This window comes from Halichoeres trimaculatus, unplaced genomic scaffold (assembly GCF_033239565.1).
Source record: "Halichoeres trimaculatus isolate MK-OKI-2021-1 unplaced genomic scaffold, fHalTri1.1 fHalTri1_scaffold_8, whole genome shotgun sequence".
Classification (NCBI taxonomy): Eukaryota; Metazoa; Chordata; class Actinopteri; order Labriformes; family Labridae; genus Halichoeres; species Halichoeres trimaculatus.
The window spans coordinates 4,872,397-5,158,520 of record NW_027437186.1 but is presented as its reverse complement, the minus strand read 5'-3'; the positions used below and the strand labels follow the sequence as shown (position 1 = coordinate 5,158,520).

At 40.9% G+C, this 286,124-nt stretch overlaps 5 protein-coding genes across 5 annotated transcripts in view; 1 reads left to right on the top strand and 4 right to left on the bottom strand.

Moving 5' to 3' along the window:
* Nucleotides 1–65,040: 65,040 nt before the first annotated feature.
* On the bottom strand, nucleotides 65,041–115,808 carry shtn1 (shootin 1). Its single transcript, XM_074676136.1, has 16 exons — nucleotides 115,731–115,808; nucleotides 112,739–112,791; nucleotides 109,611–109,671; nucleotides 95,632–95,726; nucleotides 86,768–86,933; nucleotides 82,861–82,958; nucleotides 79,195–79,276; nucleotides 79,008–79,102; nucleotides 78,749–78,895; nucleotides 75,563–75,716; nucleotides 75,188–75,311; nucleotides 74,970–75,052; nucleotides 70,931–71,034; nucleotides 68,111–68,161; nucleotides 66,313–66,439; nucleotides 65,041–65,935 (listed from the first exon to the last, which is right to left on the bottom strand). Exons 1-16 carry the CDS (start codon nucleotides 115,783–115,785, stop codon nucleotides 65,904–65,906), a joined length of 1,527 nt encoding a protein of 508 aa, XP_074532237.1. The 5' UTR covers nucleotides 115,786–115,808; the 3' UTR covers nucleotides 65,041–65,903.
* Nucleotides 115,809–118,432: 2,624 nt separating this feature from the next.
* atp6v1ba (ATPase, H+ transporting, lysosomal, V1 subunit B, member a) lies at nucleotides 118,433–176,198 on the bottom strand. Its single transcript, XM_074676586.1, has 14 exons — nucleotides 175,983–176,198; nucleotides 156,571–156,626; nucleotides 155,989–156,087; nucleotides 154,000–154,093; nucleotides 151,602–151,679; nucleotides 151,087–151,226; nucleotides 144,613–144,714; nucleotides 140,270–140,367; nucleotides 139,974–140,097; nucleotides 133,197–133,347; nucleotides 132,575–132,657; nucleotides 130,215–130,319; nucleotides 129,961–130,090; nucleotides 118,433–119,499 (listed from the first exon to the last, which is right to left on the bottom strand). The coding sequence occupies exons 1-14, from the start codon at nucleotides 176,089–176,091 to the stop codon at nucleotides 119,357–119,359; spliced, it is 1,512 nt and encodes a 503-aa protein (XP_074532687.1). The 5' UTR covers nucleotides 176,092–176,198; the 3' UTR covers nucleotides 118,433–119,356.
* A 17,129-nt stretch (nucleotides 176,199–193,327) lies between these two features.
* vax1 (ventral anterior homeobox 1) lies at nucleotides 193,328–202,018 on the bottom strand. Its single transcript, XM_074676589.1, has 3 exons — nucleotides 200,736–202,018; nucleotides 198,970–199,157; nucleotides 193,328–195,426 (listed from the first exon to the last, which is right to left on the bottom strand). Exons 1-3 carry the CDS (start codon nucleotides 200,947–200,949, stop codon nucleotides 194,884–194,886), a joined length of 945 nt encoding a protein of 314 aa, XP_074532690.1. The 5' UTR covers nucleotides 200,950–202,018; the 3' UTR covers nucleotides 193,328–194,883.
* Nucleotides 202,019–253,036: 51,018 nt separating this feature from the next.
* Nucleotides 253,037–261,223, top strand: kcnk18 (potassium channel, subfamily K, member 18). Its single transcript, XM_074676588.1, has 3 exons — nucleotides 253,037–253,337; nucleotides 253,503–253,646; nucleotides 260,049–261,223. The coding sequence occupies exons 1-3, from the start codon at nucleotides 253,109–253,111 to the stop codon at nucleotides 260,882–260,884; spliced, it is 1,209 nt and encodes a 402-aa protein (XP_074532689.1). The 5' UTR covers nucleotides 253,037–253,108; the 3' UTR covers nucleotides 260,885–261,223.
* Nucleotides 261,224–285,282: 24,059 nt separating this feature from the next.
* Nucleotides 285,283–286,124, bottom strand: part of LOC141795209 (uncharacterized) — a 71,249-nt gene continuing 70,407 nt past the window's right edge. Inside the window, exon 5 of the mRNA XM_074676017.1 lies at nucleotides 285,283–285,423. Within this exon, the coding sequence (XP_074532118.1) occupies nucleotides 285,283–285,423 (141 nt within the window). The remainder of the gene's footprint in view (nucleotides 285,424–286,124) is intronic.

Below are 286,124 nucleotides of genomic sequence, written 5' to 3'. Positions count from 1 at the left end.
GCAATGGGCGGTGTGGACCTGCTTGATCAACTTGTCAGTCTGTACCGTAGCCAAATCCGATTAAAAAGTGGACCCTGAGAATCATCACACGTGCTTTTGACCTGGCTGTGGTCAACAGTTTGTTGGAGTATAGGCTAGATGCCAAGAGGGCCAATATCCAAACAAAAGACATCCTGGATCTCCTCCATTTCAAGATGATGTGGCCCATTGTCTGGTGAGAGTCCACAAAACAGTGGCAGCAAAACGTGGAAGACCTAGTATGTCTCCAGAGCCGCAGCATGTCCACAGCCTACCTCAACAACAGGTTTAGGATTTAAGGCCTCAACTTGAAGTGCAATACGACATGGTTGACCACATGCCAAATCATGATGAAAAGAAAGAGGCCACCAGATGCTAGATTCCAGACTGCACAGGAAAAACGCACGTCTTTTGTGACAAGTGCAACATCCTCCTGTGCTTTGTGCCACACCGAAACCGCTTCAAGGCTGCTCATCGAAAACGAGAATAAATGAAAACACCCACAAGCTAGATGTCTTCTCCAGGGCATGTTCCAGTTCCATTTGAAGTAAGTTCATATAACCAACAAAAAATATGGTAATGTATCGGAAGTGATAGTTTACTGAAGGCAGAACTGATTTCTTAGATTATCTTATCTACAATCATACATCATCAAGTTCATGTTTTGATCGGGTCATGGCATCTACCTCTCTTCCCGCAGGTTCCTGGTTTTCCTGGTAGTTAGCTCACTGATGTTCCCTACCAATGCTGGAATACATCTCCCAAGATCATTTGCATGTTCAGATATGCAGACAGTCCCCAAAACAAAAAAAAACAATCAATCTTTTGTTATCATTTTCATAAGTATGAAAATGAAATTTTGTTCAGAGCTTTCATACACTGCATTGCAGGACATATAATAAAGTGCAAAAATGTTGCAAGACTCTTTTTTTTTTTTTTTTTTTTTTTTTCCGTTGCTAGGCGCTACCCAAGTAGCTGCCTGTTGCAGCAGCTCTCTCATCTTTGTCTGTTTCTTGTAATTTTTTTCGTCTCTTTTTCGTAATCTTTGTATTTGGAGTGGATCATCACTTTGTATGGTTCATTGTCGGTCACGGACACCAAAATTTTTGTGGCTTCGGCGATATTTTTGACTACTTTTCTCCTGTGTTTGTCTGAAGATCCTACATGTAACCATGGCTGCATTGTTTACATGCGAACTCAGCTGTTAGCAGCCTGTAGCATGCCAATGCTAACTAGTGTAGGGCTTGATGATTTCCCTCGAGCTGAGGAGGAGGAGGTGAGGACGACGTGCTGGTTCTCGGATGTGAGCTGGGAGATGACAACGTGGACCTGTCCTTCCATCCATCGTTGTTGGGAACGTGGGATCTAGCGCCAGGGGATGGACGAGCTAGCCGTGCTAACCCAGCGGCATCGTGTTGTTCATGGACGTGGCTGACGGAGCTGACATCGGACGCCTGCGACACATTGGAGGAGCTTCGCCTGCTGTGAGCAGACAGGATCCGGGAGACAGAGACTGAACAGACTGCTGGGGAGGCTCAGTCCTGGACCCTGTGGAGGTGGAGACTGGCTGGGCTGGAGAGTGGTGGACAGTGGTGGACGGGAAGTCGTCATCTAATTTCTTATGGACCTTTTTGCACTTTCTATACTCTTTCTTACTTTTTTTTTTCTTGAATGCTGCGGTGACTCCTGAATTTCCCCTCGGGGATAAATAAAGTATTTTCTATTCTATTCTATTCTATTCTATTCTCTAAAATCCTTCAGTAGTAGTATATAGGCAGTCGTCCAGTTTTTCTAGGTCATACCTGATTAGTTTTATGAAATTTTGCGCTCATTTAGTCGTGGCGCCCATTGTAAGAGACATAAAAAAAAAAAAAAAACCACTAAAAACACGAGTTGTCAAAAAAGAAAGAAAATCACATTGTTTCATGTTAGAGAGGACTTAAAATCGGTTGGACAATTTTTTTTTGCCCAGCAGAAAAAATGTGGGTCTGAAGGGGTTAATGCTGTAAAACTCTGTTTTTATGGCTGGGTGTGTACGTGACTTCTGATCTTTATGCAGCCAGCCTCAACAGGGTTCTTGATGAACAGCAACTTTTAGCACTTCTGCATAGGCTTCATTTTTACTGACGGGATGTTGCCCCTTGGGTGAAACGCAAAAGTATTGTTGCGTTTCAGCCTTGTGTTTACACATAAACAGCGTATCAACTGACCTAAAACGCCAACTTTTGAAAGAAGCCTCCAGAGTGGATTTTTTTCCAAAACCCTGCAGCCACTGTTGTCATGTTAACAGTAAAACGTTGTTTTCAGGGGAAAGGGTGACGTCATGCTTCCCTTTGCTCAAGCCCATACAACTATAAAACAGTACAACAGAACAACAGTACCATTGTTACGATTACCATGAAATTGTAGCAGGCCCCGTAAAAGTGGTCTCAAGATCAAGACTGGTCTTGGAAGTTGCAAGTCCAGACTTCTTTCTTCTTCTTGTATAGTTAATGTTGGTTGGCAGACCAGCTCATTTGTGCGTTAACACCAACAACTTGGCTAAAGTGTGGAGCATTAGTTTGTCAGTAACAAAGAATATTTAATAATAGTGAAAAAAATAAATGGAAAATTTACTTGTTGCCCATGCGGATATATTTGGAAATTTAAGTACATTTTCAACTATTTAAATAAGATATTTAGGTAAACTGCTGCTGTAGAATGACATCAAAGTTGCATTAAATGCAACCTGGCTGTTCAGACTGCGGTCGCATTCAAGAAAATCGGATATGTATCTGATTTAGTACCACATTTGAAAGTGGCCTGAATCTGGTTTGAAAAGGTCAGATTCAATGAGACTTGTGCTGTTCACACTGTCAGAAACAAATCAAATACAGGTCACATTTGAGCCAAAAAATCTGATTCAGGTCACTTTTGACTGCAATGTGAACGTAGCTATAGACACTAAATACTATTAGAATATATAGCCTATGTATGCATGTTTTTCTAACTATTACCTGCACCTATAGTCGTTGTAGCATTAAAAAAACAGTGGAAGGGAAGTTGGAAATAAGAAGTGATTACGGTCTTGAGTAATTATTAACAAAAGTTACCAGTGTAGCCCCAAGAACAAAGGAATAGTTACTTTTTAGAGTCTGGGTGAAGGAGGTAAATGGTCAGAGGAGGGAGAGAGAAGTGTGTCCCCTAACAGTTCCTCCTACAGATAAGCCATCTTGCTGAGAAATGGGGCTCTCAGATTGCAGAGGACCAAGGACGGCTGGCAGCCAATGAGAGGAGAGGCAACACCCGAAGATGACTCAACCTACATTTCCTTAGACTGTTTGTTAGGTATATAAGGGTTCAAGGGACAGGAGAGGGGGTTCAGATTTTGGAACTGATCCCCGCTCTACTTTGTAGTAGTGAGGGCTGTGTAAATCTGAACCCAGAGATCTCTGTGAATCTATATTTTTGACCTATTGTTAATAAATTTGTGTTCAACTGAGAACCGAGACGCCTCCTGATCCTTCCCCATCAACGAACTACGTGGAAAGAGGTGAGATGAGATTGGAGTCAGATTAACAATTTTAGTGTATTTTGGTCAGATTGATAGCGTCACATTTCCAGCAAAAAGTAGTTTAAGTATTTGTGGAATTTAGAACAAAGACATCATTTGAGAGTGACAAACTATCTGTGAGGTACCCTGTCAGGATCGCAGTATGGGAAACTAACCGAGGTGAACAGTAAAAAGTACCCTGTAAGGCAGTGTGAAAATGTACCCTGTCAGGATAACAGTGTGGGAACATGACTTAGTGCACGGTTAAAGGTACCCTGTAAGGCAGCGTGGACAAAGTAGCTCTGTCAGGATAACAGCGTGGGAAGATACTGAGCACCCAGTTAGAGGTACCCTGCAAGGCAGTTTGGGAAAGCAGGGTAGGAGTGACACTTAGATGTATGTCATACAACTCACCTCTTTTCCAACAATACACTAAAGGAAAAAGGAACAGGTGGAAACAATCAGGGCAATCAACAAAACCGGAAGTAAAGCTGAAAGCAAACTGAAAGGTGGGCTACAAAATAAAAGCTGACAAACACACACACACACAAATGAGGAGACTTGAACATAAAATCAGGCTTGACATGACAGTACTGACAAGGCTCAGACAAAGGATCCCAACGCAGGACTCAAAGAAGTTTTTCCAAAAATGTATTCTTAACAAAAAATAAGGCAGAGTAACAAAACTAAGAAAAACTCCAGAGAAAAAAACGCTCAGCAAACGGCTGGAAATCTGAATTACTAAGTACAAAACAAAAACACAGCAAACAGCTGGAAAATTGATCTACAATGTACAAATCAAAATCAGATCAAATGGCTGGAAATCTGTTTTACAAAGTACAAAACAAAAACACAGCAAATGGCTGGAAATCTGATCTGCAAAGTACAAAACAAAATCACGGCAAACAGCTGGAAAATTGATCTACAAGGTACAAAACAAAATCACAGCAAACAGCTGGAAATTTGATCTGCAAAGTACAAATCAAAATCACAGCAAACGGCTTGAAAGCTATAACACAAGGAAAGACTCACGAGAGAAAACTAAATACTCTGACGAGACAAGGGTTTCTAGGGCTCAGGAGCGAGATGACAAACAAGACGAACTGGCACAGGACAAGGGACGACATAGACACTAGGGCCTGAACCACACGTATATGGATATACACGCATTCTTCTGTCCGATTGGGCCTCTCAACTACACGAACACGGCGATTTCACCCACATAAATGGAGATTTTTAAAAATGGATAAAAAAGTGAAGACATAAAAAAATATCCGGTTGAGTGGATCCGTGTAGCAGCGTAAACGGAGCTGGTGTTGACGCAATGACGTCAAGCGCCAAGCAACAAGTCACTGTAGCAACGGTTAATATCCTGTGTTTGACTGCGCATGCTCATGACCTTCTTCTATGGTTTACACATTTTGCTAACCTGCCATTTATCGGCCAGGCCTGGCATTGCAGGCTTCAGAGGCAAACGTTTTCAGTTTGGCCTCTTCGTATGGACAGAGATATTTCTGTGGTGTGGACGGAGATTTTTTTTTAAATGAGGACAAAGATATCCGATCAAAAAAATATCCATATACGTGTGGTTCAGGTCTAAATACACAAAAGGAAAGAGGAACAGGTGGAAACAATCAGGGCAATCAACAAAACTGGAAGTAAAGCTGAAAGCAAACTGAAAGGTGGGCTACAAAATAAAGGCTGACGCACACACACACACACACACACACACACACACACACACACACACACACACACACAGAAGACGAGGCATGAACATGAAATCAGGCTTGACATGACACTGATTTCCCTATCGGCAAACACTGTAAGGTTTGTGAATTATTTTTCTATCTCGGCGGTTTAGAAGTTATTAGGATTGTTTGAGTTTCCAATCGGAGGCACTGCTCATGTCACGTGACCGCCAGGCGCCCTATAGCTGCTCAAAGAAACTCACAGAAACGCCAGCTTCGTAGCAGATGTGGCTGCGTCCACGGATTGGCTTCATTTCACAGTTTCAGGAACAGACAGGTGACGTCACGAATGCTTCGTTCATGTTTTATACAGTCTATGGTTAGACCCCGAGGGAATCCGACGCAGTGGACAAGGAAAAGTTAAGTTCGGGGGTAAAAAAAATACTTACTCATATATGACACAACACATCCTTTCAATAAGGACACCAACAGAAAGGAGACGGGGTGAGACATGCCAAAAGGTGCCGAGAGATGAGAGGAGTTGCCGATAGGGCAACAGAACTTAGATCCACGACCACAGCACTCTCTATGCAGTCAGCATGTCTCCTGCAGACAGTTCACACAATACGGTAACAGTTTTTCTCTCTGTGGTGCTACAACAGCATACGGGGAAGTACATTTAGGGAATTAGCTCGAGGAATATGGGTTAAAGCACAGCTGGCTCTACTGAAAAAAAGAACTTGTAATGGAAAAATGGACGTGAAATAATTCATTTTAATTGGTGTGAACTGAACTTTGAGCTCGCTCACTTTTTGTGCGAGTTGGCACAGCACTGGAAACAAGCTTATCGCAACGTTCACGTGTGATTTGTGAAACGTGCATACCAGGGCCAATCACGGCACACAGCTGATAAGGTGTTAATAAATGTGGTGGTGTTTCAGATGTGCATTTATCTTCGTATGAGAATTTGTTGCTACATTATTTCTGGGTGCCTTGTTTAATGTTACTTGGCAAAACAAGCTCTGTGTGAGGTGATGTTCATGATTTGCATTTGTATGACTTTTTCTAATTTTAATGTTATAAGAATTATGTTTAACTTTATGTTGAAATTAGTTAAAAATGCAAAGACATGACAGTTAAAGGGGAAAACATGATTGATCAGAGACAAGAGATTTGTGTAACACAATTTATTAATGCTGTACAAAAATACATGATGTCTGAGGTTTTAGGATTCAAGGATTTCATGTTTTTATTTGCCATGTGTACATGGACTGATAGTCAACAGACAGAAAATCTTGTGCAAGACTCTCAGGGTCAACATATATAAAACATTTAAATACAGAAAATAAACTGTTTATAAATAGAGAATCTAGAAAATTTCAATAAAGAATATAAAACACTTTAAATAAAAGATAAAGAAAAACACTACAGCACTAAAAAAACACTTTACAGGGTGATGTGCGTACAAGAAGTAGAAGTACACAGAGGAGAAAGAGGGTTATAGAGAATGTTGCACGTATGAGAGGGATATGTACTCCTCAGTCAGACTATTGCACACATAAAGAGTTAATGTTTTAAAGTAGAGTTCATTATTACTTTTGACAGCAGTATAGGAAGTTACACCTGACTTAAAAAGAACAACAGGTATATGACACTGTACAGTGATTAATGATTGTTAATTAATTCCATTTTCTGCAGTAGCAGATCGATTTTTTTGTTTGTTTGTTCTTTTGGATTTGCTGATTCTTCATTCTGGAGACAGCGTTGATTCCGTCCAGAGTCTCCGTCTGTTGTGAGGCAAGGCTAGAGAGGACTTTAGTGAAGTTGAAGAAGCTAAAGATGGAGGGAATAACACCATCTCTGAGACAGAAGACCTGTCCTATCTAACTCACCCAGCTTAAAATGCACACTGCAAATCACAGATGACTAGCTTGCAGTGAATCCTTCCCTCCTCAAAGCCACTTCCCATTTTTCCTCAAATCTGTGTCATTGGCAAACCCTTAAAATGGAGATTTGACAATAAAAATATAAGTAAATATATAATTTATAATGATGAGATTTATTAAGTCTCAGTTGGCCTAATAGCTGAGTGAACACTGGCTGTTAATATAGCCTGGCTAACGTTTGCAAGGTACAATTTCACTAATCAACCAATCATAATTTTCAGTCTTACCCGTTGGAAGTAATCCCTGCAGCCCTGATTGATATTGTCCGCTGATTTTTGCAGGAATACGTTGTACAGTGTTCTGACATCTTTGACTCTCAATGCTTCAGTTTGTGTTGACAGAGTCCTGCACTGGGTCGGGAACCCACGGGTACCCACAAAAACAGCTGAATTGCATGTGGTTTTTAAAAACTTTTTTTTCCCGGGTTCGGATCTGGGTGGAAAAAAATAACATGTGGGTCGAGTCGTGGGTTTTAGTTTGGCACATCAAAATTAATATAAAATAATAAATACAATAAAATAAAAACGTAAGTTGTAAGCTGGTTGTAAGGCTGTGACCACATAGACTGTAGAAAAACATTGACCTCGTGGCTGGGCTCAACAAAGCTGCGCTATGCTTCAGACAGCACTGTTGAGTGTGTGCTCCTCAGTTACACACACACACACACACACACACAGCAGCAGCAGCATGAGCACACAGCAGCACAGGAGGAGAAAAACTAACGCATACCCAATGAATGCACTTTTTGGACTGTAATTTAAAAGTCTATGACGAAAAAGAAAAATCTCCCGGTTCTCCCAATGTACAGTCCGGGCCTTACACCATTGGACGATGTGCAGCGTTGCGTTCAAAAGCAACTCCAAAATGGAGGACAAGTAAGCGGAGGCTTGAGGTAGCACCGGACGCCGGACAATTAAGACACCTCGTAGAAATATTTCTCCTATCCGTATGCTGTGGTGACATTAAAGTATTATTGGGTTGCGTGTTTTCCAAGTCCTCTTTTTTCTGAAAAGTTTTTTTTTTTATTCGTTATTAGAGTTCAAAGATGACAGCGGTTTACGGCAGCTTCACAATGATTGTGTATGGCGTATGCTGCAGGGTGTTGCGACCGTTTACGACAGCTGCGTCCGGATTATGGCCCAGATATACTGTTCAGTTTTCAGACAATATGACCCCAAATGATTACTTTAAATAAGGTTAAGGGTCGGGCTGCGGGTCGTGTTTCAACGGGTTGGATCAGGTTGCGTTACTAACGGGGCTGAGGCGCAGGTTTGCGGTTCGGGTGCAGGTTTGTACGTCACCGGGTCAGGGCGGGGCGGATCTTGAAAACTGGACCAGTGCAGGACTCTGGTTGACAGCTAGGTTGACCAGACCAAGGTGGATGCCGTATTTCTTGCGCTCAAGCAGCCAATGCAGCGTCTACTCTTTATGCCTATGGGCTTGACAGTGTCAGTGAAACGAATTCAAAGGACATGGCAAAATCTGTCACTGAGCACTTTATGTGGTACATGGTGGCTTGACGGGTGTGCGACATGCTGATGAAAAGCAACATTACCACAACGTCAGAACAAAAAAATACCAAATGGCAGTCTCACTGTTCTCCATACCTACGGATACAGTAATCTTATTCAATAAAAATATTTTTACAGAGATTGATACCTTTTATGTGATGAATATGACAAGTTATACATTCACTTTGTGTTTGTTTCTACTTTCTGTTGAATGGATATCTTAAATATCTTGATGTCATGGATAAATAACGATTAACTCTATTAGGTTTTCACTAACCCTTTGTAAAGTATGAAGAAAGACTTCATTACCACATTATAGAGGGTCATATTAATCAGTAATAAAACATTTATAACTGTGTTTGTACATAATATAAAAATGAGTATTAATGTATGTACAATGCTTTACCTATGAAAACAAAACAGAGGCAGGGATGTTTTACAAAGTATTTTATTTATATTAGAGCCATTTGATTTGTTTATTTAAATAGTGTTATTATTCAGGATACCTAATTAGACTTTAAGGTTAAATAATGAATTTAAGTTAAGGAATGAAATTAATATTGTTTTATGGAAAGCCCGCCTCCCAGGAAGTGATATGGGGGACCGGTGCGGGGAGTTGGTTAATTAGACAGGGGAGAGCCTCACTGTTTTCAGACTGCTCTCGCTCTTGCTCTCGTTTGCTTTTAAGTTGCTAAATGTCATAATAAAGACGCTATACAATGGCGAGAAGTTTTTCCTTTGTTTAATGAAGCGCATCAAGAACACAGGTCTCCCCTGCAGCTGAACAGCGGCTATGCCGCTACAATTTAACCGTAAATAATATGAAATACAACATTAGAGGGATCCGTATTGTGCTCTCCCGTCCTCCCAAGTCCGGGCTTTGGAAGTTCTGAGGTCTCCATCTTGCGTACTTGGTTTTGAGAAAGGCCTTTATCTGAGCAGAGCTGGCAAGATTTAATTTGAGAGCATTTTTCAAGTTAAACCTTAACAACCACAACAAACAATGAGCAGCAACAGAAAGTTAGAAAACATGAACCAGAGCTTCCCCCTGGTCACTAAAGAAGATTTTCTCTCAACTGTCCGCATGTTTTTGGACCAGCTGAGAGGAACAACATGGAATAATCCAGACCCAGAAAAAGAAGCCTTAGTAATGGAAATGTGTTCAGAGCTCGCAGATATTATCATCAAAGCTCTGTATAAGATTTTTAAACACAGACAAACAGAAAAGGGAGAAACATCATCTCTACCATCCTCTTCTGGATCTGCAGGAACACAGAAAAGCCCCTCTGTGTCTGAGAAGGAGGTGTCTGAGTGTCTGGGAAATGTGGGGGAAATTATTTCACAGACTATAGCTGAGGTGGAGGGTGTGGATGATCTCTGTTACCAGGGCTCAAATCATATGACAGAGCTCATCGTCAGAGTGGTCACAGACCCATTAAACTCAAAACTCTCTACAAGCAGCAATGCAGAGACAACTGAGGAAACAAAACCTTCCCCTGGTCTGATGAAAAAACTGTTCAAAAATTTCATAAAAATCTTCAAGAGATGTGTTTTATTAAAACCAAAGAGGTCCACTGATGAGGACACCAAGTTAATGTCTGCCGTAAAAGCAGCAAAGGATATCTTAGAGGAACACGGGAGCCAGATAGCTGTTTCTGACCTTCCTAATTATATTTCAGAGGAAGAAATAGCTTTCATTGCTTCCAGCTCCTCCCAGGAGTCTGAGGAGTTAGCGTTTAAGATTGTTGAGTTCATTTCAAATGAAATTCAACAGGACCTGGATGCCACAGAGAGCCAGTCAGAGAGCAAACAAACAATAAGATAAGACAATATAATGATAATGTTTTCCTTTATCCGTAAATTTGCCCAAGGGTCGATCCTGAGCAGAATGAACAGATTAAGAAGCAGACTGAACAAACGTGGATCACACACAGAAGACACCTCCAAAATGCTATTTGAAAGAATTGAAGAACATATGAGAGGGTTTATATCAGAGGCAGAAAAAGAAACAGAAACTGGCTCAAAAGACCTGTTTGTAAAAATTTCAAGCAACATTTCAAGCAGGAAACACGAAAGCTTGGTCGAGGAGCTAAGTGACACACTTTACTGTGACCTGACACCCGAGGATGACCGAAGAACACTTTCTAAAGTTGAGATTCAACGTGAAGTGGACAGCTGTATGAAGCGCATGTGGATCTGGCTAACACAGCAGGTACAGCAGCGCAAGAAGAAGGAGGACAAGGTAAACATGGCTCTGAATCAGATCGAGAAGGTTGTGGTCTCTGAGCTTAAAGATGCTAGTTCTCTTGGAACATGTGACTTAACTGGTCCTGAAGCAGCTCCACACATCACACCTGAGCCTGAAGAAGTCCAGGAGAAGGATGTTCTTACCTTTGGAGTGATCCTGACAGCAGCCTTAAAAGAAACACTCCAGTCTTACTCCATGGAGGAGGTCACAGATATCTCTCAGACCTCCTCAGGTCCTCTGCAAATAGAGGTAGCAGGATCTGTTGAGTCTCATGATAGCTTATGGATGTCTATGGTCATGGCAGCCTTTGATTTATTAGAGGAACAGGGGAGCCAAATAGCTGTTTCTGACCTTTCAAAGCATATATCAGAGGAAGAACTAGCTCTAATTGCTTCCAACTCCTCCCAGGAGTCTGAGGAGTCAGCATTTGAGATAGTTGAGGTAATGCCAAATGAAATTCAACAGGACCTGGATGCTACAGAGAGAGCCTACAAACTAAAAAGTAAAAAAAATAATTTCAGCAGAATTAAGACCGCCTTTGTTCGTAAATTTGCCCAAGGGTCGAACCTGGGCAGGATGAACCAACTAAAGCCTGGCTCACATTCTGGGATTTTAAAAATCTTAAAAGAATTTGAAATCTGGTTGTTTCACACACATAATGAGAATTTTGATCTCTGCAAATCTGAAGCACGCACTAACTAAAAGATTTGCTAATAATGACCAGCACATACTAGTGGATTTTATCAAGATTACTGGACCAGACAGCAACACACTACGTGATCTACTACATCCTCTCACCCTGAAGCGAATTCAAACCCCAAAATGGAGACGGTGCTGCTGGCTATAACCATTGTTTGCAGTGAGCGAAAGTAAGAGAAGACAAGATGCCCCTGGATGAAGGTGTGGTTAGGGAGATGTGGAGAACATGGGTTGTCCATTATTATTTCCTCAAAATATAATTATATAATATAATTTTGAGGCTTTACGCCCACCCCTAAATGGCACAATCATCCTGATAAATATCAAACATGTTTAAAATGATCGGGGTGGCTCCAACAGGTCTGCAACAATCGTAGAGTTTAGGATCGATTCGTCAACCACTCACACTAGAAGACAATCTGGACTGAACTTTGGGCCAGACTTTGGTTCTGGATCAGATTTCCCCGACAATTGTCGTGGGACTGAATCAAGGTTAAATCGTCCTGAATCCTGTCGTGAACGCCAGGCTTAAGAGGCAGGCTGACCAGATGTGGGCTACAGACTATTTATTGATAGTATCAATTATCTTTTGAGACAGTTGATCTCACAGGAAAAAAAAAAGAGAGGAAACAGGAAGTGGCTCAAAAGACCTGTTTGAAGAAATTGCAAGCAACATTTCAAGCAGGAAACACGGGAGTTCTATTGAGAAGCTAAGTAGTATGCTTTTCCATCACCTGACACCTGAAGACAACCATAAAATACTTTCTTAAGCGCCCTTCACAGCCCCGCGTGGTAACCGCCCCGAAAACTGCTTCTCTGCCGGCGGAGGCCCCTGAAATGCAGTGTTTTTCAAAGTGGCTCCTGCCACCGCGGCATGAGCATGGGGTAACAGGCGGCAGTGGCGTAGGGGTGATTCGGTGAATGTCACAGCAGAGCCCGCCCAAAAGTCCTTCACAGCACTCCCTCCCCAAAACACGTACCCCTGAGTAGTACCTTATAGTTTCTGTTTACTGTATACCGTGCATAAAGACTGTGAAAGACACGATTCTGTCATGAGCTGTGTCTGAGCTCTGGATATTCAGATACCAGCAGTATTAGCTCCTCCATTGCTCGATTTGCCCCACGAAGCCTATTTCCAGGTTTTCTTCTTCCTTTGATGTGATTGGCTGTTCCCAGGCGGCTGCCGCCAGAAAGTTCAACACGCTGGACTCCAGGCAGCAGGGAAAAAACTGCGCGTTCACGAGGGCGGCAACCGCTTCTGGGTCCTGCCGCCGCGGCCAAAACTGCTTGCCGTCTGCCGCCCATCCCTCATTAAAATGACTGGAGGCGGCGTGTTGCTGTGCAGCGGTGTGAAGAACCCTTAAGAGTGAGATTCAACATGAAGTGGACAGCTGTATGAAGCGCATGCGGATCTGGCTAACACAGCAGGTACAGCCGTGCAAGAAGAAGGAGGACAAGGTAAACATGGCTCTGAATCAGATCGAGAAGGTTGTGGTCTCTGAGCTTAAAGATGCTAGTTCCAAAGAAAAAGAGACCAAGACTTCAACTTGCCCTTTAACTGATCCTGAAGCAGCTCCACACATCACACCTGAGCCTGAAGCAGCTCCACACATCACACCTGAGCCTGAAGCAGCTCCACACATCACACCTGAGCCTGAAGCAGTCCAGGAGAAGGATGTTCTTACCTTGGGAGTGATTCTTACCACACTGTTACGACAAACACCCCAACATGTCCCCATGGAGGAGGTCACAGAAATCTCTTAGACCTTTTCGAATCCTCTGCAAACAAAGAAAGCAGGATCTGTTGAGTCTGAGGACATCACATTTAAGTCTCTGGTCAAAGCAACAAAGAATATCTGCAGGCTTAATTATACTTCCTTTTATGTACAAAAATGTATACGTCCCTGCCAAACCAAATTACTGTCACTGCTTACAAACTTCTGCGCATCCTGGGTTGGTATTGCTTTTAACCAATATTTACTTCCACCAGGAGGGGGGCCGCCAGAGTCAAAAGTTAATGACAGAAAACTCCAAAACAAACATGGCGACTGTGGAGGAGGTATTGCTAATGAACAGCTAGCATAAAAGACAAAAACGGAGGCAGTGTTTTAGAAGGCTGTGGTTGTTGGGGCTAAAATTACATCATTAAAAGTTCTGCCATCGCTATTTCCTTATCTCAGTCACTAAAGCTATGTACCAGGTAGTAACAAGAACACTGCCCCTGAGGTTTCTGGTGGTAGTCCTGCGTTTGGCCATATCTTTAAGTTTTATGGAGAAATACGGATGAAATGAATGCAAAGCACAGATAGGAGGCTTTGTTCGTATCAACATCTGTACGTAACGTCGACCAGAAATGGGCCTTTGGAAGAACACTGGAGCCAAATAGCAGGCTACTGTTGTACGGAACAGGCGGTCCAATTAAAACAGATAGTCCTCATAGCATCTCATAGCAAGGTAGTTTATAAGTCATATCAAGCTCAAAGTCTTTAATAACGGTGGCGTATTGCATTCCCCCGAGAAAAAAAAAAAAAACTCCTGTTTATACAAGATACCCACTCAAGATGCCCACTCAGATCCACTCGAGATTTTGGTTTCTCTCCAGGATCAGCTGGACCAATAGGCAGGCTGCATGGATATAATGGTACAGCCACACCGAACGCTAATTTGCGTTGAGATTACATACACAGTCAATGCAAAGGCGCGTTTGGATGCAGATTCGCCCCAGACAGCCCATCAGGCGCGTTTGGCGCGGCACGTATGGGGCGTCAAATGCCAAGTCGTTGGAAAAGTATTGGTTCTCACACGGGCCTAGTTGTAACTTTTGTCAACTAGCCCAGGAGTACATGAGAAATGCATTCATTTTTTTATGATGTTTATGTCAAATTTTGGGCTTTTCCTCTCCATTTCCTTGTGTTTCTATTGTTTCCTTCCCTACTGCCGTCTCTTCTTATCTACTGCAGCTGATTCTCCTCACCTGCACCAGATGTCCTTATCAAGCCCTGCAGTGTATATCCCTGGCTCAGACACCCAGACTGCCGGGTCATTTAGGCCTTGTCCACACAAAGCCAGGTGTTTTAAGGGGACATATCATACTGATCCCTGATTTAATACTTACATATAATGTAATAAATTTGAAAACAAGACCTTACACCCCCTGAATTTTCAAAAAATGAGATATTGTATTTTTTCTGGTATCCTAGAAGGAGATTTGATGCCTCTAAAAATAGGTCATTGCCAGATGGCTGCGAGATTTCAACCGTTGTGACGACACGAGGATCCTGTCTTTTTATTGGAGTAATCTGATAAAGCAGCTCCTCCTCTGTGATGTCAGTCACACAACCGCCACCGAGGGATACACCCACCAAGAGCCGACTGACTGAGTGCTGGATGCAGGGACTCTGCTCTGCTGAACAGCTCGGCTTTACATGGTGAATTAGCAGTTAAAACACTGTAGTTTTAGCAGACGTCGTAATACTTGTGAGACTGTGATATTTGCATGCTTGTTCTGACATGCACTGTGAACCTGGACCACAATAATGCTGCGGTAATAACATAGTGATGAACTGACGGTCGAGGCGATCTTTAGACTACACTTTCAGCATGATGGATAAAACAGACAGAGAAAAGTGAAGGAGCAGGGTGGAGCTCTGTTATAGAAATAGTTTATTGGTGAAGTCTGCCTATATTTCCACGTATAAACTATACATGTTACAGTACAGGTTTGACTCACCACACTGAAGTGTCCTGAGATGATCTGTGTCCAGGTGGATTTTCTTCCTCCTGAGCTGCAGAACTGTCCGGGTCTGACTCGGGGTCCAATACAAAAGGACGTATCCTACACTCTGCCATTTTATTAGTGCTATCAATGCCTTACAGTGAAGTTTTGGCAAACAGCAAACTCGCTCGGTCTGCCCCATCCAATATGGCGATTTTGTAAATACTGCCATGCAGCAAAAACCGCCCCCCTGGCTCTACCCCCTCCGCCCCTCTGATAGAACTGACCAATCAGAGCACAAAGGGCTGTGACGTTGCCAGGTTACTGGAGGTCATTCTGGAAACGGAGCGTTTCAACAAGATCTTCAGAATGGCCTAAAATGAGGATATTGAGAACGCTGTTGTGGGGAAATAAAGGAACTAAATGACTTGTACTGAGGGCAGAAATGCTTTACAGGCATCCTAGTCTGGCATAGTGAAAAGGAGAAACAAGCATGATATGTCCCCTTTAAAAAACAAATCCCCCCGTCACTCAGCTGTGATGCTTGAGAATAGAAAACTCCCTTTGCCAGCATCCACACAAAACCATGAAACCTGAATTTTCTGAAATGTTCACTTTTACCAGAGTTTTCAGAAAAAAGGCAAGAAAGTATGGAGTAAGAGAGGAAAGGAAAGAGATGGGAGAAGGAGGAAGAGCTGTGACAGAACTGAACAGTGTGATAGCTACCCAAACAAAAGTAGTGTTTACTTCAATATTAAAACAAATGATGCACATCAAACATCAAATACAGCACATAAATCCTGAACATTTTTGTACCAAAAAAAGGTGATTGGAAAACCAAATCCTGCACCACCCTACAGGATTTGGTCTTTCAAACACATGGCTAAGTTATTTAATAATATGTCATTCCCCAAAGGGGTGAAATGAACTCCATCCTTCAAAAAAAGTTCAGGGTTTCTGTGCTTTATCTGAGGATGATGCACAATGCTTCCACCTACAGATAAAAGAAAGGTAGCCATCACACTGTTCACATAGCGGCAAGCTTTGTCCATTTTTTGGGGTGGACAGATCTCCACCAGCTTCTCTGGGTGATGGCAGAGAAAATGATCTTCATCCTGGGGAACTGCCGATGGAGATCTTGAAGGACCTGCTTCATCGCTGCAACGAGCTTGATTGTTTTGTTGATCCCCAGGTCATTCCCGCCAGCAGGACGTCTGGCACTGAAAAAAGAAAGGTTCAAAGTTCCTCCACACCATGCCACCCCAGCCAAACCACAGGACATGGGCATCCAGACCAAGGTTGGTCCCAGTGGTCTCCCTTGCTCTCCTTTCCCCACGGCAAATGTAGCTGTGGCCCATAATGAAGATGCGTGGTTCTGTTGAATGTACAATTAAAACAAATAAATAACATTAGGCTACATGTAAACTTTTTTGTTTTTGTCAGCTTAATCTTACAGTGTTAATTTTCATGGCTCAATTGTTTATATTACATGTATTTAAACTATAAAATCAGTAAAATTAAATTTGTACAAAAATCCCAATTTGCATTAAATTAATGTCAGCTAGAACGATTTCATACTTACTTTTGACCTCTGTGGCTGTGGCTGGCTCCATGTCTTCTTTATCTTGTCTTTTCTTTCTAAAATAGGAATAATAATTTTCTTTTTATTTATGATTTAATTTTAAGTTAAAAGATAACAGTACGTGTCTGTTGCATTGCTAACTACTAGTTATAGCATAAATAAGACAATTTTTTTGGACCTGTACATAAAGACCTGTCACAGTCTTTAGCGCTAGCCTAGCTTAGATAACAACAGTTTTTACCAAAGATATATGATCTACCAGCTCATCAGTTTACAGATTATTTATTTGATAACAGTTATTACCGAGACATCGTAATCTTTATACATTTCTAAATTCACTTTCTTCAGATACTGTCCTTTGATAAGAAAATAAATTGCACTTACCCTTTGCTTTGAACAAATGTAAACTGAGCGGGACCATCTATGAGTGGGACCATCTATAGCGGGACCATGAGCGGGACGAAATGTGCGTAGCTGTGGCGTAGGCTCCTGGGCGATACACTAAATGGGCAGAGCTTTGTTACAGAGGCAACCGCTGGCTCCACCTAGATTCTCTACGGCGGTATTTTGGCTTCAAAACAATACAATGGGAAATGGCAGAGCCATACTGTCCACTCTATATACAGTCCATGCCACCACCACCACCACCCTGTTCACCCGCAGGGGAGTATGGCCACTACTCCATTATGAACCAGACTTTAGCAGGTATCACACACACACGGCCCGCCTACGTCAGCGTGAAGCGTCTGTTTACATGAAGCGTGATCTCATCAGGGTCAGCACAATGAGACACAGAGAGCACTGCTACAACTTTAGAGACTTTTTAGACTGATGTTAAGTTGTTTCAGTCCCACACAGCCCTCTGTCAAGAGGAGTGGTCGAGGTGATCATATGATCATGGATCGCGTACTTGTGCTGAAGCGCACCTCTCTGAAGTGTGCCAAAGTAGAGAAGTGAATCGTTCTTATGTACTGTACACTTGTGGTCACACTGGCCAAAGTATCTGGACTTAAGGTTGATGCGTGCTTAAAAGGGACATATCATATATGCTATATATACATGCTACATATATGCTTGTTTCTCCTTTTCACTATGCCAGACTAGGATGCCTGTAAAGCATTTCTGCCCTCAGTACAAGTCATTTAGTTCCTTCATTTCCCCACAACAGCGTTCTCAATATCCTCAGTTTAGGCCATTCTGAAGATCTCGTTGAAACGCTCTGTTTGGAGAATGACCTCCAGTAACCTTGCAACGTCACAGCCCTTTGTGCTCTGATTGGTCAGTTCTATCAGAGGGGCCGAAGGGGTAGAGCCAGGGGGCGGTTTTTGCAGCATGGCAGTATTTACAAAATTGTCATATTGGATGGGGTAGACCAAGCGAGTTTGCTGTTTGCCAAAACTTCACCGTAAGGCATTGATAGCACTAAAAAAATGGCAGAGTGTAGGATACGTCCTTTTGTATTGGACCCCGAGTCAGACCCGGACGGTTCTGCAACTCAGGAGGGAGAAAATCCACCTGGCCACTGTACTGTAACATGTATAGTTTATACGTTTATACTGGGCTCTTGGTGGGTGTATCCCTCGGTGGCGGTTGTGTGACTGACATCACAGAGGAGGAGCTGCTTTATCAGATTACTCCAATAAAAAGAAAGGATCCTCGTGTCGTCACGACGGTCGAAATCTCGCGGCCAACTGGCAATGACCTATTTTCAGAGGCATCAAATCTCGTTCTAGGATATCAGAAAAAATATAATATCTCATTTTTGAAAATTCAGGGGGTTTAAGGTCTTGTTTTCAAATTTACCATATTATATGTAAGTATTAAATCAGGGATCAGTATGATATGTCCCCTTTACGCACGGTATGGTTTGTCAGTGTGGTCACATCCTTAGATCTGCCAGTTTAGTCCCTAGAAATGAGCCCTGTTAGAGCCCGAAATATAACAACGAACCAAAATTTTATTCAAACAAATTGTTACATTTTGGGCAAAAAGTTGTTGTGTTTTGGGCTCAGCATTGTTACACAGAATTGAATAGAATTGAATAGAATTGAAAATCTGCTCCTGTCTGCTCACAGCAGGTGAAGCTCTTCCAATGTGGCGTTGGTGTCGGGTGTTAGCTCTGTTAGCCATGTCTGTGAATAGCATGATGCTACTCTGCCCTATGGTATTCCCTCTGTCGCTGGGTTAGCACAGCTAGCTTGTCCATCTTCTTGGAGATAGATCTTACGTTCCCAATAACGATGGATGGAAGGACAGGTCCATGTCATCACTCCTTAGCTCACACCTGAGAACCAGCACGTCGTCCTCACCTCCTTATCCTCACCTTGTGAGAAGACATCAGGCCTTTACACCAGTTAGCATTGACATGCTGCTAACACCTGAGTTCACATGTAAACAATGCACCCATGGTTACATGAAGGATCTCCAGACAAACACAGGCGAAAAAGTAGTAAAAATATCACTGAAGACACAAAAAGTTTGGTGTCCATGACCAACAAATGAACCGAACAAAGTAATACAAATATCCAAAAACAAAGATGATGAAAAAGAGATGAAAAAAATGAAAAGAAACGCACATGGAAGAGAGAGCTGCTGGAACAGGCAGCTACTTGGGCGGAGCCTTGCAACAATTACATGTTTACTAGGGGTGTAATGATCCATCAATTTACATCGATACATCGATTGGTTAAGCAATGGTCCAATCACATCAATGGAAAGTCTAAACATCGATCAACACCGTGATCTTTAATGTACGCCTTTATTTTGAAATCCCAACCGGACATGCATGTCCATTTCCGGCCAACCGCAAGTCGTTCTGAAGTTTCCTCTCAAGCCTCACACACTCAGTTTATGAGACACACATTTGAACCTTTTCACTCTCTGACACGCCACGCCTGATATTTCTCCTGCTGTAAAATGTACCGTTTAGCGCCCACCGAGTCACACCGCTGTAGGCGAACGTGTAGCAAGACGCTGTTAGCATCACAGAGCTAAAAGGGAGCCAGACATATCAGCCAATCATAAAATAGCTCTCCTGTATCCGGGTAAGATACGGTCAACCTGACTGCAGAGGATGCATGCTGCACTCACGACAGGAGTGCATCATCACACGACTGCAGTGAGTTATCTCATAATTTGGTTTTGTAGCGCACTGATTCATGAAATTTCATAAAGTTAAAAAGTAAAACGGTGAGAGCTTAGTTTCATTCCTCCTCCACATCAACTATTACACAGTGAAACAAAGTCTGATCACACTGACATACAAACTGTGGTTATCAGGCATCACAGTAAAGAAAACTATCAATGTTAAGTTAGTTAAGTTGATAGTTCTAATTTTGAACAATAGAAATGTTTGGGTTTAATTAAAATCAAAGCTTCACATTTTTGGTTTGATAGAAAATGGTCAAATATTGGAGGTCAATAATAAACTTTATGTAATCAGTTATTTTTAATTATAGTGTTGCATCATTACTTGATATAATAATCAAACATTACAGTATAACATTAAGAACCATGAGGTAATTGTGGAGGCAAAAAATACCTTACCTGAATTCAACCAGTTTTAATTTTAAAACATCATTAGATCATACAGATGGCTATAATCCTCTACAAACTATCATACCCAAAGGTCAGCACATCGTTCAACATTTCAGTAATAAAACTATCAAAATTGTTTAGTATTTCTTTCTTGCCTCAGGTGAAATGTTGCTGATGGTGTTCAGTGAGGACATAATATCGTCTTAAATCGATCGAAGGCCCCTGAATCGTATCGTATCGTATCGTATCGTATCGTATCGTATCGTGACAGACTTTGTGATATCGGTAAATATCATATCGTTGTCCAAAGAATCAATATCGTATCGTCATGAAACTGGTGATTTACACCTCTAATGTTTACTAATTTTGACATCACATTTTAGGTTAGCTGTTACATTTTGGATTTTGTTACTCAATTATTTATCTACATTTATGTGCATTTACCGTTTATTTATACCCATTTGTTCCTTTTTTATAATTCATTTTGGGTTGTTTTCACATTTTGGGCTCTCAAAATCTCCACAAAAAACTTGTGGTGGATCTTCTAAAGGTCTGTTTCAAAGCATAAACCAAAGAATTTAGAAGAATTGAAGCAGTAATTGTAGTGTAGTCTAGTGTAAAACTAGTGAGGTACATGCCAGCCAGGAGTAGAGCTCTACAGCATGCTAATGGCAGGATTAGTAAATAATAATCTGATGATGTGATGGGTTATTTATTTATTTAAAATTTTCAATACATTTTTTGTTATTTGTTGACTTTTATGCTAACAGTTTTAAGAACTGACTAAAACTGTCAAGAATTTAGTTTTGTCATTTTGTTCTCACAAAAAATAGAGAAAAAAAAATTGTATTTCTTTGTGTCTATATAATGCAGTCACACCACAAACATATCTTGATAATATTTGAAGTTTTGTTAAGTTTTAACTGTAAGTATGATATAAATATGAAGGCATACTCCAAAGGAACGCAAACAAAATGATTCACACTAAGTTTATTATAGTCTGACTCTTCTGGTCCTGGGAAGTAGCCTGGGCCCTCAAAGGAGAAAATAAGGCTGTTGATGTCACAGAGATGATCCTGAGATATGAAATGTGCTTCTTGAATTACATTTTTTAATCAACAATGCAAGAAAATACTGTTTGTACTGCAGTGTTTTCCAGCTGGAGTGCACAATATTCTAATGGGGTTGGTTAAAAGGAGAGTAGTACTCAGAAAGTGTCACTAGAGGGCAGCACAAGTGTAGAAATAGAGGCTGACTCTGACTGCAGGTTTCATAATGGAATAATTGGTTTATGGTTTGGACAAAGAGAGCCTGTCAGGCTGAATTAGCTTCCTCATGGACTTTTTAAGTCCTTCATCAAAGAAAAATGTCACAACCAGCCGAATCCTTGGCACTGTATCAAAATTTGCATCGCTGATTTCCTGTTGGCTCTCTGCAAGAATGACCCCTCTGCAAAAGCACATCTTACATGTTATAATTATGGAGTCGACACGAGGATGATGGGTGTTTAAAGTGAACAGAGGTGTTTATGATCATCAAATAATCCAGGGTTTTTGGAGAGATGTGTATTTTTTGAGAAATCAGTCAGTGAAAAGTGATGTTTATTCTTTACATGAAAATAAGAAAAAAAAAGACTAAAAACATACATGTGTGTGTCATATTTGTAGAAGCTTTATTTTCCTGACAATCTGATCAGAGAATAAGGTCATGTAGTGTTTTATCCTGCACATATAGAGAGGTCAAAGTCTGCTCAGGAGCTCAAACACGCCGCTGTATGCTGAAACAAGATTACAGCTGCTCAGAATTACCCAGCATGCTCATGTCAGACGTGTTGTTTTGTAAACCACACTCGTGAGACTTAACAAGTTCGATCCCCCTAAGCATGCTGGGAGAGGGTTCACCAGCGGGTCGGCCACTTCTCAGGCTTAAACAAAAGAGCCGTGCATGACTCAAAACAGCGCGGAGGCTACCTGAAGAGCCCGGTTCCTCCTGAAGCTCCAGAGACCAGCAGAGACCAGCAGAGACCTGACATTCCTACAGTCAGACGTCTCAGTGAGCGTGAACCTGCCAGCTTTCATTTCAGGGTCAACGTGGATTTAATGTTACAGCAGAAGTGTCCAAATATGACATTTAACACACGTTGTCCTGTGTCTGAGGGGACGTGACGTTTAAAACAGAGGAAAGCTGATGTTAATGGGTGAATATTTCTGTTATTACAGAGAAATAAATTTATACTTGTGTTTTTTATGGCTGTGGCTAACAGGCCACCTGAGGATTCCTCATTTTATTATTTTCCTATGATCCTTTGGCTGATCAGCTCATCTGTAGAGTCTGATCAATTCAGGCATAAATCCACCAGAGAAGACAAAAATATGAGATGTTAGTTTACAGAATTAAAGTGATGAACAAACACAGCTCTTGTGTGTTTTTCTGCTTTCTTTAAATTTTTTTCAATATTTAAATTTTCTTTACAACCAAAGTGATATTCTTTTAAATCTTTTTTTAAATCATTTTGTGATTTATTTTTTATTTTTTAAACGAATAAAAGACAGCTTTGTAGTTATTTAATCTCCTGAAACCCATGTGTATTTTTTTAATTCTCCTTGCTGTTTGGGATAAGTGCAATAACTAAACTTGGACTTTGAACAAGAAGTTTGATATTTGTGTTACGAGTTTGCTAGTTATTAGTTATCTATTATTAGTGTTATTGTGCTCAAATGTGCTTTTTTTCCCACAGAAATGGGTGAAATGTTAAGATAAAAAAAAAGCTGACATGAGAAGTGTCCTTTAAATGAAGCCAGTAGATCAAAGTTTTAAGAAATGAAGTATCATGGGTCTCACAGGCAGAAATGTAAAGTCCACATATGTGGAGGATAAAGTAGTTTCAGATTGTAAGACTTTATATCACTGCAGTAAAGTCACATGAGTTACAAACTTTATTATTGGAATAAAAAGACAAAGCAGCCCTGAAAAGTGACGCGATAACACGCAACACACTCTCTAAACAGATCTTTGCATTTCCATCTTTAAAATGATTTAACATTTCATAATCCAGTGGATTATCTGATGAATGCACGGTCACAAAGTGACTGCAGAGATTCTGCAAGGACAAAAATTCAAGTGCTCACACACGAGTGAGTAAAGCCCGGTGTGGTTTAAAGAGGGAAATGTTTGTGGACTGATGGAAATAAAGGCAGCAAATCTACAGCTTCAGTTTCTTTTTTTGTCATTCTGTTTCTGTAAACACACACACACACACACACACACACACACACACACACACACACACACACGCACACACACTATCCATCAGTAAGACTCTGGAGCTTCTTGCAGCACCTCAGCTCCTTGTATCACCCCCGGGAGTGATTCTCCTCCAGACTTCCAGCAGACGTTTGAGACCAACCATCGCTCCCATTCAGGCCACACCTGGTCAAGTTTGAAAACATGACTAGGGGATTTTAATTAGACGCAATTAGAGATGGCAACCATGCAGAGAGCTGGATGAGCCCCCTGCTTTTAACACCGAAGAAAAAAGATGCTCTAATTAGGCCGGAGGCTACTTTTATTCATGTGACCTGTGGAGACCCTGCACAAGCTGTTTAACGCCACCGCTCCGACAATTAAAAGTGGAATTCATTTGAATGAGCCGTGCATGTTGACATAAACAGACACCATTGCATTCAGGGCAGTGGGATGGGCTGTCTGTGAGCTGTGAATGGTTTGAATGGACACAGCAACAGGTGACCAGCAGAGGAGGAGGTGTTTCAAGCTCTATTTGCAGCCATGCTTCCTTTAAATGTGTGAAAGGTTCTCATATGATGAGCCAGAATATGACCATTCTGGATATTTCAGATCCATTCTGTTCATATTGATTCATAAAACACTGAATCTGATCCTAGTTTTAAGCTAACACTTTCACTTCCTGATTTGATTCGTAGAAACACTGAACTCAAATGCAGCATGTCATATTTAGCCAAGGTGACCTGTGAAAGTCTCCAGCCTCCCTCCAGGACTCCTGGTGGACCCCTGCATTGCACACCAGTTTTTTTTTTTTTTTAAGAGACATTCAGATTTCTTCTTCCTGGGACAAATGAGCGATAAACACTTTTCATACAGTCCAATTTCATATGCCATTTGTGTCACTTAGACCAAACTGGCCATCAAACATGAATCATTTTCTTGGCAGCTGCCCCCGTGCTTTTTTGAAAGCCTGTAGGCACCCTGCTGTTGCAGCCGACCATCCTTTAGAGCAGAAAAAAAAAATAAAAGAAAGGAATGATGGCCCTATTATAGCCTCCTCAGCTGTAAGAGGAGAGTGTCCTGGAGGAGGCTGTGGCTCGTCTTCATTGGCTGGAAGCAGCTCCTTTTTTAGGATTTAGCATTTTAAAATGAGTCCCTTTCTGACGGGCCTGAATGGCTTCTACTTTCTTTTAAAATGTTGTTTAAGGCTGCAGCTCAAACTGCTGCTCCAGGCCTCCTGGTTCTGGTTCTGGACTGTCTGTAAAGGCCTGCACACTGGAATAACATTATTATCATTATTATTATTATTATTATTATTATTATTGTTATTATTATTACTGCCATGTTTGTGTGTGTTAGTGTGTGTATAGTCTCTGAAGGTGCTCTGGATTCAGCAGCAGTCAGGAAAACAAAGGCACCGTTCTTCTCCTCGTCATCCAGGTGGTGGCGGCACTAACTTTCAGATTGTGACCTGACCTGATCTACAGAAGGTGATGTGCATGGAAACACAAGATGTCACTTCTGTGTTTGTGTGTGAGCCTGGAGTCTTAAAGGACACGGGGATATTGAAAAATAATATAATGATGCCAACTGAAAAAAACACCTTTTTTTTAACACATCATTTTATGTATTAATTCATTTATCTTTTAATTTAGCATAGTATGACTGTGTTTTTGCTTAAATATTAATTTGAATATATTTAATAGATTTTAAAAATTACAACAGATATTTGAAACAAGAATATCTATAATTATTTTATTTTTTAACATCGTAAATAATTGACTCCTGAAGTATGACTCCAATATTTTAAAAGTTCGCTGGATGAGCCTTGTTCACGTCTTTTAAAAATGTTTTCAGAACGATTTCCTCCCCACCAAGGTGATAAAACCCGGACACGGTGCCAGCGCCGTGAGGGCTAAAAAAAAAAAAAAAAAGTCCACTCTGTTGATGTGTGTCTTTAAGAAAAGAAGACTTCTGCGAAGTAGAAACCACGCTATCCCGGAGCAACCGTGACCCCGGGGTGACCCCCAGAGCCGCTGGAGGAGCCTCGTGACTCATCTGGGACCTCAAGTCAGGCTGTGTCCAAATACGCACAGAGGAGAGACGAGCAATTATTCTTATGAAATTAATATTGACATTTAAAAGGCCTTTAAAAAAACAAAAAAGAATTTAAACTTTATCATATTCACGCTACGACAGGCTGGTCCTATTTCTGTTTTTATTTATTTAACAAAATAATTAGAGGGTGGCTGATACAAACGGAAAAAAACAGTTATTATTATTATTATTATTATTATTATTATTATTATTATTATCGTTAATAATAATAATAATAATAATAATAATAATAATAATAATAATAATTTATTTTTTTGTTGTTGCGTTTTGTTGTGGAGCACAGGGAGATCCTAATACCTAAACTGTTTATTTTCTGAGTCCTTTATAATCTCGACCCGTGAAGTGACGCTTTACGCCGAAACCACTTTTTAATACTTTCTCAATTTTTCTCAATACTTCCGTGTTTTCATTTTTACAAACACGTGAGCAATGTTCAACAGTGCTCATTTAAAAAAAAATAGTTTTGTAATTTAATTCAATTTAATTTAATTTAATTTTTGACATTTGAATAAAGAAAAAGTAGGGCAGCTGCACATGCGCAAAAATTAAAAAGACGGTCGCGTGTATTTTCCTGGTGATTGCCTCAGGTTATTTTAAATATTCTTAAAATTAATAAATTGAAATAAGAAAATTAACTGAGGGAGTATTTTTGCTTTGCTTCTCACGGGCCCGTGGTGTGTAATTTTCTCCAGTGGATAAATGATCCGTGGACACGCAGATAGCGTCAGAGTGTCTGCTGCAGAAAAGGCAAACTGTGGAGGATTAAATGAGATTTTTGGAGTCAGACACGCACGCAGTAGCTGGATAGTTTTGGTGTGCACAGGAGGCGGAGACTGCGGTGTTTTTCTGTTGACAACCTGCAGAGTTCAACCAGCCTTAAACCTTATTTTGTGTTCATGAAGGAGCTCTTGACTCGCTGATCTTTCGTTATTTATGTGAAGCTGCTCTGCGTTCATCGAGCTGTAAATCTCACCTCTGCCCGTTTCCTGCCTCACAAACCTGAAGAGCTGCGCAGACACACACACTCAGACAGCTGTCCACACATCAGGTCTGTATCAGAGGGCCGGAATAACATCACAGCTCTCCATAAATTAATTCAGAGATGAAAAAAGAAACATGATGAGATTTAAAGCTGGTGCGCGTCTATTAAAATATTCTTTAAGACATGAAAGCATTTTCCTGCGTAAAGGGATTGTGAACCAGGAAGAAGAGAGAAACTCCATGCAGGGTTTTCTCCTCAGTGAGCATGCAGGCCTGCGGGCGCCGCGCCGGACCCGGCCTGGCGCAGTCGGAGCCCGGTGCATGATCCACCCCAGCCCCGCTGGTGTGTGGGACCGAACACGCGTTAGTGTGTGGGAGAGAATCGTCCATTATCTCTGCGACAGGATTTGAAAGTCATAAGAGTTCATTGTGGGTGTGTAACGGTCTCCCCCGGGTGATTGAGGTCACAAACCGTCCAAGGGTTCAGGTCGTGGATTTTTTCACGTGTCAGGAAATAATGCAGAAAGGAAAAAGGCGGAGGACTGGACTGGAGACAAGTCTGGACGAATCCTCCCGGAATTATAAGAAATTTGAATGATTTGTTCCAAATTTGAAAGGGAGATGATTTGTTTTATTTTCATGGTTTTTATTATTGTACTGCCCTCGGCTCCCCCACGCAGAGGTGAGATTTCCTCACCTCTAGTCCTCGCGTCCTTGCGTCGTTCTTCGATTTGATTTTGTGCATCTTTGTTGACATTTATTTCTTAAGTTAGTCGCTCCTATATGTCCTTGAGTGTTTCTGAGCTGAGGCTGAATGCACGGGAGTCCGGGAATAACTTGACACCCCGCGTAAAGAAAAACGCGCGCGGGGTTAAGGCCTTCAAAATAATGTGCGCTCTCAGGCAAGGAGAGGGTACGCTGAGTGGGTTTGTCCGTGGACAATCAGTGGGTTCGAGTGCCAATACCGTATTTTACTATTATTGAAGTTGCGTACAGCAGATGGCCGATGTGCTCACTTTTATCATTTCCATCACAGAGCGGGAAGAAGGCTGACAGAAAAGATGTGCAGTGAAGTGAAGGATTCAAGTTTGATAATAGAGGAAGGAGTGCGACAGTGGACTCTTTCAGCTCATAATCATTTAAATAGAGGACATCTTTCTTTCACATCTCCTACTGCTAGATCTGTTTAAGCACATATTCATAAATATATCTTAGTATCATGGAAGACAGCGTCCAGTTTGGTTGGCCTCATTTTACACCACAAATCCTACTCACTATAATTTATTTCCTAATGAAAAATATTTTATTTCTATGCAAAACAGCACAAAGAAGAGGGCGCATTTACTTTCAGAAAATCAGACAGAGGAGACCTCTCCCTCTGTCACCTGCTCTCATGGTGTTGTTGAACCTCTTCAGAAGCTTCCTCTATCAGCTCCTTTTTCAAGGCTGCATTTTTGCAGGTGTAAGGATATATAGACATGGAACAACAAAATCACATCACACTTCCTCACAGGCCTCTGCACCCTATGGCAGGTTATGACTCAAAGTTGTTGCAGAAAATGTATCAAACTGTCTGATCTCATGTGCAAATAGTCAGTTCATGGAATCAGGAGCTGAAGGGTAGGAAGAGATGTGCTCTGGATGATCTTATAAAAGCTTTTGGAAACTGAGTGCATGATGATGAGGGAAATCAAAACCGTAAAAATAATCTTAATGTCCATCTCCATGTGTATGAATCACTAACGTGCTCTGACAGAGGCTCGCTGATGAACATCTGCCTGTCACAGCTTTGTTTAGGATCCCAGGCCGTGGGTCACACACATTCCTCAGCATCACACCAGACACATACACACACACACACACACACACACAGACATGTACGGCTCAGAGGAGGCACGAGATGGCAAAACACACACACACACACACACACACACACACACACACACACACACACACACACACACACACACACACACACACAGGATGGCACTGAAAGAAGGGAACAGAGCACAACGTCACTCTGATTTCCCGAGCTCCCGCTGACACTTGAACGGGTTGTTTCCATAGTAACAGACAACACAAAGACTTGAGGGAGAGAGTGATGACACCTGGAAAATGTCTCACCAAAGGTTCAATAGCTGCCTTTTTGAGGGGTGGAAGGAGTCCTGTGGAAGAAAATAAAGCTGCAGAAGAGTTTTAAAGGGTTAACAGAGTCCAAAGTCCAGAGACAGAGACAGAGGGAGAGCTGGAGGAGATACGAGTTCAGCTTCAGTCAATCTTTATTCATAAAGCGCTAAATAACAACAAATGTCATCTCAAGACAGTTTACAAAAACATTAACAGATCTGTACCTGCATCAAGACCACATTAGGAGTCTGATCTTATCTTAACCCACCACGTGTAGAGACCTTTGGAGCTGATAGTGAGTTGTTGTGGTAAGAACAAACATTTAACAGACAGAAACCTGGACCGGAACCAGACTCATGTTGGAGAGACATCTGCTGGGACTGTGTTGGGCTTACAGAGACTGATGCAGAAGGAGAGCTGTACAGAGGTCCAAATTAAAATTGGTGTTTTAGCAGTGATGATGATAACGGTGAGACTGCTAACCTCTTAAATCTGAAGGTCCCCCAGCTGGAAGACTTTAACCCTATAATGCCAAACATATCATATTTGATACATGACTTTTTCAGCCCTCCACATAAGCAGTGTGGTATTTTTATCCTGAAAAACCTGATGTGTACAATCAGATACATGCAGTGCACAGATAAACCAACACTGGGTAGTAAGTCACTCATTATCTACCCTTCCAGTGACACTCTACGGCCCCGTTTACACGACGCCGAAAACGGTCGATTCCGCAAACATTTCGTTGCGTTTTGGCCTTCCGTTTAGACGAGACCACGTTGCGTTTTCAGTGAAAACACAAACTTTTGAAAACCCTCCCCAGAGTGGAAAGATCTGAATCCGCTCCTCCATCCAGCTTCGTGTAAACACAGAGCGGAGCGTCTCAGGGTGAAATGCTGACGTCACCGCATGCGCACTCACAGTTTCAGGTAAAGGCTCCGCGCTCAGCCACATTTCTAGTTGAACCAGTAGGTGGCGGTAATGCGCGTTATGGTTGGATTGCCGACCGTCTCACACAACAAAACGGCAGAAAAAGAAAGAACAGAAGAGGAGACTTCTCCTCCTGGAGTCGTATGAACGCGGATCGTTTTCACGCCGTCCTCATGTAAACGCGGGTGGCTTTTGAAAACGCAAAGGAAGAATCGTTGCGGGAGTGTAAACGGGGCCTAAGACGGCCATGACTCAGGAATTGGACACAGGTGGTTTTTCAAGAAGAACTTTGCCAAGTTTAAAAAGGTTAAGGTAAGAAAAACATTACAATATTTACTGGCACATCAATAGGAACAGTTACTGGGTTCATGCAAAGTAAAATGAAAAATTCACAATAAGCGTTTGAGTAAACCGTGTTGAAGATGGCGTATCAAATTTGATACAGTGGGTATAAAAGGTCATGTAACTCTAAAACAGTCAATCGCCATTTACTTGTATTTCATGCATTATATCTAAAATCAAGCAACATACAGTCTTTTTATTTTTAAATTACATAATTTGGTACATTTAGAGTTAAAAACTAGGTATGAAACTTGCTTTACTGCTGTATGAAAGGATGGCCTGGATCGTTTCCCAACATGGGAAACCCGACAGAGATGCAAGCAGTGCACAGGCCACTTTGCCCATGTGTACTGTCAGAAATGCAGAGAGCATCTTTGCTCAAACAAGGAGAGAAACTGTTTTCAGGCCTTCCACCATGCAAAATAAAAGGTTGTGAACCGCAAAATGAGTAAAATACTAAAATGTTATTTTTTTTCCAGCCTTCCACCCAGCCAGTTCCATTGGTGGCTTTCTCACTACTGCATGATGGTAGCACTGTTTATGTTTGGAAGTACAAATTAGTTAGATTTGTTTGTGATTTATTATGTTTTTGTTTGTTCAGGAAAAAACAATCGTTGAGCATTGTGACCTGATGTATCAAATATGATACAAATTGAAACTTAAATATGGAAAGTGATATTTGAACATTTTTGGGAGGGTTGTTCAGAGGGACCAATCAAGACTCCAAGAACTGAAATTTTCTGTCAATTATTTAATGGTTTGGGATTTACAGGGTTAATTTCGCTTTGCAGCAAAAGGCATAAACAGTTATAATGTAAAGGTACAGTCATATTTCACATTAGATTGAGAAACTTAGGAGAAAATCTCTACAAACATCGTCAAGTTCTACTTCAACCAAACCGTCTGTCTGTTTGAGTAATACTTCAGTTATTACTCTGAGCCAGTGATATAAACACCAACACTGACACCTCTCAACAAAGTTTACAAGGGTTCCCTTTATCATGACACCAGAATGATTCGAAGAGACCTGTTACATGCAGAGATAAACTCTTTTCAATTTGGTTATGTCATTTTTCTAGCAGAGACTTTAACCCCCCTAAAAAGAGGCCTAAACGGAGGGCTTAAACAGTTAATAGTTGTCAGGTCCACAGCAGCAGGCCGCCCACAGCAACAATCCAGAGGAACCTACAAGACAAAAGAGCACAGAGACTCCCAGAAAGTCCAAGACAGTCTAAACCTATAGCAATGTAACGAAGAGCTGGTTCAGACTTGATCCAGGTCATATCTGTAAGCTTCATCAGACAGGAAAGTTCGAAGCTTACTCTACATGCTACAATAAGACCAAAAGTACTTTTTTTTCTTCTCTTTTCATGTCTTTTTGTATTTGGGACCTGTCATTACACTTTATGTCTCATTGGTTGGCCACAGGCACCAAAACTGGTTACTGCAGTTGTGTTTTTACTATGTTTGTTCCTGTGTTAGTCCAGGGATCTGAGGGAGAACCATGGTCATATTGTGTACCCATAAGATCAGCTTTTAGCAGCCCATAGCATGTTGATGCTAATCAGTGCTAGGCCTGATGTTGCCCATGAGCTGAGGAGAAGGAGGCGAGGACTAAGTGCAGAAGTGAAGAGCAAAAATGAACAGACTGGTGAAGAGGACCAGTCTTAGGCTGCTCTCTGGACCCTGTGAACCTTCTGGACCCTCTAGACCCTTGGTCTAGAGGGTCTAGAGCCACCTGGGGCTCAAGAGCCTCATGTGGCTCTTTGGTTCTTTTGCAGTGGCTCCTTGTATCTTTAAAAACATGTTGTTGAAATAAAGAATTTTTATTTTTCTTACAGAGGGTATTGATGATTAGAATAGAATAGAACTTTATTTGTCATTGCAACAAGTGCAACAAAATTGCAAAAGACATTCAAGACATTGATACTAAATAAAATGATGCATTAACATTTTGTTGAACTGAATCTTCATCACATCTGTCAATAAAGCCTGCCACCGCTCTACTTCACTTCCTACAACATCAACAGCTCACCAACTTTCCATGCACCTGTGGCTAATTTTAAGTTTTACATCCCTGGTAAGAAAACTAAATCTACAAAAAGACACATCTGGGGGAAAAAATACAGATTAATAAAAAAGGGAAAAAAGAAAAGGGAGTTCAGCAATATAATTAAAATATGTTATCAAATTCAGGAATTATTTAAAAACTCAAAAACAGAAAAAAAAATGATTTCAGTATTTTAAATTGTGCAATTTTTTACATTAAAAAATTGTTCAATATTTTTGTGTAATTTCTACAGTTCAATTTGTATTGCATTCTTAGATTTACATTTTTGTCATTTTTTTAACATACGCAATAATAATTTCATATTTATTAAATATTTTGAAAATTTATGGAATTACAAATTTTCAAAACTTTTTTAACCATTAGCAAATTTATGGAAAATTAAAATTAAAGACATTTGTTTTTCTTAAAACACATAAAACTTCTTGTTTATATAATTGTTCACTAGATTTTAACTATGAAAAGAATTTTCTACACTTTGTGAAGATAATGTAGATTATGTGGCTCCTGAATGACTTTATTCCAGATGGACTGATGTAAAATGGCTCTCATGAAAGTAAAGCTTGCAGACCCCTGCTCTAGACCCTGTGTAGGCTGATGAAAAAGTTCTTTTAAGCCAGAAGTGACCCATTGTTTGTCTGCGTTTCCACCAAGGCCTGAGGTCCTGTGATGATTGTTATATCATCATTTGCATACATATCAAGAGAAAAAGTAATTGCATTACATTTCCAGGTCAGTAGGGGGCAGTACAACAATGCCAAAGGCTATTTAACAAAGATGACACCAACCAGGAAGAGACAGACTTACTGTGAGCCCACATTTAGCCTGTGAGCACCAAGGATATTCATCCTGTGATGGTTTTTATTGTGCTTCATAGATACGGTTAATTAATCAATTAAGAGATATATCCTTTCCACGTGGTTTTAGATTATCAATAAATAATTATAGATTATCAACAAATTATTATTGGATACTTGAGGTATGTCAAAAAACTAAACTCGGATGAATTCCTGAGGACCTCTTCTGTGTTTAAACAGCCGTTGTAAGCTGGACATCTACTGACATGTTCAGCTAAAGGTCTCCAGTTTACAGGGTCACTCTTTAAACTGGAACACACATTCAGTGTGTGGCCCTGTCCACCACCATTTTCAGGGGTGGAAATAAATTCAGACAGAGATCCTGCAGTTAATAGCAGACAGTTCTTCAAAATGTCTCATCTTGATGGTTTCTATTGTTGCATAACTACACAAAGTAAAATGAAGCCATGGTTTGAAAAGTCTTTAAAGGTCCCATATTATGGAAAAATCACTTATTAAGTCTTTTATTTAAATTTTTGGGTCTTTGGCTTTCCTCCCAGCCCACAAAATGTGATATTTAATGACAAAACCTGTATTTAGTAGTGCTTGTGAATGTAAAATCCTGACCTAAAACGAGCTGTTTGGAATTTTCGGGGTTTGCCGACGTCAGCGATTCCCTTTTTTGACCAATCAGGAGCAAGTCCGACCTGATTGGTCCACTGGAGCAAATACCCCAGAACCCCCTCCTCTCCCCAGATCTGGGGAGAAATCTCTCTAGCAGCGAGTGTGGCTGTTTTTGGCTGTATACAGCCACATAGTTCCATGCACAAGCTTCCCATCTTGGAAGAAGACAAGACTAAATGGCTAGAGTTCATTTAATGAGGGAAATGTTCCAGCTACACTCAGTAAAACTGTGCATGTGTGTGCTAGTCACTTCACGGCCGACTGCTTTTCCAACTTTGGACAGTACAACAGAGGGCTAGCGAATAGACTGGTCCTGAATCCAGGCGCATTACCAACCATCCTCCAACAAACCTGGGACCCTGGAAATGTGAGTATATTAAATGCTGTGTGCTGTGGAGCAGATGTAAGAGCTTTTCCTCAGTGTCCCCCCTGTCTCTGTGTTAGCTTCAGGATGCTAACTTTAGCTGCAGTTAGCCTAATGTTTTAGCCTGTAATGTTACGGTAAACGAGCTTCGCTGTTTTCTAAACATTGTGGATTCAGAGCTTGTGGCGCTGCTCTCAGTGACGCTGAAGAGCGGGGCGGTATCAGTGGTGGCTCATTTACATATAAAGGTCACGCCCACTAAATCAGAGCGTTCTGAACAGAGGGGCTATGAGAGCCTGGAAACAATGCTGCTGTGCTTGATTTATTGGCTTTTTGGACCAAAACATGTTACTACTATTTCATTAAGACATCAATGATCCATATTAAACTGCAGAAAAGGGGCAGAATATGGGACCTTTAAAATTATCCAAACATGATACTTCATTTAATTTTAGGGAAGTCAAGTTTTAAAATTCTGATTTGAATTGAGATCAACCTCCCTTTTGTTTATCTCAGTGATGACATTTCATGACTGTGTTCAAAAACCAGAGTTAATACCAGGCGTATAAACTTCCCCGATGAATGAACTTTTAGTCCGTCCCTGACTGAACAGTGAGGAGCGTTTGATCTGAATGGGCTCATATTGATAAGGTAAATGTTTGCTCGTCAAACAGTTTTAAACACGTCTCCATGTGATGGATCTGAATCGCTCTGCAAACTGCTATTGTAAGGAGCTTTCTAATCAAGGGCATGAGTTGTAAAAGCAGCCGCTAATGATGACACTCAGACTCAAAGGCTGAAAGGATCACATCATTCCAAACAAGATCAGGAGAAAATCTATCTAATTCTCTTTTTTTCACTTCATGCAAATGACTTACAAACCCTGCTGCAGCAGCACAGCGACAGATAAAAGGAAACAGAGGATTATGTTTATAAGAACAACTTCCCTTTAAGACACAGGTCGTCTACATTTTCTGCAGCAAGGAAAAGGTGCATTCACACACAGACACACCTTAAAGTCTTATTCTAAAGGTTACTGGGGGTCATGTTTGATCACAGAGTTATTCCTAACCATATTATCCATCTCTCCCTATCCCTCTTTCTAACCCCAACATGGTTTTGACACGGATCTGAGCACTGATGTGACTCATTACTGATGTGCTGATGGTTTAAGATGACGCTGAACGGCCTGATGTGAAGAGGCAGATGAAGGCAAGAAACGAGAAAAGAAGCAAGCATTCAGGAAACCAAACATGACCTTTGACCTTTGTCGTTCCAGTTTTTACAGTACGTCTGAAGTAAGATGGATGGGATGTGACACCCTGATCCGAGGTCACAGTAGAGCCAGTGGGGGCAAACACCTGGGGACCGGCTTAAAGGCACGCATCAGTGATTTTCCTGTGTCAGAGTCTGGAGGAGGAGTCTGACAGAGATGCAGAAAAGTAATAATAAAGATATTAATGTATGTGCTGTAGATACTGCCTTTAATCCTTAGGTACTTTATCACCAGGTATGTCTTTTTTTTGCAATCAACTTTTTATTAATTAGGTTTTAAATAAAAATACCAACAACAATACAAACCATACAGAATAGTTTTTTCCTCTACAGCTCTTTTCCACATCTCCAATGTTCGGGGCTCAGAATTGTTAAAGGGGGCTGATGACCACTCCAAGTCAGTGGCGACTGCTGGTCAGTCAAGGAGGAGAAGCTCATTTTTTTCAAGCCAACATCAAAAATTTGTTTATTTATTTAAACGAAAATTCTACCCTCCGTTCCTTTACAAGAAAATGATCTGTGTTTTTTACAGGGATTTTACCAGTGTTCTCTCAATGCTCGTCGTTTTTAAGAAAGGTAAACTCGCTGGGGATCGATAAAGCCTCAAATCAAAAAGGGATTCGGCCTCAGACAGATCATCTAATCATCATGCAGAAGCCCAGCGTCCAGGTCAGCCCACTGTCTCACAGACCCCCATAAACGCTGAGTATCCGATGGGTGGGACAAAGCCCAGCGTTTATCCAATGACCGTCCAGTTTCCACAGTGGAACAACCCACTCTGTGCTTCCCCGCTGAAGTCAGAAGATGCTCAGCATCCGACTGTGTTAAAGCGCTGAGACGCTGAGGGGATGAATGAGAAGGAGGTGGAGCCAGTTACCTGTGATAGGTAGCTGATTCTGAACAAAAGATGAAGGAATTCTAGCGCAGATTTTGTCAATGAAATGTACACACAGCAGTACATATCACCACTTTTTTGGGGACATTTTAGGGGAAGCTGAGCTTCCCTTGTAGTCTTAGAGCAATCGCCACTGCTCCAAGCAGACCACCTCAAGGAGAACTAGTAGCCAATGTTTTATTGATTATTGGTGTGGTGTGGCAAAAAACTTCAGTTTCATTTTGATTTTATTCAAAAGTTATAAATGGCCCACTCATAATTTTTAATGAAACTCCACCGAGGGGGTTTCGCTAACAAACAACCTCTTGGTCAACAGTGCAGATCAAAGGACAGGTTATTGTGGAAGCACGTGATTATTGCAACCATGAGTGAGGAGTGTTTGAAGAAACACTGTTTTGTTATCTGCCATCAACACTACAAAATAACTCCCACAACAGCATGGTTTAACACCAGCATAGAGTTAGATACCTCAAAATAACACCAAGAATTTAACACTTTGCTCTGAACTGGATTAACACTGGGGGCTCTAATTTTGAAGCCCAGGCGCAAGCCCAGGCGCCGGCCTTCGCCTTGCAGGGCGTGACCGGCGCACTTTGCAAGTTTCCTGCAGTGCCAAGAGAGGCGCACTGAAGGCGCAGTCACGGTGCAGAGGTGCATGTCCACGCCTCCCTCCGCACAAATGGCAGAGAGGGAGGAGAAAAGCCATGAGTGGGTTTAACACAGCCGAGCACTGTCTTCACCAATCAAATAAGTGCCTCTCCTCGCCTTTAAATGCCCTGTGGCCAAGGCGCAGCGTCTAATTAGTCTGAGTGATCCCCAGCACCGCGGAAACAGTGCTGGTAGTGGAGACGGTCAGAGCTGCTGTCTCTGCAGCAGGAGAATGGACAGCTGGGCGCATCGGAGGACACGAAGCACGTCACCGTGTGGGCCAGCTCCCGGGACAGATTTAATCTGTTCCTTTGTCATTAGTAAGAATACAAAAGTAAGAGACAGTTACACAGCTGGCTTATCCATTCAGAATACTTTTGATCCACCTGCACTCCTGGTTTGTCATCGCCAAGCAGAGCCTTTGGTGATATACTGTATACTCTCCCAGTGTCTCCACCTCATCCTCCTTACAATAATGTACTCCATCTTTTTAGATCAGGTTAAAAATAAAGACTAATACAGAGAAATATGGGAAATCACGGGTAAATCCTGAGTGACATACATTTATTTTGTCTCTTTTTTCTTCGTCTTTTCTCTCCCTCTTTTCTTTGAATTAAATGAAATGAGAGAACCAGATATATACTCAGTATCAGATGTTAAGACTGTTTATTGTTTAATTGTAAGAAGTGCATCAAACTTCCAGCTGCCGTCAGGTTAACTTTCCATTATGACAAACGGCTTTAATCTGACATCAGATGTGACGGGACAGTTAATATAGATACAAATGTATATGCTGGTTCAGATGGTTACATTAAATAGTGATTGCTGTGATTGTTTATTGCATTAAAATGTGCCTGACACTCTGGAAACCTGCCTCTGAGGCTTTGTTGACATGAGCACATGTGCGCGTGTCACCAAATTACAGCTGCGTGGGGTGCACTCCGCTTTGTGCCGAGGATAGACCAGGCTGGAGCTAGCGAGCTTTCAGCACACATTTTTGGCACGAAATTGTCACTGCGCCAACATGAATCTGCTGACACCTCCCCCTGGCGCGCAGTCACACCCATCTCTGCACAGACGGTCTACCAAATTGTCAAATTTGCACGAAATTAATACTGCATAGGGTGCGCCAGGCTTGCGCCCCCTGAGCTGTGCCACGAAATTGGAGCCCTGGGAGTTTAACACTGGGGGATTTGCTGTGTAAAAACAAATGAGGTATGAGGGGGTAAATCACCCCCAAGTTTCAATCGTGTTTACTGGTGCTGTAATAATTCAGTCTGGCTCTAACAGGCTGGCGGGACCAACTTGGAACAGACACTAAAGGAACTGTGAATTTTCACTCCAGCTTTGTCATTATCGTCAACAGTGGAGGTTGCTGCTTGATGAGAATACCCTGGCTTTCCTGTCCTCTGAAATCTTCTTTGGTCCAAAGAGACTGGACACAACACCTGGAGACACGCTCTGAGCACTTACGGAGGCAAAACACTCATTTGAATGACTACAGCAAAATCCAATGTGCCACAATTCCACTAACACGACTATGAGTTTAATAGTTGTCTATCAGTGAGTTACCCACTTCACTTACTCCTTCCAATCACCACGAAACGAGCAGTACGCAAAACACAAAAGCCCTCAGCAGACGTGTATCCATACTCTTTAATCGCTCTGTTAAGTCTGTGGGCAGCAGCAACATCCTGGCATGTCCTACAGTGACCATCGTTTTGTTTGTTTGTTTTCTCAAACACCAGGAAATTATCCCATTATCACGAAAACAAGCTTTGTTCTCTCAGGATAATGAGATAATGGGGTAAGTTAATCCATTCAAAAGGGACAGCCGGCTTTGTTTTCAGGAGAAAACAAGAGAAATGGGTCAAGACTTTTCACAAAAACAACTGAAAGGATGAAGACATCACAGGAAGCAAATAACATGTACAGAAACATGAGGTGTGTGTCTGTGCCAGAGCATCAACCAGTGAGCTTTAATCATGTCAGCTGGAGCTCAGACTCTGAGGGAGTAAACCCCTGGCTGAGCCACATCCACCTGACCTTCAGCCTGGGAGGGGTTGGAGCATGTTGGGGGGTGATGAGTTCATATCTGCTATCTCCACCTTATCTCTTTTCATACACAACCTGTTTCTCTATACTCACTTCTTCTCCTATCATCACACATCACTGTCAGAAAGCAGCTGTTTCCACTCATCAAACTTCATTTTTCAGACGTTAAAACCTGAATAAATGCCCTCTATAACCTGGATTCACTGATTTTGTAAGGAACACTAAACAGATAGTCTGCTCACCTTCTGGACACTAAACTAAAAACTGAGTTTACAAAGTTTGACTGTTGTCACCTTTCAAACAATAACCGTACCTAAATACAAATAAATATTTTACCTTGCCCCTTTGCATCCTGGGAAAAGTTGTCTTACGCAAACAATGGTAGAGTTAAAAAGAAGATCTGATCTCTGATCATTTCAATTGTCACATGTTTACGACAGTGGGTGATGGTGCTCATGGGAAACCACAGACTGTATAATCAGTAGTCAATGATAATCAATACTGAAATGGCTTTTTGAAGAAAACCAGCTGGTGCAGCCATATTACAAGTGGGCGACCTTGAAATCTTAATATCTTCTAAACCAGTGGTTCTCAAAGTGGGGTCCCAGGACCCCCAGGGGTCTGTGAAGCATGGCTTGTGGGGACCACAGGATACTAAAAAAACCTGTTGTGAAACAGTGCTCTCTTGCACCTGTAAAATCAGCAATTTTCTCCCAATACTCCAGCCTGACTCAGGTTTTTTGCCATGAGACCAATTCTGACATTACGGTGACACCTATCACTTGGTGGTATGCAACAAAAAAACCCCCCAAAACATCAAAACAAAAAAAAACTTGGAGCCAACGTTCTCTCGAAGTTTAATTAATGAATGACCTGGAAAGTATAAATGTTTCCCAATTCTGTCTTTCCAAATTACTACATACGTACTCAGCTGGAAAGGGTTCATGGTCTTAAAAAAGTTTGAGACCCTCTTATACTGCTTCAAAAAAAAAAAAGTAGCCCGCACAGTGTTTGCTGGTATTGAAATTAGTGATTCAAGTGGGGACCTTTTTGAATTTTGGCTTTGTAAACATCTTTTATTTTTAGTCAGTGTGGCTTACTGTGTGTGTGACTTCCAGTATTACCAGAGCCAGACTCAAGCAGACACTCCAGAAACAGCAGATTTGAGCACTTCAGCATTGTGGGATGTTTATTACAACATATTTTCAGACTGGAGCTTTCCACTTGTGGGAAACAGACTCTTTAAAAACACTACCGATTCTGGCCAAAGGTGTCACTGCAGTCAATGCAAAGCAGATAATCCTCACTGTGTCTTTAGCGCTTTAAAACTCATGGACGCGCTGGTGCTCCCATTTTACATGAGCTCTTTAAATAGCCGTAATTCTTCAACCATTTGGGCAAGCAGGAAATTGAAACGACTTCTTAAAGACAAAACGTCAGGCTTTACATGGTAACACTTTATATTAAGGTCCTGTAATAAGCATTAATAAGACCTTTGTAAGTACTTATAAGATGCTTGTTAACATTATTATTTGTTTATAAGACTATATAACTGCTTAATAAGTGTTTACTAAATCTATAAGCTATATGGAACCTAACCCTAACCCTCTTTGTTTTTTGTCTTCTGCTTTTGTCTCTCATGAGCCCTACCCCAGCCCTTCCCCTAAACCTAACCATTCGGGGCCCCATGCCTTAACCTAACCTGTGGGGCCTAACCCTTACAATGACCTTATTAAACACTTATTAAGCACTTATATAGTCTTATAATCAAATAATAATGTGAATAAGCATCTTATAAGTACTTACAAATGTCTTATTAATGCTTATTACAGGACCTTAATAAAAAGTGATACCCTTTACATTATTTTCTAGGGCAGCGCTATTCAAGTAGCAGCCTGGGGCCACATGCAGCCTGAAAGCAGCTGCCAAGTGATTGGCATCCAGGTCCGATGAGTAAAACATCTTTCACTAACACGGACAAGTTCTTACAAAAATCTCACCATTAGCATTAGCTTACCCACAGTGCATTGTGTCATTGAGCAAGTGCTTTTGAAACTTTAACATTAGCAGTCCTACTCAGGTGAAAACAGCACGTCTCTTTCTAACCTTTCACAATAAACAGCAAGGAAAATTGTCAGTTTGATCCTGCGTGGACTGAAAACAGGGGCGTATTTAGTGGTTTGGGGGCCCAAGGCAAACCCAGTCAATGGGGCCCTCCATGTCCTTGTAACTCATCTTCCTCAGAGCTAGACTGGCCTTCCCTGGGTCCACTGTCTCTTTCCGAGAATCAAGGCATGAGACAGTGCTAATCTTGTACATGGTAACTTAACGCAACTAAATGCGTTTCCTCAAGTTCTGTACTTTAGTTTGATTTTGAAAAAAGTGAGTACATAATTTAGTCCACTTTGTCCTGGATTTGAAATCTTCTATGGTCAACTGACAGCTTATTTGTCCCACAGTGGGGAATTTACAGAGTAACAGTAACAAACAAGAAAGTATGAAGTGAAAATCATTACAACAGGTTAATATTGAAAAACATAAAACTGGAAAAAAATCTACTGAAAGAGGTGATATTTACAGTTACCATACTTTTTGGTACTATTATTTTAAAGTTTATGTATTTTTATTTGACCCCCTGTTCAGTGAGTTATGTTTCCAAAAAAGAGATTTTGTACAATAATGTTTATCACCAACTCAAAAAGTTTGATTTTGAGAAAATTATCCTGTTTCCTGGGCTAGATAAAGTCCTTAAAATCCTAAAAGTCTTATATGTTTATCTCAGATCTCAGAGCAACATTGTTTTTATTTCTGACTTGGTTGAAAATAAGAAAAAAATGGGAAAAAAGTGTTTTTTACCACTTTCTTCCTGAATCAAATTTCCAGATGTGTTGTAACATGGAATAGCCCATTGAATAAGAAGGGAGGGGGAGTACCCAAAACCATCATTAAAGATTAAGCCTTTGGATGTATTTTGAAGCATGTGAAGTAAGATTTAGAAAAAAAGAAATGCTTTCAATTGGAGAGAACTTCATAAATCAGTTTTTAAGAGATGCCTTGGGGGCCCCTGGGAATCTAAGGGCCTTGGGCAACTGCCTGTGTTTGCCTAGCTGTAGCTACGCCCCTGACTGAAAAGTATCAATTTATTTTACTACCAAGTTCAAACACCAAAACCATGTGTTTGCTCCTCAACAAGTGCGTTGCAGCGCTGAAAGACACCACAATGAAAAAACATGCTGCATTTCAGACAAACTTTCCAGAGAGACCCAATGAAGGGGCGGCTAAAATTTAGAGTTTGACTGCGTCTTACAACCGGAGCTGTGCTACAATAAAGCAGACTCAGGAGAGGACCACATCAGCTCAACTCTGCTGGTAAACCGGCTCATGTCCTTAGTCTGAAAATACAGCCTGACCAAATTTTAATTGAACAGCCCTGATCTATGTTATCATGGAACTGCATACAAATTGACTAAACAATGTTTTAGTAAGAGGTAACAACTGATCCAAGCTGTTCTCATTACCATAACTCTTCATCCATTTAGGCTAGAGAAAAAAAATCTAATGGATCCTTGAAGAAGAGGAGGTGAGGTTCCCAGGCATCATTTTGGACTCTATAACTTATATATTTATGTATATAAAAAAAGGTTTTCTACGTGTCATGAGTCCATTGAGTAGGATGAAGCCCCTGACAATGAGCAGGACCCAGGCCATGAAGTGGGGCGGGTAACATCACAAAGAATCCAAACACTCAGATTGAGGAGGCGTCTGTAGTTATTCACGGTGACCTGGAACCAAATGCTTTAAATTATGAACAAACTCAGTAAGAAATCAACAGACACAACGAGCCGTTTGATTCCATGTGCAGTTTGCCGTTTGGTGACCTCCTGAAATGGGGTCGTGCGGGGGTCAATGCTTTTCACTTCTTTGCCTATTGTCACAGCCAATCATATCATCGTGGTGCACTGAGCTCCTCTCATTGGTTGGCTTTTCATTCTGTCTCATGACCTACTCGGCATGGTTAATGAGCTTCTATGCGTTCGTACAGCCCGGGGGCTTGTTTAGACAGTGTCATATACATTCATATGGCACTGCCCGTCTCTGATGTACTGAAATGTAAAGCTCTGAGCGGAGAAAACAACACATCAGCCTGTTTATTTGCTGGAACACATTAGTTAAAGTGCAGGGGCCTCCATCTAGCCTGCAGGTTTGAATGTGAAGATGAATGGACGTCTCTCTTGATTCGATAACCCTGGGGATCTATCTAGAGTGTGTCCTGCATCTCATCCTGTGTCAGGTTGGATTGGTTCCTCAAATTCTTGAAAGAGGGAACCATTATTACTGAGAGATTATACTGTCCCTCTGGTACCCTTGTGGTATCTTCACATGATTTACAACTCAAAAAATCTATGATTTTCACCCACTGGTGTTTTAGAAAACCCTTACTTCAGCCTCAGTCTGAAACACTTTGTTTCAGCTGCTGTCTCTTTAAGGCTCCCAGACCCACTGACCCCTTCACTCTGATTCGGCCACCCTCTGGAGGCCTGTCAGGGGTGGAGCTATGGGCAGACCTTGGTCAAATGCAAAAGCACACTTCTTCAAGTACCTGTTTAAAGCTTGTCGTGGTAACAGATCAGATAGGTTTCCATTCAAGTCAATCTGTCAACTCATACTGGATCCATTCCATCTGCGTGGCTGGTCTGTCGTGTTGCAGGTAATACGCAGCCATCCTTTTTTTGACGGACGTGGAGCTGTGATGCATAAATTCAGCAAAGGGAAGATCGAGCAGGACAGGAAGTCGTGACCAGAAACTACCCAAAAGCGCCCAGTGACTTTCAAAATAAAACAGACCATGTCAAAATCAGTTCATATTGAGCTTTACTACAATGACAAAGAGATGTAATAAGTGGAGCCAGATTTAAAGATTTCAGGTTTTGCAGGGTTGGCTAACAGGTGGGTGCTCTGTAGCTGTTTTCAGCCTCTATATCTTCTGGGAGGTCAAACTCGTTTTAAGTGGAGTTAGTTTGCAATATGGCCCCTGCCAAAGTTTGGCAACAAAGCTCCACTTCAGAAACTATAGTCAGTGAAATCACTGTCCATGTTTTATAGAAGATATTGTAGCACAGGTACTATTACGGCCCCTTTTGTTGTATTCAGTACGTCAGTTATTTTGAGAAGAGATTCTGTCATGTTTTGCTTTCTTAATACCAGAACTACAAAGTGAAGCATACCTTCTTTTACCAGGTTGTTGTTCTCTGATTGATGTGATCTCCCTCATGCTCTTGTGTGGACCCCATAAGTTTGTCCGCACTGGAGTGAGCCTCCTTCCATAAACATCTGAATTCTACGGTGGCCCTGAAGGCGAATGTGAATAATTACTTCAAAAAGTGGAAAATAAATTTCAGAAGCCACAAAACACAAATTTATTTAAAAAAATACAAATACTTTTCCCAAAACATAAATTGAATCACAGATCGCAAATTAAACTTCATGAAACCGGAAAGCGTAGGACCATGCTACTTGGCTTAATCGAAGCACGTCAGTCACATCAGTCATCTAACATTTCCTGTTTACACTGGATACCAGCTGTAGCAGAACCAGCACAGAGTTTAAAGCATCTGGAAGAGGATCTTGATTTGATAGTGCAGTACTTCAACAAGGGACATACGTATAGTGTGATTACCGTATTTTCCGCACTACAAGGTGCACCTAAAAGCCTTCAGTTTTCTCAAAAGCCGACCATGCGCCTTATAATCGGGGTGTCGCCGGAGTAACAGTGGTAAGCAGTAAGAACCTGAAAAGAGGAATTCTGCTAAATGCTAACGTTAGCTCACAGGCTGGCCCGGGCTTCTTCTCTTATTTATTGTCAGAGTAATACAGCGCCCCCCCAAAGCTCTGGCATGTGAACTGATCTCTGAAAACGGTTTTTGTGGACGGCAGAAACGACTTTGTCTTCACAGTGCACTTTTTTTGAAAACAGCAAAGAAAACTTTTGGATAGGAAAATGTGCGGCTCCGTGTGGATGTAGCCTGAGTTTGACTGACTTATCTGACTGTTTTGTTGACATTCCCTTTAGTGCAGCTCCATCTAGTGGATGTATAACGCAACCCCAGCCACTACTATAGCTTCTATTCTTTGCGCCTTATAACGAAAACAGTTATATATGAAAACAGTTTTCAAATAGGCCATTCATTGAAGGTGCGCCCTATACTCCGAAGCGCCTTGTAGTGCGGAAAATACGGTATGGAAATGCTTTCCTCTTATCATGATATACACATATCACTCTTAAAGAACCTTGGGCTACTGATAGGAAAGGGCACTGAATTAGGTACTTCTATAGGAACCCACCGAATTCTGTCAAAAGTACCGTGTACCGATTCATGTAAAATCAAAAGATGCCATGTTTAGGTACCTAAATGCATCCTTGTGACTGTGAGGGAGTGGGAGAGTATGCGATTTTCCATGCTGGATATGAACATATCATTGTAATGACATGTACTGAAGAAAAAAAAATTGTTGAACTGAAAAAAGTTACATTTTATTATTAAACATATTCATATTTTGTACCACATAAATACAAAAAAATTTGGTTGATTGCCAGGTACTGGGCATCTGTACCGTATTGTTTCAAATGCAAAAGGTACCCATGCCTAGCTACTGAGAAGGGGCTGTACTCCTCATTAATAGTCTTCCTAAGGGCAGTATCATCCGAGCTTCTGGAACCTGGACAAATGTTTGGGTACCAAACAATGTGGCTCATGCTCAAGAAGAAACATGGTCTGTGTGTCAAAAAGGAGACCGTAATGAGACTGCTCCCGCAGCTGAATCCATGTGGGACCCTGTTTCTTATTTCATTAACTCATTTCATCCACTGATCTCAGCTCCCTCCAGGTCGTCACAAGTAGCCAAGTTGTCCAAATACTGAGTTTCAAAAAATCTTTTTTTAAAACATCTGTCTCATTGTTCCATTCATGACAAACTAATGCTACTCTCTGACTTTCTCACAGTGTCTTTCTTTGTTTCATTAAGAAATAAACATATAAAACCCATGAAAAGAAAAAATAAAAATGTTTTCCTGTGAGATAAAGACTGAACTATTCTCATTGTTTAACAGTTAGAACCAATGAAAGTGCTTTCTCTCTGAGACACGTTACGTGAATTTAATGGAGAGTTTGTAAGTAGGATCTGAATTGTGTGACCCTGCCAACAAATTAATTACGTGACTTGAAAACATCCTGAGCGATATAATTTATATACATATGCATGACCTTGGCAGGCGCAGAGAGCCTGTATTTATGCACCGATGTTATTAGGCAGCTTTTCCCTCATTATTAGACAACTTTCCACTCGTTTCTTGGCAGCGTTCCTCTCATTATTGGAAGTGAGAGAAAAGTGTCTTTCTGAGTCTTTGTCTTATGTTCAGCTTCATGCTCTGCCTTTGGAAACTCAAGGCCCTGACATAAAGAGTGGCTCTGTCAGCATATGGAGGCTAATCTTTGTGCTTCTTTGGCATTTCTCTCTCCGTCTCAGGTTTATACTTTGGCTAGGTGAACTAACAACACCACATGGTGGTTTGGTCTTCATCACAAGCTTCTGGTTTCTAATCTCTCTCCCCACCTCTTCATTTTTTCCAGTCTCAAAGCAGGCGGGTCAGGTCGTCTGGCAACTCTTAATTACCCATGAGTCTGAATGGTCGTCTGTCTCCGTGTGTCAGCCCTGTGATTACCTGGAGACCTGTTCAGGGTGGAGAACGCCTCTCACCCAGTGGGGAGCAAAGACCAGCTCGGTCCCACCACAAATTCCCCTCTCTGAAACATTTCCCAGTCAAATACCCCATGACCACACTGTAAACCCCAAAGTTCAAACTACTAAACTGGATTAAACTATGAAAACTTAAAATTTGGATGCAAGTTCAGTTTACTCAAATGTCTGAGTTGTTAGTGTTGAAACTGATGATTTCTGAGGAGATTTAACTTCTGTTAATGTTTAAGTAAGCACAGCTTAAAATCATTAGTTTGTGACTTTGTTTTAAAACCATGAGTGAGGAGAGGAGTCCATATGAGACCCTTCTGTACTTCTGGATGTTCAGCAGTGGCACAGGTTGTCTGTGCTCAACATGATACAGATTGTTTGTCTGTGCGTCACAGCGTAGACCAGCTGTCTGTGCTCCTCATGGCATCGATCAGCTGTCTATGCTCTACGTGGTGTGGACTGACTGCCTGTGACAAAAATAAATAGCATGATAGTCTAGTCAAAAATTTCATCGATAAATTTATCAACTGTTAGGTGCAAACTACAAAAATCCAAGGTACAAGATCCTGCGCCATGGAGCGCAGACCATCAGTCAGTGCTGTGGGGCTCAGACAACCTGTGCCCCCTGAAGAATAAGATTTCAATGTACAGCAGGGTCTCATATCTACTGCCTTCCCTCCTCACTCATAGTCACTAAAAAGTTATGAAATTAGAGCTGATTTTTGCTGATGGTGTTTGCAACCATGAGTGAGGAGGGAGCTCTGTGGATATGAGACCCAGCTGAACTTGAAAATGTTATTCAATTGAGTTGTTCAGATCTGCTTCAATTTTTTAATCATTACATTTACTTAATTCATAAGGCATCTTTCAGTTTGAATGAGGTCAACTTATTGGGCTCTAATTTCATGGCGCAGCGCAGGGGGCCAAGCCCTGAGATTGTTCATGTGAGGAGATTTTGTTTATTTGTATTATTCATTTATTTATTTAGATGTGAGATTTGTTTAAAAATTCTTTTTTTAACATTTTATTTCTGTTGTTCAAGATACATTATAATTTGCACTTTTAAGAAAAAGACATGATTTGTTTAGCACAGTTTACCCTACCTTAGAGAATTATAAATGGGAATTCTCTTTAATTTGTTAAAAATAAGAAAAAAAATATATGTTGTAGTTTTTATACGTGTGTGTGTGTGTGTGTGTGTGTGTGTGTGTGTGTGTGTGTGTGTGTGTGTTCAGAAATGAGTACAATATTTTTTTTCAGTTATATTTTTCCTGCAAGGTCATTCTATTAAAAAAAAAAAAAAAACGTTAGAAAATCGCATTGTTAATCCAGTATCGGAATGTGTATCAATTTGTGAGTTGATTGCATCCTTCAATCCCTAGTCATTGACAAAGTTTTGTCGTCATAATTTTTTGTAACATAATTAATCCTGGTCTAGAGTGTATCAGAACTGGGGCTGAAATGTTTGGAGCGCCCTCTACAGGTTTGACCATCCAAATCAAGGAGAGCTACAGTTTATTGATGTCTGCAGTGATGTAGTTCAGCTTTGATATTTTTTTCAACTGTAGTAAGATTTTTATCTTCCTGCTAGAGTAGAGGAGTCAGAGGTTTTCCTGATCTCTGCGGTGTGACAAAGATTCAAACACGTTTTCTCCGCTCATATTCTGTGACAGCATGTCTCCTGTCCTCATTCAGCCTCTCCCTCTTAGAGTTAGAATCTGCTTTAAGCCCATTCATGAGCGTGTTCCTCTGCCGTCTTTGTTGTTGCTTCTCTGTGGAATAATATTGGTAATTGGCCCCACAGTTTCTCTATATTCAGTCTCTATTATGACGTTCATTGAACCTATAACCTGCCAGCTCCTTAAACAGACCATCGCAATGACCTGGAGATAAAGACGGAGGTGAGGAGAAGAATAAACACTCCAACATAAGCCAGGGTGAGGGTCAGTGCTAATTATTTGCTTTAAGGAGAGGAGCTGAGCTCAAACAAGCTTCAAGAGGAAACTGAATGTTACATGTGGGCAGGATCGAAGGTTTTTCAAAGCTTTCCTGAAAGATACACACAAAAAAAAGGTGATTTTATTTTCATGGTTTATCTTTCAATTATCTGTAGGGGTGTAGAAATGCCGGTCAATACTTCTGTTTATCTTTTCTGGATCGTAACTTTTACACTGAGTGTGCTCCTGTATTGTTCATTGACCGCCGAACACACTCCTCTCCTGATAATGTCTGTGTGGCACACGCCTCATTCAAACCTGTAAACATATGTTTGTCTATTGTCATTCGCATTTAGCTTCTATTCAACACGTATCCAAAGAGGAGAGTGTAAAGGACATTATGGGTTGATTGTTGTTGTAGTTTGGTGTGTTAAAGCACAACACAAAGACGCTGAACAGTGTCTCCGCTCCAAGGCCACACAGGCGCCTCCTCTCTGCAACAGTCGAGCAGCAGCTGTGACATCAAGCTCCACGAGCAGTCTCTGGATCTCATCACCCCGAGCCTGCACTAACTCTGCAGAAGCACCAGGGACACGGATCCATTTAGCCACAAACTGTGCCGCCTCTGAGCTAATGGACAATATGAGACAATAAGTTGCAGTTTTTTTTTTCATCTGAGCCAAGTCTCAGGGAGTCTTTGCGTGGGAGTGCTTCAGTAAACAAATTCTAAAGGGTGAAGATGTCAGCTGACATAAACAGAGCCACAGCTCAGAGAGAGAATGAGCTTTTTAAAAAAAAATAAAATAAAATAAAATAAAAAAAGAATCCAGACTCTGGGACATGTTCAGAAACTGATAAAAATGATCGAAGGATAAATCTCCTTAACATCCTGAGTAGAGTTTCGAAGTGATCTTGAAAAAGTCTCCCTTCAAGATATATGCTTGATCATAATCCACACTTTGAAATGAGATTATCAGCAACAATATTTCAGGTCACAAGTTATATCTAAATGCTGCTTTGTAGCTTCCCGATCGGGTTTAGTGGGACCAGATTAATTTACAGCACATCCAAGTCTCTATGACAACACCATGCCCGCTGAAGAAGTTTAGCAGAGAGAAGAGAAATCTGTGTTTTTCTCTGCTGAAAACGATTTCTGTGATTAATTTTGTAGTGATGGTGGACACTGGAGCCAAACTGTCAGTCAGAAAAAGGACAGAAGAGGAGAAGACAGATAAACAGGAGAGAGATAGAGCACAAGCTAAAGGCTAAAAGAGCTAAACTGTTTGTGCTAATGTCCATTCCAATCCACAGTCAGCAGTTATTCTGCAGTGGTCTGTTCAAACTTGAGAGTTTATTAATAAAATGAAGAGTGAGGTTATGTTAGCTCTGATTGGTAGATGACTGGCAGGACAACCAGGATTCACTAACGTTGCACATTACAGACATGTCTCAGAGCACCAGGCTGCCACCTGTGCTAAATATAGACAGCTACTAAACTACATACTAAAAAAAGGTGATTTAAGTGGCCTTGAACGTGGCATGGTTGTTGGTGCCAGACGGGCTGGTTTGAGTATTTCAGAAACTGCTGATCTACTGGGATTTTAACCCACAACCATCTCTAGGGTTTACAGAGAATGGTCCCAAACAGAGAAAATATCCAGTGAGCAGCAGTTCTGTGGGACAAAATGCCTTGTTGATGCCAGAGGTCAGAGGAGAATGGACAGACTGGTTGGAGCTAATAGAAAGACAACAGTAACTCAAATAACCACTGGTTACAACCGAGGTCTGCAGAAGAGCATCTCTGAACGCACAACACGTCCAACCTTGAGGCAGATGGACAACAGCAGCAGAAGACCACACCGGGTGACCCTCCTGTCAGCTAAGAACAGGAAACTGAGGCTACAATTCACACAGAAACACCAAAACTGGACAATAGAAGATTGGAAAAACGTTGCCTGGTCTGATGAGTCTGGATTTCGGCTCCACATTCAGATGGTAGGGTCAGAATTTGGTGTCAACAACATGAAAGCATGGATCCATCCTGCCTTGTATCAACGGTTCAGGCTGCTGCTGCTGCTGGTGTAATGGTGTGAGGGATATTTTCTTGGCTCACTTTGGGCCCCTTAGTACCAACTGAGCATGGTTTAAAGTCCACAGCCTACCTGAGTATTGTTGCTGACCATGTCCATCCCTTTATGAGCACAGTGTACCCATCTTCTGATGGCAACTTCCAGCAGGATAACGCTCCATGTCATGAAGCTGGAATCATCTCAGACTGGTTTCTTTAACATGACAATGAGTTCACTGTACTCAAATGTCCTCCACAGTCCCCAGATCTCAATCCAATAGAGCACCTTTGGGATGTGGTGGAACGGGAGATTCTCATCATGGATGTTCAGCCGACAAATCTGCAGCGACTGTGTGATGCTATCATGTCAATATGGAGCAAACTCTCTGAGGAATGTTTCCAGCATCTTGTTGAATCTACTCCACCAAGGATTAAGGCAGTTCTGAAGGTAAAAGTGGGTCAAACTCAGTACTGGCAAGGTGTAGCTAACAAAGTGGCCGGTGAGTGTAGCCATGTTTTGAACTGTTGGTTTTATTTAGTAATCACTCAAAATAACAATCTATCTATAGCAACAGCTACAGATAGAGCTAGCTATACTGTTTGCTTTTCATTGCTTAGCTGTCTGGTTACTCGTGATGCGGTGCATCATGGTGATGTCTATTTACTGTGAGTTTGTCACCCTTCTCTGGCATTGGTTTATCATCACTTTTTAAAAATGTGTTTTGTTTGGAAGAGAAGAAACAGTTGCTCTGCCTACGACAGCCAGCAAGCATCTAGGGGTAATGGCATAGTGGGGATTGAGTGGCATCTCGTTTCTAAGAGATGTTTTTTTTAACCGCTTCCCCCTGGCCTTTCAAACAGAGAGCCGAGAGAAAGGGGTAAGAATGACAATTGGGATTGGCCCTAATTACTGCTGGACTGGTGAGTCTCCCAGGATGAGTCAGGATCATCGATATTATCTTTTTTTCACACTGCCCTCCTGTCTTACCCCACTGGCAGTATGTGAGAAAGACTGGCTGGTCAAAGCCCCTGATCGAGCATTTCAGTCCGGGTGTCTCATCCAAAGACACTTCATTGTGTGGAAATGAAGACCTGGGATTGAACCCTCAACCTCCCAATCAAGAGCCAGCCCCGTCTACCACTGATGCTCAGCTGCTCTGGATACAGGAGGCAGTCTTCATGGAGTCTTTATTTGGAACTCAAAAACAAAGTGACTCAGAACTCAGCTTCCACAGCTGCGGCGTTGACCTTTTGCAGTTCTCTCTCCACCTGAAACACGTGGCAGAGCAGCCCTGCTGATTGCCCCACGACTGCCGGGCTCTGATGATGGTTTGGCATTTAAACAAGCATCTGTGGTTTGACTCGACAGCGAAGTTTTATCCCAGAGAGGACTTGATCGGCTCTGAGTGCTCTGCAGACGTCACTGCACAGGTTCAGAGATGTTATTCTCTGCTGTAAGTTCAGAAAGCTGTGGACATCAACCTTTAGGCAGCGTGTGTGTCCAAGCAACCAGAAACAGGGTGCAGGGTCTGAGGAAAGGACACAAATCTCTTCTTCAGGGCATCATCCTGATCCTGTGGAAACACTGTAGACGCCTTCTTATTTTTTCTTATCTTAAACCAAAAGTTGTATCGTTAATTAAAAAAATCTGGAAGTTATTGACTTTTTATTTTTACAGCTGATGCAAAAACTACTTCTATATAACCCACGTATGGTTAAAAAATGTACTTGTTGGTTTATATGAGTGTTGATGAATTTGTAGAAGTAGACAACTTTTTTACAACTTGAAGTGACCAGATTTACTGGTGTTTCCTTCTCATCACTTCACTTCTATCTCACAGACTGTCTAATATTAGTGTTGTTGTATTGTAGTTATAATGCTGGCTCATTCCAGTAGATGGCGGTAATTTACAGAAACCTGCCACCTGCATAGACAAACAGTGTTAGCACTGTGCATTGTGGGAAACAGTATGCCAGGTATACTGGTCCGTAGCATACTGAGAAATTTTCCTGGATCAGTAGGACATTGGGGATTTTTGGCATACTGCAGATTTTGCAAGTTTTTGCAATCTGACTACTGCAAACTAAATTTCAGCCAAAATAGTCGGCACTGTTAATGTAGTAGGTGGTTTAAATAAACCAGCGATGCTCGCTATGGCCCTCATTTATCAATCTTGCGTGGGAATTGGCGCAGATCTGGGTGTAAAAACAATCCTTCGGCAACGTTCACGTGTAATTTATGAAATGTGTGTACCAGGGCCAATCACGATGTATGCCTGATCAGGCGCCTGAAAATAATCGTAATTTACATAACACGCCCCTAAATATTCAAGGTTCAGCTGGCCGAACCCACAGATTTTACGACATTGAGGAACGCATTACGGGAAAAAAGGAAACTTCTCCATGCTGGTAATCGACAACGCCATAGCAACAGAGGTAGAGAGAAAAATGACGCTGTGTTGTTTGGCAGTCGCAAAAGTGGAGCGAATCAGAAAAAACTTGCCTGCAAGGAAATCACTGCAGTGATTCAGCAGCGTGGATGTGACAAACTAAACTACAGCAGAGTTTTTAACATTTAATTTTCACATCCTTCGTTTACACCTTGATTGATTAATCTGTGATGTTTTACTATTAGTAGCCACAATATTATTAATTGCTTCCGTTCAGGTCCAGAAACATGGAAAGTTGTCTTAAAGATGTGTTTGAGCTCTGAAAGAAGCTGCAGACTCCAGCCTGAACCTGTCACAGACTGAGGAGGAAGAGGAGCTGAAGTGTGTCCATCGTGTCCAATTACGCACGGGTAGACCTGAGTTTATGATTATTTGTACCACGAGACGAGCACATAGGTTGTGATCTCATGTAAATGAACTTCTGCTGTTAATAGTCACTTCTCCACACATAGTTCATGTTTTTATGATGATATTATGAGGACTGAAATAATCATCTCCACAGTGAATCCTGTAACCAATACAGCTTCCTTAAAAAATCCAGGCTAAAATTTTGATCCAGCGCCCTCTGAATATTCTCTGCGAAGACTTTATCATGGACATGAGAGTGCATTAAAAACTGATAACCGCCTCTCTATTTTTATTATTATTATTTTTTAAAGTAAACCGATGAAGGAAACTTTTTTTTTGTGGGGATAAATCAGCTGACAGCTCACTCTGCTCTTTCATAGCGATGTATTTTACAGATTGGTGGAAGAAGAGTGAAAAGTTAGAAACATTCTTGGCGTCATATCTAAATCAAGGATCTAAATATTAATCTAAGAACATCAGTTTTGATTTCTGAAAATGTTTTGCACTCATATGATCTAATAATTCTCCTCCACTCACGGATTTCCCGATGCCCACGTTCAGATTGATAAATGATGATCTGTGCGCGTATTTAGCAAAAATCACTTTGTTAAATCTTTTAGTGAAATTTGTGGGTCTTTGGCTTTCCTCCCTGCTTACAAAATTGTGATATTTAATGACAAAACCTGTACTTAGTAGTGCTTGTGAATGTAACATCCTGACCTATAACAAGCTTTTTGGATTTTAGGGATTTCCCGACGTCAGTGATTCCCTTTTTTGACCAATCAGGAGCAAGTCTGACCTGATTGGTCCACTGGAGCAGAGAAAAATTATTACTGTAAATCCTCAGCCGTCTGGAGCGACGTGCAAGTAATTACGTCACGGTCAGCGGCTGGCAAGTGAGTGAGTAGTGTCTGATATGTTGTTATAATTTAGCTGATTGAGTGGATTATATAATCCTTCACATCTAATTCTGTTTAGAGTGAATAGTGAGGAAAGAATGAGAGGGTGGTTTTGGACACAACCTAAAAATCTATTAACTCTTTAAAGTGATACTCCGGGATGGAACAAGTTGGGTCCTATCACAAGGTTTAGGGCAGAAATTACCCCTAAAGCAGGGATTTTGTGCAGCAGAAGCCCAGGGCGCTCACACCAAACACCCCCTCCCTAATCGGTCTGCATTCACGCTTTATTTAGAGAATTTTCAGCACGTTTCTTTCACACAAAAACACCGCTAAATAAGGCTCTAGTTCTCATCGTGTCGTAAAACGGCGCTACCTCCGCTGCAGAGCCACAGCTGGCTACGAGGCGCTCGCTGCTTAGTGTATCAGTCCGGGCGTGGCGTGCCAGATATAAACAAACGCAGGTAGTCTGCCAGGACGAAGAGACACAATGAGAACTAGAGCCTTACTTAGCGGTGTTTTTGTGTGAAAGTAACGCACTGAAAATTCTCTAAATAAATGCAGACCGATATCAGATTTATTCAATGAGTCTGTTTATTTGTGTTTTTGGTCAAGTAAAATATGGCCCCGTCTGAGTGCAGAGGAAACCGGCAGAGGAGCAGGGAGGGGGTGTTTGGTGCGAGCGCCCTGGGCTTCTGCTGCACAAAATCCCTGCTGTAGGGGTAATTTCTGCCCTAAACCTTGTGATAGGACCCAACTTGTTCCATCCTGGAGTATCACTTTAAACCTTTGAAAACAACATTAAGAAGAAAATCATTTATTGGTGAGATCCAAGACTGTGTGTGAACTCACACTGTGTCCTCAGCCAGGTGCTTTTAGTGTTACATTCAGCGGATAAACTTGGAATAAGTTTTGCTGTGGCTCATTACATTGAGTTCAACACTTCCTCATTGCTTTGTTGCAGAGTAATTTGAACCTGCTAAATTGTTATGCTTACCAATTTAAAGCAGCTCAAACACATGACTGTCACACAGAATAAATTTGGAGATGACAGTGGAAAGTTTGTCTCCTTTAAGGCCACAGATCCTCTGGACTCCCTCAGGCTGGGGGTCTGGCTCTGGACTCTGTCGAACTGGGAGGTCTGAGCGGTGCTGAGAGGATGACCAAATACAACCGCCTTTTTTCTTTGGAGGAAGAAGCGGCCCGGCGGGGAATCCTGGGCAGGTTTTTCTACTCATCCCTCGTCTTTTTTTAGGGCGAGAGGAGAGCAGACAAAGACGGAGGAGGAGGGAGACAGAAAGGGGTAGTAATGCTCCAGAGCACATCTCTGTCTGTTGTCTGAAAGAAAAGTGTGTGTGAGGAATCATACAAATGTGTATTTGTGTGTGTGTGTGTGAGCAGAAGAATGGAAACCCCTCCTTTGGATCTGTTAATTGGCCGCCTAATTACACGCAGGGACAGATTTGTTCCCATCCGTCATTTCCTCAGAGAGCTGGCAGGGACACGGAGGGTTAATGAGGGGCTGAACATAAATCTGTGTGTCGTCATTTTGCTTCTTCAAACTTTATCGAACACGTTTATTGATAATGAACGTTTGTGTTGCCGGGACGCGTTGATGCAGCTGCGACGGCCAAAAGCAGCGTTTTCTACCCGGTTACCCAGAGGCTCGCAGCAGCTTTTGTCCATTCAGTTCTTTATTTTGTCTGGTCCACAGTCTCTGAGGAGAAGCTCCCCTCTTCACTGTTCACTGAAAAAGCACAGCGGCAGTCCAGTGCTGCAGGGCGCTCTGCCTGACACAGCCGGATCACCGCTCCGGCTGCTTCCACCAGGAAATAAGAAACATTTCAGATCTGCTGCAGCTGCTGCTGCTGCATTTTTATTTCACTTCATTATTCCAGGTCAGGATTTCACCCAGAGAGAAAGAAAAACTGCTTATCCTCTCCTACACCGAGTGCATTAGTCCTATTTGATTTAGAAAAAAAAAAAAAAAAAACGGAGGGAAAAATCAATACCAGCCTATTTAGCGAGAGGCTAAGTGGAGAAACACGACCTTCGATGAAACGGTTTCTAAAACCCTCAAACGTCTCGTCTCCACTTCAGGTATAAACATACCATCAGGTGCTGTACACTCCTCGCACAAACAGCGCTCCGCTTTAGGTCACAATCAATCATCTGCAAACACAGCGGCACTCCTGACAAGCAGAACACAAGCTGCACCGCCGAGACGGATCAACACGTGGAGCTCTTTATTTCACCTGACATCTTCTATTTCAGTCGTTTTTATGAGCTCAGGCTTTTTCAACTTGAGAGTCAAGAAGAAAAACACGAAATCTGCACACAGAGGAATAATCTTAACATTTACCAATGAGTCAACATGTCTGTCCTTGGCCTCCAATGAACACGTGGATTCTGATTTTTAACCTCCATACCCCGCTTTAAATATTCTCATTTTTAGGTATAGAATAAAAACTGCACCTCTCATCAAAGGCTGGGTGAGTGGAAATAAACATAAACACTCAGACGAAACACAGACACACAGAGTCAAACAGGTTTTCTCTCAAACACACAGTTCCTGCTTCATTGTGTTTGTTTGGCGAGGAAAGCTCCGTGCTTTAACAAAACTAAATAATAAAAGGCGCTAAGCAGTGGGAGGATAAACGCCAGAAACACACACATGCGTACACACACACACACAGCTGTGTCAGTGTTGTCAAACAAAGCCTGCCTCCCGTCTCTTCAGGACGTGCTGAGGTAAAGGCCTCTTCATGGCTTGGTCAGCCCCCTCGCTGACCCCTCTCATGGCTCCTCAGTTCCTGGAGGAAGTGATTCTGTCAGCGTGTAAAGACGGGAGAGGAGAGGCTGGAGGAGCATCCCTGCGCCCGCCCGCAGCAGCGGAGAGAAAAGGCTGCTTGTATACAGCGAGGAATGGAGGAGCTTCACAAGTGCTTTGTGTACCAGCCGCATACAGCTGCATCAATGGGCCTGTCAAGTGAGTTATCCCTCATTCAGCGCTCCTTTCTGTAAAAACACAGCCTAACCGACACGGTCCTGCTCACACTCACACACCAGCCTGCTGGAAAATCAACGTTTAGGTTCAAATGTTTCATTTTTCATTGTTTCTTGGAAATCCTTCAAATCAGTTAAACATGTTGGTGAGATTAGACGTCCTCCTGCTGTTCCACCCGCATTGTTCCTGGTTTCTTGGTCCGCTGGGAGCTCACACTCACTGTTCCTCGGAGCGTCGCGGCTGAAGACAACCTCTAATCAATGAAACGTGCAGGCCGGACACACAGCCGAGGCTCCCCGGCAGCCAATTACTGTGTTTGGGGAAAATAAATGAAATGACTAACAAAATAGGTCAAATTAAGTGTTTCCCAGACACACTCAAAGAACCTCCCTAATTGCTGGTCCCTGAAGGCGCAAAAATACAAAAACAACAAAACATTATATTGTATCGGCCGACGATGACGAGGGAGAAGACGGAGAGCTGAGGGTGGAGGACAGACTGAGGGGAAGAAAAGGACACAGCATGCTCGGTGTAATTACATGTTTTGCCTCCATCAGCGATGTGTGCGCCCGTCTGTCAATCAACATCAGGCCGCGCCGAGCTGGAGCAGATGGCAGAGGAAGGAATCGAGCTGGTCATTGACTTTGCTTCTCTTAAAGGAAGGAAGAGGGAGACAACAGATCCAAACAACACTCCTCCTCTGAATCAAAGGCTGCATTGTACGTTGGCACACTATTGAGCCGTGCCAGGACGACCTCTGCTAGAAAGACCTCGTCAGATATGGAGGATATGAGCCGGCTGAAATATAAATCGATACAAAGGCCTTCTCTTCTGTTACAGGCACTCACTCTTCGCTCTTTTAGACTGCGTCCTAAATTCACACGTCCTCACTCTACTTCTGCCGTGAGAAAAGAGGAGAAAACGCCACATTTGCTCTCTGAATCGCCTAACACACCATTTCCTGTCCGAGCGCAGCCGCTGTTGTGGCTTAATCTGCTGTTAAATAGAATTAGAGTGTGACTTCCTCTGCGACTCTTAGTTCAGCATGGTGCGGAGAGGAATGAAGAAGGAGAGCAGTCTTTGAAGCAAATGAATCAGGTTAGAGACTTTGAGCCGTAATGACATTTCCTCCACTCTCTGCTTGGAGGGAGGAGATGGAGGGGGGGCGGTTTGGGGAGCTGGAAATTGCACCTCAGCGCTAAACGAAGCCTGAGCTTTAATTAACAGCAGCAACACAATAGGTGATGGACATTACCCACAGTTCACAGCTCTCATGTTTCCAGCCCTGCTCAGTGAAGGAAGTGTCTGGGAAATTTGGGCAGGTGTCGAGGGAAAACAGAGCGACACGCGAGCAGCCCTCCATTGTGGTTAAATCAGCGGCACAGTCATTGTGGTTTTTCAAAGGGCACAGGCTGATCCTCCTCCACACCTCACCAACACACACCTCTGACTGCGGCTTAGAGGCAAAATCCACCTCAGGACGCGTGACACTGTAACACATGGGCCTGGGCTGATGGGGCCTGGGGATCTGGACTCTGGTGGAAACACTCGGGCTCTAATCGTCTTCTTGCTTTTGCAACAGAAAAGAAAAAAACATGATGGGAAAAATTAATGCTGAAAAAATCTGTCACAATGAGACATGAAATACATTTCTCCAACAACATAAATATTGTAGATGTCTCATGTATGTAAACAAACATTCACTCCACTTCCTGTTTGGATGAGAAATCATTCGTTTCTGTGAGATCTTGTTTTAAATTGGACATCCCAGAATAAGAAAAAGAGTTGTGGTCAGTTATTTTCCACAACCTCAGGATAACACAGCTTGCATTCCTGTCATTATGAATTCATTTATCTCAAAACCTTGAGATTACAAAGATTGTTCCTCCTAAACCATTTCTCTGGATAATTTTCTAGAAAAGTGGTTCCCAAAGTGCAAGGTCACGAAACACTGATAGCTATTACTGTAAAAACATAAACAGAAACAGAGGTTGAACTCTAGGCAAACAGGAAATTTTGGAATTTTCCACATTTCTCTGTTGAGGACCAGGATAAACCAGGATAATGACGGTGTCGGTGGACACACATTCAGGAAACAGACGCTAACATCAGTATCTCCGTTTTTCTGTTTGTTTTCCTCTGTTTTCAGATTGGAGGTCACAGGTTGAAAACTTTAGGAGTCCCTGGTCGAGCTAACAAGCTAACAGTGTTTTAAGAGGGGTTGAAAAATTCTGGGTGTTTAAGGGGATTTATATTAACTACATTTACCTGGTTATATAAATGGATCAACATTAAACATGCTGGTTTGTTGTTAGCAGACATGCATATTAACATGAATAATGCAATATGGCATCAAAAATGTTTTGTTTTTTTTTCCCCCAGATTTTTCCCTAACTTCAGTCCAGCTGTCAGGAATAAAGACATAAATATTTATTGTAGCTAGCCCCTCAAAAAATATAACCGTCTATGGTACCTTGTTGCCTCTAGGCAATGTAACCATTTTGGCCTTTTACACTCACACAACACATCCCAGTTGTCATGAAATACTTTGAAAAAGAGAAAAGACCTTAAGGAACCAATAACAGTGTTGCCATGTGACCCTCTGGAGGTCAGGCAGAAAGGCAGAATCCCTTTTTTTTTTTAGCAAGGACCAACTCGGCCAATTCGCTCCTCAAAACTGACCAGTAACTTTTTTATAGGGCCTCTCTTAGTCTAGAAAAAAATTATGTTTATATTAAAAGAGAAGTGAAGCATAACATTTAAGTTTACTGTCTTTGGGTTTACATACTGTTAAAAACCAAATCGGTCATTGATTTTGTTTTGTACCTCTCCAGTTTTCACCTGGAGAAATCTGATGTTAGTTTGAGTAAAGTTCAGACTTCCACTGTAGGCTCTGGTCTACTGGAGTAAACTTAGTGAGTCTTCTTTACAGAGCACAGGCTCATATCCTCCACACACTTTTTCCACAATAAAAAGTCTGTCTCCTGAAAGCCTCAGAAGTTAAGTCTTTTGTTAAAAAAGTTCATGTAAAGTTGAATAAAAAATGTTCAGACTCTTTAATCCATTCATTTCAATGGGGCATTCCTGAATGGTTCAGTGTTACCTGCAGGCAATGTTCAGACATGAAAACTTATATAAAAGTTATTTTTTCAGGATTTACATTTTTTATAGCACACATTTTAAACTGTTGAGACCTTCAAGTTTTATCCATGTGTTTTTGAAAAAAAAAAAAAAAAAAATTACTTTTTTTTCTTTACTTACCATTATGGTACAGTTTTGCCTCAAGGCAACAAACCCACCAAAAAAAATATTTTTAACATTTTACTTGAGATTATGATTATTTGATCTATTTTAAGACAAAAAAAAAGAAATACACTCAAAACCTTTTTTTTCCAACTGGCATCACTATGTGTACCTAAATATTTTGTATTTTAAATATTTTATTAACAATATAGCCTCACATCTTTAATTTTTATTAACAATACACACACACACACACACACACACACACACACACACACACACACACACACACACACACACACACACATATATATATATATATATATATATATATATATATATATATATATATATATATATATATATATATATATATATATATATTGCTTTTCACTGTTTCCCACACACAAAGCAAAACTTTTTTAACACTCTCCCACCCAATCAACTCAATCCTCCAAATGTGTAAACAGGACACAGCACAGTCTTCAATCATTGACCAGATGAGTTATCAACATGGCAAAACTTGCACACAGTGGACATAAGTAGATACATATCTTCCACATCCACATCTTCCAGAATACCTCACATATTCTCAGTCCCACATAATCAAGAAACAGAGTTCAGATATGATGAAATTTTCCAGTTTTCTCTTCGGACCAACAAGTCAAGTACTTCATGGGTAGCAGGTTGGATATAACCTGGTGTCAGTCTGAGAGAGTTGGTGGCTTTTCTGGAAACCATTAAAGTAATAAACTCTTTCCTGCAGCATAGGTCAACACTTTAAAAAGTTCCTGATTTTAGTTTGTTCTTGCTTTGTAGGTGTGGAGTCCCTAACAGAAGGCACACATGGTCCATTTTCAAATTCTGTCAAAAACCACGCTCAACTTTTAAAAATGACCACACAGGATGTATAAAGCTACTGATCTCTTTGTTACACTTGAGACACACACATGGTTGACTTCTGAGGGTCCATTCTTCTTCTTAGCTGAGGCAATGTCTGAAGACAACATAGCAGCTGAAACTGTAATTCTTTTGCTCGGTTACATATAATAGATATATAAATAACATGGTGTCAGCAATTTTAACCCCAAAATCTTGAGCCCATGTTTACAGAGAAGCATCATTTGCTCTACTGGACTTATGAAAGGCCTTGGAGCAACTTCCTGTTACAAACCTATTGCTGTGCTTTGAATTGTAAACATTATTATGTGCATTTCTTAGTTTGATATAAAGTTAAATCATACCATCAAATATATTTACCACATCGTCATCAAAACTTACCCCGACTGGACTTCTAGACTCCAAATCCAGACATGTCTCGATGGAAATGCTGTCGACTGGTGGAGTAGAGGTTGATATCAAATGTGCTTGGAATTGTTTGCACATGCAAAGTTAAATTTGCATTCAGTCATGTTGTTTCAACCAAGATCATTTTTGAGAACTTCATTCAAGTTGATAAGAAAAAAAAGAAATGCCCAAAATTTCTGATTTTTTAGAAGGTGAAGGCAACAAAACCCTGACGTTTCTAATACTCCTGAGCTTAAATTCCCGGGGAAACTTTCCTGGAGTTTACTGGAAAGTTTCAAGTCAGATCCCAACGTGTCATGCAGCTGATCAGGTCAGTTCAGCTTGTTTGTTGTGCCTGTTAGAGTCTGAATATGTGAGTCTATGATCAGACTTCTCATCACAGGAAACCAGCCTCAGGATTTTGAGATAACTGAGTCCATATCCCAGGAAAGCAGTCAGGAAAAACATGTATGCGTGTATCCTCTTTGGGCTTTGTACACTGGAATTCATGTTTGTGATATTTTGATCCAGAGACGACCTGTTCTCAGTCCCTCTATGTAAACTCTCAGACCTGTTCCAGTTTACCATCTACACTAATTTCATCTACTGCCTGGGAGCATTGTACCAAACACAGGCATTTTTCTCACTGTAGAGAGTTTGCTCAACTATGGAAGCCCTGAGGGTCAAGTGGCCACAAAGGGGTCTGGTGATTCAGGGTCATTTTGAAAGCCTGATCTGAGTATTTTGTTCTCATTTTTTAATTTACAGGGTATTACAAACGTATGGAAAAGACTCATTTATTCATTTTTTCACATTTTTTTTCACGAATTAAAAACAGATATCCATGGTACGAAGGTGATAGCATTGATTTATTTATCTGAACTCAGTCGTACAGAGTTCTGCACATCTTTAAAGATTCAGGAGTTATTTTTCTCTCATGGAACATTTTTGTCATGTTGCGTTACATTTTTCTCAAAGTCCATTTCATTGGATCTTTTCATTTAACCAGGAAGAGACTCAGTGAGATTAAAAATCTCTTTTACAAAGTGTCCTGGCCGAGACATGCAGCAGCACAGTTAAACACCTAAAACAACTCGTAAACATAAAAACTACCTCCAGGATTCAAACATCTACAGACATCGCTTTCTGGTCGTTTAGCTGGAGGGAGCAGCAAGCTTGAGGATTTTTTGCCCAAGTTCAGTCCTGACCCTCAGAACACACAATTAAATGAGATCCTGCAAATGAAGATCATGAGTTTCTGTGTTTTTCTGATCAGTGTAGGTGAAGAAATAAGAGGAAAGCAGACCTAAGAAACAATGTTTCATTACAGGAGAGCAGAGCAAACAGTGAAGAGTGACTGATTTAAAACTCATCATGAACCTCTCAGCTCCATGATACACAGGATCCAGAGCGAGCTGTGAGCAGAGGCGTGCATGAGTAAAACAAAGCTGCAAAAAGGTGCAAAAGTTACCTGGAAATTTCCATGGGAATTTTAGTTGTGAATATCGGATACTTTCAGGTTTTTTTGTTTTCGTCAATTTAAATGACTTTTCCTAAAGATTCAATTCCCCCTAATTCTCTTATTTTTCACCATTCCTGGTTTTTGTTGTTCTGTGAAAGAAACCTTTAAATTTCTACAGTTCTAAAACTGATCAGTATCATTTATAGATATCGTACATGTTGCATATTTGCATGCATTTTTGCTTATGACAAATATTAATGTCTTTATTCAAAAATTTCAGAAATTCATATATAATGTCTTTTTTTTAAAATATTGCATCAAACATGTTTGAATTCCCCCAAAATTCCCACAGAAAGTTTCCAATTTGGAAAATTCCTGGAATTTTGCAACCCTATGCAGCAGCAAGTTTCTTTTTTTTGGCTTTGACAGAAAGGCAGAATCTGATTCTAAAACAGAAACACAACCTTAGCTTCACCCTTTTAACGAGACGCTAAATGCGAGGAGTATGAGTTACAGCGTCATCGATTAAACCATGAAGGCATCTGTACGTGTTTGATCTGCATCCTGTCAAAGCTGCTGATTGATGGCAGGTTTATTTCCTGGGGAACAGCGTGACTTTTTGTCTTATCTTCATTCAAAATATGTTTCAAGTCTTAAAAATGTTTTTTGTATTGTATTTACAGCAGTCTGTAGCTGTGTGGGTACAAAGCATTATGGTGTCATCAGCATAAAAGTGGAAACTTGCAATAAAAACATCTTAATTTCAACTCTTGATGTAAACGATGAATAAAAAGGGGACCTAGTCCCGAACCTTGAGGCACACCTTGGGGCAGTTAAAGTGTACTTGAGAAAGCTCTAGCATCCTGCACACATTGTGATCTTTCTTGGACGTAGTTTGCAAACCAGCCGACTGACTGATCAGACTATCCCGTTAAATTCAGTTTCTTTTAGCAGATGTGGTGAACCATGTCAAAGGCCTTTGACAGGTCAGTAAAAATGGCTGCACAGCACAGCTTATTATCTCAAATGTCCCAAAAATCAGTGGTTCCCAAACTTTTTTTTACAGTGATGTACCCCCTGTGAAATATTTTTATTTTATTTTTTTCTGCCAGGTTCGCCTTAACAGCACAAATCAGTTTTGGTTGGAAAAAAAGATGCCAAACACAGTGCTGTACTGTTAGTGTCTATTGGATAAAATATTCAGTTTGTTAACTTAAACGTATATTCGATTTGAACATTGATTGAATTGATGGTGTCAAAAGACTTGTGCTTGGTTATTATTTTCTGGACATACATTTTTGACTCTTACGTACCTCTTAGAGTGCCCTTGCATACCTCCAAGAGTATACGTACCCCCATTTGAGAACCACTGCCTTAAATCATCCAGACCTTTAAAAGATGCTGAATTTGTGCTGCCCCTTCCTGAAAGCAGACTGAGATGCTGCTAAAATGTTGTACTTATTATAAATGATATTAGGTCTTTGAGTAAATGAATGAATCATTTCTGGATTTCAGGAGAAGTAATTTTGAACTGGACCAAAAACAGAGACAAAACAGCTGTTGAGAATGTGAGTTCATAGAGTTTTATCTTTTTGCCTTTATTGGTGAAATGAGAGGCTCCTCACACATGAGGTCTCTGGATTAGATACTGTGTGAGATTACTGTAAAGGTCTTTATGAGCATGTTCATTAAATTATCCCTGTGTTTTAAAGTGAGGAGGAGACCATAGTGGGAAGATTTTTTCTGCAGATCCTGAAATCCAGAGATCTAATGATGAATGTATGAAGACCTGATTCTCATCGTCTCACACCGCCCACACTAACACAGCCTGTTTTCTCACTGAGGCAGATATTTGTCAGGTTTGACTGCATTTCTCAGTAAAACAGATTTTGTCAAAGTGACGTGTGCAGACACAGCCAGGGGCAGAGCTGGGCGTATGAGCTGTTGTCCTGAGAAGGTGAGGGTGTGTGAGTGGGAGCGGTGGAAACAAAGTGTGCCGCGGCGGCCTGTAATTGCTCACTGGGGGGCTACAAGGTTAACACTGGTTCAGACAGAACAATTCAGAGACACACTTTTCTTTGGCAGGAGCTCAAGGCCGCAGAGCGCGCGGCACTGTTCCTCACAGCGCAAACAATAAATGGGGCTTCACCTTCAGAGTTTCAAAAAGCTGAATGAACCCTGAAAAGGCGGTGTGAGACGCATGTCTTTCATTTCACTGAAATTAAAGGGCTTCAAAATAATTCAGATACATTCATACTTGATAACCTCCAGCAAGGTTCACAAACAGGGTATCTGATTCTTCCTCCTCACATATGATCCATACCACAGGCTCCTCACAACACAGCCAAATGATAGTCGTCAATGCATTGTGGGATATTGATTTTGCATCATCTGATCTTCTGTTGCCCACATTCAGTCTGAACAGGAGGAATTTCAGCGCGGTGCAGATTTCACGGAGCAGGAGAGAGGACAGGATTGTGACCTGCACAAAAGAACAAACGCTCGCTGAAACAAACAGCCACTGACGTCCCTCCAAACGCAGCCAGACAATTAAAACCCTGCTTGTCACTAAGGCCACAGTGAAACAGCAGGAGGGAGATAACTATCAGTCACACAAACACACAGATTCAGCAGCTGGCAGCAAAGGACATGATGTTTAACAGAGAGTGAAACGCGGTCATAACTCATGTTTGTAGATTTGTTTTCTGTTGTCAGAAAGACGTCAGAGCAGAAACACTGGACAAACCAGAGACAGAACTTCTGAGGTAGACTCATAAATGTCTGATCCTCCTCAGAGCAGCTACATCACGTCTCTCTAACAGTCCAGAGATGGTTTAAAGTGACGGAGGAAAGACTTACTGGTGCTGTGTGGGGACTCCAGCGCGTCCCTCCGTCTCAGCAGGATCCTCTGCAGCTCCTCGTGCTCCGCATGTGGAGGAGGAGGGGTCGCTGCCTTCGCTCGGGGGGAGGGTCTGTTAAAAGTTTCCTGACGAGTTTGAAACACAAACACACAGACAGAGGGAGGGAGACAGACAGAAAGACAGACAGACAGACAAACAGAGCACCAGGGAAACAGAGGGACAAGAAAAAAGAGGGGGAAGCAGATAGACAGGATGGAGGAGAGACAGGAAGGATGACAGAAAGACAGGCAGGCAAAATGAGTGAGAGACAGGCAAATAGGTCAGTGGACACAGGCAGGTAGACAGAAACAGACAGACGGAAAGACAGATGGAAAGACAGGCAGAAAGACAGGCAGACAGGTTGCAGACATTAAAGATGGACAGACAAGCAGGCAATCAGACACACAGACAGACAGTCAGGAAGTCAAACAGATGGACAGACAGATGGACAAACAGGTTGCAGGCAGAAAAGACGGACAGACAGGCACAAAGACAGACAGATATACCCAAATAAAGACAGACAGAATGACAGACAGACAGGCATGCAGACATAAAAGACAGACAGGCAGCCCAGCAGGAAGATGAACAGACACAAAGACAGACAGACGGACGGGCCAGCAGGAAGATGGACAGATAGACAGAAAGTCAGACAGACAGATGGGCCAGCAGGAACATGGACAGACAGGTACAAAGAAAGAGGGAAACAGACAGACAGACAGACAGACAGACAGACGGGCCAGCAAGAAGATGGACAGACAGACAGACAGACAGACAGACAGGCAGACAGGCAGACATACAGACAGACGGGCCAGCAAGAAGATGGACAGACAGACAGACAGACAGACAGACAGGCCAGAAAGACAGACGGGCCAGCAGGAAGATGGACAGACAGATACAAAGAAAGAGAGAGACAGACAGATGGATGGACAGACAAGCAGGCAATCAGACACACAGACAGACAGTCAGGAAGTCAAACAGATGGACAGACAGATGGACAAACAGGTTGCAGGCAGAAAAGACGGACAGACAGGCACAAAGACAGACAGATATACCCAAATAAAGACAGACAGAATGACAGACAGACAGGCATGCAGACATAAAAGACAGACAGGCAGCCCAGCAGGAAGATGAACAGACACAAAGACAGACAGATGGACAGACAGACGGACGGGCCAGCAGGAAGATGGACAGATAGACAGAAAGTCAGACAGACAGATGGGCCAGCAGGAAGATGGACAGACAGGCAGACAGACAGACAGACAGACAGGCCAGACAGACATACGGGCCAGCAGGAAGATGGACAGACAGATACAAAGAAAGAGAGAGACAGACAGATGGACAGACAGACAGGCAGGCAGACAGACATACATACATACATACATACAGGCAGACGGACAGGCAGTGTTGAGCAGCCACAGAGAGGAGTAGTTAGTGATCAAACAGAGTGTCTTGTCTTCAGTTCTTCTGTCTGGCCTCTAACCAGCTGACCTCTAATGACCTCTAATGACCTCTGCTCTCCTCTCTGAATCATATTTACACGTGTGAAAATGTTACTGTTGATGAAATCTTTTCTTTGATGAAAAGTGAAGTCTGTCTCTTCAGCCCTCACTATCTGTGTTGTGTTTTCATATCCTGGTGTGAACACGTCTCTGTACAGAGCAGAAAACAAAGCCTCTCCTCTGGTAAACACACACTGAAAGTTCAGCTGCTAAAAAGATGGTTTGTAAGGACATTTGATTGTTTTAAAGTCCCATTACCATGATTCCTTTAAGTTCTTGATAGGCAGAATTAGAGGGCAGCCTCTCCATCTGATAAAAGGAAAATAAGAGGAAAGAGATGGCTTTGGTAAATAAAGAGCAGTCTGACACATTATACTTATTTTTCCTCATTCAGCACTTAGAGGCTAAACTGCACCTCTTACCACAGAGACGAGACACTGTAGGCAAGCACGCGGACGTATGCTTTCTACAAGACGCAAATGTGTAAACACACAATCATTTTGAGTCACGTCAATTTTCCCATCCTCATTATTTATAATTACCTCGTAGAGCAGGTCCTAATGCTATCTAATTTGGCTGAGTTGTTGTGGCGGAGGAACACACAGACTAAAAGATGTCTTGGCCATATGTCATGTTTTATCAAAACAAGAAGCTCCCAGATAATCCCACACACTGATGGATTTAAGAGCTCTGAACAATACACGCTGACGTCTGCAGCCAGTGCTTTAGTTTGGTGATTTCAGCAGAGATGACAACACATTTGCTGTCAAAATCACAGCTAAAATCACACACATGAAGTGCTCTGTGCTGCCGTTTCATGCTTTCATGTTCTTACTTTTCTTACAGCCGTGTTTACCTCACTTTTCCTGTCCTAACACAGTTTTAACCCATATATAATGATTAATAACACATGCTTTTTATGCTTCTATTCATTCCCCGAACAAGCTGGGTTGCAGGACTTTCCTACTCACTCTCAGCAGGTGGCGCCATTTGATTCAACTCTTTCGTATACAGAAGTCTTAAAAGTAGGGGAGACCAGGGATTGTTGTCACACTTCATGCATTTCTTTAAATCAGTGTATCAGATTAAAAACGAAAGTGTACCTAATGAAAGACCAACGTCTCAGAGATATATCTTGCCGTCATGTCATTTTCCATATCTTGTGTCAGTGCAGAGTTAAAGGCCATCAAACAGAGAGTGTGAACGTGATATGTTGCCCCATCATAAGTTAAGGGTAAGTTGTTTCACAAAATGGGATAAGATGTCACATTAGATTTTGCAGTTAATGAAAGAAGGATGAAATGGTTTTTGTTTTTCTTTTACTTGGAAGTGAAGATTGAAGTCAGGAAAAGTAAGAGGTTTATCACTGAGCTTGAAAAAGTCATTGAATACAGCCACTGATCGAACTCAAAAAACTAATCCTAACTCTTTCTCCAGGTTGTCAAAAAGGACTTGACATTCCCCTTGTTAAAGACTCAAGCTGTGGTGAGGCTGGTTGTTTCAGTGAGAGAGTAAAGGATGCCGCTTTGAGAAGCCTGTGAATCAGTCCTGTTTTTTCTTTGTCAGCCCAACTTTGTGGACATTGTGGACATCCCACCCTGGGCTAAAAACCTGCTGTGGTGCTTTGAACTGAGCCACTGTGGCTGGGACAGCTGACTCTCTGTTTCAGCTGGGGTGGATGTCTTAGTGATGAGTTGAGGTACAATAGATGACGATAAAGTCCTTAGCAAGACTCCTCATTGATTTATAAGTTAGCATCACCACCTCAGTATCTTCAGCATCACGCCAGGTGCTGCACGGCCATGTTCTGTTTCTCTTTTATAATTTCTTGGCATGTCTTCTCTCTGTCTCCTCTCCTTTAAAAAGTATTTTTCCAGAAGTCAAAATGTCACTACGTCAACTGCTAATGGCGGACCCTCTGTATTTGTGTAAATCCCATTTCAAACTTGTTCTCCTGGTTGTCTTCTAGTTGTCACGTGTAACCCCAAAATGAATAAGATAAGTTGCCCCAAACTACCTAACTAAGCTACCTTACTAACTAAAGTAGCTCTAGCTTAAAGTTTACTAACAACAGAACAATGACTGGGCTTCAACAGGATGCTCTAGTTCTCATCATGTCTCTTCATCCTGGCAGACTACCTGAGTTTGTTTCTATCTGGCATGCCGCGGGCGCGGACTGATACACTAAGCGGCGAGCGTCTTGTAGCCAGCTGTGGCTCTGCAGCGGAGGTAGCGCCGTTTTACAACACTAGAGCACAGAACTAGAGCCTTATTTAGCTGTGTTTTTGTGTGAAAGTAACGCGCTGAAAATTCTCGAAATAAAGTGTGAATGCAGACAGATATCAGATTTTTTTGGTGGGAGTCCGTTTATTTGTGTTTTTGGTCAAGTAAAATATGGCCCCGTCTGAGTGCAGAGGAAACCAGCAGAGGAGCAGGGAGGGGGTGTAAGGTGCATGCGCCCTGGGCTTCTGCTGCACAAAATCACTGCTGTAGGGGTAATTTCTGCCCTAAACCTTGTGATAGGACCCAACTTGTTCCATCCTGGAATATCACTTTAAGTGGAGATGTACCTCAGAGGTATCACAGATTTTATCTCTCGAATGAAAAAAAGACATAAAAAAGCAAACAAGAATGATATCCTATTAAATTTCCCCCAAGCATTGCTGAAATATTGTTTTTTAGAGTAAGGAGCTGTAAGTCAGAACTAGAAAGTTAATCCAAAGTCCTAGCAAACTGTTTTGTTTGAATATGATAATAAATTGATTCTTTAAACAGGATGGAGAGCAGACCATCACACAGAAGAGGATGGAATCCACAGAAAGTAGTTTATGGGGATTAGGGAGTGAGACAGAATTCTGAGATCGTTCTCAAAAATCAATGAGCCACTGAAGTCAATTCCTGTTTTAATCTTAATTCAAAGATTAAAAATCTTTCAGCCAATTCTTCCCTGAGTGGCCCTTATCCCTCTCTTTACACTATGGTCAGGCTCTGAAATAAATTTGTGTAGGTTATTTAAGGTTCTGTGTAAGAGAAGCAGTTAATAAAGTAGAGAAAGCAGTTCATGAGTATTGAGGTTACCCGTCTCCTGGCCCTGGTGGGTGACTGGCCGACAGGTCGCAGCTGAACGCCTCTCTTGATCCTCTGCATCATTTCGTCCACGGCCTGCTGCCTGACGTCCACCCCTGTGAGTGACAGACAGTCACACCGAGGCAGTGAGACAAAGACTTCACCAACAAGCCAGAGGCTTTAATTGTCTTTTTGCGCAGACACAGCTCATATTAAGCAGCTTCACTGACTCTAAATGGGAGTCTGCCTGGGAAACAGTGCCAAGAAGCAAAGTGAGTTTAAATGATTTTGAGAGCGTACAGGCACAGTGTGATTCACAGGCGTCATTAGCCCTGCACTTGAAATATAGCTCATTTGGATGTAAAAGCTATAAATGACACAGGCTCCCAGGACCAATCAAAAAAGTTTTTTTTTAATTGGAGGATGTCCAGATTTTTCCTCTTCATTATACCAGAAATCATCACTGAGCTGTGTCACTACGAAGCATGAGAAACAGAAGCAACAGAGCTGAAAATACAACTGCAGTTTAGCAGAAGTCAGCCTTATATTTAGAAAACATGCTCAAAAAAAAAAGAAATATGAAATGATCTTTATCAAGGCTAAATAAATTTTACTATCTTTTCAGACTTCAAAGATTAAAAAGGCACCAGGTGACCAAAGCTTTTCTGTGATAATTTGTCCTCTTTGTGTGAAAACACTGAATGTATTCATCTGTATTGAATCCAAAGGTTTCAGTGGGGATAAGAGCAGACAAAAGACAGAAACCAAAAAATCTAACTCTATTGTAAAGCTGAATTAAATATGGACGTCCAATTTTCTAACATAGGACATTTAATAGCATTGGGAGCCAATGTATTGTGAGTAAAATTTCTTAAAGTGTCACAGGACTACCAGACAACCATTGTTCCCGTGTCAGAGGCACAGATCCTTGGGCAGCATTTTTAGTTAATCCAACACATTCCTCGGCACAGTGCTCAATTCAGGCCTCACACGCTCAAAAATGACCGAACAAATGAGGACACACCGTCGCCTGTTCAGTCAACAAAGGTGGACGCTCCACCTTGCTCCGACGAGTCAAGGCTTCCTGTTTGTTTGAACAAAGTGAAGAATTAACCATTCTGCCCTGACGGCCCATGATGGAGGGCTGAGTTTTAATTTCTAATGCCCCACCAGCATCAGCACTTCTCCTCTCACACAAAAGCAGCTTCCATTTGCCAAAAACGAGAAAAAAAAGGATCCAACGCACCAGGCACAGACTGAATTAAGAGGCTGACGGTGAAATGAGAGGAATTACAGCGTTGGTTGAAGGAAACTTAAAAGGAACAAACATGAAACTGCGAAAAAAGGAAGAGAATGTCTGAATTAAGAGAGCATGAGTTACAGAATGTGGACAGAAATAAAGCTCTACTCATACCTAGAAACGATAAATATAATATATTCACTAAATGAAGTGGAATAGTTGCATACCAAAGCGAGTAATCTCAATTTAAACTGTAACAAGCAGTAAAATCCTCTTTTAAAATCTCCTCGTCTTTTCATTAAGGATAGCCTGACGTGACTCTGCTGCTATTTTAACAATCTGAAATATAAACAGTGCAGAAAGTATTGAAATGTATGATTCTTAGCAGTAACAATGCTTTATGTCATTAAATCTTATACTGTTGGAAAGACGGTTTTTCAGATGGTGACACGTGTGAACCGCTGATATAAGATGTGTCCCAATCTAGAGGCTGCAGCGTGCAGAGGCTGAATTTGAAGATTAATTATGTCAAAGTGGTACGTTTGAGGCTGTCCCATTTCAAAGGCTCCTCCAAAATGCAGCCGATGAGGCCGACAAATCCAGCCTCTTTTTTGGGTAACGCAAAGTATGGATTTAGTGAAACCTTAGCCTCAGCAATCCTAGGATTCATTGAGCATGAACACCAAAGATGATGGACTCCAGAAGGGGTCCTGTTTTATCGAGTTGTGAAAGGATTTCTGGCAAAACTATGTGATCGTATTTCTAAAACACTTAAGATTTTGTTTTACTGAGGAAAATGTGCTGTTTGGGCTCTTTTTAAATAATATACTGAGGAAAAAAAATGTATTCTCATGATGGAGAAATTTTTTGTTCATAAATGTAAATTCTCCGGAAAAAAAAAACGTGATGGTTTTTAAAACTATTTTAAAGGGATTTTAATCAATCCATTCTATCAACTCAGAACTAAAAAAAAAAACATTTAAAACTATAACAGCCTAGATTTTATACTTTTTTGCTGGATCTTAGATATCCCCTGGTGCTTGTTCAAGTGTTGAAAACACACATTGTTACTCCACTCTTGCATGTACATTGTGGTTCTATTCTCTATCAATAAAGAAAATAATGATAACAATAATAATAAAAATAAAGTAAAACGTACATCCAGTAAAATTAATAGTAAAATTTTGTTGCTAGGTGCTGCCCAAGTAGCTGTCTGTTGCAGCAGCTCTCTCTTCTTTGTTCGTTTCTTGTAATTTTTTTCATCTCTTTTTCGTCATCTTTGTATTTGGAGTGGATCATTACTTTGTATGGTTCATTGACGGTCACGGACACCAAACTTTTTGTGGCTTCAGCGATATTTTTACCACTTTTTCACCTGTGTTTGTCTGGAGATCCTACATGTAACCATGGCTGCATTGTTTACATGTGAAATTAGCTGTTAGCAGCCTGTAGCATGTCAATGCTAACTAGTGTAGGGCTTGATGATTTCCCTCAAGGTGAGGAGGAGGAGGTGAGGACGATGTGCTGGTTCTCAGGTGTGAGCTGGGAGGTGACGACGTGGACCTGTCCTTCCATCCATCATTGTTGGGAAGGTGGGATCTATCTGCGGTGGGATGGACGAGCTAGCCGTGCTAGCCCAGCGGCAGAGGGGCTGCCGGAGGGCAGAGTGGCATCGTGCTGTTCACAGACGTGGCTGACGGAGCTGACATCGGACATCGTGTCTCTTGGTCCTGGCAGACTACCTGCGTTTGTTTATATCTGGCACGCTGCAGGCGCGGACTGATACACTAAGCGTAGCCAGCTGTGGCTCTGCAGCGGAGGTAGCGCCGTTTTATGACACGATGAGAACTAGAGCCTTATTTAGTGGTGTTTTTGTGTGAAAGTAACGAACTGAAAATTCTCTAAATAAAGCGTGAATGCAGACAGATATCAGATTTTTTTGGTGGGAGTCCATTTATTTGTGTTTTTGGTCAAGTAAAATATGGCCGGTCTGAGTGCAGAGGAAACCGAGGAGCAGGGAGGGAGTGTTTGGTGCGTGCACGCTGGGCTTCTGCTGCACAAAAACACTGCTGTAGCGGTAATTTCTGCCCTAAACCTTGTGATAGGACCCATCCCGGAGTATCACTTTAAAGGGTGTCAGGGTATCCTTGCAGTCATTTTTAAGACCACTTTGAGCTCACTTCCCATTTTTAAGTCCATCAAAGTCTTTACAAGCTGATGGAAATGCTGAGGGTGTCAGCTCATGTCAGGGGTTGTGGCTGCAACTTGATCCACAGAAACTCCCCCTGACAGCTCAGGAGGGGCAGGTTGGAGGATGCAGTTCCCTGACCCGGCGCTGGCGGTCTATTCAGGCTTCACAATCGAGTTGGGAGGAGAAATGATCATATGGTTTAGTCTCCTGCTCGATGACATTTCATTTAAACAAGTCATAGCTATCCAAAGGATGCTCTTGTTTTGGAAATCTTGGTGTTCACTCCAACATCACAGAGAAAACAGGCTTGGTGTGGACTTTTTCTGGAGCAGGCTGGTCAGTGGTCACTCAACTGGTTGTTTGGTTAGGGTTAGGTGGAGTGGTCCCTGCTGGCCTTTAGTTTGCCATTTGAGCCAGCAACCAGAGGAAAGATGAAGAATGCTTGATTTCCCTCGATACAAAGAACAGAAACCTGACTGACTTTGGCAAAAACTTTGAGAAGAGCTGTGAGGGACTAAATGTGTTCATTTTCACCCAGCCCCTCTTCATGGCTCCCCTCTATTTGTAGCTTTATTTGTAGCTACTGATATTTATTTTTGTTTGTTTTGTTTGTTTTGTACCTTTTGTCTCCACAGAGTCCTTGACCACCATGGGGATGTCAGTGTCAGCATCTTTCCTCTTTCGGATCAGTGACAACAAGGAGCTGCAGGAGAACAACCAAGTCGTATCCACAGGTAATCATTAACATTTCTCAGGACCATGTGCCAGCACTGTGCGTCTAATTTAAAACTGTTATGCAGCTCTTATTTGCATGCCAGTTTACTGAAATTAATCTAACCTGAGAGGGCTGGAGGCCAACAGGGTTGGGGCTGGAGGAGGAGGTGGTGGTGGAGGTGGAGGTGGAGGAGCTGGAGCCGGGGGCGGGTTGGTAGCTGCCTGTAGTTTCTTCTGGAGCTCCTCAACTGGCCAATGACACAAACAATGGGATAGCTTGTTTATCTGTGCAGCTTCAGAACACAATAGATGTTGTCTTAAGACGCTTCACAAAGAAGAGGGAGGGGGACTATCATGGTCCGGACTCTAAGAATGGCTAACGCCACAAAAGACTTAAAGAGAATCTCAGGGTCACACTTCAGAGCAGATGGTGATGATTCTTGTTGGTTTGTTGGAGTAAACAGTGAACAGAAGAGCCCACAGAGAGCCCTTTCTTTACCTGTAAAACGCAGATCTTTGACCTCCACTTCAGCCTTGGAGCATTTCTCTCGACACTCCGTCTTCTCCTCTTCCATAAGCTCCAGTTTACGCCGAAGTGCTGCCAGCTCCTTCTGAGCCTCAGAGCTCCTCAGCTTGTCCTCCATCTGCTTCACCTGAGGATGTATAAACATCTTATCTTTAACACTGATGTGACCAAAACAGGCCTGTACTGTGAGGAGTCTGAGCAAGGTCACCGTTAGCTTCAACAGTGATGCGTAAGCATGAGTGAACTGGTAGCTGTTTACATCTGTTTCTTTGTGTGTCGTCCAATAAAAAGACGTTTCCTCCCCCTGTGCAAGAAATGTAAACATGTTCTTCTCACAATGACATATTTCTATGTGGTCTATTCCCTCGTGAAAAAAACAGCAGCTCTGCAGCAGGTTGTTGGCTGCAGCTCCCGCTGCGGTGATTTCTGATGAGCAGTGCTGGGTAGCAGCCAGTCGACATTCAGTCATCTGCTCCCCAACCTCGTTCCTTAACCAGTGTTTTAATTGTGCCTAAAATGAGGGGTATGGCTCACCTCCACCCCAGCACCAGCAGAGATCACTGATCCCACTCAGCTTTAATTGTTTTCCATCAGAGCCGGAGAAGGTGGGAGGGAGCTGGAGGCAGCTCTGCAGCTTTTAATTATGAAACTGAGAGGTCAGAGCCCGAGGTCTCACTGGCATGACTTGTGATTATCGACATGCAGCCCCTCCTCTTGTAATTAGGCAAATAAATAATTCTTCCTCAATACATATGAAGAATCTTTGCAGGTGTAGAGTCAAAAAGAGTTAACATACATTATGTTGTATTTTTCTTTATCATTTATGCCTAAGGTGAGCAAAGGTAAGAAACCTGTCACTGTACTACTTTGCTCTATCCATCCTTCTTTGACCTTGAATGCTCAGCTGCCTCTGTTGGTCATTTTAACAAAGACTGAAGGAGAAACACGAGGGTTTCACTTAAAGGCTCTGTGAAGACTATCTATTTTGCGTTGACTGCAGAGGCACCTGTGGCTGTAAACTGGTGTTTTTCAGGAATATGAGCACCATCACCCACTGTGGTTAAGACATGACTCATGTCAAAGTGTGCATTTGTTTTGGAGAGTAGATCTTCTGTTAACTAGGGATGGGTACTTTTCACATTTGAAACCAATACGGTACCGGTGCCGGTACCTAGCAATCAGTATCGGTACTCAACGGTAACAATTTTTCGGTACTTTTGTGTGTTTATGTGGTAAAAAATTGGGTAATAATAAAATCTCAAGGCATGGCGTCAATAAACAGCGTGAAGTGGGGGTCACATTTTCCTTCTTTGTTGGATTTATTAGCAGGGTACACTGTGATGTGCTGCTATGCCGTCACTCTGTTACGTAGCTGAGGCAGCTATTAGCATCCAGCTTACAAGCCGCCTATCAAGAAGGGCACGGTTGGCTGTGGAAACACAAACAGGATCAGACTGATCCAACTAGGCCTGTCACGATAATCAATAAATCAATTAACTGAACGATAAATAAAAACGTCCTCGGTAAGTTTGCCAGCCTCGATAAACTGACATGTGCATGCATGTTTGTTTTCCTCCTCTCTTTCAACCAAAGAGGCTGAATGAGAAGAGGGCTCACTACGTATATCTTTCCTAACATTGGGGTGCATAGGTTCTATAGTGGATTTATAGCGGAGTGAGCATCTGTCAAAAATGCAATCTTAGGGGTGAAGACGGGGCTGCTCGCGCGTACACACGGAGAGAGCTGAAGCGAGCGTCCTGAGGGGTAAGGAGGAAACACACGCTAATATGAGTGATGGCACGAAAGATATGGTTCTTAAGCCGCCTGCCACAGTCCCAGTGTGGGAATATTTTGTTTTTTATCAGAATGAACAAAGTGTGAGCTCATGAACACCAACGAGCTGATATGTCGCATTTATTTGAAAATAGTGGCAACGAAGAAGAAAAAGGGGAGGTGCAGTGGAGCCTTGTTCTTTGACAATCCGCTCTTACTGAGGCTTTTGGTCTGCAAAGTAAATAGAAATAAAAGCGCCAAATGGTGGGCGCTCAAAGACAGCTACATTGCCAAAGAAATGCAGCCCTTCAATACGGTTGAAAGCCAGAAATGTTAAAAATGTTTGACAGACAGTACGGATTGACTGGGAAAAAGTACATGTTACAAACAATTCAGGAACTGTATAAACTCCCTTTTATTTGGGCTATAGTTTTTATTGTTGTTTTTTTGGGGGGGGAGTTTCGTTTTTTCTTTAGAGACAGGGTCTATGTTATATTGTTTTTGATTAGAATTAATTATTTTCATTGACATGTATTTTTTTCTGAAATAGAGTCCATTTCATTTTCATTGTATTTTTTTCTCTTTCTTGTTTGTTAAATTTATTATATTTTTTGTTTAATTTATTTTATTTAAAAGATCCTGACCTTTTAATTACAGTTAAATACTCTTAAGAAATTAAAGTTTCTTGCTTTTGATATGGTGTACTCACTTTATTATCCCATTTATCATAATTACATCAATGAAAAAATGGAAAAAAATCAAAATAATATTGACAATAATATCGTTTAACGGCAATAATATTTTGGAAAATTATCGTCTAGCAAAATTTGTTGTGACAGGCCTAGATCCAACCGTACTGATCCATACTGGACCGCTTGGTGGAAACGGGGCTTTTCTGACAAACCAAATTAAGCCAAGAAAACATTTACAGCAGAGAAAAAAACAAACAAACAGAAACACAAATACATTGAGAAATAACTGATTTTGTTGCTGACACATTTCTTTTATAGAGACTATAAGCGACTTATTCCAGATAATGTGCTCAGATTGTGATAACAAGCTGTTCTTTTACCTCTGAGTGATAACATTAATTACAACGTCTCACTGTGTTTTATAGAAGAAAACTACACTGAGTAAAGGGATTAGAGCTCATTAAGCGTTTACTGCTGGAGCAGAGAGTATGATGGGCATTATTCTGAGCTTTCTTTTAGTAGAACTGCACTTTGAGAATGATATAAACAAATAGGAAGAAATAACAAATGTGATTAAGTAATGTTTCAGAGGATAAACATCTCAGAGTGTGGCTTGAATACCAATGTCTATCTAGTCCTGGCAGGAGACAAATAAGCCCTGCTAGAGGAGTGATGTTAGAGTTTTAAAGGAGACCTGATTCTCATGCTCCAGCCTCTGAGACTCCAGGTCTTTGGTCAGTCTGGTGACCTGGCTGAGAGCGTCCTGTAGTGCTTGACTGGGGGAGGAGCTCTGCATCAGGATCTGACTCTGTCTCTTCAGCTGCTTCTGCTCCACCACCATCTGAAGACAGCATCACAGGAGAATGAGAGGAGATGAACAATCCCCCACACGACACAGAGTGGGATTAAAACACACATTAAAGAGTGAGGTGGGGGGTGGGATTAAAAATGACCTCTCTGGCAAACTTCTCTGCCTCAGCCCTCAGGTCGCGCTCCAGGCTCAGAGTTTCCTGTAAGGCCTCAAATTCTTCAACAGCAAACTGAGACACTGGAAGAGGTTTCCACACTTTGTTGATTATGCCTTGTACGAGCACAGAGGATAAAAATAATGCCCACAGTTAAAACGCCACTCTGTCATACCTCTGTTATATTTGCCCAGGAGCTTCTTCAGTCGCAGCGTCTCAGCAATTAACACCGTGTTATCATGTTTCTCCTTCAGCAGCTGCAAACATGAGGGACAAAACACAACAATACAAAAACAAAACAAAGACAGAAAGAAGTCATTTTCCACATCAGGAACCAGGGTCTAAATTTAGAGGACAGTTGGATCATTAAAGTCTCCTTAGAAAAGTCTGTGTTTTGGGGTTAGTACTTCAGAAAAGGTCCAGGAACTTTAATGGGTAGGGCCTGCGATGCTTAATGTTTCTGGTTGTTCGAGCAACCACAGAGCTTTTATTTAACTTTTATTTAAATGAGTTCATCTGCAGTACAAAAATTAAAAACAGAAGAAGAAGAATCTCTGTGCTAACAGGCTAACAGGCTAACTATACATGTTCTACATTACGTCAGCCTGTCTATCTTCCTCTGTGGCATTATCTTTGGTGTACAACCCTCCTCTCTGTCTAAAGCCGCGTTTCCACCAAGCAGTCCGGGTCGGTTCGTCTCGGTACGGTGCGCTTTTAGCGGCGTTTCCACTGACTCATCCCGGGACGGATCCCTAAAAACCGAGACGAGCCGTCCCACTTTTTTGGGACCCTTTCGTATGGGTGCCAGACTGAACCGATCCGCTCTCGGGAGGTGGAGCAACACACTGCAGACCGTTGATTGGTCAAAAGAATCGTCACTTACCCCGACAGCGGCTGCATTTCTCCTGGCAGCACACAGACTTCTCTGAAACGAAGCTTGATTGCACTTTGTAAAGGAGAGTTACATGAAAATCACAGAGAGGACGAAATGCTGCACATCTTCCATCCGTGCTCTTTGTTTACTGTGTCGCGTTTCTTCTTTGTTGGATTTACTAGCGGGGTAAGCTGCTACGGCGTCACGCTATTGTTTACCTGCGGCTTTCTGCATCGGGCTTACACGCCGCCCACCATGAGAGGACACAGTTTGCTGTGGAAACGCAAACGGGATCAGACTTAACTGTCCCAAACCGTCCCAAACCGTACTGAACCGACCCGGACTGCTTGGTGGAAACGCAGCTTAACTGCCCATTTCAGCTCTGATTGTGTCACATTTTAACTTTTACAGCCTCTCAATACATCACTGGCCTGATTTATATAACCTTTAGGCTGCACCAAAAACACTGACAGTGGGCCACAGAAACTGTTCAGTCCATTGAGTAGTAGTTCCTGGAACCAACCAGAATTTTCTTTTTTTTGAGGACATTAAAGTTGAGATCTAAATAAATCTTATTAAATGTGCTACTGATGACATCCTCCAAAATAAGAGAGTGTTACTAATCCTGTTTTATCTGCATGCTGAAGTAATATCTGAGTCCAGCTTTATTTTCCCCATAAGGTTAAAGTCCCTAAAGTTTAAAGATTTTAAGATAAGAGTCATTAAGAAGTAGGTTTTAAAGCCTCAAGATACAGAGTTTAAGGCCTTAAGGTTAAAGGCCTTAAGTGATTTCAAAGCTTAAGGGTTTAGAGTTCAAAGCTTTGAGGTTAAAGGCCTTAAAGTTTAGAGTTAAAAGCATTCAGCTCTAAGGTTGAAGGCCTTTAGGTCTAGGGTTTAAGGCCTTCAGGTAAGAGGCATATAGTTGTAGGTTTTAAAGCCTTAAGATATAGGGCTCTAATTTCGTAATGCAGCGCAGGGGGCACAAGCCTGGTGCACCTGCACAGTGCTAATTTTGTGCAGCGCACTGCCGTGCACTGCCGTGCACTGCCGTGCACTGCCAATTTGACAATTTGGTAGACCGTCTGCACAGAGACGGGTGTGACTTCGCGCCAGGGGGAGTTGACGGCACACCAGGGGGAGGTGTCGGCATATTCATGTTGGCGCAGTGACAATTTCGTGCCAAAGCTCACCAGCTCCAACCTGGTCTATCCTCAGCGCAAAGTAGAGCGCACCCCACGCAGCTGTAATTTGGTGACAGGCGCACATGTGCGCACATGTCAACAAAGCCTCAGAGGCAGGTTTCCAGAGTGTCAGGCACATTTTAATGCAATAAACAATCACAGCAATCACTATTTAATGTAACTGTCTGAACCAGCATATACATTTGTATCTATATTAACTGTCCCGTCACATCTGATGTCAGATTAAAGCCGTTTGTCATAATGGAAAGTTAACCTGACGACAGCTGGAAGTTTGATGCACATCTTACAATTAAACAATAAACAGCCTTAACATCTGATACTGAGTATATATCTGGTTCTCTCATTTCATTTAATTCAAAGAAAAGAGGGAGAGAAAAGACAAAGAAAAAAGAGACAAAATAAATGTATGTCACTCAGGATTTACCCGTGATTTCCCATATTTCTCTGTTTTAGTCTTTATTTTTAGCGTGATCTAAAAAGGTGGAGTACATTATTGTAAGGAGGATGAGGCGGAGACACCGGGAGAGTATACAGTATATCACCAAAGGTTCTGCTATTTGGCGATGACAAACCAGGAGTGCAGGTGGATCAAAATTATTCTGAATGGATAAGCCAGCTGTGTAACTGTCTCTTCATTTTGTACTCCTAATAATGAAAAAGGAACAGATTACATCTGTCCTAGGAGCTGGCCCACATGGTGATACGCTTCGTGTCCCCCGATGTGCCCCGCTGTCCATTCTCCTGCTGCAGGGACAGCGGCTCTGACTGTCTCCGCTACTGGGTTTTTCCAGCACACTGTTTCCGCAGTGCTGGGGATCACTCAGACCAATCGGACGCTGCCTCGGCTGCAGCTCATTTAAAGGCAAGGAGAGGCGCTCATTTGATTGGTGAAAACAGCGCTCAGTTGTGTTAAACCCACTCACGGCTTTTCTCCTCCTTCTCTGCCATTTGCGCTGAGGGAGGCGTGGACGCGCTCCTCTGCGCTCCTCTGCGCCTGGACTGCGCCTCTCTTGGCACTGCAGGAAACTTGCAAAGTGCGCTGGTCACACCCTGTCCGTGCGGCGAAGGCCAGCACAGGGCAGGTGCACCTGGTCTACGAAATTTGAGCCCATAGAGTCTAAGGCCTTCATGTTAAAGGCCTCAGGGTTTAGGATTCAAGGTCTTAGTAGCCTGATCTCGTGCTGACTAAGGTCATATTCAGATTTCCTAAGCTGCATGTAAACTTATGGAGTGATTTAACACACAAACTGTTCCTTAGCATATAGTGGCTTCCATCTGGTTACAGGCTTCCCTGTCTGGCCTGTAAGACTCAGAGAAGAAGAGACACTTTTCTTCCCAGTGAGATTCTTCTCTTGAACTCTCAGGGGTTACAATAACTTTAAGATTTTAAATCTGTGCAGTAATGCTTTATGTGCAATGCTGCTGTTAGATTTGCAACTCATTCCTCCGTTTTTAATTTGATCTATGCAACACATTATATATTTCTATACATAAGCTCCTACTCCAAAATTTTTCATACAAATCATATATATTAATGATACATCTTGACACTCATATAGACACTTTGCCTTGTTACCTCTGCAGCAGCTACTCACACTGTTACCAGCAGCAGACCTGCAATTGCACACTCTGCTTTTGCTCTCCCACCTTAGTGTATCTTCTTCTTTGGCTCTGTTGTAATGTGCTCCTCTCCACCCTCATAATTGCCCCTCAGGGAAAAATGAAGATTTTCTGATTCAGAAAAAATGAAAAAAAATAAAAGTACCTCCTCTCTGATTCCCCGGAGTTCCTCTCTTACTGCCTCAAGATCAGAGACTGCTTCGTTTTTCTCCCTCAGTTTGACCTCCAGCTTACTCTGAAGCTCTGACACAGAAAACAAAGCTGTGTTAAACTCAAGCAAACGTCCCGTTAAACCTTATTTCATTATGGTTAATTCTTACAAAAGATGAATCTATAGAATAAAAAACAAGCTAAGTCAATGAGAGAAGACTTGGAAAGGTAGAAAATACAGAGATCAGCTCACAGCACTTAAAGGTGAAGAATAAGATCAGGGGTATGTGAGACTCTGGTTATTCAACATGTTAGCAGCAAAGTAAAAGAACGTTTACACTTCCAGCTTTCCTCTGAGCTGAGTGATGTAGGGAAAGAAACCCTGTACCAGTACAATATTGTTTTTTGCTCTGTTAAGTACATAAAACTCAGGAGTTCCTGTGCCCAGGAAATCTTTAAAAAAAAAAAAGAGAAAAGCTTTGTTGTAAATTTTTGAAATTACTCAGAGATTAAATGTGTTAATAAAAAGCAGCTCACAGCAGGACCAGGCAGAGACATTTAGGAGGGTACTTAAGCAGAAAAAGGTCGCTGACATGAGAAATTGTTTTTGAGTAGAGACAGAAAACCCTTTGTTAAGTAAAAGTATTCTGATGGATCAAACCCTCACATCTAATGCTTCAAAAACGAAGAACGGATAGAGTTTGAACAATAACACCACCTTCGTTGACTTTTTGTAAATGTATTCAGGCTAAAGCGTCATATGCTCGGAGTGAAAACATATAAAGTCAGAGTATCCCATGTGTTCCTGACACCAGGAGCTCTGACTAGCTGTCCATTAACATACAATTATGACTGTTCTTCATAATCAGCCCACAATCTTTGAGCAAGTCAACTGGCTGTGTGTTCTGTCATCTTCTACAGTTATAGTATATCATTTGTAAATGACATGATTATCTCCCTCTTTTAATGCCAACAGCCTTGAACAACATGATGAGGGAGCATGGATCCATTATCAGCTGAGGTGTAATTACTAAAGAACTGACTCTGACATTTCTGAGAGACTGCTGGATGAGAAGCAAAATCATTCCTTAGTGCTGTACTTTTGACAGTTAAACACTCAGAACGCTGTGCAACTTTAGCAGTTTATATACTCCTTCATTTTTCCACCAAATATTCTTAAAGGGGGGTTGTCGTGGTAATTTTCAGTTTTTATTTTGTTCCCCTGTAAGCACTGTAAGTCATTTTGCAGACATTCTTTATTTATTTCAGCCTCTGTTTAAACTGCCTCGTTTCAGCTACTGCCTCTTTAAGGCCCCACTCACAGCGCTTCATAAGCCTCATCCCCTGCTGCTGTGCAACAATGGGTGGCTGTTTTCCAAACTGCCTTCTACACAAGCAGTGCCCACTATTTTGGTTGATATTCAGTCTGTAGTAGTCAGTATGCAAAAACTTGCTAAATCTGCAGTATAAGAAAAGTCCCCGGATTTCCATCTGATCCAGGCAAATTTCTCAGTATGCAACGAACCAGTCTACCCGACATACTGTTTCCCACAATGCATGGCGCTGATACTGTTTGTCTATGCGGATGGCGTGCTTTAGTGAATTACCGCCATCTACTGGAATGAGTCAACATTACAACTACAATACAACAACACTAACGCTAGACGGTCCTCGAGATAGAAGTGAAGTTATGAGAAAGAAACGCAAGTAAATCTTGTTTCTTCTATACATGAAACAGGTGTTTACTTCTACAAATTCATTAAACATTAATTCACTTTTTCAAAATCAAAGATTAAAAATCAAGCATGATGATTCCGCTGTGATATGATGAAGAACAAAATACCAAAGATCTCAGGATCTAACAGATTGTTCTGTACATCTTTAATAAAGGTAAAATAAAATCCATCAGCTGTAGCTTCGCTTTCTGAAACTGAAAACCATAGTCGTATACTACAAAACAGACCCAACAGAAGAGAACATACTACAACTACTTGCAAAAGCAGTAGGTCGTGTGCAGTGCCTACTACATACTACATTCAGGGGCAGTATACACATCAGTTTCCTATCTCTCAGTACACTACGACAGCTCAGAAAGTACTTCCAGTGCCACAGAGGAGAGAGGAGAGAGGAGAAAGGAGACTGTGGTTAGATTTATTGAACAAGAACTTCATAACACAAATTTGCAGGCTCCTCCTGTGAATGCACATTTGCTCTCTGGCTTCCGCCCACTTCACCAGCTTGCAGCCCCATAAAGATGTACAGTGGGGGAAATAAGTACTGAACTCGTCAACTTTTTTCTCATCACATTTGTGTCCAAAGATGCAATTCAAACAAACTTTCTACCAGACATTGATATTAACTCAAAAAATCCACACATGAAAAGAAATCACAACGTTCAGGTCCATAAATAATGATTATATGGAATGAAGTGTGATAACACAGGAAAAAAGTATTGAACACACTAACTGAGACTCATCTAATAGTTAGTGGAGAAGCCTTTGTTTGCAATGACAGCTTCCAGAAGCTTCTTGTATGTTTGAACTAATGGCCCACACTGCTCAGGTGTGATTTTGGCTCATTCCTCTGCACAGATTGTCTTTAAATCTTGAATATTCTTTGGTGCCCTCTGGTGAACCCTTTTCTTTAGTTCTTTTCACAAATGCTCAATTGGATTTAAGTCAGGTGATTGACTAGGCCATTCTAACAGATTGATTTTCTTTTTTCAAACCATTTGAGAGTCAACTTTGCCGTGTGCTTTGGATTGTTGTCCTGCTGGAAGGTCCAGCCACGTCTCATCTTCATCATCCTGGTGGATGGCAGCAGATTCATATCAAGAATTTCCCCATACATGGCTCCATTCATTGCTACATCATTTATATGAAGTTTTCCAACACCATGAGATGAGGAACAACCCCATGCCATGATGCTTCCACCTCCAAACTTCACTGTTGGTGTAGTGTTTTTTGGGTGATGTTCAGTGCCACTTCTCCTCCAAACATGGTATGTAGTATGACAGCCGAAAAGTTCAGTTTTGGTCTCATCTGACCAGACAACATTCTCCCAGTATTCTACAGACTTGTCAAGATGTTGTTTAGCAAACTTTAAACCAGCTTCAACATGTCTTTTCTTGAGGAATGGAGTCTTGCAGGCTGAGTGTCCTTGAGGCCATGGCGGTGGAGTGCATTGCCTATTGTTTTCTCTGTAACAATTGTACCTGCTGCCTCCAAGTCTTTCTGGAGCACTTTCAGGGTGGTCCTTGGCTCGTTGAGTACTCTTCTGACTATCTTTCTGACTCTCTAGTCAGAAATCTTGCAAGGAGCTCCTGTGCGTGGCTGTTGATGGTAAGGTGGTGCTTCTTCCACTTGTTAATAATGGCCCCAATGGTACTGACTGGAATATTCAGGTGCTTTGATATAAGTCTGTAACCAGTTCCATTCTGATGCTGAGCAACAATCAGGTTGTGAATGTCTTCAGAGAGCTCTTTGCCTTTACCCATCATGAGGTGTGTGGTATTTAACTGCTTGGTGAAAAAACAACCTTTTTTATAGGACCATCAATTTGCTCTAGCCCAGCTGGTGTTGGTTTGCACTAATTGGAAGTTCAAGTAATAATTACTGACAGATTTCAGGTGGTATGGTGCCTTCCCTTGCCAAAGTATACAGCCTTGCCATGGTGTGTTAAATACTTTTTTCCTGTGTTATTGTACTTAATTCCACATAATCATTATTAATGGACCTGAACGTTGTGATTTATTTTCATGTGTGGATTATTTGAGTTAATACCAATGCCTGGTAGAAATGTCATTTGAATTGCAGCCTTGGAAATAAATGTAATGAGAAAAAAGTTGACACGTTCAATACTTATTTCTCCCACTGTAAATCAGAGCCAAAGTGAGGTCTTACCTATGATGGTGGTCTGGCACTCGGGGGAGAGGCAGACCTCTCTGGATCCAAGAAGCTCTTCACTCTCGTCTTCATCCTCCAGGCTGATCTTAGTGAGGGTCTCTGGGCTTAGGTGGGACAACAGCATCATGCTTTTCCTCTTCAGGGAGCGGTTCTGACGGTTCAGCTGCAGGAAGGTGTTAAAAAGAAAAAGGAAACATTTCTTTTATGTGAAAATGAAAAAACAGTCACACACAACCAAAGCAAACTGGAGTTATGTCACAGTATAAAGGAGATGCAGTAAAGGACAATGTTCCTGGCTTTGGACACTGTGGATCATGATATTTAATCTGACAACACTGAAACAGGTACTCCTCACAGACTTCATTAAGACTAGTAAGATAAGACTAGATAAGACTTAATTGATCCACAGAGGGGGATTCTTACATTTCAGCAAACAAGCGAGTAAAAGTGAAAAGTACAGTAAATACAGTACAGTTAACTAAATTTAACAATAGAATAAAATTAATACAATCAAATCAACATGGAGTAACCCGAAGAAGAATATACATGCATTCACAAAATTAAAAAAATATATTCAATTTAATTTATTTGATTTACAGGGACAATGCATATTAATGGACATTTACATTTACATTTAAAAAAAAAATAATAATTAACATATCAGATAAATATTATTCTTTTAAGGACAGGATCAGGATCTGGATTTTTTCTTTCATATCTAGACTATAGTCCTGTTTCCACCAAGCTGTCCAGTATGGATCAGTACAGTTTGGTATGGGTCGGATCAGTAAAGCCTGTTTGAGTTTCCTCTGTGGTAGCGGCGTGTAGGCTGGTGGGATAATCATGTCAGCTGTAAAATACCATGGCGGCACACAGTGTACCCTGCTCATAAATCCATTGGAAGAAGAAAAGTGCACAGTTTTGTTTTGACAACAGTTTTACGCTGTTTGGTGACGCCATGTTCCAAACAAAAGGAAGTTATCTTCACAAAGTCAGATGGAGCTACAAACATGGCAGGGTCATATGTTGTTCTTTATTACCGCTATTGCACGGGAAGTGAAGATTCTTCCAACCAATCAACAAACTGCAGTATTTCGAGCTTAATGTTCTGGGGTCAGATCAGTAGAAGTGTCCCAGTCCGATATTGATATTGGATATCGGTCCGATATCAGCAAAAAAACAAATATCTGATTATATCGGAATGCATCTAAAATCTCCGGAATAAGCAGTCCATTCTAGACTCCGCTCCTGCTGTTTTTATTTGATTTATTTAGGTTATTTTATGGGTCTTCTTATTTATTCTTTATTTTATTCAATTACTTGTATATTCTTCTGTTTAATGTTAAAATTTCTGTTACCCCTTGGTTAAAAACAAATGGGTCAGTTTTTCCTTATACCTGCTGTTGCTGACTACTGTTCTTTGTTTGAATAATATCACTTAATGAAGCCTTTTCTAACATGACAGACATACTACAAAGGAAGTAATAAAGGTATGCATGTTTAATGCTGATATCGTATCGGATTAATATCGGTATCGGCCAATACTCAATGCTGCAGTATTGGTATCGTATCAGAAGTGAAAATGTGATATCGGGACATCCCTACAGATCAGTGTGTCTAGCACCCAAACAGAAGAGAACCAAAATGTGGGACGGTACGGGTTGGCAGTTGGGGGACCTGTCCCGGTTCTAGTGAAATGCTGTGAGATGTGCAAGGTGCTGATATGTAGCGAACCTGACTGCTTGTGGAAATTAGCTAATTTAACTTGCAAACAATGTTTTTATACCAAAATATTTCTGATCCTGCATTCTGCAACAGTTTTTATGGACCAGTTTTTGTCCTTTCTTCTCCATTTCATGACTTCAATATCATCTTGTATAGGGTACCTTTCACATTTAAAACTATATGGTACCAATGCCCGGTACCTGGTACTCAATGGTAGCAATTTTTGGTCCTTTGTGTGTGTTTATGTAGTAATAAAAATTAATTTGTTTAATGATAAAATCTCATTTTTTTTCAATTTAATATATTTATTCTTCAGTGGAAAATCACCTACTCTCCACTCCCTAACAGTCATAAGGATGGGTTTGATTTTACATGAATTGGTACTCAGTACAACAGACAGAATTCACTTGGCACCTATATAAGTACCTAATTCAGTATCTATACCTGGTCCTGTGTCCCCTGATGTATTTTTTTACCTGTCAAATTTTCGTCTACAGACGTCAGCTGTAAGAGTTGTTGAGTTTCTGCTGAATGCACAGAGCTCTAGCTTTATTCAAGCAGCCTATGCACAGTCCAGACAGAGTTTAGTGAGACGTTACAGATAGACTTTGATAAAAATGTACACAAAACTTAGAACATGGCTGATTTCAGTGACATAATTAATACATTGTAAGATGAAAGCTGGGATCTGTATGAAAATGGACCTGAGGCCATGATCGGCTCTCTGGTCTGACTTTGGACTTGTCTGGCAAAACAATGTCTGTAAGTTAAACACAGCAGGGCGGCACAGAAGAGACCCAACACTGAGCATTTTAGACCTCAAAGAATTTTAAATAATTTCCCAGTTAATTTACAACATTTATGTAAACAACAGCCACAACAATAACACTTAAATCTCAAACCTGCAGACACACAAACAACTCTGAATGGTTGATTCATAGCATATTCAGCACACATTTCCTCAAAGATGACATGTATCCGACAAAAATGACAGAGTCCACATCTTATATTGCCTTCATTTTTCAAATCTCTGAGGAGTGACAAGCACGTTTTGTATTAAAGGAACAGAACAGGAAGGAGAAACAGCAGAGCGACGGACGGGCAGATGAGATGTTGTTGATTTCTTCTTTTCTTTGGCCCTGCAATCAGTCATAATGGCAGGACGCATGCAAAAGCAATGATAAGGTGTGAAAAAAGCCGACATCATTAAAGAAGCACAAGCGGACAGGGAAAAAGGCAGTGAGTATCGCTCCTTTTAGATGTAATCACAGTTTTCTGATGTGACGCGTATTTGCATCTTGCATTTCTGTGCATCATGTTTCCCGGTGTGATTATGACTCCTACCGCATCTTCTTTTGTGTTGCTTTTCTTAGAAACTCTGCATGATGCACACACAGTTAACTACCACAATGGCCCATATGTTTCTTAAAGTTCAATCATTAGACAATCATGTGTGTATCAATTAAGGAAGCAGCCGCTAAGTAACACATAAATGAAGCCTATGGGAAAGAGGTGGATGCCAATTATGCACCGTTCTTTATGCCGCCTGAAGGAAGAAAAGTGGCTGGATAGAGGAGGAAGAGAAGAAAACTCGACAAGGCGAGCCATAAAAGAAACATTTATTAATGGCATCCTGGTGGGAGCAGATTGCTGCAATTCCATCTTTTGATGATGCCCTTCAGACTGCATCTTCTTTTCTGAAATGCAATCAACAACACATAACACGAATTCTTCTGACAATAATCTACAATTCATGAGAGATGTGCGTAGAAAATGACATACTAAGATAAATCAAGGCTGGCGTTGCAGCCGGCTAACACTCTGCAGAGGTCAGCATTACGAAGTCTCTGCCCCTTCGATCAAACATCAACAAAAAAAACATTCAGACTCCATCCTGTTATGACTGGTTTCAAATTGGCTACACCTGTGTTTTAATTCCACAGCTAAGAAAGAGCCAAGAACTTTTGCTTCTTTCACAACGGCCTTGAGATATTACACAAAATTACCAACATCAGGCTTGAAAAGATTAATACAGAGCTCAGTCTGAGTGTGCCACCTCCTGTTGTTAACACCCTCAAACTAAAAGGTCGACAACTGTTTCCAAAAGATCCGGCTCTTATAAATGTGCTGATGAACAGACAGAAGTCACGTTTAGATAAGTCGCAGGTTGACATATGGATGTGTACACAGATTCAGCCTGCGTGTCTCTCTGCCTACACAGAGCGGGCTGATACAGCCTGATATTCTAGCAAAGCAGACACAGGGAGTGCCTGGTTATAGATAATGCTTTATATCAAGGAGAGGAGGACAGGAAAAGAGAGGAGAAGAGACCAAATACATCAAATAAAGCTGGAAAGAGAAAAGTGACTTAGACTGCCCAAAAGCAAGCTTTTAGCCGGAATATTCTTAAGAAGAAATAGATTAACTCCTGCTGTCAGACCAAGAGCAGGAGAGTTTATTGCTGCCTCTTAGCCGCCCTGTTCAGAAGCCTGATACATTATATTTTCTGAGGCCAATTCTTGTGAAAAAAAAAAGTTAGCAGGAAAAGAAATGTGACACAAAATAATCTCCCTCCCACGTTTCAAGGCAATGACAATTCATCGGCTTTGATTCTGTGTCATCAGTTGCTAAATATTCACTTTGCGGGCCCTGAAAAATCAAAACCTGCGCATTTTTATCCATAAGTAAGCCCTTCAGTGGGAAATCTCAACATGTTTTGCTGGCTCTGTAAGTTGTCTGTGTTTTGATTTGAGAGAAAGTCTGTGTGTTTGTTTTCATTTTATTGAATTGGGCACAGAATCACTTTTTTTTGTTAGACATGAAAACAGGCATGTTTCATACTGGTTTATAACATGAGATGTTTCTTATTTTCACTCTAACTGCTTTTCACTCATAAGCCATGAGTGAAAACCAAACAAACAAACTTCACACCAAAGGTCACATTTTCTACCTCATGGTACAAACTAGGGATGTCGAGAACAGATCACGTGATGGGAAATTGGGGCTGATCATGTGGTTAGACTCGTAATTGGACATTACACCCTGATCAGGATCAGTTTTATCTATCTATCTATCTATCTATCTATCTATCTATCTATCTATCTATCTATCTATCTATCTATCTATCTATCTATCTATCTATCTATCTATCTACATACAAACATACAGATACATATGGTAACAAAGGGCAACATCCAGTCAGTAAAAATGAAGCCTATGCGGAAGTGCTAAAAGTCGCTGTTAATCCAGAATCCCCTTGAGTCTGGCTGCAGAAAGACTGGAAGTCATGCACACACCCAGCCATGAAAACAGACTTTAGAGTGATGCTCCGGGATTGAACAAGTTGGGTCCTATCACAAGGTTTAGGGCAGAAATTACCCCTACAGCAGTGTTTTTGTGCAGCAGAAGCCCAGAGCGCACACACCAAACACCCCCTCCCTGCTCCTCTGCCAGTTTCCTCTGCACTCAGACGGGGCCATATTTTACTTGACCAAAAACACAAATAAACAGCCTCCCACCGAAAAAATCTGATAACGGTCTGCATTCACGCTTTATTTAGAGAATTTTCAGCGCGTTACTTTCACACAAAAACACAGCTAATTAAGGCTCTAGTTCTCATCATGTCCCAAAACAGCGCTACCCCCGCTGCAGAGCCACAGCTGGCTACGAGATCCTTGCCGTATAGTGTATCAGTACGCGCGCGCGGCATGCCAGATATAAACAAACGCAGGTAGTCTGCCAGGACAAAGCAACACGATGAGTACTAGAGCCTTATTTAATGGTGTTTTTGTGTGAAAGTAACGCACTGAAAATTCTCTAAATAAAGCGTGAATGCAGACTGATATCAGATTTTTTCGGTGGGAGTCCGTTTATTTGTGTTTTTGGTCAAGTAAAATATGGCCCCGTCTGAGTGCAGAGGAAAGCGTCTGACGAGCAGGGAGGGGGTGTTTGGTGCGTGCGCCCTGGGCTTCTGCTGCACAAAAACACTGCTGTAGGGGTAATTTCTGCCCTAAACCTTGTGATAGGACCCAACTTGTTCCATCCTGGAGTATCACTTTATCGGCATTAAAAAACATATTTACAGCCTGGTTAAAAAAATGTCTTGGGTCTAAAACGCTGATTTCACTATCGGAAGAAAAACTCACAGCTGGCGTCATAGCTAATGTGGCTGTGTCCGTGGATTGGCTTCATTTCACTTTTTTAGGAACAGACAGGTGACGTCCCAGATTCTTTGTCCATGTTCTAGACAGTCTGTGGGTGGTACTCAGCCAGAATGTCTCACTTCCACACAGAAACAGGGCATAGGGTTGGGCATGACATCACAACAGTGACATTATTGAACGAATGCTGTAAAGTAGAGCAGAACATGGCAGGAGCTTTAAGCTGGGAGCACGATGTATTAGAATCAAAGTATTGGATCAGGACTCGGTATCAGCAGATACTCAAAATCAAATGACTTGGACTCCGGTAAGGGTTTTGGTGTCTCTTGTTAATCAACATTCTCTTCATTTATTTATGTATTTTTCTTTTAAACGGAAAAAAGTCACTCCCTAAATCTCATTCAACCTCCTGTGTTCTGCTTAAAATAGTCGTAATGTTGATTGATTTGAAAAAAAAAACATGACTTTGTTTTATTCTGTTATGTATCTAAATACTTTATAGACATTCATTTTAACTTGTTTTGAATGTATAACATCTTTTGTGCTCGTCAGAAAGGTTTTTGTATTTAATTTCTCCATCAGCACAATACACAGGGGTGAGTTTTTCTGACAAAGTTTCTTAACTGACCAGTTTTGACCATGTAAGGGCGTGGCTGACTTGTGACAGATGGGAGTCCTGTAGCTGCCTGCAAAGAGGCTAAAGACCAGCTGTTTTACCTCGTCCTAACTCATACAAAGCTAGGTTGAGTTTATAATTTTTAATCTGGCGTCTGTCATCCATGGGCTTGGAAACTCTGTATTAGAAACAACTGGGTGACATCACAGAGACCTTCACTGCAGACTGGAGACCTACTGTGCGTTTTTACTCCTGAGAGGACAGGAGGACTGTGTTTAATGGAGGACTTTATTACATGCCACCATTTCCTGATCAATCTGTCCATCTGTGGTACTTAACAACTTTTGAGATGTAACATCATGTTTTTAGGCAACAACTTAAATGAGAAGATTTGGAAATCATAAAGTTGTCAAATACAGAGCTGGTTAGCTTAGCTTAGAGACTTTAAACAGAGAACAACAGCCAAATTATCTCTCCCCAAAGATAAACATGAAACTAGATCCTCCTAAGTTCATGAACTGACACATTACATGATGTTTGTTTCATTTAAATCTTTGAGAATTGTCCAGGCTACCGTTTCAGATTGCTAACAGAAAGCATAACCAGGAATGGGTACCAAATTAGGTACTTTTATTGGTACACACCGAATTTTGTCTGTAGTGCCGGGTAATGATTTGCATCAGATCAAAAGGTACCATATTTTAGTACCTAAACACGTCCTTGTGACTGTGAGGGGAGAGAAGGCGATTTTCCATGCTTGACATAAACACAGCATGCCAAGTTTATATACTGAGAAAATATGTTAAATTGAAAAATGTTGAAATTTCATCATTAAACAAATTAATATCTACTACCACATAAAGACACACAAAAGTACTGAAAATTGTGTAATGTAACCATCCCTGAGCATAACATTACCTCAGTTTAAAAGCCGACTGTAACTTATACACTACTGTTCATATAGAGGTTATAAGATGCTGATGCAGCATGACAAACATTCATGTGCTAGTACATTTTTTTTCATACATATTAAAAGAATCAGGATAGCTGGCCTGTGGCCAGAAGATGTATACATCGTATGTAAGTCTGCAGTAGAAAGCTTTAAACTTTTACAGCAAACTAATTTGATTTGATTTAGAAAACTTGCAGAGAATGATAGTAAACAAAAAATACCTCAATTCCATAAAATGTAGATAAATCCAAGTTTAAATTGCCTGCAATCATTTAAAGACTATTGAATTAAACGCTAAAAACATGTGTTTGTATGGAAAAAATATATGTTTGTTTCAAATTTTCAAACACAAACGGGAGACATTACAGAGACTATGCCCCTGTATTTTACAGTCTGTGGGTAGGACCAGCATTGGGACGCTGTGTTGGAGCTGGTGCTGTTTCTGCCACAGTCAGTTTTGTGTCAGCTTGTGGAAAGTGATGTTTTAGATCAGCGGCTACGCCAACCTGTCATTTAGCTTTATGTGACTGGAGTTAGGGGTTGAATGCCATGGTTGAGTCTCAAATACAAAAAGAGGAAAAAACAGTGATTTGAAAGTTTTGTTTGTGTTTTGTCATGAATCCATTTGGTCCTTCAGCCCTTCAGAGAAATCATAGTTTTAAGCTTTGAGTGGTGATTATAAATCTCAGCAGGCTGACAAATCATCTTTGAATCAGTGGCATCGACCGACAGCCCAAACAGGATACCTCATGGTCATTTTGGGCCGTAAAAAGCTTACTTCTGAGCCCTGTGATATGAGAATGAAAAAAAACAAAGGGAAGAGGAGGACTGACGGCTTAGAGACGATAAGAAAAAAGGCCTAAAAGTCGACCTTCACCATAATTCTCCCTCAGCCTCCCACTGCCCAAAATCTGGTCCAACCAGGTGGACTCTGAGAGCTTTTGTCCAGAAATTGAATGAGAAATGATTACAGTGATAAGCTCAACACCAGTGGGCTGCAAAATGACTATGTGCCAGGCTCCCCCACTCTCAATCACAACTCACATTTTAGCAAGGACTCTAAAAAAGTGTGCTCTGAATCAAAAGAATCCAATGCAATTTCAGACACTGAGATACGGGGACAGCAGCAGCACTGGAAGACCGCAGAGTGCTTTTGATTGCAGCATACAAATTGAACGTGTCAAAGTGACTGTTGACTGAATACACTGATCAGAGAGGAATCTCTAATAACTGATGTGACACTGATGTATTTATTTATCCAAACATGTCACAAATCAACACTCCTGATCGACACACTCCTGTTTTGTTTCATTTTAGGATAACGTTGGTTGTTAACAGTATCAGACTTGGATTTGACCTGAGCGACAGAAAACACAGAAAGCATGGTGGAACACCAGGTGAGACTTACCTTGGAGGCCAGGGCTTCTGCACTTTCTCTACAAGTCCTCTCGATCTCCAGGTCTTCCTGGATGGCAGTGACCTCTTCAATGACCATGTGAGAAACTACCAACAAGAGAAAAACATTAATTGATCGAATCAAAATAAGTTATTCTTTTTTTTTTTTCAAAGACACATTTGGTGAATTTGACAAATTTTAACCGCAGTTATGGCACTTCACCGTTGTGATAACTGCACACTTTTGGGCCATTTTTAATGGTTACAGGTGGGAGCGTCCCTTTTGTCTTTGAGGGAACTTTACAGGGAGAAGGCTGAGGCATCACGCTCAGACAGATCAAGGAATTTGACTCATACCTTGAGTCAAACCACTCCTGAACCAGAGACACCATCAGAAGATTCTTACCTGCACTAAGAGGGAAAGAACTGGACTGTTGCTCAGTGGTCCAAAGTCTCCTTTTCAGATGAAAAAGTAATTTTTATTACAGGTAGACCGATATGGATTTTTCAGGGCCAATACCGATATCGATTATTTAAAGTCAAGGAGGCCAATATCGAATATTTGAAGCAGATATTAATTTGCATTCAAAGTGAAAATATTGGTGTCAAAATTTTAAATAATACAAACTCCAACACTTAACTTCATTCAAAAACCTTTAAGCATATGTTTATTAAACAGCTCCCAGGCTCAGCAGCATGTTTTATAAAGTTAAATGAAAACACAAAAAAATAAATAGCTGAAGTTTTCCACAGTAAATAAAGTTTTCCAAAATTTCAATGTAACTGCAATAACTGTAATAACTGCTCTGCTGATTGGCTGTTACCCAAGCCATGGCTCTGCTTGTAACCAACCAGATGGTTCTGTGGGTGGGACAGTGCTGGGGACTGAGAAGTGACTGCAGACAGCGGCGTAGATGCATCAGAGATGCAACAACACAGTTTTAAATTTGTTTCTCATCAGCTGTCAGATAAAAAAAAAGGCAGATGCTGATATGCCTCAAAATGCCAAACATCGGCCCCGTTAATTGGGCCGGCCAATAATCGGTCAATCCCTGATTTTTTTTACATTTGGGAATCAAGGACCCAGAGTTTAGAGGATGAGAGGAGAAGATGATTGGGGGGGTCCATCCATGTTTGTCCACAGGGTTTTCTGATGAGATGCTGATTTCATTTTCCAGCAGGACTTGGCTCCTGCCCACTCCGCCAAAAGGACTGTTATATCACTGTGCTTGACAGGCCTGCAAAAGACCCCCATAAGCCTGTTTCTGGTTTAGACCAGTTCAGTTGGATCAGTTAAAGGGGACATATCATGATGATGCCTGATTTAATACTTACATATAATATAATAAATTTGAAAACAAGACCTTACACCCCCTGAATTTAAAAAAAAAGGAGATATTGCATTGACATGACATCAGAACCGTCCGGGTCTGACTCGGGGTCCAATACAAAAGGACGTATCCTACACTCTGCCACTTTATTAGTGCTATCAATGCCTTATGGTGAAGTTTTGGAAAACAGCAAACTCGCTCAGTCTGCCCCATCCAATATGGCAATTTTGTAAATACTGCCATGCTGCAAAAACCGCCCCCTGGCTCTACCCCCTCCACCCCTCTGATAGAACTGACCAATCAGAGCACAAAGGGCTGTGACGTTGTGAGGTTACTGGTGGTCATTCTGGAAACGGAGCGTTTCAACAAGATCTTCAGAATGGCCTAAACTGAGGATATTGAGAACGCTATTGCAGGGCAATGACGGAACTAAATGACTTGTACTGAGGGTAGAAATGCTTTACAGGCATCCAGTCTGACATAGTGAAAAGAAGAAACAAGCATGATATGTCCCCTTTAAGCCTGATCCTGTTCGTGTTTCCACAGCTAACCATGCCCCTTCTTGGTAGGCGGCGTGTAAGCAGGACGCCGATAGCTGCATTAGTTACATACTAGCATGACGCCATAGCAGTGTGACACAGTGTACCCCACTAATAAATCCAACAAGGAAGAAACAAAGAGCAACAATAGAAGACATCCAGCAATTTGTCTTCTTTGTGGCTCTTTGTTACAAAGCACAGTCAAGCTTAGCTTCAGAGAAGACTCAGTCCCCCCAGGCTTGGTGCTTGGTACTAGGGACGGTCAGGAGGTTTATGACTAGGAAGCGGAGGGTACAGGAAGGGGTGTAGGGACGGAGCATGTCTGTAAGGAAAGAGGGGGTCTGGTTGTGGGGTGGTTTATGGGTATGAAGGAGGATTCTGGGTGGCAGAGTTTTGAATGAGGAGGTTGCTGGTTGTTAATAGATGTCTCTATCTAAACAATCTTCAAATAAATAAATGTGGTAACTAACACTTTCAAATAAAACAAAAACAAAATAAAAACTCTACCTGCACTGGTTACACCACGCAGTTTAGTTACCATCAAAGAAAGTGAGTGCACTGCTATATTTCTGGACTTTTGGGCACTCTAATAATCATTTAGCACTGACATGCAGATAAGGAAACAATGTCTGTTTATCTTACATTTTGTGCCTCTTTGCGCAGAAAGTTGATGATTATTGGCCTTCTCTGTGCCACAGTGTTGATGAGACAAGAAGAAGAAGGAAACAAGAATAACAGTATTTCAAATCCTCCTGAAAGGCTGCGTACTGAATGCTGCCTGCAGGTCAAAAAGCCGTCAAAGAAACAAAGAGCAGGAGAAGAATTCTTTCAGTGAAAGGGAGGAAACCTCTGACCTCTCGTTTCAGCATGCAGTAAATTAAGTTCAGAGCGCTGTAACGCTCGACACTGAAGCAAATTTCTCCTCACTATTGTGTCTTCTGTCTGAGTAGCCTGGAAGTGGAGTGACCTGTGTGCCATCTGATTTGATTTCAAAAAGAAGTGAACTAACTATTGGCTCCAATGTATTTCTTCTTAAGATAATTTACCCTTCCTTTTAATTTCACCAACCAGACCTAAGATGTATTGACGATCATCTGCAGACCTAATGTACTGAGAACAGGCTCTGAATACTGACAATAGTTGAGATAATGTGTGGGTTTTTGAATTTTAAACATGACGCTGTACTTAACCCAGGGTGAGCAGACACATTTTCCTCTACACATTTTAATTCTTTCATTCTCTGCTTCATGACATCAGGATACAGAACAGCAGAGCCGCACTTGAAAGGCATCAAACGAAGAGGCCAGTGAACTTTTAATTGATTAACTTTAAAGTGTCTTAAATTGAGAGACTGTTTATATAACAGAATAAAAGGGGACATTGTATGTTAAATCTACAGAGGGCAACCTGAAGGTTTATTTTAGCATCTGATCTGGAAGTGTGTCCAGACCGTCAAAGCTGATGAGACATCCTGGTTCCTTTAGACTTCAGTTTTTAACCTCATCTTTGATTTCTTAAAGGTGAGGAGCCGAGTACCAGCTGGGTTCTCGCGTCATGTTACCTCACTTTTACAACAGTTAGACTGAAGCTTGTTTTATGCTTGACCCGTCTGTTTGGCTCTGTGTGCACGAATGACGCAAATTTTAGCAGTTTCCCCCCCTCGCGTGGTTCTTTTTAAACAGAAAATGTCTGCGTAACAGACATCTAAAAATTTCTCATGGAGGTGCAGGGATTAACAGGAGCTCCTAGTGTCTCTGAAGTACATAAAACACTGTCGTTTTTATGATCCTCAGACAGAGATCACTGCGATAACCTTGTAATGGACAATTCCTGGAGTGAAACTGTGGCCACACTTGCTAGGCGCTGCCCAAGTAGCTGCCTGTTGCAGTAGCTCTGTCTTCTGTGTCCGTTTCTTGCAGTTTTTTTCGTCTCTTTTTCGTCATCTTTGTGTTTGGAGTGGATCATCACTTTGTATGGTTCATTGTCTGTCATGGACACCAAACTTTTTGTGGCTTCAGCGATATTTTTACTACTTTTCTCCTGTGTTTGTCTGGAGATCCTACATGTAACCATGGCTGCATTGTTTACATGTGAAATTAGCTGTTAGCAGCCTGTAGCATGTCAATGCTAACTAGAGTAGGGCTTGATGATTTCCCTTGAGGTGAGGAGGAGGAGGAGGGTGTGAGCTGGGAGGTGACGACGTTGACCTGTCCTTCCATCCATCGTTGTTGGGAACGTGGAATCTATCTCCGGTGGGATGGACGAGCTAGCCATGCTAGCCCAGCAGCAGAGGGGCTACCGGGGGCAGAGTGGCATCATGATGTTCACGGACGTGACATCAGACGCCGGCGCCACTTTGGAGGAGCTTCGCCTGCTGTGGGCAGACAGGATCCAGGAGACAGAGACTGAACAGACTGCTGGAGAGGCTCAGTCCTGGACCCTGTGGAGGTGAAGACTGGCTGGTCTGGAGAGTGGTGGACAGGCTGTCGTCATCTATTTTCTTGTGGACCTTTTTGCACTTTCTATACACTTTCTTACTTTTGTTTTCTTAAATGCTGCTGTGACTTCTGAATTTCCCCTTGGGGATAAATAAAGTATTTTCTATTCTATTCTATTCTATTCTATTCTATTCTATTCTATTCTATTCTGTCTAAGAGGAGAGGAACTGGCAAAATAAACAAATAAATAAAAAAAACAGACGTGCCTTTGTGCACATCTACCACAGTACCAGGGAGTAGGAATGGGCACCGAATCAGGTACTTTCATAGTTACCAACCATATTCCATGTGTTGTACCAAGTACCCCTTTATGTAAAATCAAAAGGTACCATGTTTCGGTACCTATACTTATCCATGTGACTGTGAGGGAGTGGGATTTTCCATGCTGAACATGAAAACAGCATTAGAAGTTTATATATTGAGAATAAAATATGCTAAATAGTAAAACTTTGAGTTTTCATTATTAAACAAATTTATATTTTTACCACATAAACACACACAAAAGTAACAAAAATTGGTACTGTTGAGTACCGATACCAATTGCCAGGTACCGGGCATCAGTATCGTAGCGTTTCAAATGTGAAAGGTACCCATCCCTATCAGGGAGCAGGGAGCCTTAAAGAGACAGCAGCTAAAACAAGTGTTTCAGACAGAGGCTGAAATGAGGGTTTTCTGAAACACCAAAAAAAAGGAGATCTTTTTGAGTTGTAAATCATTTAAAGATACTATGTAGGCACCAGAGGGACAAAAATGCACATTTGTGAAATTTACATTTCTGCCTCTCGTAACCATGACACTGTATTTTTTTTTTTTTTTTAACTTTGACCTATTACTAACATTTAGGGACACTGCCCGCGTCATCTTGTGGTGATATTACAACATAACACCCATACCAGGGAAAAAAAACAACAGAGTTATGTAAAATATCATGAATAACTAATAACTAATAGCTAATCAATGACAGCAGTAACCGTAACGTCGAGTTATTATACATGTTAGGATTTACTTTTCCCATATTGCAAGGAGGAATACAAAATGCACCCCAGCTTGAGTTTCAGGAGGAGAAGTATACACAATGGCAGCTGTCCTGTTGACCAGATGACCGATGAAAGTTAAAATAAGTGACTGAAAATCGTGATCAAACAGTACTGAGACGGGCATATTTCAAGGTTTCTGATTGGATCACTGAACTCTCCCCTGAACAGCAGCAGCATGTGTTGGCAGAGAAGAGAAGTTGTCCCTGAAACATGTCAGGTAACAACCAACGTATGGGACCAAAGTACGAACCAGCAGCCAACAAGGTGCTTCTCATAAAACGGATGAATGATAGACGCACAGAGCCAAATGTGTCTGCTTTAAGCCTCCAGCTGACACGATCTGTGGCTGTTAGTCATAATATGACACAGGCTCTGCATGCCCAGCCATCATGTTCACCCTGTGCTGTGCTGTGTGTGTGTTTATGTGTGTGTGTGCTGTGTCCATAATGTGACAATAAATTGCTAATGTTTCCATTTTGCATCAAACAATGTAAAGACTCACATAATGATTCAGGTCGTCTCTGACATGATAAACTGTGAGGAAGACACATGAACCCATAAATCACATCTGAAGTGCTCAGATATTGAAGCGCTCTGTTAGAGCTAGGCAGAGACTTTATTATTGGCTTAGTTCAGTTAAAAAATCAGAAGTAGGTTTGGCCTTCACTGAAGCTTTTTGAGTTTTCTCACAGCTATTATCATAAAAGAGGAGGACAGACATAATCAGATCAAACCTCTGCTGTCACTCCTGTCTCTTTAAATAACCATGAAGCACCAGGAGGATGTTGGTGGACACACAGTTGAAACGAGGAATATCCAGAATCTGGATTGTTTTTCTAGGATAAATACTCTGTTTCCCATGAGTACTATCCTCAATGTCATAAAGACCGAGGTGTTAATTTGTTTTGGAGAGCAGATCTTCTTTTCAACTTTACTTTCTTTGTTCAAGATAACTTTTCTCAGGATGCAAAGGTAATGTATTTATCTGTAGTAAAGACGTGTCATCAATGTGTAACATTAGTGAATCCTGGTTATGTCCTGCCAGTCATCTACCAATCAGAGCTAACGTAACCTCGCTCTTTATTTTATTGATAGATTCTCAAGTTTGAACAGACCACTGCAGAATAACTGCTGACTGTGGGTTGGAATCAACATTAGCACAAACAGATTAGCTTCTGTTTTAGCTCGTGCTCTATCACTCTCATGTTTAGCTTTCTGCTCTGACCTCCTTTTTCTTTTTGTCAGTCCAACTCCAGCATCCACCATTGCTACAAAATTAACCCTTTCACAAAATCCTTTTCAGCTGAGAAAAACAAAGATGTTTTATCTCACTTGACAACTTATTTCTGCTACTCAACTTTGCTGGCCGGCTACAAGGATTTTGTGGATGGGTCAACTTTAAAATAACTTTGTCGCTGATATTCTCAATTTGAATCATGAATTATAAACAGGCAAACATATTAAAGTGAAAAAATTCCAGGCTCTCCTTAAAGTGATATTCCGGGGTTGGAACAAGTTGGGTCCTATCAAAAGGTTTAGGACAGAAATTACCCCTACAGCAGTGTTTTTGTGCAGCAGAAGCCCAGGGCGCTCGCACCAAACACCCCCTCCCTGCTCCACTGCAGGTTTCCTCTGTCTCTTCGTCCTGGCAGACTACCTGTGTTTGTTTATATCTGGCACGCCACGCGCGGACTGATACACTAAGCGGCGAGCGCCTTGTGGTCAGCTGTGGCTCTGCAGCGGGGGTAGCGCCGTTTTATGACACGATGAGAACTAGAGCCTTATTTAGTGGTGTTTTTGTGTGAAAGTAACGCACTGAAAATTCTCTAAATAAAGCGTGAATGCAGACCGATATCAGATTTTTTCGGTGGGAGTCCGTTTATTTGTGTTTTTGGTCAAGTAAAAATGGCCCCGTCTGAGTGCAGAGGAAACCGGCAGAGGAGCAGGGAGGGGGTGTTTGGTGCAAGTGCTCTGGGCTTCTGCTGCACAAAAACACTGCTGTAGGGGTAATTTCTGCCCTAAACCTTGTGATAGGACCCAACTTGTTCCATGCCAGAGTATCACTTCAAGGGAAATTTTGAATTTTGCACACCAAAAGACATGGCTAATTTGACTGACAGCTGATCACACTGTAGCTGTCTGTGAAGTGGCTTGGGGCCCACCCCCTGACCTCATCCTATCTCGAACAAAGTTAGGTTGAGTTCTGCAATTGACCTATGACTAAGTCCAATACATTCGGGCATACTCTGCCTGTCCATTGAAATACATTGCAGAAAGTTGTTTTTTTGTTCAGTTTTGTAAGCTCTTTCTGAGATTCTAAGTTTAAAATTGTCAAACTGTTCACCAGGTACATGCAACTCTGACACAAAGAATCCTGAGAGGCTGGGTGACGGGGTTTGTTTCAAACTCTTTCCTAAGACACATCTGAACAGAGAAAAGTTCCTTCTGTGGATAAAGTTTTGCAGAAGACCACATCAACTTAATGTGAATGAAATTAACAGATGTCTTCATCTGTTCTAAGGTAAGGTGACACTAGATTTGACACAGCAGATTATGACTTTGCTGTAAAGAAATATGAAGTTATCTTTAACACTTGAACCACCGCTGCAGTCTGACAGACACATTGGGATTTTCTCCAACGTTAGCTCCTAGCTGCTTTGTTTATCATCTCTCTTTGTTTGTTGGGAGTTCATTGACCTGTTTTGTCTTGTTTTTTTTTCTTTGGTTATTTTACATCATTGTAAGCTGTTGTCCAAAGGGTTCTAGTTAAACTAACATTAGCTTCTGGAGCTTAGCTTCATTAGCTTATCTGTGAAAGCTGAGATAACAAAGGTTATCAAACACTCTGCTGAATGATTCAGTGTTAATACTGTACTACTAGCTCTAATACTACTAGCTCCAAACTAACACAGACACACTCTTGATAAAATTGGTAAAAAAAGAGGTTATGTTTTTGTCATGACCATTGCTGAACATTTGCCTTCTTGTCTGAGATGCTGATACTTACCAGATGAGGTTTTTCACGTTTGATAACATTGGGATCTGTACATTTCAGATTGTAACTGAAGCTAGTAAAATCTAGTTTAGACCCTTTTGGTGACTTCTAGATGACGTGATCTTTTGTCTCCAAAAAATCATCAAAAGCAGTTCATCATCACACATCAGAGTGCCCATGATGTGTGAGAGTGACATCATGGGCACTCTCATATATTGTCCAGTCTTTAGCTCACAGCTCTGTTTTGGTCTCTCCACCAAGTGTCTCTGTCACAGCTGAAACGTCCACTCTTTCCTCTGCCTGCCACCCAACCATCAGCCTCAGGAGTTGTCAAAGGGTTTTTGGTTCAAAGAAAACACACAGAGGTCTAGATAAAGCCCGATGGAGCTGAGCTGAGCTGAAGTGCAGCTCTGGCGATGATTCTCTGTGGACTCATTATAAATGGCACATCTCCCTTTGCACAGTCATTTGATCTATTGTGACAATGAAAAACATTGATTGGTGCGGCTTCAATAGGTAGTTAAAAAAATCAGGTGTAATTCCAAATCATGAACTGTGATGTTGCTTAAGCTGCAATCACCCGTCAGCAGCCGACGAACGCCTCTGAAGAATGCCCCAACACTTATCTAATTAAACATTGTGGCAGAGGAAGGGAGAAATTAAGCATTAGTGCTATCGCTGTGGACAATTCCTTCCCATCGTGACACCTAATTAAGAATCTGATAAACGACAGCGAGTTCCTACAGCGCCCTGCATATCAGTCATTCAATAGCACTTAGCTGCCAGTTTCATCCCCGGCCTCCTCTCTGCCTGCCTCCATAATGCCGTGGCCGCACTCAGCAACCTACGAAAGAACGCCTTGAACTAAATGACATGTTAATTATAATTACTGGTAGCCATGGTAAATAAACAGCGGTGGAAGTGTTGAAAGTGTATGAGCAGGAGTCAACGGGGGGCTTTGACACGTCAGAACTGGCAGTCTTAATTGTAAGTTTCGGCCTCCCCATCATCATCACTCCATCTTTCCCCCCCTCTTTTTTGTGCCTGTCTTTTTTTCATCGTCCTCTCAGGAAAGACAGTGATTACCCCTGTGCCGACATGCTGCATAATGGTATCAGCGCCGCCAACGGAGCAGTGAATTAAATTGTATCTGCAGCCGCTGTGAAGCCTTGATGAGGGGGGCAGATGCCTTTGTGGTGTTATCATTATAACACAATGGTCATGTTGTCATCAACCTTGCCATCGGCAATTGAAAAGGCATGATTGTGTGTTGGGGCTTTTTCTCCCGTCCTCCCCCTGCCCCCCCTCACCAGCCCTGCCGCCCCATCCCCAGCCGTTTCGTTGTGAATAGGAGCAATTTTCTAAGAGCTATGAAATCACGTAATAGGTCCTAATATGCAGCTGCTTGGCACAGTGAGGCAGCCTCTATTAACGCGGAAGTCAAACACAATATGTGTTTTGGCTGGAAAATCGCTGAATATATGAGCACAGGCCAAATTTATTCAGATGAAAATCCACACAACTGTCAACGCTACAAAGACAAACTATTTGCTCCATCCTTTGACATGTGGTGCCCTATTTCAAATTCTGTCTTCACTCAAGTGGTCACAGCAAAGCATTCAACCTGTAGGAGAATCATTTTGGAGAGCTGAATGGTGGGCCAAAACATTTGAAACACATTTTTAATGTTTGGAAACAGATATGTGATGGAAGGGAGAGCAGACACACACACACACACGCTCCCTGTTGTCACATTGAGAAGATGTGGGTGTGTTGAATTTGTTGAATATTCTTAAACTTTCTGATGCCTTGGAAAAATTACAAATTGATTCATTTTACAAGATAATATCTGCTGGAGATGGTGTCTCTGATTTCAGTTTGAGATGGTTTGCTTTATTTTTCTTATTTGATTTGATTTGTCAGAAAATCAGTCAAAATAATATTATCAAAAATGGCGAGTATGAGACAGTTAAACATTTAAACGCCAGGCTGGGCTGTTTGTGACAATTATGCATATAAATCTCAATAAGGACGGGACAGATACATTATTATAATAAGAGGCAGAACAGAGATCATTTATTTACTGACATTTCAGCGTTTTTACCATCCAGGTCAAAGCTGGTGGTAAGAAAGGTGGAATCTTTAAACACGATTAAAAAGTTAAAGGAAAAAAAATGACTGGGACTGCCAGGGAGCGTTCAGGAAGCACTGATCTGGCTTCTCTTGTTTCTTCAGGGGAGACAGAAAAATCATTCCAGGGATACATCGTCAATCAACAACTGGACTAAACAACAGGGTTAAAACCAGCAACCTCTGGTGTCTCCAGTTTGCATTCTACTGCTGTTAAACAAAAGTGAGAGCAAGGAACCCAAATTGTGCAAAAAATGAGATATAAACGCTAAACTCAAAGTGTGAGCAGAATAAAAATATCTGGTCGTTCTGAGGTCACACACGATTCTCCACCGTGGACTTGAGTTCCAGTGAATTGTGACAGGATCATGGTTACAGAGCATGTGGTGTTTGGAGTAAAGAGTCACTGTACTCAGGGTACGATCTGGTGTGGGGTGGCTGGGGATCAACCCCTTCTCTGGATTTTACATCCCTTTATTTGCCAAATGAATTTCATACTCAAAGGAGGGGAGGCCAGCCCTGTCAATGATCAAAAACTGACTGGAGTAACAGACAGGTTGTGACAGAGTTTTCTTACACTGAGCGCCCACACTGGTGGCACTATCACCTGACCCAAGCTCTCCCCATGCACAGAGAGGAAACGTGGGTTTAGTCCCAATAATCACATCTAAGGATGGGAACTAATTAGTTACATGTACATAGGGCAGGGGGATATATCGAATATATTCGATGTATCGCGTATTTTTGCACGTGAGATATATAAAATGACTATATCGCACTCATCGAGTATCAACAGCAACCTAAATGTTTCAGACGTCGGAACGTAACTCTCTTCGGTGGTTCGCTCGTTTCACTCACTGCTGCTCAGCTGGTGCTCCTCGCACAGCGAGCACCATGCTCCCCCGCCCATCCAGAAAAATTCTCCTGCGCATGCGTGTTATGATATTAGGAGAGGAGAGGAGAGGAGAAAGTCGCTCGTAAGTCTCACCAGTCGCGGGTTATGGGTTCCTGGGGCTTGTTTTCTAGAGTGTCGTTGCTTATTTTGGGCTTGCTTTGCTGCCTGTATGATCCATGATTCTCTCCCAACTCTCCACAACGAGAAACAAACGCGACATGTTTTTAACTTTCACTTTCGCTTTTCTGCGCACTCTACCCACCCCCCCCTCTGAGTGCCGTCAGAGCAATCAGCTGTGCACTGCTCGAAACATAACGACTAACGAGTTTGATGCTATTTTACACTTGAACAATTCAACCAGACCCCAGGCTCAAAGACAGAAATCACTAGAGTCCTTTCAGCATGACTAACATTATCCAGGTAGCTGACTTATGGAAATAAAAATCATATTATCTCCAACTTTAGTTCATGATATTTTCCAACTGTTATATAATATAATATAATATAATATAATATAATATAATATAATATAATCAGCCAATTGAATAAATCTGAATGAATTATTTTACTGGATTTAAAAATATGTAACTATGTAAGTTTGGTTCAAAATAAAAGATTTGCTAAACTTTATCTGATTGAAATTTCTCCTTTTTGCTTTCAAATCTTAAAAATTGAACTAAAAGGTTTGCTTGAATCCTTATACTGCTGTCTTTATGCATCAAAAGGTTGGATTTAACATTAGTACAGTAATTTAGAGGAGAAATCACAATATCGAGATATCTATTGTGTATCGAGATATAGCCTACAAATATCGAGATATTGAATTTTGGCCATATTGTGCAGCCCTACATGTACAGGTACCGACTGAATTCTGTCTGTAGTACCAATTACCGATTCAGTTTAAATCAAACGGTACCAGTGGAAGAGTAGGTGATTTTCCATGCTGGACATGAACACCGCATTGCATTTTTATGTATTAAGAAATGAATATGTTAAATTGAAAACTTAGGGTTTTTATTATTAAACAAAATAATATTACGACAATATCACCACATAAACACACACAAAAGTACTGAAAATCGGTACCGTTGAGTACCGATACCAATTACCAGATACCTGGCATTGATACCATATCCTCCTGACTACCAGGAAAAAAAAGACTGTCCAATCACAAAGTTTTTAAGATTCTCCAATCTTTGTGAGGTCACTAGAATACTAAATACATATTTTTGGAAAAAAAAAAAGTTTTTATTTTTCAGATATCATGTGTCTACTACAGAGGACATCAGAACGCCGAACACGTGAAACTGAACCTTGATGGCAATCATTTACTGCCAAAGAAAATAGCAAAAAGTGGATATAAGAACGAGTTTAACTGTCCATCTTCCTTTTTGTTTTGCTTTCTTGTGCTTATTTGGTTTAATACTTCAAAAAAGCAGTTCTCCTTCTTGGAAACACAAAGGAAAACCTTCACTTTGTGAACATTAAATATGTTTTGCCCTTGCAGCCAGATCTGCGACATCATGCTGCATGTTTTTGTCTCCATTTCTGGAAGATGGATGGCATGTTGGTGTTGTATTTAGCAATCATAAGGGGCCTTGACACCTGGACAAACCTTCAGTCTTTCTTGGACCTTTTCTACAATACAAACTGAAGGTGTACTCTGGATTCTTGCTCCACAGTTGACACCAACTGGACTTAGATGTGGACCATTCTGTCATCTGACATCTGCTTGCCCTGCCTGAGTTTCATCCTCAGAGCTCTCTGAATCACCTTCCTCTGCCTCTGCATCTTGATCTTCTTCATCAGACAACTCAATATCTGAGTTTCTATCAACAACTGCAGTAAAATTCTCTCTGCTTCTGAGAATGAGTCCTTTTTCTTGTCATTTGAAAAAGACAGAACAAAATGAAGTAAATAACTACTAATGTCCACCACAGAGGACAATCTTTAAACACTTAATAACAATGATAAAATACAGTAAAAATTATTCAGACAATGTTTAAATGTGTTGTTAAGAGTCCCATATAAAATATTCCACCAAAATTTCGAGCCAAAATTTGCTTATTAAAAAGTTTTATACACTTACTTTTCCTCTTCCCATAAAATGCACTTGCACTGATGGACGCCATTTTCCTTAATGAAAAAGAGAAAGGTACCAAAGCCCCACTTTTTAACATTTGGTATCATTGAAAAGCCCCGAATGTCCTCTGTAGATGGCCTGAGGAGTTTATTCAGTAGTGTGAAGTAATTGGAGGATATTCAGGTTAAGAAATGTCCTCCACAGAGGACAAATTTGAACTACTGGTAGTCAGGAGGATATTGTTTCAAATGCAAAAGATACCCATCCCTAATCACATTGTCACTGATGAGCCCAGCAGGATGAATGTGTCCACGCTGTCACCTGTACTCAGATCTGTCCTGCTATCTGTGAGAGGCATGATCTGAGAGCTGCAGGGAACTATATGTAGAAGGGTAACTGAACAAACCAGCAACCAAGCTGAAAAAAAGAAAGTCTGTCTTATTCTTACTTTGTGAAAAAGCTGACCCAGGAGGTCTGGACTTACCCTGCTGGAACTCATTGAGCTTCTGGATGGCCTCGTCTCTCTCCTCCTGCAGCTTCTTGCACTAATGTAAGAGAAACAGATCAGCTTTAATACAGAGTCTGTTTAAACAACCCTCTGACACTTTGCCTCTGAAACCACACAGCTCTGAGGAAGCACTGGATTCACCATGATGACAGCTTATCAAAGAGTATTAATAAATGGTGTATAGCCCTGAGGAATAGGCAAAGGAACATTGTTACTACGACCAAAGCACTTCCTGGGTTTTCATGCTCAGTAACTGAATAGTTAAATAACAAACGCTGCCTGAAAACTTCTGAACAGTTCCAACGTGTCTTATCAAACATTAAAGCAATGACTTCTGAGCCTTGTTTTCGAGGGGGAAGAATAAAACCATCAGTTTACACACCCTACATAACTCAAAACTCAAAGGATCATTGTCTATGTTTACAGTCTTCAGGTTAAGGCCAATATTCCAGTTTCTGTAATATTCAGAATAAGCTGTTTACATGTGTGAGCAAACAGGGTTATTGCTGTTAACATGGTACCCAGATCAAAACAGTGACACACGGACAACATCATGATGCAATGTGCGTCATTTTAGCTTCTTTTTACTGTATCCATAGCAACAACAGCAACAACAGCAGCTGCAGCATGGCAAACATCCTGTATTCAGAAGACCAAGATTCTTTGCAAACAGAACATGCCGGGACACAAATTAATGTTCCTTTGGAAATATCCTGATAGGTGTATACATGACCAAATATTCAGGTCAGATGTGGAGTGACCCAGGGGGGATTTTCATGTTTAAAAACCAGAATCTGAGCATATTCCTGTTTTTCAAAAGGATTATTGTTGTGTACATTGCCGTGTATAACTAGGTTATTGCTAATATTCTGAATATGAAAGAGTTAATGACTGCATGTAAATGTAACAATTGTTTCATTAAGAACACCAGCTTGAAGCCTTCATGTTACAGATGTAAGAATCAGAAGTCCTTCAGCCTCAACTCATTGAATTGGTAATATTACTCTAAACCAGGGTGACCACATGTCCTCTTTTAACCAGACATGTCTTCCTTTTTTGTCCAGGAAGATTTTTAAAGATCCCCTTTTTTGAGCACTTCATGCATCCTTTCAGAAAGTGAGTATATTTGCAGTCTTAGGGCTCTAATTTCGTGGCGCAGAGCAGGGGGCGCAAGCCTGGTGCACCCTGCGCAGTGTTAATTTTGTGTGGCGCACCGCCGTGTGCTGCCATTTGGTAGACCGTCTGCGCAGAGATGGGTGTGTGACGGCGCGCCAGGGGGAGTTGACGGCGCACCAGGGGGAGGTGTCAGCAGATTCATGTTGGTGCAGACAATTTCATGCACAAAAAGTGTGCTGTAAGCTCGCCAGTTTCAACCTGGTCTATCCTCAGCACAAAGCGGAGTGCACCCTCCGCAGCTGTAATTTGGTGAGAGCCGCACATGTGCGCACATGTCAACAAAGCCTCAGAGGCAGGTTTCTAGAGTGTCAGGCACATTTTAATGCAATAAACAATCACAGCAATCACTATTTAATGTAACTGTCTGAACCAGCATATACATTTGTATCTATATTAACTGTCCCGTCACATCTGATGTCAGATTAAAGCCGTTTGTCATGATGGAAAGTTAACCTGACGGCAGCTGGAAGTTTGATGCACATCTTACAATTTAACAACAGCCTTAACATCTGATACTGAGTATATATCTGGTTCTCTCATTTCATTTAATTCAAAGAAAAGAGGCAGAGAAAAGACAAAGAAAAAAGAGACAAAATAAATGTATGTCACTCAGGATTTACCCGTGATTTCCCATATTTCTCTGTTTTAGTCTTTGTTTTTAACGTGATCTAAAAAGATGGAGTACATTATTGTAAGGAGGATGAGGCGGAGACACTGGGAGAGTATACAGTATATCACCAAAGGTTCTGCTATTTGGCGATGACAAACCAGGAGTGCAGGTGGATCAAAAGTATTCTGAATGGATAAGCCAGCTGTGTAACTGTCTCTTCATTTTTTACTCCTATTAATGACAAAGGAACAGATTACATCTGTCCCTGGAGCTGGCCCACAAGGTGACGCGCTTCGAGTCCTCCGATGTGCCCCGCTGTCTATTCTCCTGCTGCAGGGACAGCGGCTCTGACCGTCTCCACTACCAGCACTGTTTCCGCGGTGCTGGGGATCACTCAGACTAATTAGACGCTGCGCCTCGGCCACAGCGCATTTAAAGGCGAGGAGAGGCGCTCATTTGATTGGTGAAAACAGCGCTCAGCTGTGTTAAACCAACTCACGGCTTTTCTTCTCCCTCTCAGCCATCTGCACGGAAGGAGGCGTGGAAGCGCAACCCTGCGCCTCGCTGCGCCTTCAGTGCGCCTCTCTAGGCCGGCGCAGGGCAGGTGCGCTTGCGCCTGGTCTGGGAAATTAGAGCTCTTTGACACTAAAATGCAGTCTGCATAATAATTTTGAATGCAGTGTAATTAATCGAAGACTTTTTACATTGTGAAGCCTTTTTTTTCTAATTTGTCGTTATCTGTTTTGACTAATAGGAGTGTTTCAGTAAAGTTTGAATTTATTTTAAACTTAAACTTGTTCAGTGATTATCCCTGCTGTCCCATTTTGGGTTATACCATTTTGAGCCCCTGAAGACTGATGTGGATTAAGTCTGTAAGGGCTCAGGGTTTAGGGTTTAGGGGGACAATGAGATTCAGCCATGCTTTGACTGCCTGCACTGTGCTCTCAGATAGAAAATGCAACATTTCCAGGCAAACTGCAGAAAAAAAACACTGAAGAATACTTCTATTTTTCTTTTGGTTTAACTTAGATTTTGAGGCTTTATGTATATTTTTGCCCAAATGAAATATACAAAAAGCCAGATAAATGGTCTTCTTTTGGTTGTTCAGAATGTGGTCACCCTGCACTGGACTTTAGAATACAAGTTTCTTTATTACTCCAAGGGTGTTAAACATTTTATTTTCCCAAACTTCTGACAACTTTATGGGACCTTTTAGGAGAGGTGTAATTTCTTTTAGATTATATGTTTAAATTTCACGGATGATTTCTTATATCAGCGCTGTTTTTATCACAGAGAGCTATGAGATGATTGTACTCACCTCCATGGTTGCAGTCTCATGCTTCCTCTGCAGGCCTTCATACTCCTGGATCGCTGTGGGGAGCAAAGGATGCCAGAAAGCCATCTCATCAGTGAGTCCAGAAAAATGTCAGGGAGGAACACAGAACTAACATCATACTGTTCAAAAAGAGGAGGTGGGAACTTCTGCATCATGTGAGGACTTCTCATTCAGAGACGACTGTTCATGGTCACCTGACTGACACATCAGGAGCTGATGAATACAGGAACACTGATACATCATAAACTCTGGGTTTACTGCAGCTTTGAGAGGAACTGTCCCCTGTAATAAATGTGAATTAACAGATAAATTGGTTACCTGCTGGGCTGACACAGCAAACAGCTCAACAGAAAACACAACTTCTGTTCTGCTCAAGTACACGAGGGAGGCACTGGTTGTGTTTTTCTTCATGGACTCAGTCTTTCTTTATTAAACTGAGGACATAACCCATTTTCCTTTACAGGAGTTGCAATTACAGAATTTGGAGCTGGAATAATAAAATGCTCAAAATGCTAATGAAACATCTGAAAATTATTAGAAAACAAAAACTAAGACATCACATGTAAATAATATGTATTTACAGCCTTTGCTCAATATTTTTTTGATGCACCTCTGGCTGCAGTTACAGCCTCAAGTCTTTTTGAATATGAAGCCTCAAGCTTGGCTCAACTCTCTTTGGACAGTTTCTTCTGTGCAACACCTCTCAAGCTCCATTAGGTTTGATAGAGAGTGTTGGTGCACAGCCATTGTCAGATCTCTTCAGAGATGTTGGATTAAAGTCTGGGCTCTGGCTGGGCCCATCAAGAACCTTCACAGAGTCTTCCTGATGCCAGTCCTTCGATATCTTAGCTGTGGTCTTAGGGTCGTTTCTTGCTGAAAGATGAACCGTGGCCCCAGTCTGAGGTCTAAAGTCCTCTGGAGCAGGTTTTCATCCAGGAGGTGTCTGTACGTTGCTGCATTCATCTTTCCCTCAATCCTGACTGGTCTCCCAGTTCCTGCTTCTGAAAAACATCCCCACAGCATGATGCTGACACAGAGTTCAATCTTTGTCTCATCAGATTATGGCTGTAGCCGGGTATGAGGTCAGCGAGGTCCGGACCTCACCTATTTTGTCCAAGTTTTTTTTTTTTTTCCTGCCAAATATGCCCAACTGAATAAAACATATACTCATAAAAACTTGAAACCTCTCTGGGACACCTGCTTGTAAATTGTAAATTGTGGTAAACATCCATGGGCTTTGTGTTCTGTTTGTGCCAGTGAAGCGCTCAGCAGTGCGCCAAACCCCATTCAAAAGTAGAGTGTTTTTATAATTAGCACTTAGTAGACCACATCCCCGCCCATCCACACCTTGGTCACCACTGTATATTTATTTTTTTAGATAATTTGGCACTGGTTCGGCCAGTCAAATCATCAATCAATCAATTTTTTGATGAGCGCCTGGCTTATTAGCTGGCCGAGCACGCGTCGTTGATGCAACTACTCGAGGACCTAGAGTCACGTGACGCGTGCTTTGTTTTCAGCTCATATTAATTTCAATATACCTATTCCACAGAAAACAAGTCACAGAGATGATGGGATGCCTCTGGTCACAGGAGGATTCAGCTAGCCTTTGATGTAAAATGTTGATTTGTTTTTTTTTGTTGTTATTTTGAAAAAAAAAAAAACATTTTTGTTTGAAATGCTGATGCCACATCATTAAAAAATATTTAAACAATAAACATCTTGTGTGACTTGTAGCCTGAAAAAAAAATAAAAAAAATCAAATTTTTCACCACGCTTCGTGCGCACATCATGGACCTCACCTATCCCAAAATCCTGGCTACGGCCCTGCACCAGAGCAGAGGATTTTCTTTCTCATGGTCTGAGAGTCCTTCAGGGGCTTTTTTGGAGAACTCCAGGTGAGCTGCCATGAACCTTTTACTCAGGAGTGTCTTCTGTCTGACCACTCTAACATAACAGACCTGATTGGTGGATTTTTGCAGAGATGGTTGTTCTTCTGGAAGGTTCTTCTCCCTCCACAGAAGACCACTGGAGCGCTGACAGCGAGACCAACGGGATCTTAGTCTCTTCCCTGACTAAGTCCCTTGTCCCCTGATGGCTCAGTATAGATGGGGGTCCAGCTCTAGAAGAGTTCTGGTGGTTCTGAACCTCTCTCATTAACAGATAATAGAAGTGACCTGTGGGACCTTTTATAGACAGGTGTGTGCCTTTCCAAATCAGGTCCAATCAGCTGAATTTACCACAGGTGGACTCACGTTAAGCTGAACATCAGGATCAGTGGGAACAGGATGAACCTGAGTTCGACCTGAGCTTTGAGGTAAAGGCTGTAAATACATATGTACATGTGTTTATATATATATATATATATATATATATATATATATATATATATATATATATATATATATATATATATATATATATATATACGAGGAGGCGCTCACTCCTGCTCTGTGGCCTTCTGGCAGTTGCACGCTGCTCAAGTTATGTGTTGTAATGGAGTAAAAGCTTAACCCCAGCAAGGACTTTGACCAAGACTCCCAGCTCTCAAAGCTAGAACAGACCTCTCCTTTAAGGGACTCAGCTACAGGAAGTGTATTAAAAAAATTTAAGACATCATACTAAAACTTTGTTAGCGAGAATGACACGAGAGTCCCCCTGAGCACAACAAAGCCCAACACATAAACTCCATGCTTCGTTATCCCCTTTTTAAGTAAGACGTAACACCTGGAATACACTGTGCACAGTCTGGCCTCAGACGTTTAAAGCAGGTGTCCTGATTTGCGTCAACCTGTGCTAGCTCCTCGCGACCAAAGTGAACAGATCCTTAACTGAGCAACACTTTATACACAGAGAATTTCTTTCAAAGACTAGGAAAGGTGCAAGGAGCTGACCGCTGCCAGAGCGAAACACCGCTCACATTTCACCCCCATGACGGGAGGTATCAAACGTTCTCAGATACACACACACCTACCTTTGTTTGACAGGTGTGTGAAGACGTTAATACGGTCCAGCTCCTCTGAAGCCATAGCGAGAAACTCTTACCCCGAAGATTAACAGGAAGTGCTGCCACGCGACACACCTGTACAGTAGATTCCCTCCGCGCGCGCGCGCAGCTGTCCCATGAATGAATGACAGCTGCTGTCCTCAAACACAAGTCTGCAGCGCGGTGATCACCAAACAGTTTAATGATCTAAAAACAGATTAAAATAGGTACAAACTTTGTTCATTATTTATCCACTAAAATTATGTAGGCTAACTCTCTGGGAATAAATCACAGCGTCTCCTAATTCTATAATGCATGCTTTGTTAACTTAAAAAAATGAAATAAAAGTCAAACAGCTGTAAGAATATCTATTGGAGTAAATACAAATTGTCCAAATTTATGAAATAAACACTGTTCAAATAAAAACACGTCTATCACAACCATATGACCTGAGAATTATATTTCTTTGACTCATCTTTTATCTTTAAAACTTCTCATGACTTTGTGATCTCATTTTCTGCAGTTATTCTTCAAAATATATCTGTAAATTGTTAAACTTGTCTCCTTTGTTTTAAAGGTTAAAAGAAAATGATCAACATAATGCCCTAAGTTGTTTTGAAGGCTTTTCATAAATGATAAAAATTGAAAAAATATTGATTATATTATATATATTAATAATTTCACTTGAAAGGTAATAATTATAGATTGGCCTTATGTAGTAAAACAGGAATTTCTGAACATGCCTTTGTGACTTCAGCAACCTAGAACCTTCAACTCTGTCAGCAATAAAGTATAACTCACAAACTGAGTGTGATCTGTAACAGAGGCATGGCCTTTAAAATGATGCTTCCTCTTTTTAACCATGGACCTGGTTGGTGACAGAACTGTCAACCAGGCTGCATCTCCAATGGAAAAGAAAAAAAAAAGCACCTGGTCCTCTGAAGTGTAAGCTCAAAGATCCTTCTGAAAAACATTTATTGCCTTGTGGTCTCCGTATTTAGCTACATCAGGGATTCCACATGTGGACGCAACAGGCAAACTGGCATTTAGCTCAGATGATGTTAGAATTACTAATACAATATATTCATTAAATAAAACCACTGATGAGGATCCTTTGTCATTGTATGACTTTTAGATCGAAATAAAAGTCTGAATAACTTTTTAACTGTTTAAGATATTTAAGCCTGACTTAAACTTAAATAAACCTCATCACTTACCAGTAGTGGATCATGGGAACAACCCCAGTGATAAGGTTTTCTGTCTGAAGGAGCAGCCATCTTGAAAGTCCTGCAAAACTGCCCTGTTTTTTTTTTTTCCTTTGGTCTTAGGCAAAAATCAAGAAACCAAACTGACAACAGCTTTTATACCATAGGGGTATAATCACATGATCTGTCCAACAGAGACTGTAGGTGATTTTACCTGATGCATCATTTGGAGACAACTTAGTTCATTTTTTTTTTTTTGTCAAAAAGATAACTTCAACCAGATGTGTCCAAATTCAGAACCATAGGCCAACCATGGCCTGAGGTATATTTTCAGAACCAGAACCAGAATCTCTTTTTTTGTCATTGTATCTGAATAAAACAAAAGTAGTGTAAGGGGATTTCCTCCAGATTCTATCCTACAATAATAATTAGAAAAAACTAAACAAAGGCAACTGATGAGGAATCCTAATTAGATTTTTGTACATACTCCTTATTTATCAAAGCATTTAATTGCATTTGTGTGTTTCAGGTAGACTTAGCCAAACTACGGGGTTATGTTAAAGATATGGTGTATTAAACAGATAAAGGACATCACTGATCTTAAGCCTAAGATCACTGATGCCATCGCCACCATTAATGAGGCTATGCTACAGCAAACGTGGAGAAATTCACCACGGTTGATCTGCTTTGTGCAGCTAATAGTGCTTATGTGGTGTGTTAATCAATTAGAAGAGTTTAAAGTCTATTCCTCGTTATTATTATTATTTTTTTTTACACATTTTTGTCTTTTCATTTGCTTTAGTATTTTTTTAACATATAAAGAGACTCTATGGTCATCCTGTATATCTCTGAACTCCATTTAGACTGTGCATAGGCTACTTGTATGAAGCTAAAGCTCTGTCCATTCTGTAGAAACTCAACAACTCTCACAGCTGATGTCTCAAAATAAATGTTTTTACCATGATGTGAATATGTGAGAGTTAAAAAAACACATCAGAGGACATAGGACAAGATTAAAGTTATGAAATGGAGAAGAAGAAAAAAACTGGCACACAAAAATAGCTCAGAACGCAGAATAAGAAATATTTGGAGTTAAAAATGTTTGTAGGTCAAAACAGTCTGAAAATGAAGAAAACAATCCTGATCCTGCCATAAAAACATCCTGACATATTTTTCCCATGTTGCCCCCTAATGGTCATTTTACCAAACTCAAACATCATCTATAGAAAAAGTTTGGACACCCTGACTTATGAACATCATTTTAAGAAGGTGATGATGTAGTTTTGAAGCTCAGGTTTGTTTGTTTCAGAGTCAGAGAGACGCACACTAAGGCCATGAGATTAAGACTGAACTCTGCAGAACTAAACATTTTAACGTTCAGGCTTAGGTTGAGATTTCACAGGAGGCTGTAAATCCTCCCCACATAATACACACTGACACCTTTGAATCTGTGTGTTTCTAACGTGTAGAGATCAGACAGCAGGATACAGCATATAATTTAATTTATTCATGGACACAAACTCACAAAACCTTTATTGTTGCACAATAAAGAATTAGTTTCTGCAGACAGATGGGAATGTTTTATATACTCTTATATACTTGCTTTAGCAACACAAAACCAACAGCAAAACACAAATCATGTAAACATCCACTGTATACTTTCCAGAGGAGATAGAGGAAGCAGGAGGGGCCAAAAAGAGGGGAGAAAACCTCTGATGTGTCTGTTGATGCCGTCCTCAGCACGCCCCACATGGTGACATGAGAGGGATTCAGGCATGAGAATAATACAGCAGTTTCATGTTATTAAAGCAAACATGAGTGGTGGGCAGATAACAGGTTCAGTCTGCTCAGTCAGTGAAGCAGCAGGTCGTAGTTTTACAGTAAATATTCATTCAAAAGGTTCAGTTTAGAAAATAACAATCGTATTGAATCAATATTTCTGGAAAACTCCACTGATTGATATTTTACCTCCTACTGCGTCATTCTTTAGTGAGAAACTTCTTTGTTTCAGGATAAAGATATTCCATAACATTTATTTAAAAAAGAAGAAGAAGAAGAAGAAGAAGAAGAAGAAGAAGAGAAAGGGGGGATCCAGCAGTAATACACCCCAATAAATAAAAACTCATCTGTAATTCTAGGATATGTTCACGTTTTTGCGATCAAAGGTAGACATTACAACCACAGACACTTTCCATACACAACTTCTGGACACAGATACGCTACAGTACATCTACAGAGAGGAAGAAGGGTTATTGCCCTGTTCTCGTTCAGGGAAGGAGGGAGGGAAGAGATGAGAAGAGGAAGAGGAGGTGAAGCTGGGATGGGTGAGGGCTGAGGAGTGAGATGGAATAAGGAAGGAGGAGAGAGAGAGCAGTGGGGCTGGAACCAGAGCATCCTTTAGGGGGGGCCTCAGTGACGTGCAGCAGACTCCCTGGGGTAGAACTCAGCCAGGGTGCTCTGAGGAATCCTCTTCAGCATCTCCTTAGGGAAGATTCGCAGCAGCTGCCAGCCGATGTCCAGAGTTTCGTAGACTGTCCTGTTGTCGTACGGGCCTGAGGGGACAGAGAGAAGAGGTTAGCATCCATTAACACATGTTCTCAAACACGACATCTCCTCAAAAAAATCTTTTCTAAAAATGCCACTTTGCTGTTTTCTGGAGTTCCTAAAATCATTTTCCTATAAGAATTTCACACTGGAGCCCAAAATACACTGCTCAACAATTAAGGGAACACTTAAACAACACAGTAACTCCAAGTCAATCACACTTCTGTGAAATCAAACTGTCCACTTAGGAAGCAACACTGACTGACAATCAGTTTCACATGTTGTGCAAATGGAAAAGACAACAGGTGGAAATTATAGGCAATTAGCAAGACACCCCCAATAAAGGAGTGGTTCTGCAGGTGGAGACCACAGACCACTTCTCAGTTCCTGAGCTTTCTGGATGATGTTTTGGTCACTTTTGAATGCTGGTGGTGCTTTCACTCTAGTGGTAGCATGAGACGGAGTCTACAACCCACACAAGTGGCTCAGGTAGAGCAGCTCATCCAGGATGGCACATCAATGCGATCTATCAAGAAGGTTTGCTGTTTCTGTCAGCGTAGAGTCCAGAGCATGGAGGCTCTACCAGGAGACAGGCCAGACATCAGGAGACGTAGAGGAGGCTGTAGGAGGGCAACGAGCCAGCAGCAGCACCACTACCTCTTCTTTTGTGCAAGGAGGAACAGGAGGAGCACTGCCAGAGCCCTGCAACATGAGCTCCAGCAGACCACAAATGTGCATGTGTCTGCTCAAAGGGTCAGAAACAGACTCCATGAGGATGGTGTGAGGGCTGACGTCCACAGGTGGAGGTTGTGCTTACAGTCCAGCACCGTGCAGAACACCAAGATTGACAAATTCTCCACTGGTGCCCTGTGCTCCTCACAGATGAAAGCAGGTTCACACTGAGCACATGTGACAGACGTGACAGAGTCTGGAGACGCCGTGGAGAATGTTCTGCTGCCTGCAACATCCTCCAGCATGACCGCTCTGACAGTGGGTCAGTAATGGTGTGGGGTGGCAATTCTTTGGGGGGCGCACAGCCCTCCATGTGCTCTCCAGAGGTAGCCTGACTGCCATTAGGTACCAAGATGAGATCCTCAGACCCCTTGTGAGACCATATGCTGGTGGTTGGCCCTGGGTTCCTCCTAATGCAAGACAATGCTAGAGTTCATGTGGCTGGAGTGTGTCAGCAGTTCCTGTAAGATGAAGGCGTTGATGCTATGGACTGGACCGCCCATTCCCCAGACCTGAATCCAACTGAGCACATCTGGGACATCATGTCTTGCTCCATCCACCACAGACTGTCCAGGAGTTGGTGGATGCTTTAGTCCAGGTCTAGGAGGAGATCCCTCAGGAGACCATCTGCCCCCTCATCAGGAGCATGCTCAGGTGTTATAGGGAGGTCATACAGGCACGTGGAGGCCACACACACTACTGAGCCTCATTTTGACTTGTTTTGAGGACATTTTATCAAAGTTGGATCAGCCTGTAGTGTTTTTCTCCACGTTAATTTTGAGTGTGACTCCAAATCCAGACCTCCATGGGTTAACACATATGATTTCTGTTGATAATTTTAGTGTGATTTTGTTGTCAGCACATTCAACCATGTAAAGAACAAAGTATTTAATAAGAATAGTTCATTCATTCAGATCTAGGATGTGTTATTTCAGTGTTTCCTTTATTTTTTTGAGCAGTGTAAAAGTCCGGACATGACAGGCAATGTATGCTGATGCTTGCTACCACAATAAAAGCCCTGAACACAGAGCGGACTTCACGAAGCAGATCAAAGTTTTGACTGAAGCCTACATTGAAATGCTACAGAGATGCAAAACTACACTTCTGTTCGAGGATTCAGATAAAAACGGTCTGCTCAACATTTTTGTCTGATTGACACTGACCAAAAATGTAACAATTCAGACTTTTACAGACATTTGTTGTGGCGATGAAAAACTTAAATCCCTGGACTTGTCAGACAGGATATGCCCTAAAACCTGCTGTACATCTTCACAATAGCCTGAAGTCTCTATTTTTCAAACTTGTCTATCCATACCAGCAAACCATTGAAAAAGTTAAAAGCTGGTGCCAAACTAAGATTTTTTAAAGATTTTTTCGGGGGCTTTAACAATGTTGCTGCAGTCTCTCATTCAAAGAGAATTTAAGTACACCTGACACTACAAGAGAAAACCTTCCACATTGATTTTTTTCTTCAGGAAACATGTTTGAGTTAACCAAGCATCTTTTTGTTCAGTCTTTAAGCCATTCACCCTCGACAGTACAACTCAGAAAAGAGTGAATATCTAAGATGAACTTAAAAGACCTTGTTTGAGGAGCGAGCATTTTGGAGAAATGACCTGTTTATCCTTCAACCTATGTGTCAGTTTATCCTACAGCCAGGATCAGAAATGAAACAGTAATTCTGATCTGTGAGTTTTATTGTGGTTAATTTGCACTAAACTTGTTTTTTTCTTCTGAAGGTCTCTCTTCTTGATACAGTTTGGTATTTCACCCATTAAACGTGTCAGGATGCAGATTTAAAACTTTGTAAAGTTGTGTCAATAAGTTGTAACACAGGTGAAAGTTTCCTGCTTAAAGTTCAGAGCAGAGGGAAACAGAAAATCTGGTCAGAATGAAAACACTTGTGTTCTTCAGGGGCCTTTGGAGGTGCATTTATCAGATGTATGCTCAGAAACAAACCACAGACAAGCCCCAGCTGTGTCCTTAGATAAAGAGTGACAGCTCTACTGAATGAAATCTGCCGCGTTTCGTTGCTAATCGCCAACATACTGCACCTTTTAATCCCTGAAAACACCAGAGTGCTACTGTTTCAAAACACTCAGAAGGGGCTCATTTCAAGCTGCATCAGAATCTAAATTAATGTCTTACCAAAGTCAGACCTGAAGTCAAACAAAAGGCGCCTTTCTCACAGAAACTTTTAGTTTCAGGAACTTCTCTTTAAGGCACTAGATGGTTCATGTGGCTCAAGTCCAGTGGAGATGGTTTAAATCGGGGGGGAAGAGCGACAGAGACAAAAAGGGTTCAAAACGGCTGAAAAGCTTGACTCAAAGCAAGAAGACTGGTTTTAAGAGTCATGGCAGGAACCATGGCGGTATTTAAAGCTGTCGAGCTGCTAACAGGAGACTTTCAGCTGGATGCACCCGTCACAAACGGCTTTAGATTGTTATATAATACTTATCTGATGATGACGTTTGGACATTCAAATAAGAACTCCAACCAGGATGCATACCTGAGGACCCCCTCTGTGTTTGACAACAACCAGTGACATGTTTAGCCAAAGGGTTCCAGTAGAAGCTGACATCCCACAGGTCAAGGGATTCCCGCAGGCTGGATTTCCACGAGATGGGAGTCAACTTTACAATTAATCAAGAGACTGGGATGGTACATGTAAGTCTAAGGCCATGGTTCTCAGTCGGACAAGAATAGACCGCCCACTACAGGCCCCAAGTAGAGGAGTTCAAGTATCTTGGGGTCTTGCTCACGAGTGAGGGGACAACAGAGTGAGAGATTGACAGACGGATAGGGGCAGGGTCAGCAGTGATGCAGACGCTATACCGGTTTGTTGTGGTGAAAAGAGAGCTGAGCCAGAAGGCAAGGCTCTCAATTTACCAGTCAATCTACGTTCAAACCCTCACCTGTGATCACGAGCTGTGGGTTGTGACCGAAAGATTAAGGTTGTGGATACAAAGGGCTGAAATTATCTTTCTCTGAAGGGTGTCTAGGCTCAGTCTTAGATAAGGGTTCGGAGCTCAGACATCCGGAAGAGGCTCGGAGTAGTGCCTCTTCCGGACTCCTCTGCATCAAGAGGAGGCAGATGAGGTGGTTTGTGCATCTGGTGAGGATGCCTCCTGGACGCCTCCCTGATGAGGGGTTTCAGGCATGTCGAGCTGGGAGGAGACCCCAGGCAGACCCAGGACACGGTGGAGAGATTATATCTCTCGACTGGCCTAGGAACACCTTGGTACCCCCTCAGGGGAGCTGGCAGAAGTGGCTGGGGACAGGGGCCACTGGTCTTCACTTATGGCATTGCTGCCCCAGCTACCCAGACCCGGATAAGTGGTGGAAAACACAAACGAAGCGGCATGGTTCAGGATAAAAAGTTAACGGGAACCAACGTTTGTATCTTTTTTTCATGTTTGCATTATCACTTTTCTTTTTCCAAAACTCAGGTAGTCTACTGTATGCAGTGTTTGCTCTGGGTTCACAGCCTTGTGTGTGTGTGTGTGGGGGGTTGCATTCTACCCAGAGATGCCCTGGGAGCGCTCAAAAGGAGGCATAGATTTTCTCTTATGCATTTCTTCTGGTGGCTGCAACACTACTTCACAAAACTCTCTGTCCACTACAAAGACGGTTCTTTTCCACGTGTTTGTGTGTCTGTGTACATTAAGGCTTAACTCTGCCGCTCAGGCTACAGAGAGCAGAACATCCAAGAAATGACATCCAGTCATGTAAATGAGATAAATAAGATAACATACTGCTAATGAATAAAAGAACACGGTATAGACCTAATCTACAAGAGGAGAATCCTTAAATCACTTCTACTTTATGGAAAAAAAGTTAACCCTGACTTCCATATAATGTTATAGAAAACACTAGAACAGGAATCTCCAACTCCTACCCTGGAGAGCAGAGTGGCTACAGGTTTTCTTTCCAGCCAAAAACTCCACCAGCTGATTTCACTGATTACCTCACATTTAAGCAGAGAGCAGAGACTAATCATTGAAATCAGCTGGTGGAGTTTTTTGTTGGAAAGTGAACCTGCAGCCTCTTGGCCCTCCAGGGTAGGAGTTGGAGATCCCTGCACTAGAATGTGAATTGTGAAGGTAATGCCTCTTTGCACTTTTGTTCAACCTCGTGGTCTGTGCAGCACGTTTAGGTTTAATCAACTAAAGAACACATGGTGTGACCCATGTGTTCATTTTCTTTTTTCTTTTCTTTTTTTTTACTGTATCTGACCTTCAAAAGAACCAGAAACAGGAACTTGGCAGCTGGTCCCCCATAGAAAAAACTACTGGAATCACAGGCTATCTATTATTTATCTTTTGTGGGCTTTGACCAAGGTTCTTTGTTTGGATTAAGGTAATTAATGCCTCCATAAATTACCACAGATGAACTGTTCAACTTGCTATATCTTTTGAAATAAACTGCAGAGCACAAAGTAATCTACAAAGAATGGGAGGAAGAGCAAATCAAATTCAGTGTATTGCCCAAAGACTAAGGCCCTCCTCACACGAAGACGGCCCTGTATCATCTTGGCGTCGACATCAAAACATGTATCGCTGTTTACACATCGTATTGTACATAGGCTTGTGCATTTACATGACAACGCAAAACTGTCGTCAGGTTGCCCGTCTGGTTCTGCTCCAAGGCGGATTCCACATCAAAAGGTACTCATGCACGCGTAAATGTTGATATAATAGTCGAAGCGATATTTGTAGCTGCTGGAACAATATCAAAATCAGTCCACCTCCTGCCATTGTTGTTGTTGTTGTGTGTGACAACGTGGGTTGGGGGGCGGGGAGTAGGAGGGTGCTTTGAGGTCACCGTCTTTTCCGGACTTATCTGTTTATACCAAATACAGCATGAAGACGAATACGCAGATAGCCACGTGCAGACCCGTTTTCAAATAAGATGCTGAGTCATGGACAAATACGCGTCTCCGTGTGTCAATATCACCGGATTGATAGTTTATTTTACAGGAGCCGTGGAAATCGTACTCGTGTAAAGCCCACCTAAAAGAAGAGGAAAAAATAAATAAATATGGGATTGGAGCAGGAGCAGGATGGGACAGGAGTGAAAATCCAGTCCTCTGTCACCCTCCAGTCTCTAGTTCACTAGCTGTAACAACAGGAGCTGACAGAGCACACAGTCAGGCTCAAAGAAGACCACTGTTTAGGAGTCATTAATTCAAAAATAAGTAGACCTGGTTCCTGCTGTTGAAACACAGAGTCCCTCAAAAGTTCCTGCTGTTGAAAAGCGCCTGGTGCTGTTGACAATTCTTTTCTTTGAGGCCACACTAGAACTGTTGTTTGATTAAAAAATAAAAACACATTTCTCTCATCACACACTATCCTTTCTTTCTGGAATGACTATTTTCCAGTGGAATCCAACTCAAAGAAGAGTGCAGCTCTGTATGTTCAGTTTCTCCCAAGAAGATTAAACAATCTCAACAGGGAGCTTTGTCTAGTCCTTTCAAGAAAGCAGAGATGGGGAAAAATATGCTCTAATATGTTTCAGCAACAAAAGAGGAACCTAAACAGATCAATACTTTCCAGGGACGAGTATAAACTCAGAAATCCAATGAATGCCACTTCAAACAGCATTTTCAAAGGAATGCACTGTGACAGATGAGCAAAAGAACTCGATAACCTGAAGCACTGTTCCTTCTGTTGGTTAATGTCACAGTTAGTTCAGACCACCACTTTACATGTCTTCTGGTCTTATTTCTAGAAGACAATCAAACCAAGAATGGCATGTGTGCTTTGGCTTTAAACAACGACAGAAGAGGAAGAGGCACAATGCAATCAGAGTCAATACCAAGCACAGAGTATTATAATGACTACTCATGAGAACACAAGCAGAAATGTACAGCATCGATTTCAGTATGAACACAGTTGTACGTACATTTGTTATTACAGCCTCATTCCAAAATTGAATTATTCATTTTTTTTACTCAAAATTCTACACTCAACACCCCATAGTGATAATGCGGAAAAAGTTTTTTAAATATTTGACAACAAAAACTAAGGCATCACATGGACATAAATATTCACAGCCTTTCCCATGAAGCTCTAACTTCAGCTCAGGTTCATCCCATTTCCACTGATCATCCTCCAGATGTTCCACAGCTTTACTGTGAGTCCACCTGTGGTAAATTCAGTTGATTGGACCTGATCTGGAAAGGCTCACACCTGTCTATAGAAGGTCCCACAGGTGACAGAGCACGTCAGAGCACAAACCAACCATGAAGTTGGAGGAACTGTCTGTAGACCTCAGAGACAGGCAGAAATCTGGGGAAGGGTCCAGAAACATTTCTGCTGCTTTAAAGGTCCCAATGAGCCCAGTGGACTCCATCATCTATAATAGAAGAAGTCCATAACCACCAAACAGTCTGTTACAGTGTGTACCCTCCGAAAGCGTCGCAAATTGTTCGCGCGTTGATATTAAATACGTCAATTTAAAACCGCGAATTGACGCTGCGTCGGGGCGAGCATAGAGCGGCGTCAAGCGTTGAGCGTTTCCAGCGAAAAACGCTCGCTGCCCACCGCTCAACGCTTGACGCTCGAGTTGAAATAAATGAACTTTTTGAGTGAGCGAGCGTCTTTACGCGCCTATCAGCGTGGAGATCGCCACCAATGGACAGGCGCTCCGCAGCTGGAATGGAGCGCCTGTAGTTGGTATCCAGGCGGGAGATCCTGGCACCAACCCTGGATAGCAGGTCTTCAAACTAGGCAACAGTCAGCCTGAAGTACCGCTGGAACCGGCCGCCGTCCAGACGCAGCTCCTGCAAGAGACGGTGGAACTCACCAAGCTCACACCGTCTCCGTAGGGTAGCATGCATCCAGTACCGGCGTCGGCGCCTAGCCAGCAGGTACAGAGCAGAGATGGTGGTGATCAGAGCCATGATGATGAAATGATGATGGCGGACTTTTCGTGCAACGAAGCCGCGGTGAGTGGTGAGCGTTTTTTGCATATTTGTACCAGCGTCAAAACTCGAGCGTCTAGCCCGGCGCGATTTGACTTGATGCGCAAATACATTCGCTCTCAACACTTTCGGTGGGTACGCAACGTTAGAGCTCCAGTGCTCCTCTATGAAGAGAGGTAAATCTTCCTGAGGGACAACCATCTCTCCACCATTCAGGTCTGTTATGGCAGAGTGTCCAGATTGAAGCCACTCCTTAGTACAAGGAACATGGCAGCCCACCTGGAGTTCTCCAAAAGGCTCCTGAAGGACTTTCAGACCAGGAGAAAGAAAATCCTCTGCTCTGATGAGACAAAGATTGAACTCTTTGGTGTAAACGCCTGGCGTCATATTTGGAGGAAACCAGCACCAAATCATCACCTGGACCATACCATCTCTACAGTGAAGCATGGTGGTGTCAGCATCATGCAGTGAGGATGTTTTTCAGCAGCAGGAACTGGGAGACCAGTCAGGATTGAGGGAAAGATGATGGTTCATCTTTCAGCAGGACAAGGACCCCAAGACAACAGCCGGGATTTCAAAGGAGTGACTTCAAGACAACTCTGTGAAGGTCCTTGATGGGCCCAGCCAGAGCCCAGACTTTAATCTGATCCAACATCTCTTGAGAGATCTAAAATTGACTGTGCATGATGCTCCCCATCCAACCGGATGGAGCTTGAAAGGTGCTGCAGAGAGGAAACTGCCCAAATATAGGTGAGCCAAGCTTGTGGCGTCATATAACCCTTACCCTGACCCAAAGGTGCTTCAAAAGCTGTGAATACTTTTGTACATGTGATATTTTAGATTTATATTTTAAATAAATTTACAAAATTTCAGAAAAAAAAATCACCTAATCACTAATGAATTGATTTCATTTTGGAATGAGGCTGTAACTTAAAATGCGGAGGAAGTAAAGCAATGTGAAGACTTTCATTTTGCTCATGAGGCTCTTTTTTATAGATTTACCTGATTACTTTGTCATGAACAGTGAGATTTCCTCTCAGGATCTAAATGTGGGGCAGTGACTAACTACTGCATCAGAAGTTTCCTGCTGCCATGTCGCTGGGTTGAAACACCAAAACCTCAGCACCTGGTTCTCTGTGTAGGACTCACAGCTTAAAGTTCCTGAGTCTGTCGTTTGTATGCAGCTTATCACATGATGTACGCTGCATGCTGCCTGTATGTCACCTGTATAAATCTAAGAGGATCTGTTGTGAGCTGTTGGACGGCTCAAAACTTTCCTTAGCTGAACAACTCAAAATCAGAAAAACTACAGTTCAATCTTCCAAACACAAACTATCTCAGCCCAGGGTCTTATTTGCTGATATAAAATCATCAGGGATGAATTTAGGACTCATATTTGATAGTAGTCTGTTCTTTGAAATACACATAAAAAAACTGAACTGTCCTGTTTCCTCAAATTACCCACAATCTCCAAGATGGAACCAATACTTTCCAAACTAGAGCTTAAAAGCATTATCTGCAAACTGGTCCGTTCTAGACTGGATTATTGCAGCTCACTTCTTGTCTTAATCATAAAACACTTGTGCCTCCAATGAGACAGAATATAGCAGCAGGCAGAAAGATGTATTTTTAGGGGAGGATTTCATTAAAGTAGTAAACGTCAACTTCTAAAGAAATTGTTTGCAATGTGGACAAACCAGAGCAAAGAACAGGATGACGTGGCTGGTAAATTTTCTCTGGCTACAGTGGAATTCTCTTAGGGTTAGTATGTGTATGGAGGTGTAGCTATGATAGCAGGTGGTTTGTTTGTTTTTTAAGTGCTTTATAAATAAAGTTTAGTTGAGAATAGCATTACGGAAGCGTATTGCATTCACTTGAAGAAAAGAAAAACAACTCAGGTTTTTCAGAATAATTTATTCTTCGGTTTGTTTTTTGTGGTTATTAATGTTGTTTTTTTATCGGTTTGTTTTTTGTTATAATTATTATATTGGTTTGTTTTTTGCTATAATTATTTCTGTTTTTATGAGTAATTTTTTTGTGGTAATTAATTTTGTTTTTCTGATTAATATTTTTTTTTATTGGTTTGTTTTTTGTGATAATTTTTGTTTTAACTCCTGTGTCCCGCACGGATCAGAGATCGTGTTTGGCACATATATGCCTTATCTTTAACTTTCTACCGGCTTTCCAATGTAGAAGCAAAAAAGATGTGGCATTAAAAAAAATGCATTGCTTTTACATTGGAAAGCCGGTAGAAAGTTAAGGATAAGGCATATATGTGCCAAACAGGATCTCTGATCCATGCGGGACACAGGAGTTATATCAAAAATTACAATAAAAAACAAACCAATAAAAAAAAATATTAATCAGAAAAACAAAATTAATTACCACAAAAAAAATACTCATAAAAACAGAAATAATTATTACAAAAAACAAACCAATATAATAATTATAACAAAAAAACAAACCAATAAAAAATATTATTCAGAAAAACAAAATTAATTACCACAAAAAAAAAAGGAGAAGAATAAATTACTCTGAAAAACCGGAGTTGTTTTTTTTTCTTCCAGTGAATGCAATACGCTTCCGTATAGCATGGCATTAAATATGTATTAAATATCAAAATATCTAATAAATAAAAGTATTTAATGTTTAATAAATAAAAAAAAAACAATATTTAGATTACATATTAATCTATATATGATATCAAAATACTATATAAAACATTAAATATATAACAGTAAATTAGAAAAGCTGCCTGCCCGCAACCACCAATTACTCCACTACCCCCGACCATCCTTCATCACTTTCTTACCCTGAGCGATGAAGTTCTTCTCAAACTTCTGGAGGAACTCAAGGTAGAGCAGATCATCAGAGGTGAGGGCCTCTTCTCCCACCACAGCCTTCATAGCCTGGACGTCCTTACCGATAGCGTAGCAGGCATACTGCAAACAAGAAGACATATTAATGTTGGTCAAAACATGTTGATGATGATACGTGCTGAGGTGGAATAAAACAGCTTTTCAGGCTTCAGAGCGACACATTAGATGAATGAGTGAGGTTTGTTACCAGCTGGTTGGAAACATCGGCGTGGTCCTTCCTGGTCATGCCTTCCCCGATGGCGGACTTCATCAGACGGGACAGTGAGGGCAGCACGTTGATTGGTGGGTAAATCTGAAGATGAAATAAAGACAGTGATGCCATGGGTGATTTTAAAGCAAAATGTGACAAAGACACTGTAAATGGAGGAATTTATATCTAATTTGTGAGGAAAAAAGTTTCATTTATTCAATGGGATAATGATCGACAGATATCATTAAAAATGTTATTACATCAGCCCTTCATTAACATTTACAAGTGTATGTTTCCAATGGGGCAGAGTAGGGATATGACAGCAGTTTCCAAAGTGGGGGCTCTGACACAACAATAGAGGGGTCATTAAAGAACAAAGTTACAGTTGCTTATTTCATCTGTTTTTGTGAAAATATAAACAAAAACTGGGTTAAATTGTTTATAAAACCATGCAAACAAAAAAAAAACATTTGATCTGTTTTTGGCATCTCTTTGTTGCTACAAATGTCTGATGTACCAAGTCTAATTGGTACACCTGTGTTGGATCATGATCATTGATCCACCTCTTCCAAAATGTAACTACACACCAACACCAAGTGGACTGCGAGCCTTGTGATTGGTTGGCTGAATGGAGTCATGTTTCCCACACGTTACAACATTTATAGAATAAACATAGATCTGTCAAAAATTTAATCTCCTGCGACATCTCCTCTTACTTATCCTTGTAAAAGTTGCTGTTCGATTAATGGCAACATGTATCAACTTTAATGTAATGGGACAGAAAACAGGGGACCTAATAACCATTTAGATCAGGGATCTCAAACTCGTGCCATGGAGGGCCAAGAAGCTGCAGGATTTCTTTCCAACCACAAACTCCACCAGCTGATTTCACTGATTACCTCACTTTCAAGCAGAGAGCAGGGACTAATCAGTGAAATCAGCTGGTGGAGTCTTTGGTTGGAAAGAAAACCTGCAGCCTCTTGGCCCTCCATGGCACGAGTTTGAGATCCCTGATCTAGATCAAAGATTCTCAGCTGGTGGATCAGGGCCCAAAAGTGAGTTGCAGACCTGTTTTCAGTGGGTTCAATGGGGTTTGTCAGGACAAGAAAAAAATGTTTGGAAAAAGATCCTTCAATTTTATTCTGAAAGGTATGATAAGTGGAGTGGAGAGTTTTCTATTCTTACTCCTTAACAGTAGGTATGTAGTATAATGTCCTGTAATGCTACCAACATCCAAAATTTCTGAACTGTTTCTGTTTCACAGATGAACCATCATTTCATTTGATACATTTGAAAAGGTCAAACTTTCCTTGATTTGAGTCAGACTTCATTATCAAGGGGTGATGGTGAGTCTTAAAGCCAGACCATATGAGAACTACAAATATAGATGGCACTGCCTTGAAGCGTTTGATTACAGTGTTGCAGATCAATGTGGACACTCAGACGCAGGAGTATGTGGTGCCCACAATGGTACAGACTCTATGTGGAAGTATCAACCAAGTTTAAGCCATGAATAACAACAGTATCAGTTGCAGCAAATTGGTTTAGGAAACACGTCAGTAAGTGCACATGGGTAGTCTTTCTACTTTCTAAATTTCTACAGATCAGCTAAGTTAAGTAATGTGATTTGGGGCTGAAAAGTTTGGGAACCCCTGTGAGAAGGTAAGTTGTCCTCATCTTCTAGCGGCAGGATTCAGCAACGTTGGCAGTGGGAACTAACAGCCTCTCAATGTCAGGGTGGGTAAACTGTAGGTTTTTGTCTTTCTAACAGATCTGGTTTGCACTCACTTCTACCATTAAAGACTTACGGATTGAGCTTGACCTGAGTAACTGTATGCACAATAAAACTGAGTATACAGGAAATGGTTGCTCCATTTGTTTAAAGGATAAGTTCGGTTTATACAGCTTTTACATTGTTTATAGAATAAAGTAGAACAAAATACTCACCAAGAAGGCTTTCCTGATCCAAGCAGTGCTTCGGGAGATACGTAAACAAAGTCTTCGTCAGTTCAGAGGTCATTACAGCCACACAGCGCTGTCTGGAGTGACACAGACTGCAGCAGAGGACTAACCCGGAGCCGACCATGATGGAATATTGGTGAAAAACACAAGTTTTTGGACAATTAATGCAGTTTTAGGAGCGGCGCTGTCTATGCCCCGATGGATCCCATTATACGGGCGTCTGCTGCACGATTTTGGATCTAAATATCTCCCAAAGCACTGCTTGGATCAGGAAAGCCTTCTGGGTGAGTATTTTGTTCTACTTCATTCTATAAACAATATAAAAGCTGTATGAACCAAACTTATCCTTTAAGAAGCAGTTAAAGGAAAGGAAAGCCTGGCTCTTTGACGAGTACCTGTCTGTTGTGCAGCTGTCTGTCCACGTAGACCTGACCCTCTGTGATGTACCCAGTCAGATCAGGGATTGGATGGGTGATGTCTGTGAGGGAAAGACAAACATTATTGACTGACCACATGTACTACAGATGAGTAAACTGCATGAGAATCACAAACAAAAGACGTCATAGAGTCTGGAAAGAGACTGGAAAGTGACACAGATGTTGAACCTGAGACCCTAAAACAAAGCCAGATGTTGAGAGAAAAAGATTACTGTGTAGTATCCTATTTTAGAGGCCTTTACACTAAATCAAGCACCGAGAGCCCTTGGGAGCACTGGCAGTATTTAGTAAAAGCCAACACATTCACCTCCCGTGATGCTGTAATGAGGGACCCCTGTGCGACTAGATACAAGTAGGCTCTTCAGATATGTTGCTATGGTAACTGCAGACATCAAAAATGTCTCCTTCGTCCATTTGAGATGAGACCAACAATGATTTTTTTAGAAAGACTATGAAATTTCAGAAGATAGAAATGTTCTAATCTGGATGATATTGGGTCAACAAATCAAACACATGTTCTTTGATTTCAATATTTTCTTCAGAGCAGACAGCTCTGAGAAGTCTGTCCTGCTGCTCTCACCGTCGTTAGGCATGGTGAGGATGGGGATCTGGGTGATGGAGCCGTTTCTTCCCTCAACTCGCCCGGCACGCTCATAAATGGTAGCCAGATCAGTGTACATGTACCCAGGGAAGCCTCGACGGCCGGGCACCTCCTCTCGGGCAGCAGAGACCTGCAGATGAGGAGTGGGTGGTGAGTGGGTGGACATGGGAATGAGAAGATGAGCAGGCTCAAGGACCAAAGGTTGTTAACATGCATTTACATCTCATTTCCATCATATCTGAGAAAACTTTAGAGCTGCTTCCATCAGGTCCCAATGATATTACTGCATCAAACATTCAAATGGTAAATGATAAATGGACTTGTCCTTATATAGCACTTTTCTCGTTTATCCATCCACTCAAAGCACTTCTACACTACTCCTCACATTCACCAATTCACACCACGTTCACACACAGAGGCAGAGGCTGCTACAGGAAGGGACCATCAGTATTAACTCAGTCACATTCACACAGTGATGACTGCGCCTGGAGATCTGGGGTTCAGCATCTCATTAAATGGAAACTTGTGGACTACACATGACACATAAAACAACACTAGGGCTGCAACTAACGATTATTTTTAAAGTTGACTAATCTATCGATTATTTTTGCGATTAGTCGATAAATCACGGTTATTTTGTGTTTCACCATAATTTGGCCTTTAAAATGTGCAGACCTTTATAATTCAACCTGTGTGTTGCATTTTCACTGCATTTACCCAGAGTTAGGTTCTCACCTCTGATTGGTCAGCCCTGTGTCATGTTTGTTTGTTTATCTTTATTTTATTCATGATGACATAAAAATATAAGTACAATACAAAAAAAAAAAAAAAAATCTCAAAATGAATAAGGCAGGTAACAGGGAAATGAAGTTGTTGTACGCAGTGTTGGACAGACCGCTTATTTGTGACTTTGGGCTTGTTTTCTAATGTTTATTTGCTTATTGGGGCTTTGCTCTCTGTATGATCCCACCTGACTCTCTACCAGCTCTCCATGACAACGTGTTTAGTTTAGTTTCTCCACATGTGCTAGTTTACTCATGCGCACTCCGCCCCTCCTCCTCCCCGATGAGTGTTACCGGTGCAGTGTGAGCTTGAGAGTGAGAGCTCCATCAGATAAATGTCCTCTCTTTTCAAAAGTTAGGGGAGTTTTGACACTAGTTTGTGACTCAGATCCTGAAAAAGTATCTGTAACAAGAGAGTGAAGGAGACTCTTATAATCACGTTATCAGATGCTAAACTCCGGGAGCTGTCAGGCTGTCCAAGCCGGAGATGCAGAGCCTCCATCAGCGCACAGCGCTCTCTGGGAGTGGAGATTTTTCCTCATCAATATTCCTCACATATGAACTTAAGAGATCTTTTCCCATAAAAGTATCCAATAACACAGCACCTCATGCTGTGAACTGAAGTTACAAATGAGTATTACCCCCTGATATTTGATTTCATCATGTGACAACGACAATAAAAACAATAATACGACGCGTCGACTATTAAAATTGCGTCGATTAATTTTCATCGTCGACTAGTTGATTATGCCGACTAATCATTGCAGCCCTAAAAAACACCCACAGTAACAACAGTATCACAATATAGCATCTCCACTGGGATACTTTGCATCTGTCAGCTGTAAGAGCTGTTGGGTTTCTGCAGAATTTAAAGAGCTTTAGCTTTATATAAGTAGCTGTCCAGTCCAGCTGTATTTTATTGAGACATCACTAGATAGACTTTGGTTTGCGACCTTAACAGAAAAATGCAAACGTACACATGATTCTGTCTCTTCTTAAATGTAAGGCTGTAAAACCTCAAACCTGTTGACTCCTGGTCTGGATCCACTCATTATGTCTGTTTGTTGTTGTAGTCAAGCTAAATACAAAATGATTTTGACGCGGTTTGTTTTATTTTGAAAGACACTAGGTAGTTTCAGTGCACAACTTCCTGTCCCCCTTAATCTGCCCTACGGAGAACTGATTTTCCATCATCTGGCAAAAACAGGACAGCTGCATATATGCTACGATCTGCCGGAGGAGGGACACAACTGGACCACAACAGAGCCAATCCGGTGTGAGTTGACACTTTGACTTGAAAAGAAACCTTTCTGATCTGGAACCATAATGCACACTGCAAAAAAACTTGACTCTTATCAAGTGTTTTTGTCTTAATATTAGTAAAAATTGTCTTATTATACTTGCTATGAGACATATTCACCTGACCAGTCCAGAGAAACGTCTTATTTCAAGTCATTTAAAGAGCGGGACTGGAGATGCAGCTGGAGTATTTTGACTGTGACATGAGTTATTTGAATTCATAATACATCACTTTGCTCTCTGAGCTGTTGTTCTGTGTGTATTGAGCTTGGTGGTGTGTGAGGTTTATTTTGGAAGGGGGTAGGGGGGTCCACACAGATCTAGAACATGATTCATTTCAGTGACATAATGAATACCTGGTAGGATGAAAGCTGGGGGCCTTATGAAATTGGACCTTGCACCTGACTTTGGACATGCCTGGTTTATTGAAAAAAATGTTCGTGAAGGTTATCATCCCTACTCTGCTACATGACTAAGCTGAGGGTCCTTTATTTCAATGTCTCAAGCAAAGATCTTTGAAGTCTATAATACACATCCTTTAATGTCTGTGCCTTTGAGCTGACATTTTAAAGCTTTAACTAGGACTTTTTAAATCATTTTAAGACCCAGCTCATAAATTTTGAGGTATTATCCCTTACAGTGATACTCTGGGATGGAACAAGTTGGGTCCTATCACAAGGTTTAGGGCAGAAATTACCCCTACAGCAGTGAGTTTGTGCAGCAGAAGCCCAGGGCGCACTCACCAAACACCCCCTCCCTGCTCCTCTGCCGGTTTCCTATGCACTCAGACAGGGCCATATTTTACTTGACCAAAAACACAAATAAACAGACTCCCACTGAAAAAGTCTGATATCGGTCTGCATTCACGCTTTATTTAGAGAATTTTCAGTGCGTTACTTTCACACGAAAACACCGCTAAATAAGGCTCTAGTTCTCATCATGTCGTAAAACAGCGCTACCTCCGCTGCAGAGCCACAGCTGACTACGAGACGCTCGCCGCTTAGTGTATCAGTCTGCTGTGGCTCTGCAGCGGAGGTAGCACCGTTTTACGACATGATGAGAACTAGAGCCTTATTTAGCGGTGTTTTTGTGTGAAAGTAACACGCTGAAAATTCTCTAAATAAAGCGTGAATGCAGACCCATATCAGATTTTTTCGGTGGGAGTCCGTTTATTTGTGTTTTTGGTCAAGTAAAATATGGCCCTGTCAGAGTGCAGAGGAAACCGGCAGAGGAGCAGGGAGGGGGTGTTTGGTGCGAGTGCTCTGGGCTTCTGCTGCACAAAAACACTGCTGTAGGGGTAATTTCTGCCCTAAACCTTGTGATAGGACCCAACTTGTTCCATCCCGGACTATCACTTTAAGTGAATAAGGGGTAGAAAGAAAAACTTTTCCCCAAAAAATCAATGCCTGGACAAAGGGCTGCACAATATGTCCTAAAACCTGTATCTGGATATTTTTAAACAACAACGCAATACACGATATTAGGGATGGAATGGTTCACAAAAAACATGGTTCAATTTATATCACGGTTTTGTGGTCACAGTTTTTCAGTTTGGTTTGGTGTACGTTATACCTCATACCCTAATATTCCACAATTGACAGATTGTTTTAATCAATACTGTCATGTATAGTCATGAAAAAGCTGAAGGAATGAGACTGTTTCCCATTTCAAACATGGTTAAAGCTGAGTGTAGCACTGCTAGTTTCAACATGTCAACTCATCATTAGGGAAAGTCACTATTTGCTGTCCCAGAAGTCACTAAATGATGCTATTGTCTAATTTGTACAATAATCCATTCACATGTAGTTGTCATGGACTCTGTAGGAGAGAGAAATAATGTGGGAGAGACAGAAAGCAGCTAAAACAACATTATAAATATGTTTACAACTACAAATGAACTCTTTTCTGTTCATTCTTGTTTTTTTTAATGTCTAAATATCAACCCTCATGACCATAATGAGACACACATTTGGTGATTTCATCTACTGTGAGTGAGGAGGACTATCTGTCTGTGTTTTGGATAAGGGAGGGACTCACACACACTGACCACTGAGGAGATCAAAACAAGCTTTAAACTGAGATTCTCCAAACTCCAGAAAAGTTTCAAGAATTTTCATCTTTAAGAAAACAACCCAGATAGGTCTGAAAAGTCATTAAATGTAGCGACAAAGTCTCTAAGTTGGCAACACTCAGTCGTAGTTTTATCTTAGCTCACATTGAATCTAAAGTGCTCCCAGACAGCAGAACCACACAGCGCCACAGGTACACCTCTTACTCTGACTGTCATATACACAACACACACCCTTCCCTACGAAGTGTCCTGCTGTACTCCTTCGCCTAGAGTCGCGCATGTGTATGATCAGAGCTACATACTCACTTCAAACTGAGTAGTAAACTGAAGAAAAAAGAAAAAAACAAGAACCAAACAAAGCAGGCGCATCTCGATCCGAGTGAGGAAAACGGAACGGTTCAGATTTTTTCCATAAACCATTCTATCCCTACAGGATGTATATCTCAAAATTCTGATTTCTTTTCTGAATCATTATACTTGAATTTTAATTGAAACTCTTTAATTCATAAAATGACACCAGTGCAATAACGCGAACATTTTTAAAAAAGGTGCATTTGCAAATCCCAAACCCCTGACTAACGAGATATACATGCAATTTTCCCTCCTCTCCTAACAAAAAAACACGCCTGCGCAGGAGAGTTTCTGGCTGGGTGGGGGAGTGTGCTGCTTGCTGTGACCGGAGCACCAACAGGAAGTTCAGGAACTCGAAAGAGAATTATATACCATCGTCTTGAAACATTTAAGTGACAATCTGTACTCAATGGTCACGACATTGTCACTTCACACAGCTCACATACAACCCATGATATGTTAAGTATATTCGATTTATCCCCCACCTCTATCTGAAGGGCTTCATTTCTTTGTGTATGTAGTGTTAAGGTGTTTGAGAGTTTTTCTTAGAAACTTTAAAAAAATTCTTTTAATGTCAATACAGGAGCTACAGAGGACTGGTGTTGTCCCAGAGGTAAAGTCCAAAAAGTCACATTTTTCATGAAGACCCTTGGGGTTAAGAGATTGTACAGCGTTTTATTCTAAGACTTTTTTTTTCCATCTGAAGTTCGATTAAATCTTGCAGTACTTTGAATGATGGAGTGTTGGAAGGCCAGAGTGTGACAGCTCCTTCAGTTACTTTCAGGAGAGGCAGCAGCTGTGTGAAATGTTGCCTTTCTCCTCTCTGCTTCTCTGGTCCTCTTAAAAAAAAAAAAACAATCAAAAGCAAATCCTTGTTCCTAGAGTCAAGAGACTTCTTAGCATGAGGGAAAAATGTATCCCATTCATCTTTGGGTGCAGAGGTTGATAGGCAAGCCAAGCACTTATAAACTGTGGATTCAATGCAAAACTCAACCTTCCTCCACGTGAACAGCAGGACAGAAGTTAAATGTTGATGTCCTCTTGACTCTTGTTGTCAAACACCTATCGAGCCGTCTGAGTCTTAGCTGACTATTGTTGCAGCATGTCCATGCCAAGGTTACAGACTACGCATGCACACGCACCATTTAAACTCTGTATTGTGCCGCTGGCAAACTGAGACAGCAAACTGTACAACACAAAATAGATTATTACAGACACACAACAGGATATTTCACGAGAGCCTGACTCCTCAACACGGAGAAGGAAAGGGCAGGGAGGGAGCCAGGAGGGAGGCGAGGGGGGACCAATTATTTCCAACAAGAGCGAAGGACATGTTATCTTCTCTGTCAGTAGGGAACAAGACTTTTCAGGGGCCATCACCTCTGTGCTCATGCTGCACACAGATTACATCGGTTTGTTATGTCAACGCAGTGCAACACGCGTTGGAGCTGCAGTTTCCATTAAGGCCTTTGTGTGAACTGAAGTCTCAAGAAAACGAGTGAAAAAATAAAAGGTCAGCTTTTTAAAAACTTTGTAAATCTTTGTGAAATGAGACACTTTGTCAGAGAAGTTTTTACATTTAAATCTTCACTGAGGATCATCTTAGAAGATAAAATCTTGTCCGTTTCAGTCTTTTCATTTTCTACCGTCAAGAGAGCCTGGCCTGTGTCGGATTTTTGTTAAAATTACACAGATTTAAGTGCTCAAAATGTCGTAAATTGTCAAGTATCACTGAGTTGGAATGATAACAGAGCTTTCAATGGAGCGGACTGTGCAGAGAATTTGCTCAAATATAACTTTGTGAAGGTGTTCAGGAAGCTGCTTTCTTACAAGAAGAAAATTTAAAAGTCTTGACATTTATCAACTATTGTAAAGATCACTTTCTGCTCTGCTGTGATCCTCTGTTACATACAGTAATAACAGAGACAGTGAGTGGGAGTGCTCTCTACTTAAAACCATTAGATAACACTTTCTCTAAACCACCCCAGCTATTACTTCCTCTGTCATATATTCAGTAACAAACCTGCAGATCTGAAAACACAGAAGCCACTTCCATTACTGCTACGACCAGCCAATAATAACCACAATAATCACTGGTAATGACCTCTATATGGCACATCTGACTGATCCAGAGCATGTCAAGGTATGTCTGATAACCGTACACAGGTGTGTGTGTGTGTGTGTGTGTGTGTGTGTGTGTGTGTGTGTGTGAACATTTCATCACAAAGTTGAAGAAAGGAGTGGTTGTCGTACCTCTCTCAGAGCCTCAGCGTAAGAGCTCATGTCAGTCAGGATGACCAGGACGTGCTTCTCACACTGGTAAGCCAAGTACTCGGCAGACGTCAGCGCCAGGCGAGGGGTGATGATACGCTCGATGCTGATTGGTTTCAGAGAGGAAAGTTAATTTGATGAACACACTGCTTGAGTTTTAAATTTTAACAACTGATCAAACATTTGAAGCTTGTTAACACAACACAGTGTAAAGAAACTCTGAGTCACTCAGAGAAACACAGGTAAACTGGGGCTGGCTGACGAGGTCAGTTTCTTACGTGGGGTCATTGGCCAGGTTCAGGAAGAGGCAGACGTTGTCCATGGAGCCGTTCTCCTCAAAGTCAGACTTGAAAAAGCGAGCAGTTTCCATGTTGACCTGAGAGACAAAGAAGTTTGTTTGCAACTTACAGCTTTGTTTGTAACTGTATGCAAAAAAGTGAGTCAACGTGTCCAATCTTCAAGAGACCCTGACTGAAAGCACAACTTAAAGCCAGAAATGAAACATTTCATCATCAGTGAGATCATTTACCAAGTACTGTATTGTTAAGACATATTCCAAGTACAAAGCTGCGATGTTACCAGATTCAAGTCAAAATTTTATGGGGATAAAGCTGTGATGTTCAGTGTTGGGAATAACAGTGTTAAAACTAACTGTGTTAGGCACAGTCAGGAGAGTAGTTTCAGTGCTGTACCAAAACATGATAAGAAATAGAACAACTTCCACTCTCTACATTAGAGATAAGAGGGAAAAAGAACTAAAGAGTAAAATAACCAAAGAAGAGTGGCATAACATGTGTAAGACACACAGTAAAACATCAAGCCCTAGAACATGGAGGGAATATGGCTGGAGAAATATAATTAGATTTTTCATCACCCCAAAAAATCAAAGGAAAATCCTCACTTGTCCCACAATCTTGCTGGAGACAGTGTGGGGAGTATGATGTGGACCACGCTCATGTTTTTTGGCAGTGTGTAAAAAAGAACAAGTACTGGGATGAAGTGTGGACAGCAATGAAGGCAATCTTGGGTTATGTAATTCCTTAGACATGTGAAGTGTTGTATTTGGGAAACTTAACACAGGAAATTATTCAAAACAAAGACAGATACCTGGTTGGAATATTACTTGTGGCATGTAAGAAAGCCATAACAAGACAATGGTATAAGGAGGACCCTCCCACTCTGAATAACTGGATGGACATTGTGGAAAATTTACATGACATGGAGAAGTTTACACACAATTTGAGACTTCAACAATATATTTGTCAAAAAAAATTGGAAAAAGTGGATGGACTTTAAAACCCACCTGAAAAACTGAGGAGAACTGACTATTTACAAGGAGGATATATGAACTTTTGTTAACAGACACCAAGTTGTTGTATAATATGTTCTTTTGCTGTAACCTCATTAAATAGCGAATAACATATAAGTATTAAAAAAAACCTAACTGTGTTACTAACGCCATTACTTTTTCCAGTAACAGGTAATCTAATTACTTTTTCTAACATCATAACTCTGTTACCATTACTGACAGTGAAATGTGGCGTTACTGTGTATCCGACCTGGCTCGCTCAGCCAGACACAAGAAAGGAGCTGCAAATAAAATGTGTATGTCTGCGTAACCTGCAGTCAAAGAGGATCTCCTGCAGCGTCTTTGGATCAAATCAACTTCAGGGAGAGGGGGTGGATGCTATTAGAGGTTTGAATGTAAGACACAAGCAGACGACTTGTTTTTACTTGAAAAAATATTACAGATTTCAGGACCAGACTAAAAAATAAGGGGTTAATCTGGAGAAATTACAAGTCAGGAGGGAAGTGAGAGACAGGGATAAAAAGTGGGAGACTCCATCCTAAATCAGGAGATTTGGTAGGTCTATCTGACCTGGCTCGCTCAGCCAGACAGGACAGGAGCTGCAGATTTAATATGAGTGAGTGCCGAGTAGGGCTGGGGGTAAACGATTATTTTCAAAACGATTAATTGGGCGATTATTTTATCGATTAGTCGACTAATCTCAAGATTAATTGGACGATTAGTCTAACAATTTTTTTTCTGTTGTTTAATTATTTCAAAACCATAATGTATGCCAAATAAATGCCAAAATGATCTCTCTCATAACAGATTTTATTAAACAACACTGTTTTGCACAGCAAAATGCAAAATATAGAATAAAATTATAAAAAATACAAAAGGCCAGTCTGATTACTCTTACAGTCCAAGAGGGCTGCGACTAACGATTATTTTTAAAGTCGACTAATATATCGATTATTTTTTCGATCAGTCGATTAATCGTGGTTATTTTGTGTTTCAACCAAATTTGGCCTTTAAAATGTGCAGACCTTTAAAATTCAACCTGTGTGTTGCATTTTCACTGCATTTACCCAGAGTTAGGTTCTCACCTCTGATTGGTCAGCCCTGTGTCATGTTTGTTTGTTTATCTTATTTCATTCATGATGACATAGAAAAATATAAGTAGCCTACTATACAAAATAATTAAATAAATCTCAAAATGAATGAAGCAGGTAACAGGTTGTTGTTGTTGTACGCAGTGTTTGACAGACCGCTTATTAGTGACTTTGGGCTTGTTTCCTACTGTTTATTTGCTTATTGGGGCTTGCTTTGCTCTTTGTATGATCCCGCCTGACTCTCTACCAGCTCTCCATGACAATGTGTTTAGTTTAGTTTCTCTACATGCGCTATTTCGCTCATGCGCACTCTGCCCCTCCTCCTCCCCGCTGAGTGTTACCGGTGCAGTGTGAGCTTGAGAGTGAGAGCTCCTTCAGATAAATGTCCTCTCTTTTCAAAAGTTAGGGGAGTTTTGACACTAGTTTGTGAATCAGATCCTGAAAAACTGTCTGTTACAGAGAGTGAAGGAGACTCTCTCAATCACGTTATCAGGCGCTAAACTCCGGGAGCTGTCTGGCTGTCCAAGCCAGAGATGCAGAGCCTCCGTCAGCACACAGCGCTCTCTGGGAGTGGAGATATTTCCTCATCAATATTCCTCACATATGAACTTATTGATCTTTTCCCATAAAAGTATCCAATAACACAGCACCTCATGCTGTGAACTGAAGTTACAAATGAGTATTACCCCCTGGTATTTGATTTCACCATGTGACAACCACAATAAAAACAATAACACGATGCGTCGACTATTAAAATTTGCGTCGATGAATTTTTATCGTCAACGTAGTTGATTATATCGACTAATTGTTGCAGCCCTAGAGCCGAGCGGTCTGTGGGTTAAGACTGGTGTTTTCAGAATGGGAGTTAACAGACACCACTTCAACTTCATAGATGCAAAAGACAAAACAGACATGTTAACATTATGTCCCAGAGCGAAACCTGCTCAAAAACTGAATTCTTTAACAAAAATTAAGTTTTTTTTTTTTTTTAAAGTAACGCAGTAATTACTTTCCCTGGTAACTAATTACATTTATAAAGGAGTCATTCAGCTACTGATTTAATTTATTTTTTAGGAAAGTAATGAGTAACTATAACAAATTACTTTTTTAAAGTAATTTGCCCAACACTGTTGATGTTACATAACCAGGATTCACTAACGTTACACATTACAGACATGTCTAATGACAGTGTGCGGAGAGTCCAGGACAGAAGAAGGTGAGGGAGTCCAGTTAAAACAGATCCTCCTCACAGCATCTTTCACAGCTGAGGGTGAACTGCAGTTACAGAAGCAGACACAAGCTGCCAGTGAGTTTGTTTGTCCTCATGACAATCATTTAGAATCTTAGCACTTTTGACACCGCTCCTCCGATCTGTCACTTCAAGAGAGCATACAGACTAATCATTGCCTAAAACCATGTTTTTCTTGTGTAGTTTATGTTTTTATCCTCCTAATCCTGCAACCGCAACTTTAAAAACCTAGTATCAAAACTTTATCGTCCTAAACATAAACCCACAACTTTTGGCTTATAACATTACAACTTCATTTTTTGTACCATTATGACTTTATTCTCAAAAACTTTGACTCATTAGTCTTACTTTTTTATCCTCTGCTGTAACTATTCAGACAGAGCAGCTCTGCTCAGAGTAAACAAACCCTTGTGTTACAATCTTTCTCTATTAAACAGATTCATTGCCTTTAACTATGCACGTGTAGTGCTTGGAAACATGCATGTGGTGACTGGCAAAAATCCCCATTCATGGCGCTTTCCCACTGTCCTGCTGGAATAACCAGATTCAGATGTGAATTGGAGGAGAAGTAGGAGAGGGGAGGATTAGTATTTAGCAAGTGAAGCAAAAGTGTGTGTGCATGTGTGTGTGTGTTTGGCAGAGGTCAACCCGTCACAATCGGGGCATTACAGCAGACAGGAGGAGCAGCTGAGGGGGGGAGAACTTGATACTGCGTGGCTGACAGCTCTAAAGGGCCTGTTGAATTAGTAACCTGTCTACGTGGCCGGGGATATGCTCAGAGGTGCAGAAGTAACAAGAGGGACTTAAAGGTTAAATCACCTCACACCTGGTGAATAAAGACAGAAAGTAGTGCGAGGCAGAGGGGACAGGGTGTCACATCAGGGTTAAGAGGGGGATTAGAGTCACAGATGGGGGGCGAGTGGGAGGGAGGCTGAACAAGTGCCCACTAAACGCTGCAATTTGTCTACTTACTCCCATGGCTGCGAAGACAATGGCGAAGTTCTCAGCACTGTAGTCCATCACATCCTTGGACTTCTGCACCAAGCCGGCCTGGCGACAGATCTGTGCGGCAATCTGGGGAAAAGATCAAAGAATCAAGAGGACTCAGGGTCGACCAATGAAACCTTTATCTAATCACACTCCTGCAGGACACAGAGAGTGGCAGACCAAAGAGGTTCATCTGCTCCCTGATGTTTACAGCCTGCACCTTTAAAAAGCCCTCACACCTCCAGCTTATCTCACCTTCAACTCTCTAAATAATTTGTTACACAACAAATCACAACCAATTTTCTGACTGAATCTGATTAATTGAGCAGAGTGAAGAGTCTTTGTGCTAACTCGTGGAAAGAATGAGGAATTTCACGCTTATCACGTTATGTCACAGCCGCTGTGTTGATCCACCCTGACCTCTCCATGCACCCCGGGTTTAGGCACCTGGCCCATAGAGGAAACAACCACATGAGTGACCTCTGTGACATGTGCTTAATGAAACAACAAGCAGAGTTTTCACACCACCCGGATGGCACGACAAGCTGCTCGTCATTAGGCAGACAGCACAAGCCACATTTGCTTGGCCTGTTCTACAGCGGGAGCCTAATGATCAGCCATTCTCAGAGTGAGCGCCAGAGTTAGAGTGTGTGGGCTCTTAGCACACTGAACTACTGAAGAAAGTGATACTATAACAGATTTGATCTTTTAAACTTTTGATTTTGTAGTTTTTGAAGTTCTGTTTACCTTTAGGGTCTCAACGTAGAAATACAATGCAGATAATCCAATCAGTTTAACGCTTCATGGTTAACTTACACTGATGATTTCATTAGTTGCCAACACACTCTGTAGTCAAGTTTTTCATGCTGTGTGTAAACCTGTTAGTTTCCTGGATTAAGGCTAAATTGCTGTAGAGTGAGACATGGTTCATCCATACTATTTTTGCCAGGAATGACGCGCAGAATGTCGAACAAAAAGCAGCAGGTAAACAAAAAAAGCAACAGGGTGGTGACTGACACAACACCACTGCGTCAAAAATTTCCTAAGTCTTGGAGAAGTTAACTCCAGGCAGCAGGGAAAGAGCTCTCTGCAACACTTTAAACTAGGGATGTTCGGTACCACTTTTTCTCAGAGCAATACCTGTATGAGTACTCCCTCTTGAGTACTCACCAATACCTGTACAGATACTACTGGTACTTTTAATTAAGTCATTTTGAACCAAAACAGCACAGTCACTCTGCAATTAGGTCCAAGGTAAAACACAAACAACTCAGAGTTTATGACTTGCTTTTAATAAATTAACTGAAGTTAATTAACTGAAGTGCAAAGTAAAACAGTTTAACTGTTAACTCTTCCTGGTTCCTTTAAACTGTCAGAGGACCTGAAGCACATTTGCTGTGGTGTCAAACCACAGCAATGTAGCGCCAACTACTGGCAAGGATAACTTACATGACTTTTGTTTTTTTTGCCTTGAGTATCGGCAGCTAGTATTGATAGTCTTCACGAGTACTAATACCTTGAAATAAGGCAGATGTCAGCCCAATACCAATACCGTATTTTCCACACTATAAAGCACACCCAAAAGCCTTCAGTTTTCTAAAAAGCCGACAGTGCGCCTTATAATCCGATGCGCCTTGTATGGATCGATATTGATTAATCATGGCTACCCTAGTTAGGGGGCGTCGCCAGAGTAACAGCGGTAAGCAGTAAGAACCTGAAAAGAGGAATTCTGCTAAGTGCTAACATTAGCCACAGGCTGGCCCGGGCTTCTTCTCTTGTCTATTGTTAGAGCAATACAGCGCCCCCTAAAGGTCTGGCATTTGAACTGATCTCTGAAAACGGCTTTTGTGGACGGCAGAATCATCTTCGTTTTTACAGCTCACTTTTTTTGAAAACGGCACAGAAAATAGTCGGATAGGAAAATGTGCGGCTCCGTGTGGATGTAGCCTGAGTTTGACTGACTTAACTGACTGTTTAGTTAACATTCCCTTTAGCGCAGCTCCATCTAGTGGATGCATAACGCAACCCCAGCCACTACTATAGCTTCTACTCTATGCGCCTTTTAATGCGGTGCGCCCTATATATGAAAACAGTTTTCAAATAGGCCATTCATTGAAGGTGCGCCCTATACTCCGAAGCGCCTTATAGTGCGGAAAATACGGTACTACCAATCTCTACTCTAGACCACAACAACAATGAACAAGTGACTTCCAACTAAACAGTCTACACTTCACTGTGTGAGTTTTATATTCCTGGAATCTTGACCTTAAAGCACTCTGTCTACTAAAATAATTTCAATTATCAAGTCCAGTTGCCTTATCTATGGGCTGAGATTTGTGCCACTAGATTTCTCTTGAATTTGAATTACTAAATGGAGCTTAAAGTGATACTGCGGGATGGAACAAGTTGGGTCCTATCACAAGGTTTAGGGCAGAAATTACCCCTACAGCAGTGTTTTTGTGCAGCAGAAGCCCAGTGTGCTTGCACCAAACACCCCCTCCCTGCTCCTCTGCCGGTTTCCTCTGCACTCAGACGGGGCCATATTTTACTTGACCAAAAACACAAATAAACAGACCCCCACTGAAAAAATCTGATATTGGTCTGCATTCACGCTTTATTTAGAGAATTTTCAGCGAGTTACTTTCACACAAAGACACCGCTAAATAAGGCTCTAGTTCTCATCATGTCGTAAAACGGCGCTACGTCCGCTGCAGAGCCACAGCTGGCTTCGAGGCGCTCGCCGCTTAGTTTATCAGACCGCGCGCGGCGTGCCAGATATACACAAATGCAGGTAGTCTGCCAGGATTAATTATGCAATAACGATGTAAAGATGAGTGATTATGAGAGCAAGGACGACCTGCCGTTCACTTTGGATAAAGCGTGAATGCAGACCGATATCAGAGTTTTCCGGTGGGAGTCCGTTTATTTGTGTTTTTGGTCAAGTAAAATATGGCCCCGTCTGAGTGCAGAGGAAACCGTCAGAGGAGCAGGGAGGGGGTGTTTGGTGCGTGCTCCCTGGGCTTCTGCTGCACAAAATCACTGCTGTAGGGGTAATTTCTGCCCTAAACCTTGTGATAGGACCCAACTTGTTCCATCCCAGAGTATCACTTTAAGGAAGAGTAATCGAGCACAGATTCACAGAAACCCTCTTCACCCCTGCCTCCAATGTTGGTTAATTACCGTTTTCTTTGTACATGGTAGTTTTTTTACATTGTAAGACTTTAGTAAGACATCAGAACTTCCAGAAAAGTTGATCTGTTTAGTCTGCTCAAAATTAATGTCACACTAAGGTGGTGGACCTCAGCACACATATCCACTGCCACGGTTATCAAGTCCTGTACTGAAGTCTTACAACAATGACAATGACCATGTCAAAGGAAAACTAAACTAATGTTAGAAGCAGACGTGTAGAGGCGTTCCGTGAATCTGTGCTCGATTGCTCTTCCTCAGACACAGAGGTCTGTGCCACACTGGACTGAAATTGAATTTTGTACTTAGGAGTTTTGAGGAATAATGAGCTAAATGTCCAGTTGGTTTCATACACTTTCAATGCAAACAACACTGGGTTTCTATATGTTGCGACGCTATACGTGGCATTTCAACATAACAAAATCAATCTGAAAACATTAAACTCAACTTCAGATCATGTTTTTCAAATGTTATATTAAAATCCAAATTCAGTTTCTTTCTCAAATCTCAGCCCCTACTCATTGGATCAAGAATGGAATAATCAATCACAAACCATCATTAAAAATGGTAGCTGTGGCCCTAGATACCACAGACATGCATGAAGGTGCCCAGCATGAGCAGAACATTTTTATGATGATAATTTTATGTAAAGATTTTACTAATTATGTGAAGGTCTGTTCATTTTGACTACGGTGTACTTATGAAGCTTTTTTATTCCATTTGGAAATATGAACTGTTTTTCATTGAAATTTCTGCATCATGTAAACACAGCTGGTGTGATGCTCCTTGTAAAAATGCTCAAAAAACACACACACTCATCTGATTTGTCTAATAACCATGTTTCAAAAGAGTTCAAACGTCCTCAAAGTCATTCTTTTTGAAGAGAAAATTTGACTCCACACATTTTTACATATTTGATTACTCAACAAAAGACAAAACAACAGCATAAAAACCCAACAGATTTGTTCCTGAAGTTTAATTAACATTCTTCCTGTCTGTGTCAAGGTGATTTTTTGGGGCACTGATAGCTTAAAAGTTCAGTATTAAATATAAAAAACATGTCCCAAAATGTGAGGAAAAATACAATGTGCTTAATTTCTTAGAACTGCGCTGCAGAAACAGAATGAAAAGCTTCAGTTGGAGTATTTGTGAGTTCAGGAGTAAAGGAGTGAGGAACAGAGGTCAGCGTTGGTTTCTGAATCCTTCTTTAAGCTGAAAAGCATCAACAACAGAGAACCGCCCTCACAAAAGAAACTTCAATTATACTCAAGTACTTTGATAGATTAAATCAATCTATTCTTTAACTCAGACCACAATGAGGTTGTCTAAGTTACCATTATTTGTTGAATTTCATGGCTGGTTTAACTTCTTTTTAGTGCCTTGGGACTTTGTCCAAATCTGCCCCACTCAAGTTTAAGTACGGTGATAAAAACCTGCAACGAGTTTGAAATAACAGATCACTTAAAATATGACCTGATCTCTGTTGGTTTGATTCCATCCACCTGCAATACAAGTGTGAGCACTGGCACAGTGAGTAAAACTAACTGTTGAGCACAAGCCAGAGTTCAGAGGATGTTTTCAGCACAGCTGGGCTCAAGTTTCAGAGTCATTACACACACTTTCTGTTGTGTGCTCATAATCCTGCTGTTATTTACGTTCAATCAACTTATGTGGCTACTGCAGATGTCTTTCTGCAAAAGTTTAACCTGAAATGAACGGCCTTTTGACAAAAAATATGCAGGGCCTACATTCTTTTTTATGAAATAGAAGAGGGGATGCTGTACAGAAAGCAGAACTCCAGGCGATGTGTGTCCCGTGACTCTGAGGGAAACAGCTGACACATGAATGACCTGACTCATTCGTGTTCAGCATTTCCATTGCGATACCGCCCCAAAAGTAACTTCAAAATGATCCAAAAGCTTCTATACTTAGAGTTAGGCATCGTACAAATATATTAGAGGGGGAGGGATTCATAACCTTGGAAACACATGGTTAATCAGCAGTTAGTAACTGATTTAAATTCCATCAAACGTGGAGAAACAATTGAAGGTTTTAAGCAGTGGTCCCCAAACTATGGCCCGGGGGCCAAATACGGCTTGCCTCCACATTTTGCTCGGCCCCCTGAACAATACCAGAGGAAAATAACGTTTTTTTTTTTTGTTTTTTTTTCAGTCTGGCCACGTGATCTAGACTTACAAATGCTTTCTATTGCACCCTGCTGCAGTTTGTGCCCTATCTGAACCAATATCTTGAAACAATATCTCACTGATCATCATAACTGAGACATTGTCAGGGAAAAACAGAAATGTGTGCAAATGGAATCTTTCATGCTGACCACTTTAAAGAATGTTTTTATATTTATTTCTTATTTGCTCCCACGTCCTTTTTTCCCCACTGCTATTGTATCTGCAATACAAACTGCCTATAATGAGCCTTTTCCTTGGGATTTGTAGGAAAGTGGACTCTTTCTCATTATGAGGTTGGATATGATGCTGATCACACACACACACTGACTGACAACATGAAAGATTAAGGACCTAACTGCCCGTGTCGTCACATGATGAGATAGGTCTATTAATATCAGCATGTTGGAAATGTACGCATTCACAGAGTCGGTGATTTTTTGCTAGCATCCGGCTTCTCGCGGCTGCAGACGTGTTGCTCCTGGCCTAGAGAATACTATGGTATTCCTCGTATTTTTGCAGGATTATTTGCTGCTGCTCCGCCTTAAAGTAGGCTGCTCTCTTCTCCATTGTGGAAATTGCTCCAGGGCCGCTAACCGTGCCCATTTTATGTGTGCGCGCACAGATCCCAGCCAGATTCACTTATCGAGTTGATAACGAGCCTCGTAGTACAGCAGATCTGGATGACGGAGATCCAGGGAAGTTCAGCAAGTTGTCGCAGAGTTACCCTGGATGACTTATTTCAGCTTCATAGTACAGGCCCCTAACCACATGGATAGGCTTCTTTTTTTTTTAGAAATACACATCTGTAAGTGTGTGTCTTTCCTTTTTGACGCCTGTCAGCAGCTTTGCGATTACTCAGGTTACTCTTGGAGGAGCTCATGCAGCCTGCCTTTAGTTTGCAGCAGAGGCTTTGAGCAGTCCTCATAGATCTGGTTATCTCCTCTTCACCCTCACCTTACATTGACTCCGGTGACTTCACTCTGGTACAATGATTGTGTAATCACACAGCTCTTTCTGGAGGATTATGTCACTTTCTAACTACTTTTTCTGACCCTGATGAAATAAAACAGATTGGTGGTCTTACCTCGTTGTGGGGCAGCCCAGCAGCAGAGAAGATGGGGATCTTCTGTCCTCTGGCGATACTGTTCATGCCATCGATGGCTGAGATGCCAGTCTGGATCATCTCCTCGGGGTAGATACGACACTGAGGATTGATGGGCTGACCTGGAAAACACAGAGACTGTCAGACAAAGAGAACAGCAGCTCACTTACCTGTGATTCCAAACTTCTTATATCAAACGTGAAAATCTGTTTTATGAAAGTTGTTTTAAAACTGGATAACCATAAGAAAGATAGATGTACTGAAATGATAAGAGGCGTAAATGTGAAAGACAAATGTATGTGAACAATGAATAGGTTCAAAACCCTGTGAAATACACAATAAAACTTTAGTTATGATCCACCTCTGTGAGACAGCTCGCTCATTTTTTTCTTTTATGAAAAACTTGACCAGTAGGCATCAGGTTTGAGGAAATATGCAAATATTCATATCAGCATTTTGTTGTTTTCTCAACATGCCAGTGCAGCCTTAGATCATACCCATGATGTCCAGGTAGTCCTCTGCCAGCACGCTGGGTCCACGGTCGATGGGCTTTCCTGAGCCGTTAAACACTCGTCCTAAAAGAGGAAGATTTTCTCCTTTGAGCCAGCACAATTCAAGTCTGGTATTTGATAAATAACAAGTATTTGGTTTATCTTGGAGTTGGATTCAAAGATAATTACTAAGAAGCAGGGAGAAAAAATGAAATTCATTAGATGACACTTCTAACCACATCTGATCCATTCTGCTTTGAGTCAGACTCTAAACAGCTAAGAGTGGCTCTGATGGCTCTTGTCGAGTCTACAAGTAACAAGTAGAAGTAATTATAAATTCATGGACGTGATTAATGATACTTCAAAAACAAAAGCAGGTTTACTTTTTCCTGCTATTCAAATATATGTAACCTTGTGCTGTACTGAGATAATCACACTGATTGAAACGTTCAAGAACGATGAGAAAAAGCTTTGACTCAGAGTTGGTTTGCTTTTAACATCTACTGAGCACAGTATAAAAATGTGAGTGAAAAAAAGCAGTTTGTAAGAATTTTCAGTATTTTAAGTTAAAGTGTGTCCAAAATGCTTAAAGGGCATATTGCAGGTTAATTTCTTTATTCTAAATAACACTCAACATTGTCCGTTAATGGCAGTACAATACGTCAATCACTGAATTTACGTGTTATTCAGCAAAAAAGGCACTAATTAAGAGGAGGAAGTGGCTGTTTTTGGTCACTTGTTCAAAACGCTCTTTTTTTCCAGCATCGCATAATTTGCCTTGACAAAAAGGACTCGCATTCCCTTTACTCCGCTTGGAGCTAATGTGAATAACAGGTTGTCATGAGTGAGATCGTACATTTTGGGTCGTGTTTATTCTTCCAAAGTATTATTATAGTTGACCGTTCATTAAGATGATTAAAATGTGTTTGGATGGATGGTTGCAGAAACACGAGTTTATTAGGACATTGAGTCCACATTTTGGACTCGGTGAGTTAGCTTTCATGCTCAGATTCATTTCCTGCAGCTGACAAGACCGGGTTTTATTTCTGCATCGGTCACAAAAAAGCAGTCGTCAGTGGTGGCCATTTCTCGACAGGAAGATTGATATGATGGGATCTATTTTATTACGTCCATGGATTAGGAATGGGTACCTTTCACATTTGAAACGATACAGTACCGATGCCCAGTGCCCGGCAATTGGTACCGGTACTCAATAGTACCAATTTTCAGTACTTTTTTGTGTTTTTGTGGTAAAAAAATATTAATTTGTTTAATAATAAAGTTTTTTTTTTTTTTTCAATTCAACATATTTATTCTTCAGGTTATAACCTTTCAATGCTGTGTTCATGACCAGTATGGAAAATCATCTGCTCTTCCACTCTCTCACAGACACAAGGATGCATTTAGGTGCCTGAACATGATACCTTTTTGTTTTACGTGAATCGGTACCTGGTACTTTCGACAGAATTTGGTCAGTACCTATAAAAGTACCGAATTCGGTACCCATCCCTACTATGGATGGAGTTCATGATGGGATATCGGACACAAGTAGACTGGTGCGGCTACTGTCTCGTCAGATAACTGCAGCATCACCAGCAGCAGCAGCCTCTAGCCCGGCTCCTGGTGACAGACGCAAACAGGGATTGTCAGAGATTCAACCGACAGAAAGGTGAGCTGAGCACCGTAGCTTCTCTTGGTTTTCTGACTCTGGATCAGTGGATAGACTCAGATAGACCTCTCTGTCTTTCTCTCTGTGGGGCTTTATCATGACGGCTCAGAGCACGTTGCTTTACAATCAACTCTGACACATACTACTTATTTTTGTATGTGGTTTCAGACTTTTAATATGTTGATGTGAACACAGCATTAGGCTACATATCACTAGCTTACAGCGCTCACTCAGCAGGACACCTGCTCCGTTCTTCCCTGGTTCTCCTCACACCACAACTCCACTACTCTCCTACAAACGCTATTCCTCCTAATCCTGCCCTGTCCCCTGTCTCTATCTTTCCTAACAGGTTCATATTTATTACCCTGAGGACCACCATATGGATAGGAATACAGATTTTCTTCCTCTTCACTGACAGGAAGTTTGATTCATGTTTGTTAGTGTTAAACAGAGGCAGAAGCAGAGGGACTCCCCCCTGTGACGTCACCTTCAAATGATAGTTTTTAACATGGAAAACCTTTCCAGGAGACCCTGTGGTTTATTAATTTAGGAATTTCTTCCAGGATTTTATTTTGAAGTTATTTTCCTATCAATTTCTTAACAGTTGTCTTTAACCTGCAATAGGCCCTTTAAAGAAATATTGTGTTTGGACAATACGGCTGAATTCCTCACAGGAGGAGAGGTATTCCTGATTCTGAAAGAAGGAGCAGCACTAAAAAAAGAGGTGGATCATACCCAGCATGTCCTCTGAGACCGGGGTACGCAGGATATCACCGGTGAACTCGCAGGCCGTCTTCTTGGCATCGATACCTGACGTTCCCTCAAACACCTGAGAAAACACAGACATGACAACTGTTAGGGTTGAGCATTTTTCTTTTACCAAAAAAGAGCATCCATAAAATTCTGGCTACAGAAAGCAGGAGTAATTCAGGGGATTCAATGTTTTCCAATGTCTTCCCAAAGGAAAACAGATTTGTGCAGGATCTTTTATAGAACTGCCAACCTTCCAGACACGACCGACTTTACCAATGAGCCACAGCAGGAAACACCAGCAACCAGGCCCGGGGTGGCTGATTGAGAGGATCTGGACAATTCCAGGCGGGCCAGTCAGACTCAAAGCCATGAGTGTCCAGTCATGACACTGGTTTGAAATAGGGATGTCCTGACACAGATTTATGACTTGCAATCCGATCTGATTTTTTTTCATGATACCGATTTGATACTGATCCCTTTCTAAATCCTGTACTCTGTTGGGTGATTCTGTTGTAAATGACAAATCATATTTGTTACCTCCTAAAGGATCACTCACTTTAAAAATGTTGCAAGACGCTGTTTAATTATGATTGCTTTCCAAAGCGGACATGTATGCAACATGGTTTGATTTACAGCAGCCGTAAAGTGCGACAGTGCTGAAAACATACCGATCACTGTATCGGTGTCATCCCTAGTTTGAAATATATCTCAGAAGATGCTAACGCTGCCCCTGGACCGCCTACAGTGGCAGCTCTCCTTTTATTTTTCCTCATACACAGCTAGCTACACAGCTACACAGCTACGCTGACTCTGACGTGCAGGATTTCTTGTCAGAGGATCATGAAGCATGTATAAATGCAAAAAAAAAAGGGAAAGTAGAAGTGTATGGGTGGTCCTGAAAAGGTGAGAGTTAAAAAAAGGAAAAGAATTTCAGTCTGATGCGACTACAGATGCCAAACTTGGTAACTTTTCATTACGACACGGGCTCGCAGGATGAAAGAAAAACTCTAGATGCAGAAGATAAAACAAATTAGGCATGACGTAAAACAAAATACAACACCGGCAAAACCACCGTCCAAGTTTTTGAATGGTGTGGGGTTATAACATCATATAATTTAAATAAACAATGTGACGCCTTTTCCAGCCCTGACAGCAACACAGCATCAAGGTTAACCTCTATCTCCAGATTCCTTGTAGAAATGCCAAATCTCGACCCTGGGGTCTGGGTCTTCAGCAAGGGATAGGTTCTGGTTTCCTATTGAAGTTAAAGAAACACTGACAGATCACATATCTGCAGTTTATCGTGCATGAGGAATCATTTCAGAGCTATGACATCCTGACTTCTACCCATGATATCCTGACATTATTTATCTATGATCTGAATCTGCATTTAATAATCATCATGATTGTTATTTTGTCAAACTAAAGACCTCTCCTTGTCTGTAAATCATGAAAAAAACAGGCCATTTTTGGAACCAGGGGGACCTACTTTAAATAGACCAACAGGAACCACTCCTGATGGAATCGACCAAAAAGGACACTGTCTCTTCTCTCCTCCAAATTCAGAATCATACCCCTTCGTCTCAATCTGGCTTTATGGGTACGTCATGCTTCTTTTTTTTTTTTATATCGGTTTCAAAACTGTTTCCATACATTTTACAATCTGCATGGAGAAAAACAAAAGCAATGACTGGAGGTGGTTGATTTCTAACCATCCTCGACATAGTATTTAGCAACAGTCAGAATCTGGGACTGTTATCACAGAGTGTGATCTGAGGACAGGTGCTTGAAACTAGCTGCAACTATGATAAAATGAAATGAATGAAAATTAAAAAAACATATAAGAGTATAAAAATAAATACTGAAACCTAAAATAAAAAAACTTAAAAAGTAAAATCAAACATAAATCACAAAGAAAATGTCTAAACTAAATTGAACAAAAGAAATATAAGGCTGAATATTGTTCCTCACCTGGACAACAGCCTTGGTTCCAATCACCTCCAGGACCTGCCCACTCCTCTTGGTGCCATCTGGCAGGGTCAGGTGAACAATCTCAGCGTACCTGGGGAACTACATCAAAAAGATTCAAACAGGTTAGACCACAGTCTATAAAAAAGCTATATTTATAACATTACATCATCTCTGTTTGTAGAGTATAAATGAAGGCCAGACCAGACATCTGTTAAACTCAGCACATTTGATGGAAGGTGAACACACATGAATTCAGGAAAGCAATAACTTAAAACAACTTCATAATTTACTCATATTATTTTTATTTATTTTATTTTATTAATTTATTATTTAATTTTGTTTTACTTTTTTCTCCATCAAAATTATACGTAATAAATTATATTTATTTATTTTTTCCTTTAATTTGCTTTCAAAAAGTTTTTTTTTTTATTACCACGTTATACTTGTCTTACTGTTTTTCCTTATTTCTGAAAAATGAATCTAACTTTGTCTAGCTGCAAAACATATTTTAATTTTGCGTTGAATAAATACTTTAATACAAAAAAAACCTTCATAATGCTTCCTTAACTCAAGCAGTCTCACCTTCACATTATCCAGGATCACCAGAGGTCCATTCACACCCGACACAGTGGAGTAGGCTGGAAAGACAGAGAGTTACATAGTTTATTAATTCCATCTTTTCCACAAGCTACAGGACAGATAAATACAGCTGTATTCCCTTTTCTTAGAGCTAAAAGCCACAAAAAAACAGGAAACGTTCACTTCCTTACAGCAGACTGTTAATAATCACAAGCTGACCTTTTAGGCCCGGTTTAAAACAGCTTTCATGCACTTCTTGGCCTAAATGTCAAAGGCAGGCAAATGTCAGGGAAAAATGCATGAAATTAACCTGTTCACATAATGTATGGTTGGTTCAATTACACAGGCGCACAGCTGGTGCAGGTGAAGTTCAGCGGAAATGGTATGTGACCTTCCCCCAGCACTGAGACACAGTAACAGCAGGAGGATGCATTAAGGCTCAGAGCAAACTGTTTATCATACAGGTCACTTCAGACTGTCCTAAACTCCAGCCGCGGTGCATGTTTCAACAACTGGAAAGTTTGATTCATTGTTTTATTTAAACCTCTCTGTCAGTCTCAAGCGTATGAGCTACAATCAAAGGGAAACATCCAGTTTAGAAAAATGAAGCCTTCGGGGAAGTGCAAAAAGCTGCAGTTCATGGAGTGTCCACTTGAGGCTTGCTGCAGAGAGATAGGAAACCACACACACACACCAAGCAAAAAAAAAAAAAAAAAAGATTTTGTAGCATTAAAAACTATGTTAACCGTTAAAAAGCCCTGGCCTCTTCTTTTGGGTCTCTGCTTAAAAAATGACATACACAAATTGAAAAGAATGAAAAGCATTAACCAGCATGCCATGCCACGATAGTTGACCGTCAGCCAGAGATCCTTGAATGTGACACACCGAGGAACAAATTATCTGAACTGTGTATGTTTTTTATCATTAATGGAAAGGAGACTTTCCTTTCGCTGACATGGGAGCCAATTTATATAGAAGACCAGAAATCCATGGACATCCTTAGCCCCACCCCCATTCTGCTGTACATCTGCGGAGATGGGGGGGTGAAATGCAAGGATGGAGCTACAGGAGAGGGGATGGGGTACTGAAGGTGGCGGCATTGTTTCCACAGGGTTTTTCTATCCGTCTGGTGTTCCTCTTTATGTGCGAACCGTCAATCTTGGGGCTGATATCAAAGGCCCAAGGAAATTAGAGAAGACTGGTAGGAACATAAAGCACTAAAGCTTAGCGGGGTGCACCCACTATGCCACTAATTAGGCAGAGGCCAACAAAATAACCTGTCAATGCGCTACAGTATTGCAGCCATTTCCCCACATACACCTGCATTTCACCCTCTATTAGCCAGACAGGCCTGTGTGTGTGTGTCTATGTGTGTGTGTGTGTGTGTGTGCAGAGGGAGATGGTGGGAGGGGGGACTATTGAGAGTGTGAAAGAAAAATGGCTCAAGTGTGATGATAAAAACCAAGGGCAGCACAGATACAAAAAAATAAAAAATAAAATAAAAAATACATTTTCCTCTCCAAATAAAACGAGTTTTACTCCAAATATCCTTTATCTCAGTTCATTTCTCAGGGTCTAGGTGCAGCTGCATGTTTCAAGTTCTTCGGCACATTTTTTGTGGTTTGTTCATCAAGACCTTGCTCCACAGTGGGGTGGCTGGGAGCAAGATGGGTGACAAAATGGAGTTTATGAATAACCTTTACTTTACTAAATTGATCTGTTCAAATTGATTTGAATTAAAATCTGCTTTCAAATTTGTACAGCATTCCAAAACGGTTGATTACCCTCCAGTGTGTGAAATCACTGAAGTTACACTGCTAAACATCACACTTGACTCCAGCTTAGACACTATGATGAAGCCAGAGCAACACCAGCATGTGTGTGTAGCTTTATGTTTCACACCTACTCATTCAACCATGAACCAAAGTCACACAGAGCTGTGACTTTTTAATGAGCATTGAAAACAGTTTTTTTTTCTGTCCAAAACTTCAAGAGAACATGTCCCAATGTCTGATCTCTGAGTTGTTTGGAGCTGCTACATTGGTTCGAAGTATTAGGTACACACAGGTTGTTTTAACCAATAGTAATAGCTTTTGCTGGTATTACAACTGCACTAAATATTTTAGTAATGGAGTATTCTATCAAATATTTAGGTAATTAATCAAATAATCTAATAAGAAATGCTGCAAGCTCAGAATTTCTTTGTTTATTAAAGAGGGGGTATACCCCCTCTTTAATGAACTTCCCATGAAGTAACAACACTAGATGTTCAGACTGAACATGTGCAGATTTTCAAACGCCTACACATTCATGTTTTGTAGAAATCCCTCATAAACCAAGGTTTGTCCATAGCTCTGCACCCAACAGACCTCCAGAGGGTTGGCCAATCAAAGTAAAGGGGTTTATGGAGCAGGGAGTCTTAAAGAGACAGCACCAAAAACCAAGTGTTTCAGACCAAGGCTGAATACGTAATTTTCAATAGCGCCAGTGAGAGAAAATTTGTTTGTTTGTTTGTTTGTTTTTTGCTTTAAATTACATAAAAATGTTAAAAGGGTAAAAGAGGAAAAGAACAAAGGAAAAAAAAAACTCTTAAACCTATATCCGTGCCCTGGTTGTGCCACCATGGTCTTAAAGTTTGGACATATATTGATTGTACAAATGGTGTGGGATGGATATAAGCAAACAAACAAACAAAAAAAAAAAAACAATGAAAACAAACATGTTATTTTATCTTTGACACAAAACTGTGGGCATCAATGAATGAAATTATTCATTTGACTCGCTGGTCTGTAGTTGACTTTTAATTCTTTCTTTTTTTTAACTCCTTGTTTTTAAAGCTATTAAACTTCAGAGTTTTGCCTAAGCAAAAGTATGGCTGACTTGACTGACAGATGGGTACCCTGTAGCTGTCTGTGAAGAGGCTAAAGACCCACCTCACCCCAACTCGATCAAAGCAAGCTAGTCAAGTCAAACCTTTTTTGTATGGCTGCCGTTGACGATAGTCTTAAAAACCTTGTATAAGAAACAAATGGGTGATGTCACAGAGACCATATCCATATATTAAACAGTCTGTGGAGGCCAAAAGGTTGGTGCTATTGGATTTATAAACATTAGCCACATTCAAAAAACCGGCGAACCCATAGACACTGCTCCTTGGTGTCATAACAAATAAAGTACAATATTGGCTTATTGTTCCAACTTTGGACTCATTTTCTGGCTGAAAAACGTATTTCTATTAAATCAACTAACTTCTTGGCAGATTTTTTTTTTTATCATTTAGCTGACTAACCTTCTCATTTTGACATATATATATATATATATATATATATATATATATATATATATATATATATATATATATATATATATATATATATATACATATATGTTTTTTTTTGTTTGTTTTTTTTTACAGTAAATCACACTCTAGTAGAGGAGCATCACAGCTTAATATGCACTAAAATTGGTTCAAACTGTGTGATGATGTCCATTATAATTTGAAAGGAAGAATTTTATTGCAGCTGAAAACGATATGAAAAGTCAACTTTATGAAGCATATCGTTGCCAAAAGGAGCACTTTTTTTTTAACACTTAACAATGTCAGTTTGTCAGCAACCGGTAAAATTTTGTCCCTCAGATATCCAGAAAGGATACACTGTTTATTTCTAATAGAGAATTAACAAAGTGTACTTATCCTTAAGAAGACACAAATCAGCTGCTGAGGCTTTTTCTTTCCTCAGTCAGGATCAGCTTTGAAAAATGTACAAGAAATTAAGGATTATTATTATTATTATCATTATTATTACAATGATTGACAAATTCAAAGCCCGACCTTCTGCAGCTCCCCTTAACCAAAAACGCCCTTTATTAAAATTCCATCAAATTTTTCCAACGTAACGTGTTTTAACTGCCAAACCTTTTATTTCCCTACCGTCTATAATGGCTGTGTTTACAAAGAGGACATAACAGCTACACTTAGCCTTCAAATTGCCCACACGTCCAAATAAGAGATGCATATGGCTATTATCTAAAGCCTGAGCATACTAATAATCATAATGACCATGCAGGGAAAATTGGCAAGCATAATTATACAGGAACGTCTTAGGAATCCATAAGTCTCCTGTATGTTAATGGTGGACATTTAGTAGCAGTGCCAAGAAGATGAAAATGTTAAAGACATTTAAAGTAATTCAGTTTCTGTGTTTAGCTCAGTAAAATGTCCATTGAGCTTTGACATCCTCAAAAAATGAAAAGGTCATTGACTCTTTACTCAACAGACAATATAATGAAGCAAATAAGAATAAAGGACTTATACTATTATTACCACTAAATCCTTTGATTGGCATCTGTTAGGGTTTTTTCAGAACAACATTGAACCTCCCCAAATGAGTATCTGCTAATTTCAGTGACATTTCATTGACATTTTACATTTTTTTCTGGAATAACTGAGTTGCAGATGGTCTACAAAAATGTACACTGACCAATAATTCACAGAGTAGTTTTTTCCCTCTGTTGAATATTGACCTTGCTGTCAGCAGTGAGATTTCTGTAACAGTTACAATGGCTTCTTTCTTTACTTTTAAAGGTTTATTCTTTAAGACCACTATCAGCTATTTGGTGGCACCGAGTCTGAATGTGTATATCATTTGAAAGGAGCGTTTCCAAAGGGATTAAAGGCCTAACCCTGACCCCATATGGTAGCCCATCATTATGTGAAGGAAAAAGAAAACAGGACAGTTCAAGGTACCCTCTTATGTACGACTGTGATGATTAAAAAAAGTGGTTTGCTCTCTCATTTCACAAGATAACGATGGCTCAATGGGCTATATGTTCATGAGGTGTGAAGTAGCAACATTTCCCATTAGGTTTGGAAAACTTTCTCCACCCCTCTTTTGCTACTTCAGCTCAAGTGCAGCAGTCCCCTGGCTTGGCATGCAACGGCAGTGTGGGTCACCCTGCAGCCTGTTCAGCTGCCAGAGCCCTTTGTGTACAAAGATGTTAATTGGTCCTAATCCGCCACTAGAAGCTGTTTTGGTAGCCTGACCTCGCACCCTGAAGGACACCTTGGTGTGAAATACTAAAGAGCCCATTCAAGTGCCAGAGAAAAGAGGCACAGAGCATTCCAACACAATTCAATTTCCCAGCTGAAAGAGGGAGGAACTGGAGGGGAGGTGGGGGCTCCAGGCTGGGACGGAGATGGGGGCGCATCATCGTTCTGACAATAAATGAGCGCTACAAAGCAGTGGCTGCTGTGATGTGCAGCCTCACAATCGCGTCTTAGCCTCTACTTCAAGGGATTCCCACAGCCCCACTGGACATGGGAATGCTAATTGCCTAAACCTAAAACCAGCACCCCACCACACACCCTGAGCCTCCCCCTCAGACGCACACACACGCACACAAACGCACAGAAACGCAAACAGCTGAAAAGCTGTAACAGTGAGTCAGTAACGCACAGGTTAAAATACACTCATCAGTATCTATAACACATTTTAACAGCCAGTTCAGGCAGGATTGTCCCTACTTTTCCCAGCATGCTGTTGTTCTATCTGTGATCCCACAGTGGACATAAGTTATGAAGTCAGTGTCTATGACATGGGGGGAGTGGAGGTGACAGAACAGTTATTTTGGGTGTGGGTCGACATGAAGCCGAGGATGAAAAGCTAAAATAAAAGTCTTATCATCCTAATGTTGGGTCTCTTAAAGTGATACTCCGGGATGGAACAAGTTGGGTCCTATCACAAGGGCAGAAACACTGCTGTAGGGCAGAAATTACCCCTACAGCAGTGTTTTTGTGCAGCAGAAGCCCAGAGCACACGCACCAAACACCCCCTCCCTGCTCCTCTGCCGGTTTCCTCTGCACTCAGACGGGGCCATTTTTTACTTGACCAAAAACACAAATAAACAGACTCCCACCGAAAAAATCTGATATCTGTCTGAATTCATGCTTTATTTAGAGAATTTTCAGCGCGTGCCAGATATTAACAAACGCAGGTAGTCTGCCAGGAGGAAGAGACACGATGAGAACTAAAGCCTTATTTAGCTGTGTTTTTGTGTGAAAATTCTATAAATAAAGCGTGAATGCAGACTGATATCAGATTTTTTTGGTGGGAGTCTGTTTTATCTGTGTTTTCAGTCAAGTAAAATATGGCCCCGTCTGAGTGCAGAGGAAAACGGCAGAGGAGCAGGGAGGGGGTGTTTGGTGCGTGCGCCCTGGGCTTCTGCTGCACAAAATACTGCTGTAGGGGTAATTTCTGCCCTAAACCTTGTGATAGGACCCAACTTGTTCCATCCCGGAGTATCACTTTTATACAACAAAGTTTTAATAAAGTCGAATTTTATGAGCATTAACAGGTCTTGACTTACCAATGTTTTTAGAAAGTGTCGAGACAATGTTTGGTATGATCTGGCCCTAGAAATACTTGTCAAGGAACTTTAGTGGACAGGCCTGCACGCTGAATGTTTCTGATTGGTGGAGCACCTGCAGGGTTTTTTTTTTCCACCACCCTACGTCCAAAATAAGATGACCCTAGCTGTGACGGACTTGGTTTAGTACCTCCTAAACAATGATCTTCTTTGAGCCTGACAGTGTGAATGTGTCTGTCAGCTCCTGGTGTTCCAGGTTAAAGAGTGATGTTGTAAACTGGAGACCTTCAGCTGAACGTGTCAGTGGAGTTGACGACAGCTGTTCAAACACAGAAGTAGTCCTTGGGAATTGATAGCACACTAGTTTAGTTTTATACAGGTATACTTCATAGACTCCATAATTAATGGGCTTAGTCTCCCTGACGTCACCTGCCTGTTTCTGAAACAGACTTTTGAAGCAAATCAGCTATTGCTAGGGGCTTTCGATTGACTGGGGCTTTGAGTGCAGATACAGGGCGCAGGTCAGTCATGTGAGCTGAGCTGTGCCTCTAATTGGGCGAGCTTGTGAAATTAATATCCTGTGAACTGCTGAGTTTGAAAAAAATTCGTCCCCCATTAAGTGTGTGCTGATAGTAAAATTAGTGATTCAGACAGGAGACGTTTTTTGAACCAGGCTGTAAATAGGTTTATTTCTGCAATGAAAAAACATTTTTTGTGGCTTGGTGTGTTTGTGACTTCAGGTACTTCCAGAGCCAGCCTCCAGCAAGTCTCGAGAAACAGCAGATTTTAGCACTCCAGCACTGTCTCATAGTTTTACACCAGAGGTTGCCACTGAGTAAACGTTTCAAAATTTGAGAGGCTGAATACCGCATCATCATTCAACAGCTGAGTGTCTAAGCTAGACGATCTCTGTCGTCTTCATGCATTAGATGTCGGAGCAGTCCAGTGTTTTGCTGGTTCGAACAGTTTCTGGCTTTATGAAACAGCTCTGTCCAGCGATAGATTTGTGATTAGAGCTTTTGTCCTTTCAAGTGTCAACAAATCAATCTGCAGCGCAATAAAGCATGATCAAAACCAGCACAGGCTGGTATGCTCATGCTAACAGGCTAACTGCTACATAAAGATTATGGCTTGCCTCCGCCTTTTGTGGTGTTCATTTTACTGAGTAACCTTCATTAGCCACGGTTACATGAGGAGTTTTTCGTCTTTCCAAATGGAATCTTTCTGAATGACTTTTCCGAAAACAATAGTAAACATGGAAAGGAATATTCCAATCTCTGGTCTACATGCGCAGCTGTAATCAAACAGAATAGTCAATGGGGCATGCGCAGAAAAATGTAAACATCACGTGATTTATCAAAGCTGGAGGACGACAGTTTGTTAATCACGGTGTTGGAATACTCTGTGTTGCAAGTTTTTCGTCCGTCCAGTCTTGAAATTATGTTCATTTCTTTCAAAGTTTGGATCAAAAACAAACTTTCCGCAGCAGTCCAGTGCTGACGGCTCGCCGCCATTTTTAAAGTTGAGGAACGTCTCCAGTTGGGTCTTATGTCATATCTGAGCATGCGCTGAAAGAACATACCCTGACAACTTTCCGTTTGAGTGGATACATGATACCTCAATCTGTTTGGGGAAAGGAATATTTCACCCCTGTGAAACCGATTGCATGTCCATTCACTTTGGCACTTTTCTTTAGGAATGAGGTGTATACAAAAGTTAAATTCTTTTCGTTTGAGCAAATAAACCGAATGCAAGCGGAATATTTGGGTCCATGTAAAAACATGGCTACTGTTCTCTGACTGCCCACTGCTGGTCAGGTGATGCGCTGCAATGACTTTGACTTTTTCATATCTTCCTTACCTGGGAAGATTTCCCTCTGAAACTACATGGTTTCTGGACCCTCTGGTCAAAAAGTACCCAAAGTGATGTTACACTTCTTAACACAAGGTAAGCTTACAGGGATTTTGGTTTCACACCAGAGTAAAAATTATCATCTCTGTTCATCTTCCTGTCTATTCTGGTGTGTTCACTGTGACTTGTAAACAACTTAAGTTTCCCCATTTAAAAGAGACAGTTGTATATCATAACAACCCAAACACAGCCTCTTCTATTATCAGTCTGCCTAAGAAAAAAAATCTATAGCTCCAGACAAACTAACCCTGCTCACTGCACAAGACAATATGTCTTTTTAGTCACAACAGCCACATGTTTGTGACATGACAAAAACAGAAAATGTATCCTGTAAGTTTTTCTCTACTACATCCCATTGTTATATATGTTTACTATTCAATCAGTCTTCTGTCAAAGAAAGAGAGGAAAACTTAAACTCTACCAAGGCCACGACAAAAGAGAAAGACCATATCTCTTTTCCCTACAATGACACCTTTATACCAACATTACTTCTTTGAGAGTTTGAGACGGCACAGGCTCCATTCTTTCCACATATTGTATTTGAGAGAAAAATAACAAGGGGAAAGTCTTTGGAAGCATGACTGTTAATGTCGTCAGTGTTGTTTGCTTTATCAGATGTTTTGGCAGATTTTCTAAGACACAGCAACAATAATCTCGTTCTATTTTCTAGTTCAGTGACAATCAAGGCCTTCTATTCTGATTTATTCTATTAGATTTACCCAAAGAACAGGCAGTTTTCACACAGAGAAAAAAAGCACAGCTAAAACACAGCAGGTGCTGTATGTGATTAATGTATGATCATACAAAGGCTGATTTATGCTTGACACGTCCGTGGACTTCATGCAGACAAATGATGTCATTTTCACACCTACGCCCCCTCGCGTGGTCCCTTTCAAAATTTCCGTGCGGCGAACACTCGAAAATTTCTAACCTGCCAGATGGAGACGAGCCAACAAGATGGTGGAATAACGGGATCACCAAGGAGTCGCAGGGGGCCGTTTTCAAAAGTTTGCATTTTAGGTCGGTTGAAACGCTGTTTTCGTGTAAACGTGAGGCTGAAACTAGGGATAGACCGATAATCGGCCTGGACGATTATCGGGGCCGATATTTGGCATTTTGGGGCTTATCGGCATCGGCCTCTTTTTTAATCCGAAGGCTGATAATGCTAATGTCACTGGAAAATCCCATTGACGGGCTAACGCAATTAGCATCATGACTATCTTACTGTCTGTGAGCTTATTTTAACTTTCACAGATACAAAAATCACTCCACTCATCAATACCCACAAGTTTAGGTTTTTCTGCCCCTTAAAAAAATGATAAGAAATGTTTTAAACTGCAGACATCAGGAGCTGCGTGTTGATGCTTCTCTGCATAGAATTTCTCTCTACCCTATGGAAGCCCTGGGTGGTCAAAACTCTTAAATCAGTCACGTAAAACCAAACAGAAGATTTATTCAACTGCATTACATGCCTGTAAACAGCAGCACAAACTCTATCCTGTCCAGTTTTTTTGCCGTTCCTTTGAAATTTTGGAAAACTTTGTTTACTGTAGAAAACTTAAGCTTATTATTTTTATAAGTTTTCATTTAACTTTATAAAACATGCTGCTAAGCCTGGGAGCTGTTTAACAAACATGCTTGAAGGCATTTGATTGCAGTTAAGTGTTGGAGTTTGTATTGTTCAAAATTTTTACACCAATATTTGCACTTTGACTGCAAATTAATATCGGCTTCAAATATCAGTTATCGGCCTCCTTGACTACAAATAATCGGTATCTGTATCTGCCCCAAAAAATCCATATTGGTCTATTTCTAGCTGAAACGCAACAAAATTGTTGCATGTTGTCTTGTAAACAGCCCCATAGACTGATAATCCCTCTTTACCTCGACCTCAGAAAAAGAAAATATGTGAGCGTTTCTTTATTCTAAATTGTCTTCCTTAATTGAGCTAGGGCTTTAAAACTCAGACTTTTGCACAGAGTTAGTATAACACTTGTGTTTTTGGAGGTGATTTCTGTAATGCATATGCACAACTTAGACGCTCTGCACCAAACTCTCACAGCCAGCTGAGACAATCTAGCAGCTGCAGTATAATGCAGCAGAGCTCTCTTTTCTGTCCATAGAGTCACAGTGAGCACAGAAAACAGCATTACAAAGGAAAAAAAAATATGGACTAACAAGATTAAGATGTTTGTCCTGGTAGCTCTTAAAAGGCTGAAGCACTGAGAGACTCTTTCCCCACACTGGGCTCACTGCACAGATTTAGTCATCACTTCTGCTGTGGAAATTACTTAACTGATACACTGTCATGGGGAATTTCTTATATTAGACAGTATGTACTTCCCTCTCCAAATGACACACTGTTTTTAAAAAAGCAGACCGTCCTGAATTTAACGAGTGGTCAGCACAACAAATGTACTTTTGACTAGTCTCTGTTGATGAAACAGACAGAAATGGTGTCAAATCTTTAGCCTACATTTTCATGTTCTTTCATGGGAAGACTGACAAACGCCCACGGGAGTTTCTTTTTTTTCCTACTGACAAGCTAGCTGCTTAAGCCTAATTAGAATGTGGATTATAGAACTGTTACAGAAATAACATTGATTTTATAGAAATTACTTTCATAGTGACAGATGAGACATTTGTTTATCGTGACTACATTATTACCATTAATTAAATCTTCACAAAGAAGTATAGTGCCTTGCTCCATGTCTTTTCATAGCACTAAATGACAGAATGCACCACTAAAACAAAGACAAGCCATTTCGTGGGCTAATAGCTTTTGTCGCATTTGACATGAGAGAGACAAAGGCCTCTTAAAAGAAAAGACTTGGTCTGATGAGAAATCTTTTTATTTGTTTATTTTCCTGCTTTGTCTCCAAAGGGGCTTTTCAAAAGCGGCCTCTCTGAGAGCTCTGTCAAGTCAATAAGGTGGTGACAAACCATCTCAACATCGTGATCTTATAGAGTGTTTGATGGCAACTGGCTATACTGAACAAATTCTGTGCCAGAGTCTATAGGATGAGATGTGTCAAATGTGGAGGACGATTCCTTTTTCTGTCTCTGCCAGTCTGTCTGCTCATGAATGTGTCTACTTATCCAACTTTCTCCGTCTACACCACCAACAAATCATTTGAATAAGTGAGACATGAAAAACACTGACACAACCATGACAGAGGAGAGCATTTTGAGGGGTGTTAGGATCAGTATTTTGCTGTATTTTGATGCTGCACTTTTGTCAGAAAGTATTTTATTGGTAGTAAATCAGTAAACACACCAGGGTGCAGGGTGAGTTTTTTTTTAACAGTTCTTGCTATTGAAACAGTCTTTATCTATTCCTCCTGTGAATTTTTCATGTGCAAAAAGTCTGCTTTCCTCTGCGTCAACAACATTTTATTGAGTTTATAAATGAAAAATTATGACGTGAAACTCTTGGTATTGAGCGCAGTGCGTGGACAAACGTTTAAACACGTTGGTGGTGTTGCCACTCTTGCATGATATTACAGCGTTGCTCAAACCGCATCTTGCATCGTAAGTGTCTCCTTTGGTAAAGTGGAGTCACGCTTTCGACTGCCTCACTCTCCGCCATTGTCTTGGAATTTCTGCAGCTGAGGAACGAGCTTGATTGACGTGTGGCACATCACATGACCTGCACGTAAGTCTCACTAAACTACATCTGGACTGTGCAAAGGCTACCTGCATAAAGCTAAAGCAGGGTATATGTTAAAATCCTGAGGTTGATTTCAGCACCTTTTTTAAACTTTTTCAAAAACCTTTAAAAAAGTTTTAAGACTTTATTGCAACTTTCAGTTGTTGTTGGCATCCACTTTTTTAACAGTTGTAGTTTACATTTTTACAGAAATTATGTAAGCTAAGGAGGAATAAAGCTTGAAAGAACAAATGAAACTAAAGGCAGGTTTATCGACACTCCCACAACAAGAAACAGCAGTTATTCAAGGCCAACTTGCTGAAGAAAATGAGAAATTATTTCATCATTTATAAAATTTAGGACATGAGCCGAAGATTGTGTGATTTGCTTTAATGCTGTATTGAATTTATCTTTATGAAACTAGAAATGACATTAATTTATAGCTGGTGTTTGAACCGCTCACAATCCTTATTGTTGTATTTTATTGTAACTAGAGTCTTGATGTATTTTTTTTTTTATTTTATTCTTTTTTATTTTTGTGTTTTTCTACTGACTCCATCGATTTCTGCTGTTAACACAACAATTTTCCAGTTTGGGATCAATAAAGTAACTTGATTCTTTTCTATTCTATTCTATTTTAGAACTTTATTGGCTGAATGTTTAACGTCCCAATCAGGGGACAGTTGCAAGGAGGAAAATAAGTATTCATGGATATTTTTTGGGTCAAAGCTTGAATACCTATGAAACTTAATACCTCATAAAACCACAATTAAGACTTTTTAATACTTTTTAAGGCCCTTAATTTTTCCAAAATTGATTTATCAACTTTTAATACTTTTTAAGACCCCGCGGACACCCTGTAAAGCTCTGTTGATGTGCAGAAACTCAGCTCTTACAGCTGACGCCTTTAAATTTGTATTCATTTATTGAAAAATGTAAAGACGTCAGCTGTAAGAGAGTAAATGAATAGATTTATCATAATGTGAAAACATGAAGGTTAAAAAAACACATCAGAGGACACAAGACCAGATTAAAGTTATGAAACAGGGGAGAAAAGACAAAAAAATAGTGCATATATTAATCTAGGGCTGCAATTAACGATTATTTTTAATGTCGACTTATCTATTGGTTAATTTTTCGATTAGTCGACTAATCACGGTTATTTTGTGTTTCAACTTAATTTGGCCTTTAAAATGTGCAGACCTTTAAAATTCCACCTGTGTGTTGCATTTTCACTGTATTTACTCAGAGTTAGGTTGCAGCTCTATATTAATCATTCAGCATGTGATTATTTGGGGGTAAAAATGCTGTTTGAGGTCAAAATAGTTTGAATATGAAAAAAAGATCCTGATCAAATCCAGAACCAGATCCTGCCATAAAACACTCTAACACATTTTGCTTATATCGCCCCCAATGGAGAACATTTTTCTTGGTCAGAAGCAGAGTTTGCTGGTGTTTACGCAGCACGTGTCCAAGGATTGGACAATACGCTTTTCTCCCAAATCGATTCTTTTAAGTTTTGGGGTGCTCATTCAATAGAAACTGCGATCCTTAAATGTTTCTGTTTTGGGGGGATTTTTAGTTTGTTTTTTCTTACACCAGACAGAGTAAAAATGCTGGACGATGTTGCTATTTTTGCAGACCATATCAGGAGCCATATAAACGCCCAAAAATGCACATCACTTAGTTTTTAGGTTTTATTTAGGGTATTTGACATCTCAACTTTTTCTAATTCAGCTTACAAAGAAAGACTAAAATGAAGGACTTATATTTAAAAAAAAAAAAAAAAAAAAAAAAATGCAATTTAAAGCTTTAAAACAAAAATATCCCAATACTACTTTATTTTTCTCCCACCCCTACACATAACCCCAGATTGAATTTATTTTAAGAAAATTTCACACATTTTTGGTCTATTTTTTAAATTCTATGTGCTAACAAACATATCTAACAAAAACAGCTTCGCCTATAATCAGCTTTGTATAATGTGTTCGCAAATATTATATGAACTTTAAATGTGTTTGATATTTGGCAAAACATAATAGGTCATTTCATGAATGATGATCATAAAAACTCAGCTACCAACAGGTATTTTTAGGGTCAGTGACTTGCTAACTTCATCATAAAATAGACTCAGTTTCTTAAAGAACAGTTGGAAATTTAACGACTTTCTACATTTATTGAGAACAGACACCAGAACCCACACATTTCCTTGTGTGCCAGTTGTCTCTGTTTGGCTGAGGATGGAAAAGGGAAGTTTGAGCACACTGAGTGACTGATTTTAACAGAAATCACTAAAAGTAACAGTTTACAAATTGGTGGTTAATAAATATGTCAGTAAGATCTGCTGGCCCCTGTTGTTTAAAAAAAATCAAATGTGATCTACTCTGAGATTCAGTCTGTGGTAAAGAAGCAACCATGTCAGTTCAAGCATTCCGCTGAGTTCCTGTAAAATCCCATGAAGCCAAAGTTAATGAAATTATACTTGCAAACATGAGCTTTTTCGACAGTCTCCTCCAAATAAAAGCAGTCTTAGTCCCTCTAAAGCAAAAAGAAATAAACACGAAACAAAGAGACTCTCCTCCCACCACTTACAGGTCTTCAAAAATCCAAGAAATGTTGTAAAAGCAGCACCCGGAGCAACCGAGGTGCACATCAGAAGTTTCTTTACAGTTACTTGAAGTCATCATTTGACTCTCAGCCTCATCTTCAGAATGGACCACTGCAGTTTAGTAATGCATTTGATAAGAGAAAAGGGCCGAGCTACTCTGCTACAACAAAATTAGAGAATTTCAGAGGCAGGGTAGTTAGATGTTTTCAGGACGAGGGTTTTATCACATGTTGCATCCTCTTTGCTCAGCTCTCAGATGGCTCGAGCTCCATTAAGTCATTTCCTTCTAGTTTGCTAAGAGGCTTTTAGTCCATGCTTGCTTCCCTGACACTTGCACAAAGGAAAAAGCATCACCTAGCTGGCTTCATGGCTCAGACCATATTCAACAGCATAATGAAAGTCACAGCACCAAGCACACAGAGCAGAGTGCCTAACAACACCACCATCAATGAGACTCCCTCTGCTGATTGAGGTAATGCAATCAGCCCAGTCAGGAAAGTAACAAAAACACCAGCACACAAACTCGACTAATCACAGGCCTCACAGATAAAGCTGGTTAATACGTCTTTGTTTGCTGTAAGGACACGGGGGAACATTTGTTTACATCTTTTCTTAACAAGATTAACCATCTTTAAAAGCTGGTCACTCATCTCCACTCTGACATCTTTAAAACCCATGTGATCATTAAATAAACCAACACAGATTTGAGTACTTTCAACCTATTCAAGAACATCTTTGAATGGGGCTATGATGAATGTAACACAGTGGTAATCAATACACTTAAACACGCAGAGCGAGAGAAACATTTTCAGCTTCTGGCATCCTCTGATCAAACCAGACATGATAAAGATGTTCTCAGGGCAATCTGGGGTTAAATTATATTAATTTTTAGTCAGAATGTTATTTTTATTTGATTTCTTTAAGGTGAGGCAACATAGGGAAAAGACTGGACTCATATTGATAGGCTGGGCTCTGCCGGTGTTGGAGTGGGTATGTTAGGGCTGGGACGATGTGCTTTTCTCCCGGTTTGATTCTTTTATGATTTTTGGGGTGCTGATTCCATTTTAACTGCGATTCTTCAACAGTTTGGATTCTTAGTTCGCTTTTTTTAACACAAGACCAAATGAGAAAGTTGAATGATGATGATGATGTCTAGAGATTACATCAGGAGCCATATTCCCCCCAAAATACATATAATTTTATATCAATTTTATATAGGGGAGCTAATATCTGAAAGTTTTAAATTGAAAAAAAAAATAAAATATATATATATATATATATATATATATATATATATATATACATATATATATATATATATATATATATATATATATATATATATATATATATAAATACACACATACATATATATACATATATGCTTAGACACACACACACACACACACACATATATATATATATATATATATATATAGATGTCTGTGTGTGTGTGTAAACATATATATATATATATATATATATATATATATATATATATATATATATATATATATATATATATATATATATATATATGTATATATATGTATATGTATATATTCAAAATTTGACCATTTAAAACTGTTAAACAAAAAATCCTGATACTACATTTCTTTAATTTTTTTCTCCCACCTATAGTACATATTAAAAATGGAGCACAACTCATAACTTATCCCTTTCAAAAACAGGAAATACTACTAGATGCACCCCCTCCTGCATTAGGTAAGCCATTCAAATCTACAGGAACTTTTTAACAACTCCTAACTTTTATGTCAACACTACGCAATGCTGCTTTCAGCTGTGTGCAGGAGATCCAGCTAGAGATGTCAAACATGGGAGCATTATCCTTACACAATTTAAGTCACAAATCTTCAATTTTAAAGATGGATATTATTGATAAGCAGCTATTTCTGAGCTGATAAAGAAGCTAACAAGCTCAAATAGCAACTTTTTTTTTTTTTGTAAATGACACCCTATGTCCTGTCTCAATTCTGATCTCTAGCCAGCTGGCTCTTTATCTGGGTTTCTTTAGTAAAATGGACAGTTTTGGGAGCAGGGTGGAAACAGCGTGCCACGTCTCATTCCTTTGCACTGGAACTTTAAATAGGAAACTATGAAGTTGGGCCGATTCTGTTGCTGACTCTCACACATATGCTGTTGGGACATGGTGCTAAATTTTGTTATAAACAATATAGTTTTATTAAATCAATGGGTTAAACTTATTAAGGACATTCTTTCAGGGTAAATCATAAAATTTACAATGTCAGCCACAGCTTGTGGCTGCTGTAGAGCAATGTTAGCACTTCTCCCCATATCCAGACCACAGTCTGCGTTTTACTTCCTCAATCATTATCCTCTTTATTTAAATGACAGCTGTTCCTTCACATTCATAATAACATTATCTCATCTAAAACACTCTCTGGCTCCTGCTTGACTTAAATAGTGCTGTGATCTACAGAATATTTTATAAAAGTGGTTCTGACATAACTATCAGTTATGTCCTGAAATCTACAATGCATAATCTGAACATGTGAAAGCTTTCTGAAAATGATTTAAAAACAATGTCAGAGTCAGGGTTTCTTCGGCATTAATTTATCACCAATGATCTAACTGAGAATATATCCAAGAAGTTATAGTGTCTGCCACTTGTGTGGGCTTTATAAAATGAAAAAGGCTTGGAAATAATGATGAAAACATGTCTCTCGGGGTATTCATAGTATGACATCTGCATTATACTAACAGAAAAAGCATACAGTGAAATAATTGCACAGCCTCATTACCTCATATGTCTATGAATATGTATGAAAATATCAATGATCTCTTCACCACCTCTCCATTGTTATAGTTGATATAGTTGACACTATGTCCTGTCTCTTGTGACAGTTTGTGATCAAGTTAATAAATTACTTTAGCAGTTTAATTTGTGTGCTTTATTGCTAGATAATGAAGGTAAATAAGAGGGTAACAGGGCTTTTGTCCATTAGTTTCTGTATGGAGGATAGAACTGAATTACCTTGTGGCTTTTTTAACTCATTTGTTTCAGCCCAAAGAAATAAATTTAAAAAACATCAATTATTTTACCCTTTCTAATAGACTTAAATATTTTTCAAAAGGCAAACCAACCCTGAGGCAAAGAGCTTTAGCTTTTTACTTGGACTGTTGTCACCCTTGAAGCACAAAAATCCCTGTTGTAGTGTAGAAATCTGGCCTGGCAAAAGTCCTTCCATGTTTGATGGTACAAGAAACAATATCACTGAGACTTTTTACTCTTTAAATCACTTCATTTTAGCCAGGTGTTCTAAGTACAGTTAATCCACACTATAGAAGACTGAGAGTCTAAGTTTTTCAAGTTGTTACCTCAAAAATAATGAGGCATTAACTCCTTTTGATGACAGATGGAAAGTCAGGAGATTAAACTTCATAATAGTAAGTAGCTGGTATGCAGAAGAGTAAAGGAAAATGATCAAACTTACTGTTCGTATTCCATTTTTATTATCATTATTAATATTTTTAGAAGAATAGAGCACAAGGATCATTAAATACCAGCACAGCTGTGATCATTGGCTGAGGCCTTGCGCCATGGCCGCATCACAGCATCGCTGGTATTCAGTACACTCCCTCCCCTTATCCGATATACCCAAATAAATCACCTTCAACAGTAATAACAACAAAAAAAATTCGTTGTTTTCCATCCCGATGCATCACAAAAGAAGCAATGGCATTTAACATCAAATGACCTACAACTGTACTACAGTCTGCATCTCCTCGCCGCTCATCATGTGATTGAGTCACATGAGAGATCATCCCATCTGTCACTGCTTGTACTCCGACATGCTAAGGCTAACGCAACTTCGAATAACGCACTTAATATAACAGCGCTACATGGTACCTTCGCTCCAAAAAATAAACTGTTAAGACAGTAAAGCATGGTAAAAAATAATGACTAAACGTACACTCGAGACATTGTAGCATCACATTGGTGCGATGCGTCATCCATTCGAGTCAGCTGACTGTCAGCGGCGAGCTAATCCACTGTACTAGTGACATTCAGCTTTACTAACAACAACCACACTGAAACCATAATATGGTCCCTAAATACATTCTCAAAAAATCACTTCATTGTCTGTAAAAAGCTACATGAACCCTGTGGATTAATTTTGGGGACGGCGAGAAAAGTGTTTATCTCAACCCTATGCTAAAGAACCCCGATAGCTACCGCTAGCATGCTAGCTTGGCTAGTCTGCTATTTGATGAAAATGCATTCGTGTTAACCATTTCAGAAGCATAGCATTGAAAGAGCATGGTTAAAATGGACAATTTGAATTTGAATCCATCCCAAACTTTATCTACCGGAAACAAGAAGATTGTTTGTTCAGAATCGTGACTCCCCTTGGTAGCATTAGCTTGTTAGCTTTAGCGTATCAGCCACTGTGTGGTGCGTTTCAGTTCAATCGGAATATGAAGATGTGTGATATAAATAAGTGGCTAAAGAGTTCAAATGCAATCTGACTGCACGTGGTATGCATAGATTTAGAAGCTTAAAAGCCCCACTGTGTGACTTAACATATAAATACAATATCTAATAAATTTATAATCTGTAAATGACAGCCAAATGAAGCCTTGAGGGGACGACGATGAAGTACTGTAAGACTTTTTTTTGTACAACTAACAATTTTGTCGCAGACGTGGGAGGAAAAAACTGATTTAAGACGCAGCGAAAGAGTATTAACCATTGCTTAGAAGTGTAAGGTTAGCCAAGAATGGAATGATACAGTTGCGTTATTCTGGGATTCCCAGCCATTCGTCTGACACTGAAGGGAACACTCAGTCTCCCTGTAGCTACAGCTGCAGCCACCGCTACCTGCTAACGTTACTCACTTAGCCGGGGCTGAGAGATGTAGTTTCTGGTCACAGCCTGGGTGTGTGTCCTTGCAGCTCCTGCCAAGCCGTTGATGTCCATCCCTCTGTTTGCCACAAGTGTTGCCATCGTCGGATGAAAATGGGGAAACCTGAGGAAGCTAACGTTGGTAGATGTGCTGTGCTAACTGGTACTGAATGACAGACCGAGAGCTGGTCATATGACACTGAGGAACCCGGATGTTACATGAGAAGGGGATGGTCCCAAGTGCGCGCGCGTATTGTATGCACGCGCTCTGGCTCAAAAGCAGGTAAGTTTGGTTTTAGATCATTTTTTACCAGAAAAGGCCAAAGATATCTATTGTTCATAAATTGGTAAAAACATTAAGAAGTATAGACGTGTATATCTGAAGCTTTATACACAAAACTGCTTATCCAATGACCTGTAACCGAAAAACACAAGTTAACAATTTTTGGCTGCTACACATAGACTCTCACTTAAACAAAAACTGTGCTGGTCTTTTCTCAAACGTCCAAATTTAAAAAGTAGAAGGAGAAATATTTGTCAGATAGCTTTTCTTCAAAACTAAAGTAAAGTCCCACCTATAAATGCACCAATCAGATATAATCTGGCAACCTATAACACAGCACTGTGTGGAACCAAGAGGTAAACTCTGGCAGTGAGAAGTGAAGTCCTGCAGAAGTCTTAAAAACTGCAGTTCTCTTCGATTAGGCTTGAGGCATGCTGCAAAAAGACTAGAAGTCACAAAGCAGATTCTTACACCATCCAAAAACATACTGCAGCCTGGTTCAAAAAGGGCATAGGTCTCAATACCTCACTTCTCAATGGGCACACATTACACAGGAATATGTTATATTAAACAGAATACATTAGTTTTTGAGTGTGCCCAATCAGAGGCACAGCTCACCAGACTGACAGGCAGGCAACCCTTTGAGGAGCCTCAAAGCCCGCCTCATTCCAGGTATGGCCCCCAACAATTAGCTTGAAAAACGCTTTATCAGAAAGAGATGGGTGATGCCACAGAAACTATGTCCATTTATTATAAAGTGTATTTAAAACCTTAAAAAATGCATTAGACTGTTTGTTTGGACTGCACAGTGCTCTCATGCTTACCCTTGCTGTGTGATAACAATAAGTGTACTTTGTACTTTGGTGCTGCCCAAAATAAAATTCAGCTTAAAAAAGCCAAACAATTGCTGATTGCTGTTACTCAAAAACCCCAGTCTACACCCCCCCCCCCCCCCCCCCCCCCCCCACCACCACCACCACCACCACCACCACCACCACCACCGGAAAAAAAAAAAAAAAAAAAAAAAATTAATTAAATTAATTAAATTAAATCAAATTAAATTAAATTAAATTAAATTCAAAAAAAAAGTAAAAAGAAAAAAAAATGTTTTAATAAAGCAAAACATAATATCTAACTTTCAGTGTCCCAGTGGAAACTCCAAATTTAAAAATACTTCTTTTTTCTTGACTGAGTTGCATTATACTTTCTACTCTGTTACTCCTCTTTGGAAGCCTTAAAACTTTAAATATCTCCAAGAATAATTCAGTTTTTCTGCCAATGGCAAAGTGCAGAGAGAAAAACAGAATCAGAAGAAATCTGAATAAATTACAGAGAAGGAAGCAGCTTTTGAACTGCAAAAGTTATCAGTAAAACTGGGATTCTTAAAAACTGAAATGCTGCAAAAAATAGATAAACACAGGAACACACTTACGTGTAACTTTTGAGACACACAAAAGTAGTTAAATCCACAACTATTTATTTGATACAAATTTTCATGATTTGCAGGTTTGTCAGTTGTCAGTATGACTTGACTTTATCTAGAGCAGACAATTTAGTGCAAAAAAAAACAAAAACAAAAAAAGAACGTAATACAGTATTTACTTTGACAATATTTGAACATAGAAAACGTGTAGTATCTGCAAGCAGCATGAATAGGTATTATACTGAGAGAAAAGGACAGATCAGCAAGGCTTTAGTCCCATGCAAAAATGTTTTAAAATTGGAAATTAAAGATAAAGAATCAGGTTAAATCTCTAAAAAGGTAAGAAATACCCTACACAACTATTTTGGTATATTCAGTGAAGACATTATGTGTGTGGGAATTGGGAAATATAAAAAGTGACTGAAACGCTTCACAATTTATGGCCAAATGAACTGGATCTGTCTGATCTATCAAATGTGCTGTCTGTGTATATGTGTACACATGCACACACTCACCAGCGCAGTGTCCTGGTGTGGGAACAGTTGAGTGGCAGGTAGAATGACATGATTGCACACATTTTCCCCTTAAAAACTCTTGGTTTCCTGTTTTCTCATTTTGAAGCTCTGATCTATGCTCATTTGACGCAGCGTGTTCAGCACAATAGCTTGTAAGCGACTGTTTGAAGATGATTTTGAACCATGCCCCTTGCACAACCAACACACTGTCAGCCACACATTACATACAGGCATGCACGGCTCTCTGCCGGTGGAAAAGTACTACAGATTGAAGTGGTAAGCACTGCCATGGTGAGGCTGACGGCAGCCCCTAGAGAGCTCATCCAAACATTTCAGGCCGCATGCAAAAAATAGCAAATTAATGCAAGTGAAGAGCTTCTGCCTACAGGAGCAGTGCCCTCATTTTAGAAACACCAGCTTTTTCCCCTTAGTCTTTTATGATGAGTTCAAAGGGAGACGATTTTCCTGAAACTCCTCCGATCCAGCCATCTGGGCAAATAGGTATCATAATATTCATGTAATTATTTTTTTTATTATTTTGTGTGTCTGCTGTTGCTACTGCTGCGAGGATCTTCCTCAGGTGGTACAGTCCGCAGAGGTCCAACGATTCTTGATTGAGTGTTAGGATACCAATCTCTGTTCCTTCTCTATTTTGAAAGTTAACAGAACTGTCAGTCATGGTGTAATCCTCAGTTTTACATCCTAATAACACAGCCCAATAATTACCTAGAAATGATTTTTTTTTTTTGTTCCAGAAACAAAAAGTTTTAGGAATTAGTTAGCATAAGAATCACAATAGAAAAAATATTTGTAAAATTATCTAGATGTGTATTTTCTAGGGGTGTAATGATCCATCGATATAGATCGATACATTGATTGGTTAAGCCATGATCCAATCACATCGATGGAAAGTCGAAACATCGATCAACATCGTGGTCTTTAATGTACGCCTTTCTTTAGAAATCCTGACCGGACACGCATGTCCGTTTCCGGCCAACCGCATTTGAACCTTTTCACTTTCTGACACGCCACGCCTGATATTTCTCCTGCTGTAAAATGTACTGTTTAGCGCCCACCGAGTCACACCGCTGTAGGCAAACGTGTAGCAAGACGCTGTTAGCATCACAGAGCTAAAAGGGAGCCAGACATATAGGCCAATCATAAAATAGCTCTCCTGTATCCGGGTAAGATACGGTCAACCTGACTGCAGAGGATGCATGCTGCACAGACGACAGGAGAGCATCATCACACGACTGCAGTGAGTTATCTCATAATTTGATTTTGTAGCGCACTGATTCATTAAACAAATAAATAAATAAATAAACAAACATAAAGTGCTCCCTTGATTATGTTTTGAAACTGTCTTATGTTGATAACTGAACTTAGTTTCAGTGTTTGCTGTACAGTGTTCCAGCCGTGGGCTGCACAAAAGCTGAAGGATTTTCACCAGTTTTACTGTGAACTCTTGGAACATCAAGAAATATCCAACCACTAAAACGAGTTTGATAGTGTCATGTGGAAACATTCAATAAAGAGGTGAGATACAATGGTGAGATGTCCTGAAAGAGCTTTATAGATATAAAGTAACCAATGCTTGTCCCGTCTATCTGATAGGGAGGGACGGCCCACTTAGTCATACAGAATGCAGCGATGGGTTGAGAAACTGTTACTGATAATGAATCTTTGGGTGGAATGGTAAACTGAGGCTCAGTATACACGCCAACATCTCCCCCCAAAATGCAAAAACGCAGAAGAAAAAAATCTGCATTTATACAGAAACGCCAAAGAACTGAAAACACTGTAGTAAGCATGCCAGGCCTATAGATGGCGCTATAACTGTCTCGCCTAGAAGCGTCTTTTGGTAGATCTCCACCGCAGTAGAGTTGAGCCAATCATCTGGTGAGTTGGTGAATGCTAGGAGCAGAAGTGGAGCAACAGATGCTCATTTTGTTAAAAGACAGTCAGCAGACTGAGCAGCACAAGCACAACATGGTAGACCACGATGATTGTAACAATAACTGTTGTACTGTATATGCGCATGCACAAAGTAGAGCATGACGTCAGCACTTCCACTAAAAATGCCAGCTTGCTGTTCACACTACAACAGTGGCAGCAGCGTTTCAAAAGAAATCCGCTCTGGAGGCCGTTTTCAAAAGTTTGCGTTTCAAGTCGGCTAAAACGCTGTTTCTGTGTAAACAAGCGGCCAAACCACAACAATACTTTTGCATTTAGTTTCTGCCTCAATTTGGGAACAAGTGATTGATGTAAGATTTGAAAGTAAATTGTTGATCCTGATACTGATATCTATACTGAGTGACTCCTTCTATATTGTGGCCTTCTTGTGTTGTTATGTGTGCAACACAGTGGTAGGATTTCTGGATCGGGTGGAAAGCATGTGTTTAGTTTTATCTGGGTCCAGAGTTAATTTTAGGTTGAAAAGAGCTTTTAGCAGTTTTCAAAAATGTGGCTTACACCAAATTTAGACGAAATTTAGTCTGTTTGCTGACGATCTCATTTGATTTTGAAAGCCATAAAAGAATCAGCTTTCATCGCAGTCTGACACATTTCATGTCAGGTCTGCTGAAACCCTCAATTCTTTTTAATCCAGGTTTCATTTGATAAGTTTTCACATTAATTTGGTATCTGTGTTTATCACACACCACAGCATGGCTTTATCTGTTTTTAATCTGTTTAAGTTGTTTTTATTTTTTCCTTGATTTGATTTAATTGGCTTTTAAAGACCTTTGAATGTGTTCCTTTGATGATTTTCAGATTCTTTCTTTCAGTGTGTTTTGCTGACCTTTATCACGATTCTGTTAATGTCCTGTATGACGCACTTTGAATTGCCTTGTTGTGGAAATGTGCTCTATAAATAAACTTTCCTTTTCTCGCCTCTCGTAATGAGCTCAAAACTCCACAGGAGAAGAAGCGTATCTCAGACGACCAATATTCCTTATGAAGTGAATGAAACACGGCTCCAAGAACAGAACCACAGTTTATCACACCAGTATTCACTCAGAGTATGGAGGGCATGCTTTGAAATCTTGTGACGTAGTCTTTATTTAAGATTTCAGGAGGACCATATCTTAAGGCCCTGATATACCATGTTGAATAAATCACTTAGTGCTGACAAGTCTCGATATCATGTATCTGCTCATGTGGACAGCTGACTGGGAACACATCAACTTTGAGTGAACTTTTGTGCTTTACTGTTACCTCATATAAACAGTCCGGCTAATACTTGTGTGTCAAAACGACACAAATCGATGTGCGTCACAGACTACGACATAGGTCTGCATAGCCCTTTTCAGATGGTGAGGCCAGCACATGTGGCCAGTTGAAAATGATTCACCAATAAAAACTTTTATCAACGGGCGTATTGTCTTAGTTGGTTTTCGACTTTAAAAATCTATGATATTCTCCATACTGTGTGACATAACAAAAACAATACATTCCTGTAACAGACGTTTGGTGATCTGCTACACACATTCATGCTGCGTTCAAGGAAACCCGTAATTTGTGCTTTTCCAACCTGTAACTCGTGAACGAGCACCGGAACGGAAGTCGAACTCGTAACTTCCAACCCATGAGCTCGCACCAGATCCATGTACTACAAGTTACAACCTGTGACGTCACATCACTTATTTTTATTGTTTATCATAGCAAGATAATGTTAGTCCTCTGCAGGGGTGGGTGAAAATATTGATGAATTGATGCATCTAAATATTTCCTCGAGCAATTCAATATTGATTCAGCAAATCCTCTGAATCGATTAATCTCCTGGCAAATAAGGGGGACTGTGTGTGTTATTTGCATTGTGTGGACGATAGGGATGGGTACCTTTCACATTTGAAACAATACGTGCCCGGTACCTGGCAATCGGTACTGGTACTTAAAGGGCAACTCCGTTCTTTTGACACCTGGACCTTATTTATAGGTGTGTGCATGCTCATATACTCACTCAGACAAACATCGTGCAGCTCGGAGTCCTTCAGAAGTTATTTAGATCCAGCTGATTTTAGCTGCACTTAGCGGGGGCCACGGCAAGGGAGCTTCAGCGCGGGACATAATCTCTGCAAAATCACTCATTTCTGCTATATTTTTTCACCCATCGCCAGTGTTATCACAAACACACTCCTCTTCTGTTGCCATAGGCAAACACTGTCCACAGCCGTGGAGGTGCTCCTGTTTGTTGTTCTCGAGCCAGCTCTTCGTCTCTCTCCCTCTGCATCCTTCTTTCATGGAGCTCCTCGTCCGTGTACTCAGGCTCAAACTGGTAAGGACAACCGTCAAACTTTTGTTTACCAGGTCAGCTCTGGGTCAGCTGACCCACCTGAAGACGGTAGATGAGCTGACTTTATGAAAACACTGTTGATGGATGAAAAAATATAGCCGAATGGATCTAAATAACTTCTGAAGGACTCCGAGCTTCACAATGTTTGTCTGAGTGAGTATATGAGCATGCACACACCTATAAATAAGGTCCAGGTGTCAAAAAAACGGAGTTGCCCTTTAATGGTACCAATTTTCTCTATTTTTTTGTGTTAATTTGGTAGAAAAAATGATCAGTTTGTTGAATAGTAAAGTATAAGATTTTTTCAATTTAACATTTTTATGCCTCAATATACAACCTTGCAATGATGTGTTCATGCCCAGCATGGAAAATCACCTACTATTCCACTCTCTCACAGTCACAAGGATGCATTGAGGTACCTAAACACGGTACCTTTTGATTTTACGTGAATCGGTACTCGGTACTTCTGACACAATTCGGTTGGTACCTATAAAAGTACCTAATTCGGTACCCATCCTTAATGGTCCAGGGCCACCAGAGATCATCCAACAGAAAAATAGCAGCCAAAGCAGCAGCAGCATAAAGCCAGATCCTTCAGCTCCCAAAGTCTGACGTTTGGGTTGTTTTATTGCGCCAAAACGTGGGTTGACATACCACATACGTTCACACAGGGCATGAAAATCACTAATCAAAGCATTTAAACCAATCCAAATTGAATTGAATCTTAAGGTTCTTTGCAATACCCTGCCCTATTCATCTGCTAATGTAACACATTATTGGCAGTTGCCCTGGCATTAGCTAGTTTTAAGTGCATATCAATACAATAAAATGACAAATACTGTAAAATATTAAGTATGAGCTTCTGTTAGCTTCTATGCCGTTCCCCCTCCTCTGTTTCACTCAAATGTTGCAGGCGCCTTTGGTGATTGAAATTAGTAAAAATTATACTTATAAAGTCTGCCATGTTGGTTTCTTTACATACCTGAATTCTTTGTGCTCAACCAAAGTCATAATTTGCCTGGAACACTTTCAGGTCAGAACTCTGACATTTCATCTGGGAAATTTACGAGTTATGGGTTGCCTGGAACGCAGTATTAGTAACAGCCAGAATACACCAGATGCATCTCCAGTCCCGCTCCGTTCTGTCATGGCTCACACTTGATCCACTTTGATGTTGTCCAGCTGCACAACTGTCCTGATTTTGCTGGATGCTGGAGCTATGACACATCAAGTTACCTTAGGGCAAATCCAGCAAGGCAGGAAGTTGCTTAAGGTAACTTGCTTAAGCGTGTGTGTTGGACACAAGCGTCAGCTAAATGAAATTGTAGAGCTGTAGAATTGTAAACAAACTGTGTCAGATCATTTTATCTTGACACTGATGACAAACTGACATAATCAGAGGAGCCAGACCAGGGGCCAACAGGTTTGAGGTTTTACAGCTCAACATGGGTGAGGAGGGGATCGTCATTGTGGTGGGTTTTCGGTTGAGGACTCTAAAGTCTCCTGTCTCCAACATTGCAGTTCTGCAATGTGCAGGACTGAGCTCTCCAAATCAGAGGCACAGCTCAGGGTCACGTGACCAACAGTCGCCCTATAGCTGTACGTGAAGCCCTTGCCACTACCAATATGGCCGCTATAGCCGATGTGCCTCATTTTCCATTTCAAAAACACACGGGTGACATTGGGGAGACTACGTCCATGTTTTGTACAGTCTATGGACTGAACACACTGCTGATTTGAGTTGACAGAAGAGAGAATCAACACACACACAACCAGACCAGAGACACATCAGGAGTATTCCTTCCTTAAGACTGTCCATCAAACTTGCCATCACTAAAGTGTAGCAGTCATTATACTGTCTCCAACAAACTTTTGCTTGAAACCAGAGATTAGGAATGCTTGAGTGAAAAGTTGCAGAATTAAAAACTTGGTTTAGTCTGAAGACAAAGCCACCAAATGTAACTACGCATTAAAACAGTATTGACCCTCTGGCCTTTGACTGGTCTGCTAAGCAAGGTTGTGTTTCGAAATTGTTGCTCATCAGCTGTTCATTCCATTTTCTTAATCAGTTTCTCCATTCCTCCATGTGATAGTTGTACGATAAACGACAACATGTATCAGCTACTTTTTAAAATAATACGCTTAAAAGTGCTGTTACAAAAAAGAAAAGAGAAAAATAACGTGATGGCAATCTGTTGATCACACAGACCACATTGCCCTCATGCGTTTCGGAGGAGTACTGCAGAGTGACATGGACACATTGATGCGGAAGTAAGTAGAGCTCCCAATCAACACAGAAGTTTAAACCAGGCCTAGATGTTAGGTTTGAAGAGTTATTGTTCAGTATCAGCTAAAGTTTACCTGAAGCTGAAAAAGTTCAAAGTGTTTCACAGTTTCCGTTTTAAGTCTTGTTTTCTGTACAAACCAGAATCTTTCATCTGACACTATATTGTTTGATGCAGTACACATCTGTTTAAAGAATACCAGTACCAATGACACAGACAGTCTGGGATTTGGTAGGACAGACACAAACAAATCGTCCAATTCGGTTTTAAATCAGATTTCAAGTATGAGGACGATTGTGCTGCACAGGCTTGTTAAAAGGAGTCTGATTGTATCTGAAGGCGCCTTTGTGACTTCCTGAAGAAAATGATGTTTTTCATTTCAAGCTGAAAGTTCAAGGGCCTTTTCTGAATAAGAAAGAGGATTTCCAATATGCTGTGTGAGAGGAGACAATGTGATAGTCCCCACAAAGCATCCACACACAATTACAGTATGGTGCTATGTGGTGGTTTGAAAACCTTGCAGCAGCAGGTCAGGACCCTGCGTATAATAAGACAGGCTGCATAGCTCACCTTGTGCTAAATGATTCACTAACGTCTGATTATGTGAGCCAGGTGCAGAGAAATAATGCAATACAAAGCCATCCCCTCGCTTTAGAATGATAAAAAGAAGACTTACAAGGTATTCAGAAGACGAGCTGAAGGAAAGAGAAACAGATGTGTAATGAGTCAGTACGAAGACATTCAGGACAATGCTGCTTTAGCAGACTGTAAGTAGACAAGCTGAAGTAACTGTTTGCTGTCACAGTGAACACCATTCAGTCAAACATGTTGGCATGATGTCTTTGTCAAACTGGACAGGTGTCTTATTCTGGAGTAAAGCTACTTACTTACCAACCCTCAGAGCTGGAACCGTTTGAACTCTGGCTCAGGGCGATACGTTCCTCATGCTTCAAACAATAACTCTGAAAATATTCCCCAAGCCCACTCCTGCCCTACTGAAAAGGAAACTCAGCAAGTCAAGTTAGTCAAAACACCAGATGATTTCTGCTTCTTTTCTCTTGCTAGCAGGTTTGCTAACCCCATGTGGTGTCAACCAAAGACTGAAAAAAGTGGTCGTCGTCTTGCTCAGCTATAAGCCACAAATCTGCTTCCCCTGGTGGCTGGCTGCAGTATAGGTCAAAAAATCTGGCTCTCCAGTCATTCCAGATGGGCTGTGGTCAAACTTTAAAAAATTAATACAACTCGTAGAAATCTTTCTCAGGTTCGATTGTTGTGGTGATTTGAAGATAACATTTTGTTGCCTTGTATTCAAGTCCTCTTTATTTCAAAAAAGTTTCGTTTTCATTTGTGAAAAACAAGGTTTCATGTCACATTGAACCATGATTAACAGCTGCCGTTCCTGTGTATTTTTTTTCCAGGGTTTGTAAAATATGTCCGGAGGTAGATTCAAGAAGTGATTAGACTCTCAAAAGAAAAAAATATGTATATTTTTGTCACCATCTCCACTCAGATTCTCTCTGAATCCCTCACAGTCTCTACTGCACAGACTCTGACTGCACAACTGCTACAATGTCTGCGCCTGTGATGGGGGAATTTTGGCTTCAAAACCGTACAATGATAAATGGCGGAGCCACGCTGTCCACAGTCTATGGTGTCAAAAGCTCCAAATGGCAAACAGTTCTGAGAGTACCGCTGCTTGGTAGATGACTGGCAGGACATAACCAGGATTCACTATTCACACATTACAGACATGTCTCAGAGCAGCAGGCTGAGTAGTGGAAAAATAACCTTGTCACTTTGCATCTTGGGAAAAGTTGTCTTGATAAAAAAAAAAATAGTGTTAATAAGCAGATCTGCTCTCAAAACAAATTCATGCTATGGAAAGAGTCAAATCTTAACCAAAGGACAATATCTGGGTGAGAAAAAAGAAGCCTGTGGGAAGTGCAAAAAGCTGTAGTTCATCGAGTGTCCACTTGAGACCAGCTGCAGAAAGACCAAAACCACATACACAGCAAGCCAAAAAAATCTGACTTTTACACGAGTACAGTTGTTAATTTCACTATTGGCACACACTGTACAGGGGGTGAATTTTAACAAGTCTGGTCACAGGTGTCACGGCAATCAGTGGCAGAAGAAAAATCCTCACAGAGATCTTAACCTAACTTGACCAAAAAAGGAAAGAAAGTAAAAAGAGAGAAAGGAAGCTTTCCTGTGAAGTCTCTAAAATGAGAGAAAAATGGGTCATTTGGATGTAAACATGTTAGTTTCTGCTCTAAAACTAGTCTAACATGAGTGTTTATGTGGTTTCCTTGGCTTTTGAAGCTGTCCTCTAGTGGACGCGTAAGAAACTGCACAAGCATTTCTCAGTCAGCTCTATATTTGGATGTTGCCTTCTGTATCCATATTGCAAATATTTGAAAAAGGGCTCTCATAGAAAGAACTAAGTTTTATACCAAAAATGTATTACAATTATTTTTTTCTTTTTGTTTTGTAAATGGACCCATTTTTAACCCTACAATGCCAAACGTATCATATTTGATACATGACTTTTTCAGTCCTCCACATAAGCAGTGTGGTATTTTTTATCCTGAAAAACCTGATGTGTACAATCAGATACATGCAGTGCACAGATAAACCAACACTGGGTAGTAAGTCACTCATAAGCCGCCCTTCCAGTGACACTCTAAGACGGCCATGACTCAGGAATTGGACACGTGGTTTTTCAAGAAGAACTTTTCCAAGTTTAAAAAGGTTGAGATAAGAAAAACATTACAATATTTACTGGCACATCAATAGGAACAGTTACTGGGTTCATGCAAAGTAAAAATACTAAAAAGTTCACAATATATGTTTGAGTAAACCGTGTTGAAGATGGTGTATCAAATTTGATACAGCGGGTATATAAGGTCATGTAATTCTAAAACAGTCAATCACCATTTACTTGTATTTCATGCATTATATCTAAAATTAAGCAACATACAGTCTTTTTATTTTTAAATTACATAATTTGGTACATTTAGAGTTAAAAACTAGGTATGAAACTTGCTGTACTGCTGTATGAAAGGATGGCCTGGATCGTTTCCCAACATGGGAAACCCGACAGAGATGCAAGCAGTGCACGGGCCGCTTTACCCATGTGTACTGTCAGAAATGCAGAGTGCATCTTTGCTTAAACAAGGAGAGAAACTGTTTTCAGGCCTTCCACCATGCAAAATAAAAGGTTGTGAACTACAAAATGAGTAAAATACTAAAATGTTATTTTTTTCCAGGCTTCCACCCAGCCAGTTCCATCGGTGGCTTTCTCACTACTGCATGATGGTAGCACTGTTTATGTTTGGAAGTACAAATTGGTTAGATTTGTTTGTGATTTATCATGTTTTTGTTTGTTCAGGAAAAAACAATTGTTGAGCATTGTGACCTGATGTATCAAATATGATACAAATTGAAACTCAAATATGGAAAGTGATATTTGAAAAAAAAAATTGTGGGGGTTGTTTAGAGGGACCAACCAAGGCTTCAAGTTCAAAGAACTGGAATTTTCTGTCAATTAGTTAATGGTTTGGGCTTTACAGGGTTAAAACATGTTGGTAATGTATCCAATTGTCGTCACCCCAACAGTTGCCTACCTGTTCAGTTTTTTAAGAAAATCCAGTCCTCTTTGAGCTTGCTTTTGGTCTCCACCACCATCAGTATGTCCAAGAACTTATAAATAGAAAGCAGTGAATAGAGCAGTGAACTTTTACAAAACAGTACAGTTCAGGTCTCCAACCAAAACAATAAGATCCAGATGGAGTGGTCCAAATACCAACGCTTGCAATAATTCATCAGCACTAATAATCCCTCATTTCACATTATCATTCAGCCAATGACAAACATCGTCAGAGCTTTTTGGATTTCATTAAAAAGATCAAACAAAATAGAGACAAGGCTAAATGACAATGGCTCTAATTTTACTTACATGTACAAATGAGGAGCGCTCCGATGAAGAATTTTTGAGCCTTTTTGAACATGTACTTGGAATTTGTATTGCTCCTGTGCAGTCATTGAAAGCTTTGGAGAAATTGTTAAAGCTGCATGAAAATATTGTTGTATGACAGCAAAACCATGTGCCAGGATAATACAGTGGCAAGGGCGCTGCAGTTGTAATTAAACATTGGCGTATTTCGACACATTTGGAAATTATGGTTATTTCAGGGCCTTATGCTAAGTGTTTTACAGAATACACAAGTGGAACCCTTGCTTTTGAGGGGTTTCTGCTCCCCTCACTGCTTTGATTACTTAATGGGATTAATTATTCTGTGAGGAAGCAGAGTTACTAAGCCGTGCAGGCTTTGTACCCGGCCTGGGATGCTGAAGGGGAATCCTACAGATTGTTAGCACCGCCGAGTTGTAAGTTGCTGGATCATTGTGCTACAGTAGCAGAGGGTTGCTTCTTTTCCCAGACTTGTTAGCACATTAATCACCGCATCGACTATATGGCACGAAAAGGACAAGTCCAAAACCTGACTAAAGACAGGACAGGATGTAGCCTTTCTTTCACCTCCTAAGACCTGAGCTTAAAGAGCGGACCATGTGATGGGAGAAAATGTGTTGGTGGTCTGCAGCTATGACAGTCCTGCACGTCCATACACACTTGGACAGACACACACTCCCCCCAGAACCCCTCACTTACAAAAACCTCCCTGACCTTCCTTCTAATTGGACTAAGGGTAAGGGGAGAGAATGGGTGGGGGTGGCTGTGGGGGGTGGAGAGGGGCAGGAGGCGTAAATGTGACCTTTTTTTTCCTCTGTGGAGATTCCCAAGACACAGTGGGGAGGTTTGGTTTCTTTGGGTCTGCTCACAAAAAGCCCCAGTTTCCCCTGTTACTGAACAGTTCCTCCATTTGGACTGTGAGAGCTGAAAATGAAGAGAAACTAAACACAAAATTATCACAGAGATAATGTTGCAAACAACCTTGGATTTGTGGGAGCATCTTTCAGACAACTGTCTGCCAAAATACCCTCTTTCCCAAGGATACTGTGGCAGACAGCCGTATCCCCCGTGCTCCTCGTGCACCACTACACCGCTCTGAAATCAATTTCTTTCATTCACGGCGATGGAAATGTTTCAGCTGGTCACATATGAAGCTCTTAAAAACTGTAGGGTTGTTTGATTTTAACAATATAACATGTTTTCGGCCAGTCATACGTATGTTTTATGTATAAAATTTAATTTGCAAAATTAAGCATAGTTTGCAGATATTGCAATGAATAAAAAGCACAATATTTGCCTCTGAAAGTGAAGTTAAGTAGCATAAATTGAATGTGAAGTAGCTGAAAATTATGCTTGACTATGGCACTTCCAGCTCTGGCGACAGCAGATACACGCTGTGATTCACTGTGGTACACTTCTGCAGCGGCGCTCTGCTCCATATCCTCAAACACTGATGATGACTACTGTAACTCTCATAATTTACCACTCCATTATTAAATGACTCTGTAGCCGGGGTTTTTGTAAGTTGTTCCAGCTAAAATGTCTCTCCTGTGTGTGTGTGTGTGTGTGTGTGTGTGTGTGTGTGTGTGTGTGTGTGTGTGTGTGTGTGTGTGTGTGTGTGTGTGTGTGTGTGTGTGTGTGTGTCTTTCGTGGTCCAGAGCAGGTGGAAATAAAGCTGTGCTGCTGCACACCTCGGCCTCGGCACATCAGGCTGGTCTGAAAGGGATTTTCCTGGTACAGCCTCTTAGCTCAATGCAGGTAAGTGTACAGATTAACAGAGCAGTGTAAACTAAGTCTCTTGTGTCTGAGGGTGTTTGTTTGATGTTTGAAGAAAAACAAAAGAAAGAAAAAATGGTATAGTTCAGTTTTTTTACCTCGGGAAGCACAGTTTAACAAAGACACATTTTAACATCCTTTACTTTTATTTTTTTTCTTGTTGTCCTGAAACATCCTACGGGGTGAGATTTGTGTCACTAGAAAATGATATTTCTACACAATTTGAAAAGCATGATCTGAAATTTAATGTGATGTATTAAAACTGAATTTTTTTGCTTCAAATTTCACTTTTAATATTTTTTTAATTCATGCCCGGATCATTATGTCATCTACATCCCTGAGGAAGAGCAATCGAGCACAGATTCACCGAAATCCTCTTCATGTCTGCGAGAACTTTTTTTGTGGTGTATAGCTGTACTGCTCACCTAAAAAGAACTGAAAGAGGATGGCGCCATTTCTATGTTGTCAGAAAACCAGGGACTGAATGACCAGGTTTCTTCAGATTTTGCACGCATGAAGATGATTTTTGTGAGCCTGTGCCAGGGGCGGCATCATGGGTGGGCCCAGCGGTCCCAGGCCCACCCACATTTCTGCAAGCCCATCCAAAACTTTGAAAGATTTAATATATATATATATATATATATATATATATATATATATATATATATATATATATATATATATATATATATGTGTGTGTATATATATATATATATATATATATATATATATATATATATATATATATATATATATATATATATATATATGTTCATAAATCTATTTAATGCAACATGGTGTAATTTCGTCACTTCACACTAGTTTTGTTATTGTTAGATTCCCTGTCCTTATTAAATGAGCTGGCAAACTTTTTAGCTTTTTGGCAATAAAATAAAATAAATTAAAAGGAGTGGTGAAACGTCTAGGCTTGTGTTTTTAATTTTTTAAAATTTTTTATTTATTTATTTATTTTTATTTATTTATTTATTTATTTATTTATTGGGGGGGGGGGGGGGTTGGGAAGACTGTAGGTTTTTGTCTTTTATCTGACCGTGGTCTATGCCGCCACTCTGGAAAGCTGTAGTGGTGCAGCTCAGTGGTGCATTACTACGCTACCCTTTGGTCAGTAATGTGGAGACCAATCACAGGGAGATCTGTCTGATGCAGTAAAATGCAGTCAAACAATAAAAGGGCAAAAAAACAACCACAAATAGTAACAATAGCATATGAGTATTTTTATCATTTTAGTGACCTTCTTTTTTGTAATTTAAGGCGCAACCAAAGTTGGTTTGGCCCACTCAAAAATGAAATCCTGGCTCCGCCTCTGATCTGTGCTCGATTACTTTTCCTCAGCATCGTAGATGTCATGATGCTTGTGTCACACTAAAATGAAATTAAATTTTAAACATTTGGATTGAAAGAAGGTTGAGAACTGGATTTTCAAGTAGGTTAAACTACAAAGCAATGAAATCAAATTTCAAACATCAAAATCAATTTCAGATCATCCTTTTCAAATTCAGTAAGAATGCAGTTTCTCATTGCACAGATCTCAGCTCATAACTTCAGGCTACAAGCCCCAAGCTTTACCACAATTTAACAGAAAGATGCTATCAGAGGCTTCTGGGGTGTGTTGGTGCTAATTTTTTTCTTGTTTTGGAAATTTTAACCCGTGTGTGAATTATAAAGTAATGGGAACATTCCTTTCCATGATAATTATTGCCGGAGAGTGGATCATGCCGCCTCTAAAAGGCTTTAAGATTTTGGGATGACTTTGAAATAGTAGAATAGTCATTCATTTGTCAAAAATCAAAAATTCCATGTGATTATTATTTTGACTTAGAAAAATATTATTTATCATTATTCTTTTATCGTTACTTTTTTAATGTTTTACACGCAGCATAGTTGCCTTTCTGAAAGCTGTTAGAGAACAAAAGAAAAGAAAAGCACTAATTTCTGGCACCACTTTAAAAAAGTGCAGTTCTGTGAGATTCTGTGCCAGTGGAAAGAAAAAATGTAGACATTTTGTCAGCTTTCAATAAATTCAGTGAGGGACTTCTTTGAAAACAGGTTAAACTAAGGTCAAGTTCAAACTTGGCAGGGTGGAATAGGTGTGCCAGAAGTCTGCAGTGACTGCCACGAATGAGGAGAGCTGTACCCAGAAGTACACTTTTTAAAGAATATGAGAATTGAATAATATTTTAATCCTGGAAACTAAAACATCCAGGTCATTCTTAATACTAAAAGTTGTATTCAGGTCCCTGATCAAGCTTCTGACGTGTACATCCGAGCAGCTCAAGACGGAGCTTGTGCTCATTGTTGTTTCTAGTGTGAGCTCTAAGTGACATTTAAAGGCAGTTCAATTAAAAGAAAAGTGAAGGTGAAGGTGGATTTTTTTCTTCAATAAAACAAAAACCACAAGAAGAAAGGACAGTCGTGTTAGATCATCGGAGTGTGAAGTGTGTCTTTGTACAGCTTTAAAGTTAATGTGGGACGAAATCCGAGCATGATGTAAAGAATGAAAGAGTTTGTAGATTTCCAGGAAGATGAAGAAGTGTTTAGCTTTAAAGCACTAAAAGTTTTTTTTCTTGTTTGAGCTTTCAAAATGTAAAGTGTGTTTTTTTCCCTACTGTTTCACAGCTTTACAAATCCAGTCATTATCATTTAGCACAGCTTCCTACTGATCTCAAAGTCACGCTGCTCACACTAACAAACGTTCATCTCTCAGCTGCTCCAACACGCCTCAGTACCAATATATGTGTCGCTCCATGTACGACATTAGAGGGATTGATTCACACACATCAGGCCGAGCGATATGAGGTATAACAGTCATGAATTTATCACAACTTGTTTCATAGCAACATGTATGAAAGGAAATGAAAAAAACACACTTGTCTTTGTCTGGAGCCATATACATAATATATATCCACATTTGTACCGCACGTTTCACAAATTTCAAGATATTTCACGACAACAGCACCAAAGAGCTTTTTGATTGACTCCCCAACCCGCTAATACATTCATTCATTCATTATGCTTCAGATATACTAATAATCTATTAATTACATAAGTGAATAATTTACAATAAAATAACAATTTAAGGTACACTTTTCAATTTCAGTACTTTTATACTACAATAAATCCATTCAGCCTCCACATGCATCAGTCTGCCTAAAATCTTTTATGAAGGTTGTGGATTTCTGAAAATGTCACACAGGAGGGAAAATTATTATATCGCCTTGATAGCTAAAAATCTGTTACCTTGTAGTGTCCAACAAAGAAAACAGTTAGTAAAGCTGAAAAGCTTTCCTCACAAACCCCCTCCTTTTTAAAAAGCCGTCCTGCTCAGCTCCGACATGGAATAAAAAAACAAACGTTACGCTGAAACTCTGAGAACTCACAGTGATACTGAAACCACGGACAAAAAGAAAAACAAAACGTCTTGGACTCCGTATTCTGAGGACACAATGTGAAAATGTAAAATGTTACATATCTCCACTGAGAAACAACACTGAACAATCAAGCCATCGTACTGTGTGACAACGTGTTCTGCACCTGGGTCAGGTTTTGGTTTGGTGCCACAGAGCTGTCTCTAAGTCCACACGTCTGAGCTGTCGTCCTCACAGTGACCTTCAAAACACAGGCTCCTTTTCTTACAAATCAACTTGGCTTGGCCATTCACAATTAGTTTAATTCTTTTTTTTTTAAGTTTGGAGGGATTAGCAGCTGAGTGCTGCTCAGGTGTCTGTCAACATGTCCCCCCTCCTCTCTAAATCTACTCGCTGCTGTGACTGTCGTCTCAAAAACAATCAAAGAATTCAGCACATCCGTCTCCTCACACTGTCTCCCCTTAACCCTATGTACGTCCTGTACTTCCTGTCATTCACGATGCACCGCTAACGTGTGTGAATAGAGCTTCAGTGGAGTGAGGCAGGGACAGAGGTGCTCTCTGTGTTCAGAGGGATCTGGAGTCAACAGAAGGTCTACACATTAACACAAACCTGAACGATCGGCCCCTCAGAGTGTCGCTCTGAAACTAAATCCTATATGAACATTTTGTGCAAAATCTCTCCAACCCCCACAACACACACCCAGACACACACACACATATGCACACACTCGCTCACACACACACACCCCTGTCTTTGTTAGATGAGCTTTTGTAGGTCTTTGTTTTCTTCCTTGTACAAGGCGCCAGATGTGCAACCAGAATACATGAACTGCTACAGAACATGACACAGACATGATGACAGAGAACAGGCAAAACAGAACAAAGACAGAAAAAGCCAAGATTTCAAAACAAAATATTTCTTCCAGAAACAGTTTTTCCATTTATGAAAAAAAGGCATCATTCCAGAATTTTCTTGTCCATGGATTCTTTGCCATTGGTCCGCGAGTAAGGCTCAAAAGCAGAGGAGCTCAGGTAGCGGGCGGAGAGTTCCTGCAGGTTTCCGGCTAAGGAGCCGGCCATGGAAAGCGGGTTGGAGGAAATGCGGGTCGCCACGCCGCTGAGTAAGGAGGGCATGGGAAAACTAAAGAGGCCATGAGCCGCCGGCGAGCCCTGCAGGCCCGACACCGTCCCTGAGCTGGTGACGGCGGGCAGGGGAGGGCTGCCACCCGCTGTGCCGCTGCTGCCCCCGCTGCTGCTGCTGCTACTGCTGCCGTTGCTGGCCATGGCCATGGAGGGAGGGCGCAGGGCCGAGCCCAGCGTGCCGCTGCCGCAGTGAGGCAGCAGGCCCGGCAGGCCCGGAGGAGTCAGCAGGCGCCCCTGCTCCAGCAGTCTGAGGACGCTGCAGGTGGCTGCTGTTTCTGAAACCACAGAGCGCAGCTCAGAGTCCTTCCCCTGGTCCTTCTTCTGCTTGGTGCGCCGGTTCTGGAACCAGACTTTCACCTGGGGAGACCAGGGGAGAAACATGGTTCAATGTAACGTAGATCTGAGACTTATGGATCATTACATCAAGAAAGAAAGATGAGAAAACACAATATTGAGTCCTTTTCCAAGCGAAATCTATCAGAAACAAATGTGCTGCAAACCAGAGTCCCAGATAAAGAATGTTTTCAGAACTCATAACAACTTCCAAAGTGTTTAAAACTGACCTGAAATCACTGAGTCGTGTGATCACAGAGCAGAAACAATCTGATGATCTCTGTACGAAGAGATAACTGCACCATGAGAAATGAAACGAAAATCTTATCAAGTGTTTTTGTCTTTTTTAAGTAAAAATGATGTTATTATACTCTGTATGAACCACATTTTACTGATCAGTCCTGAAAAATGTCTTGTTGCAAGTTATTTTAAGACAAAAATGAGATCTGAATTGCTTGTAACAAGTTTAAAGAAACTCTGCCAACTGAACAAGAGAAATTTGCTCAAAATGTGTTTAAAACTAGAATAATGTCTTAATACAGGTATCTTCTCTCTTGTTCCACTGTTAGATTTTTGTTTTTACTGGCTACAAGCATTTCAGACCTCATTTTCGTCTTTAAATAAACTGAAACGAGACAAGACGATTTTTACTTAAGATAAGACAAAAACACTTGATGAGATTTGAGATTTTTCCAGCGTAGATTAAGTTGATTGCTTTAAGCTAACGCTTAAGTTGACAAATTAAAAGTATCAAAGTGTCTGTCAACTCCTCAGCCAATCACTGCCTCCCTTTAGATAACAGGTGATGTACATTAGCTGTGTGTGCAGGCGTGTCAACACACACTGATCCACCTACACACATCTGTCACCTGACCATCTTTGTAGAGTGATTGATCAAAAGCTGCAGTGATTTCATTCAGTCATGTGAGTGTGTGTGTGTGTGTGTATCTGTGTGTGTGTGTGTAGGGGGGGCTTCAACAGGCAGGAGGTTAATTCAATCAGAACTGTCTCCTCAAACATTTAGCCTTTCAAATGTAAACGCTGCGTCACTTTCTCAGCTCCTTACTCCACAAAAGGTTCGAGCGTGACCCGAGATCCAAACACTCGGCTCTCGTGCGTCATTTTGTCTCCGAGCACCCACAGAGGACGACACAATGGTGTGTTGTTGTTGGTTGTGTTGGTGTGGACTGAGTGGGACATGATGAAAAATGATTCCTTCGTGTTCTGAAACTGACGTTTTCATCTCATTGGACAGAGAGCAAAAATCATCAGAGTATGGATAAGGCTTGGCCCATGTTTCAGGACGCTTCTCAAAGAGAGAAGGTCCAACTCCTCGTCATTGTACTGACAGCAGGGGAAATCTCAGCTCTGGGGAGGTGTGAAAGTTCAGCTCCCACATTTTTTTTTTTTTTTTTGATATAGAGCAAACAAAAAAGATATTAAAAGGTAGAAAGGAGAAAATTTTAAAGAAATGCTGCAAATTTTAAAGATATCAAACCCTAAATAACACATTCATCTTTAATTCTTTCACTGTTGGCCCTTATTTTACAATGGATGCTATAAAATGGGATTTTTTTGAGTCATTCCCTCCTCTGATCGACAGAATGAGGATTCCTCGCGTTCATAATCCCAGTGGTTTTAACAGAATTCATCATGATTTTAAACAGAAATGTTAACATTTGACTTTGGTCATTTTTAGAATCAAAGGAAGCTGCTCAGATGTGAAGGACGTGAATGAAAGCAGCATGTGAAATATCCTCTCTGGTTCCAAACACAGTTTGACATGAAACAGTTTTTCTGTGTTTGTGTTTGCTATCATGAAAGTTATATTTTAATGTTATTTTCAGAGATTCTGCACAGAACTGAAGGGTTTGGTGCAGTTTTAATCCAAAGAAAGTGTAAAAACCTGTCCTCAAATCATTTTGGGTCAGATCACCAACCGTGATCTTTTCAAGTCAGTTAATCTGAGATGTCAGTTGTCGTCTTTCTTTGGAATTATGACAAATTTGGATCTATATGCATGTTTTCTATGATGCATATTAATCTGCCTTTAAAAACACTGGTTGCTTTTCAAGGAGAGCAAATGAGCATGCACCAATCAGCAGCAAGCCTCCTGCTCAATCTCCTGCCAGTCCAATCACATTTCATTATTTTTTTCCTTCACTCCAGAGGAGTATGTGTGTGTGAGTGTGTGTGTGACTGTGTGTGTGTGCAGAGGGGGTTGACTCTTCATCGCCATTTATAATTATTTCACACCTATTGAAAGAGCCCTGCTGCTCAATCCCACATAATCTATTTGCAATGTAAAGATCACTGAGCAGCCGGCTTGTTTTACATTTTCCTGAGCAGAGAAAACAATAAGGCGAATCAAACAAAGGTGATGAGGTGTGCTCAGAGAAAATGGCCTCCACGTAACAGCCGCAGAGTGCGGAGGAACTAAATGATAATTTCACCGCGGCGTCTTTAAAAAAAAAAATCCTGAAGTCTGCGCGTGAAGACGGAGCAAAGGTTGTTTTCTATATCGCTCCGTCTATGTGAGTTAAAAAACAACTGGAGAAAATCAGCGAACATCAGTAAGTGTAAAATGTAACGCGTTAAAGCAAAGGAGAAATGGGGAAATTTCCATAGCGGTCGGTGAGAGACGCGGTGACCTTGTTGAACATCAACAAACAGATTAGAGCCGTCGGTTGTGGTGTCATTTTGTGACAAAAGGTTAACCTTGAGTGCGAGAGCGGCGCTGAAAGTCACAACACATTAACACCAAGGATCGCGCTGAAGGCACCGTTAGCCGCTTTGCACATTTTCAGAAATAAATAAATAGATGGATGGATGGATAAACAGATGAAGGAAACCAAAGCGTAGAAGCCCCCCCACCCACCACAACCACCACCTGTGGGTCCAAATGTCACAGGGTGACCGGGTGAACGGCGTCTGAATCTAGAGTCAAACACAGTTCACACACACACACACAGCGGACACGACTGACCCACGGCTGACCCCACACATATGGCGTGGAGAGGAAGTCTGTGCTGCCCTTCGACGTCGCCGCCTCAGGCAGCGAGGTTTAACACTCCATACCGCGTATCAACGCTACGTGAGATTACATTAAAAAAAACAATCAATTTAAAAGGGATTGAAGTATCTATGGAGGTAATCCTTCAAGGTCCACCTATGATCTAACCACAGCCCAGAACACACCAGAGCTAACATTAAATATTAAAGCAGAGTAAATACCAACACTGGGCCACAGCTACAAGTGTTCCTGATCCACGTCACCATGCATCACGACTTTAACACTTCAGAAAAATGATTTTACCGTAAAATCTGAAACAGTCTGCACATTATGGGCCTAAACTGCAGTGATTTTTGATTTAGGCTTCCAAGGCTGCCCTGAATGTTTCTACCATGAAACAACAGAAACATCATTAAATTCACTCTGTGTGATGTTAGCATGAAAGCATATGCACTAAATATTCCCCACTTTTAATTTCACTGATTTGATAACTTGTAAATGTGTGGGTCATGTCTGACACTCACACACACCTATGTACATACACTCACACACACCTGGGTTTCTGACAGGTTGAGCTGACGGGCCAGCTCTGTCCGTTCCCTCCCCACCACGTACTGACACCTCTGAAACTCCATCTCCAGCCGGTAGAGCTGCTCTGCGGTGAAGGAGGTGCGGGTCCGCTTGGGTCGGTCCAGGTCCAAACCCTTGGGCAGGATAATCTCTCGGATGGAGCCTTTAGCATCTGCAGTAAAACAGCACTTTGCATGAGTGACGAAGCCGCAGAGAGGAGGAGGAAGAAGCTCTGACCACAGAATCACTGCAGCAGATTTTACACAATATTCACATTTAACACAGAATATCCAACTGTGCTAACATCACTTTTAAAATGTTTACATCTTAGAGCAGCTAAATGAGCAGAATTGCACATTTACACACTGTCTTTATAAACAACAGCCTGGTTTATATATGTTTATATGAGCTTTCAGTGCTGTGGATTTAAAACTGTAGTTAAAGAAATATTTATAGCAACAAAATCCTGATGAACAGGAGTAAAGGATAAAATCAGAGCAAGCACCACTGGAATATATTTTAACATTTATTTAGATTTCCAAAAAATTTTCTTTTATAAATCAAGACTTGTTTAGAATTTTTTTTAAACAGAAATAAAAAAATGATTCAGGAAAGACACAAATAAAAAAACAAAACTGGGAAATTTTGAATCAAAAATATTTGATTAACAGCCGGGTGTTTTTTTTTTTTTTTTTTTTTTTATAAATAAAAAAATTAATTAATTAATTATTATTTTTCTTTTTTTCAAATCAGGCATTTATCAGTAAAAACAAACAAAAATGTGTTATGAATTATTTGAATTACCAAAAGTAAAATCAAAGTGTTGGAGCTGAAGGTGTGCCTGTACTTCAGAGCCTGTCTCTGTCTCGTGTGTTGCAGACCTGATCCTCTGTCTCTGGTGAACGTATATTCCTGGTTTGTTTTCATACACTCGTGTTTGTTGGGCCAACACAGCATGAAGAACATAAATCCATAAATTACACCTCGTACACACTATTTATGAGACGATTTGTGGACGTTAAATCTCTTCTTTCCTCTCTTGTTTGATATTAAAGACTCATAATTTATCCTCTTTGATGTAGCATGAATTAAAAACAGAATAAAGTCTGCAGTGTTTGCTCTGAAATAAATAACCTTGCACACATTTTAATATTCTCCTGAGTATTTAACTTTTTTAAGTTAAAAAGCAACATTTAGAGAATCATAGCAGGAAATCAAAGATAATGAGATTAATCCCAAAAGCTAGAAAAAAAAAAAAAACAGAAGTGAAAACACAGAAAAATCTGTTCTAATGAAGGGTCTGAAATTTAAGAAATATCTTTTTTCACAACTGTTTTTATTTATGTTTTCACATTTTCTCTAATAAATATTTCAGTTTTTCAATAATGAAGAGTTTTCATATAGACTAAAATACCAGACTGAAACATCTTTCTGTTAAATAGTGCCTGTGAATCTAAAATAAAATAATAATAACAGTAACTATTGGATTATTTAAGACATTATTTTTCTGATAACTCTAACTTTTTCTTTTCTAAGTCTCTCTGATAATATATCTTTTAATCTTTGAGCACCAACCGTACGCTGAGGTTTGATAAAAGCTCATTTGTTCCCAGAGATGCTGTCTCGTATTCCTGATCTAAAATCTTTGTAATCCAACATTTTAAACTCTGTTTTGTCAGATTAACGGCTATAATCTCTGAAACACGACACTGCAGGTTCCAAAAGCTGAAAGAAAGACCTGGAGCCCTACCTCGGACCAGTATTCTCCGGCAGTAGTCCGGGTCCCCAGTGCTCCCCCTGTTTTTCTCGCAGTTGTCCACGGTCCCAGAGGGGGAGAAGGAGTCCTGCTGCTCCTTGAGGAAGCTTTTGGACAAGTTGCCCTGGGACTCCTTGTCATCTTTCCCCTTCTTTAGTCCATTCTTTAGCCCCATCGCATCCGTCTCTTGGTTGTACCTGACCTCCATGCTCAGTTTATCCTCTCGGAGCTTGTCCGCCTCTTTTTTCCTTTGTCAGATGACAAAAAGGAGGATTACGCAGAACACGGCTCACCAGATGGTCTGGACAGTGTGGGTTTTAGTATCAAAACAGCACCTTTCAGCAGGGCAGAGTCAGCTATCTAATGTTTGCTCAAATAGTTCCCTCGCTGGACCAAGGAGCCCTATTATCACTGACCAAACTCCGTCGCCCAATGATCATGGACTTCTCAATGAAACTCAACAGTAATTCAGTGCCCCCCTTTCCTCGTTACACAGACACCGGGCTGATAGATGATCTCCAAATAATCAGAGGCATGGGTGCGCGCTCGCTGTTTCAATTGATTACGGTAGTTTTGCTGCCTCCACATTTGCGTAACCTCATGAATACACTAAATTGTTTGGGGAAATGGATCAGGTCTTGATGGAGGGTTTTGCTGGTCCCGTCCCCCTCAGTTTGCCTGCTCTCAGCCCAGAGAATCAAGACAAATGATTGGTCTTGTCTTGCAACCAACCCTCCCTGAACCCCACATGAGCACACACAATCACAGGGGTTTGACTCTTCCAGACCTGAAAAAAGTTCCCGGGCGCTTCATTCTCCTGTCCTCAGAGCACGGCCAGACTTTTTTCCCTCCCGACTTTTCACTGCGAACCTGATTGTCGCAGCATGTCCACGAACTTTGATCCCGTTTTCTCTTTGGCTGTCTCTCTCTCCCTCTCCCCCAATCAATGGAATTCTGCAATGAGCGGATCTCACCGCTACGCTATTGTAGGCAGGAGACGCTGGGGGAGCGCCAGAGAGAGGCAGGGAGAGAGACAAGTGAAAGGAATAACGAACAAATCCGCGTCAATCAAAATTTCAGAAGGCATCGGCCTGGTGAGTTGGAGCTCTGCGTCGACGCCGCGTTCAGTTTGAGCCGGATGGAGAGGTGTGGAAGTTCTCAGCCGTCCTGCGTTCACTCTGCCGTTAACACCACATTCTACAGTTTTTAACCAGCGGCACCTCAGGAGCCATCTTTAGCTCTCCCAACCTTAACCTGCGCCACGGAAAGACAAAAGAGGGAACAAAACTTGTCATTAGTGCTTCGGCTGCCTACACCCTCTCTCTTATACACACACACACACACACACACACACACACACACACACACACACATACCTCTGGAATGGCCCCAGCCTCCCTCCAACACTCGCCTTCCAGCCCACTACCCACCCACCGAACCACCAACTCTTAGCTACTTTCATTGTCAGTGCAACAATATCTCTGAACACAGCAGTGGCCAGTAATCCAATAAGACCATTGATTAGGCCACAATGATTCAATTCAAACCAGTGGCCCAGTGCAAGGAGCATTCTCTGGCCCTTCTTGTCACCTTAGCTGGCCAGAAGCCCTCTTGAAGGAGCCCCCCTCCCTGAGTGCCATTCATGCCTTTATGGGAAACAGAGAGGAAAAGGAGTGAAAGATGGCAATTATCTAATTGGACTATTAACAAACAATTCTGTGAGTGTGGCTGCCCGGCAGCAGTCTCGGGGTGGGTTTAAGGGCCGCATGTTGGACTAACTTTATTCACTGAGTGTTTGGGGGGCTTTGGCTTAGAGTGGGGCAGGGCCCATTGTTTGAGGAAGGTAAAAAGGGGGCTAAAAAGGGAGCGACTAAAAGGGACCTGTGCTTCTCAAGCTGTGGTGCAGAGCCCCAGCCTGGGAAATGGATTGAGGACGTAGCATCTTGGCCTCTCAAATCCAACACAATGAGCGAGGAGGAGAAAAGACTTGTGTTCAGTTTTCCCCCAAAATATCACACACATTGAGCAGACAACAGGGTGTGTAAACCGTGCACGCTCATAACACTAAATTACCAACATGGTGTTTTAAAAAAGATGCTGAAACTTGCAACTTTTCTTCGTAGCATCTGAACATACTCATGAAAAATAATGTCCACTGTCTTGTGCATTACAGTTAGCTTTACCAAAATGAGCATCAGAACTGTTAGCTAGCATTACTGCACCTTAGCGTAAGCTTTGCTGATAAGTCACATTGAATATAAAAGCTTCCGCGCTGAGCTGGTGTCAGTCTGCTACACTACTTTGTGTGACCTTGTTTATTGTGTTGATATACAATGAATGAAACCACAGATGCAGTGAGTTCAGACACAAATCAAGTGAAGTCATGATAAAGTCTGTTCCCATGAGATAGTTGGAGAAGATGAGCCAAGACTTGGACGGGACCTCCGGTGGCGAAAGGCGCACACAGGCCTGGATGTTCATTTTATCTAAGATGAGAGTGCGTCCAGTAGATTCAGAGGTGTTGGAGGATTTGCAGTGTGAGGAATCCTGACCTATGAGGAAAAAAAAGGGCACGGTGCCTGCCATAACAGAGGCAGACAGAGTGGCTGCACCAGCATACCAAGGCTGTCTGTGGAGACCCCTACTGGTAGTGACACCAGAGACCTGCGACGGTCAAATCACCCCTTTAAACCAGCTGCATTATCATCACTATCACAGACATCATTTCCACATGGCGGGGCTGAGATGCCTCTGTCGTGGTTCAGTTTGAGTTGTTTCCTGAACACATTTAATGTCGCAGGAAATCAAATCCAGCTGGACGCGCAGAATTAGGGGTTAAAATTTCATCTCTGAGGAGGAAACGTTGCTTTTGTTCCAGCGGCGTCTGAGATGCCAGCGTGTGTATCTAACAGGCTTTATTTCCAGCCATGAGACACACACGTCTCATAAATCGTCGGTTAACACAGTGAGAGCAAACAGCAGAGATAACAGCGTGTCTGACGCACTCTTAATGCCTGCTGCGATTACTTTAACTTTGCTCTTTGTGGTGGCGTTGTTTGGACCTACAGCTCCTTGGCACTTTGTGGCAGAGCCTTTTAGGTTCTCTAATACAAGGTGGGTTGCTGTGGAGAGCGCAGGCCTTGGAGAGCCTTGATGTCTGAACGACATCATAGTAACACAAGATGAATGGTTGCATTCAAAGCGCTGCTTTACGTTGATAAATGTGGTGATTATGTTCCACAGTAAGAGAGCAAGCTGTTCTTGAACTCTCTAAATAAAGAGCCTGCATCGCTCTATGGCGGAGGGCAGCGCTGGCAGCTGGGCTCAGAAATTGTTGAGGGCTGATGGTTTTCACTGCAAATGTGGAATTTTTGCCCTACATTTTCCCTCTTTGGTTCAGCACCTTTGATGCCTGATGTATCTGGAGTTCCTGTACTCACTGATGGGGCTTGAAAAACAAAGCAGCTAACCTTCAGGCGAGCCGTTTGTGACCCGCATGTCGGACCAAATGTTTTTGTGAGTCGATGTAGAAAAACTGTGTTCCTGGGGTTGGTGACGGCATCCATCAGCGCTTATGCTAAGCTCCAGGCAGAAACATATCAGCTGTAAATTAACAGATAAATACAGACACAGATTCACTGATCATCAATTATTATCCTCAGTACAGACTTCTCAAAGAAAAACCTGCAGAAAGTTAATGTGAAATTACTTAATTAATCATGATTAATCTCATTCCTACTCATGCTTGGACTTAAAAAAATCTTTAATTAATTAAACACAATTAATCATAGTTAATCACAATTAATCACACACTGAAAAAAAACTGAAATCTTATTAAATGTTTTAGTTTTATTTTCAGTGAAACGTGTATTTTTATTCTTAATATGAGCCACATTCACCTGAGCAGTCCAGAAAAATGTCTTATTTCAAGTTATTTGTAGACAAAAATGAGGTCTGAATTGGTTGTAACGAGTAAAAAAAAATCTGACAATGGAAAAAGAGAAAAATTGAGAAAGGAAGATTTTTGAGCAAATCTGTTTTTTGTTCCATTGGCAGATTTTTTTTTTTTTTTTTTTTTTACTTGTTCCAAGCAATTCAACAGCAATACAACTTGAAACAAGACATTTTTCTGGACTGCTCAGGTGAATGTGGCTCAAATTAAGTGTAATAAGACAATTTTTACTTAAAATAATTCAAAAACACTTGAGAAAATTTGATTTTTTTTAACAGGGAATTTTGATCACATATCAGTATTTGACACAAGAGCCAAATTTTTCAATTCTGATGGATGACTGTATCAGTGAACTGACATAAACATAAATTGAAACAAAAAAAAATATCATGTTTATTTTCAATTAAATGTGTTTTTAAAATGTAGGGAACAGTTTGAGGAGCATTACAGTCTTTTAACAGGCAATATTGACACGACCCAACCAGTAAATGTAAGTTTTTAAAGACTTTTCATAAACCTGAGTGTGTGTTGGCGACACACTCTGCTTATACTTGAGTTAGTTTTTGTGTCTGCTCTCAACCCTATTGTATACAGTCTGTAGTTGTGTTTCTCAATTTGCAGTTCATGACTTTTTGTGAAGTTTTTTTTTTTTTTTTTTATGGAACAGTTAGAGACAGGCGCAGCTGAAGACGGGGGCAGTAAAAAGAAAATCAAATGATGAAGAAGACACCTCTGACACCGGCCTGAAGAAGGTGGAATGACAAGATGCTTCAGCCGTAGTGTCTTGTGTGAAGGTCTGAAACAATTTGACAAACCCTGGTCTGTAGCGTTGAGGTGATCCCTGAGGTTAGATCTGCTCCTGTGATGTGTCAACTCTTTGTTTCATAATTTCACTGAACAATACTTTTTCGTCACTTCCATTGACAATTTTTGAACTTACACTTTTCATCCACCCAACAACACCATCTCTTCAACTTCTTCATATTGCTGGGTGCTTTCCACGCAGGGGGGATGTTACCTTGTGCATCGCTTTGACTGGTATGCTGGGAATTTAAAACAAAATTAAAGTCCCAGTTCTAATTTTAACCTTTATAAAACTTCATCATATTTCATTTTCTGTTCTTAAATAACCCTAATGGGTACAGAAGACTTTGATCACTCATGATCCTTAACAGGAGTTTCAGTTTGGTCACTTTCTGTGTGCGACGTCCCTCACACTCAATTCTTAGATGATGTTTACTGACCTGCTGTTGGTCAGTTTATAATCATGATAGACTCAACTTTAAAAATTTTTTTTTACAAGATCAGTCTCATAGATTTACAAGAATAAGCTTATCTTATTTTATAGTGGGGCATCAGAAGAGCTGCAGCCGCCTGTACAAACACAAGGAACATGAAGCATCTTGTGAAGTTACACTGTAGTATAAGTTTTACAACCAAGGAATTACTTCATCATTTGGCACATCAGCACAACATGGTTATAATTATAAGGATCCTGAATAGACAGCCAAGGAACTGGGTCTTTGTTAAGAACTTTGGTACAGATAGAAAGGTATTCACAGATTCGGCTTGAGAACTTGCGTTTGCCTTTATCGGGATCCCACTCTTGTTTGATTGAAACGTCTTCAAATTGCAGCACCAGTAAAAAATATACAGAAATATTGAACAACTTCACCCAGGAGAGGTGTAGAGTCATCCAAATCATTTTACATTGTAAGCTCATGTTTTCCATTTCTTAGATCTTCTGATAGCCCAACCTGCGGCTCTTTGACTCTTTTACAGTGGCTCTCTGCAGCTTTGATTAAATATTTTTGTTATCAAGAAATGTTATTTTTATTACAGGGGATATTATTTGATGCCTTGACACTAAACAAAGACATGATAAAATCATGTTTCAACATTTTTTTGATGTAAATCTTCATCCCATCTGTCAATAAAACCTGCCACCGCTCTACTTTCCATGCACCTGTGGCTAACCTCAAGTTTTACAGCTGTGGTAAGATAACTAAGTCTACAAAAAGCCAAATCTGAAAGAAAATACAGATTTTAATTCTGCGAGGGTAGATTCATTTCACTGCTAATGTGCCAGATTAATATACAAGCTTGATAGCAAGAAATTAGCAGACATTGAAAATACGAGTAGAATGACATTATCAGTATAGAATAGAATAGAATGGAATAGAATTATTTTATTGATCCCAAACTTGGAAATAAATGAAATATAGGCTATGATATCAAATTCAAGTCTTCTTTTTGTAGCTCTACAATTTAATAAAAAAAAAAAATCTTTTTTGGACAATTATTCAATTTATTTAAACAATGTCTAAAATTTTGTACAACTATGGCTTTTGGGGAAGATAAAGAAGATTTTGTGGCTCAGGAATGGCATAAATCCAGGTGAGATGAAGCTGAATAGCTACTATGATAGTAAAGGTTGCAGGTCCCTGTGATAAAATAGACTAAGATAATGTTTTCATCCTTGTAAACTTAAATTTTTTATTTTTATTTGGCAACACTTTATTGTGATAGTTCGTCTATTGACATTCAACAACTATCAGAAGATATTCTTTTTTTTGTGGGGGTTTTGTTTGGGGATTTTCGTGATATATATATATATATATATATATATATATATATATATATATATATATATATATATATATATATATATATATATATATATAAATAAATATATAAAATATATATATATATATATATATATATTTTATTATTATCATTTATTTATTTATTTATTTATTTTTTTTGTGTGTAGGGGTTGGGGAGGGTTGGGAATGAGGTTATGGTTATGAATGTTTTCATTTTTTGTTACTAAAAATCTGCTAATAAAAATAATATTAGAAAAAAAAAAAGATATTCAACATAATTTTTCAACAGACAGTAACATGCATCCAACTATTAGTAGACAAAAACGTGCATTTCAAGGGTTTACAACTTTTTAAAATTTGTCCCCCAACTCTTTTATTTTTTTCAACAGGCTATTATTTGACATACGACTATCTGTTGATTGTCATCTTCTTCTTGTAAGTTGATATTCTGCTACTCTGAATCAATCTGACAGTTGAAAGTCAACCGTAAAATTTCAACAAATTTCCAACTATCACTTGGGATTCTCGTCTAAGCATTTGTTGATCTGGGTTAGGACTATCCAAATGAAGTGAAAAACAGTTGACAACAGTTTGAACTCTATAAACAGAGCCAAACACAAACAAGTTTTGCACAACTGCATATCAGAGAAGTAAAACTCGTTTATTTGAGTAGGCACACAAAATTACGGTAACATTTCGGTGAACTTGTTCTTACTTTTCCCCCAAAACAACTGTACAAATGTTTTCTGCAAAAGATCCCATGAGGGAAACCAGAGGCAGCTTATTTATATATAAACTTTCACTCAGTTTATATGAAACTACTTATCTGCTGATAGCTTATTGAGTGTCAACAGACGGACTTTTAAAATAAAGTGTCATCTTTTTTTTTTTTTAATGTGGCCCTAAACCTCTATGGTAGATCACCAATCCAAAGCACATTCCAGTCGTTGTTTTTCATCACAGCTGCAGCAGGAACCAGGAAGACTCTGCTGCAGTTTGACTACGGAGTGCTGAACAGGACAAAATAGTGCAGGATTTAAAAAAGATGACAGAGCAGAAAACAATGCAAAGGGGTGATTTTAAAACCTCACTTGGGTAAAAAAAAAACACTTTCAGCGCTGTGTTACAGAGGTTTACACAGCAAAGTTATTCTGTTTGGATACTCTGTTGAAGGAGGACGAGCTCAAGTGTAAACATTTGTTAACTCTGTTGGCTCATTTCCTCTCTGATTCAGACTTTTGTGTCAGTCTCTTACATCGGTCAGGAAGAAGGGCCCGAGCGTTTCCTCCAGTATGCGAACACTTCAGCGACCTGCTGTTTCTGAAGTTTCAAATAAAAACATAAACTGAGTATCTCACTCCTTTGTTTTCCATCCTGGCACCTCATGGTACCAAAGCCAACTAATTATATTGTTTTCACTCAAGGTGCAGTGCTACTCCACTGCTATTCAGCTTTTGACAGATTGCCCAAACTTTTACTTTGCTCACTGAGCGTTTTGAAAAGCTCATCTAGCTTTAGTTTGTCTGTGTTATTCTGAACAGGCTGTTCAGGTGAAGGATGTTAAACACAACTTTATACCTATACATTGAAACTGTTTTCAACACGTCCTCTTCCTTTTTTCACAAACCTTTGCTTTAAAGTTAAACTCAAACCTTTTTTTAACAAAGTTCTGGATTGAAATGTGTTACAATGCTGCACAAGCTGCCTGAATTTGTCGGAATTCATCTTGAGCAACTTTATATCATTTTATAATGTTGTGTTATAATGGAGAAACGTTAAGAGACGTCTCTGTGTTGGGAGAAAACGTGTACTTCAGGGGTCATTCAGGATAATAACAGGACATGTAATTTCACCATTAAAGAGGGAAAATATCTGCGCGCTGTTGTTCTAACGCGCCGTTGACCATACAATATTTTAAGTGTGACATACCAGACAGTCTAAAACCTGCAACAAAGCCCGAGCAGTAATTGATTTTTCTGTACATTCTCCGTGAGTAGTTTTAGATAACAGTCTTTTGTCCTGCAGGCAGCGCCTTGCTGTAGTAATTGTCCCAGGTGTAATTTGAGCAGTTCCTTTGTGTCTCTGCAACAGTTACGTCCCCATTGGCAGTGGTAATGTGCATGGAGACTAAAGCGTGAGGGGAACAATGGAAAGCATCACGAAAGCTTTGAAAATAAATCATGTGTTTTTCTTCCCCTCTTTCACCACTCGGCCCACCGTTTATCCGAACAAAGATGGATTCTTTTCTTATCGAGGCAAATCTTTTGGGAGTGTTTGAAAACACGGCAGGTTCGACTGTGAAGCCGCGCTGCTCTGTGTTTAACCTCATCTTAACTGTATTGAATGATGAAGTATTACAGAAGATTATTCCTGCTGGGAGCTGTGCTGATTAAGTAGCATACAGCTGTCGAACGGTAACCTCGAATAAACCACCACGCGTGGAGTGACAAACTGTGTTGGCATCGGGCCTTTCTCTTTCTCTCTGTCTCAAATGATCCCTCCCTTTGTCCCTGCCACGAGCTGCTGGAGTCAAAGCACAAAATGCTTTTCAGATAGTGCAGAAAAACCTGTGCAAAAATATGATACAAGCTTCTTTTTAATAGCTTATATCAGGCCTTGAGAAGTGGATCTCACATTAACAATGAAACTAAGCTTGCTGCAAATTCGACAGTAAAATTACTGACATTGAGGAGGCAGAAATTTACCTTTAACGTATTTACATTACTGTACCTGCATTTACAGCATCATTACTGTTTTTTCTTCCCCAAAGTCATCTTCCCCAGTAAGTTACGGCAAATATTACAGCAATAAATCAGTGACAGTGTGTATACTTAATGTCTGTTTTTTTTTGTTTTTTTTTTAATCAGTAATTCTCCTGAAAAGACAGTAACTTACAAGGAATTAGTCTATTTCAGGATACTGTCTGATTTATTAAGCTCCTCAGTCTCCATTAGCTCCTACTGAAGGCTTTAGTCTAATAAAATAATAATAATAAAATATCTCTTTAAAGTTAACATAAAATTCTAAAGGCTCACAAATAGTCAGATTCAGACCTAAACTAGAGGAAAAAAGTGGATTTATTAGAATCAGAATTAGAAATACTTTTTTGATACCCAGGGAGGGGGAAATTGATGTTACCAGTTGCTTATCATGAATAGGGGTGGGTACCTTTCACATTTGAAGTGATACGGTACCAATGCACGGTACCTAGCAATCGGTATCGGTACTCAACGGTACCAATTTTTGGTACTTTTTTGTGTTTATGTGGTAAAAAAATCAGTTTTTTTACCGATTATTTTTTTTTTTTTCAATTTAACATTTATTTCTCAACATATAAACTTTCAATGCTGTGTTCATGTCCAGCTTGAAAAATCACCTACTCCTCCTCTCCCTCACAGTCATGATGCATTTAGGTACCTAAACATGGAACCTTTGGTTTTACATGAATCGGTACCTGGTACTTTTGACAGAATTTAGTCAGTAAAGTAACTAATTTGGTACCCATTCCTAGTAATGACGGAGACAATGAAATAAAATAGAATGAGTAATGAAATAAGAGGCAATAAAAAAAGTAAAGTGTGCCACAAGTAAACAACAAGTGAAAAATAGAATCAGCAATAAGAACTAAAAATAAGTGTGTAAACACGACAGAGCGATATTTACACAATGAATGTGATAAGATGAGTTAAGTTGTTGTACTTGTGATTAATAAAAAACAGATGGTGCACTTTGAAATTGCTTAAAACAGAAACTGCACATTTGGATTGCATTAGTCAGATAAAGGGACTATTTTCTGCAGCGGATGAATCCGTGTTCTGAAATGTGGTGGGCCAGCAGGATGTTTTATATCAGGCGGACTGAAATGAGCTCTAGTGTGTGAGCTTAGGATGGAAATAGAAACGTCATTATGCTCAAAGTGGAAACATTTTGATAAAAGAAAAAAATTAAAGTTGACAAAAAGGATTTAACAACAGATTTGAACTGACCTACCAAATTTTACAAAGTATAAGATGAAAAAATGAGACACTCAAGGAAGTTTTATTTTGCACCGCTTTCATTTAAAGGTAATAATTTAAACGACAATCTTCAGAACTATTATTACTGTTAAATTGAACTAAATTACCAGATACTTTAAATTTGTTTTAACTGTTTGCACACATTTGTTGCACGAGTCAAATTGACCTCCTCCTCCAGGAACAGCTTTTTCTTTCCATGTTCTATAAAAGTATCTGAAGACAGAAGAAGATGCATTTTGTCTCAGCAGGGGTTGAAAGCAGGAGATTGGATGCATAACTTCACAATTTGTCAAAACAAAACAGAGCAACAATAAAGACTGAGGAGAATAAATGAGGGATGAGAAATCCTCTCCTTCATTTTTACATCTTCAGCGCAGCTCTGAAGTGAAGAGTCTGAGCAGACATTTCTCCTGAACCCACAGAGCCTCAAAGACACGTCTTTGTGTCAGGTTCAGCAAAGTCTTGGTCTGAAGAAGAAGTCTTCAAATTGAGGTGTGAGCGTGCACAGACGGCTGTTTTAACTGACTCTGACGGAGGGATGAAAAGATGCATCAGTTTTATTCTTCTTTCAGCTTGTGTGCGGCATTAATGTCAAAATGTTCACTCATTCTCAACAGCATCAAAAACACGAGAGAGGGATTCAGTCAGATTATTCCTCATGAAAACATCCTTTTCATGTCACTCCTGCAGCCGAAAAGATGTCCTTGGTGCTTCATTCACTTTCACTATTTATTTCTGATGTTATTTATTTTTATTTGCAGATGTGGTCAATCAAAGTTTGTGTGATGTTTAAGTACCTCTATTAGGCTCAGCTGGTGTGAGTCTGTGTCTCATTCAGACGTGTGAATATTCAGCAGCTGAATGCTGCTTAAAGATTAAAACATTAATGACCGTTTGAAAAGCAGAAAAGCACAACGACTGATGAAACCATTTGTCTAATAATTGCTGAAACCATGCACAGGAAGTAAATCAGCTACAGATCTGTTTATCCACTACCCATCAACGTGATTTATGAAGTCTGCTTCAGCTCTCTAAGCCAGAGAAGCTGCTTTCTTCTTCTCTTTATGTCACTTTTAAATAAATACCTTTATGTTCTGAGCTGCTGCAACACAAAAAGCTGACGTGTTAAAGATGATGTATGGTGTGCTAATCGTGCCATAAATAATAAGCCATGATTTTCAGGATGATAAAAACTTGTATCATTGAATTTATCATATCATGGAATTTAATCTCAGTTTATTTTTTTCAACCCTTTTAATGTGATATCAATTCCAGACTTTGGTTGTAGCTGTTTTCTTTTTGCCATTAAATGATAAAAAAAACCCTTCAGTGATAACAGAAAAACAGAAAAACATAAGAAAGCAGCCATGCCAGTTTCTAGTAAAACGGATTCAGCTGGAGAAAAACAGATTTCTGCAGAGTTTTTACAAAAATTAAACAAAATGTGAGGTTAAGTAAAAACCGTGTGGGGTCAACTGCAACTTGAAATACTCAAATTTACAGACTAAACTAAATACAACTCAACTCAAAAAATGTGTAAAGTTAATCCTGGATGATTAGCACAGAGAATCCAGAAGTTGTTTGTCCGTCAGTTAGAGGGCTCATTTTCTGGGTTGTTCTGAAGAAGAAATAAAAACATGCAGCACATTGTTAAGACTCATTGAATGTATATGTTTGGTTCATTCTCAAAGTGAAGAGACTGGTTCTCCTGGTCCCTCATGCCAGGACTAACCAGGGAAAAACTGCTTTCAACATCAGTGCTGCAAACTCCTGGAACACTTGGCAACACAACCTGAATTTGAACCTTCTGCTCCCGTGTGGACGTTTGCGAGATATCATTCTCAACCACTTACCAGAATGTAACTTTTTAATTTAATTTAATTTAATTTAATTTAATTTAATTTAATTTAATTTTATTTTATTTTATTTTATTTTATTTAATTTAATTTAATTCAATTTTATTTTATTTTATTTTATTTTATTTTATTTTTATTTTATTTGTTGGCTAATCATGGCAGTTGTTCTGGCATTTCATCTTTCAAGTTTTTAAATGTCTTTGTTCTTTTTGTTTTTACTCATTTATTCCAATCATAGCATTAAACTCATTTTTCACTTGTGTTGTTTGATGCTCTCTCAGCATGACTGTAAATGAGGGCCACCCTCAGTGATTTCTCCAAGAACTTTAAATAAAGGATGATGATGATGATGATGATGATGGTGATGATGATGATGGTGATGAAGAATCATTTGGTTTTAAAAGAACACAATGGGAAATGTAAGCTTACATGAATGTGTCATGATGTACACACTACCATGGTTGTTTATCAATTGTTAAGCAACTCATCAGTGTTCTTCTTTCTCTGCTCCTTTTTCTGTGATGCAGGGGTGGCGTTATGGGTGGGCCCAGAGGTCCCAGGCCCACCCCGCTTTTCAACAGGCCCACCCTAAACTTTTCTTATAACTTATATGTTTTAGGGCTGTTGAAATTGTCGCAATAAAAATGTGTTAATTGAAATTTCTCATGAGATAATTTTAAAGTGTAAAGTGTGAAGTGTCCAGGGAATTTTCTTTTCTTTTCAAACCAAAAATTTTTGTTGGACAATGCGTCTGTTGTTGTGATGCATGAGCTCTATCAGTTTGTGTTGAGCTGCCTGAAAACACAGGGTGCTTAGTTTAAAGACTTTAAAATGATCTATTTACAATACATTTTGAAAAGGTAAAAAATGTGCGATCAATTTGAAATTATTGGCAAGTCAACTGTGAACAATCATGTGATTAATCACGATTAAACATTTCAATCAATGAGCAGCCCTACTATATATATTTTTTGGTTTGAAAGGAAACAACAGAAGAAGAAGATATGGGGAAAAAAAACTAAAATTTTGTCACCTCATGCTCGTTTTGTTAGCGTTGGATGCTCTGTCTTTGTAAAATGAGCCATGTTTTTTAGCCTGTTGGAAAAAAAACAGAGTTTCAAAACCTCTAGCATTATGTGGCTGGGATCAGAGCATTATTTTTGGAAAAACTGTAGAATTTTATTATTTGTGGTTAATGTTGGTGCAGCCTACTGGTGCATTAGAGCGCCACCCTTTGGTCAGTACCATGAAGAGCGATTGCAGACAGATCCTTCTGATGCAGAAAAGGGTTATAGAAATGCAATAATTGTGGGAAAAAAATAACTTAAATCTGCTTTAAAACCACACATAGTATTAATTAATGCTCTACTAACTTTTGTAACTTATGGTCCCATCCAGAATTTGTCTGGCCCACCCAAAAATGAAATCCTGGCTCCGCCCCTGCTGTGATGTTATGTGTTTTAAAATAAAAGGGGAAAGTTTTAAATAAGCTTCAACTTGCATGCTCAAGGTCACTTTGGAAGTTTAGAAAAATTTTAAGCTTGTAAAACCATTTCAATTGTTTAAGTGAACTGAAATAAATTTAATTCATTCATTCATTCATTCAAACTAGTATATATACTCAGAATAATACCATAACAAATGAAGCTACGACATCTTTGCTCAGTCGCTGAATAGATCTTTTTCTCTGGAATGCCCATGCTTGCTGCTGTATGTATGTTATAAATGACTATGATGAATAATCTAAAGAGCATATAACGATGATTATATTTCAAATCAGAATCCCTGATATAAAGACTGTGACCTTAAACGTACCGTGTCTTTGTGAACGAAGCTATAAGGGTCGGATTGCATTAAGACACAAGAGAAGAGGTGATGATATGAGTTCTAGTTCAACAAAGTTACACATTAAGAATCCATCTATCTATCTATCTATCTATCTATCTATCTATCTATCTATCTATCTATCTATCTATCTATCTATCTATCTATCTATCTATCTATCTATCTATACTCAGATTTGAGTATTTCTCTCAGATATCAATCAATAGTTGTCTAAGTTGGGATATCAGTAAGTCATTCATTCATTCATTTGTTTATTCGCACAGGTTAAAGACATAACAAAACTCAACAAAAACAGAACAGAGATAAACAAAATGCAAGATGTGAGAAAAAAAACAAACAAGAAAACAAAAACAATTAAAGAAACAACTCTAATAACTTAGATCTTTAAACCTTGTTTGAAAGTGTGAAGGATGAAGTCAGAAACTTTTCTAGTCCTACCCCTTTGTCTTTGCATAATAATAATCTAATAATAATAATAATAATAATAATAATAATAATAATAATAATAATAATAATCTACAGCATGTGGAGAAACACAGAACAGAAGAAAACAAAGTGCATCACAACACCAACAACACTTTCTTATTGGTTTAAGTTTGCTTTCATTTCATTCTTGTATTTACTTTGACTTGGATTTATTTAAATCTGTTTGAACTGTTTGAGGGATCTGCATGTTTTCATTTCTTAACTCCATTTGTTCCACAAATTGACTCCTTTAACTGATACACAGTGTGTTTTAGTGGTTGTATGAACTGGCTGCTTTTTAAAAAACCATAATCCTCTGAGATTGTATTTATTTTCTCTCTCTTTTTTTTTAAATAGCTTTTGGATGCCCAGTGGTAGCTGATTCTGGTTTGCTTTGTAAGTAAAAATAAAATACACATTTCTCCTTTTCAGATTATTTTAAGTATTTCACCCACTGCTAACCCAGGAGTTGAGAAATCCATCTCAACTCAGCTCCATCCCAAAACCTAAAGGAGGAATAACCAACCAATCACATATCAAACAACATCTTCAAATGTGTCTAATGCTGTATTAAAGCCTTTTTCTACTGCAACTCAATGCAGCTCTGGATTTAACTTTCTAATTTCTGAATGATCAGGTTTTTAAATATGTAGTTAAAGAAATGATCAGAATGTGCATCATCATCAAACCTCCAGTATTTAAGACAGAGCTCTTCAGTGTAGAACCTTATTTATTATCTAAGCTATGTGAGATTTATCCACTCACTTTTCTTTAGATTTACATTTATCATAATCTGATTTTCACTCTCTGTCAGACAACAATCAAACAATCAAAAGGCCGTCGTCTGTCTGTACGCTGCTGGAGTACACGTCAGCACAGATTTACATATGAAGGCAGGGATCCTCAGCAAAGAGCCATCAAGCAGAAGGTCAGCAGACACACAGCCAGATTGCTGGGCCCTGAATATGTCCGTATCAGTGAGATTACTGAGCCTGTGGTGCCCTCATGTGGCCTGTGAGGGTAAAACCACACAGGCTGGTTTCCAGATCAGAGCATAAAGCTTTCCACATCTTTGCTTTGGTTAAATTTTTTCATTTGTTTTCATTTGCTCTGAGCATCAGTTTGCCTGGTGTTTATATGCAGCATGTTTCCCTGCTTGCATTTCACTTGGATTTTAAGTGTTTCTAAGTTTGAGCCTGTTTTTACCTCTAAGCCACCCTTCAAACATGCTCCACAGCTCAGTGCATCTGTGTGACGTCACACTGATTGGTTAAAGGAACAGTTCTGTGTTTCTAGGGTGGGGTTCTATGAAGCACTTTATAGAATGTAAACTATTTTTGTGAATATATTGAAAACTATGTTAACAGTCATTTTTATTTTTTTTTTAAAGAAGAAGATAGTGAGTTTAAAGAGGACATATCATGCTGATCTCTGATTTAATACTTACATATAATATAATACATTTGAAAACAAGACCTTTCACCCCCTGAATTTTCAAAAAATGAGATATTGTATTTCTTCTGATATCCTAGAACGAGATTTGATGCCTCTGAAAATAGGTCATTGCCAATTGGCCGAGAGATTTTGACCGTCGTGACGACACAAGGATCCTTTCTTTTTATTGGAGTAATCTGATAAAGCAGCTCCTCCTCTGTGATGTCAGTCACACAACCGCCACCGAGGGATACACCCACCAAGAGCCGAGTATAAACGTATAAACTATACATGTTACAGTACCGGTTTGACTCACCACACTGAAGCGTCCTGAGATGATCTGTGTCCAGGTGGATTTTCTTCCTTCTTCTTCCTCCTGAACTGCAGAACTGTCCGGGTCTGACTCGGGGTCCAATACAAAAGGGCGTATCCTACACTCTGCCATTTTATTAGTGCTATCAATGCCTTACGGTGAAGTTTTGGCAAACAGCAAACTCGCTCGGTCTGCTCCATCCAATATGGCGATTTTGTAAATACTGCCATGCTGCAAAAACTGCCCCCTGGCTCTACCCCCTCTGCCCCTCTGATAGAACTGACCAATCAGAGCACAAAGGGCTGTGACATTGCAAGGTTACTGGAGGTCATTCTCCAAACGGAGCGTTTCAACGAGATCTTCAGAATGGCCTAAAATGAGGATATTGAGAACGCTATTGTGGAGCAATGAAGGAACTAAATGACTTGTACTGAGGGCAGAAATGCTTTACAGGCATCCTAGTCTGGCATAGTGAAAAGGAGAAACAAGCATATATGTCCCCTTTAATTATTCAAACATCTGGTTAATATTTTACTTTTTAAAGTACTGTAGGCCGTGTTTTATAATAAATCCAGAAACTGCAGAGACCAGTGTCAAATTATTATGAAAGTTTGTGATAGGAGCATATGACTAATGAAAAATGAAAAGTCATTTTTTAAACACTAAGGAGTAAAAATAATATTTTCTACAACTGTATCCAAAATCTAACAACAACAAAATATAAAAGTTCTTCTTCAAACAAAATACAAAAAAAAAAAAAAAAAGTTTAATGTTTTTGAAATATTTAGAATAGAAAGAGTTTCTAACGTCCAATGTAACCTTGTTTCCTTTCACAGAGGGTCAGAGGTCACTTGTCAGCTTATTTAGTTTGGTCCCCAATCAGGTTAAGATCAGGTGAGCAGGAAGACCAGTCCATGAGATCATGGTCTTTTAAAGACCCAGATGACAACCCATCCATCCATCCATCCAGTCAGGTTGCGGGGGCAGCAGCCTAAGCAGGTAAGCCCAGACTTCCCTCTCACTGGCTACTTCGTCCAGCTCTTCCCAGGGGACCCGAGAAGTTCCCAGGCCAGCCGAGAGACGTAGTCTCCCCAGCGTGTCCTGGGTCTGCCCCGGGGTCTTCTCCGGGTGGGACGTGCCTTGAACACCTCACCAGGGAGGCGTCCAGGAGGCATCCTCGTCAGATGCCCGAGCCACCTCATCTGGCACCTCTCAACGCGGAGGAGCAGCGGCTCTACTCCAAGCTCCTCCCGGATAGCCGAGCTTCTCACCCTATCTCTAAGGGAGAGCCCGGCCACCCCATGGAGGAAGCTCATTTTGGCCGCTTGTACCGATCTTGTTCTTTTGGTCACTACCCAAAGCTCATGACCATAGGTGAGGGTGGGAACAAAGATCGACTGGTAAACAGAGAGCTTTGCCTATATGTCGGTCGCCATCTATATAACATGAGACAAGTGACTGTGTCTTCTTCACATTAACTGATCGTCTTTTCCACCATGGAAGAATCTAAATAAAAGAGCAGTGCCCTCAGATTTTACTTTTACACCATTCTGAACCTGGAAAAGAATAACATGTTGATGAAGCAGTTTGAGTTGGAGCAGCGTGGCCACTTCAATTCAACCAGATGCCCATCCATCTGTTCCATCTCATGCATGATGTGTTCCATTCCACTCATTTTCCTGATGGATTTTCTTAACTGGAGGTCTTGTCTTTTGGACCCCTTCTCTTAGTACCAGTATCTTAGTATCCAGTAGATCTGGGTATATCAATAGGCAGTGTCGGCTGGCCAATAGAGGGCGCTAGGGTGCTGCCCCACCGTCATTACTGTCAACATTACCTTGTAGAATGAGACATTGAATAAGAAAAAGAAATAATAAAATATAATGTCCTGAACTATATATATATACATATATATATGTTATATATATATGTTATATATGTTATATATATGTTCACAATGAAAATTATATATTTCATGGTAAGTAAAGTTGTTTCATTCATCTGAGTTATCTGATTGATGATGGGTTTCTGTCCCTGGGCGCAGAAATCTTTGGCCATAGACCCTTGTTATAAACTGTTCATATGTAGTGGCTCCTCTTCGATATAAGAGATAGGACCATGTCAGGGTGCACCTTTCTTGCGCCCAGAGCTGAATGCAGCTGGATTTGCTTACCACCACCCTCCCGCTATGGAGCCGATGCCACAGCCGTCTGTTACAAAGTGCGGTTGATTGACAGGTGGAGCCATGGGAGTAGGAGACGATCAGAAGGAGACGTAAAATGGAGAGAGAAAACATAAGTAACACAGTGAAGTCACTCACAGCGTTACCTTTTGAGAGGAGAACGTATCAGGAGAAGGTGAAAGTGAAAGAGCACTGACCTTAACAATATAAAGTTGCTTTTTTTTGTTTTCATTGATGTAAATACACAGGTGTGATACCCCTGCACATTTTCTTGCTTATTAGTATATTTCTGTTTTGGAGTCATAGCCCCCCCTGGATAAAACTCCACCAGCAGCTACTGTCTCTGGGTCTCACAGCTCTTGAAAAGTTCTCACTGTTGGTCTTTCAGAAACCTCTCATTTGATTCTTAACAGTTCTCAGATTGACAATGTTCCACAAGGTTATTCTATTCTGTTCTGATTTGAGTTTTTTTCTTATTCTGACTCTTTTGCACAGATCTTTTTATGTTTTGGTGTGAATCTTGGCTTTGTAGATCCGCTCATACTCAGTCTCAAACCATTTCCTCTTTGTTCAGGGAACTTTTCTCACCCATGGTCAAAGTTAAATAAAACTGCATAACAATGTGGAACACTTCTTCACTTGTGGTTTGTGATGGAGGATTCAAACAGAAAGAGTTTTGTTAAAGTACAAGGCTTTAAATACATCATACTACAACATTATTTCTTCCTGAACGGCAGCCCTCCAGATTTTCTGAGAAAAGATCAATTCATAGTGAAAGGAAGATGGTTCCACAATGGGATGGGGCTTCCTCTGTTGGTCAGATTTGGAAAAAAAAAATATCTGCAGCTAAAATCAGGAAGTAACAGGAACTCTTTCTGAGCAGCAGAGGGCAGTGAATGAAGGCTAAAACCCTTTTCCTTTTCTACTGATCCTAGATCAGAGGAATGATTTAAAAATGAAAAATATATTCTGCAAGGCATTTAAAACCTGAACAGTTTAACAAAAGGACTCTCAGGGAATTCTCTTTGACTAGAGTGCAGCTGCTAATGGCATCATTTCATCATGAGTCTCCAGTCAGCTCCGTCCTCCTCCGTAAGGTCTGATCCACAAAGCAAACTAACTTAAATGTATGCGAGGAGCTTGCACACATGGAAACTGTTTTTATTTTCAGCATTTCAATTTTGAGAGTATTTAATTCTTTGTGCATAGCTACTTTGCTGTAACGTCTCACTAAACTCCATCTGGACTGTGCATAGGCTGCTTGTCTAAAGCTAAAGCTCTGTTCACTCTGCAGAAACTCAACAACTCTTACAACTGATGTCTTTAAATAAATGGATTTACCATGATGAAAACCTGATTGAAGTTATGAACTGGAGCAGAAAAGACAAAAATGAGTGCATAAAAATAGTTCAGAGTGCAGGATCAGAAATATTCAGGGTCTAAAAATGTTGTTTGCAGGTCAAAATAGTCTTCAAAAAAATCCTGGAAAAAGGGGGTCCTCTGAAAAACATTTGGACCCTCCTGCTCCAAACTGAAATTCTCCCATGCTCAGCCCTACCTTTGATGATTACATAGAAACTACTGATACACCGACATACATCTACACTGGTATAGAATATTTTTGACTACCTCACATGAATTTTGGCTGAAGCTGCTGAGAGGCGAATGACTAATCTGAGCTGCTTGTGATAAGCTCTGTGATCCTGTTTTACCTTGAGAGGGTCAGGCTGTCTGCAGAGACAGCAGACATACTGGGTGTTTGGCTGCCTGGTCTGTGATCAAAGAAAACTCAAGCCTTGCTTCCATCATGAGGCTGTAACTTTCCAGAAGAGGTTCAGTCCAGAAAACACTCAGTGAAAGCACAGTGAGCTGACACAGAGCTGGAACCAGAATCAAAGACCAGTAACTGGGTTATAAAGACCTTTACCTGTCATTACTGCGTGTATGACTTCACAGACCAAGAGCACGAGATGTGAAATAAACAGTGGGGGAAATAAGTATTGAACCTGTCAACTTTTTTTTCATCACATTTATTTCCAAAGATGCAATGCAAACAAAATTTCTACCAGACATTGGTATTAACTCAAATAATCCACACATGAAAAGAAATCCCGATTTTCAGGTCCATGAATAATGATTATATGGAATTAAGTATGATAACACAGGAAGAAAGCATTGAACACGCTAACTGAGACTCATCTAATACTTAGTGGAGAAGCCTTTGTTTGCAATGACAGCTTCCAGAAGCTTCTTGTATGTTTGAACTAATGGCCCACACTGCTCAGGTGTGACTTTGGCCCATTCCTCTGCACAGATTGTCTTTAAATCTGGAATATTCTTTGGTGCCCTCTGGTGAACCCTTTTCTTTAGTTCTTTCCACAAATGCTCAATTGGATTTAAGTCAGGTGATTGACTAGGCCATTCTAACAGATTGATTTTCTTTTTTTGAAACCATGTGAGTCAACTTTGCCGTGTGCTTTGGATCGTTGTCCTGCTGGAAGGTCCAGCCACGTCTCATCTTCATCATCCCGGTGGATGGCAGCAGATTCATATTAAGAATTTCCCCATACATGGCTCCATTCATTGCTCCGTCAATTATATGAAGTTTGCCAATACTATGAGATGAGAAACAACGCCATGCCATGATGCTTCCACCTCCAAACTTTACTGTTGGTGCAGTGTTTTTTGGGTGATGTTCAGTGCCATTTCTCCTCCAAACATGGTATGTAGTATGACAGCCGAAAAGTTCAATTTTGGTCTCATCTGACCAGACAACATTCTCCCAGTGTTCTACAGGCTTGTCAAGATGCTGTTTAGCAAACTTTAAACTAGCTTCAACATGCCTTTTCTTGAGGAATGGAGTCTTGCGGGCCAAGCGTCCATAGAGGCTATGGCAGTGGAGTGAATTGCCTATTGTTTTCTCTGTAACAATTGTACCTGCTGCCTCCAAGTCTTTTTGGAACACTTTCAGGGTGGTCCTTGGCTCGTTGAGTACTTTTCTGACTATCTTTCTGACTCCCTGGTCAGAAATCTTGCAAGGAGCCCCTGTGCGTGGCATGTTGATGGTAAGGTGGTGCTTCTTCCACTTGTGAATAATGGCCCCAACAGTGCTGGCTGGAATATTCAGGTGCTTTGATATAAGTCTGTAACCAGTTCCATTCTGATGCTGAGCAACAATCAGGTTGTGAATGTCTTCAGAGAGCTCTTTGCCTTCACCCATCATGAGGTGTGTCTAATTAACTGCTTGGTGAAAAAACAACCTTTTTTATAGGACCATCAATTTGCTCTAGCCCAGCTGATGTTGGTTTGCACTGATTGGAAGTTCAAGTAAAAATTACTGACAGATTTCAGGTGGTATGGTGTATTTCCTTGCCAAAGTATACAGCCTTTCCATGGTGTGTTCAATACTTTTTTTCCTGTGTTATTGTACTTAATTCCACATAATCATTATTTAGGAACTTGAATGTCATGATTTCTTTTCATGTGTGGATTATTTGAGTTAATACCAATGTCTGGTAGAAATTTCATTTGAATTGCAGCTTTGGAAATATATGTAATGAGAAAAAAGTTGACATGTTAAATACTTATTTTCCCCACTGTTTAAGCAGCAGTGACCCTGCTGCTTATACAGTGGGGAACATTCAAAGGGACATCATTACACAGCCCATTCAAAGGGATTTATGAGGCCAGAGTGGACTGGGCTCCTTCAAACATGTGGAACAGCCACGGGAGTGTCCTCATAACTTTAGAGCAGTGTCTCAGAGATAGGCCGTTAAAACAGCTGTGTAACCTTCATAAACCTTCAGTTTATTTCTTAAAGTGGGGTTGTGTCAGTTGCATGTTACTTATATTTTTGCTGATGCTTAAGACTGATGCCTGTCATCTTGGCCCGTTCAATAAGAACTTATGGTTGAGGTTGTCCTCAGGCACCCTCTTCATCAGCCCTCAGAGCTAAGTGTCTCTAAGTGTCTGTAGGTGTTCCTCTTCTTCCAGAGAGTCTTCAGACACATCTTCAGGAGTCTTTGCAGTATGTAACACTGACAGTTTGTAATGTTGGTGTCAATATCAGGTCTCCCGACTTCAAACACCATAAATCCATTTTCTATAACGCTCCCATTGGGGACAAGGAGGTTTGCAAATTGATAAAACACATCTTACAAAGATATAATCTACTGGACACAGATTCTTCACTTTCTGTGCTAAAGTTAACTAATTCTGAGAATATAAACGCTTAAAGCACTTCTATGAAGGTTTGCTTCCCCCCTGCCCTAAATAAAGACGCCAACTCTGTGGAGAGAGCTGGGTAAGGTTTATTCCACTTTGAAGGGTTAGGCCCTCGTCTGAGGCTTTGAGGGAGGAGACTTTCGTTGGAAAGTCTGTGTCTAACAGAAGGAAAGACATTTCCATAAATGAGTGAATTTGATTGTGTAAATGGCTTTATGGGTGTGACACAAGCTTTATATGCTATTATCGCCATCTGCCTCCAAATGGGTTAAATGGTTCAATATTTCTCTGTGAAATTTCTGAGAACTCACTTAGAACATCATTTTACACCTCGTGTACTAAAAATCATGCTTGTTTTTAGCCATAATGACAAGAAGTGGTACCTGTTAAACATTCTGTCCTTTTTGATTTCAAAATCAGTTTGACTTAAAAAGAGAAAGCTGTTTTTTTTTTTTGTAAATTCTTCTCTGCAAAGAAATGACATCTTCACTAGTGTGGGCCAGTAAAAGGCAGAAACACATCATTATCCCATTTGTCTTTTTTGATAAAGCACTTGACTACAAAAAAATTTTTTATGGCTTTGCAAAACTAGGTCTAGATCTGCTGATGATTAGTAATTAACATGGACCCAACATCAGGATAAGATAAAGAGTCTGATCTCATCTAAACCAACTGTGAATAGAGACCTTTCCACCAACAGTTCATGTTGGTTTGTCTTGGTGTGGCACGCATTTTTTGACATTTTTTTTATTTTACTAAAACTGGGACAAATCTCCAAATTATCGACCTGTACCATTCCACTTTTTGATACCCTTCTGCTGGGGTGCCAGACATACCAATCCGACCCCAGAAAGGGTTACTAGAAACACTGCAGTGCGCTGATTGGTCGAAAGAATTATCACTTAGACAGTGGTGATAAAGAAGACATAACCCTGCCATGTTTAAATCTCTGGTCGACTTTGTGAAGATATGGCTGTCTTCCATTGTTACTCTTTGTTAACTGTATCACAATTTTTCTTCTTTGTTAGTTTTATAGGCGGGGTGCACTGTGTTGCATAGCTGATGCAGCCATTGGCGTCTTGGTAATACGCCACTTATCGAGAAGGGCACGGTTGGTTGTGGAAACACAAACAGGTTCAGGCTTCACCGATACAACCCATACTAAGCAGAACTGATCCATACCGGGCTGTTTGGGGGTAACAGGGCTTAAAGCTATGGTCTATGATCTGAAACCTAGTTTGGCTTGAAAAACTCAGCCTTACTCACCCCTCCCATCTGTGTTCCAAGATCCCGCCCCCCAGCTCGTATTGCCCTTCTTCGCCTCCTAACAGCATGCCCCCTCCAACAGAGCAAGAAGCTGCCGGCAGAAAATGTAACAAACAAGACAGCCACACAGTAGTAGCTTTTTCAATTGGACAGGTGCGATCAAAACCATGAATTAGCCGGCGAAGCAGGTCTGGCGTTGCCACTTCCAGCTGATCAGAGCAGAGCCGACTGTGGGCGAGGCTTTACCTTTCTCTGCGTGTCTTCACCTGCTCAGTTTACAATGCTAAAGATGTGTGGCTAACTTGTGCTAAAATCTATTGACAGAGCCGACCTGTTCCGACCAGCAGCGTTCAGTCATTAGCCAGTACAGGCACAGACTAACCAGAGCTATTCAGCTGACATCTCCCACTGTGGTAAACAAAGTCATTACCTGTTCAACAGAAACTCAGCTGTCTCTGCATCAGTCTTCAGTCCCAAATCCCTCTGCAGCTTTTTCCACCGGTCGTACATTTCTCCAATATTCAGTCTCTGTTGGCACCTGCATCGCTCATAATTCTTCCTTGCTTCAGCCTTTTCCTTGAAACTTTTTTGTTTTCTTCCCTTCCCTGTGGAGGGTAACAGTAACAGCTTCCTGGTTTCGGTCTTCTCTGGCTCCATGACGCTTCAGTAGCTGAGCAGCTAGCTGATGTGAGAGGGGTAGTGGGGAAGGACAAGGTGGTACCATGGGCATGACTGTGCAAAGCGAGGGAGACAGGGGATTGGATGGACTCATGGACATGCATGGTTCGGATTAGTCAACTAGTATGTAGCTTTGCAGTGGATGTACTGAATGGATTTTTTTTCGTTCTTTTTGGTCTTTATATTGTGTGGATTGGACTATAGTACCATAACAGCCCTATAAACCGTGTTATTAAAGTGTACAAAGCTACCAGATCATACACCATAGCTTTAAGTCACAGTGGTAGAACAAACTTCCTTTAACAGTCACAAACTTGAAGCAGAACCAGACTCATGTTACGCCTCAAATACACCAGATAAGTCTGCAGTGCAACTGCATTTGTCAACTCACATTGGCTGCATGTTCAGTCCGACAAGCTGTATGACTGACAGACAGCTGGCGTCAGAAGTTCCTGTGTTTCCCACTCCATTGATAAGTCTTCCACAAAACCAGTGGTGATTCTCAAGACTGATGGGAACTCATGGCAACTCCTCAAACGGTCGCAGTCAACAGAGCTGGAAACACTGAGCTGCTCTGTTAGCTTAGATAACTGAAGTAGAAGATGAACCAGAGCATAACTTGAACAGGATCTGTTCAAGTCTCTCTTTCTAAGTTTTCATTGAGCAGTTGTCAGTGTGTATGCAACACTTTGCTGTAATTTTCTTCAAACACATTAAAATTTCTCTTGTGGTAAAGCAAGACAAACTATCTAAGTGTCTTTGCCTTGTCTTTATGTCCTTGCAAGGAAGGAACAACCAAAACAGAGTGTCATTCAGTCTGCAGAGAAGCTCAATGAGGGTCAGTCTCATGCTTGCTTAAACACAGTAAGATAAACAAGAACCCATACAGTTTGTCTAAAGGTCAACAGAAAAGTTTCATAAGCTCATATCTCAATTTCATTCAGAGTACAGCAGTTGAACACTTCCCTCTGAGTCAGATGTCTACTAGCCACTTCCTCTGTGATACAAACTGGGAATACAATGAACTTAAAATTTCTATCACACATAACTATTGATCATTTAACAAACACCATATAACAGACTGTCAAACAAAATTCGGAAAAAGTTCCTCCAAGAATTTTTTTTCTTTCTCATGGTGATGGGTTGTGGGTCACGCTTCACTTCAGCAGACCTCAGGAGAAGAGGTTGTCTTAAAGTTTCATTGGAACAATGAGATGTAAATGATTATGCTGTACTAATTGGAGGAAAAGGAAGGTCAGTGAGACCTGGAACCCTCTTGCAGTGTGACAGTTAAAAGCTAAAATCCTAACTCCAAGAAGGTTAAAAAAGCAAAATAATTTGGATAATAAAATCAACTCAAACTAGTCAGCAGACATTTTAGGGGTGACGCAACTGTTTTACAGCTGACAGTCACAACTCTCTGCAGATAGTTTCTCACCTGAAGGCTGATTGAGTGAAACCAGTTTGTAATAGCGAAGGTGATGATGCTTTCTATGAAGGAGTAGTAATTTACATGCTGTGGTTAGTGCTACAAGCTCTTCTTCCTGTGCTGAGTAATGAGAAGGCAACAGAGAGGACAGAGCAGTAGAATGTTTTGTTTCTTTGCTAGGCGCTACCCAAGTAGCTGCCTGTTGCAGCAGCTCTCTCGTCTTTGTCCGTTTCTTGTAATTTCTTCGTCTCTTTTTCGTCATCTTTGTGTTTGGAGTGGATCATCACTTTGTATGGTTCATTGTCGGTCACGGACACCAGACTCTTTGTGGCTTCGGCTGTATTTTTTTACTACTTTTCTCCCGTGTTTGTCTGGAGATCCTACATGTAACCATGGCTGCATTGTTTACATGCGAAATTAGCTGTTAGCAGCCTGTAGCATGTCAATGCTAACTAGTGTAGGGCTTGATGATTTCCCTCGAGCTGAGGGGGAGGTGAGGACGACGTGCTGGTTCTCGGATGTGAGCTGGGAGGTGACGACGTGGACCTGTCCTTCCATCCTTCGTTGTTGGGAACGTGGGATCTCGCTCCGGGGGATGGATGAGCTTGCTGTGCTAATCCAGCGGCATCGTGCTGTTCACGGACGTGGCTGACGGAGCTGACATCGGACGCCGCGACACATTGGAGGAGCTTCGCCTGCTGTGAGCAGACAGGATCCAGGAGACAGAGACTGAACAGACTGCTGGGGAGGCTCAGTCCTGGACCCTGTGGAGGTGGAGACTGGCTGGGCTGGAGAGTGGTGGACGAGTGGTGGACGGGATGTCGTCATCTAATTTCTTATGGACATTTTTGCACTTTCTATACTCTTTCTTACTTTTGTTTTCTTTAATGCTGCGGTGACTCCTGAATTTCCCCTCGGGGATAAATAAAGTATTTTCTATTCTATTCTTTTCTATTCTAGAATGGTCATCAACTACAGCAAATCTAGCTTTGCAGGATCCTGTGTCTCTGTACCTGAAAGCACAGCCATCAACATAGCACACAAGATCAGAGTTTCATCAAAGGGTCAAATGTGGGAGCAGTGTCGTATGGCGACACAACCATAGACTGTATAAAACATGGACGTAGTCTCTGCGACCTGTCACCCGTCTGTTCCTGACACTTGAAATAAAGCCAATTGGCAGATGCAGCCACATTTGATATGACGCTGGTTGTGAGTTTCCTGTCTAACAGCTACTGTGCACTCGTCGGTCATGTGACCTGAGCTGTGTCTCTGATTGGACAATCAAATGATGCCAAAAACTCCTAAACCGCCAAGTTAGAAAAACATCACTCACAGTACAGTGTGTGCCGATTGCAAAATCAGCTTGTCAGACCCAAGCTGTTGAAGCAGGCTGTATAATATATGCTCATATGCAATCGGTTCTCAGCGTTCATTTGAAAAAGCTATACAAAAGACTTGACTCGTTCGCGATTTAGCATCTCCCACCAAAACCACAGCGGGTGCAAGTAGTATGTTGAAATTACCTCAAATCATTGAGGGGGGCTTGATGATATTTTAGGGGGGGCTTCAGCCCCTCACATTAGGCCTAATGACTCCACTGAGCATGACGATCTCACCACCCGGAGTAACGTAAATCCACACAGGTCGTTCCGCTCTTGGTGCACACTCCTGGACCCTGGGAGAAAAATTCAACTAAGATCTAATGGGATGTTGGATTCAAGTAACCACCTTCTGTTTCATTATTCTTAAGTTTATTTCCTCTTTTTCTGGACAGCTTGTTACTTCTTCTTGTCTTTCTTTTTCTTTTCAGGCCCTTACTCCAGGCACACCTGTTCCATTGTCTCTTTTCCCTCGCGATCCTCCTCTCCACCTCTTTCCTGACGCCACATCCTCCTGTCATAATTTCGTCCTTATTTTTATTTCTTCGTCATTCACAAACTCAGACATAGAGACAATAGGTACCCCGACATATCTTTACATTTTTCTTACAGGGATTCATTTTTTATCACACCGCAAACCAACACTTCATTTCGTTGATTGAGCTTTCATTAATTTTACTCACTGCAATACTTCTCTCGTTCAATTACATTTTCTTTTTTGCTGACACTGGCACACAAGTTTAGTTATTAAACTTGTTAGGCCTTACAATTGAGAAATTGTACACCATACAAAAGCTCAGGTCTTAAGAGGTTAATATGAAAGTCTGTCCAGTTGGAGGGTAAAGGCAGAGAGCTTATGGCTTTCAGTGTGACCTGCTGTGTCCTGAGCTAATGACTCTGAAAATCAGGAGATGAAGATTGTTGACAGTTTCTCAGCAGGCCTGGGTGAAAATCACTCATTTTAACACAAACACAGCTGACTGAGTTTACCTCTCAGAGCTTTGTGGTCAACGTACTGTCAGGACATGGTCGTCTCTGCTTGTTTGCTTTCCGTGTTGCGGGGCTCTTAATGTGATTTACGAAGAGGGCAGAGCGCCGTGACTCTGTGATGGCTGTTTACGTTGAACAGAATGTCAGCCAAAATGTTTATTCCTCCGATGATGAGCAGACAGAGAGAGGAGCCAACATTCCCTGGACCTCCTTCTGCTGCAGCGTGTCTCCCTGATGCCAATTATGGTCATTACATTAAGCTGCAGACTGCCCTGCACACCGCTGATCTGATCATCAACTCCCAATGACCCAGCAATCCTCCGGCTCCATTAGAACGGGTGATTCAGGATAATGGATAATTAAGAATGTTTCTGATCTAAAAACCTCTTTGAAGGATGTAAATCTGCACGATTAGTGATCATTAAATTCACTCATTCTTACAACCTGTTTATCAAACTACATTATAATCTCCACTCAATGGAGCCTCATGACTGTGATTCAGTGTGTCCATCCAATAAAACACAATAATAAACAATTAAAAGCTATTAGTCATAAACCAACTATTCGTGGACTCTTATTAAAACTCAAAAAGAGAAACAAACTACTGTATGAGATGAATTTTAAATAAACTCATCATCCATCAACATTTTTGATCCAGTGGGAGACAGGGAGGATGGGTTTGGGGTTAGAAAGTAGAATATGACATCACAACAACCACCTTTCATAATGCTGTGTTAATGGGCTCCGTTTATATCAGTCTGCACACGAAGCCCATAGACTGAACTACAGGAACTAAAAGTTAATGGAGCTACTCTTCCAGGATCAGAATGGTTCCTGTGGCTAACTGTTCATCAGTGTTTTCATTGTGGCCAGGGGAGATTATGTGAATCAGACCAGTGACGTTTAGAGAAAAATTATAAGGAAGAGACCCTACACTGCATTCAAAATTATTATGCAGACTGCGTTTTAGTGTCATAAAGACAAAATATTTTTGATTTTCAAGTAAACTCATGGATGGTCTTTGTCTCAGGGCTCTTTGAATCACTGAAGTCAATCTCAATCACCTATGAAAATTAGTTTGCCAGGTGCGCCCAGTTAAAGGGAAAACTACAACAGAGGGATGTTCCACATTATTAAGCAGACTACAATTTCCAAGCAATATGGGAAAGATAAATGATCCCTCTGCTGCTGGAAAGTGTGCAATAGTTAAATGCCTTGGGCAAGGAAAACCTTAGATATTTCACGAAAACTTTAGCCTGACCATCGTACTGTGAAGAGATTTGTGGCTGATTCAGAGCACAAGCGAGTTTCTGCAGATAAAGGCACAATAAGGAAGGTTTCTGCCAGACTAATGAATTGGATTAAGAGAGCAGCTGCTAAAATGCCATTTCAAAGCAGCAAACCGGTATTTGAAGCTGCTGGTGCCTCTGGAGTCCCGCGAACATCAAGGTGTAGGATCCTCCAAAGGCTTGCAGTTGTGCGTAAACCTTCTATTCAACACCCCCCTAACAAATGCACACAAGCAGAAACGGCTGCAGTGGGCCCAAAAATACATGAAGACAAATTTTCAAAATGTTTTGTTCACAGATGAATGCCGTGTAACCCTGGATGGTCCTGATGGATGGAGTAGTGGATGGTTGGTGAATGGCCACCATGTCCCAACAAGGCTGCAACGTCAGCAAGGAGGTGGTGGAGTCATGTTTTGGGAATCATAGGACGGGAGCTAGTTGGTCCCTTTAGGGTCCCTGACGGTGTCAAAATGACTTCTGAAAAGTCTGTGGACTTCCTGTCTGACCACTTCCTTCAGTGGTACAAAAGGAAGAACCGTGCATTTCGAAACAAAATCATCTTCATGCATGACAATGCACCATCTCATGCTGCAAGGAACACATCTGCAGCGTTGGCTGCCATGGGCATAAAAGGAGAGAAACTCATGGTGTGGCCTTCATCATCTCCTGACCTCAACCCTGAGCATCCTCAAACAAAAGATCTATGAGGGGGAAGACAGTGTACATCCAAACAGCAGCTCTGGGAGGCTATTGAATTGAATTTATTAAAGGATAGCCCCTTGAGATGCAACATCTCATTTTCAAGGGGGTCCCTAAACAAACATAAACATAAAACACAAGTTACATTACAACACATTCATATATAGACATACACCAACATAACATACAACAAATACAGATATCTTGCTCACCCTACTCCCATACACAACCCCAACCAACAAACGCCTAAAATGCAAAATAGACAAAACATAACAGAGCAAAAAACGTGAACATAAAAGAAGAATAATAATAATCAAAGTAGAATAAAATTTTGAAGAAAATAAATCAGTAACATGAGCAGTTTGTTTTGAGATGGACATGTAATGTTTTTCTGTAACAATGAAAAGAAGTAATAGAACGCAAAGAAAGAGGGAGATTATTCCAATCTGATGGGGCTTTGTACTGAAATGATCTTTTACCGACTTCTTTTAAAATTCTGGGAACAAAGAAAAAAGGGTGGTTCATATGCCTAAGGGTGTATGGAGAGTTGTATGGGATCATGAGTTCTTTTAAATACGGAGGACACTGGAAATAAACACATTTAAAAAGGAAATAAAGCCAATGATATTGCCGTCTTGATTTGGGTTGTAACCAGTTCAGTGAATCAAACATAAAACAGTGATGGGTTCTAAAAGGACATCTCAAAACAAATCTACACATAGAGTTAAATAATACGTTCAAAGATTTAAGATGGGAGTCTGAGGTGTTTTGATAAACAATATCGGCATAGTCAACAATTGGTGATATGAGCTGTGATATTAACCTTCTTCTGACATTTAATGTAAAACAGTTAACGGAACGATAAAGTGATGCGAGACAACCATATGCTTTTTTTACAATGTAATCTATGTGAGGTTTGAAAGTGAGTTCTGGATCGATCCAAAGTCCAAGGTATTTCAGAGATATAACTTTATCAACAGAAGATCCGTCAGAAAAATAAATGTGAAAGTCCACTGGATGAGATCGGAGGTGACGTGTACTAAAAATCATGCTGCAGGACTTCTTCTTGTTCAATGCAAGTCTGTTCATACTGAACCAGTCTTGAACCCTGTCAAAATCAAACTGTAAAGAGTTCTGTTTTTGAGATAAATCAGAGTTAGAATAGTAAATGACAGTATCATCAGCATATAAGTGGATATGACAGTTGGAGCAGATATTGGGCAAATCATTGATAAAAATAGAAAAAAAGAAGTGGACCTAAAGTGGAGCCTTGCGGGACACCCTTTTCAATAATTAAAAAGTCAGACTGATGACCCTGAAAAACAACACATTGCCGACGACTGTGAAGATAGGCATTAAACCAAAAGAGAGCTTTTTGATCCAGTCCAATGGCAGAAAGTTTATCCAATAGTAAATAATACCAGATCAAAAGCTTTAGAAAGATCAATGAAAATTGCCCCAGTAAGTTGACTCCTATCAAAAGAAGAGAACACATCATTAGTAAACTTTAACAGAGCAGAGGTGGTAGAAAAATTTGGTCTGAATCCTGATTGAAATGGTGATAAAATATCAAGAGAATTTAAATAATGTGAGAGTTGATTAAAAATAAGCTTTTCAAAAATTTTTACAACTGTACAAATAATAGAAATAGGTCGATAATTATTGACATCAGAGGGATCACCACCTTTGAAAAGAGGGGTGACCTTAGCACATTTCCAAATGGCAGGAATTGAGAAGGTAGACAGTGAAAGATTAAACAAATCAGAGAGGGGATACATCAAAACATGTGCAGCAAGTTTCAAAAACTTGACTTCAAGGCCCTCTGGGCCAGCAGTGGTGTTTTCTTTCAACTGACATAAGGCAAGGAAAACTTCATTTGGCGTAATTTTTTTAAAGGAAAAAGAATGGTTAGAAAAAGAGCTATGTGAGGGACTGGCAGTCCAAAAAGAGTCAAAGTGATAGGAGCTCCAGATGGAAGAGAAATGATGATTAAAAGCATTAGCTATAAGAGATGGTTCAGAAATAAGTTCATTATTAAATTGTATCTGGTTTACTCCTTTTTTATTGTTTCTGTTAAGAACATGATTCAATCGATTCCAAAATTGTCTTGAGTTATGAAAATTTTGAGACAAACTATCTTTGTAGTAATTCGACTTTGCGTTTCTGGTTTTAAGTGTACATTCATTTCTTAGTAATCTATAAGTGTTCCAATCAGAAGGGTCTCTAGATGAGCGATACTTAGCCCATGCTTTGTCCCTCTGTTTAAAAAGGGAAATTAATTCCGAACTGATCCAGGGCAAGTGTCTTCCTTTGACTCTAACAGTCTTCAGAGGAGCATGATTATCAATAATTTGATTCAATTCAGAATAAAAAAAAGGCCCAAGCATCCTCAACATAGGGAATAAGTTGGAATCTATCCCAGTTAATAGAAATCAAGTCTTGAGTAAAAATATCTACATTAATCTTTTTACACTGTCTACATGTAATGAATTTAGGAGGAGAACGTGGAACTTTTATTTTCCAGACACAAAATATAATAGAATGATCACTTAAAGAGTCAGGCATAACGCCAGATTTAACTATTCTGTCAGGATTTGAGACCAATATCCAGTCAAGCAGAGAAGAGGATCGATAATCAACTCTTGTGGGTTCATTAATAAGCTGTGTAAGGTGTACACTATCAAATATATTTCTATCCTTATGAGAGGAGTGATCAAGCCAGTTTCTGTTAAAGTCTCCAAGAATAATTAATTCATTATGCCTCTCAAGAGAATTGATATTCTGACAACCTGCAAAGAAATTCAAGCAGAAACTCTCCAAAAACTCACGTTCTATGGATTCAAGAATAGTGAAGCTGCTATCAAACAAGGGGTCCTATGTTAAAATGTAACCTTACCTGTAAAAAGATGTTTCTGATTGAAGTAGCTTTTGATTTCCGTAAATACGACCCCTTAATACTATAAAGTCAACAGATGACCATTTTGAGTTCTTTACAACGCATAAAATGCATTAAACTTTGTTGTGCTTAATAATTTGGAACAGTCAGTCTATGTATTTTTATTTGTTTAATTCTGCTATCATTAGAGGTTTGTTTAACAACACCTGTGTGAACCCTCATGATGTCCTCCCGACAGTGTAACATTCATTGTCCTCTGGGGTCAATTTGGACCCCAACTGGGTTGAGTGTTAAAAAGCACAAAACAAAGCATTGTCACACAAATGTGTGTTTCATCTTTAAATTCAACTTCAGACCAACCTTTTAATACTATTTTTACACTTTTATTGGTAATTCATACCTTATTTATATTGAATTATAGCTATTTTTTGAGTTTCACAAAACTGAAATTCTGAATAATTTCAAATTTAGTAAAGATCAAAGGCAAATGAGTCCATGGATTATCAGACACTGGTATAAGTCAAACTTCCATCAGGATGTTTTTTTTTAACTTTTTCATTTTTAAAAAAAATGGCAGTAAATAGTAACATTCATTGTCCTCTGGGGTCAATTTGGACCCCAACTGGTTTGACTGTTAAAAAGCACAAAACATAACATTGTCACACATTTTTGTTTCAACTTTTTAGAATAGAATAGAATAGAAAATACTTTATTTATCCCCGAGGGGAAATTCAGGAGTCATCGCAGCATTTAAGAAAACAAAAGTAAGAAAGAGTATAGAAAGTGCAAAAATGTCCATAAGAAATTAGATGACGACATCCCGTCCACCACTCGTCCACCACTCTCCAGCCCAGCCAGTCTCCACCTCCACAGGGTCCAGGGCTGATGTGTCGCGGCGTCCGATGTCTGCTCCGTCAGCCATGTCCGTGAACAGCATGATGCCCCTGGATTAGCACAGCTAGCTCATCCATCCCCCGGAGCGAGATCCCACGTTCCCAACAACGATGGATGGAAGGACAGGTCCACGTTGTCACCTCCCCGCTCACATCCGAGAACCAGCACGTCGTCCTCACCTCCTACTTCTCAGCTCGAGAGAAATCACCAAGCCCTACACTAGTTAGCATTGACATGCTACAGGCTGCTAACAGCTAATTCTGCATGTAAACAATGCAGCCATGGTTACATGTAGGATCTCCAGACAAACACAGGAGAAAAGTAGTAAAAAATACCGCCGAAGCCACAAAAAGTTTGGTGTCCGTGACCGACAATGAACCATACAAAGTAATGATCCACTCCAAATACAAAGATGACGAAAAAGAGATGAAAAAATTACAAGAAACGGACTAAGACGAGAGGGCTGCTGCAACAGGCAGCTACTTGGGTAGCGCCATTTTTTATTCAACTTATTCATTACCTGACAGATAAAACATATCAACATTCATTCCCATAACATTTAACATTTAACAACACACATTCAATCTTTCAAAAATAACTTTTTAGAATCAATGTTCATTCAGAAACAGTCTGAATGTGCCCTCAGATGCATGCGGGGCAAGTAGTAAGAGTGTGGTTTATGCAGATGTATGCATTGCATTTTTGGCACATCTTACGGGTTTTAACATCACTCTGACGAGGGCAGAATGTGCACCTACCCCTTTTGGGTGATGGGCCAGGAGCTGGGTGAGAGGCAGCTGGGTGAGGGGGAGCTGGATGAGGGGCAGCTCGGAGACAGTGAGCTGGATGAGGGGCAGCTCGGAGACAGTGAGCTGGATGAGGGGCAGCTCGGAGACAGTGAGCTGGATGAGGGGCAGCTGGGTGAGGGGCAGCTGGGTGAGGGGGAGCTGGGTGAGGGGGAGCTGGGTGAGGGGCAGCTCGGAGACAGTGAGCTGGATGAGGGGCAGCTGGGTGAGGGGCAGCTGGGTGAGGGGCAGCTGGGTGAGGGGGAGCTGGGTGAGGGGCAGCTCGGAGACAGTGAGCTGGATGAGGGGCAGCTCGGAGACAGTGAGCTGGATGAGGGGCAGCTGGGTGAGGGGCAGCTGGGTGAGGGGGAGCTGGGTGAGGGGCAGCTCGGAGACAGTGAGCTGGATGAGGGGCAGCTGGGTGAGGGGCAGCTGGGTGAGGGGCAGCTGGGTGAGGGGGAGCTGGGTGAGGGGCAGCTCGGAGACAGTGAGCTGGATGAGGGGCAGCTGGGTGAGGGGCAGCTGGGAGACAGTGAGCCGGATGAGGGGCAGCTGGGTGAGGGGCAGCTGGGTGAGGGGGAGCTGGGTGAGGGGCAGCTCGGCTAGGGGGAGCTGCTACAGAGCTGGAGCAGAACTGCTGGATCTCCATAACCAATCTGGCAGTGTCTGGCATCCACGGAAGAACCTGTCAACCCAAGTCAAACTTTATTATACGAAACCACAGGGCAAATATAAATAGCTCAAGTTGTGAGGTCACTACAGAAGAGCAACATAAATGTATGCTTACTCTGCGCCGGTTGATTTGAGGTATCACCAGTTGTCGTCCAAGCTCCTCCATGAACAGTCTTCGTCTGTTGCACATCCCCTGATTCCAAGTTATGTTACTCTCAGACCACAGGACGAATACGTTATATACGAGATGTCGAGAATGTTGAAAAACACAACAAGGGGCCAGCGGGCTGTCTTTCTTTTGCAGGTGTATACACTGGTAACCTGAAACAACAGAAACAAACCAGTAATACAAATATTCAGAAATGTAAGTTTATTTTCCTGCACACAAATTCAATGTATTATAATTTTCATAAGTAATACCATAAATATTATGAATAATAAAAGTGCAATACCTTGTCAAGGTTATCGACACCCCCTTTGTTATGGTTCTAGTCTTCAATGATTCTTGGCTTTTTTTCCTCCTTGTTGTTCACAGCCGTATCACGATGTAGAGTGCTCATCAGGAGGACATTTTTTTGTCTTTTAGGGTGATACGACACAAGAGCATGGGTCTCGATGAAGGCAAACTTTGACAAAAACCGAGCCCTGTTTTTTTTTCCACCAGTGCAGGGGGAAGCTCGGGCCTATTTTTTCGTACTGTTCCCACCATGTACATCTTTTTTTTTAGCAGCTCCAGGCCAAGCGCATGTGATGTAAAGAAGTTATCGCAGGTGATTGTTTTCCCCTGGAGACCCTCTGTGACATCAAGGACAACTCGCATGCCCTGTTTTTTTCTGATGGGGCACCAGCAGGTTTCCCAGTGTATATCTGCATGTTCCATGCATAACTGGATCTGGCATCGCAAGCCACCCATATCTTAATGCCATACTTTCCAGGTTTAGTAGGGATGAACTGTTTAAATGGACAGCGTCCTCGGAAAGGCAGCAGACGCTCATCCACAGTGACATCATTACCTGGATTGTACATTAATGGCAGGAGAGATACTCACTTGTCCCATACCTCTCTAATGGGAGCAAGTTTGTCTCTTGCACGGCGTTCTGCTCGAGTGCCCTTGTCGTCAAATCGAATGACTCTGTTGATTTTATGAAACATTTTCAGTGTCATGGTAGAACGGAAAATTGACCTACCAGACTCTGCATGCCATAAACTAGCTGTAGCTTCTTTACTTGATCGGTAGACGCCAGCGAGAATTAACACACCCACATAGGCCTGCAGATCTGTTCGATCCAGCTTTCTCCACTTCTTGCCATACACACGTTGTCCCTCCTTATTTGTCATGGCTAGCACTATCTCCTCAATAGGCTTGGGCAGAAACAGATCAAAAGTGGATTTTATGTCATCAATACGAGATACTGCATACAGAGTTGGACCGTGGTGGCTTGTCGCTCTCACTGCTGTCAACATGCGTCGTCTGTCACTGGGAGGGATAGAAGACCAGATCAATGTTTCATCCTTTGACAGGAAATTTTCTTCAGATTCAGCTGGGTCCTCTTCCTCAGATTCTTCCTCATCAGTTGATTCCTCATCTTCCTCATAATCAGTGCAGTCCTCTACTTCTGACACATCTTCCATTTCTCCTTCAGATCCTACCTCATCATCTTGCTCATCATTTTCCTTCATTTCTGACTCTTCTTCCATTTCAGCTTCATCATCTTGTTCATCATTTTCGTCCATTTTGACACTAGGCGATATGGGGGCTTCTTCAGAGGTAGGGTTAGCATGTGGTCTGTATGTTGGATCCATCACCTCATCATTATTTTCCTCCTCTTCTGAGCCTGAATCCTCCTCCTCGGTTGATTCTTCCTCCTCTTCTTCAGCATTTTCCTCCCGATCATTTGTCTCCACAACTTCGTTAAAAATTAGCTCGTGAACCTCCTGTGTCGTATACCACTTCTGCCTCCTCATTTTGCTGCCTGTAATGTAAAATGCCCCAAAATCTGTCAGAAAAGACCTGATTGTTTTTTCTTTATATTTTTGTTGTCTTGACCATTGCTTGACCCCAGCACATCAAAAGGTGTGTGTGTGTGTGTGTGTGTGTGTGTGTGTGTGTGTGTGTGTGTGTGTGTGTGTGTGTGTGTGTGTGTGTCAGTGCACTTGTGTCTGTTTGTGTGTGTGTGTGTGTGTGTGTGTGTGTGTGTGTGTGTGTGTGTGTGTGTGTGTGTATGTGTTGGTGTGTGTGCGTGTGTGTGTGTGTGTGTGTGTGTGTGTGTGTGCTGTTGGAGGGGGCAGTATGGCATGACAATTTGCCCCTTTGCACCCCTTGTGCTGTGGGGTACTTTTGGACCCCAGAGGATGATCAATGTTACTAAATAAAAAAAAACACTCATAATTCAATCAAATTACTTTATTTATTATTTATTGTAGTTTTGAAGATCATAGTATTAAACAACCCCCGTTATTTTCAGACTATTTGATGAAAAAACAAACATTTTATGACAGAAAAAGTTTTTGTTTGGGGTCCAAAATGACCCCAGGACATCATAAGGGTTAAACTCTAATGGCTTCAAAATGATGCTGACTGTTATTTGAATTAACTATGTTGGAAAATGTGTGAAAAATATAATTAGCACAATAATTTGGAACACAGGGTAGTTCCCATGATGAGAATGTATGTTGTTCTGAGGGACCATCCCTGCAGTTGAAACGCAGCTCAGGGGATTTTATACTAATGGATGATCCACTTGTTCCTCAGTAGAAGACTAAGGCTGAACCATAAGATATTGTACTTTGACTTTTGACTTTTGACTACGTTTCCCTAAGTCTGCAGAGAAACAGACTGAACAGAACAACAATGATTTTGGGTAAAGACTGGACACTGAAAGCTGAGTTCCCAGCATGCAGCAGTGCTGAAGTCGTACCTAAAGTCTCTAATAATAGTATGGGAGGTGGAGCCTTCAGCTATTGGGCCCCTCTTCTTTGGAATCATCTCTTATTCCCCTCTGCCACCAAAAGAACAAGATGTTAATATGGTGCTAGCGTTAAGTTGGTTCTAATCACATTCTTCCTAAGAACTAGTTAGATTTTCCATCAACAAGGAGCCAAGTTGGAGCTGCGTCATTGCACCACCATAAAACATACTGTACACACTGTAACAGCCTTGGTGGGTTGATAGTGTTAGGTAGTGGGGATGCATCACTGTTCAGATGAGATATTGTGTGCTTGAGAATTACAAGGCTAAAGTGAATGCATCACAGGCAATGGGCGGTACATCAGCCAATGTCTATGGGCCAGTTGTTCAAAAGTAATCCAATTGGATTTTGGTTATTGGATCTGATTAAATTCTGAAAAGGGGTTGTTCAAAAGGGAAAGAAGGATTTTAATTTTGGATTTGAAAGCTCTGCTTTTAGAAGGTGGATCTGAAGTTATTCTCTGGTTTGCTGCAGTTTGCTCAGCTTGATTTGTTCCTCTGCCAGGAGTATCTCTGCTTCTGTTCCTTAACTTTCTCTCTTTTTTTGATTTACTTAGCTGAAAGGCTTTATTGGTAACCTAAGTTAGCTTTATCTGCTTTATTACTGTAATGGTTGAACAAGTCAAGTGCAAAATACAAATAAAAGTATTGACACTTAATTGTAAAAATGTATCATTGTAACAATTTTAAAGTTTTACTACATTTTCTTCCTGAAATCCACCTTGAAATCCTACCCCTTCTTGGGATCAGGATAACCCTGTTTTTTGGATCAAAGTGGTCCAAATCCTACTGAAAAGTTCTGAACAACACTCACCAAAGGTTTGATCAAAACTAGGATTGGATTACGTGATCTAATATGATTTTGAAATCCTTCTTTCCCTTTTGAACAACCCATTTTCAGGATTCAATCCAATCCGATGACCAAAATCCGATTGGATTACCTTTGAACAACTAGCCCGAAAACTGTGTACCCGGATCAGGGTGATCCAATCCAATATTGCTTTGAAAATCTGACATAAAACTGAGACGGATTACCTGATCCTGAATAGCAAGACATGGGATTTTCATTTTATTCTACCAGATATTAGATCATTTTGATCTGGATTAAATTCTATGAACAACAGGCCCCATGTATCCTGTGAGCTTTCTGCCTGAATTCAAGGGACGTGTTGGAATGAGAGTTACACAGAGTAGAGTTATTTTTTGTCGTGGTTACGGCCAACAGTAACTGGTGTTGAGTGTTTCAGCAAAGCTTTAAAACCAAACCTGGATCGCTCAAGTTCTCTTTTGCAGGCACTACAGTACATAGCTGGCTGCCAAAGAACACTCATGCCAACTCCAACAAAACAACATGTGACCCACTCAGAAGCTTTTTTCTTTTTTAATTAGCTGTTCTCCATGAGCAATTGTTCATCACAGTAGCCAGTGCTAACCCAGGCATTAGCCTGGATAAAAACTTTTCTCTTTGATGAAGCTGAAAGCTAGAGCTGGATCAGGCCTGGACCAGATCTTAGTTATCCTACTATAGGCTTAGACTGCTGAGGGGAACTGTTGTTATTGTTGCACATAGATACCAACACAACAGTAAAGCCGGTCAATAAGGCAGTGGCATCCTCTGAGTTCCACCCAAATGTGGTATGGAGGGTTGTTATTTCAGAAATGTTTATTACTCGCCAAAAATAGCAGCATCATTTCACTACACTCTGACACAGAGATTTAGAGGTCCTCTTTCAATTCCCCTCTTCCTGACCAGAGAGCAGATTTTCCCACTATGAACTCTGACGCACTCCAGACTCTTACATCACACAACAGAATGAACTGGTCTTATGCATTTATCTACCAAATGATTGCAATGTTAACTGACTTGTCAAATTCATGTCATGATGAAATGTTTTCCCAGCAAAGCTGAAAGAAGAGACGTCTATCTTCAAAGAGTAAAGAAAGCAGTTACAAACAACTGCTGGATTAATACTTCTGTTCCCAATGTGAGCTTCAACAGACTCGTGTCATCACTCTCTCCTGTCCTCACTACAGGATGATCCTATTCATTAAATAAATGGACTCTTTCTCACTGAGTTTGTAAATCGTAACATGTGTCCGCATGTTAAAATGAGCAGAGAGAATATTTTTATGACACAGCAGAGGAATTGAAAATCATCCGAGCATTGCTTGACTGTTGTTATTAATGATGTGGGTATAGGTAGACTGGATGGTCCCTGGTGAGGTCCAGCACAGGTAAGCTTCCAATCTGTATTAAGATGACAGCATCATCACACAGGCAGAGAGGGGCCCATGTGATGATGCTGTTATTTATTCAAGTCAGAGTTCCCCTCCCCACAAGTTTCACTTACAGCCATGCTCCACGCCAAGATGATGGGTGGTAAACTTTGGAGACCACAGCAGCCAGAGGCTAATGGCTTCACCACACACATCACAGCTACGTTTCTTTTCAAACTCCTGGAGAACGAAAACAAGTTTTATCTGGAGAGTGTGAAAAAACTAAAACCGCGAAAATTCACTTAGTGCCCAAAGAACATCTCATTTTGTGTTTGTGAAAGGTAAAGTCCCAGTTCTGTGCCGTTTGGGATGTGGTCATCTTGCCTCAAAGTTTAACAGTCTTATCGGTGGGAAGTTGATTTCACGCTGTAGCCTCTGACACGGGTCTGTGCAGTCCTTTTCTGATGGACAGCTCACACATTTAGCCTGAAGTGCACAGTGTCTGGTCTGCTGAGTGAATCCTATTTCTTTGTTACACATTACTGCTCATTTAAGCTCTGTTTACACCAAGCAGTCCGGTTTAGATGAGTACAGTTTGGTATGGGTTGGCTCAGTTAAGCCTGATCCTGTTTACGTTTTCTCAGCCAACTGTGCTCCCTGGTGGTAGGCGGTGTGTTAGCCAGATGCTGATAGCCGCATCACTTAAATAATACCATGACGCTATTATTATAAGCTATTTTTATAATAATTATATTAAATCCAGGGATGCACTGTGGCGCAGTAGAATAGAATAGAATAGAATAGAATAGAATAGAATAGAATAGAATAGAAAATACTTTATTTATGGTAGCGCAGCAGCCTCACTGCAAGAAGGTCACCGATTCGATTCCCAGCTTGGCTGGTGGGCCTTTCTGTGTGGAGTTTGCATGTTGTGCCCGTGCATGCATGGGTTCTTTCCGGGTTCTCCTGCTTCCTCCCACAGTCCAAAAACATGCTCATCAGGCTAACTGCACGCTCTAAATTATCCGTAGGTGTGAGTGTGTGCATGAAAGGTTGTCTGTCTATGTGTTAGCCCTGTGATTGACTGGCGACCAGTCCAGGGTGTACCCCACCTCTCACCCAATGGCAGCTGGGATAGGCTCCAGCCACCCACAACCCTGAACAGGATAAGCGGTTCAGAAAATGAATGAATGAATAATAAATCAAACGAAGAAGAAAAACTTAAATCTTGAAAACAGATTTCTTAGAGTCCTGCAGACAAACTACTGTCAAAGCATTTCTAATGTAATAGGTGCATATGATATATGTGAGCAGCATGCAATGAATATATGAAGTGAAGTAAAACTTTAAATTTGTGTAATATGTACAAGGAAAAATGGGTTAGAGTACTATCAGCAAAAAGTACCTTTAACATGAGAAAATCATACATAAGCAAAATTTCCCTCATCACCCCCTACCCTCTATTTAAGGTATTACACAAATACAAACAGTTAAATTTTAATTATTAAATGCATTTTAATTAGGGTGGACGAAATTGACGCAATAATAACGTGCTTACTCTAATTTCTTTTAACACCACTAATTTATTTAATATGTGATTAACACGTAAGCATTCTCTGTTTGACCCTTGGCCCGTAGGTTGGGAAACCAGGAATAGATACATGGCTAACACAACATTGTGGTTGACAAGCAGAAATGAGTAAAGACAGTGTTTAAAATGTGAAATTCAGCCCTATAGCACTTCCAGATGGAACACTGGACATCCAGATCGTTTGCCCTCAGCAGCGCCGTTCCCCCACTGGAGAGTACGGCCAGCAGTCACACTACTCAAACCAATATGGACCATTAGCAGGCATCCCACACATGGATGGCCTGCCTACATCATTGTAAAGTGTCTGTTAACACGAAGCGCGATGTCACCAGAGTCAGCACAATGAGACACAGAGAGCACTGCTACACTTTAGGGACTTTTTGGCTGATGTTAAGTCGTTTTGATCAGACACAGCCCTTTAACACCCCAATAATGTTCAAAATGGTTGTCAAGAGGTGTGCTCATTGATCATACCACATGGATCATACCAAAGACTGTATATAGAGTGGACAGCGTGGCTCCGCCATTTACCATTGTACAGTTTTGAAGCCAAAATTCTCCCGTCAAATGCACTGCCATTGGCAGCAGTTGTGCAGCCAGAGCCTGTGCAGTAGAGACTGTGAGAATCTGAGTGGAGCCGAGTGACTAAATTAATTAATTTTTTCTTTTGAGAGTCTAATCACTTCTTCACTCTACCTCCCGACATATTTTACAATGTACAAAAAAATTACACAAGAACGGCAGCAGTCAATCATCATTAAAGGTGACATAAAGCCTAATTTTTCACCTCTTAAAACTACTGAAAATGAAACTCTTCAGAAAAAAGAGGACTTGAATACAAGACAGCCAAATGATATCTTTAAATCACCACAACAAATGGATGTGGGAAACATTTCTACGAGGTGTAATTATTGTTTTAAAAATGACCACAGCTCATCTGGAATGACCGGGGAGACGGATTTTTTGACCTATACTACAGCCAGCCACCAGGAGGAGCAGTTTTTGTGAAGACCTCATGCTGAGCAAGATGACTTCCATTTTTTTTACAGTCTATGGATCATATATGCTCTCCATGTGCTTATGCTTGTGCATGAAGTGAACTGTGCTGAAGCACACCTCTCTGAAGCGTGCCAAAGCAAAGAAGTGAATTGTGCTCAAGTACGACACACTTGGGGTCACACTGAACAAACAAGCTGGGCTTTAGGGTTGAAGTGTGCTCCGGCACAGTGCTGTTTTCCAGTGTGACGGTGTCCTCAAAAACCACTTGCTGGCCAAGTATACAGGGGCTGCAGAGAGATACATTGTGTGAAACAGTTTTTTAAAGGGGACATATCATGCTTGTTTCTCCTTTTCACTATGCCAGACTAGGATGCCTGTAAAGCATTTCTGCCCTCAGTACAAGTCATTTAGTTCCTTCATGGCCCCACAATAGCGTTCTCTATATCCTCATTTTAGGCCATTCTGAAGATCTTGTTGAAACACTCCGTTTGGAGTATGACCTCCAGTAACCTCTCAACGTCACAGCCCTTTGTGCTCTGATTGGTCAGTTCTATCAGAGGGGCGGAGGGGGTAGAGCCAGGGGGCGGTTTTTGCAGCATGGCAGTATTTACAAAATTGCCATATTGAATGGGGCAGACCGAGCGAGTTTGCTGTTTGCCAAAACTTCACCGTAAGGCATTGGACTAATAAAATGGCAGAGTGTAGGATACGTCCTTTTGTATTGGACCCTGAGTCATCTCAGGACGCTTCAGTGTGGTGAGTCAAACCGGTAATGAAGCTTAGCGAAAGTTCAGTCAGGAAGACTGGGGGCACACTCACACACACTTCTGTTCACTCATTCTTTCCCGCTTTGTCCATCAGCTGACTGGGAGGCGCGTCAATTTTTTCTCTGTCCAATCACATCGTTTCCGCTTCAATCGTTAGCCAATCATTTCATAGCTGTCAAAGTTTAAATGCCATCTCTTCTGCTTGTCAGCTGTCTTTCAGGCTCGCGTCTCGACCCTCCTCCTCCCCAGACACCCCCAGTCTCTATGGCTCAGTCCTCTTTCTTCAGCCCAGCAGTCGTCCGCCCTGCAGCTGCAGATTGCAGTTCGCAGCCTCGCAGTCGCAGCCCAGCAGTTCTCAGCCCAGCAGTTCTCAGCCCAGCAGTCCGCAGCCCGAGTCCGAAGTCCGCAGCCCGCAGTTCTCAATGAATCACAGATCAAGCCTCTTAGGACTATCACCACCACCAGTGTCTAGACTCCATCGGGGGATATCATAATTCTCAATGTCATTGCACCCCCTTTCATTTATTAATTGCTCAATGATTGATGGTGTCTAACCGCCAAACTATCTTTGCATGCATTTGTTCATTAAATTGGTTCATAACTCTTTATGGTGTTTAAGTCTCTCCTGATTGAACTGTAACTTGTATAGTTTATGCGTTTATACTCGGCTCTTGGTGGGTGTATCCCTCGGTGGCGGTTGTGTGACCAACTGACATCACAGAGGAGGAGCTGCTTTATCAGATTACTCCAATAAAAAAGAAAGGATCCTCGTGTCGTCACGACGTTTGAAATCTCGCAGCCAACTGGCAATGACCTATTTTCAGAGGCATCAAATCTCCCTCTAGGATATCAGAAAAAATACAATATCTCATTTTTTGAAAATTCAGGGGGTGTAAGGTCTTGTTTTCAAATTTATTATATTGTATGCAAGTATTAAATCAGGGATCAGCATATGTCCCCTTTAAAGAATGAACTATGAACAATCATGGCAGTAATCATGATTATATATTTTATTTGATTGACAGCTCTAATTTTAATGGGATGATTAATTGACAGCTCTGTTTGCTCGTAAGGCTCATGCAGCAGAGTTGAGGAGGAACTATGATAAAACACAAGCCCTCAGTTCCTCAAAAAGAGGAAGTAAAATTACACTGATATATGTTTGAGGCTGTAAAGACAATCAGCGTTCAGATTTCCTGATTTTCTGAATGCATCAGAAATAATTGATCCACCAACATTCAACAAACAAACATTGTTGAAGGAGTTTTCTGTCCACTTTGACTAATCTTCTTCCTGGTGTTGTTATTTCACTGAAGCTGGAGAGACATTAATTAACAGAAAATCTCTGTGCTTCTGCTTTGTACCACTGAAGGAAGCCGAAGTGATGGAGCCTCGGTATTTAAGCCTGTAACAGTCAAACAGAGACCTAATGGGATCAGCTGTGGGGGGAAGAGAAGGTCTTGTTGGCTGGAAGTCAGAGCTGTCTGCTAACCGCTGGCTCTACTGGAAATTCAGAGAAGTTTCCATCCATTCCCAGAGGCGTGTTAAACTAAATGTCAATCATTAGACGACGGACAATGATTGTTAATGGGTTCAAAGATTTAATCAATCAAAGCAAAGACCATTTGTGATGATGTTAACTATTGTAGTGATAAAAATTGAGTTTTATTTCACTTCCATGTCCTCTAATCTTCTTGTACTCTTTGTTTCATCAAATCTGCACGCACACGCACACACACACACACACACACACACACACACACACACACACACACACACACACACACACACAAAATGTAGCCTTTTCTCCATTCAGTCACTTGCCTGCTTCCAGCTTTTTGCATTGGTGTAGTTGTTGGCCAAGTTGACGTCATTTTTCACACTAACATGGCAGCAATTATTGTTCGTATTAAAAAAAAAAAAGTTTAAATCATTTCATTTTGTTCTCAACTTTTGTTCAATTATTATTTTCAATACATCATCCTTATAGAATAACCAGGGTAAGTTGTTCAGAGGTAATCTGATTGGATTTGGGTAATCGAATTGAATCAAATGTGGCTCGTTGAGTACTCTTCTGACTATCTTTCTGACTCCCTGGTCAGAAATCTTGCAAGGAGCTCCTGTGTGTGGCCTGTTGATGGTAAGGTGGTGCTTCTTCCATTTGCGAATAATGGCCCAACGGTACTGACTGGGATATTCAGGTGCTTTGATATAAGTCTGTAACCAGTTCCATTCTCATGAGGTGTGTGGTATTTAACTGCTTGGTGAAAAAAACAACCTTTTTCATAGGACCATCAATTTGCTCTAGCCCAGCTGATGTTGGTTTGCACTAATTGGAAGTCCAAGTAATAATTACTGACAGATTTCAGGTGGTTTGGTGCATTTTTGCTTAAGTATACAGCCTTTCCATGGTGTGTTCAATACTTTTTTCCTGTGTTATCGTACTTAATTCCACATAATCATTATTTATGGACTTGAATGTCATGATTTCTTTTCATGTGTGAATTATTTGAGTTAATACCAATGTCTGGTAGAAATTCCGTTTGAATTGCATCTTTGGAAATAAATGTAATGAGAGAAAAAAGTTGATGCGTTCAATACTTATTGTTCCCACTGTAACTGCCAAAGTGCTGACTTAAAGGGCAACTCTGTTTTTTTGACACCTGGACCTTATTTATAGGTGTGTGCATGCTCTTATACTCACTCAGACAAACATCGTGCAGCTCGGAGTCCTTCAGAAGTTATTTAGATCCAACCGAATTTAGCCTCACTTAGCGGGGGCCACGGCAAGGGAGCTTCAGCGCGGGACATGATCTCTGCAAAATCGTTCATTTCGGCTAAATTTTTTCATCTATCGCTATCCATCGTTATCACAAACACGCTCCTATTCTGTTGCCATAGGCGAACATGGTCCACAAACGCACCACCAGTTTGCATTGAGTCGTGGACGTGCTCCTGTTTGTTGTTCTCGAGCCAGCTCTTCATCTCTCTCCCTCTGCATCCTTCTTTCATAGAGCTCCTCGTCCGTGTACTCAGGCTCAAACTGGTAAGGACAACCGTCAAACTCGAAGTCGTAGTCTGAAGACGGTAGACGAGCTGACTTTATGATAACACTGGTGATGGATGAAAAAATAGAGCCCAAATGAGCGATTTTGCAGAGATTATGTCCCACGCTGAAGCTCCCTTGCCATGGCCCCCGCTAAGTGCGGCTAAAGTCAGCTGGGTCTAAATAACTTCTGAAGGACTCCGAGCTGCACGATGTTTGTCTGAGTGAGTATATGAGCATGCACACACCTATAAATAAGGTCCAGGTGTCAAAAAACCGGAGTTGCCCTTTAAGACACAAGGCTGATATTTGGGGAGAAATAAGCAAAAAACAAAAAATGATGAGTTGAGCATGGAGCATATTGTTTTTATTTTTATTTTATCTTGCAGTTTTACAATTTCATAAATAAAAAAATCTTCTTGTTTAGGGAATTATCAATTTATTTTAGCTATGTATAGAATTTCTTCACCATGTTGTCTTTATTATGAAGGTAAAGTAGATTTTGTGGCTCTGGAATGACTTTAATCCTCCTTTGATAGTAGAGGTTGCAGAGCCCTAATCTAGATGAAACTCTCTCCTGGATTTTTGATGTCATCCTTCAGTGCTATTGGTTGAGGCGTGGTTGCTTTAGCTGTGTCAGAACCTTCACCACATCATCTGAAATCCATCAGCTGAAGGACTGTAGCCTGAGCTAGCATGCTAAAAGTAGAAGCATGCCAATATAAGCGCTCTGTGTGCTTGTTGTCCTGGAGGTATTTTCAGAAAGAAGGCCCAGTTGTTCTCTGACCCACAGTTGGCCCTGACTTACTCCCCTAAATATAGCATTCTGCAGCACCTGTTGTCCCTTGTGCTGGGGAGATTGCTGGACTGTTTGTTTCAAGAGAATCACCAGGTGTAATCACTTCTCCACAAAGCATGGCTTTCAAACAATGTCAACAAGCTGACCAAGACAAAGGAAATGTCTGAAGTGAATCAGGCCTTGCACAAAAAAGCACTCAAGAGACCTACGATTAAGAACTGCTGCTTTGTATAAAGCTGAAAAGGGTTGAATGTATATATATATATATATATATATATATATATATATATATATATATATATATATATATATAAATATATATATATATATATATATATATATATATATATATATATATATATATAGGGATGGGTATCTTTCACATTTGAAACGATACAGAACCGATGCTCGGGACCCGGCAATCGGTACCGGTACTCAACGGTACCAATTTTCGGTCCTTATATTTATTCTTCATTGTATAACCTTGCAATGCTGTGTTCATGGCCAGCATGGAGAATCGCCTACTCTTCCACTCTCTCACAGTCACAAGGATGCATTTAGGTACCTAAACATAGTACCTTTTGGTTTTACGTGCATCGGTATGCGGTACTTAAGACAGAATTCAGTCGGTACCTATAAAAGTAATTTGGTACCCATCCCCATGTAAATATATATATATATATATATATATATATATATATATATATATATATATATATATATATATATATATATAAATCTCTGACAAATGCTAAAATCTCTGTTAACCAATCTAGGATACTTATAACAGAAAAGGAGTGAAGTTTGTGGGAGGACATTGCAGAGGAAGCCCCTGCTGTCTAAAAAGAGAAAACATTGCTGCATGTTCAAATTTGCATCCTCTCTGCAGCAGCCAGGTCCTGATAACTTTGGTCAAGTCTCACACTTTAACAGCATTTTCGGGGTCAGACTCAGAATCCATTCATTTCCTTTAATCTGGTTAATTAATTCACTGATTCATTTATTTATTCATTCAGCCATTCCAACTTCCAAATCCATTCATTCCATATCATCCATTCATTTCACAAGATCATGACAGGCTAATTCAACAGTTCAGCCCAAGCTGCCTCAGCCTTCTGCGTCCATGGCGCAGTTTCTTCAGAAATTGCTGTTCTACACTGCTCAAAAAATAAAGGGAACTCTAAAATAACAAATCCTAGATCTGAATGAATGAAATATTCTTATTAAATACTTTGTTCTTTACATAGTTGAATGAGCTGACAACAAAATCACACAAAAATTATCAACAGATATCAAATTTGTTAACCCATGGAGGTCTGGATTTGGAGTCACACTCAAAATTAACGTGGAAAAAAACACTATAGGCTGATCCAACTTTGATGTAATGTCCTTAAACAAGTCAAAATGAGGCTCAGTAGTGTGTGTGGCCTCCACGTGCCTGTATGACCTCCCTACAACACCTGGGCATGCTCCCGATGAGATGGCGGATGGTCTCCTCAGGGATCTCCTCCCAGACCTGGACTAAAGAATAGAAAAGAATAGAATAGAAAATACTTTATTTATCTCCGAGGGGAAATTCAGGAGTCACAGCAGCATTTAAGAAAACAAAAGTAAGAAAGTGTATAGAAAGTGCAAAAAGGTCCACAAGAAAATAAATGACAACAGCCTGTCCACCACTCTCCAGCCCAGCCAGTCTCCACCTCCACAGGGTCCAGGACTGAGCCTCCCCAGCAGTCTGTTCAGTCTCTGTCTCCTGGGTCCTGTCTGCCCACAACAGGCGAAGCTCCTCCAATGTGGCGTCCGATGTCAGCTCCGTCAGCCACGTCCATGTACAGAATGATGCCACTCTGCCCTCCGGCAGCTCCTCTGCCGCTGGGCTAGCACGGCTAGCTCGTCCATCCCACCAGAGATAGATCCCACGTTCCCAACAACGATGAATGGAAGGACAGGTCCACGTCATCACCTCCCAGCTCACACCCGAGAACCAGCATGTCGTCCTCACCTCCTCCTCCTCACCATGAGGGAAATCATCAATCTTTACACTAGTTAGCATTGACATGCTACAGGCTGCTAACAGCAAATTTCACATGTAAACAATGCAGCCATGGTTACATGTAGGATCTCCAGACAAACACAGGAGAAAAGTAGTAAAAATATCACTGAAGACACAAAAAGTTTGGTGTCCATGACCAACAATGAACCATACAAAGTAATGATCCACTCCAAATACAAAGATTACGAAAAAGAGATGAAAAAAATTACAAGAAACGGACAAGGAAGAGAGAGCTGCTGTAACAGGCAGCTAGACAACGAAAAAAAAAAAAAAGCATATATATACATATTTATATTATATATATCTTTATTATATTTGTATTTGGAAAGCACTGTAAGGTTTAACACTTTTATAAATTTCGCTTTTTATTTGGTTTGCCTAGAGTTTGATCAGCCTTGCCTTTGACTGAGTGGTAGGAGACCATGTGTTAAAAGAAAAACAGGAAGTGTTGTAGTTATGCTGCTCAATAAGACTCAGTAAAAAGCTCTCAGAGTTATCCTTCTCCATCTGGTTGATTCTTTGTACCATAGTCATCCAAGTACCACCCATTGAACCCTCACGCTACAGCACCAATATTAAACACAGATTACTTCTGTCATAAGAGTAACTATTCATGACTTTATGTTTTGTAGAAGTCAGATCTAGAGCCTGATTGAAAGGCCTACAGGATAGTTTAGCACATACCTTCCCAGTCTAGTGAGGATGATGCTAGTGGCAGTGATAATGAATGGCTACCAGAAATAAAAAAATGAACAATGAATGCTAGCAATAGTGACAGTGAAGCTGAGGATGCTGAGAGAGCTGAATGGGCTGAGGATGCCCCACCAGCCATAGCTCAAGAGCACAAAATAGACCTCTACAGAATGTCTGGATTGAAAAAGGATTCAAATCTAAAATGTAAAACATGGATGTATTTTTATGATTGTAGTCAGTCAGGCTCTACTGTGCAGGCTTGCCGGATTGACTGATAACGGAGAAGTTATTTTTCAAGTTTGCATTGGTCTCTAAGTTAGCAGGAATCTACTAGGTTAAGCTTGTTCTACTCTTTCTAGGTTTAGGGGAAACTGCTAAGACTGGACCCACCAGACCAGACCAAAGGCCCAGTAGAATGTTTAGAGAGCCATGGGCAATAGTTTTGGTTATTTTTGTGGGAAATATTTATTTAAGAAATATACAGTTTAATAGGGTGAGGTAGGAAGGACTGAGGAGTTAAAAGGAAGGAGCTTATGGGGTTATATTTGTGCCATCAGAAACTGAAATTGAATTAAAATATTGAATTTGAAAAGCATGAAGTGAAACTGAAAATAAATGTTTTGAAAATGAATTTATTTTTTTTTTAATTGAATTTGAAAAAAAAAATACAGAATTCAATTTCAATTCACAAAAAGCAGTTTCATTTTTAAAATTCAATTTCAATTCACAAAAAGCAGATTCAGTTTTAAAATTCAGTTTCAATTCACAAAAAGCAGATTCAGTTTTAAAATTCAATTTCAATTCACAAAAAGCAGATTCAGTTATTACAGAACAACACAGCTTAGTGTAAAAAATACACCTTTTGGTGTGATAAAATAACACGGTGGGTGTTAGAATTTTAACACTATGAGAGAGATAGATATTAACACTTTCCAAAGTGTAAATTTAACTCTGAGTCTGTGAGGATTATATAAACTCAGGGAAAGTGTTAAATTCAACACTATGGGGGATGAATTAAAACTCAAGATTTTGCAGTGTACAGATCCTTACACTTTGATTCAGAGAGGAGTAATTTTTGACAACAGTTTATTCACATTAAAGATTCATTTAACAGGCTGCAGCTTTCCTCCCGTCGTTTTTCGGCTGATGGATCCTCGGCTTTCAGGACCCTCTCAGCAGAGAGCAGAGGAACAGTCCACAGAGTCAATAACAGACCTCCCGTGGGGCCTCGTGGCAGCGTCTTAATGCGCGTGTGGAGCCTCGCGCTCACTGCTGCAGCTCTTCGCGCGGCTGACAGACGCACAGTCGCCCCCTGGGAGGGAGTGAAGGAGATCCTGGAGAGGACGAAGAGGAAGGAGAAGATGTCCGTGAAGCTGAAGAGAGGAATAAGCGCCAAAGCCGAGTCGCAGAAATGCGCTGAGCGTTTCTGGAGGCTTTTTCCTCACCTGGTGCTGTCTCTGTCTCTCGTCGGGTACGCGGCTCTGGGTGCGCTCATCTTCACATACATTGAAGGAGGAGACGCACCCACTCTCCAGCCCAAGTACGATGAGTTCCTTGGTGAGATTGTTACCACGGTCCGGAACCTCACCGGTAAGTGGCCTCGGTTCCGGGTTTTACCTGTGCATCTCTTGTGTTTGTGAGTGGGCTTGACGTGATGTGACAGTTTCCATGTCCCTCCTTTTTTGCTGCTGTACTCATTTGGACCTATGGACATGTGTTGTGCTTAACTCACCAACAATGTCTCCTTATCCTCAGAAAACAACACCTCAGACCAGCTCATAGTGATTAAGGTGGAGCACATAATGAGGAGTAAGTTCCAATCCATTTGGCTCCAGAGACCGGACAGATGGGATTTCTTCGGCTCCATGTTCTTCTGCTGCACAGTGTTCACCACAGTGGGTAGGTCCACGATCTTTCATTGTTGACTCATGTTTGTTTTTGTGTTGATTTCCTTTCTGTGACTGACAGGTGTGACTTTTCTCTTCTGAGTAGAAAGTTTATGATTGTGTCTCTTAAAAAAAAAAAAAAAGATGAAGAAGAAGCCTGGGGTCTAGAGCACCAGGCTTCCTTGATCCTGCCTGTTTTTATCAATTAGGAAAGATTTAAAAAAAGACTATGAAACCAACACAGCTGTTTGCCAGAGTTATTATTTGTGCCTTTATTTTCACTAAAATTGAATAAACAGCAGGATTTATACAACAGTTTGACTCCAATCCAGGAAAATCAACCAGGGACTCAGATTTAAATTTTAGACTGACAGTTTGAGCATCAGTTGAGGTCCTTCTCAGTCTTGTTTTGTTTGTTGCCCAGGAAGCCCAGGGCGCTTGCACCAAACACCCCCTCCCTGCTCGTCTGCCGGTTACCTCTGCACTCAGACGGGGCCATTTTTTACTTGACCAAAAACACAAATAAACAGACTCCAGCCGAAAAAATCTGATATCAGTCTACATTCAGGCTTTATTTAGAGAATTTTCAGCGCGTTACTTTCACACAAAAACACCGTTAAATAAGGCTCTAGTTGTCATCATGTCATAAAACAGCGCTACCTCCGCTGCAGAGCCACAGCTGGCTATGAGGCGCTCGCTGCTTAGTGTGAAAATTTTCTAAATAAAGCGTGAATGCAAACCCATATCAGATTTTTTCGGTGGGAGTCCGTTTATTTGTGTTTTTGGTCAAGTAAAATATGTCCCCGTCTGAGTGCAGAGGAAACCGGCTGACGAGCAGGGAGGGGGTGTTTGGTGCGAGCACCCTGGGCTTCTGCTGCACAAAATCACTGCTGTAGGGGTAATTTCTGCCCTAAACCTTGTGATAGGACCCAACTTGTTCCATCCCGAAGTATCACTTTAGTGCCTCTGTAACAGATTTCAACCCTTGCTCCATGTGATTAGATGTTGAACTTAAAACTTCTTAATCAACTGTCTGGAGCTTTGTAATGGTTTGAAATGATATGAGGAGTAAGAATCTCTTCAAACTAAATCTTGCAGAAACATTTTTATAAGTGGTTAAAGGAAGCCAGCTAATGGCTAATGGCTCTGCAGCAACAGGAAGCCCACAGCTGCTAGCAGAGAGAAGGCTTTTTACATCACCACAAAAAGCCTATTAGACGTTGTTTGAGGTTAGAGGCACATTTGCTTTGCTTATTTTTCCTTGTTAGTTTAAAACCTTATCTTTCTTCATACTTCCAAAGAGAGGCCTCAAGGCATGAAAGGAAGCTCCACTGACATCTGCTGCTGTATCTCTTACTGTTCATTACTTTAAACATTTACTTTTGACTGCCTCTATACATCTATGGGTTCTTGTTTTTGTTTTTTGTTTTTTTCTTGCATGGGAGTGAATCATTATGAATTGATAGGCCATTGAGTTTGGGCAGTTAACTCCAAAGAGATGCAAGATAGCAAGAGTGATTACTATAACAACGACAGACGTGTGACACCAAAACAGATCCTCAGCTTCTATGTAGGGAACAAAAATCAGATCCTTGCCCATTCTGCCTCCGTTCTTTAATGTATGAACTGCCTGCTCTCCTTTATCGGTCAGCTGGCACTGCCTGCATGTCCAGTCCCGTCAGACAGCTGGAGTAACAGACCAGGGAGTTCCCACCTTTATGACGATCCTCTCTTTGTTCATGTTGGGCTGTACAACCTCAAACCTGTTGACTTCTGGCCTGGCCCTTCTCATTTTGTTTGTTTGTGGTCATAAAGTGAAATATGATCTGATTTTTGACATGGTTTGTTTAATGTGAGAGTCGCCGGGTGTTTTTAATGTGTCCCGTTCAAGGTTATAATAGTTCACTAAAACGAAACTAAAAAGGAAAACTACAATTTAAAATACATTGCAGTTAACTCAAACTAATAAAAACTAGAAAAGAAAACAAAAACGATAAGTAAACTAAAATTGTATCTTGTGTTCACAAAACTAACTGAAACTAAATAAAATTATGGAGAAAATGTCCTTAGTTATAGTTTTTGACAATGTTAATAGCCTTTAGGGTTTAAATTAATCCAACACATTTTCCCAACCAATTTTATGACAGTTTTCAGCAGTTGTCAGCGCCGTACAGCACCATCACAGCGACGCACTGGGACGTGCTTGTTTACTGCACTGACTGGCTGTGCGCTGTGCTGCGACCAAACTTAGAGGAGCAATGAATCAGAGCATCTGTAATAGTTTAATTTCATGTGAGTCTGACTTTATTGTTACAGAGTCCAAGTTTCTAATTATTAAAGCTCATATTATATTGTTTTATATAATTTATGTTTTTATTATTTTTATTTAATTCATGTCAAAATTATTTTATATCACTTATTTTTTATATTTTTATATTAAGTTCATATTATTTTCTTGTGTTGAAGGCAGCAGCCAACAGTTCAGTATCAGCATTGACTGAGCAGTGAGCACTATGTTGGACTGGAGAATAAACTGTATTACAAAATATTTACTCTGACCTTTTTGAATCCTGCACCTGGTTAATAAGGTATGAAAAAACTAAAACTAAACTAAACTGTAACTAAAACCAAACTAAAACTTAGCCTTGTTGCAAAAATCAAAACTAAATAAAAACTAGAATGCCCGCTCCAAAACTAATTAAAACGAAACTGTAATGACAAATCCAAAACTATTTTGACCTTGGTCCCGTTTACTTTTCTGCTAGATCTGCTCCATGTAGGCCTGGGCGATAAATCCATTAATTTGAGTTTTTCTTTGAGAACTCTGTGTGCGTGCAGCGTGAATAAACAGTTCTCTAGCAAAACAGCAGAGTCCTGAATGTTATAAAATAATCTTATGTGTCTTTGACACCCAGCACCTTAGCGGACACATGTTCCTCATGGTTGTGTAAACAGCCCAAAGAGTTTAATATAAACTAGACCTCTTATTAGTACACGTTCAAACCCTTTTCCTTAAATACTCTGTTTTCTATCTGTCACTTTTCAGGAGTTCGCTTAAGATCTTTGACTGAAACATTTAAATAGACCCTTTTAGGTTCACCTGCAGATCATTAATTATGTAATAATAATAATAATAATAACAATAATAATAAAAATAATAATAATAATACATTTTATTTAAAGAGCGCTTTTCAAAAACTCAAAGACACGTTACAAGGTATAAGCAGTATAAAGACCAAGTTTAAAAACAGATACAAATAATGAAATAACAGTAAAAAAAACAAAAACAAAAAAACATGTATAGAAAAAGGAGACGAGGCAAAAACAATTCAAAGGTGCAGAGAAAGAGCAAGGTCAGGACAGTTTGTTAGTTTAAGTTAAAAGCTTTGCGAAAAGGGTGAGTTTTGAGTTTTGTTTTGAAGGTGGTGGGGTCAGCAGTATCTCGGAGGTGTTGTGGGAGTGAGTTCCAAAGGGAGGGGGCAGCAACAGGTTCAGTGCTTGGTCCTAGGGACGGTGAGGAGGTTTGCAGCTGAGGAAAGGAGGATGCAGGAAGGGGTGTAGGGGTGGAGCATGTGAGTAAGGTATGGAGGGGCTTGGTTGTGGAGTGCTTTGTGGGTAAGAATGAGGATTTTAAACTGGATATGGTAATGGACGGGAAGCCAGTGGAGATCTTGAAGAATGGGAGTTGTGTGTTCACGGGAACGGGTACAGGTGAGGAGGCGGGCGGCAGAGTTTTGGATGTACTGAAGTTTATTGAGGTGGTTGTTGGTTGTGCCAGAAAGACGCGTGACGCGTAAAACCTGCTGCTCTTCAAAGATGATACTCTGATCATTTTTAGATTTACAGGGAGATGGGAAATTGATGGTCGTTGACCAGAGGAGTGCTGCTTGAACATGATTGAGAAGTTGTTTGACTTTTACCTGGGAAAGCTGAGTCCCATCTTTCTCTGTAACTCTCTCTATTCCACAAACTGAACCCTCCATTCAGCATTAATCCATAAATCCATCCGCTGACGAGCAGAGCAACAAAATGACCTGCAATGGGGTACGCTCTGACAAGCAGGTGCGGGTCCAGACTTTTTAGATTGGGGTGCCACGACCACGGCTTTGACTTCAATGCAGGGGGGCATGAGTTTTGTGAGCCTACACTAGAATAGATAGCATTTAATTTTGCTTATTTATTTCTCTCTTTTTTTTTTTAAGAAGAAATCAGGATTAACAGGCTACAGCTTTAACAAAAAAAAAAAAGATTAAAACAAAGCATTTTTTTTAACAATTAAAAGTAGAATATAACTACTTGCACTGTAATGCAGTGAAACAGTACTGTACAAGCTTTTTTAAGGTGTATTTTAGGCCATGTTGCCCAGCCCTGGCTCCATGCAAACTGCAGCAGGTTGTGTTGTTCCCTTGACATCCACCAAGAATAGAAGTCTTTCATATCTGGCACTGACCTGCCAGCCATTGGTATCAGTGTTGCCAGCTCAGCAACTTTATCAATGTATTAAGTGCTTTTTCAAATCCCTCTAGCGACCCACTACTTACAATACAGTACCACTTTAGTTTATGATCTGACAACAAAAAAGATTTAAATAAAAAAAACAGAAGCTTTTTTTCCCTGATGCTTGTCTTTTCACTACTTCCTTAAAGAATTGATTCCAACAGCTGACTGACAGAACTGACATCATTATCTTTAGAATTAAGAGGAATGTAAGAATTTATTAATATTCATTTTTTTTACAGCAAAATTAATACTTAAAAACTCCTCCTGTCCCCCTGTCCTGTCCCTTTGACTTGAACAAACCCTGAGTGTATTTAATTTTCAATATGGCTTCCATCAATGACAAGCTTCAAAACTCTATATCATAAACTGATGAGTAGGGCTGGGGGTAAACGATTATTTTTAAAACGATTAATCTAGCGATTATTTTATTAGTCGACTACTCTAACGATTAATTGGGCGATTAGTCTAACGATTATTCTCTGTTGTTCAATTATTTCAAAACCATAATGTATCCCAAATAAATGCCAAAACGATCTCTCTCATAACAGAGCTAATTAAACAACACTGTTTGCACAGCAAAATGCAAAATATAGAATAAAGTTACAAAAAATAAAAAGGCCAGTCTGTTTACTCTTACAGTCCAATAAGGGTGCAACTAACAATTATATTTAAAGTTGACTAATCTATCAATTATTTTTTCGATTAGTCGATTAATCACGGTTATTTTGTGTTTCAACCTAATTTGGCCTTTAAAATGTGCAGACCTTTATAATTCAACCTGTGTGTTTCATTTTCACTGCATTTACCCAGAGTTAGGTTCTCACCTCTGATTGGTCAGCCCTGTGTCATGTTTGTTTGTTTGTTTGTCTTTATTTCATTCATGATGACATAAAAAAGTGTAAGTGTACTGTACAAAAAAAAAAAAAAACCTCAAAATGAATGAAGCAGGTAACAGGGAAATGAAGTTGTTGTACGCAGTGTTGGACAGACCGCTTATTAGTGACTTTGGGCTTGTTTTCTAATGTTTATTTGTTACTGGGGCTTGCTTTACTCTCTGTATGATCCCGCCTGACTCTCTCCCAGCTCTCCATGACAACGCGTTTAGTTTCGTTTCTCTACATGGGCTATTTCGCTCATGTGTACTCCGCCCTCCTCCTCCCCGCTGAGTGTTACCGGTGCAGTGTGAGCTTGAGAGTGAGAGCTCCTTCAGATAAATGTCCTCTCTTTTCAAAAGTTAAGTAAGTTTTGACACTAGTTTGTGACTCAGATCCTGAAAAACTGTCTGTAACAGAGAGTGAAGGAGACTCTCTAAATCGCGTTATCAGACGCTAAACTCCAGGAGCTGTCAGGCTGTCCAAGCCAGAGATGCAGAGCCTTCGTCAGCGCACAGCGCTCTCTGGGAGTGGAGATTTTTCCTCATCCTCAACAATATTCCTATGAACTTATTGATCTTTTCCCATAAAAGTATCCAATAACACAGCACCTCATGCTGTGTTATTGGATACTGAGTTACAAATGAGTATTACCCCCTGGTATTTGATTTCACTATGTGACAACAACAATAAAAACAATAATACGACGCATCGACTATTGAAATTTGCGACCATGAATTTTTATCGTCAACGTAGTCGATTATGTCAACTAATTGTTGCAGCCCTAGTGATGAGTGATGTCAGAGACTACGCCCATATATCTTAAAGTCTGTATTCCAGTATTGATAAAGTTTGTTAATGATAAATGAAAGATTGGTGGATGAGAAATTCCAGGTTTGAACACTTGGGGACTTATCATCTTGTTTATGTGGAGACATGCTCTAGTCTCAGGTTCAGTCAATAAATTAGAGCAAAGCTACGGATTTTGCAGTAACCACAGATTTTTATCACTAAGGTGTTGATTTTCTTCCTTTCTCCTGCAGGCTATGGAGAGATCTATCCAGTTACCCTTCCTGGTAAAATAGTGTGTGTGTTGTACGCCATGGTGGGCATCCCTCTCATGCTTCTCGTCATCCTGGATGTGGGAGACTTCCTTGCTTTGCTGATGACACGAGCCTTTGTCAAAATACACACCATCATCAAAGATCTACGTTCCCACACCTGGTCTCCCCGAAAGGCTGAGAGAAAGGCAGATACTCCGAGTCATCGGACCCTGGAAGACGGTACCTTTGTTTTCAGCCATGACGTGGTGGTCCGCGAGCCCCTCGACATCCGGCAGGTACTGCACAGCCAGGCGGATGTAAGGCAGAAGTCTATTCAGCTCCAGAACAACAAAGAGATCTTTGAGAAAATTCTCGCCAGGGAGAAGTTACTTCGAAAAGGCCCACTGCTCAGGACCCTCTCCTGCCCAGAACTTGCCCGACTGCCTGATCTACCCAGAGGATACACCATTTGGGACTTCACAGGGTTAGGAGATGGGATGGAAACACTGGATGTTCCCTTTGTTCTGATTCTTTTCATTGTGTTCGCTTACATTTTGTTTGGCGGGTTGATTCTACCACGGTGGGAAAAGGATTTCGAGGGCTTTGACCCTTTCTACTTCTGCTTCATCACGCTCACCACCATTGGATTTGGGGACATCGTGCCAAAACACCCCAAGTTCTTCATGCTGACTTCACTTTTTATCATTGTCGGCATGGCCATCATGTCCATGGCTTTCAAGCTGTGCCAAACACGACTCGTAATCTTCTACCGCGAGTGCATTAAATTCATTAGCCGAGGAAACGCTGAAACATTCATAAAAGAAGACAAAGACTGATCTTGCAGGAGAGTATCTGACAGAATTCTGTGAGCTTACAGTCCTGAGGAGACTGTGTGTGCTGGCAGTGGGTTGTTTTCTGGGTGTTTTGTTGTAAGCATGCACAAAATAAACACTATGCATGTATTTGAAGTCTTTGCCCAGCAAAGGAACGTTCCTCAAATTGACCCCTATCAAAACAGCTGATAAATATATTGTGTTACAGCGTTTGTTAGGTCACATTTCTTTCTCTCCTCTAGAGATCCCAAACATTCTCTGGCTTTTATGGTTGAAGTTTTTAACAACCCCAAATTACCAATTGGCTTGCCAAACAGAATTGATCTTACCGATTAGGCCTGTCACGATAACAAATTTTGCTAAACGATAATTTTCCAAAATATAATTGCCGATAAACGATATTATTGTCAATATTATTTTGATTTTTTTTTTCATTTTTTTCATTGATGTAATTATGATAAATGGGATAATAAAGTGAGTTCACCATATCAAAAGCAAGAAACTTTAATTTCTTAAGAGTATTTAACTGTAATTAAAAGGTCAGGATCTTTTAAATAGGTCATAAACATCCCTGAGAGGTTGAACAATTGTGTAGTAAAGGTCTGGAGTGACTCCCCGCTCCATGGAGGACTGCATTTACCCCTAGAACTTTCCATACACAAGGCAACCAGGAAAAAAAAATGTATTTGCATGATCATAAAACCCTGAGGCAGCAGTGCATTGAAAACAGGCATGGCTCTGTAGTGGAAATCACTGCATGGGCTTTAAATCACTTTAAATCACAGAACCACTGTCTGTGAACACATTTCATTATTGCATCCAAAAATGCAGTTAAAGCTGTACCACCCAATAGGGCTGGACGATATTGTGATATTTAAATTCTATCCATATATTTCTTATAGGCAATAAAAAACGGACTCTCTCGCTTGTATCGATACAGTTCATTTTGTGTATCATTTAGCAATTCATTTCGTCACAAGTTTTTTTCTACCATCTCTTTCTCTGTAGGACAAACTCCCCTCCTCCCCCTCCCCTAACTGACAACGCAGCGACAGATTCAGAAGAGTTGGTCAGTCAAAGATAAGTAATGGCTCAATCGTTTTGAGAAGGTTTGGGTTTTAGGCCTGGACCACACATATATGGATAATTTTTTTTTTACCGGATACCATTTTTCCTTGTTAAAAAAAAAAAAAATCTCTGTCCACACCACAGAGATATCTCTATCCATACAAAGAGGCATAACTGAAAAGGATCGCCTCTAAAGCCGAAGAACGCTATGAGCATGCGCAGTCAAAAACAGAAAGTAGAAGCAGTCAAGGGAGTAAGGAGATGGCAAAGAAAATATATAAAATTGAGTCGTTTGTGTGGACGGACGATGACAATGAGACAATCTAATTATACTACGGGCAGCAGACGCTATCGTTGCCTTTGATGCAACAACATTACATTCATTTGTAGAGCTAATGAGGGCAAAAAGTGCAAAGAACACAGAAATAGCTTGTTGCTAGGCGCTTGACGTCATCACGTCAACACCGCTACACGGATCCACTCAACCAGATTTTTTTTTTTTTCACTTTTTTATCTGTTTTAAAAAATCTCTGTTAATGTGGGTGAAATCGCCGCGTTCGTGTGGTTGAGAGGCCCAATTGGACAGAAAAAATTTGGGTTTAGGAATTAGGGCTGTGACTTAGACGCATTAATTAGATTAATTAATTACACCGCACATTAACGAGTTATAAAAATTAACGCAAGATTAACTCATTAGCTACCGGCCATTTTCAGAGCATCTTGAATGATCTTTTAAGACCCAAATAATGTTTTCTATGACCATGTAAACACCAAAGTTACTTAAGAAGAGTGGACTCTCTTCTTTTATGTCTCTCTTCATGTTTTTGGTCCAAAAAATAGAAATATCAAACTTTTTTGATCGCGTTTTTGATCGCGTTCATCTCGGGCGCTCCATCCTTTGATCCTCTCCATGATCTCTGTCGTCTTTTCTCACGATGGCGCTGCTCTTTCTCTCTTAACTACAGCGACACATCCTCAGTTGGAGCGTGAGCTGCCTGAACTTTTCTGACTCGCAGCGTCTCTCTGTGTCTCTGTCATCTCACATTTCTCCTCATATCCATGCTGAGCTCTCATCCAAAGAGCACAGCGCTGTCACCCACAGTAGTTTGCAAGCAGGATATTGATTGACAAGATCTGCCAGACCCCGCCTCCCTCCGCTGAAAAAAATAACTTACTTCTATAGACGCAGTAAACAGTAATCGAATGTCAATGGCAGGGAACATGGACATTTTAATTAATATTGACCAGTTGAAAAATAAAAAAGGATTTACAAATCTTCTCTTTTTCGTGTATTCATTCGATTAAGTCATGCACTATAATTTTGTAATGCCCTAGAATTCAAATTCTTTATGTGGGGACCTTAAGAAGATAGAAGATTAAAATGTGATTAATTAGATCAATTAATTACAAATCCTGTAAATAATTAGATCATTTTTTAACCTCCTGACAGCACTACTTACCACATAACGGCTGATGAATGTACTTGAAAGTATTGTCCACAAAAAAAAAAAACATCTTCTGAACAAAATAAACAGGATTTTCCTGTTTAAACTTTAGTCTTAAAATTTAGTCTTCTACCAAAATCTGTTTGAATTGAAAAGTATTGCTTCTGATGTTGATTACTGATGTGATTAAAATGCGATTAATTATGATTAATTAATTACAAATGGCATAAATAATTCGATTAATTTTTTTAATGAAGTCCCACCACTATTAGGAATATATCCATATTCCTGTGGTCCAAGCCTAAATGTGTCAGATGACCAGCAGCAAAGTGTGTTCTGTAATTAATGTTGTGTATATCGTTACATGACCTAAAAATATCAAGAAAGCCCCTTGAAGGTAGACTGAGGTGGAGTGAACATATTTAAAAAAGACCATGAAAAAGACTTTGAAGTTCCTTCCTTCCTTCCTCCATTTGCGTTGTTCACTTGCGTCTTAGTCCCTCCCACCAGAGAGGATGGAGAGAAGTGAGGAAATGAAGAGAGGATAGAGGATGGAGGAGATTCGTTTTTAGAGTAATGGGTCATCCTCTCCTCCGGAGCGTCACATGAAGCGACACGTTTCAGTGATGACGACATCAGCTGATCACCTCTGGATCATCTGTCAGTCAGCTCTAACAGCTGTTTGTGTGTGCACATGTGATCAAACATAAACAGTAACAGAGATTTGTCTGTTCCTTCAACCTGTTTAACAAACATGTTACCATGAAGAAAACCTGCTCTCTGTTTATTCTGTGTGCTGTTTAGAGGCAAAGGAATCACTTTCCCATAAAATGCCTCATTATTAGATTATCTATCAATTATTTAGCCTTTATCTAGAGCACATCTGATGGTGAGCTTTGGAACTTGTTAATATAACCTTTTCACAGTGTCTCAGGAAGATATTTATTAGATTTCAGTGAAAATAGAAATCCTGTTCCTCTTTACTAACCACATGCTTGTGAATAAAACTGAAGGAACTGTAAAGAAAATGTAACAAGTGTTTTTTTTCTGACAGACTTTTTTCTCTGACTTAAAATATCTTTATAAAGAAAAAGAATCAACAGGAATGAAAGAAATAACCAATCACAATATGTTTATTCCATATATTTTATTTTAACAATATGAATTATTTTATTGAATGTTGAATCTGACCTTAACAGTTATAAAGTGGGTACTGATCCTCTGTTATATTGATTTTATGATGGTTGTGTTCAGTATTTTGTGCTTTAAACTCACAACAAACACTTTTTAATCCCAGCTTTATGACTTCTTTCTGAACAATCCTCAGTGCCCGTCCTCAGCTCATCTTTTCCCTCATTAACCTCTGTTGTGCTTGTGAAGTTTCACGTAGAGCAGTCAGAGCCGCCTCAGCGTCCAATCGAAGAGTGATATTCCATATGGGGGCGCGTCTGTCAGTGAAAAGACTTCCACAAAGCCAGCTCTCATGATTCCTCGATCAGAGCTCCTCCAATCAGTCTCCTCCATCCTCTCTCCTCCAAGCATAATTATTGCTTTGGGACAGTCTTCAATACGATGACTCAGAAAGTACCTCCGGTGCTACGGAGGTGATAGGGGCGTTGAGACTTCAGTTCATCACTTTAAAAGGCACCCATTAACAAACCACATTCTGCTCTTATTACAACAGAGTGGCTCAGTAGGAGAAGAGTCCAGGTGCTGAACTGGCCTGCCGTAGTTCAGTGGCTGACTAGCACATCACTCTTGATGATATGTACAGTACATTCCTGAAGAATGAACACACAACATGAGTCTAATCACTCACTCCAGCAACATCTACATAATGGAAGAGTGGGAATAATGGATGGAGAGAGGTTGTGGCTTTCTCTGATCCCACTTGGGTCATCATTTCCATTAAGCTCGTCCTCTGATGTTTCTCAGTGACACAAACTTCATTCACATTTTATCATTATCTATTCCACAATAAAGACTTCGTCACTGTATGACTCCATGTGTTGTTTATGTTTACTTAAATACATTTCTCTGTAGTCAGTCACAGCGTTACAGAAAACTCCAGCATTCAGAGAACTAAAGTATGGCTGTTACACATCAGTAAAAAATGACTAACTCTGGTGACACTAGATCATTATTTCACAGAAACCACACAACATGCTTTAAGCCATGCTTCATATACAGCCTTAATCTGCTGTATTGTGTTTTGGTTATATCTGCATTATCTCTTTTCATCCATTTATTAATTCTTGACTTTTATTTCTTTTTTGCTGAATTCCTCTGCAGCTCTCAGTTGCTTTCTCGCTGGGTTAGATTTTCAACCTGCTTTCTTCCGTGAAGCAGTGGTTCCCAACCTTTTCTAATTTAGGGCACACTTTTAAGTCTCAAAAATTTTTGCGGCCCACCTCCGACCCAATACATATGGAGGCCATGTCATGTGTTCTCAGAGAACTTTTTTTTTTATTGCAGATTGAACATAAAGGACCTAACTGAATACTGAAATGTGGTCCTGTTGCAAAGTGATCCAACCAATAACAATAGAAGTTCCTAGCTATCATTTGCTTGTCACATGTCTAAAACTTGAAGGTAAAACAAAACAAAATAATGAAAAAAATATTTTAAAAAATGTAATATAATTTTACAGGTAAGACCCAACGTTCAAAACTTTTTTTCTTTTTTTAAATTATTTTATTTCTATAAAATTACACCCCCCACAAAATTCACATTATTTTAGAAATGATTTGGAGGCCCACTTGCAATACCACCGCAGCCCACCAGGGGGGGCACAGCCCAAAGGTAGGGAATCACTGCTGTGAGGTTTCAAACAAACATGACTCTTATCCATTGGTTATGTTTTTACACTGTTGTCTAACAGCAGACAGATATCTGTATAATGATAATAAATAATAATAACTTAAATTTATATAGCGCCTTTCAAAGAACCCAAGGTCGCTTTCCACAGTAGAGGGGACAAACAAATGAACAACAAGGCCTTAAACAGGGAAGGCCAGGGAGAACAAGTGAGTTTTGAGAAGTGATTTGAAACAGTCCAGGGTGGGAGAGTTGCGGATTTCTGTGGGGAGAGAGTTCCAGAGGGTGGGGGCGGCCACACTAAAGGCTCTGTCGCCGAACTACTTTAGTTTTGTCCGCGGGATGGAGAGGAGACCAGCATCGGATGATCGGAGGCTCCTGGATGAGGTGTATTGGTGGAGAAGATCAGCCAGGTACTGGGGGGAAAGTACATGAAGGGATTTGTAGGTGAGTAGGAGGAGCTTGTACTGGATGCGGAACTTGACCGGGAGCCAGTGGAGGTGAATGAGAGTGGGGGTGATGTGCTGCCAGGGTTTAGTGCGAGTAAGAACCCTGGCAGCTGAGTTTTGCACATATTGAAGCCTGTCCAGGGTTTTGTTAGGAACCCCGGACATGACTCCATTGCAGTAATCCAGCCGGGATGTAACAAATGCATAGATAAGAGTTTCTGTAACAGAGTCAGATAGTGAGGAACGGAGACGGGAGATGTTTCTGAGATGATGGAAGGCTGATTTCGTGACAGATTTGATATGTGACTGGAAGGAGAGGGGGGGTCAAAAATGACGCCCAGGTTGCGGACCTCAGAGGCTGGGCAGATGGAACAGCCATTGACGCTAATAAGGAGATCCCCAACCTTTCGGAGAAGTGGCTTGGGGGCCACAACCATGAGCTCTGTCTTGCTGCTGTTCAGCTTAAGGAGGTTGGTAGTCATCCAGGTTTTAATGTCGTGGAGGCAGTTGACCAGAGACTGTGGGGAGAGCTGACAGGAAGGTGCGGTGCTGAGGTAGAGTTGTGTGTCATCGGCGTAGCAGTGGAAATTAAGTCCATGGTGGCGTATGATCTGACTGAGGGGGAGCAGGTAAATGGTGAAAAGTGTGGGACCCAACACGGAGCCTTGAGGGACACCGTGGTTGACTGAGGCAGGGGGGGATGAGGAACTGTGAAGGGTGACAAACTGGGTTCTGTTTGAGAGGTATGATTGAAACCAAGCAAGTGCGGAGCCAGAGATGCCGAGGGTGTCAGAGAGGCGTTTGAGGAGGATGGTGTGGGAAACAGTGTCAAAGGCAGCAGAGAGGTCGAGGAGGATGAGGAAACTGATGTATGAATAGACTGTCTGTATGGAATCTAATGGTGCATGAGGGCTGTGTGAGATATTTTTAACCAGTATTTCTAAGAAGTAATTAGTTACAGAAACTTGTTACTTTCCCTAAAAAGCAATTGAATTAGTAACTGAATCAATCCTTCATAAATGTAATTTCAGGGAAAGTAGTTGGACCCCCTTTTCTCTTCAGAACTACCTTAATCCTTGGTGGCATAGATTCAACAAGATACTGGAAACATTCCTCAGAGAGTTTGGTTCATATTAACATGATAGCATCACACAGTTGCTGCAGATTTGTCGGCTGAACATCCATGATGAGAATCTCCCGTTCCACCACATCCCAAAGGTGCTCTATTGGATTGAGACCTGGGGACTGTGGAGGCCATTTGAGTACAGGGAACTCATTGTCATGTTGAAGAAAGCAGTCTGAGATGATTCCAGCTTTATGACATGGAGCGTTATCCTGCTGGAAGTAGCCATCAGAAGATGGGTACACTGTGCTCATAAAGGGATGGACATGGTCATCAACAATACTCAGGTAGGCTGTGGACTTTAACCATGCTCAGTTGGTACTAAGGGGCCCAAAGTGAGCCAAGAAAATATCCCCCATACCATTACACCAGCAGCAGCAGCCTGAACCGTTGATACAAGGCAGGATGGATCCATGCTTTCATGTTGTTGAGGCCAAATTCTGACCCTACCATCCGAATGTGGAGCAGAAATCCAGACTCATCAGACCAGGCAACGTTTTTCCAATCTTCTATTGTCCAGTTCTGATGAGCCTGTGTGAATTGTAGCCTTGTAGTCTTCACTCACATACACGCATTGGCCTGCTTCCTTTCTCTTTGTTGTCCATCTCCTTTAGACAGGAACATAAATTATTGATAGTTGTGAAAAATGTTCTTCTCACTTCATTATTAGCAAGTATTTTCAGTGTACTGAAGCACTGTTTAGTTAAACTGTTTCAAATATATTTTAAGTGCTTTGCTTTATTTAATTATTTATTTATTTATAGTTGTAGCCTGTTAATGCTATGTGAGTCCAAGAGCCAACGAGACAGAGGGACCAAGACCAAGACCTGTCTTGAGAACTGCAAGCCCAGTCTCCTGTCTTCTTATTTTGGAGTTAATGTCAGTTGGCAAACCAGTTTGTCAGCAGTAAAATATTTTAAAATTTTACTAATCAGCAAATTAGCTGGTTGCACATGTGTAAGCCAATGAAAGTTTTACTTTCACTGTCTCAGATTTTAGGGGTTGCATGTGACTATTAAGGTAAGGGCCAGTCTGGAGTCCTGAAAGATATTGATATTGATATCATACTATAGCAGTGTTTCCCAAACTATGGCCTGGGGGCTGGATACAGCGAGCCACCACATTTTGCCCCCTGAACAATACCAGAGACGCATTATGATTTTTTTTTAGTCTGGCCACATGATGGAGACTTACACATGTATAGAACATAAATCTCACAGTGAAGTTCATGAGAGCACTGCAAACAGTGGTGTCTACAAGAAAGTTAATATTTCATTGTCTTTTTTTTCTGTGAAGAACCTGAAAGGGTTATTTAGTTTTTATCTGTTTCATAAAAGTGTTATCATTTATTTTCTGTTTTTTTTTTTCTGTCAAGATCCCAGAAATGGTTATTGATACTTGGTTATGTGTCGCTTTCTGGGAAACAATAAATATTTACGTTTGGACACCTCTGCGATCGTCACACTTTTTTTTACAAACTGACCCTGGCCCCCCATCAGAGAAGGGAAAAGATTTTTGGCCCTGACGGGAAAAAGTTTGGGGACCCGTGTACTCTAGGATTATTTCACCCCCTTGGTCCCAGGGGTTGCACAAGCGAGAACACAGTGCCAAAGAGAAGCTACTGTGTTTTTCACACATGTGGTGAAAAGAGCCACATTTAGTAAAACAGCAAACCTGGACTGGTTTCAGGCAGAGCATTTAGAAGTTTAATATTTTGTATTTCTGATAGATAAGCATTGTGCCACGTTGTACTTTATATAAAACTAATGTTAATTTTGTGCACTGTGCTTTAACCCAGTATATTGTAAAAAGTCACTCCGCATATATGAAGAATAAAGACGAAAAAAGAAAGTAGCCAGAGCACACTGACCTGTGCTGATCTTTTCTCAACTACTGAAACCAGGCTGACCTGTAGTGACCTTCAGTGAGCTGTGACTAAAATATAACAGTTATAGTTACATGTCTAATATGAACTGCAGAAGTTACAGCTGACGAGATGTTCAAGAGTCAAACATTTTGACACACTCACTGTTTTAAGTCGGTGTTGGAGAGAATCTCAGGGAGCACTGGTGCACGTCCTGTGGAAAAGACTCTGACTCTGTGTTGTGTTTTTTTTTTTTCTTCTTTCTTCTTACAGTTAACAGAGGACCTATAGAGTCACAGATGGAGAGTGAATGTTCTCACTGTTAAGAATAAAAGTGACTAAATCTTTAATATAAAAATGGACAATAAGTTTGTTTTATTAGAAGCAGAGTTTTTTTTTTTTCAAAGGTCAGTGATTCATTTAGACAAGCACATTTGTATATGTTTTCACATCAGTCATCTTTTGTACCTGTTTTCCTGTCATTTGTACAATGCTGCCCTCTTCTGATGTCCTCCTTTAAGTGCAGTGGGACGGACAAATATCCAAACACCCGTTCAAACAGTTAGAGTCCTCAAGATGGGGGCTCGAGTTTGAGACTTTAACTAGAGTTGGCACTTAAATCACACACACACACACACACACACACACACACACACACACACACACACACACACACACACACACACACACACACACACATACTCTAGACTTGTACTCGTGCTTAAAATACTTTAAATTCACATCATGCCATCTTAAATACTTTATTAAACAATCAGTGCACATTAAAAAAGACAATATACATGTGTGTGTGTGTGTGTGTGTGTGTGTGTGTGTGTGTGTGTGTGTGTGTGTGTTTTAATTACCCCATCTTACTCTATTTTTTTAAGAGACAATACATAACAGCTTTCTGTCTTTACTGGTTCATTAAGTCAATGTGCTGTCACTTTAAATCACTGATAGTCTCCTGTGATTCCTCTCTGGCTCAGCAATCAAATGACCTCATGGGGACATGAAGGTTGTACTCTATTCTACACAAGGTTAAGAGGGTCAATGGGAGAGCAACAGTCCAGAGATCTGAATAAGAGTGTGTGACACAGAGAAGACATAATGAGTAACAGAAGTCAAATTGATGAGAAAGATGAGTAACCACAGAGCAGGCGGGGTAAAATAAAAATAAAAATGCCAGTTTTTAAATGAGCAGTGACACTGAAAAGTGAAATTCACGTTTACCCTCATGATCATTCTGCTAAATAAAACTCATATTTTCACAATTTAAAGTGATGCTCCGGGATGGAACAAGTTGGGTCCTATCACAAGGTTTAGGACAGAAATTACCCCTACAGCAGTGTTTTTGTGCAGCAGAAGCTCAGAGCGCTCGCACCAAACACCCCCTCCCTGCTCCTCTGCCGGTTTCCTCTGCACTCAGACGGGGCCATATTTTACTTGACCAAAAACACAAATAAACGGACTCCCACCCAAAAAATCTGATATAGGTCTGCATTCACGCTTTATTTAGAGAATTTTCAGCGTGTTACTTTCACACAAAAACACTGCTAAATAAGGCTCTAGTTCTCATCGTGTCGTAAAACAGCGCTACCTCCGCTGCAGAGCCACAGCTGGCTACGAGGCGCTCGCCTCTTAGTGTATCAGTCCGCGCACGGCATGCCAGATATAAACAAACGCAGGTAGTCTGCCAGGACAAAGAGACACGATGGAAACCGGCAGAGGAGCAGGGAGGGGGTGTTTGGTGCGAGCGCTCTGGGCTTCTGCTGCACAAAAACACTGCTGTAGGGGTAATTTCTGCCCTAAACCTTGTGATAGGACCCAACTTGTTCCATCCCGGAATATCACTTTAATATCAATTCTAAACAATGGTGTGAACACTGAGAAAACCGTCAGTAAAAAAAGAGTCAAAGAACAGGTGAAGTTTGTGTTAGTGCAGAGGGTAAACTGTTCTTCAGCTGCTGTTTGTGTTTGTGTAGAGAGGAGGAGACTCTCCCTCTGGCACAGAACACAGACTCACTGAAGAACCAGGAGACCAGAACCCAAACCCAGGATAAACAGGTTCAGTGAAGGTGGTTTTGAAGGTTTGGAGGTGGGTCAGTGTGTCAGAGGAGACTCTGTAGAAGGACAGAGTACCAGCAGGACAGTCCACATACACGGCTACTCTGTGAGAGACAGAGGACGGAGGGAGGTCTGTTACTCTTTTATTGTGGCAGACAGAGTAACCTTTATCAGAGCAGTACAGACTCCAAGACCGGTTATTATATCCAAAAACACAGTAATGACTGTTTCCTTTCCTTCTGATTCCTCTGTAGCTCACTGATATATGAACCCCTCCTCTACACTCCACCTCCCAGTGGCAGCGACCAGTCAGACCATCTCTACACAGCAGCTGAGGATAGGGGTCAAATCTGTCTGAATGATCCGGATGTGACTGATCCTCTCCCACGTGTCACCTTCCTGTTGTTTTCAGACAGTCTGAGCTCTCTGTGAGCTGTGTTTGAATCCAGAGTGAGTTCACAGAAATCTAAAAAAAGACACAACACAGCAGCAGTTTATCATCAGACACACCTGAAGGCTTCGTTCTTTGTTAGCTGACAGTCTGCTGTTTGCTCATCAGGAGTCAAACTGATTCCTCACTTACACTTCTTCACACCAGGTTTTAACCTCTGCTGTCCACCACGGTCCACCCTGGAGAAGAAACACAGTTAATCATTTTCTGTCCGACATGAGTCCTAACTGCTGCTCAACATGAGGCAGTGATCCTCAGTTTGTCCCTGTGACACAGAAACAGGCTGAAACTCCTCTGAACCAACTGTCTGCTTCTCTCGGTCACTTTTTCCAACAGTATGGAGATCCTAGAAGGAAAAGAAGAATAAAAATGAGTCAAAAAGTAAAGGCAGCCTGTTGCCCTTTGGATTGATGAAGTCAGTAGCCGTCCAGTGTTGTATGGAGGAGGTTCCCCAAAGCAGCGCATCATGTAGCAAACAGTTTCTTGTTATCACCATGGAACGGTGGCGGGAGCTCCACTCTTACGCCACTCACACCACCATTCCATGTGGTAGTTCTTTTGATAAAATCCCCATCCATGTCACAGTCCATAACTTTGTGTTTAATTCCTCTGAGCTGCTCCAAAGCAAAAGCCAGGACTCATTCTTATCCAACTGTGCCAACAATGTAGAATTCTGAAATGCAAATGGCTTATAAAGTCACTCTTTTCTGCTGACAAAAACTCACAAACAGGTACTCTTCAGAGCTTGGTTTTTCTCAGTTGCTTTGAAACATTTCTCAAAACATCATCGCCATTTGCAAAACAGGAAGTGCATTTCTCAAATCAGTTTGTACAAATAGCAAAACACCATGGATTACCTGCAGAAGTCAGTCTCTTCCCCAGAATCCTAAATTCATCTCTCAAAGTAAATCTCTGGGCTCTAATTTCGTAGACCAGGTGCAGGCACAGGCGCACCTGCCCTGTGCCGGCTTTCGCTGTGCGCACAGGGCGTGACCGGCGGACTTTGCAAGTTTCCTGCAGTGCCAAGAAAGGCGCAGTCCAGGTGCAGAGCTGCGCGTCCACGCCTCCCTCCGCGCAAATGGCAGAGAGGGAGGAGAAAAGCCGTGAGTGGGTTTAACACTAGAACAACCAAGATGGTCTGAAAAAACGTTTTGGGTTTTACGATACAAATATCTCTGTTTAGAATAAATCTTCTAACCTCTCCTTCTATGACTTTTCCTAAATATGTGTTTTATACGTTTTCTGAAGCAGATAAGATCCTCAAGAACAAAACAAAACATTTATGAGCATTTATACTTCCGACGACACACAACGGCCTAAAGGACCGCTGGTAAAAATGATATATTCTGAAGGGTTGTTTTCCGGCGTTATGATTTGTGCGTTCCATTCCCCCCCGTTTGTGTGGTGTGTGTGTGTGTGTTTGTGTGGGTCTTCTGATACCAAAGGAACTGAAGGTGAAAATGATAAAATTCGCGGGGTTGGTGAGAGGGATAGTGTTGTACCAACAACAAACGAACAGACTGACAGAAATATTTGACAAATTGAAAAACAGAACGATGAAGAGAGGAGCCACGAAGAGGTATTCCCTGGAGGAGGCTTTGATTATGATTCAGGAGGTCAGTGAGGATGAGTGTGATGGTGGCGAAGTGTCCGACATCAGTGATGTGGACTGGAGTGAAGAGGAAAGTTCAGAATCCGAGTCTGAACCCCCAAGGGCCAAACAAAAGAAAAAGTTTGAGCCAGCTGGCCCATCTGTGAAGGTGTCCACTTCAGGTAATCTGGCTTTTATTATGTTGAAATGCTGACTCAGCATTTCAACATATTGTTATCCGGTGACTTTATTATGTTGAAATGCTGACTCAGCATTTCAACATATTGTTATCCGGTGACTTTATTATGTTGAAATGCTGACTCAGCATTTCAACATATTGTTATCCTGTGACTTTATTCCACTTCTTCTTCTTCTTATTCTTCCGTACGTTTTTTGGCTCTTTTCACAGCCTTCAAATTTTGTCCGATTTTCACCGTTCAACTTTTAAACTATTCAGCTTGTTTAGGAATAGTGTGCTATATCTTTTCACTTTTCTAACTATTAAACTTTTTGATTTATTCAGCTTTTTCCAAAAAAATTTCTCTATGTTAAACAGATGGGAAATTTCAGCTCCTCTGACTAAAATCTGCTTCAACTTCAACAAGCTCTAACTTCAGCTTACTCCCACTTACAGACTTCATTTTTGCTTTAAAATGTTCACTGATCTTTCCACTACTGATATCTGTAATAACTTTTTTAATATCTTCAACTGTTTTTGAGATTTCACTGTCTAAGCGACACAAACTTTTCACTCTTTTCACCTCTCCTCCTGCTCTCAGAGGGCGGAATGTTTTCAATTTGACTGAGAGAAGCAGCTGCTGCTACTGAAAAAAACTGCCGATTAACCTGCCATAAAATTCTCAAATTTGACTCAAATCAAACAAAAAAGGCTGCTACTCCTTCAACTTCAACTGCTGTTACCTTTTGCAGACTTTGACTCGAGACTCTGTTCACACATTAAACTGGTCCTATTCTCCTCATCTCATTTACACATTAATCATAGATTTCTGCTTTCTTCTACATTTTTGAGATTTCACTGTTTGGTTTCTCTCTCTTTCTATTTAATTATTTTAACTTTTGTAGGCTGATTTACATTTCCACTGTATCCACTTTCTTTATCCACTCATTGTCTTTTCCTCATTTCTCTTAACATTTTTTTTCTTTATTTTACATTTTCAGTTTTTTCCACTTTTATTCAAACTTTTCCAGCTTCAGCATTTCAACGCATTTGCTGCAAGGAAATGCAACTTCTCTAGTTAAACTTCTTATTCTTCCGTACGTTTTTTGGACCTTTTCACAGCCTTCAAATTTTGTCCGATTTTCACCGTTCAACTTTTAAACTATTCAGCTTGTTTAGGAATAGTGTGCTATATCTTTTCACTTTTCTAACTATTAAACTTTTTGATTTATTCAGCTTTTTCCAAAAAAATTTCTCTATGTTAAACAGATGGGAAATGTCAGCTCCTTCCTTTAAATCTCCTTCAACTTTAACAAGCTCTAACTTCATCTTACTTCCACTTACAGACTTCAATTAAACTTTAAAATGTTCAGCTATCTTTCCTCTCTTCAGGTTTTTATCTGCTCTCAAACAGCTTTTACTGTTTTTGAGATTTCACTCTTCAAGCAACATAACACATTTTCAGCTCTAGTTCACATCATAACCCCCTTTTTTAACTTTTAAATGATTAAACTTTATTTAAAACATTTTACCATCAAAAACAGAGACTGAAATAATCTTCTGATCCACTGCTACTCCTTCAACTTCAACTGCTTCTACCTTTTGCAAACTTTGACTAGAGACTCTGTTCACACATTAAACTGGTCCTATTCTCTTTATCTCATTTAAACATTAGTCATAGATTTCTGCTTTCTTCTACATTTTTTAAGATTTCACTGTTCGGTTTCTCTCTTTGTATTTATTTATTTATTTTAACTTTTAAAGGCTGATTTACATTTCCATTGTATCCACTCTTTTTACCCACTCATTGTCTTTTCTTCATTCCTCTTACCATTTTTCTTGTCTATATTTTACATTTTCAGCTTTTTCCACTTTTATTCAAACTTTTCCAGCTTCAGCATTTCAACGCATTTGCTGCAAGGAAATGCAACTTCTCTAGTTTGTATTCATTTTTTCTTTCCTTATTTGCTTGTTTTCTAAGTTATTTTGTGTGGGGGGAAAACAAAGATGACACGTTAGCTATAGCGCAGCACAAAAGCCCAACAATAAATAGGTCTACTTTCTACTAACTACCTTGATGCTGTAAAAGGTATAGCCTATAAACAGTAAGATATCCAAAATGATCCTCAATGAATAATAAACGTAATGTTGTCTGACAAAATGTAACAACTTGATCTGATCTCCCATCACAGCTGCTGCCCTGTCTAGCGCAGAGGTCACACTGGTCTCTGAGAGAGCTCGCCCTTCATCTCCAGGTAAAACAGCTGTTAAAGGCTTACTGTCAAAAAATTTTCTTCCATCCATGGTGTAAAAAATTCAAATCTGTTTACATCTCAACAGCAAAGACACCAGCTGATGGCAGGAGTAGGCCCACACCGTCGCCAGATGCGCCGTCTACAGTTTCAGGTAAAAATATTACAAAACTCCTCCAACGCAAAAAACGTAAACCAAAACTTATTTCTTCATTTTCAAATATATTTTTAAAACAAAAATAGTTTCAGAATAAGTCAATTTGTGTTATAGAGCCTGTCAGAAGAACTGTGATTTTCATCACGGTGGCATTCTGTTCCTGTTCACTTCGTAAACTACTGAAAATCCCCTGCCTTACCACGCATGTATATAGGCTAATCATTCATGTTTTGCACTTCCAGGCCCATATGAGCAGGGAAAAGATGGGACCATGTGGCAAGTTGTCCAGCCTGGTGCGCAGCCGGGGAGACAGCAAGTCCAAAACGTGCTGACTGAATCTGCAGGTCCCACAGCTCACGCCAGGCGCAACATCAAAGACGCACTGAGCGCCTTTTTGTGCTTGCTTGATAGAAAAATGCTGCAGCACATCAGGGACTGCACTGTGGCAGAGGCGCACCGTGATGGAGATCAGTCATGGGATCTGACGGTTGCCGAGCTGAAGGCGTTTATTGCTCTCTTGTACGTAAGAGGAGCGTATAATAAAAATATACCGCTGGAGAGCTTCTGGTCCGAAGAGTGGGGGCTGGCATTTTTCAAAACTACCATGCCAAGAAACAGGTTCAGGGAGATCATGCGCTACTTGCGTTTTGACAGGAAGCACGATAGGCGCTCACGTTTGTGCGACGATAAATTTGCCCTGATGTCTGATGTGTGGTGTGGCTTTATAAACAACTGCATTGCCTGCTACAAACCTGGGGCATGCATCACCATGGATCAGCAGCTGTTTTCAAGGAATGCACCACCAGCGTCATCCCAAGAAGAGCCTTCATCCTGCAGTTGGCGAAGGAGCTGCGGAAGGAACATATGTGCACAAAGCCAGTCAGTCTAGCGACAGCACTGCAATCACAACAGCCAGCAGAGCCTGCAAGACGAAGGCAGTGCCAAATAAACACCCAGTGCAAGCAGAACAAGACCTTGGTCTCCTGCAAGAGCTGCAAGCAACCTGTCTGCGGAAAATGCACTGTGAAGACGGAGAGCTTTTGCCCGAAGTGCGTAACGTAGGCACCGCGGGGGGAGGGGTAGCATTATTTGGCAGCATGCAATCCATCTAAGGTGCTAATCGTCCTCATATTAATTTATTTGTTTTATTTCTGTGGTTATTTGCACTCCAAGTTCCAGTTGTCAACCAGTTCGGTTTATGATGAATTAAATTAAACTATCCTTAATATTTCCTTTAAATTATTGTTTAATTACATCACCTTTTTGTATGGGTTGATGTGTTTGTGTGTGTTTATGAGTGAAATTTCGAGTTGCAGACAGGAGGGGAGCAGCAGCATGAATAAAAATAATCCTCTCATGATTTTGGTCTTTGTCTTTTCACCGGCAACATTTTATAGCAATGTATTATACAGTCAACAGTAAAGTATAAATATATATATATATATATATATATATATATATATATATATATATATATATATATATATATATATATATATATATTATCAAGTCAACAATAGGCTATAGTAGAGTTAATGTTATAAACCATTTATTGTTTAAGGGTGCGCAACGAGAGCTGTCAATTTCAATAGATACTTGCACATAGTAGAAAAAAAAATTTAAATACACTTCATACACTTAAAAGAGTGGACTTGAGGCATTTAAATGTTTGTTGATTGTCTAGAGTGTTATATTTGTTTTTTTCTAAGGAATTTCTGGTACATTTATTTTAAAGAAAAACAACTTGTTCTGTGCTTCTAAGCAAAAGCAGCTGAATTGTTAATGAAGGTCTGGCTGACCGTTGCTGCGCCAGGAGGGGGTGCTAGGATGCTGGCGCTCCTAGTGTTAACGAAGCGCCTGAGCTGTCGTGAGGGGGATCAATCAGGAGAAAATCATCAAGCAGATGTAGAACCGCTGGGGCTCTGACTCTGTTAAGCAGAATCCAGCAGAGCACCTCGGAAACCTGGTTATAAATACTGGGGCTACTTCTGCAACCGAAGGTCAGCTGCACAGGGAAGTAAAATTTCGACTACCACTTAACCCCGAAAAGATGCCACTGAGATGGATGAATGGGGACTATTTTAAACGCATCTGTTATGTCTGCCTTAGATAGCCAAGCGCCTTGCCCTGCTAGCTTAATGAGTTGGATGGCATGATCAACTGAAGCGTAATGTAGAGAAAAAGGTTTGGGAGGGATGAGACTGTTTATGCTTGGCACGGAGCCAGAGTGAGGCGCAGACAGATCGAATATCAGTCTTTTCTTCCCTGAATATTTCCTGGTCGCTACTCCTAATGGACTGTTTTGAATAACAGAAAACGGGGATGACTTGAAGGGGCCAATGACATAACCTTTTTCCACCTCTCTCTCCAGCAACTGCGTGTCTGTTCCTGGATCTTTAGCAGCCGACTGGAGATTGTTGGCCACGAAGGTGAAAGTGGGGAGAGAGAGGACCCCTACCCGAAGCCCCTGCGATAGCCCTGTATGGAGGTGATCTACGAACACAGTATCAGGATGAGCTGACAGTTCTGCTGCTAATCGTGATAAGTTTATTGGAGTAGACGGGTGATTAGTTATCAAGTCTTTGAACCTCGCCGGTTTTGCTGCCACGCAGGGATCCAGAATTTCCTGCTGCGCCGGGGGCAAACAGACCGGGGGTGAGCGTCCCTGCAACTGCTGCAAATGTGAAGAAACATACAATTCGGGTAAGAACCCACATGTTCGTTAAAATTATTGCAAATGGGAATGTTCTTACCGATGCACTTGACGCCCTTGGGCATCAGTTGAACGCACAGAGAAAGACGAAGGCTGCGGCAAAGGAGGGACGGCCGCAGGTGTGGAGGACTGGAACGGAACAGACGGGCACAGGGAAGCGGAGTGACCTACATTCCCGCAACTACCGCAAGACGATCCTCTTAAGAGCAGAATGGGGAGCTCGGTGTTCAGAACCGACCAGTCCAGGCAAGTGTTAAATTGGGTAATGAAAAAAGCTGCTTTGCTGGAGAAGGATTTGTGATACTGATAAAAAAGTCTGCCATATTTCAGATTCAGGTCGCCTATCAGTGCCAGATAAGAGTCCAGCTCTGCCCTCCTCTCCGGTAAAACTGAACATATAACGCCCCGGTAAATACCAAAAGCTACCAGAAAGTCTCCAATGGAAAGCTCTCTCATTAACAGAGGATCCGCATTTTTTAAAACTGCAGTAACATTTTCCCCCGGAGCTAGCTTTGTGTTACACTCGGGGGACGGCAGAATGAGGCTCACTATATTAATGTCTTTGCCTTGCACAATTTTTGATCTGAGGCGTGCTGAGATATTGGCGGCTTGAGGAACGAAAGGCCTACCTAGAAGTGGTGCTGGGGCAGCGGTGGCCAGTGAATGCTGAGCCGCGGTCAGCGTGCCTGAGGAGGGATCGGATGAGGGCGTGGGCTGAGGCAAGAAGGCCTGGGTGGCGGGTAATGGAGCTGGTGGAGCTGCATTCTCCAGAGACCGAATGCGAGCGTCGATGGATTCCATGGAGTTAGCCAAGGCCTGGATCGAGGATAGGAGGAGGTCGTCCGATGAAGATGGTCCGGGAGTCGCTGATGGGACTGTGAACACCCGAGGGTGGTCCGCTGGGATGACGGAACTTTTCTTCTTGGCCGGGGCTTGAGGGTGGTTGCGTTTCGCAGCCCTTTTCCGCCCACGGCCTGAAGCGGCAGGAGGAGCCAGAACATCTGGACCCGGGCTCTGAACGAACTCCGCAGGGCTCTCGCGGACTGCTAGATCCACCAGCTGGCGGAGTTGAGAGACAGAAAGCTCTGGCCCCTGCGTGATGCCGAGCTCTTGAAGATGAAGCCTTAGAGCTGTCTCATCTGGAGGGGCTTCCCCACGATGCAGGAGGCGAGCGCTTCTGCGCCGACAGCCCGATGAGGTAGAAGCTGTTTCAAGCGTAAAATCCTCGCCGAGGCCCGGACTGCCCGGGAGCTGGTCGATATCGAAGTCGGACATGGATTTGACTGCTATCAATACAATGAAGGTAAGGAAGAAAAGATTTGCCACTCGAGACGCGAGCCTGAAAGACAGCTGACAAGCAGAAGAGATGGCATTTAAACTTTGACAGCTATGAAATGATTGGCTAGCGATTGAAGCAGAAACGATGTGATTGGATAAAGAAAAAATTGACGCGCCTCCCAGTCAGCTGATAGACAAAAGCAGGAAAGAATGAGTGAACAGAAGTGTGTGTGAGTGTCTTCCTGACTGAACTTTCGCTAAGCTTCATTTAGCAGTGAAAGTAGCACGCTGACAATTCTCTAAATAAAGCATGGATGCAGACAGATATCAGATTTTTTCGGTAGGAGTCAGTTTATTTGTGTTTTTGGTCAAATAAAATATGGCCCCGTCTGAGTGCAGAGGAAACCGGCAGAGGAGCAGGGAGGGGGTGTTTGGTGCGTGCGCCCTGGGCTTCTGCTAAATAAAATCACTGCTGTAGGGGTAATTTCTGCCCTAAACCTTGTGATAGGACCCAACTTGTTCCATCCCGGAGTATCACCTTAAATAGTGCATAAACGAGCAATTTCAAATATAATTAAAGCTGCAAGCAGCGTTAGACGGGTCCTCGGGCTCCTGCCGGTTTTCCCTCCAATGTGTCCATCAAACTGAGACGAACATTTTGGCGTTTGTTTCATCTGTCTACGACATTCCTAGCCCCAGTTAGGCCTGTTTTGCTGTGCATAGGTGGAAGTGAGCCTTGTGGTTCTGAGAGAATATTATTGGATGTCAGGGAGTCAGTTGATACCATGGCAACGTATCCTCTGCTATGCTGAATGACATCACCAGCTGCATGCTTGGAATTCTAATTAGCGTGACACGAGTGTGATTAGAGTGGAGAGGGAGAGTTTATCAGCCATCTAATGTAAAGAAATCCTCACAGAGTCCACAATTTTACCCCAATCTGTGTCAAAAATATCATATTTGATAGTAGAGCTTGTGAGGAATCCATTTTTGGCATTTTTAAAGCTGTACGAGTTATACTTTTTTCACTAGAAGCCCTAATATGTCACTAAACCGGTGGAAAAGTGCTAGAAATGGATTTTGAATTTTAGAGAAACGGCCGAACTACTTGTCCTGTAGGCCACAATGTTAGCTTAATCTGTGTAAAAATATCACATGGTTGTAGGGAATTTTGTCAGGAATCCAACCATGTGATTTTTAAAGCTCTATGACTTTTACTTTTTTGTCTAGAGGCCCAAATGCGGCACTAGTAGAATGTGTGTTTTGACCCTAAATCGGTTCTCCTCATCTGCTAACATGGAGAAATCCTAAATTGGCCAAAAGCGGTCGGCGACTTTGAGGGCTCGCCATTCTAAAACCGGGCCCGAAATAACAACTTCCTGAACAACTTTTGTAGAGCAGGGTCTAGTCTGTCATGTGATGGTATTTTCAAGCATGTGCCATTTTTGGTTTCAGAGGAGATAATTTTTGCAGAAAGGGTAAAAAATTTTTTTTTTTATTTTGTGAGGCAAATAGCCGGCTTCCTGTTGGAGATAGGTCCAGGGTAGCAGCATATGATTTTTGCGTCTCGATGACACGAACGTTTTGGTGTTGGTTTCATCTCTCTACGACATTCCTGGCCCGAGCTAGGGCCCTTAGCGTGTGCCTAGGTGGCGCTATTGAGCTTATTATGGGATGTCGGGGGTCATGTTTGGTATTAAACAAAAATTTTGGGTGCAAGGAACCTGCATGCCAATTTTGGTGAGTTTTTGAGCACGTTTAGGGGGTCTAATTAGCGTCCAAAGCGCGTGTGGAATAATAAGAAAGAAACGCAGCAGCAACACTTGTACGTACTTGTACGTGTTCAACCGTGTTCAACCGGCCGAGGGCACCTTCTAGCCCTGCTAGAAGGTGCCCTCTTCCGTTGGCCGAGGACCCTAATGAACCGATTATAATACTACTACACCTACATGTTATATGTCTATGTGTCTGTCTCTCTTACTTACTGGGCAGTGGGCACTTCATTCCTCAAAGGAAAACATGTAGCATAACGTAAATGCATTTCTACGTAGACCGTAAATGATAAAAACTCAACTCCGGTCATGCGTTTACGTGGAGGAATTTGCGGGTGGCTAATACATGTTTTAGAAAAAGCCCCATGATTGATTCTTTACTCCTTTTTTACTCTCGCCATTTCTTTGTATTTACTTTGTTCTGTTGTTAACAGTAAAGTAGTGATGTGTTTTCACCAACACTGTCAGGGCCTCTAGCTCTGCTTAGTGGCAGCCTCCCTTCCCCCCCCCTCCCTTCTCTCTTTTCCTTTTCCCAGGTGGGCGTGAGTAAGGCGTGTGGAGTGCAACCAGGTGCAGGCAGTTGGTAATCAACAGCAGTTCCCTTCCTCTGCCTTAAAGTCAGTCTGCAGTCACCACTCGGAGCCAGACCGTTGCATACCCCGGTCAGTTAAGCTTGTTGCCAGTTTTCCACATTACGCTATGGAATACAAACCCTTGTCTCTAATATCACAGCTTCTGGACCCACTTTGCCTGAATCACCTGTGTTGGACCTCCCTAGCCTGAAGCCTCTCCTGCCTCGCCACACACCTCCTCAGCCTGCCTCCCCTCAAGCTCTCCTCTCGGTCAGGCTGTCCTCCAAGGCTGCCCCTCTCTTCCTGGGTCGGCTACTCTCGAGGGAGAACTCAGTAGTGAGGCAGTACAGTTAGTTTTTGCCCAGTCTGGCTTTCATCACGCAGGTTGCGTGCTTCTTTCTTTAGCTTTATTCTAGTCTCAGTTTGGGTTCTCATTTAATCTTTATTTAAATCTCAGCACAGCCTCAGTTAGCCGGTTAGTTTCCTTGTAGCTTCTTAGTTAGCCTGACTCCTTAGTTGTTAGCCTCTAGTGGCCAGTGCCTGTTTTGTGCCCTCAGTTTTGTAAATAAACTTTTTGTTGTGGATTTTCTGGTCTGCTGTGTCTCCTTGTTGTCCTGCATTTGAGGCCTGAACCACATGTATATGGATATTTTTTCGATCGGATATCTTTTCTCTCATTTAAAAAAAAACTCCGTCCACACCACAGAAATATCTCTGTCCATACGAAGAGGCCAAACTGAAAACGATCGCCTCTGAAGCCTGCAAGGCCATGCCTGGCCAATAAGTGGCAGGTTAGCAAAATGTGAAAACCATAGAAGAAGAACGTTATGAGCATGCACAGTCAAACACAGTGACTTGTTGCTGGGCGCTTGACGTCATCATGTCAACACCAGCTGCATTTAACACCGCTACACGGATCCACTCAACCGGATATTTTTTTATTTCTTCACTTTTTTATCCGTTTTTAAAAATCTCCGTTTACGTGGGTGAAATCTCCGTGTTCGTGTGGTTGGGAGGCCCAATCGGACAGAAAAATGCGCATTTAGGAATATATCCATATACGTGTGGTTCAGGCCTGAGTCTCTGATTTGCTCCGTGACAAACACGGTTGAACACGTACAAGTAAGTCAACTTAGACCACGCTTATCTCTTACTGCTAAAACTTATCACAAAGTAGCATTTGAAGTTAACCACATGCTGCAGACTGGAGAGCCATAGAGCCAAAAAAAAAACGTCAAAATGTTCAACAAATCTTACCTTTATTCATTGTAGATGCAACAGGTCATCTGATGTCAGATTAAAGCCGTTTGTCATAATGGAAAGTTAACCTGATGGCAGCTGGAAGTTTGATGCACATCTTACAATTAAACAATAAACAGCCTCAACATCTGATACTGAGTATATATCTGGCTTCTCCCATTTCATTTAACTCAAAGAAAAAGAGGAAGTAAAAAGAGACAAAATAAATGTTTGTCACTCAGGATTTACCCGGGATTTCCCATATTTCTCTGTTTTAGTCTTTATTTTCAACGTGACCTACAAAGATGGAGAACATTATTGTAAGGAGGATGAGGCGGAGACATCGGGAGAGTATTCATGGGTTTCAGTGACGTCACGTTCTTTTTGCGGCCGCCATCTTTAGGACCTAGCATCATCAATCGGTCCCGCAGAAAAATGGCAAGTCAGACGGTCATCGTTCTCGTCTCGGCTGAAGAAAAGCGACGATATTTAAAGAAAATCTGTATTTTAGAATTTGACCCTTTCTTAGTTTCCCCTGAATTACTAACTCCCCTTAAATCTGCATCAAAATTGCCAAATTTATCATTCGCCGATGTCTATGTTTATCTAATTCATAATACATCCCCGTATACAGCAAGTCCCTGAAGGCTTACAAGAGTACCGAAGCTTATCGATACTTCACCTCAGGATGGGTAACTGAGGCCAAAGTTTATCATCTGGAGGTTAAACACCTGTTTTTGATCATAGGAAAGGTAAGTTATATCATTATTCTCTCCTTTAATAGTTTTCTGCGTGATTAAAACAACCGCGAAAGTTACGTTCTCTAGCTTGTTTTTGGTTAGCTAAGTGTTTGTTTACCAATGCATCCGCTTGGTGTGCGGATAAAATGATTGTAAAAGTAGCGATTGTGTTGTCGGTTTTTGCCGTTTTAATTTAAGTTAATGTCAAAATATTAAGTGCTTCAGAATAAATGATCAGTAAACCTAATCATAAGATGGTATTCTTGCTCTTACAATAAAATTACATCACAGTTTTTGTGTGTTGTAATTAGTGCTGTCAGGGGATTAAAAAAATTAATCTAATTAATTACAGGATTTGTAATTAATCTAATTAATCGCATTTTAATCTCATATCTGCTTAGGGTCCCAAAATAAAGAATTTGAATTCCAGGACATTAAAATTACACCAAAAGACATTAAAAAACATTTAAAAATAAGGTGGGAATATTTACAACACATTTTTAGGTACCCTGAGGCATAAGGAACACATGAAAAAAGTGTTATGGTTCTATCTTTAAAAAATCTACACAGTCCTGCACCTAAAGGGGGCTTCAAACCGCCGCGCGGCAACGCGCTGCCTCCAGTTATTTTAATGAGGGTCGGGCGGCAGGCGGCAAGCGGTTTTGGTTGCGGCGGTTGGACCCAGAAGCGGTTGCCGCCCACGTGCACGCGCACAGATTTTCCCCTGCCGCCTGGAGTCCAGCGTGTTGAACTTTCTGGCGGCAGCCACCTGGGAACAGTCAATCACATCGAAGGAAAAAGAAAATCCGGAAATAGCAGGCTTCGCGGGGCAGAACGAGCAATGGAGGAGCTAATACTGCCGGTATCTGAATATCCAGAGCTCTACAATAATAATAAAATCTTTCATATGCACATCATAGAGTAAACAGAAACTGAAAGGTACTACTAGGGGGTACGTGTTTTTGAGGAGGGAGTGTTGTGAAGGACTTTTGGGCGGGCTCTGCTGTAACGTTCGCCGAATCACCTCTAGGTCGCTGCCGCCTGTTACCCCATGCTCATGCCGCGGCGGCAGGAGCCGCTTTGAAAAACGCTCTGCATTTCAGGGGCCTCTGCCGGCAGAGGAGCAGTTTTCGGGGCAGTTACCGCGCGGCGGTGTGAAGGGCGCTTAATATAAGCTGATTTGATTTTTAGTACGTTTTTTGCTTCTGTTCACATTTTTACTCGATGTGGACTCAATTTTCACTGCAATATGAACTTCTATACTTCTATGAGGACAGGAGAACCAGGGCTAAAGGCTAAAAACTGTGAGGAACTATGTACAAAACCCTTTTTTCAAGTCTTGGATCAAAGAAAAGTGAAGTATTTTCAGTTTAACATGCTCTGAACACACAAACTGTTGCTCATTGGTGCAGAGCAGCCCCAAGCTGAAACATGACACCAGGAAGATGGAAGGAAATTTTCAAAGAATTC

Bases quoted from the DNA above. Each gene is read 5' to 3' on its own strand.
- kcnk18 (XM_074676588.1), top strand. From the start codon at position 253,109: ATGTCCGTGAAGCTGAAGAGAGGAATAAGCGCCAAAGCCGAGTCGCAG. The intron at 253,338-253,502 runs GTAAGTGGCCTC...CCTTATCCTCAG, and splicing joins CACGGTCCGGAACCTCACCG to AAAACAACACCTCAGACCAG. The intron at 253,647-260,048 runs GTAGGTCCACGA...TTTCTCCTGCAG, and splicing joins CACAGTGTTCACCACAGTGG to GCTATGGAGAGATCTATCCA.
- shtn1 (XM_074676136.1), bottom strand. From the start codon at position 115,785: ATGGCTTCAGAGGAGCTGGACCGTATTAACGTCTTCACACACCTGTCA. The intron at 109,672-112,738 runs GTGAGTACAATC...CTCTTACATTAG, and splicing joins ATGAGACTGCAACCATGGAG to TGCAAGAAGCTGCAGGAGGA. The intron at 95,727-109,610 runs GTAAGTCCAGAC...TCTTGTTGGTAG, and splicing joins GCTCAATGAGTTCCAGCAGG to TTTCTCACATGGTCATTGAA.
- vax1 (XM_074676589.1), bottom strand. From the start codon at position 200,949: ATGGAGGTCAGGTACAACCAAGAGACGGATGCGATGGGGCTAAAGAAT. The intron at 199,158-200,735 runs GTAGGGCTCCAG...GTTTTACTGCAG, and splicing joins CCGGAGAATACTGGTCCGAG to ATGCTAAAGGCTCCATCCGA. The intron at 195,427-198,969 runs GTGTGTGTGAGT...TGGTCTCCCCAG, and splicing joins TCAACCTGTCAGAAACCCAG to GTGAAAGTCTGGTTCCAGAA.
- atp6v1ba (XM_074676586.1), bottom strand. From the start codon at position 176,091: ATGGCAACACTTGTGGCAAACAGAGGGATGGACATCAACGGCTTGGCA. The intron at 156,627-175,982 runs GTGAGTAACGTT...CTGTCTTTCCAG, and splicing joins CATCTCTCAGCCCCGGCTAA to CCTACTCCACTGTGTCGGGT. The intron at 154,094-155,988 runs GTGAGGAACAAT...GTGTTTTCTCAG, and splicing joins GAACCAAGGCTGTTGTCCAG to GTGTTTGAGGGAACGTCAGG.